The sequence below is a fragment of the Leptodactylus fuscus genome, chromosome 2 (assembly GCF_031893055.1).
Source record: "Leptodactylus fuscus isolate aLepFus1 chromosome 2, aLepFus1.hap2, whole genome shotgun sequence".
In the NCBI taxonomy this organism is placed as follows: Eukaryota; Metazoa; Chordata; class Amphibia; order Anura; family Leptodactylidae; genus Leptodactylus; species Leptodactylus fuscus.
Window position 1 is genome coordinate 199430086 of NC_134266.1, and position 280900 is coordinate 199710985.

Here is a 280900-nt window from a genome sequence, read left to right on the forward strand (position 1 = left end):
GGAGCTGTATGGCTAATATATGGCCGTCAAACCATGTTGAGTAAATAAGCCCTAATACTCTCCCAGAAAAATTGTTATATAGTTACGTTAAGTTCACAACTGCTGGAGACTCCGTCACGGAAACTGCCGAAAACTGGTGGACAGAAAAGTCCTGCACGGAGGACTTCTGTCTCCACTGATTTACTGTGTCCACTGGTGGACTGCATTATAGTCATGTGTAACTGCTATTCAGCAGACTGCCTCTCTGTCATTCAGGTCCCTTGGTGCAGATGTGATGTCAAAGGGGTTGTCCAGGCAAAAATGGACAACCTGATTGAAGTTTTAAATAGGCCGGAGGCAGTTAGAAAAATAAAAAAATCATACTCACCTTTCCACAGTGCTTTGGTGCCTCCCTGCACGGTCCAGTCCTCGCAGTACTGGGTTGACGTGTGGGTGAAGTCCCAGCAACACATGACCGTTGAGGCCAATCACTACTTTTTTCTTTATGTAGATTGTGAGCCCCATATAGGGATCACAATGTACATTTTTTTTCCTATCAATACGTCTTTGTAGACTGGGAGGAAATCCACGCAAATATGAGGAGAACATACAAACTCCTTGCAGATGTTGTTCCTGGCAGGAATCAAACCCAGTACTCCAGCGCTGCAAGGCCAACCACTGAGCCAATCTGTACTTGTTACATCACGGGTCTCTTTCTGAGGCCACTTATTGACCTCAGTGCTCACGTGACCACTAAGGCCAATCAGCGGCTTCAGCAGAACTCACGAAGAGACCCTTGAAAAGCCGCTGGAGCTGAAGGATTGGAACGCACCCAAAGCATTGGGTACAAGTGAGTATGTTTTTTTGGGGGAGGGGGTGGTGACCTCCCCCGGATGTCCAGATATTAAAAGAAAATGCCTGGACAACCTTTTTAATCTTAGTATTCCGTTAACAGCTATTCCTTTCACCTTCTCTGTACAGATGCATACTCAATTCAGCCAAGCAGTCATGTTCTCAGTGGCCAGAGGAGAATAATCCTCTGCCAGGCTCCTCTGGGGGTGGCTTATCTTCTATGAGATTAAAGAATTGGACATGTTGAAATCAACATGCCTGATCCTTTTTTATCTTGGCATCATCTATAAGGGGAGAGTAGAGAGAACCTCATACACATATTGTAAGGTAGCCAGCGGGTTCAGTGAACTTTAAATTTGCAGCTAACGCACAAAACCTTGATATATTTACGTCCAAGAGCCCGTAGGTATATTTAGAGGGAGCGGTTGGGTGTGGATAAAACTGTATCAGAAACCTACGCATGCCATTTTGAGGTTTTTACATTTTTTGTAGATGAAACACATTTATTTAACGTATTTCATGTCCTAAATCACCAGGTGAAAAAGTCCTGCATGTCTGACTTTTTTGCCCGGTGGTTTCTGTTTCAAAGAATGGTAACCTGACGGATCCCATTATAGTTAACCAGAACATCAGAAAGGTGTGAGCCTAGCGTCACCTGTAAAAACCATAAAACATCTCAAAACGCATAAAAAAATGTCAGTGTGGTTTTTAATTTAGTTTTCACTGCACCGAACGACACCATCTGAATACAGTATATGTTAGGGTCTCATTCTCATGGCAGGATTTAGTTCAATGTTTAGCATTAGTATTTGTAAGCCGAAATAGGAATGGGGCCTAAACAAAGAAGTGCAATTTTTCACTTGATCCTTTTTTGCTGTAGATTCCATTTGTGGTTTTGTCATCAAAATACTGATCAGAACACTTTTCTGTGTACGTACCATAAGGGCCCTTACATACAACCTTATCCCGTCCATGGAAAACAGTCCATGTATGGGCCATAACACCCGGACAGAACTTGGCCATGTGCATAGTCATTGCATCATAGCTATGAACATCCGACTGCTACAATAATGGCCACTCCGGAGCTCACTGTATTATAACGGATTATGATGCATTGAGTTCTATTCACACGGCCGAGTTCAGTCTTGGTACTACGACCCACACACAGACTGTTTTCCACGGATGTGACTCTTTCATGTGCAAGGGCCCTAATGGACAGTTATTTCAGCAGTTTCCTTGTGTGTCTCTGGAGGGAAGTGGTTGCCTGTCCAGATGGCAGTAATATGTTCTCAAGTCAATTCGCTCTCTCCCAGGAATCTTTTTTTCCTGGCTTGTGTATGAACAGAATACCACATATTCAAACTGAAAAATATTGAGGTGTGGGGCCCACTTTAATAATTTCAATATGTAGAACATGATTATATGGGAGGTTACTGCTTACTCAGACACCAGAGGACACTCATTGTTATTCTGGACACTGTTTCATTTGTTCATAGTTAGCAGGAAGCCAAGACTGATAAGACTGTTACAACCAATTGTTTCCAAGTCTTTTATCATAACAATCAGGAGGTGTAAATAACATTGTAGACAATCTAAATATACTGTCAGATAACACTCCCAAAGCTATTAGATACAGATTGGGCCCTAGTAAGGTTACCCAAACAGTTTGGATAAATCTAAAGTAAAAAAAAAAATATCAAGGTGCATACCTTTAGCTATTATATGATATACATTCTGCATTTATAGCAGTTTTCTACTCTGCAGTCTGCAACTCTGATTTTCAGTTCTTCCTGAGCTGTTGGGTGCCATAGACAGCACCACAAAGTGCTAACTAAGGTAGTGTGAAACGGTCGTTGCCCCGCCATTTTTCTGCATTAACTCTCTCCTACATATTTTGTTTTTATGTCTTCATGGAATAAAGGACTGTTTTTATGAAAAGACGCCTGGGTGAGTGCCCCCTGTTTTCTTACTGTTTTTGATGTTACATATGAATGCTTTTTGGGTGTTGAGCACCACCTTTGTAGGCATTTTTGTTTATTGCCATGCTCCAATCTTTCTATTTTGCGAGTGTTCGGGATTACAGCAGTTTTTTCCTATATTAGGTCTCAGTAGTGCCACCTTTTCTTTTTTTTCTGTCGGTAGTGCGCATGCGTGGTGTTTGTAATAGGATCTCAGGCAGCTTCATTGTATGCCGGCGATTTTGTATGACGTGGTCTCGCTGGTGGTCATTATAGTGTGCGACAATGGCGCCATATTCACCTGGACGGTTGATTCAGTGGGGCTTATGTGTATAGTTAAGGAGTGGAGCATTTGACACTTCTTAAGGGGCTCATTGACACAGTAACTTTGCTACCATTGTCACTACGTGGGAGTCATGTAAGATAGCTCCTCTATTGTGAGGGTTTAGCCTGCCTTGTCCTACCTTTGTAGCCAGGAGTTATTGAGCTATTTGTTGTTTTCTCTACTTGACATGTTAGTGCAGTAAAGTCCCCTGATAATTGGTGCGTTACTTTACCAGGAAACACGTAGGGACTAGGGACAACTAGACTCTTTTCAGGGACAGTTTAGTACTGCCCTTGTCAGGGTGGGAGTCACTTGGGGATGAGGGTATACTTTTAGGGTTGATATTAGGGATTGTCCTGTGGTGCACCCTCTACCACAGTTTCTCCTGCCTTCAGGTTTTGGTAAGACCGTTTCATCTTACTTTTCTATATTGTATGACAGACTGAAAGTATATACCTTATGGTATCCTCACTTTGGTGAGAAAACTCTAACTTTCTACTACCATATTTTGTGTTACTTTTATGGTGCCTGTCTTACTGACTACCACTGTATGACACCTGAGGGTGTTTCTTTATGTGATTTTTTTTTTTTTAGAGACCTATACATTTTTAACATAATTATTAAATGTTAAGTTTTATTATTTGCATCAGTGCATTGTATTGTCTGTTGTATTTAGTGTATGCCTTTGGAACACGGATAATACACTGCTGCTCATTTTTAAGCAGGTTTATACAGCCAGACCTGTCCCAGCATTGAATAGGAAAATTTGTAGGTTAGTCTCAGCCTTTTTTATAGGTAGCGTTTGCCACTTGTATTGCATGGAGGCAACACTTAATGTAAATATCCCCTATCAATATTGCTATGTTGGGCGCTTCCTCACTTTCTCATTCCCATCATACCATAACACAGAGTAGAAACTTCATTCTTTTCTCAGGGAGCTACTCCCCATTAAAAGGGCTAAAAATAGCACTTCTGCCTGGTAGCGCCGAAGCATGTAGACACATTTAGTTAACATCATGTCAGCACACATTCTCAAGTAGGGGAAATATCAAAACATCCGCTACTTGGAGTAAACGGCTTTGAAGTTATGTGAGTGAAGAGTGTGAACACGCAGACTGTAAAAGCTTCTGTGTGATGTTCTAGACCAGCCATCTAATTATGTTATCTTCTGCCATGGATCATTTAGTACACTGTCATATTATTCCACTGAATGGTGTAGTTGTTTAGTATTTGTGTTGTTCCCTACAGATCCTTCAGTCTGCATAACGTACCTAACCAGAGATGCCAAAAATCTACTGAAAAAAGATCTAACAGAACAGAAAGAGGGCACACTCCACATTGGTTTCATGTACATGTAAAATCAGAGTATGAGCTACATGCATGATATACTGTATATGCAGTGGCTGGTTGAAAAGGTTTGTCTTAAGACTAGGGTTGAGCGATCGGGATCGGAAAAGTTTGGATTCCGATCGGCGATCAAGTAAATTTCATGATCGCGATCGGAATTCCGATCCCGATCTTTTCCGGCGGGATTGAGGTCGGAAGTTATTTCCTACAATGCTTGGCTGCTGGCCATGCATTGTGGGAAAAGCTAACAATGTTAGCTACTACTACTACAATGTACAGTAATGGAGATGTAGCAGAGTCCAGTATACGGCATAGCAGGGAGGAAACAGAAGAGTAGATAGTATCTAGTATTCTGTTTCCAACCTGCTGCTGTGCCATATACTGGATTCTGTTACATCTGCATTACTGTACATTGACTTGTCTATCTACTGTAGCAGAGCCGAGTATATGGTAAAGCAGGGACGAAGCAGAAGAGTGGCAGGCTGAGGTAAATCACTCTGTGCTGCTGCTATGGCTGCCTTATCTGCAGTAACACTCACTGGCTGCGGCTATTTTAGGTGAGTGCCCTTCTCCCTGCATTGTACTACCAGCCGGAACGGTGCCCTCTCTGCCCAGTACCTTTATATCTCTCCAGCACATCCTCGTAGGCCTGCAGGTATTCCTGTTCTTCAGTGCGCTGCTGTGAGGATGACGAGGCACTCGCCATGTAATAAGCTATGGCTGAAGTTTGCGAGTAGATAGATACTACTGTACATTGTACTATCTACTATGTGTATAGTTGACTTGTCTATCATCCCTGCTTTACCGTATACTCAGCTCTGCTACATCTGAGATGTAGCAGAGCTGAGTATACAGTAAAGCAGGGACGAAGCAGAAGAGTAGATAGACAAGTAAAAGTACAGTAATGCAGATGTAGCAGAGTCCAGTATACGGCACAGCAGGTAGAAAACGCGAATTTTATATGGCGAGTGCCTCATCGTCCTCACAAAGTGATTAAAAAACAATGTTTCATGGGCATTTAAGTGTTCCCTTGCTCTTTCTATGCATTCTAAGAACTTGTATGTATTTTTTGGTAACTTTTTATAGCTTTTGAAAATGATCTTAGAAGAAAAAAATCCCATTGACTTGCATTAGGATTGGAATTGGGATCGGGTTTGAATGGAAAATGATTGGAAATCGGATTTTAAAATCGATCCTGAAATCTCAAGATAGGCTCAACCCTACTTAAGACTAATACTTATGGCATATTAATTTGATATGTTTAATCAGTGGAGTCTGACAATGGAGACCCTGATCCCAATAAATATATAATGGAGGGTGACCAAGTATGTATTGCCAACTCTCTGCTGTGAATAAGGACTAGAAAAATCTATTCTCAGGGTTAGTGGGGTTCACAACTCTCACATTATTGATATGCCAATATGAGTACATTATTTATATTTTAGTCTCTGTTCACAATAAATGTCATAGCGTCAGGGAAGCCATAACACTGTGACAGACCCAAATGGCAACTGACTAGTGATCTCTGATTTAAAAGGATTTTACACAATGGCCCACATGGAGTCTAAACATGGAGTTGTTTGGCTCAGGAATTTGGTCAGGAAACTGACTGAAATTCCTCCTCCAAAAAACGCCTCACCATACAGTCCTATGGTGAGGAGTTTTTATAAGGAGAAATTTGAGTCAGTTTCCTGACCAAATTCCTGAGCCAAACAACTCCGTGTGAACGCAGCCTAACAGTGTGCCATATTTATGACAGTGGCTGATGCTGGGTGATAAATCTGACATCTGTACACTGTCTAGTCTAAGTTTCTATCAACTGTTATGCCAGGTTCACAATAGCGTTCTGCTTTCCTTTCTTTGGGTCCACCGGGGGACCCAAAAAACGGAAACCTAATCTGCCTAAAAAAAAAAACCATAGACTTTAATGGCATCCACTGGGTTTGCACAGAACTTTTCTCACCATTTTTCAAGTGGATTTAGGGACAAAAACCCCGAATGGAGTACAAACGCAGGTGGGAATCTAGCCTTAGTTGGCTTACTTTGAGCCAGAATGGTAAGCCAAGAATTTGGTGCATTTTATCACTTTTTTCCCATTCTCTTTTTTTTGGAAGGTCACTCCCACTTGTCAAGCAAGTCGAAAAAACTTTTTTCTCAAAGTAGATATGCCAAAATGTTCCACATTTTGGAGCATTTTACACTAAAGTCGATTGGTAACCACAATAGTAAATCAGCCCCTAATGTGCTGTGTTTAGTGCTGACATTGATGGAAACATTTCTGGGCCACAACACATATTATATTTATACTGTGACCTACAATATCTTACTCTTCACATGCTGTGTATGACTCATTTTTATTCCACCTTGTACTTATGATTGACAGTTTTTATTTGATATTTGTTACTCATAGTCTAGTATGTTTGTATAGTAGGTGTGCTTTTTCTACTAATTAAAATGTGCTGTTAATGGGCTCATTCGGAGTGATGTTGAGGTTTCTGTTGTCTTGGTGGCAAAATTAACAATGAATACTGTTCTGTACTTGGAAATGATGAAACGGCCAGCCATATTTGATTGAAAACTTTTAAGCCTAATTTTTTGTATTCATTTGTTTACATATTATATCAGGGTTTTTTTGTCTTTTTTTGGAAATCTAGTTGACGACCAATATAGGCACCATAAAGGTTTTTACATGAGTTGTCACTACTTTTTCACATATTATATAGCAGTGCAGGGAGATAACACTTTATAACTAGGCAGAAAAACTTGCACATGACAGACCACGCTGTATATGCTTGGTAATGAGGGCAGTGGGGTGAAGACAGATGACAGATGTTAAGCTTTTATGGCTAACTTAACAGTCACACCCGAACACACCAGAAACACTTATACACTTCACGCTGTACTTACCAGAATGTACAATCAAATCACAACATGCCCCAAAATGTATGTCCAATGTAGCGGCACTGTCTTTGTGCTTTACTCCGTGTTATTTCACATTCAGTAAATTGCTCCTCTGCTTTGGATGACAAATTGTCACTTGGATGAAGAAAATAATAAATTCAATGCTACATTTTGTTGGTCTGTCCTGACTCTGGCTAGCCAGCAGTTTTCTGGAGTAGAAAATGTTCTATGTATTTTATAAATATGAAGCATGCATGTGAGAAATGAAACCACCGCCCCGGATTAAAACCTGTGCCATGTGGAACATATGTGAAAGATGGTGGCCAGATGCTATAGAAATGGGCTCCTCTGGAATCATTTATAAAAGAATGCTTTTGTAAATACTGTTGTCAACCCGGTGACCATCCTTACTGTATACGGCACGCTGATTATAATGAAATAATAATAGGCTACATAGTACATATCTATAGCGTTACATACTGCTTGGGAAATGTGTGCATCATTATCAAGCCTATGTTTGTCACTAGTGAGCGCCACAGGCTCTACATACTCATTTGTTATACCAAGTTTCTCCTAACATAAACATATCTTTACAGAAAATAGATTCCTTGTAACATACTAAACATAAATTTAGAAAGGGCTAAAAACAAACTTCCTGTGAGAGGATACCTGGAAAAAATGCAGTGCTCAGCACTTAGGATACCAGTACATCTGTAGAGGAACAATACTGTTGTGCTCACTGTGTTCTGATATAAAGTGCTCAAATTATTACATCAAAGGGTCATTCCATATCAAGTGATCCAAATAGGAATATTTTTTTTACCTGACGTCTTTAGATTTTTTTTATTCTTATTTTTTATGAAGTACAACTTAAGTTAATTACAAATAAAAAGTTTTGAATTTTTTTCTTCATCAGTTAATTTTTTATAGACTTCTAAAGTTTTGAAAAAGTGTGAATTTTGGCCTGGTATGGCTTTACATTTTTTAACATATCTTGGGCTAGAATTAAGATAAATAGGTGGGAGAGGCATCATTTTTCTCAGAGCGGTACCGGCTTTCATTTGATATGTCACGAGACAATGTTTCTTTATATTTTGTTTTGGAGAAATCAAATTCAAAATTTTGATGTGCAATTGTGAAAAAAACGTATGTTTTAAAATTGTGAAAAAATGCATTTGTGTTACTTGTGTTCTTGGTTATATTTGTACAGGTTTTCAACTTGGGACCAAATTGGGATCAATTTTTTTTTATTTTTTTTTAAGCCTTGAATCATCTGATTTTATGTTTGTGCGGCTTCTTCCTTTTTTCTTTTCAAATTACAACTTTCTGAATTCAACATTTATATGCAACAATAAAAAAACATAAAAAACAAATACTGTAAGTGCCAGAACAAATACATCTTATCATCAGAACACAGCTTGTTCAGCATTTTCAACCTGAATGCATTGAACAAACTGAAAGAAAAAAGCTGCTCATATCCTCAAGTGCGATTTTCTAAATAGTCTCATCTAGAGATGAGCGAACACTAAAATGTTCGAGGTTCGAAATTCGATTCGAACAGCCGCTCACTGTTCGAGTGTTCGAATGGGTTTCGAACCCCATTATAGTCTATGGGGAACATAAACTCGTTAAGGGGGAAACCCAAATTCGTGTCTGGAGGGTCACCAAGTCCACTATGACACCCCAGGAAATGATACCAACACCCTGGAATGACACTGGGACAGCAGGGGAAGCATGTCTGGGGGCATAAAAGTCACTTTATTTCATGGAAATCCCTGTCAGTTTGCGATTTTCGCAAGCTAACTTTTCCCCATAGAAATGCATTGGCCAGTGCTGATTGGCCAGAGTACGGAACTCGACCAATCAGCGCTGGCTCTGCTGGAGGAGGCGGAGTCTAAGATCGCTCCACACCAGTCTCCATTCAGGTCCGACCTTAGACTCCGCCTCCTCCCGCAGAGCCAGCGCTGATTGGCCGAAGGCTGGCCTATGCATTCCTATGCGAATGCAGAGACTTAGCAGTGCTGAGTCAGTTTTGCTCAACTACACATCTGATGCACACTCGGCACTGCTACATCAGATGTAGCAATCTGATGTAGCAGAGCCGAGGGTGCACTAGAACCCCTGTGCAATCTCAGTTCACGCTAATAGAATGCATTGGCCAGCGCTGATTGGCCAATGCATTCTATTAGCCCGATGAAGTAGAGCTGAATGTGTGTGCTAAGCACACACATTCAGCACTGCTTCATCATGCCAATACAATGCATTAGCCAGTGCTGATTGGCCAGAGTACGGAATTCGGCCAATCAGCGCTGGCTCTGCTGGAGGAGGCGGAGTCTAAGGTCGGACCTGAATGGAGACTGGTGTGGAGCGATCTTAGACTCCGCCTCCTCCAGCAGAGCCAGCGCTGATTGGCCGAATTCCGTACTCTGGCCAATCAGCGCTGGCCAATGCATTCTATTAGCCCGATGAAGTAGAGCTGAATGTGTGTGCTAAGCACACATATTCAGCACTGCTTCATCACGCCAATACAATGCATTAGCCAGTGTTGATTGGCCAGAGTACGGAATTCGGCCAATCAGCGCTGGCTCTGCTGGAGGAGGCGGAGTCTAAGGTCGGACCTGAATGGAGACTGGTGTGGAGCGATCTTAGACTCCGCCTCCTCCAGCAGAGCCAGCGCTGATTGGCCGAATTCCGTACTCTGGCCAATCAGCGCTGGCCAATGCATTCTATTAGCTTGATGAAGCAGAGTGTGCACAAGGGTTCAAGCGCACCCTCGGCTCTGATGTAGCAGAGCCGAGGGTGCACAAGGGTTCAAGTGCACCCTCGGCTCTCCTACATCAGAGCCGAGGGTGCGCTTGAACCCTTGTGCAGCCTCGGCTCTGCTACATCAGAGCCGAGGGTGCGCTTGAACCCTTGTGCACACTCTGCTTCATCAAGCTAATAGAGTGCATTGGCCAGCGCTGATTGGCCAGAGTACGGAATTCGGCCAATCAGCGCTGGCCAATGCATCCCTATGGGAAAAAGTTTATCTCACAAAAATCATAATTACACACCCGATAGAGCCCCAAAAAGTTATTTTTAATAACATTCCCCCCTAAATAAAGGTTATCCCTAGCTATCCCTGCCTGTACAGCTATCCCTGTCTCATAGTCACAAAGTTCACATTCTCATATGACCCGGATTTGAAATCCACTATTCGTCTAAAATGGAGGTCACCTGATTTCGGCAGCCAATGACTTTTTCCAATTTTTTTCAATGCCCCCGGTGTCGTAGTTCCTGTCCCACCTCCCCTGCGCTGTTATTGGTGCAAAAAAGGCGCCAGGGAAGGTGGGAGGGGAATCGAATTTTGGCGCACTTTACCACGCGGTGTTCGATTCGATTCGAACATGGCGAACACCCTGATATCCGATCGAACATGTGTTCGATAGAACACTGTTCGCTCATCTCTAGTCTCATCCTAATTATATGTTAACAAGAGTACAAGAACCAATATTTATAACACTTATCTCTACATGTAACAATTGTTTTTTATTATATCACTAAACATGTAATTTATTAAGAAAAATAGTCCAGTAGATAAATTCTCATTCTATAAAATATGAACTAATCAAACAATTAATAGGACATTTTTAAACTACTGGCCTTTTATCATCAACTTGTCCTTTCTAGTGAGTGAAATGTAATCTTGTCCATAAGCGCTTACTAGCAATGGCCATTTCCTTTTGTGTCAAAGAGTATGTACGGCCTGTCATGGTGTTAGGCTCCACCTGAGTTAATATCTGATTTTTGTTGACTTGTAAAATGTCTGGTTTTCTTGGATACACAAAGGATGGTGCTGGACCAGAAGGATGCAAAAAAGTCAATTTTATGTCTTAATTTTCACAATTTTTGGAGAGTACAGTAGCCAGCCACCAGCGCCGATCATATTCACAGGTCACATAACCAGTTATGTCATCCACTGCCAATCTTGTGCCGCCTTCCTTACATCAGTGACTGCACCAACATATACTGAGCAATGCAATATGAGAACTTAACAACATGACTTCTGTATTAATTACTCTACTCTACCTTTAATAATAAGGGACATGCATCAAACATGAAGATTGGAACCTCCCTTCTTGTGGTTATCTGAGGTGAACTACAATAAGTGTCCTACCAGAAACACACCTCTGAGAGAGATGGTCCCACTCTAGTGTCATATTACAGGACCTGTATACTGCTAGTCTGACACTAGTTAACATTAAAATTTTGTGAGGTGGATCATTCTCTGTACATATCTCACATATAGACCCCTCACTTTTAGACCACAGGCTGAACAGATCTGAATTCAAGATTTTCGGAATGACACTGTAATAGTTATATTTTAAAATATTATCCCATCGCGATCCCAACTTGAATTTTGGTACAGATGTGGCTAAGGGCATAGCAGGCCCATGTGCATTTTTTTGAAATTTTTAAATAAAACGTTTTTTTCGGAAATGCGTTTTAAAATTTTGCGTTCACATGGGTAAAATATTAACAAAGATACTCTTGTGACATATTTTGTGAAAGCCCATATAGTTCTGAGTAGAATGGCGTTTATTTTGTTTCTCTATCTTTTTTCTAGCCTAAGTTATGAGGAGAAATGTAAAGGCAGGCAACAGAGAAATTCACACTTTTTCTGAACTTTGAAAATCAATTAAAAATCAAAAAAAATTTCTAGAATTTTTTTTTCTTCACATTTTGCGTTCTCTGACACACTATTACCAAATAACAAAATCTCAAAAGAATTAAAAATATAGAGAGAAAAAACATTGGTTCACTTGACACGGAATGACCCCAAAGTTCATAAGAATGGACTATTCAACTATAACTAACTATGTTAGGGGGTGTTCACACTACTGTTAGTAGTGTCCGTTGCTGGCATCCGTTACAAGATGTTAACAACGGACACTAACAGAACCGTCATAAATCTGTTAAAAATCCCATTTATCGCAATGGAATTTTATCTGTTATTCATTAGTGTCCATTTACACCAAATCCATCACATGTCCATTTTTTTGGGGGGGGCATAATAACGCGGGGTGCAAAACATTTGTCAGACGGCAAAATAGCAGATTTATGACAGACAGCAAGCGTCCGTAATTTTTTAATATTAATGTCTATGGTTAATGGACAATAACAGAAGGACGTCCGTTATACTGTTGGTTATTACTATCAGCATTTTATAATGACAGTATAAAAACAGGTTTAAAAAAAGGGACACGTTAACATGAGTTAGTGTCCGTTAATGTCTGTTATGACAGACTTCTGTTTTTTTTTTGTACAGCCACAAGTACCTGGTTGGACCCAGGCATAATGTGCAAGATGGCTTTTCCAAGAGCTGACCCCTGGAGAACTTTAGTGTGAAGGACCTTATCTGAAGTTTTCTCAACAGATAGGGCCCGTTCACACAGACACACAGGGGGCGGATTATGGCGCGGAATCCACGTCATAATCTGCCCCTTCACAATGGTGGTCTATGGAGACCGTTCACGATCTTTTTTCCGTGAGCAACATGCTGCTCATGGAAAAAAGAAGCGAGCTGCCCTTTTTTCAGGTGGATTCTGCGGCTCATTGAGCCATGGCGTCCGCCTCATTGCAGCACCCTCCAGACTAAGCCCATTCATTTTGGGCCTACTCCGGAGCGGGAAGCTGGAATTGGTCCCGATTTTGACACGGCTTCCCGCGTCAAAATCAGGACCAAAATACACTATTCCGTTCACGTGTGAACTAAGCTATATAGTGCATCATTGTATAGACTTGGTTATTAGTACATGGATTAAAGATTAAAGTTACTCTATAAATGACAATAGTTCAGCATGAGTTGACTCTTTCACGGCTTCTTATCCAAGACAGATATTGACTTATTCTTAGAATAGATAATATCAGATCTTTAGGGGTCTGACACCCAGCACCTTCACTGATTTGCTGATGAGACCAAGAATTTGGAGTGCTGCAGTCTCTTCAGCGTAATACATTGTATAGTAGCTGTGGTTGATATTACAAGACAGGGATTGAGCTGTACACAGGCCATATGACAAAGCAATGTAAAGTCACTGGCTTATGAAGCGGAAGCATTACTCACTAAAGCACCCCTTCAATTAGCTGATCTGTGGGAGTCCCGCTGTCAGACTTCCCCGATCAGATATTGATGACTTATCCTAATGCAAAGTTATTGACAATGAATTGAAAAAAAAAAACAAAAACGTTAATTGATTCTGCTTTTTTTTTTTTAATTTTCTGTTTCTGATTTTCTTATTAAAAAAAGTTCCTAGTAAAATAATTAGATTGCTGCATGTCCTTCTGGGACCACCAACAATTAGCTGTAATGTGTGACAAATCTTGGCAGAAAATGTTCTTTTCTCGTGCAGTGCCATTGCAGGGAGAATGAAGCATTACATGCTCATTGTAGTCAGTAGGCTACCCCTGTAATACACAGCACATGGCGTCCTCTAGAGACTGAGACCCTCTCAGTCTCCCTCTGGCTAATAATATGGAGCTGACGGATGCGACATAAACAGAGGTCCTATCTCTAGGACAGCATCTAACTCGAGAACCGATATCGAGCCACCCTTGTCCTGTGACCACTGTGAACAGAAAAGTGCCCATCTTTGTGCAGCTCCATTTATTCATTTGTATAATACCCCATGCAAACCACCAAGCATGCATCTGATGCAGGGCCAATATTTCAGCAGGATGCACTCGGATAAAACTCAGAGTGATATACAGTCCTATGAAAAAGTTTGGGCACCCCTATTAATCTTAATCATTTTTAGTTCTAAATATTTTGGTGTTTATAACAGCCATTTCAGTTTGATATATCTAATAACTGATGGACACAGTAATATTTCAGGATTGAAATGAGGTTTATTGTACTAACAGAAAATGTGCAATATGCATTAAACCAAAATTTGACTGGTGCAAAAGTATGGGCACCTCAACAGAAAAGTGACATTAATATTTAGTACATCCTCCTTTTGCAAAGATAACAGCCTCTAGTCGCTTCCTGTAGCTTTTAATCAGTTCCTGGATCCTGGATAAAGGTATTTTGGACAAACAATTCAAGTTCAGTTAAGTTAGATGGTCGCCGAGCATGGACAGCCCGCTTCAAATCATCCCACAGATGTTCAATGATATTCAGGTCTGGGGACTGGGATGGCCATTCCAGAACATTGTAATTGTTCCTCTGCATGAATGCCTGAGGATTTGGAGCGGTGTTTTGGATCATTGTCTTGCTGAAATATCCATCCCCGACGTAACTTCAACTTCGTCACTGATTCTTGAACATTATTCTCAAGAATCTGCTGATACTGAGTGGAATCCATGCGACTCTCAACTTTAACAAGATTCCCGATGCCGGCATTGGCCACACAGCCCCAAAGCATGATGGAACCTCCACCAAATTTTACAGTGGGTAGCATGTGTTTTTCTTGGAATGCTGTTTCTTTTTGGACGCCATGCATAACGCCTTTTTTTATAACCAAACAACTCAATTTTTGTTTCCAAAATGAAGCTGCCTTGTCCAAATGTGCTTTTTCATACCTCAGGCAACTCTATTTGTGGCGTACGTGCAGAAACGGCTTCTTTCTCATCACTCTCCCATACAGCTTCTATTTGTGCAAAGTGCACTGTATTGTTGACCGATGCACAGTGACACTATCTGCAGCAAGATGATGCTGCAGCTCTTTGGAGGTGGTCTGTGGATTGTCATTGACTGTTCTCACCATTCTTCTTCTCTGCCTTTCTGATATTTTTCTTGGCCTGCCACTTCTGGGCTTAACAAGAACTGTCCCTGTGGTCTTCCATTTCCTTACTATGTTCCTCACAGTGGAAACTGACAGGTTAAATCTTTGAGACAACTTTTTGTATCCTTCCCCTGAACAACTATGTTGAACAATCTTTGTTTTCAGATCATTTGAGAGTTGTTTTGAGTAGCCCATGATGCCACTCTTCAGAGGAGATTCAAATAGGAGATCAACTTGCAATTGGCCACCTTAAATACCTTTTCTTATGATTGGATACATCTGGCTATGAAGTTCAAAGCTCACTGAGGTTACAAAACCAATTTTGTGCTTCAGTAAGTCAGTAAAAAGTAGTTAGGGGAATTCAAATCAATAAAATGATAAGGGTGCCCATACTTTTGCACCGGTCAAATTTTGGTTTAATGCATATTGCACATTTTCTGTTAGTACAATAAACCTCATTTCAATCCTGAAATATTACTGTGTCCATCAGTTATTAGATATATCAAACTGAAATGGCTGTTGCAAACACCAAAATATTTAGAACAAAAAATGATTAAGATTAATAGGGGTGCCCAAACTTTTTCATAGGACTGTACAAGTGCATTCTGTGATGCACTTACCTCTATGAGGCCTTCCAATCCATCCTGCTCCAATAACACGGATAAGAATAGGACCTGTTCTATTTTCATCAGAATGAACCATCAGACGCCCCCTCAGATGGCACACTCAAATTTATGCAAGGAGCCTTAGGGTTGTAAAAAAAAAAAAAAAAAAAAAGCCAAGGAAGCTTGACCAGCTCTTCAAAACTCCCATGCCCTATGGATATGGCCTCAATGTCTGAGACGGGAAAACAAGATTTACGATAATTAATAATATATTTTATATATAAATAGCATAGACATAATCTAGTGTTCGCTCAGTCAAATACTACGTGGCTTTTGTTAATGCAAATTACATCAAGACATCTTGTGTACGTTATAGCAATATTGTGCAAGAAAGTATAGGTACTCCCAGTAAAAGGAGAACAGTCTGGTCGAGACCTGTATACTCCAATATAATGCACCTCCAGCTTGCAGTCACAAAGGAGGAAATAAGCTAGTGGTTGCTGTGGAGTGTTTTGTACACAAACTGACCTCATAAAGTTACAGACACTGGACAAAAAGCCTTGGCTACTCAGCATTCTTGTAGAGTTACTCAACCGTTTAATAGCTGAAACAAGAAATATAGGTCAACAGGTAGATGAGCCATGATTGCCTCTAGGGTAAACTAGATAGGGAGGATTATATGTCAAGCATCAAACAAAGAGGGTTAAGTACTAAATAAGAAGAGACACATTCTTTTTGTGTATGAGCCTTGATGGCTGCAATAAACATCCACACGTAGAGGAGCTTATTCACTGAAGGCATATTTACTTCTCCTCCTAGAAGATAATTACTATTGCAGAGCCATGATGGCTGTGTCTTTGCTTTGGAAGCATTTTGCTGACAATACCTATAATAGTAGGGAATTGCCATGACAGCAAGTCCTAGAATTATAGTTCGAAATTTAATTTAATGCTGAATGTCCAAATTTTGACTTGTATGCAGCGATTGTCAGTAAAAGCGGAGTTACACTTTAAGCCAAGAAGTCCATGTGTCAGGGCCAATCTGTAGGATGAGTGCTAAGAACATTACAATGTAAACAAGTCTCTGAAAGACTTAAATCACTAAATCAGATAAGATAATTAATATAATAATTAGCTGATTATACGTCTCCTCTTGTTTAGAAATGCTTGAGATGAAGCACAGAGTAAACTTGATCAAATATTCTGGAAGATGCTAAGGACTGAGGCCAGGTTTCACAATGTTTGAAAACAAAATGTTCTAAGCCACTGGTTCATAAAAGAAGCATGATGCCTGCAGTACAGATCTCCATAGGAAGGTTAAAATGTTAGCAACTCTGTGCCTTGTCTCTTCAGGCAGGCAGGATTTCTAGCTTCTAGCTGTGTGCCTTTCATTTTCTGTATACTAGTTATCAGTGTCTGCCAAATCTTACCTCTCTTCTCAAAACCCTAAAAATTGAATATTTTAAAGGAACAAATGACGAAATATAATGCAATGTTCAGGTCAGTATCCAACATACTGCTAATGCCTGAGTAAAGAATACAAAGTAACCTGTAGAACAGACATAAATAGCTAATTGTTATCTGTTTATAACATTTATTAGAAAATAGCTTAAAATACATTTCAGCCTCTTTATTGCCTTGAAAATAACTTATTGCGTATGTTGTTTCCATGCGTCACATTGTACCTAAAGATGTCACAAAATAATGTGATATCTTACTGCTGTATCTTAAGCCGGTTACACATGACTGTGTGCTAACCAGCGACTGAGATTGAATGGCCCGAGCAGCACGCAGGCGGCACACGGATGTCACTTTGTGTTGTGCTTCCATGGCCCCTTTCATTTAATAAATAGGAGCCACGGAAGCAGGGCCCCAAAAACAAGAATAAGACCTGTTCCATATTTTGCGAACCGTGTAATTCATGGTCAAGTGTACAGGCCCATAGAAATGAATGGGTCAGAGTGCTATCTGGGAAAAACATGGATAGCATACTGACCTAGCACACAGTCGTCTGCAAAGGGATTTAGTCACATAATTCAAAACACTCCCATAGAGTGAGTTAATAACCTCACTATACAGTGCCTAAAGGTAGTCTACCAGAACCCTCAAGTATATTGCTACCTCTGCATTACAGAGCACATTACAGTAATGAACAACATACCATACGTGTATATCACTTTTGTAGATTTGGAGACAAACATTAAAGTGATATGCAAATTAGGCAATTGGAGCAATGGGGGTGGACCTTCAGCCATCGGAGAAATGCTTTTGCTGTTGAAGTAGGTTGGGTGATATCATAGAAGTGGGAGAATCAAATCTCAACACACAGGGTGGTTCAAGCAAGGGATGGTAGGGGTCTGAATGGCAACAGCAGTGCTCCAGGTAGCTAAAGGCCCGCTCCCAGTGCCCCAACTGCCTTATTTGTATATCAATTCAAAGATGTTTCTTTCCAAAAGTGACATATATAAGAGAGATCTGTTGTTTATCACAGTAACGTGCTCTGTAACACAGTGGTGAGAGTTGACTATGCTAGAAATAACTGATAGATTCCCTTTAAAAAAATTTTTTTTTTTAATTTAGATTGTGAGTCCAATATAGGGATCACAATGTACTCCCCCCCCCCCCCAAACTCCTTGTTGTTCCTGGCGGGATTCAAACCCAGGATCCCAGCGCTGCAAGGCTACCGTGTTTCCCCCATTCACTTTAAATTAAACAGAACTCACTACAGTTTGTGTAATGTTTTTACCTAATTGGGTTCCCTTGTCCTATCCTGTATTCTTTTGTTTTTGAAGCTGAGAGATGTTAACAAAACCTATAGCGTGACTGTACTTAAATGTAACACCTCTCACACATTACTGTGGATTTGTGCTCAAACAGCATTGGGGGCGTCCCCAGTGCTGCTTGAAAACTCTCCAGCGATGGCCGCTGTCTTCTTCTCCACCTCCCACCTCTTCTCTTGCTTCTAAAGCCCTGCAGATACCAATGAATTGTAAACAGAAGAAGAATGTGCAAATATTAAATGGCTCCTCAGTCGTTCCTACCAAGAAAACATCAAAGTGGATCCACTGTTATGAGTTGGCGGTAAGTATGGCTTTTGTTTCTTGGCAGAAGCTGTGTATTGTTGTTCACAAGATCATTATTTTATAGGTGAAGTACTTGTTGGTAGACAGGTGTTTGTCACTGTCCCCAAAAATATACTATGACCTGAGTCTTTAGTGAAGCCAGAAGAAGAAATAGCGGAAAGGTTGGTGGTTATGCACTTGCAAATATTATTTTCTTGCATTGTTCCTCTATTGCTTTGCAAATCCGACCAAGGACAAAATGTATGAAGAGTTTGTATGTTCTTTCCATGTTTGTGTGGGTTTCCTCCCAAACTCCAAACTGATAGGGAATTTAGATTGTGAGCCCTGTATGGGACGGTGACTGTAAATGTCTCTAGAGCATTGTGGTATGTGTTAGTATGAGAAATAAATAAATAAATATTGCTGCCACTCTGACACTCGGATGTGTGCATCTTCTATTCTGCTCCCAGAATCATTGCTATGGTCGCTGGGGCCAGGGAGCAGAATAGAAGATGCACACATCCCGTGTACAAGAACAGATCCTGGGAGCTGCTTTAGTGATCTGTAAGTATAATGTAATTGTAATTATAGTAACAGTATGTGGGAGGAGGGGGACTATTACAGTAACAGAGCCCCCTACAGTTCATAACATTACCTGTGTCCGAGTAGACTGTTATTAACTGTGGGGGGTGGGCACTATTAAGGTATTATTTCAGTTATAGTCCCCTCCAAACACACTTAATAACTGTACCTCTATACACAGGTAATGTTATGAACTGTGGGGAGGGGGCACAGTTACTGTAATAGTACCCTAGTAATAGTCCCCCTCTACACACACACGTAATATTACCTGTCGGGGGCTCTACCAGGGCATTAATACAGTAATAGTGCATCCACCAGTTAATAACATTACCTGTGAGGACGAGACTATTATCTGTGAGAGGGGGCACTATTACAGTTATAGTCCCAGGTAATGTTATTAACTGGGGGAGCACAATTACAGTAATAGTGCCCTAGCAGTGGCCCCCACAGATAATAGTACGCCCCCCCCCCCCCAAACAGGTAATATTAACTGGGGAGGCACTATTGCAGTAATAGTGCCCCCTGAGTGATGATACCCTCTGCCCTACCTATACTTTTTTAAGGGAGGTCTCTCCATATCACCCCTAATTGCGTGAGCCCCTGCCCCCTACACATACTTTTATTAAGGGAGCTGTCAATACTACTAATAAGATCTCCTTTAATAAAATATAGGGAAATGTATAAATGTAATCATTAAATATACACTTTATTGTGTTTTCTTATGATCCCCCCAATTGCCCAACCCTGCCCCACCGCCAAAAGCCCCGCCTTCAGCTGGGCCACGGGAAAATTGGCCTACACATCTCAAAAGATTATATGGTTGCACAGTTTTTGTCACAAATGTACCTGCCGGAATAAAAGAATGTGTCTTTGTGTGCCTACTGCAAAATGTGGGGTGTAGCAATTTGATGGAGTCATGGGCTGCATTGGAGACTTCAGAAATATGTTGGGCTATCTACTACCAATAGGTACTAGAGTATGGGTTTACTCTGAAGTCATGTACATTGAAGTGATTGACCCCTTGTAGATTGCAATGTGCAGGTAAATGAAATATATTAAATGTCAATGTTGAAATGATTTTTACCTCTTTTATAATATTTTCAGCAGATATAGCAGGAAGTATCAAGGGAATATCAGGCTGACATATAATTCTTATAATCCCAGCACACAGTTTGCTGTCCCTGACACAATCATAAGACGCCACATCCCTTCCATCCACATAATTTCTACATCACTTGATCTTTTATGTCACCTCTTTGTTTTCAGCGTGGTTCTGGTCATGGTTACAGTAGATGCTTTCTTCCATTTGGAATCACAATTATGCAGTATGAATATAGCTGTCAGGGCAGAATATTTGTAAGGCCCCCATCTACCATTCCAAAGCAGCTAGACTAAAGAGCCAAACATGGGATCTATCCCTGCAGGCTTAGAATGTGATTTCCATTTATGGAGTAGGAGCTAAGCAAGAATTTTGGATCTTGATTTTTTTCATTTTAAGCAAATTCTTGCTTTTGTTAAGGATTTAGAAGGGTTTTATTACAAATATCATTGATGTTAAAACCCTGTGCTTTATACTTGAAGAAAGGACAGGCTACAGTAAACAAGTACATGACACATACCCTGGATTAGATTTTCAATGATAACTATGTACACAGCACATGTAATAGGTATGTCAGTAAAAGTGGAGCCATTTATTATCCCAGGTCATCTCACATTCCACAGGCAATCGGGAATCTTTCTGTTGTGCTGTGAATTGACAGTAAAAATATAGCCTGTAAAATATTATTTTGCTTATGTTTTTCCAGCTAACAAGGATTCCATGAAATCATTTTACATGAAGGTCATTTTTTTAAATTTTCTTGTAGGTCATACATTAAAACAAAATGATGTCACTGTTCCTGGATGCAACTAATATGATCATGTCATTTTGGAAATTAGATCTCATATGGCTTAGATGTAAATAGTGTATATCTCACAAGTTCACAATATAGGAGCAATTCTGACGGATTCCACATTTGATTGGACAGTATGATAGATCTCAGAATCATGCCTCTGTGTCTACTAAGACTGGGGACTACCCACGGTGGGAGCTAGAGAAAAAATTCCAACTCTGCTTAAAATAGGGGTGAGGCACCTACTGAAGGATAGGCTTCACTGAAGGGAGTAAATAGATTAAGTAAAATATAACTTTTATTAATACATCTGAAAAGCACTCCAAATCAAATGGTAGGCACTAGAAATGAGCGAGTAGTATGCGATCGAGTAGATATTCGATCGAATACTACAGTATTCTAAATACTCGTACTATTCGTATGGAAAAGTTTGATGCAGAACCAGCATTGATTGACTATGCTATACAGTCGGCCAATCAACGCTGGTTCTTCTCCTACCTTTAGAAGTCTTCTCCATGCAGCTTCGCCGCGGCGTCTTCCGGCTCTGAATTCACTCTGCCAGGCATCGGGCCTGGGCAGAGCCAACTGCGCATGCCCGCTGTAGTGCAGACATGCGCAGTCGTCTCTGCCCAGGCCTGATGCCTGGCAGAGTGAATGAAGAGCCGGAAGATGCCGTGGGGACGCTGCAAGGAGAAGACTTCTCGGAGGATCCAGCCCGACCCTCACTCGTGGACTTGGTAAGTATAATATGATCGAATGTTGCATACCCCTGAAACAAGCATTTTACCCCCATAGACTATAATAGGGTTCGATATTCGATTCGAGTAGTCGAACATTGAGGGGCTACTCAAAACGAATATCGAATCTCGAACATTTTACTGTTCGCTCATCTCTAGTAGGCACTGGTACTTCTGATAGAATCAACCTATTAAAGGATGCAAAGAGTTGCTGGAGATGATCCTCTTTAAAGGGAACCTGTCAGGTGTTATTTTTTTCCACCATAAACGTTCAGCATTAAGCAATGACATTTCTTTTGGTGCCCCTCACTAAGTTTTGTGGAATATTTAACGTACAAGTTTTTTTCCCCATACTTGGGAACTTCATACCCTAGCACATCATGCTGGTAAATTACAATAACCCTAATGTTACTATGAAGGTCTTTTTAACACATAGGTGGGCTCTCCATCACCACCTCCTAGCAATAGCAGATTCCCTACATTGTGTACTTGTGTCTACTCTTGGCTGCATTTGTTATTGCTGATGGAATGTTAGTCATAAACAATAAGCCACTTTCATGTCTGTGCTCATAGATTTCCCTTTCTGTGTTTAGCTGCATTATGTCCTGTATTTGTAGTCCAGTGTCACTGGATCTCCTATGTTATGTTCACTTGAGCTATTATTAGCTATTTTACAGTTACTCCTGGCAGAATTGCATGTAAAACCAGTAGTAGTAGTAGTAGTAGTAGTAGTAGTAATGGATAGGGAAGGGGGCAGATTGCTCCTCAATGAACACACCCTCAGCCTGACAGAGAAATTTAAAATTTGCTGCAGCCATTATAGGGATATTAACAGAAAAAAAAACATATAGGACACCATATATGAAGACTTACACATCTAGAGAATAGACAGCCCATAAAGACCCTGCACATATTTAAATTTTTTCATGAAAACTCTGGTACCCTTTAACACTTCTAGTTTTCAGAGCAGTCTTATGTTACAGTATTACCTGGCTAAAACTTTTTCACAGCACTGTATATCAGGTTTATATCTAGCAGGGACTAATCATTTCTGTCAATAGGCCTCCTGGCTGCCACAGCAACCCCTTGCACCAAGGGAGTGAGAGAAGAGGCTACCCCTTCTGTAATCACTTAGATGCATGGCCACTATCACAGCACTAACTCACAGAATTTAAGGGATTATTCTGTAAGAACAGGAGTTTTCCCTAACTCTGAAAGAGAAAGTGACAGTTCCTGGCTCTATAATACAATAGGAATCCAGCAGATATGTAGCAGGACTGAATTTGTGTAAGACCTAATTCGGACGACAATATTCTGGTCAGTATTTTGTATCAGTATTTCTAAGCCAAAACCAACAGTGAAACCTAAACATCAAAAAGATGCAATTCTTTCCATATATGTTTTCTTTGGTTTTAGCTAAGAAATACTGATGCAAAATACCAGATTACTGCTGTGTGAATAAAGCTTTAACTATGTTGTCAGCGCAACGTAATAGCACGGCGGTGAGTGGGATGGGGGTTAAAGATTTAGAAAGATTTTGTTTTTTAAGCTTACAAAGCAGCGATGTGCCATGACTTTATGAGATGGGAAAACCCTTTTAAATATTAGAAAACTGTACTTTGTAAAGCAGCTTGCAGAGACTGAGAAAGTTGTAATTAAAACTTCACATCGCTGTATCAGAAGCAAATTACATGTTCTGCTTTATAGGCTAATTATTCATGAGCAGCGACTATGCACAATAAAACAAATAAACCCATGCTCTTCAAATGCCACAGTCGTTCAGGGATTTCAGCCTTTGGGAACCCAAAAAATAAGAAAGATGGCAAATTATTGAAGGATAATAAAGTATAATTTTCAGCTGTTCTAGTAATGTGACAATTACTGTACTTATTCATATTCACACAATTCAATATTTTGGTTCATAACGTTCCCTGCTTTCTAATTGAAATGATTCATTTTCATTCAGTAGAATACATCCCGCCCTAATAATTCTTTTTAAAACTATAGTGTAATAATTTATTGTAAAAAACAATGGCCATGAATAGTACACAGACATTACTTTTTTACTCGTCATTATATAATAGGATAAAAATTAGAATAACCATATAAAATACATATTTCAACCCCTGTTGAAATACCAAACCAAATCTGCAGCTTATCACCTAAGCACAAAAAACATCCCTGATCCCGAGACTGAGGGTCCTTTGTATCCCTGTCTTAAAGGAGTGGTGGTCCCACTGTCCATTCTTACAACTCTATGGATTGCCAAATACATCCAAACATAATATAGGGCAGAAAGGACGCGGCCGAAGGAAAGTGCCGAGAGAAACAAGAGTTCTATCCATTTACATAGTCAATGTTTTTGGCAGTCCCATAAAGATGAAAGGAGAGGCAGCATGCCTGTGTATCTGTTACTTTATTCATTTGAGGTGAGAAGTGACCCTAGTTTTCGTAATTGATAGGGGTGCCAGTAGTCAGAGCCCCTATCAGATCCTGTGACAGGTGTCTTGTGGATTGCTGATATGTTGTGATCTTGACACAATGGCTATAGTTATTGCCCATTGTCACAAAAATAACCTCAGGGTGTGAATCATGTGACTATGAGAGCTCACTGAAAATGGATGAAGATAACTACGGGGAACAAGAAGGGCTTAAACATCCAGTCAGTCAATGTCCCTTACACTTCTATGTGATATGCAACAGCCATTAGATAGATTTATTAGAGCGTGCAGCCTTTTTCATTCCAAAAGAAGGAAATAAAGTCTTTACCCTCTGATTTGTAAAGTGATGTGGAATATGATGACTCTATAAAAAGTTATTATTAGACACATCTAACTCCTTTTACCAGTTGTATCATCTCATTTCTTTCTCAGTAGACATTATGTACTACTCACTACTGGTAATGTCGCTTTCCATACTGGTCTCAGCCATCAGTTAACAAGATCAGGTCACAAGACCCAACAGAGCTCTTAGGGTCCTTTCACACGGAGGAAAATGTTTAGGAATTTGGTGTGGAATTTCAGTGCTGAAAAAAAAGCCTCCTGTTTACTTCAATGGGTTCCTTTTTCTGCTAGCAATGGGAGACTTTTTGTTTCAGCGCTGAAATTCCACACCAAATGCCTCACCATTTTCCTCTGTGTGAATGGATATTTACTAGAAAATAACTTGCTATGACAAATACGGTTAGGGTCAGTTCACACGTGAACTGCCCGCGCGGGTTTTGACACCGAGAGAGCCGCGTCGAGCCGCGTCTCTCTCTTGTCAAAACCCGCCTGCCGCGACCATCGCGGTCGCGGCTTTCCCCTCCGCTGTCGGCTCAAATGAATGAGCCGACATAGGAGGGAGCTGCCGGGGGCGGAAGCCGCGCGGCTGAGCCCGCGCGGCTTCCGCCTGAAGATAGGGCAGGTTGCTTCTTTTCTCCGCTAGCGGCAGCCCGCCGCTAGCGGAAAAAAAAAGCCCGGTGGTCTACATAGACCACCATAGTAAAGGGGCAGATTTTAAAGCGAAATCTGCTGTCAAAATCCACCCCTTTGCCCACGTGTGAACTAGCCCTTAAACCATAGGGGAAAATAATACAGCCCTTCACCTATCTAAAGCCGTTACTTTCTTTTAGTGGTAATTCTGCAAAAAAAGTAGTCCCTGACAAAAGTTCTGTCGCTTATCCATGTTGTGGAATCAAAAGCTTATAACCTGACTTTAAATCCATCTATTGGTTTTAGAAATGACTCATATGAAAGCTGAAACCCTCCCAAATGTTTATGTTTGTTAAGAAAATAAATTGTCTTCACCGCTGAAGTATTGATCATTTAATGAACACAGAAAGGTCAGATTTTGGCAAGACAAAAGTTTTGTCGCCAACATAAAGTAATGTGAAAAGCAAACCAATAATTCAGTTCAAATACAAAGATATGTTTCCTAACATTGGTGAATGAAGTTGTGGTGCTATTAGAGCCATATTTAAAGGGGCTCTATCCGCAAAATCATGCTGATAGAGCCCCACATATGCGTGAATAGCCTTTAAAAAGGCTATTCAGGCACCGTAAATGTTATATTAAACTATCCCCCCAGTTTTAAAATAAAACCCTAAAAAAGAATGTTATCTACTTACACATCGTGCACGCTGGGCGCCGTCTTCTTCATCCACGCCTACTCTTCCTCCGATGTCCTCCGGTCCCGTCCTCCTCCGGAGCTCGCGAACTGACACTGATAAAAAAAAAAAATGGCCTGGGCGCCTGCGCAGTAGCCGTAGTAGAAGCCGCATGCTACTGCACATGCGCCCAGGCCATTTTTTTATATCAGTGTCAGTTCGCGAGCGCCGGAGGAGAACGGGACCAGAGGACATTGGAGGAAGAAGAGGCGTGGATGAAGAAGACGGCGCACCCTGAATGCCCACCCAGCGTGCACGATGCGTAAGTAGATCATATTCTTTTTTAGGGTTTTATTTTAAAACAGGGGGGGGGGGGGTAGTTTAATATAACATTTACGGTGCCTGAATAGCCTTTTTAAAGGCTATTCACGCATATGTGGGGCTCTATCAGCATGATTTTGCTTATAGAGCCCCTTTAATATTTTGTGTGACTTCCATGATACTGAAGGACGGCATCCATGCGTTTCGACAATGATTCATACAATTTATTGATGAAGTCATCAGGAATATCGAAGATTGTCGTCTTACAGCCTCCCAGAGTTGTCTGCCAAGCTTCCTTTTTCATCCTACTCCAAACATGCTGAATGATGTTCATCTCTGGTGACTGGGCTGGCTAGTACTGGAGCACTTTCATGTAGAGCTGGATGTATGAGATGGAGCACCATCCTGCGGCAAAATTTGACCCCTTTTATGATTGGGAATGTAAGAGGAAGCTAATACTTCTTGATATTTTAGGCTATTGATATTGCCTTCCACCTTGCAAATGTTTTGCACACCCCCATACTGAATGTAACCCCAGACCATGATCTTTCCACCACCAAACTTAACTGTTTTCTGGGTGTATCTTGGATCCATACGGGCTCCAGTAGGTCTCCTGCAGTATTTGTGGCGGCTGTGGTGTAATTCAACTGAAGATTCATCTGAGAAATCCACCTGCTGCCACTTTTCCAGCATCCATCTGTTTAGCAGGCTGTGGGCCTTTAATTGCCTTTTGTTTAGTGCTGGCTTCTGGGCATTGATTCGACCATGGAGACCATTTTGAGACAGAATCCTATAAACTGTTCTAGTTGACACAGGGACTTGAGGTGACCAGGACTGTTGGAGCTCTGTTGCAGTGGAAGAGGGGCTGGTTTTGATTTTCTAACCAACAAACGTTCCTCCGGAGCAGTTGTCTTGTGGGGATGGAAATACCAGAGGGGGTTTTGAACTCTGCAGTTACTGTTGATAACACCAGCCTTCATATCCCTATAGCCAGGGAGTGTGCACCTCATGTATGACACAGTGTACCTTCTGCTGAGCTGCGCACCTGCAGAGAAATATCTGCCAGCCCTTTTGTAGGAAAGCAGTGAGGATGGTGCAAAAAAATAAAAATTTGCAATTTTTTTATTGTACAAAAACCCTCTATGCACAAAAAATTGTGACAGAAAATTGGTGTACAAGGCATAGTATATGTGCCCCATTGAGTCGGCAGAGCATTGACAACTTTCGTGTATTACATGACTCAGCACTCTGTGATCCTTCTCTGTAACTTTATGTGGTTTGCCAATTTGTGGCGGAGTTGCTGTGGTTTCTAAAGACTTCCATTTTTCAATAATGCCAGTTCATCATGGAGTATCTAAGAGGGAACAAGCATCACAAACCGACATGCTGCATCAGTGGCATCCTATTACGGTACCACGCTGGCATTCAGAGAACTCTTTAGAACAGCTCATTCTTTCACAAATGTTTGGAAAGGAGACTGCATAGCTAGGTCCTGGATTCAATGTGCAAATACAATTCCTATTTTAGTAAATAATTGTATTCTTCATGAAACACAGATTCTGGAGTATTATTTCCCAGATGGGCATTTTGTGCTGGCCTTTGGTTATTCCTTTTAGAAATTTATAAATAGATTCACTATTGGGTGTTACTAGTTGCCGGTACATACTTACATACTCTGGCACTGTCCAGTCAATGCTGAATGACTGTATGTACATAGCCATGCCCAAGCAGAATGGTAACTCCCAAATGGCAATTTATTAATACTTTTCCTAGCATAATACCGGGATAGTACATGGAAGCAGCATGGAGAATACAAATCATTTATTAAAAAATAAAAAAACAAATGTCAGGAATCTTAACAGGTCCATAGGGGCCAATGTGGCTGCATCCAAAATACTTAGCCCCTTGGTTACAACCTCTTTTTAATAAGCAGCAGTTGTGAAGATCGGCTGGTCAGTCCCTGTCTGAGATCTCGTGAGCAGCAGTGCATCTAGCAAGTGGGTATTATTTTGTCACATGGCTTGCTTTGGATGCATTTTTTTTTTTTTCCAAATTGTACTTTTTATTAAACTTTTTCATTAAGACACAAGTACAATACAAAAATGGGAAAAATATCCCAAAAAATGAAGTCCTGCAAAAGGAGAGCCAGAAAAATAAAAAACAGAAAAACATTGATAAGAAATAAGGGGGGGGGGGGGGACACAAGCAAGAACCATGAGAAAAAGAAGTGGGAGAGAGGGAACATAAAGTCATAAAATATAGTGAGGTTAGAAAAGAGAAAGGGAACAGAAGTCTAGTTTTTAAAACCTAAATATCATGAAGCACCCAGAAGGTATCCCAGGGCTTCCAGACATTATCAAATTTCTCTTCATTATTCAGAAGAGCCATCAGACTTTCGAGTTCTGAGAACTACTGTTACTATTCACTTCTTAGAATGGAAAGCTTGAGGTAGTAGTGAAGGGCAAAGTTAGCGAGCATAAGACATCAAAATGGGTTTCTTGAAGAAATGCTGTGCCAGCCTCTAAATTACAGAGCGGGCCTTTTTCCATTCGAGTTGAGGCCTTTAACAATCAGAGAAACTCATTTTAAACAAGAATAAATGACAATACAATAAATATGGGGCTTACCCCAAGCAAGCACCAAAAGATGCTCCAAGGGGTTCCAGAGGTAGGGATGCAGTGTTTGAGAGAGGGAAGCATTGGGTGTCACCTGCTCCAGAGGCGGTCATGAGAACCCTTGACAGTAGGTGTGGGATAGAGCCAAAACGGAAGACAACAGGACACAAAACAGCAAAAAAAAAAAAAAAAAAAAACAAAAAAAAACAACTCATAACTTCAAGTCAGTGGTTCTCAACCTTCCTAATGCCGTGACCCCGCAATACAGTTCCTCATGTTGCGGTGACCTCATTCAGTTTGGAACACGCGTCCATAACGGCATGCGTTCCAGCTGAATAGTGCTGCTGCAGACATTAGCGCGGCTTCTCAGTGGCTAAAGCCATCAGAAATATGTATTTTCTGATGGCTTTAGGCATACCTCCCAACGTTTATGTTGACTCCGCCCATTCACATTTTTTTTTCATGTGCTTCCACACAGTATAATCCTCTACAGTCACCAGTACATTATATGTCCCCCCCCCCTCTCTGTCCCCAGTTTCATGTCCCCCCATCTCTGCCTCCAGTGTCAAGCCATACCCCCCCTTCATCTGCCCACAGTTTCAAGTCCCCCCCATCTCTTCCCCAGTTTCATGTTCCCCCATCTCTGCCCAGAGCTTCCTGTCCCTCCATCTCTGCCCCCAGTGTCATGCCATCCCCCCCTTCATTATGTTCTACCTTAACGTTTAAAAAAAACCCAAAAAAACTCACTCACCTTCCAACGCTCCCCGCTCAGTCTTGCTCATATAGTTGTAGCCGCGATGTGACATTATCACATCGCGGCTACACATACAGAAGCCGCAGCACAGCGTTAAAGCAGGAGCTGGCTGTGACAGCTCCTGCTTTAATTGCCTGTGTTTTCAACTCATCGGCGTCCTCCGATCAGTTGAAACTGGGACATACCTCCCACCGACCGGGACAGTTGGGAGGTATGTGGCGACTCCTGTGTTTTGGTCGTTCGACCCCCACCGGGGTCGGGACCCACAGGTTGAGAACCGCTGCTTCAAGTAAATAATCATTAGATCCAGTGAGCAATACTCCCGGCAAGGGCAATAAGCAGAGCTACAGCAATGAATTAAAATATACGATTAATTCATAAAAGATGTAAAACAGCATGGCTAATCATCCGGAACAAGTGGGAAGAGATACCGTGGCAGCTCAATATAGGGGAGGCAGAACACAACAGCTCCAGCAAAGATGCACTCCCAATGGTCTCTCCTGAATGTAACATATGATATCAATGCAAGAAAGAAAAAAAAAAATTGAATAGTAAACATGTATAAACAGATGTGGGAAGCTATAACAATCCCTGAAAATAAAAAAAAAAAAAAATCTAGCAGATCTTCATATGATCTCAGTATAGCAAATTGTCCATCTCTGTGGGCTGTGAGAACAAAAGGGAAACCCCAATGGGATGGCAGTTGCTGCTCCCGCAGAACACATAGTCTAGGGAGAGGGCTGCATGTTCCTCCCCTTTTAAAGCCTGATCCAGGAGAGATCAGGGTACTGTTGAATGGGGACCCCATCAAAGGACATGATAGCCTCCATGGGGCCCCCATGGTGACATTTAGAATGTGAGGCTTGGTAAAGGAGAGACAATATCAGGCTCCCTAACTCTATTCAAAGATGTCATCTTAAAGGGGACCTTTCATGTTCTCGGGCACATGCAGTTTTATATACTGCTAGAAAGCCGACAATTTCCCATTATGTGCCCCAGGGAAAGAGATATCAGTGCAATTACCGATAGCTCTTCGCTGTCAGAAGGGCGTTCCTGACAGTCTAACTGGGAACGCTTCTCCTGACAGCACTGTACTATATTCCTTACTGCCCAACCATGACACTGAGCGTCCATAGATGAGTACTGGGGACAGTGTTCCTCACCGCTCAGCGTCATGGTGGGGCAGAAAGAAACACCCCCTCTCACAGTACAGCGCTATGAACAGTACTGTCAAAAACACCCTTCTGACAGCAAAGAGCGATCTGTAATTTCACCGATATCTCTTCCCCCCAGGGCATATAATGGGAAATTCTGTGCAGTGTTTGCTTTCTAGCGGTATATAAAACTGTATGTGCCCAAGGACATGAAAAGTTCTCTATAAAAACCAAGTGCATCTATATATTAAACTGTGTAGCTTATTCATTAAGCATCCAATATATTCACTCGCTATGCTACAGGCAGCATGTAAGTGTCATCCACTGCTTGTGCAGGGGGTGGGGGTCCATCAGGCAATACTCCTGTGGTCTTCATGGAGCCTGAATACTGCAGACTAAATGCAGCTAGGGCCTACTGCACAGAGCAGAAATAAGACACAGATCATAGCCCATTCATTGTGAACATGAATAATATTTGGTCAAAGTGTTGACTGAGGTTTATGTATTGTTGAGTTATTTACACAGCATTAGATGTGCAAGTTAATAAAAATATTTCCTAACAATCATGCTAATATTTTCCTACAAACATTTTCCTGACTATCAGGAGGTATTCTACTTTTCATGTCCATGTACACATTTTGTTGCAGTTAAGCCATTCTTTGAGAAATTCCCCTTTGGGTGCATGGTTATGCTTGCTGCAGCATGAGAGGAATGCAAGGATATGAAATGCCAGCGCTCCAAATAAAACCTGAAATAAATTTACACCCTCGTAAAAACCTAAAAAAATTAAACACAAAAGCTGTTAACCCACTATGGACTAATGCCTAAATTGTGTCAACAATTTTAAAGAGCGTTGCTTTACTACTAGCATTTCCCGCCACTTCGTCTTAGTTTCTGTTATAGCTGCAGTTATAAGACACCAGGAGCACCTTTCTAAGGGGTATAAAACAAGGGGATACAGCTATTTGACAACTGCTGTTATAAACTTACATACTGAAAACACACAGTAAATATAGGAAGGATCTCTAGAACAATGCTTAGTTAAAAGGGTTCTAGGAAGAACTTTAGAGCATATGTTCTACTAAAAGAAAGCAAAAAAGTATAAATCACAAAAACGTTCACCAAATCCTACTGCACAATAGTGAGGGGACTGATAGAGGTACTCATTGCAATTACGGGCACTCCAGGGAGTGAGCAGCGAGATGACTTCTTTACCTAGCACTCTGCTCAGGGCCACTGAGTGCTGACATTACAGGAGAGGAATCTCCTTAGACATTACTGGATATGGGGGCATTGGGGAGGCCATTATACTACATGTGGGGGCACTGTGGAGACCATTATACTACATGTGGGGGCACTGTGGAGGCCATTATACTACATGTGGGGGCACTGTGGAGGCCATTATACTACATGTGGGGGCACTGTGGAGGCCATTATACTACATGTGGGGGCACTGTGGAGGCCATTATACTACATGTGGGGGCACTGTGGAGGCCATTATACAAAGAATCATTTTCTCTACTTTTGGATCACTGAGGTGGCAGTAAAGGGACCATTATATTACATGTGGGGACACAGAGGGAAACTTTTTATAGCTGTTAGAGACTCCAAACAAAGCATTATGTCTCCCTAGGGGTTACTTCACTTAAAACGTTTGAGAAACACTGCTAGAGTGTAAATAAACTGTTATGTACTGGAATATCCCTTAACCACCTTTACCCGTAAAATTCCTAAAGGTACTGTATTCCCCAAAAGTCACTTTCTTAGAATGAATAAAACAGTTTACCCTATTGAGAACGCCACAGTCCATATAGCTCTCCCTTTGTGCCAGGAGAGGGGTTCTCAGAGGAGAGTTCACACGGGGTAAGAGGGGGCGGATTTTGGCACCGAATCCACGTCATAATCTACCCCCTCACAATAGCGATCTACGTAGACCACTAGCGCTCTTTCTTCCGTGAGCGGCAACGTGCAAAAAAGAAGCAAGCTGCCTTTTCTTCAGGCGGATTACGCGGCCGATTCAGCCATGGCGTCTGCCTCGTGACAGCACCCTTCGGACTAAGCCCATTCATTTGGGCCTAATCCGGAGCAGAAAGCCACGACTGGATGCCATGCACTGCACCGGCATCACGTCGCAGCAGCAGCCGCAACGGAATATGCACCATGGAATCCCCGTATGAACTAGCCCTTAGGGAACTTGGTTTTGAAGGAATATCTCCAGCAGCATGTACTTTGCATATGTAGATAAGTGTTAATTCTGAGATTTGGAGCACAACTGACAAAGCCCATATTGGGATAGGTCTGAAAGGGTCTACAGTTATGTGTTTAGCTTATACCCAATGATGCTGCTGACAGATTCCCTTTAAAGGAAATACTTCAAGACATAACCTGTTCACTTAGCTTGGTTACAAGTGCATGAAAAACCATGGGCAGCAATGAATTGTGTCCTGTAGTGTAATCTGTCCTTTCCATATTGTACTTATTTAACAAGGCTTGACTGTATTCTCATTTGTCAGATTTATTGGTACATCACAATGAACATTTCACAAATTCAGTAAAAATGAGAGAACTGAAGACAAGCTGCAGGAGGCAGTCACCACAGTATGTCAGAATTGGTAAACCTTGTCTTTTTATTATTAATGTACAGTACTCTGAGATTTGCTCACAAAGATATAAAATTCATTTTCATCCTGTGGCTTTCTTCCAGGTTTCTTGGGTATTTTAGTGTCTCACCGTATTCGGGATTTTATTATGCTTTAGAGAAAGCCACCACAGTAAACCTCAGTTCATCTGGCTCACGCTGCATAAACTTTCTGCAAACTTCAATGGCATCCTGGAAGGTGGGAGGAAGAAGAAAAGAGAGTTTCAATTACATTTAATATGAAATGAGATTAGTGTACTCGCTGCACAATTCGAGACTTGAGAAAAACATGCATCTCTTAAGAGATCAACAGGAATGTTTCTTATACACGAGGCTAAAATATCAGGGAAAGGTCCAAGAAGAGAAGGTGGGCAAATAGTTTCAGTCGGGAAGATTGGCTTTGCTTTCTTTCATCGTCTATCACTTGTGAACACACATTATATTGCTGGCATGCGTTTATCTCTTCCCATTGTATGCACTGATGGAATATGGATGAAGTAACTAAACACAAGAATGGCTTGCAGGAATCTAACCTCCAGAGTTATATTTGTGTATAATGAGGGGGATGAATTATGTAACCACAACACATAAAAGTAAAGCTCCTTCCCATTGAGAGCGCTGAAAGAAAAAACCCTAAAGGATCATCAGCAGAACAGCAGCCTCAAGTCCAGCAGCCTGTATTCTGTAATAGCAGCTGTCAATGGTCATTGGCCTATAAGGCTGGGTTCACACAGGGTTTTGTAGTCAGGATTTTGATTTGGAATCCGCGTCAAAATCCTGCTAAAAAAAAAAAAAACCTGCCTCCCATTAAAATCAATAGGAGCCCATTATTTCCTTCTTCCACGCGTGGTTTGTTCCCGCTTGCGGAAAAAAGAAGCGACATGCTCTTTCTTCAGGCGAATCCGCCTTGTGACACCTCCCTCCCGACTAGGCCCATTCATTTGAGCCTAATCCAGAGTAGAATGACACGGCTGGATGCCGATGCACTGCTAGCAGTTTTGGATGGAATCTAAGGCGGCCTCCACATCAAATTCCGGTCCAAAACCCCGTGTGAACTCGGCCTTAATGAGGTTGTAGTACCTGCCTACATTCACACCAAGCCTGCAGGACAGTGAGGGGGATATTGCAGTGTCTTTTAGTGGTTATAACATTACTACTGACTGGAAAATTCTCAGAATAGTATCCAGAGGAATGTCTTCTAACTTCTTTTTTTTTTATCCTTTATACTAAATCTATTTTAATATTCTATACATTTTTAGCCATTTTAAATATTTCACCTATATTTTGTCCAATAGCTTTATTTCTCTAAAAAAAAAAAAAAAAAAAAAAAAAGTACTACTTATACATTAAGACAAAGGCCCCACATTGCGGAAATGCAGCTTTTTTTTTGTTGCAGATTTTGCTGTTGTTTTTTTTTCTTGAGTCAAAGCCAGGAGTGTATTGAGCAGAAGGGAGAAGTATGAGAGTTTCCTACAGATTTCCCATTCCTTTTGTATACATAGTTAAATTTGGCTAAAAAAAAAACCCCAAAAAACAAGCATTTCCACAATGTGGGGCCTTAGTCTAAAGGGGTTTTCTGAGACTTGCATCGTGCATACATCTTCAATAGTGGTTACAGTTCATCCTTCAAACTTCCCCATACACGCTCTGTTCAGCCAAGTGTGCAATGTTGACATTGGATAAAGGGTAGTAAGGGATACATAGCCATGTTGTCCGGAGGTGGCTTATCTCTCTTGAAAACAGAAGGGCTGGTGTTGAAACTTCTTTCCCCCAACTTCCGTTCCCATACACATCTTTTTCTATGACTCTTTTGCATGGGGGCCCATTAAACAATGATAGCTTATCCTTAGGATCCTGCCACTGTCTGGTAGCCTTAATTGTTTCCACTGAATTTTTTTCTTTTAGAAGTAGATTTGTGGTTCTTCACCACAAAAAGTATAAGCTGCTAAACAGGTCACCTATAAAAGTGATGTGAGATTGAAAGGTGAAGGTTCACTTTAAGCATCACCATTTAAGACAGTCATACCCACAATGGATTTTTGTGGGAAGATCCCTATTGCGCCACCATGTAAATTGGACTATAACGTGAGGAGGACTAAGGCACTGCTTTCTGAATGCAGGCATGCTAGTGGATTTATGGCCTATAGGAGTTGATATGGCCTAACAAACCTAACACTCCTCATAATGTAATAGGGGTCTTGGAATAAAATATATATATATTTTTTTTTAGGAAGCCTGTTATGTTGTTTCATCATACAAGTGAACTGTACAAGGCTAGATGTATACAGCAACTTAAAAATGATATCTAAATTTTCCCTACAGGAGAACATTGCAATAAATAAAGCTTATTGCTGACATTTCCAACATATGCCTATCCTCCATAGGGAATTATAGAAGCCACTTTTTTCGTGAAGCCAAGCATAAGTTTCCATGTAGCCCTAGGCTATAAGTGGCATCATCTAAAAGAAAACAATCTTTCTGAAAAACACAAACCAGGGAATTTGCTGAATTTTTGGAAGAGCACACAGATCTTTATCTTCTTTAGAGTAAAGGATTACTTATTGTTAGTGTTTCCATATATCCCATGTGGATTCTCAAGGTTCTTTGCACAGTGACAGCGCTGGAGACTTAAAGAAACAACATCATTTCTCCAGGGAGGAAATGCCTGCTGGTAACTAACCCAGTAGCTGAGGAACAGCCAGGAAACACATGAAAATGAAGGAGCAGAAGTGGTTTCCTTCCTCTAAACATGGCGAGCAGCAATTCTACCCCAATACCAGGCAAGCCTGTACATAGGTTTTATTATATACCCATTACTAACCCTATCCTCTGTCACTCATTTTAGCTCATACAACCATACAGCTAAAGGGTTATTAAAATCTCAAAGTGAAGGCACATTGCTACAATGACTTGTGGTGGTCCAACCTGTGGGAACAAACTATTTAGTGAATGATGGGGCCACAGCGCCAATCCAGCACTGGGCTTTTGTCACAGTTTTAGACTGAATATTTGTGTACCGCCACCCACTATGCAGGGATACTAAAGCACATTGCTATTCATCTCAACAGGCCACAGTCCAAAATAAAACAGTGGTGTGCCATCACTATTTGAATGGAATGCCCCTTTAACATTAGTGCCCTGCCATAACTTATAAGTCAGACAGGTTGTCAGCACAGAAAACAAAAGATTACAAAATGTGAAAGGGGAGTCAAAGTGGCCTACAGTCATGTCAAGAAATGTGGCAGACTAGTAACCTGCCTGGCATGGCTAATGGGGAGTCTGGATCTGCCAGTCTAGATTTCCATTTTCCTATAATGCTTTCTTTATATCATAACCCTATGTGACAGTGTATAAAGTATACTAATAAGCTTTTCTGAACATACATTTCTGTACAAATAAACTTTTATTCAGTTTTGTGTTGTACAATTTCTGCCAAGTCTTCCACCATTTTTGTCAGTATGAAGATCAGTTATGTGTGGTGCTGCTCTTGCAGTCATAATAGCTAGAACCTTCACAGACCAAAGTAGTCCAAGGCGCCTTTCAGGATTTGTCAATATCCATCTGAAATCTCATTCATCACAGTCACATTATCAACAGAAGCTGATGCTGGTGTGAACAGAGGGTTATATGAAAAAGAACTCTGACATAACATGGTGCACTTACTTCTAACAATGTGTCGTCACAAGTTTTCCCATGATTTATTGGAAAAGGCTTTCTTCCATCTGTGAGAGGTAAAATATAAAAATTAATTTTCCAGCTTATGCAGGATTTACAGCGATTTCCCCACTATAGAGAGTTATGGCATATAATTCTCCTGGACACCAACCAACCACCGGTGTACAGGAAAATACAACATAGCCTTACTCACATGAATGGCAGGAGGACAGGACTGATCAGGGAAGAAGCCAAAAGAGACTTCATTCACTTTATTTCCAGAATGAACTGGGGTCCTCGAGGTTACACCCCAGTGATGAGACAGTACTGGGATACCATTAGAAAATGCAAATATCCCTTTAACACTGTAGCTCAATGCTCTGTAGTGAAAATATGATTATAAATGAAGCTCTACTATCCCAAATACCCCTATTTATAGTGGATTAAGGATGTAGCTGTTTATACTTGAGATTACTTCTATACCCATCCTACACAAAAAAAGGGGGAGGAATTCAAATTCCAATTTTGTTGATGTTTTAAAAAGATAAGAAAGCAAAAACATTCTGTACATATAGAATTATCGTGGGTTATAGAAGCAAGCCTGGTGTGCTGCTAAAGCAAACTGCACATCCAAAATAAGCCAGGGAAAAAAAGAAATAAAATTTACACCATTTACTAGTTAACAAAACTAAAGGCAAATATAGCAAAATGCCTTGGCATAAAAAGTAAACTAGGCAACTGTAAAATAATCTAAACTATAAAGCACAGCATCTTAAAGAGGTTTCCTGAGCTAAATATATTGATGAGCAATCATAACAATAGCTTCCTAATATTAAAACTGACTCCATGCACCCCATCATATAGATACGTAGCTGTCCTCAGCATCTGATACATAGAGAATGAAGCAGGAAGCAAATACTTCTGTTCTTTGTGCAGAGGTGAAATAGAGTCACTGCAGCTTAGCTTTCAATCAAGTGGAGCCGATCTGCAGTACCTAATATGGCCACTACAGAGTACAGCGCTATCTGCTTCCTGTGCCAGTAGGGGGCTGTGAATTAGCCAGAGGCTGACAATGAGCCCTGACCCTTATCTTCTGCCCTAGTTCAACCCTATGTAAGGACCAAGTAAGGAAATTCACTGTAAAAGATAAATTGGTCAAATTACAAACCGTAATAACCATAAGAGTAGACAGTATAAATAATTTAAAGGGAAGGCGTGCATGTCAAGCTTGTCCTCAAGCCAGAAGCTGAAATCTACAACTGCAATAAGCAAGTGTAAATTGGCATCTCTTTTGCATTATTTGGTGGCTTAAGTTGAAATAAATTTGCAGCAAACTTGATGCCACCACCTACACATTTTAAGCCACACCCACTTTCATGCAAATTACAATGTTTAAAACTTTACATGCAATAATATAGGAATGTATATAAAATATTTACCAAGTTCATAGAGATGACCATGTAGATTGACAAAAGCAACAAAGTGTAAATCTACTTTATCATCTATACTGGGTGCCTGTGAGGGAATGAGAATAGAAACAGTTACGAGAGCAGCAGCTATACAACACACTGTTCATAATACACAATACTTCGGCCTTCTTATTTTATACACTTGGTGAACAGATTATAAAAGTCAATAATGCGTTGCGCTTCTGGTGGAAGTAGCAATTCTATGCCTTGTGGTTTTGGGATAGTACTGCTTATTGATATACAGCTCATCTCTAGAACAATATTGACTTCGCTCTTGTTTAAAGTAACAATGGAAACACACAATGACATCATCGCCCAATCACTGCCGTCCTATTGGGCAGTCTGATATTGTGGCAAGACTTAATAAAATTATCCCAAAATGGACAATTGCTGCATTTAACATGTCAGTTATGTAAGTTATGACCACCCAGTGAAAAACCCAATTTTCAAGAACAATTTATCCTTCTCCCAGTTTTCAATAGATAGGCGGATATGAACCTTCTCCATTGACGTGATAAGGAATTGTAGAAATGTCAAAATGACAGAACGTCCTATGAACAAGCCCCAAGTCAATTTGATATTCATGAAGTCTCTACTCTAGAGTGATGCATGAATGAATGGACATTAACTGAGTCTTCATCCACCAACTATGAATTATATGTTTGCATGGAACTCTTAACCACCTCATGGATGCCAGTTGGCAAATAACCAGCAGACAGTCACTCCAGACAAACACAAGGAAGGAAAAGACTTGTTAGGTTAGGTTCACATGGCAAAAAATGAAGCAAAATTCCACTTCATTTTCCAGTGTAGATTGCTGGTGAGACTTTCTGTTGCGGATTTTCTATGCTGGTTAAGCCCAGATGGATGGGCCTTAACAGGGACTCCTGAGCCGTGGAGTTCGCGGTTAGATTGAGCAGTTCGCAGATTATTTTTGTGTCCTGCCACGATCTCTGCCTCCTACTAAAAGCAGTCAGAGGCATATTTGGGACGGAATCGGCCATGGATTCGGGAGCAGAATCAGCAGCCAAATCAGTGGCACATTCCCATGCGTCAGCCCAGCCTTAAAGCATGTTCACACAGGAATTTAGTGTAGATTGTGAAGCACATTCTGCCTTAAAAACAAAGGTTAAATTCTGCCCTGAATTTGCCAACCAGTGGGCTGGAAATGGAAAGGAATCTGAGGCACTGCAATTTCTGCCATCTGCAGGGGTCTAACCTGAAAGAAGACAAACAACTGGGAAGTTACCAAGAAGAACTATCCAGATAAGGGGTGATATCTTCTGATACTTTGTAATGACGAACATGATTTTTAGCAATTGGTATACCTGGGCCTAAATGCGATTGTGGCAATAATCTTTTAGGCTAAGGCCCCATGTCGCGGAAACCCAGATTTTTTTGTTGCAGATTTTATTGCTTTTTTGAGCCACAGCTAGGAGTAGATTGAGCAGAAGGGAGACATAAGAACTTCCTATATCTTTCCCATCCCATTTGTATTAAATCTTGGCTTTGGCTCAAAAAACTGTGACAAAATCTCAAAAAAAAAAAAAAAAAAAAAAAAGCTGCATTTCCGCAGTGTGGGGCCATAGCCTCAAAGGGTACTTGAGAGCATGAAGAGTTGAAATATGTGCGGGATCTTGCTGGGCAGTCAGTTTTATGGCTGTATAAGCAGTGGCGTAACTACCACCATAGCCGCGGTAGCAGCTGTCACAGGGCCCGGGACATTAGGGGCCCGGTGACAGCTGCTACCGCTGCTATCATTATGCTCGGAGGTCTTTTCGGACCCCCGAGTATAATGATCGGGGCCCCCTGTTGGTGGAATACTTTCCACCAACAGGGGGCCCCGAAGCTGCAGCAACGGCTGAGACATAGGAGCTGCAGCTCTGGCTCCTGTCAGCGCTCCAGGATGCTCCCCCTCTCTCCCCCCTCCCTTTCTCTGCTGTCCTCTGCCCACCAATGAGAGGAGGAGGCGGGGCTTATCCCTGCCGTCCAGCACAGAAGAGAAGAGGAAGAAGCTGCTCTAGGAAAATGAAACTGAAGCTACACAGGTACGTACTGGGGTTACTGTACTTATTACTATCAGGCATTTGGGGGGATTACTTGTGTTTTAGTAACTCCATGTGCCTCATAGTAATAGCAGTTAACCCCATCATCTCCCTCACATTAACCCCTGTTTGTCTCACCATAAGAGTTACTGATATGTGAGACATTTGGGGGTAATAGTAATGAAGATACTTTATTATTACCTCCATGTCTCTCACATATCAGTAACTCTTATGGTGAGGCAGACAGGGGTTAATGTGAGGGAGATGATGGGGTTAACTTCTATTAATATGAGGCACATGGAGTTACTAAATTGTAATGCACAGGACCAGATTTTTTTTTTATCCACAATTTGTCCTGGTATAGCGGTCAGCGGTGACAGTATTTAGTCCTGTAGGGGCCACTAAGGGACATAATACTGTGTGCAGGGGCCACTATGGGACATAATACTGTGTGCAGGGGCCACTAAGGGACATAATACTGTGTGCAGGGGCCACTATGGGACATAATAGAGCGCGCAGGAATGCGTAGGAGGGACTCGGTCGAGATCTTCGGTGTCGGGGGGGCCCCATGTCAAAAGTTCGCCACGGGGCCCCGCCATTCCTAGTTACGCCACTGTGTATAAGCCTCCATACGTGGTGGCCTATCAGTTTTTGCTGCTGCTAAATGGCTACAGCACATTTTACGTGAGTGAGTGAGTGAGTGAGTGAGTGTGTGTGTGTGTGTGTAAGTAAAATAAGGAGCAGTCTGCTTCCTCTCTTAAAGGGGTATTCCCAGCTCACATACTCACCAGTCTTTACTGCTGTAAAAATCTTCTTTCTTCCTGGTTTCTTGCATCATTTGGTGGGCGGGGTTTCACATGCAACCTGCCGTTTAGCTCCACCGCCAAATTAGCGTGTAGCCCCGCCCACCCATATTGGACTATGAAGTACAGGCAGCAGCAACTCCATTCTGTGTTACATACAGAGACTGCCTGTCTCTACCATAATGAACACAATTGAATTAGCTAACCTGATAACTGGGAGAACAGAAAAAATGAAAGCAGCTCCTCCCCCTATCTGAGTGCAAGAAGCTAGGTCACGTGGTGTAGACAAAGGAATAGCTAGAAACACAGGCTCGCTCCCCTGCATTTAGCCCCTCCTCCCTCCCCCCTGAGAGCAGCAGATACATCACTTGACTTTTGAGCAGATATGTCAAGGGCTGTGTCAACAATGAATTGAATAAAGTAAGATAGTGGACAAACAAAGCAGTTTTGCTGAAGCAGTGTATTTAGGAAAAGACTTAAATCCACATTAACAAGCAGTATAGATAGTTTCCTAGTGATGGGACAACCCCTTTAATCATTATAACCAATACTTGTTTATTTACATGTGATTATGCCAGCCATAACTGTACAATAGCAATAGCTGAGAAAAGAACAAGTGAGCATAATATAAAAGATTCAAGAAAACTGCAAATATAGGTATGATACAGCTAAAAAGATGTGACAAGAAAATAGCAATCTATGATCACAGTTAGGAAAGCAGCTGCTTTCTGTAAATAATATCCCCTCTGTAATTACACATATAGCCAGTCGTAGATAGAAATACACTGAAGACTTTTGTTACAGTGCAAGCTGTGCAGAATGTTCAGTCTAGTGTACAGAGAAAGAGGTTTGCAGATGTATTGTGAGGAAAAACAACCCTTCTCTCTATTCAAATGTGAGAAGAGACCAACCCTTCCTTCTTCCACTCACTTTGAAAGTCTTGCTTTTTAATGGAATTTAAGGACAGGACTTTCCTAGTAACAGGAGGCAAACTACAAATTAGCCAGAAGGGAGGAACATTAGAAAGGTTTTTCAGGCAGAAAGCAGCAACTTTAATTAAAAAAAGGACATTACATTTTGGTCCAGAATCACATGTTCTGTTAAATGAGGCTAATCGGTCTGAAAAGTTAGTGACTATTTAAAGATTAGCATTGGATACCTGTCTTTTCAATATTACACATATTGTAATTATACATAAATATAAACTATAATAACTTTTTAGCAGATATTGATAGATCTAGCATGACCAAATTTGACTTGGAAATATACCGTAGCTGTTTTTAAGTCTCTTTACTCCCCCAGTACCATAACAATCACATGTTCTGGATTTAGTGAAACAGTCCAAAATTCTTGGCACGGTCCCAGGATGCCACATATCTGCACGAATAGAAGCGATCATCCATAGATCATTTGTGCCAGACAGAATTTTCCAAAGCTAATCTCTGTATGCAGAGAGTGACACAGGGTTATATACATTCAAATAGCTGCTGGAGAACATGGAAATAAACCTGTATTATAGGGACATTACACCAGGAACCTTTACTAGAGTAGTATCTACTTTGGGGACTATGAATATTTTATGGTCTTTCCTTTTTGGCTGGTACAGTTTGGTTAAATCGGTAAGGGTTATGTGGGTGAACAGTAGAATAGTATACAACACATAGTAATCTCTTTGCCAAAGACGCAAGTCTTCTGCTTACATTTCAAGTTTGCAATAGTGAGCAGCAGTCCAGAGAATGAGGGATGTGCAGAAGAACTCTTGGAGGCAACTGATAGAAGAGCAAATCAGAGTAGAGCTTATAGGTATCAAAGATTACAAGAGGGGGAGATAGCCTGAGATTAGGTCAGAGATGTATTGAGGGGGTAGGTTGCAGATGGTTTTGTAGGTCATAACTAAGATCCTGAATTGAAGTAGTAGGGAAATGGGTAACCAGTGAAGGGATTGGTGAGGCAGATGAGAAAAAGTGAGAGGGAGATTATCTAAACAACAGATTTACACTGGGGTTTATATCTGCTTAAAAAGCAGTTACGCACAGAAACCTGCAGAGCCCATACACTGCAATGGGGGTGGGGGTGTCTGTTGGGTTTCCGCCGAAACGATGGAGAGAAGTCCTTGTTGCAGGATTTTTAACTCATTTTTTAGCAGAAATGGGGGACTGAGTCTTGTACCGAGACTCAAACACAAGTGTGAACCTAGTGTTAGTATTGATTGGAGTGGTGCAAGACAGTTAGCTGGAAGGCCACAGAGAAGGATGTTGTAGTAATCTAGGCAGGAGATAAAGGCATAGACTCGGGGGTGAGGAAAGAACAAATATGTGAAAGGTTTCTGTAAGGTGGTGGAATGTAAATAGTAAGAGTTTGGATCTAAGGCTTGAACCACATGACAAAATCAAAAGATTATCCCCAAGTTGTGAGAGTGTAGCACCATCAACTGTGAGTGATCGGTCAGGCAGGGCGGCCGAGTGAGAGGAAGGATGTGAAGGGGGTGGGGGAGGAGGATGATTAATTCTGTTTTATCCAGGTTGAGTTTTAAGAAGCAGGAGGACAAGGAGGCTACAGATGGTGGACAATCTGGATACTCTCTGGGCTACAGATATATACTTGAATGTCATCAACTTAACAGTGGTATAAAAAAAAGGTAGAGATGGAGAAGAGAAGTGTTCCTAGGACAATGTGGGATTGTAGAGATGTGAGGAGACAGACCCAGGAGAGGGCCAAGATAGAGTACTGTGATATACAGGACAATAGGAAGGTAGCACCTGCATGTGTGAAGGCCATCCTTATGGTGTGACAAGCTGTAGTAACACTGACATCTGCAGGCTAATGGCAGTAAAAAGTGTTAAATAGAAGGAAGATTCACTCCCATCATGTGATTAATAGATCAGTTTATTATTCATGTAGAAAATGGTTAAAAAAATAAATAAATAATCTCTTAGCGATTGCCGATTCCTAGTGGATTAAAGGAGTGTGTCATATCACCGTTCACACTGCCTTAAAGGGATTGTCATGTCAGGCATTTGTGGCTCATAAACCCCTTATACTTCAGCTGTGGCTTTATAATGTGCTTTTCAAATGGCAAAGTGGCAAACACAGGATAGGCAGCATGGTGACTGCAGCACAAACCTTATAAGGTGTATGTGCAGTGACATGTATACGTTACTCAAGAGATGCCATTGTGTCACTGATCGGCACAACTACTAAAAACCTTAAGAGGAGGAAAATGTAGCTCAACAAAACTCTGTATAACAATGATCCAGACATATACAGCTTTATATACACAGCGGGTTATATTCTTACATATGTTCCTACTGTAAGATTGTATGTTTGAAGGGCTAACTATGTATTGGCATTATTCTTATATATACTGTAAGGATTGACTACATACAGGAATATCTTACAGGCCAGGACACAATGTAGGAGTGAAATGCAATGGCAAAGTCACTGGAGTAAGAGGTTTATAAATGACTAGAGGCGGAATTTCAGGTCAGTGACATCCCGTTATGTACAGCAAACTCCCACTACACTGAAGGATTCTGTAACATTTCTGCAATGCAAGCCACTTTCCAACCACTTAAGATTTTTATATATAGAACAGTTTACTTTTGGGGTACTCAGGTTAACAAATTACACATCTAGAAATCACAAAGAGAAGTACTATGGCACCCCGCATGTGTAGTGCGCCACACTCTCCCCATGATAGTGTGCTAGCTGAGAAACAACAATGAAGGCCTTTGTGGGGGCTGCTCTGAGGTTACCAAAGGCAAAGGGGTTCCTTGGAAGATTTCCTTTTATTGCTGATAAATAACACGTCTCTTACAGTTCTATTTATCACAAAAAGATAGAAACTGTCTGAAAAACCACTTTGTGCCCTGCGAGGGGCTTCATTGTTGTTGAGCTGGTGTCAGATCCAGTCAGGAGTCAATAAATGCGAGCTTCTATACCAATTTCTTGAAGGCACCAGAGGTTACTGCACACTGAGCATGTTACACATCATAAGCTTCTCAGTGAGTGTCTTGTACTCTCATCCCAATAGCTTTCGGGCTGGCATGCAAGCTTAGATTTCCTTTAACTCTTCAACTGAAGGAAAGCTAAACATGCCCGTCAGCAGGTTTACGCTGCCTGTGGTTTTATTTGCACATAGCAAGAGACCCCGCCAATCAATCTTAACTAGATGTGGAGGACAGCTGACCAGGGGCCACATGGGCTGCAACGCATGATGTGTCATGTGACATGAGGATTGTGGGATCATTAGATGTCATTTCACAATGTGACATCAATAAGATCATGTTGCAAACTGCCATGATAAGCGACAACAGTTTCAAGTTCTGGGTCTCTGATCACAAATAGCAAGTTGCAATCGACTTTGCAAAAATGGGCAAAATTTTTTTTTATTTTTTTTTAAACATTTTGTGGTGCCGTTCACTTGAAAGGGACAATACTGCAATACCCAGAACACATGACAAATGCTGTTTAAAGTACAGAGCATTAACCCCTTCCCGCCGATGGCACTTTTTGACTTCCTGACCAAGCTCGATTTTTCAAAACTGACTTGTGTCACTTTATGTGGCAATAACTTTGGAACGCTTTAACTTACCAAAGTGATTTTAAGATTGTTTTTTCGTAACGCATTGTACTTCATGTTAGTGGTAAATTTTGGTTGATGTGTTTTGTGTTTAATTATGAAAAAATTGGAAATTTGGTGGAAATTTTGAACAATATGCATTTTATAAAGTTTGAAATGATGTGCATTACATACAGATAGTCAGACCACCAAAATTATATCATAAATCTCATGTCCCAGATCTCCGCTTTATGTCGGCATCAAACTTTAGTCACCCTTTTAATTTTTACAGACATAAGATTTACAAGTGAAACAACAATATTCAAAGTTTTCAAGAAATTTCCAAAACCCATTTTTTAAAGGGCCTAATCCAGTTATGAAAGCGTTTTGAAAGACCCTTGTATTAAAGCCCCCCATAAATCACCCCATTTTCAAAACTGCACCCCTTAAATAAGCCAAAACAACATATACCTAGTAATTTAACCCTATAAGTGCTTAACAGGAATTAATACAAAATGGAGGTGAAATTTTCAAATTTGAATTTATTTTACTAATATTTTCGTTTAGCCCTAGAATTTGCACATTCACAAGGGGTTAAAGGAGAAAACGCATCCCACAATTTGTTAGGCAAGTTCTCCCGACTACCATAGTACCCCACTTGTGGGTTTAAACTAATATATGGACGCGCAAAATAGTGAGACGCAGGAGGGAAGGCGCGCCAAAGAGCTTTTAGAGGGCAGATCTGGCTGCGATCAGTTTCAGGAGCCATGTCGCATTTACAAAGCCCTTGAGGAGTCAAAACAGTGGAAACCTCTAGAAAGTGACCCCATTTTGAAAACCGCACCCCTCAAAGAATTTATCAAGTGATGTAGTGAGCATTAGTAACCCCGAAGTGAATGTGTAAGCTGTGCGAAGTAAATTGGGCACACCAAATCCAATTCTATTTTCTCACCAGCTCCTATGACGCGGATGGGGGAAGAGGGGCATTCTGGGGGATCAGCTCTGGAGTATTATCTCTCATAAGCTCTAAATATGGGGTGTCCCCTGAAAACGCTCGCACAGCTTATACATTTCCTTCTAGTCGCAGCCACTTATGTCCTAATGATTTGGCGACTTTTGGGGGTTTTGTCTTCACATTGTACAAGGTAGATTTTTATTTTTATTTTCTGGCAATGTGGCCATATGAGGGCTTGGTGTTTGCAGTATTAGATGTGCTTCTCAATGCCACCATTTTGGGGCCTGTAACTTATTGACTACATTTTATTAACTCTTTCTGGGTGGGCTGTAAAAGGAAACATCAATTCTGGCATTGCTTTTTAGCATTTTTTTTTTCCCGTGCAGCGTACACTATAAGTAACATGTTACCTTTATTCTGCGGGTCGGTACGGTTACGGCGATACCTCATTTATATGATTTTTTAATGCGTTGCTATTTGTGCAGAATAGAATTCAATTCAGGGAAAAAAATCTATTATTTTTGCATCGCCATCTTCTGAAAGGCATAACGTTTTTATTTTTCGCTAGACAGAGCTGGTTGAGGGCTTATTTTTTGCGGGAAGACCTCTTCTTTTTATTGGTACCATTTTGGTTTTCATCTGACCATTTGATTACTTTTTATTGAACATTTTGTAAGGGAAAGGTGGTGAATAATCATTTTGTGCGGTTTTCTAAGTTTTTTTTTTTACGATATTCACCGTTCAGGTTAAATAATGTTTTAATTTTATTGTTCAGGTTATTACGGACGCGGCGATACCAAATATGTAATGTATTTTTCTATTTTTCTTTATTTTACATAAAACATTTTATATGGGGAAAATGGGATTTTTGGGGCTTTATTTATTTCTATTTTATTTTAAACTTATTTAAACTTTTTTATTTTTACTTTTGTCCAACTTTTTTTTTCTGTCCCCATGGGGGATTGAAGCAGTGATCGGCTGATCACTGCTTCAATAGAGATACGCTGCAATACACGTGTTACACGTGTATTGCAGAGTATAGGAAGCTGTCAGCCTGTGTGGACGCACAGGCTGACAGCTTCATTTACGGCAGGATCAGCCAGGTGCGAGGACGGGGTAAGTGATGGGGCAGACCCGGGGTCACTGATCAGACCCCGGGCTGCCCCCTACGAACACCGGCACCCCCCGAAACCGGCACGGGGGGTGCCGATCGGCACCATTTGTTAACCAAACCCCGAAGGTGCCGGCGGTCATGTTGATCGCCGGCATATCAGGGGTTAACACCCGCGATCGGACCCGGTTCCGACCGCGGGTGTTACGGGGCATTGTCAGCCATGTATTACGGCTGACACCTGCTGTGCATGGTGCGCACACAGTTTCTGTGTGCGCACCATGCATCCGCAGTAATAGTACGGCGGTTTGCGGGAAGCCCTTCCCAGCAGCGCCGTACTATTACGGCGAATGTCGGGAAGGGGTTAAATAGGACTTTAACCACATCCACCAACTGAAACTCTCCACAAAATTTTAATAGACGATGCTCAACTTGCTGGAAATACTCATGATCATGTTATTACCAGGGTAGGCAGCCAAGGCTTGCACAGGTAAATGTTGCATTACAGCTCATTGTGTAATGTAGCATGGTGTAGCTCAAAGTCTTTTTTTTTTTTTTTTTTTTTTTTTTTTTTTAATTTTGCCCAACTGCAAATGCGCCCAGGCCATTTTTTTTTTTTTTATCAATGTCAGTTCGCGAGCGCCGGAGGAGGACGGGAGCCGAGGACATCAGAGGAAGAGGAGGTGTGGATGAAGAAGACGGCGCACCCTGAATGCCCGCCCAGCATGCACGATGCGCAAGTAGAGCACATTCTTTTTTAGGGTATTATTTTAAAACTGGGGGGGGGGGGGGGTAGTTTAATATAACATTTACGGTGCCTGAATAGCCTTTTTAAAGGCTATTCACGCATATGTGGGGCTCTATCAGCATGATTTTGCTGATAGAGCCCCCTTAATGTAACCTGGGGGAAGGAGACTTGGGTTAGCTGCACTGAAAATTGTATTTTTAGGTTGGACTGCTTTAAAGTAGAACTAAGCTTTTGAGTTCCTGGATCTAGACGCTTCCCAGTCTGTAATGTATGACCACCCCTGCCTCAGTTTCCTTGCAAGAACCCACACTTCTGTATATCTAGTGAAAGCAGTGGACAGTGTTTAGCTCTTAATAGAGAAACAAGGGAAAGAATAAATAAGGGGATTTTACAGAAAGCCAAAATATTTTAATAAAATATATTACTAAGTATATCGGTGACATAAATACGGCCAGAAAGAGAGGGGGGGGGGGGAAATAAAAAAAAATAAATAAATCTGAATTGTTTGAGAGTTTAGTTACGCTTTAGTGGCTAATTCATATACTGTATGAGAAAGACAGGAACATTTCTTCAAGACATCACTAGCAAACATAACAATTACAGATCATTTTCCAGCCAAAACAATAAAGTATATAAAGCATGCTGCGACCTGTCAGTATATGAGAAGTAGGATTCTCTGTTGGCAAAGAAAGTCAATTTCTCAGTCATTTTATGAGGATACCTATAACTATCACTCCTAATCCTGTAAACAGACAAGTCATTCCAACAAAAGTTTAGTTTTTTTTATACATTAAATATACAAATTATATCAACGGTCAACAACCTAGATTACAATAAAAAAAAAAAATTATTTATAAAATTATATATCTCTATATTTTGTCAGGGTCTGGGGTTGCTAGGTGGGGTGGCATAGACAAGTCCAAATTCTTTAGTCCAAAAACAAAAGGTAGAGTTTTATTTTCCCTCAAAAAGATAGTGCAGCAACAAAAGGAAACAATACAAAAAATAAATACATGCCCGGCTAGGCTCTAACTGAACATAGAATAGGTTACCTCACCTAGGATAACAGAAATCAAAAAGCCAGTAGAATCATTCAGGACACAGCTCCAAAAATATGACCTCTTTCACTCTCCAGCCAAGCTCTGCCCAAGTGTTGCTGCTGGAGCAACTTCTTAAGCCTCCTTAACGAGGAGACTCTCTGCAGCTGGATCGCTGCCGAAAAATCCCCAAAGTGTGGACTGGAGGGGGGGGGGGGGAATGACAGGTCCCACTACCAATCCTACCTGTCATTCCTAAAAATCCAGCCCAGTACTGAGCATTTACCAAAATGCTCAGCAGACATCCCCACCCCCAAACACCCCCTCCATTACCTGACCAGCCATCGGCTTACAATATTATATCTATGTCTCACACACGGTTTGTATAAGTAGTGCAGCCTCTTCACTGCCTACCAGGCACATACTGTAGATGTACACTGTATAGTGGCTGTATTCAGTATTACAGCTCAAGCCCACCCCTCCACATATTTCTTTTTCCTTCTAACTACTAGCAAAGTTCCCTATAAAAACAAAGGTGAGAATACTGCAGGGGTATGGGAATAAAGATCCTCAACCATTTATGCTGGTAAACTACAAACATTTACATGTATATTACACACATTTAGGGTACATAGGCTATGTTTATTCCACAAAGGTCTGTTTTTCATAGACAAACTGGTAAATTCAAGGTCTAAGTGTACCAGTGCATATATACTTCAGTGTGAAAATTCTGATATTAATGTTCATTTATTACTTTAGTGTGTTTTTCTATAAAGTTTTTTGGACTCCTAACTAGGTGAAGAGGTGCATTTTAGACACACAAAGTCACATCTAGGTTTAAGCCAGGGAATGTGGCTTATGCGACAATCTGTGCCTCAACTGCGTTAAAGTTTTTGCATAAAATTCTGGCATATAGTAAGCCACCAGAATCTAGGTATAGAATTAGACCAGACATCCCCAGACTTATCATCTGGTATCAGCTACTGTCATACATCTACACTGCCTGTTAGTAAGTGTGGGACTGCACACGTTTTCGAGGTTCTTCACAGATACATATTCTATGCTATAAGCAGCCTGCAGTGGCGATTTGCACAGGTGAGTGCTGTCTAACAGTGCATCAGTCCTTGCAGGCAGGATGTACTAGTTGTATTATGTCCTCTGAAGTAATAAATCAGAGCGGGCAGGAGAGCCAAGCAGTGACAGGAGCACAGCAGCTGGTATCTTGCTGTCCTCACTCTTCTTGACACATACCAGCTGTCTGCTCATAACAGCAGAAGAAAGCTGAATTCCTCCAGTTTATCTACTTGGCCCAAGGAATTGTCACTCTGGGTTCACAGACACACAGATCTATTCTGGGAGCTTCCTGCGGTTGCTGCCTTTTGAAAACTAGATGCATTCTGAAATATTCAGCAAAATACTAGAATAAGCACTGATGCTGCCAACAATACAGTACAGCCAGCTGGCACCCAGGCCCTGAACTGGCTTCCAAACCCAAGACCCACAAACATTCAGGCATTTCAAAGAACTCTATGCCTATGACACTTCATTATATACTGTGTTGCAAGCAGAGGACTGCACATGCTTTACCTTAATCTTAGAGTTTCTATATTTAGTTGTAAGATTTACAAGTGATGTGTAGGATATACATTCAGAGCAGTACAACATCCTAATGATCCCAGAGAAATGTGTACATATAGATCATATACTTTATAGCAGGATTTCTGAGTAAAAGCAAAATAAATCCTGACAGGTTTCCTAGGAGTGACAGTTGTCCCGATTACCCAACCCACACCAGTGACTGCCTTCTGTGTATATACTAATACAGGAAAAGCTGTCAATCACTGTATTAGCAGGGTGTGCAGTAGCTCTCTGTCTATCTTAGAAGTCCTTTCAGGATTTTCTCTGCTTTTTCTACTCAGAAATACCTCTCCAAATCATATACTGTAAACCAATATAAAGCTCAGTCCCCCCTGCCCTATGCTCAGATATGGCAGCACAAGTCACCATAAAAATACACTGTAACATTGGCCTCTCTTTACAGAGATCTTTTCTGCATGTCAAGTCCTTACATACTAGGTTGTGAAAACCAATGGCATTTATTGATGAAAGGGTCTAAAGCCCATAAAGCAATGTTCTTACTGAACGCCATTACACAACAGATGTCAGGTAATCGACATGTTATAACTGCGTCCATATGTCAATTACACTCAATACACCCAGCTATTACGTGGGTACATCAGAGAAAAGATGAACATAACTGCAATACTGTGGGTTGTTAAGGACAGACACTGAGTGTAAAACAACGCACCCGATCTCCATTTAAATCAATACAAAGTGTCACAGACACAGCTAGTGTCCACTGCTAATGTCCGCACAAGATTTTGAATGGACATTAGCAGCGGACACTAGCTGTCGGACACCGATGGTAGTGTGAACGCTCCCTTACAGTTATCTCTGACATGACACACAAGAAGAAAGTGCAGTAAAAGATTGCTGCACGAAAGGCGAGAGGTCTACACTGGATCTATGGCGCTCATTCAGTGTTATTCGAGGAATAAAATGCCAGTGTACCCATTACCTGTAGCCCAGTGTGTATACAATTCAATATTATAACAGGTCAAGGACCAAAGGGCATCCATAACGCATTCTTTATATTGGAAGTTGGAGATATCTAGGTGGCCTTTTCCTTCACTGGTTAGGTCTTGCCTGTATAAAACTGTATCTGTCTTCTACTGATCTGTGAGCCCTGAACAACTAAAGAGTTTTCAATACTAAAAGCGCAAGGCCCCGCAGTCAGTAAGCTCCTACAAGAGAGAGCAAGGCCCGGCAGTCAGTCAGCTCCTACAAGAGAGCGCAAGGCCCGGCAGTCAGTCAACTCCTACAAGAGAGCGCAAGGCCCGGCAGTCAGTCAGCTCCTACAAGAGAGCGCAAGGCCCGGCAGTCAGTCAGCTCCTACAAGAGAGCGCAAGGCCCGGCAGTCAGTCAGCTCCTACAAGAGAGCGCAAGGCCCGGCAGTCAGTCAGCTCCTACAAGAGAGCGCAAGGCCCGGCAGTCGGTCAGCTCCTACAAGAGCACATATGACTACATGTAAACTGTTTTAGATTAGTGCTGGTATCCATGATGGAAACGGATGATTGGGAAGAGCTTCTATATGAAAACAAGTTATGACTACATGAAAAAGCCATCTTCACCATGGTACATAGCTAAAACCATGAAGAACAACATAACATTTTTAAGTAAATAACATGTAAAGCAGTGTGCCTGAAAGGGTCAATGTTTCATCTGCCAAGTCTCCATTAAAGGGATACAACAATAATGAGGGGATTACAGACATTCCAACACATTATATTTTGTTATTTAGAGATGTGCGCTCCACAGGAATGTACTGCGTGTGTGAAGTCTTCACTGCTCTGTATATCCTCTGCCTGCTAACCTGACAGAAATAAGAGTGTTTCCAAGAAAAGAAACTCCTACACATGTCCTGTTCTGCAGGAAAGTATATTCATAGCTGTATTATTTAAGATATACAAGTCTTTTAGTTTGTTGCCTTAAGACCTCCCTCCTATGACATAAGAGACTGCAGGTGTCACAGCGCTGAGGGCATCATGGCATTACCTTGTTTTAACTAGAATCACGCATCATTTAACCCATACACTGGAGAAGAAAAATCCCAGGCTTTATTCTAAATTGACTATTATGTAACTGTGACAGAAGTACAAAAGCCTCTATACATGTGTGAGTGTGAAAAATATATTTATTTGGATAATGAATCCAAATCAATGGCAGACGTTCTGAGCATGGAAAACCCATCTCATGCTGATACTTGTGCGACAAAGTTAACCCATACATCACTGAAGACAGTATTTCCATCTTGCTTCTATTATACCTATATTGAAAACAGCAGCATTTCCACAGGAATAATGGACATGCTGCGATTTTTTAAAAACATGTCTGCCGGGCCTTGCGCTCTCTTGTAGGAGTTGACTGACTGCCGGGCCTTGCGCTCTCTTGTAGGAGCTGACTGACTGCTGGGCTTTGCGCTTTTAGTATTGAAAACTCTTTAGTTGTTCAGGGCTCACAGATAAAAAAAAAAAAATTCTCTAACCCTCACTATTCCCTAGTATCAAGTGCAGGTCATTTTGATGCTCTATGTGCTATTTAAGCTCTGTATGGTCAGGAGGGCACTGTCAGGCAGATGGTCACAATTCAGAGATTCAAATAGAGATAGCCTGGCTAAACCACAGAACTTGGAACAAATCCGGCACCCCCCCCCCCCAACCGTCAAACCAGAACCACCACGGCCCAAATAAAGGTGACCATAGATGAAAACAAAGAGCAGTACATCGAAGAATGGCTAAACAAAATAAATAACTCCAAGAAACTCTACGTATACCAGTCACTGCACAGGAACTACACCATGGCCACCTACCTGGAGGAAATACTCCACCCCAAACACAAACAGACCCTAAACCAGTACAGATTGAGCGCCTAAAACCTTGAGTTTGAAATGGGGCAGCACAAGCAGTTGTACAAGCCACGGGAAAACAGACTATGCCAACACTGTGACCCAGGGGTCCTAGAAGACGAGGCCCATTTCCTACTACACTGCTCCAAATACTCAGCAACGAGGGCTGTCTACTTTGAAAGACTCTCTTCCCACATCCCAGACTTCACATCTGCAAACAAGAGGGAACTCTACATCCTACTGGGAGAAGGAGTCCACTGTGGAGATCGCTGCCCAATACGTGTCCAGTTGCCACCAAATGAGGGAGAAGATGAAACCCCCAAAAACTATTAAACCTCCTCATCACCCCACCAAATCACCCGCCCATACCCACATATCCTTAACAAGAACGGCAAGACCCCAAAGACTACCATACCACCAAACCGCACACTCCACACCAACCATTCTTTGCTTTGGCAATACCAATTGTGTTTTCGGTTGTGCCAATAAAGCCCTTTTGCATTTGTATTTAGTATCGGTAGCATGGATTGTTCAGAACGGTGGGGAATTAGAGGAAAAAAGTTTCAACTGTGCCAGAACTAGTGTAGCTACACATAGTAACAGATGCTAAGAAGTGGAGTTGGTTGAAGGTCCTCTACAATAATCTAAAAGTCAACTCAAAACTCTTTGTAGGAGGCATCTAATAGATCCGGCACGGTGCGTTTTGAACAACTAATTAAGATTTAACACACACATTTTCTTTCCCATAGATTTGCAGTGGAACATCACCAAATTCTACAACAGGCTTTTTTACATTCTGTATGGACATACCCTAATTCTTCTATCTTCCCCAGCTGTACACATAAACCAGCCATGTCAGCAATAATGAAGAGGACAGCCTGGATTTTGAGTCTTATCCTTTTGACCTAAGAACACAAACATTTGTGGCTCAATTTCCTTTAAAAGGCTAGCGTGCCAAAAATCTTATGACATCCCACAGCTGAACATCTTTATGGGCATTAAATCTTTTCATCAGTCGAGGGGTTTGTTTTGTCACTAGTCTCCGGCTTATTGCCGAGGGTCACTCACTTTTAATTCCTTTAATAACTTGACATTTCTTGGTGAAACTCCCTCACTTCCTCTGAAAGCATTTTTGTGTACAGACAAAATACAGAACACTTCAGAGAATAAACAGGACCATTAGAGGGTTCAGGCCAATGGAATCTTACACAAAGTCTAGATTCATGCCTAAATGGGAATTTCCAGCAAAGCTGAAACAGAAGAGCTGCTGTTTTCCAGAAGCGCTGGCATCAACAGCAAGTGAGCAGAATCTCACATCAAATCACAAGTGTTCTCATAGAAGAGGTGGCAAAACGTTGGGTGCGAAAGGTACACAGCCTATGTAAATAAAAATTAAGCTCTGCAAGTCATTGTGGTGGGATACAGAAGCACTAATGTCCCTTGTGCAATGACATATTTCTCAATAAATTGGGTGTTACCACTCTGTTTTAAAGGAGTGTGCCCATACACTGTCCAACAGTCAGCACTTGTTAGAAACGCTCATTGTGTAGGGACCAAATGGATAACACAGTTGTCAATCTAATTATACATTTCTAGCAGGAGCAGTACAATGTCGAGTTCTAAAAAGAGATGATCCAGAGAACTGACAGCTCCTTTGTATATCATACTGCACATATATTCTACACCCACCCATAGACATATCTCCTTTATGTCAGAAAAGGCTAATATAATACATATTCGCTTTATAATGTACAGTGTATAGCTGAAAAGTCAAAACAAGTACACAAGATTAACGTATAGACATCAATAGAAAGAAAAAAAACACAACAGCTAGTCACTTGAAACTGAACATTTGCCACCTGGCATCCAGTCTCTCTCTACAATGACTAGTTGTGCAACTTTCTAATTTTATAAGGAAAATGTCAGCAACCCTGTACAGTATGATGTATCTAGTGCATTTACATATTACAACCCTACTAAACGCATTTCCTGAATTCCCATCCTCTGGAAAGCAAGACTCCCTGCCCAGGACATCAATAAGTGCCCCACCAGGTAATCTCTAGCCCATAGTTTAGGCATGTGAACTGTTAAATAAAGTAGGCAGCGAACAGCATGGAGGAGACATGTGTCTTTACATCTACGACCTGACCCTGAAATAACACTTGCATTTTTCTTCCTATGCAACGCTTGCAGACTGCTTCCTGGCTGTGAGAAAGCGGCAAGTCTCAGGAGTTCCTACTCCTAGTTCTCAGGCCAGCATGACAAATATGTCACACGATAGAGTAGAAAGCATTGGTCCTATGGGAAATCAGAAGATCATCATCATGAAACATCCACACAGATTGCTATGAAAAACTCTAAGGTGCAGCCACGTTAAAGAATTGTATTATAAAAAACACAATATAATACAATTATTAGCAGAATCCCATTCAAGATAGACGATTCCAGTAAAAAGCTGTAAAAGTCAGATCCCTGCCTTTCTGTTCCTACTAAACTTCTGCATCTAATTTCGCTGTTTGTATATTATGGAATATATCTAAAACAATTCCGCCATCAGGTGAGTAAATGAAAGGTTTTTAGGGTATTTACTAATATAAATAAACCAAAAACTGTCATTATTAGAACTGGTAACACCTAAAATACTGTATCATAGGTTTACATAATACATACTAAACACCTACATTCACATTCTACTAAGTAGCACAGGACACACAATGGTGTTGAAGAAAAAAAAAAAAAAAAATACATTGGGGCCGATAGTTTTCTGTTACATCTGCAATTTTTTTTTGTAAGAAATCTGGTTTAGGACAATAGAATTGCATACATTTCCCCTTATTGCTGAGAAGGCATGTCCACACCTCGCCAGATCCGGGGCTATGAAGAATGACAAAAGTAACGCCAGTCTTCATAAATATGTCCACTGTGCCTCAGCAAAGGAGGAAACAGATACAATTTCAGCAAAGAGATCTTTATCTGAAGGAAGAATAAAATTGCCTAAATTGTCAATTTCCTCTATATATTCATAACATACATTGTTTTGGTGACCACTAGTACAATCTAAATTCATCAAGGGTTTATGGATCCTTCGTTTTCTTTGTATAATGTGATATTTTGGTATAAGACAGGTTCAGTGGCAGAGATCTCTGATCTCTATCAGTTAGGTATGACCACTGCAGTATATTACAGACACATCCCTACTCTGGATCACACAGGGACAGTGGCAGGTCACATCACACAGCCATAAGAGAATTATTGGAAAAGAGAGGGGTCTACAAGTAAAACCAATAAGAGTCTGTTACTACCATTTCACCACCTGGTCAGCATTCTAAGGACTTCAAGGGTTTGACACAGACTGACTGCGGAAGGGGTGCTTACGTTCTCCTTATATAACCATCACTGCCATTTTTTGGTGAATTGTAGGAGCTTTGCTGCTTCTGTCTGACAATGACTGTCAGTCAATTATGAAGAAGGGAGTCAGAGCAGGAGTCAAACTGTAGAAAAACTGAGAAGTTGGAGTCTGTGCTTTGGCCTACCGACATGACAGCCACAAGGAATATGCAACTTATTGCATAGATTTCAAAGCCCAACCATTTCAGCAGGCCTTCCAACACGACCAAGGATATTAACCCAAGCAGTTTTCTCCTTAAAGAAATTATACATTTAGTCTTTTCCCTATTTCCCACAGGATAGGCTATAAAAGTGTCTGATAGAAGTGAATGAGAGTTAAGGAAATGTAGCACCCATATCCAAGTTTCTGAAACGGCATACTTCAAACACCTATACCAGTGATGGCGAACCTTTTTGAGACCGAGTGCCTAAACTGCAACCCAAAACCAAATAAATTATCACGGAGTGCCAACACGGCAATTTAACCTTAAAACTCTGTGGGTCCACAATTGCGGACCCACAAATTACAGTCATGTGACTGGGGCTTTACAGATCTTGTACTGAAAGGTAAAGGTCTCTGCATTCTGTACTTTTAAACAATTAATTTTCACTATTTACATCGCACAGGATCTGTTTTATAGTTACCGTGCAATGTTATTACATCCTGTACTAATTTCACGTCTGCTATAAAACAAATACTGTGTGATATACATAGTGAGGGGACCCCACACAGTACAATCTGCCCCTCAGTGGCCCCCCCACACAGTACAATCTGCCCCTCAGTGGCCCCCCCACACAGTACAATCTGCCCCTCAGTGGCCCCCCACACAGTACAATCTGGCCCACAGTGGCCCCCACACAGGATTATACCTGTATACTCCACAGTAGCCCCCTCCCACACAGCATGAACTGGTCCACAGTAGCCCCCTCCCACACAGCATGAACTGGTCCACAGTAGCCCCCTCCCACACAGCATGAACTGGTCCACAGTAGCCCCCTCCCACACAACATGAACTGGTCCACAGTAGCCCCCTCCCACACAACATGAACTGGTCCACAGTAGCCCCCTCCCACACAACATGAAATGGTCCACAGTAGCCCCCTCCCACAGAGCATGAAAGATCCACAGTAGCCCCCTCCCACACAGCATGAAATGGTCCAGAGTAGCCCCCTCCCACACAACATGAACTGGTCCACAGTAGCCCCCTCCCACAGAGCATGAAAGATCCACAGTAGCCCCCTCCTACACAACATGAAATGGTCCACAGTAGACCCCTCCCACACAGCATGAAATGGTCCAGAGTAGCAGCATAAAATGGTCCACAGTAGCCCCCTCCCACAGAGCATGAAAGATCCACAGTAGCAGCATAAAATGGTCCACAGTAGCCCCCTCCCATACAGCATAAAATGGTCCACAGTAGCCCCCTACCCACACAGCATGAAAGTCTACAGTAGCCCCCTCCTACACAACATGAAATGTCCACCGTTGCCCCCCTCCCCTGACAGTGCAAACAAACACAATATAGTTACCTGAAGAGCTGCCAGGTGTTCTCTCTTCTGTTCACTGCGCGCGCTGATGACTTACGTCATCACGCCCGCGCTTGTTCAGAGGTCACACTCTGTAGTCAGTGTAGGCCGCGTAGTACGCGTGGCCTACACTGAGCTACACTGACAGCTTTCAGCTGGATGCGCATTTGCACAACCAGCTGAAGGCAGCGATCGCTCACTAACGGGGAATCCTGCACCGGATTCGCCGTTAGTGAGCGATCAGGGCGACAGCACGCGTGCCAGCAGAGGGGGCTCTGCGTGCCCTCTCTGGCACGCGTGCCATAGGTTCGCCATCACTGACCTATACTGTTTCCGTAAAGCCCAACCATTGATGACATTCTGCATTTAACTCAACATCGTCATGACGAAACCTAGGGTGGATTCATTTTGAGACAGGTGCAGGTTCCAGAGCAGGGTCCCCCAAGTGTCAGAAATTTATGGAATGTAAACATGAAGAGGAGTAAATGACATTTACTGCATTGAGGCCAAATAGAGACTACTAGATGACTAGGTTATCGCCAAAAATGTATGAACACACACAAAAACATTTACAGTTCAAACACTGGTTATGGGGATAATATCACTCCTTAAGGAGAGAGCACCTTCACAGGCGTATGGAGTCCTACAAAGCCATCTTCGCACCACTGGGGGATTATGGAAAACAAAAATGCAAATCTGTTTTCCAAGATGTAAATAGGAAAACAGTGCCTGTTAGCTGCCCTCTTAATCATCATGCATGACTTTTTCAACAAGTTATGCTATGATGCGAGGATTAGCAAAACGAATAGATCCATTCCAAAAGGAACAGAATCCCAGCTGTGGACAGCGCTGTTTCAATCTGGTTGGATCTCTTCAGGACAGCGTAGGAAGAAATGGTTTGAAAAAGTCATGCATGATGTTTAAGAGAGCTACCCCTAGAGGCAGCAAACAGGGGCACCGTTTTCCTATTGACATCTTGGAAAACAGATTTGCATATACACTGGGAGTGGGAATAGCTATAGGGGCGTTTCATGAGGTAATGCAAGCACTCTGATAAACTATTGCTTTCACAGAAACATGGCGCATCATTAGAAAGTTGGAGACATCACCGCAATACATAGCTATGGAGTGTAAAACATCTTTAGGTTTGTTTCCATATTATGTGAGAAAAGTTTGTTAAGGATTGTACATCAGCCATGGATCAGCAATTTAAGAAAAAAAGGTAGGTCAATTTTCATATGACATGACCCACCCCCGGATTTTGCTGTACGAGGTCAGTAAGTGAAAGGTTCCCTTTAACACGGGATTCAGAATCCATTGACTGTTATATCCCCAGATAAATATAAACCACATCATAGCTGAAGAGTCTCTACCACCAGGACATTGCACAATTTCTAGCATCCACATAGGTGTGCTTACACCTTTCCTACATTTCGGACTCCTTACATGTCAGCCATAGTTTGCGAACAAGTTATAAACGGATGTTTTAGGTCTAGTGATTCTGCAGGATGATTATTATACAAGAGATTCTTATACGCCAATATTTTCCCAGACAGGGGTTTCAATTACATGTGAATGAGCAGTATCAGTGTCAAGTCTGTTCCCTGAAAATTGGCAAGACTGAAATGGGCACAAAACACAAAATAAAGAAGTCTTACCTCAGACTGTCCCTCTTGAGCGCTGCTCTCATGTGTAACCCGAATACTCTGAAATTGGATAACAGCGTAATAATCTTGTTAATAGCTACAGAAATACTTGTCTAAGCCACACTGCAATAAAACTGGACCACAGGAATACTAGGCATGTACACAAAGCCAAACAAGATTTTCCAAGAAGAAAAAAATAATAATTTACCATAAGTAAAAACAAAAATCTAACCAGTAACTAGTTATATCTAGCAAGCTACAATATATGTGTGTGGGACAGGTCACATATTTTAGCTCATCATTTACACTCTTATAGTTTATCCTACAACAATATGCAGCATTGTGCAAAAGGTTTAGGCAAGTGTGGTAAAAATGCTGTAAAGTAAGATTGCTTTCAATAATAGAAGTCTTAAAGGGAGTCTACATTTCAAATTTCATATTTTAGTTAACATGCTGGAATAGCCTTGAGAAAGTCTATTCTAGTGCTATTGCTGGTGTTCTTCTGCTTGCCGCTATTTTTTAGATATATTGTATATATGTAAATGAAGCTCAGGGAGCACAGGGGGCATTCCCTCTGTACTTTGAACACAGCAGCGACATACCAGAATGCCACCTCATGGCCCTTTATATGTTTGTTCTCTGCATCTTCCTCTTTTTTCTGAAAGCAGCCGCCATTGTTTTCAGTGAGATCCAAATCCCAGTCATGCGCTGTGCGGTCACGGAGGAAGAGAATCAAGATGATCGGGGTAACATGCACTGTATGCGTGGCCCAAACCCAAAGTGGTTCAAAAACAGCTATGAGCAGAAGAACACCAGAGGTAGGACTAGAATAGCCTTTCTAAAGGCTATTCCAACGTGTGTTTACTACAACTAGTGAGCATTTGTGGTCAGCACCACATTTACTTCTATTGGATTTCGGGGGCAGTAATCTCCAGTCGCACAGAAGTCAATAGAGCATTGGCCATAAATCTGTGCCACCATTTCATTCACAGGGGACACTCAGATGCATGCAAGTTCCCTTGACTTCTGGGGGTCCATAGGGTCAGACCTCCAAGCATGAGACATTTATCCTCTAACCTGTGGACAGTAGTTAGATGTCATTAGTGAGAAATCCTCTAATATAATATAGATTCTATTAAAACTCTGCCACTGCCTGGAAGCAAAGAGATGTCAGAGTGGCTGCAGGATTATTCTTGTGAGTTATTGTATGGACATCGCTAGTTCTATTGAGTTCTTTTAAAGCCAGCCTTTTTGTGCAGCAGCTGACAAGGACAAAGCTGTGGCCCCAATGACAGCTCCCGGCTTCCCTGCACATGTTGTATTTGCTAACCCAGGCAAAATGTTAACACAATGTATTGTATATTACATAGTTCTAGCACTTGATGTTCTGACACTGTACAACATATAATTATATTGGTACAGCACCCCTTCAAAGGGAATTTCAGAAACATTTCTCACTGCTGTATGGATCAAGCTAAGGGAAACAATGGAAAGGAACATTGCCTTAGTAAAACCTATCAGTCCAGAGACCACAGAAAACAGTTTAAACTGGATGTAATTACGGTAAAGTGTCAGCTATGAGTAGTATTAGGTCTGGACAGGACCGTATCTAGAAATTATTAATCCATGATTAAAGGGCTTTTCCAGGCAAATTTTTTTTTTTTTTAAAGTATCTATTAGTGCTATTAATGGGTTAATAAAATGTAACCATATACTTTTTAGTGTATTTTGAGAGATTTCTGGGTGTCTCCTGCTTTGGATAGCATCCTTGTCCTTTCTATTATGTAACTTCCTTATTAACCGACTCCCCATCCCCCCCCCTCCCAACCTCCTCACTCCCATACACCCCTCCCTGTCACTCTAACCATCCTGTTCTTCCCTACATACTCAGCCCATAGAGATGAGCGAGTATGTTCGATCGAATACCTCCGCCGCATAGTTCTTGGTGTAAATAAGTGCCAGGGAAGGTGGGAGGGGCAGTAAAAATTCGTTGCCCCTCCCACCTTCCCTGGCACTTATTTACACCAAGAACTATGCGGTGGAGGTGTTCGATCGAATACTACTCACTCATCTCTGCTGGTAAACGGTTTGTGGCATAATACAGCCTGCTTAAGCTCAGAGGGGTTATTAGATAAGAAGGTCTCTCATAGGAGTCAGTTACAGATTAAACAAAGCCTCTCTGAAGCCTGCGAGCATATCCCACCCTCATCCTCTATGATGTTGGTGGGGATGGAAATTGGGGGCTGTTTAACTGTTCATAAATTAGGATCTATAAAACAGTTCAAAATGTGAGGTCTTATTATAAAGGGGAGAAAGTCATCTTAAAAACAATGCTAGGATCACAATACTATCTGTCGCAGAGCCGGAGTTATAAGCAGTTAAATACAAAGTCAGAAAGTGAGATCTGCAAGTTTATGAAGGACTCACTTTAACTGCTCATAAATTCAGATCTGTAGCAGACACTATTGTGATACACGCATCAATTTAAATAAAAAAAAAAAAAAAATTCTAATCTTCCATGTTATAAATTTAAGATATTGGTATTAGTAGCAAGAAGGAATCAGAAATAGAGATGAGCGAGTACTATTCAAAACTTACGTTTTGAATAGCACGCACTCATAGGAATGAATGGACGCTTCCATTCATTCCTATGGGTGCATGCTATTTGAAACGGCTGTTTCGAATAGAACTCGCTCATCTCTAATCAGAAACTTTCTTGACTACTGAAGTGCTGCCCTGTCAGGATGTACAACATACATTTGTAAAATTTGGAAAAGATTAAAGAGAATATCAAGAATCTACCCCTTACAGACTAGGCTGTTAGCAAACATTCAAAGCATACCTTTGATTTCACTAAACTCAGGTTCATTGGGGAAAAAAATCAATATTTAGTAATATGGAAATAAGGCTAGAAGTGTACCGGGGGCACCACCAAAGCTCTGCAACTCTCCAACTAGCCAGCAACCCAGGTTCGATAGGCAAGGCAGCATAAGTGCTGGGAACCACAGACACGTTGGGCTCTTAAAACACTCTCATTACACTTTCAGTCTCGTTTGGGGGTGGAGGTAAATTCTTTAAGACAGATTTACTATAAACCAAGCAATTTATTTACAGTAGAAAGCATTTCGCCACACAAGCCTAGACTAGATTTTAAGGGCCCCCTTCTTTAAATATGGCTGCACCAGTCATCACTTGACCACTCTGCTTACTTCTGTTACTCCTAGTTCTGGTTGCACTTGTACATACCTCATCTTTTTCTAGAAATTTGGCTCTTTCTTCAGGACTTAATGCACTGGAATCATCCAGGAACTTTTTCAAAGCAGAGTCACTTTCTAAAAACAAAAAAGAAAAGCAATCTCCATCAGTGACATATTGAGACACTTACTAAGGAACAGATTTTTAGCACTCGCTGATATACACCCCTAGAGTTTAGTATGATAAGGAATCTAAATAGTGAGCCTACAGCAACAAATTGTGCTACCAAATTTTACCAGAGCAATCACAGCGATTAAGATTCCAGTTTTCCACCAAAATTCTCACAATTTGGTGCAGTTTTCACTGATGCATCTGGATTATTATTATTATTTATTTATATAGCACCATTAATTCCATGGTGCTTTACATTTGGGGGTTACATACAATACAATGCCGGGTCACATTTGTGCTAGACTTCATCATAATGTACAGCTGAAATTGGCGGACAAAAATGTCTAGTACACACAACTTTCATTCAGTTTCAAAACAATGGACACCAGTGGACCCCATTATGGTTTTTTTGGGGGGGTCCATGCTTAATCACCATTTTAGCAGTCCGTCTATCTGTTATTCTGGTCTTCTGATGGATCGGAATAATGGATAGCCAACACTAGTGTGAAGTTAACAACAAAGGAGCAGGTGAAAGGGAATAGCAGGTTAGTTTCTAGACTGGACAAGGTTATTAAGGTGAGATTGTTCATGAAGTGTTCTTGCACCACCTGCTGGATACATTCTGTTATGAAGAAACAAAGATATTTACCAAAGCTGAGCTTGTCCCTGTTGTTTGCCACTGCATGAATGAGGCCAATTGTTCCACAGGCGTTGCTTATTGTCTGCTTCATGAAGTAAACAGAGGAATCTACATCTTGACTGTGGGATTTAATTTTTTCTTCCTCCTCTGCCCTAAAGCGCTCATACTGATTGGAAGCAAATATAAAAGGATTCAGTCGTTTAATGTTATTTGTGACAATCTCACATCCACAGCTTTTAATATGTCATGTCTTGGCTGTAGCAGAATGGTGTTTTCTTACATATACTGAGCCAAAGCAAGCCCACTCCAACGATACAGGCCTTAATAATCACTGAAATATTCTTATAGACAAATACAACATAATTATTAAAGGGGATGTGCACTATATAAGCTTGCCTCAGGTAGATTCACATAATGTGGTTATTCTGTAATTTTACTGCAAATTGGTACAGTTACGCTTTTAGCACAGGGAATGCTTACGAAAACTCAATTTGCAGTAAAAGTGCATGTGTTTTCTGCCTCACCACTCTTGGCTGCGTTGTGAAGACAGCCGAACAACCACACTATCTGAATATATTAACTAGAGAAAAGAAGGCGGATTCAGGTGTCATTTATGCAGTAAGAGAAGCTAAGGGTCTTCCAGGATTTTATCAGTTGAATGGGTGCCAAACTGAAGTAACCTGGCACAGACACTAATTACTAAGTGAAGGGGGGGGGGGGGGGGGGGAGGTGAATCAACGTGTGTAGACCATTGCCTGTGGAGGGGACACGATTACAGTAATAGTGCCCCAATAGTCCCCCATCCACATAAGTAGTAATAACTGTGGAGAAGGAAGTCTCTATTACAGCAAAAGTGCTCTACAAGTGACCCCCCCTCCCAACAGAAGTACAAAAAAAAAAAAAAAACCCTAGCAAAAATGTTGGCACATGGTGGCGCATATTAAGCCCTACCACTTTATGGCAAGCCCTGCTCCTTTTCTGATAAACCTCGTCCCCCTGTCACACATGGCAGAGTCAAAAAGTAAAGGCAGTGCGATGAATGTACTGAAATTTTTTTTAAGCAAATTGAAACAATAAACCTGTCCTGCTGGGTTTCTGTTGGTATCAAAGCCGCTGAGATCAGCTGACTGGCTGGGTATCGAGTGTCGTGGCCCCATCAATCTGATATTGATAACCTATGGATAGGCCATCAATGTACTGTGAGGCAAATGTCATGGCCACTGTTAGGTTATGGCCACTGTCACAGCTGCCGACATCAGCGGTGCTAGATGTAGAGCCCTCACCAATCTGATATTGTTAACCTATAGATAGGCCATCAATATGGTATGAGGCATGCAAGACTTTGTTTGTGCAACTTGGGCCAGAATTCGGGCATATTTTTAATACTTTATCTGCGTAACTGTATATTTGCAGGCATCCGCTGATCTATGGGGCTGCTGAGTGTTTTGAAAACCTATTACCGATCATTCCGCTGGTTCTTACTTGCTGTGCATTTTTAAAAGATAGCAAGTAGGTTTGACATAGATGGATCATAAAATATTACTTCAAATAAGCATACCTCCCAACTTTTGAAGAACCGAAAGAGGGACAAAATGTGCGGTCACAGGTCAGCTCCTCGCTTCAGCCGCATGTGTCAGCGAGAGAGAGACGCAGCGGCGAAGCGAGCACGCGAGCAGCTTCAGCCGCGTGTGTCAGGGAGAGAGGCGGGCAGCGGCGAAGCGAGGAGCTGACCTGTGTCAGCTCCTCGTTTCAGCCGCATATGTGTTCAACTCAGATCTGCGTCCTCTGGACGCAGATCTGAGTTGAAATCGGGACATATCTCCCTCCAACCGGGACATGTCACCCAAATCGGGACTGTCCCGCGGAAATCGGGACGGTTGGGAGGTGTGAATAAGCCATGTCCACTTTTACAGCAAAAATGAAAAGTGAGGAGTCATATACAAAAGACATGAAACTGCATGAAAATGGACAGAGTAAAAAAAAAAGGCACAAGCTGATAAATTCCCCCATTCCATACCATAGTCTGCATCTAATGTACATTTCTGTGGCACGAGTAATGTATCTATGGGAAACTTACCTTTTCTGTTACAGGGAAGAGAAGTAGCAGAGCACATACTGGCTGAGGGACTAAACCGAGAAGCTCAGGGTCAAGTCCATAGACATCTACAAATTGCCAACTACAGCCAACCCCCAACTGCTTGAGAAACTACAAAAGAAGACAAAACAAAAATAAATAAATAAGTTAATCCATTAAAAGAAAAACCAAACAAACAAATAATAGAACATAGTTTATTACAGTAACAGGCCTATGGAGGGGGAGGGGGCATGAAGGGTTGTTGGGGTATGTTGACTTTTTGTTAAAAACAAAAAGGAAAGCTAGTATTTTATATTGACGCCTGCAGTTGGATCAAAACCGCTGCTCATAAACTGTATAGGCTATTACATGCAATCTGTAAATGAACAGCACCACACTGTGGTCATTTTACATACTGCAGATTGCTTTACAAATTTCATAAACTTCCCTAAAGATATTTTTTTTTTCTTTCTACAAGAGGATAGCAGCTCACCAACAAATATTTGTCACAATACATATCGCCTGAATATGATGTACACCTTCCCGCCCCCCCGAACACATTAAAAAAGTGGTTAGCTAAGAAACAAACACGAACTCCATAGACTATAAATGGGGCCTGTGTGTTTTCCGCACGAATCATGCGGAAGGAATAGTGCCGCTTGCAGTACTTTTCTCTCTGCGTGATTCATGTAGACACTGCACAGAACACACACGAACCTCATTACAGTCTATGCATTTGGAATTCCGTGGGGGGGGGGGGGGGGGGGAGGGTGTCAGGGTTCCAATGGACTCTCCCGAAACGCAAATGTGAACCAGGCCTCAGAAAATTTTAATATTACAGAAGACCATCTGTAAAAAAATATATATTTAAAACACAGAAAAGTTGGCCAAATGAGAAGCATGTACAGTAAATGCCCTCAATACTCGGTGGGATGGAGGGATCAGCCTGTGGCACTGCAGAGGTGTTATGGAAGCCCAGGTTGTATGATAGCAGCCTACAGAATCTGTGTGGTTAAGGTCAGAGGAGTTTGCTGGCCAATCAAGCATAGTGATACTGTGGTTATTAAACCAGGTACTTTTGGCAGTGTGGACAGGTGCCAAGTCCTGTTGGAAAATGAAAATTCCATCTCCAAAAAGCTTGTGGGCAGAGGGAAGTATGAAGTGCTGTAGAATTTCCTGGTAGACGGCTGCATTGACTTCAACCTTGATAAAACACAGTGGACCTACACCAGCAGATGACATGGCTGCCCAAACCATCACTGACTGTGGAAACTTCACACTAGACCTCAAGCAGCTTGGATTGTGTACAGCAGCCTCTCTGCTCTTCCTCCAGACTTGGGCCTTTCCAAATTAAATGCAAGATTTCCTTTCATCTGAAAATACCTTTGACCACTGAGCAACAGTCCAGCTCTTTCTCTCCTTGGTCCAGATAAGAAGCTTCTGGCGTTGTCTTTTGGTCATGAGTGTCTTGACACATGGAAAGCGACTCTTGTAGCTCATGTCCTGGATACGTCTGTGTGTGATGGCTCTTGAAGCACTGACTTCAGCAGGTGTCCACGACTTGTGAATCTCCCCAAAATTTTTGAATGACCTTTTCTTAACACTTGCTTTTGCACCTTTTTCTACCACAATTTTTCCTTTCACTCAACTTTCTGTTAATATACTTTAATACAGCACTCTAAACAGTCATCTTCTTTAGCAATGACCTTTTGTGGCTTACCCTTCTTGAGGAGTGTGTCAATGACTGCCTTCTGGACATTTGTCAAGTCAGCAGTCTTTCCCCATGATTGTGTTGCCTACTGAACCAGACTAAGGGTAAGGCCCCACAGGCTGTAATCGTAGCGCTGAAGCGCTGCGGAAAGAACGGCGGCGTGAACGCACTGCGGTTCTTTCCGCAGCGCTCTCAACAGAAAATTTGCGGAATTTTCCTCTGCGGACTTTCTGAACCAATTATATCTATGGGAAAACCGCTGGCGTTGCCGAAGATATAATTGACATGCTGCGATTTGCAAAGCCGCAATGGCTTTGCAAATTGCAGCGTATCCGCACTGTGTTTTTTTCCCCGCAAAGTGGGCATGGGATTCGCATGAATTCCATCCCCTTTGCATGCACTGTAAAATGCCACGATTTTTCCCGCAGTATCTCCGTGGTGAGCAAATCACCTGAATTACTAAAAACAAACTTTTTGATGATATTCTAATTTATTGAGATGCACTTTATGATCACTCAATGTATACCAATGACATATCTGAATAAATGCAGACAGAGCCAAGAAGGAAGCAGCTCTGAGTCAGCTGCAGATATTGTAACGCTTGAAGCAGAGTACCTTAGACTGCACTGCTCACCAGCTGCATAAACTGTTCTGTGTGCCAAGGTTCCCATTGCAAAACTTGGGGAGAGTGAAGTGAGAACATCTGATTCTGAACTTGTCTGGTCTGACTTATCCTATTAATATTATAAATGTGAAAGTTTGTGAGTTTGGATGTTTGTGGGTTTGGATGTTTGTTCCTCAATCACGCAAAACCCGCTTGACCGATTTGGCTGAAATTTTCCACAAACATAGTCACTACACTCGATAGCGCAATAGGCTACTTTTTGTCACAATAGCGCACATACGTTTGTGCCAGGACCCCCACAAAACCCAAACTCACACCACCATCTCTGCAATCTCACACACTTTGGACCATAGCAAGCCACAAAATTCATATTACCCTCTGCAGCCTCGCCCCTAACCCCACACAATCTCATATACATATACTTTACCACTTTGCCCCTCCCCTTAACGATACTCCAGGAGGCTCTCTTTAACGCTCCGGAGCAGCCATGTTTGCCGACCCCCACCGCTCTGACAATCCGCGACACCGCCCACCCATGTCAATACCCCTAGGAAGTCTAATAAATGCAAAAAAAAAAGTTTTTTAAAAAAAAAAGTAAAAAAAAATATAAAAACAAATAAAAAGGATTAAAAATTCAAATCACCCCCCTTTCCCTAGAACACATATAAAAGTAGTTAAAAACTGTGAAACACATACATGTTAGGTATCCCCGCGTCCAAAATCGCCCGCTCTACAAAGCTATACAAATATTTTTCCTGTTTGGTAAATGCCGTAGCGGGAAAAATGGTCAAAAGTGCCAAACCGCCGTTTTTCACTCTTTTGATTCTGATAAAAATTTGAATAAAAAGTGATCAAAGCAATAACATTTCCCGAAAATGGTAGAACTAAAAAGTACACCTGACCCCGCAAAAAAAAAGACGCCTTATACATCCCCGTACACGCACGTATAAAAAAAAAAAAAAAGTTACGGCTGTCGGAATATGACGACTTTTCAAAAAAAAAAACAAACATGTTTTAACACAGTTTTGGATTTTTTTAAGGGGTCAAAATGTAAATAAAACCATATAAATTTGGTATCCCCGGAATCGTAACGAAACACTGAATACAGGGGACATGTCACTTTGGTTGCACAGTGAACGCCGTAAAACCAAAGCCCCTAAGAAAGTCGCAGAAATGCATTTTTTTGTCAAATCCACCCCATTCAGCATTTTTTCCCTGCTTCCCAGTACATTATATAGAATAAATAATGGTGGCATCATGAAGAAAAATTTGTCCCAAGAAAAATTAAGACCTCATATGACTCTGGGAGTGGAGAAATAAAAAAGTTATGGGGTTTAGAAGGAGGGGAGTCAAAAATGAAAAACCAAAATCAAAAAATGCCATCGACGGGAAGGGGTTAACTTCAAATACCTCTGTCCCAAAGTCACTATGTAATGTTTCTCACAACACCGTATAGCAGCTCAAATACAAAGTAACTGCAACACAAAAGTCTCACGTATTCTCTGAATTTTAGCAAAAACAAGATACAAAGTTATATTTCATATCCCATACCTTATACACAGTACGAAAACCTTACCCGCGCCTGTATATACCCACTTCTACAATCACCGCAGACGAAGTCGCAGGTTCCAGCTAGTACTTTATATGCCACTTTTTGTGGTATATAGTACATGAAAAGTTGCAATTTTTGGCTCCCATTAATTTTTTTTTTTTCCACAAAAATTGCAACATTCTACTTTTTGGGATCCATTCACCAAAGGGGGGGGGGGGGGGAGAGTGGCTGGAGTGAGGTTAAATCTAGGTGGGTCCGGGATTATTAGTCTATACCAAGGGCTGGTGTGGGTTTCAGTTCTGTCACATGGAACCTCCTAAGAATTATTAGAAAGCTGAAGCCTCTTACTTCTTCTGAATCCTTGTGCCCATGCAAGAAGGTATTACCTGGCGAGTTATTCACCTACCTTCCAATTCGAGAAACTGAAGTTAACGCCATTCAAAATAGGCACCATGTTGGTCGACATGGACTAAGACTTTCCCCTTCATCGTCTTCAAACAGTTTTCACTTTATATGGGGGCTTGCTTACTTGTGACACACTGTATAGATTTCCATTCTTACAGTTATGCAGAATGACAAATGCTCGGAGTTCTACATATCACTGCGGCTGACTGATGTGCGTGGGTTATAAAGCAGTCTATTCTACAGCACAAGATGTCCTACTGAAAAACAAACTTTTACAAGTCAGAATTTGTGGTTTACTTCCCTATGTAAAGCACATTATTGTAAATTGTGCAGGTAATGGCTTGTTCACATCCGCGCCCGGTCTCCATTTATACAGGTTTCCGTTTCCTGACCGAAACTTGGCAGGAGACGGAAACCTGCAGGCAGTTTGAAAAGTGTCCGGCCGTGAGCGTTTTATGCTCTCCACAGCTAAACCATTTTTTTTTTTTTACCGGGCACAGAGTTGGACATGCAGGGCTTTGTGTCTGGTTTAAAAAAAACAGGTTCGCTGCGGAGAGATCAAAATGCTCACCAGCGCTCACGGTCGGACCTGGTCTAACAGGTTTCCGTCTTCTGCAAGCAGAAGACGGAAACCTCAGAACGGAGACCGGACGCTAGTGTGAACCCAGCTAAGAGACACTAAAAGGGACTAAACCAAATAAGGAATAGGGGAGGAAAACAACATTGTGTCTACCTGAAAACTCCTTACACAGTTTAGTGGAAATCTGGTAGCAGAAGTGAAGCCATTTTCATCTTTTCAACCATATTTTAGTCTTGGTCTCCATGGCAATCTTAGAAGAACATCACATCTTCCCACATTCCTATTGTATGCAAGTTCTAAATATTGGAGGATGAAGAATGCTCTGGCCTGACTAATAGAGATTGAGCTCCAAGGATGTACGCTGCACCTTGTCTGGTTGTCTATCGACCAGAGATAACAACCGGGTGAAGTTACCTGAATTTTGCCATTGTATACAAGGGAGCTCTCAGGTAATATCTAGCTTAGTAACAGAGTAATCATTAGTAACAGTACAATTGCTATTGATGATTTGTAATATATCAGTATTGTTACTAATGATTTGTGATATAGCAGTAGAGATTTTATTTCCATCTTTGGAGTCTATAGTGTCACTTCTCACAACACATGTTGTTTTGTTTTATGACTGTGTATAAAAAGACATTTGATTCTGTCAAGTTAAAGGGATTCTACCATTAAAGCTTTTTTTTTTTTGTGTGTGGAGAAGACGTCGGAATAGCCTTTAGAAAGGCTATTCGTCTCTTACCTTTAGACGTGATCTACCGCCGCGCCGTTGCTTAGACATACCAGTTTTTACTAGTATGCAAATTAGTTCTCCCACAGCGATGAGGGCGCCCCCACAGAAGTGTCTCCAAGCGCCGCCTCCTTCGTCCGCCGCGTCACCTTCAATTTCTTCCAGCGCAGGCTCGTAACTTCTAGCAGAGCAGACTGCGCAGGCACACAGGTCACGGGAAAATGGCCGCTAACAATACTGTGCAGTCTGCTCTGCTTGGTTACGAGCCTGCGTCGGAAGAAGACATTGAAGATGACGCGGCGGATGAAGAAGGCGCTTGGAGACACTTCTCTGTCAACTCATTTGCATACTGGTAAAAACCGGTAATTCTGAGGAACGGCGCGGCGGAGACCACGTCTAAAGGTAAGAGACAAATAGCCTTTCTAAAGGCTATTCCGACGTCTTATCCTGAAAAAAAAAAAAAAAAAAAAAAAAAAGGTAGAATCCCTTTAAAGGGGTATTCCCATGTACATAATCATATCTATATTTATAGATTAAAAGTTAAACATTTTTGCAAATATAAGTAAATAAAAATTCTGCAGAGTTTTAAAGATTTTCTCTAACTTTCTTAGTGGTGACAGTCTGTTATCTTGATTGGTTGCCATGGATACAACCACTAATGCAGAAACTTTCTATGGTCTGGGACTTGTCAGAAACCCAGCTATGACTTTCTTATTGTAGCTGGGTTATCAGGCAGAGACACTACATGTATCAGAAGGTATCCTGGCCACAATAAGGAAATTATGGCTGATTTTCTGACCTTAGAATGTTTCTGCATTGGTGGTCGTATCCATTGCAACCAATCAAGACAACAGTCTGTCACCACTAAGAAAGTTAGAGAAAATCTTTAAAACTCTGCAGAATTTTTAATTACTTACATTTGCAAAAATGTTTAACTTTTAATCATCTACAAATTAAAAATAATTATGTAGATGGGAATACCCCTTTAATTCTGTTTACTACATTGCATTACATCTTTTCCCTTGCAATGTATGAGTTTATGCTGTTCACTATATTTTATTATGTCTGTTTCCTTGCAATTTACTACCGTATTTTCCAGACTATAAGGCGCACATAAAATCCTACGATTTCCTCAGAAATCGAAAGTGCGCCTTATAGTCCGGTGCGCCTAATATATGGATGGAAGCGGCGCCACACGAGTAGTTAAGCGGCAATTGAAGTTAGAGAGGAGCGAATACTATTCGAATAGCACTCTCCCATTGCAATGTATGGAAGCGGCACACAGACTTTGCCGGCGGCCGCTTAACTCCTCACGTGCCGAGTGCTTCCATTCATTTCAATGGAAGCGTGCCATTGAAATGAATAGAAGCGGCTGGCACGCGGGGGGTTAAGCGGCCACCGGCAAAGTCTGCGTGCCGCCGCTTTCAATCACATATAAGGCGCACCAAACAGTGCTGCGCCTTATAGTCCGGTGCGCCTTATATATGAACCTAGACAGGACTATAAGGCGCTCATGGGTAATGCGCCTTATAGTCCAGTGCGCCTTATAGTCCGCAAAATACAGTACATATGAGCATATGTTTAGTCTATTTATTTATTATTTTTTTCTTTTGTTTTTAACACTGTTTTATAGATCTGATGAAGGGGTGTGCATTGCATGTTGGCAATCATACCCAGAGACGCGTTATTTATACACAAATAAAAGCCTGTTGATTCACTTCAAGGCGTGTTAAATCCAGTATTTTTTTTTTTTTAAAGGAGCACAATATGTGGGGCAGAGGAGCTATACGCTCCATTGTTGTGTACTTTAATGGGAGTCACGCATTTATTTCCCCTAACTGATTTTTTCACCTAAAGGGACAAAAAAAACATCATGGCCTATCTTCAGGCAGATTCCACCTTTCAAAACTCATTGAAATAAATGGAAGGAAGAAAAAAAGATATGCTAAGAATGCTGTCAGTCTGTCAGAATATGCATCACTTTACCTATTTATTCTACTTATTTATTTGCTGCCAACATATTCAGCAGCACTTTACATATATTGCCATTGCTGTTCCATATAGGGTTCCCAATCGAAATCACTCATCAGTTTTTAGAGAGTGTGCAAGGAAACTGGAGTAGCCAGAGTAAACACATACAAAATATGGGGAGAACACACAAACTCCATGAAAATGTTGTTCCTAGCTGGATTCCAACCCAGGACCCCAACACTGCAAGTCAACATTGCTAACCACCTACCATACGTACACAGATATATACCTGTGCAGGATGTTAATTCACCTTGAATACAAACACTACATCACATATATGAACCCCCACCACCACCACAGTACTGGGGCTCTCTTAAAGGTTCATGGCTGTATAACGTATCTGTGTTCTATGGGTTTGTAAAACAAGACTCACAGACAGCTACAGCCCACGCTGTACCTCCAGGTGTCTTAAAATATAAATGAAACATGTATTTGTCACTTACAAACACATACTTATATATTCCATAATATTTTCAGCATGTGGTGTAAACTATAATGGATGAGGGGATTAAATACAGGGGGACTGGAGCGAGAGCACCAATTCTATTAATCAATTTAGAGCATCTTTGGGCAAAACAGCAAAGCTACAATCAGCTGTGAGCAGATGTAGATTTATGCTGTAATATCCACCAAGCTGCCATATATTATATAAAACCTCATCAGGCTGCAGAGGCCCATTACCCTACTTCTGAGCCCAATATCTCACTCACTTTTGGAAAAGAAGCCGCAAAGTTCTGGTCATCTATTATCAACTTGTTTTATACCAGAAAACTGGAGTAAACAGTTTAATAAAATTAAGCCAAACTCTGATACAGAGTTCCTACAGATCTGTAGGCAACAGCCAGCGCGGGGGTCCTACCAGAAGGAAAAGATGGGGCATAGCTAAGGGGGTACAGCAGTAGCAGTCACTACTGGGTTCTGGATACTGAGGGGACTGCAAAGGTCCCTCTGCCAAATAAAATAGACCATAGTTCTAAGTGGCAGAGCGGAGGAAGGGGCCCCAATACAGATTTCGGGACCCGCCGTGGGAAGCAGAGACCTCAGCATAGGAGTCTTCTATACAAATAATGTCTTTGTTTGCAATGTCATTATCAGAGGGTGCCAGTGGCTCCTCGCAGATGAGTAATCACATCCACTACACCCATAGCTGTTACACCCAATCATTACCATGTCCACCTATGCTGAGATGTGGTGTGTGACATAGAAACCTGTGACAGGTGCTCCTCAGCACAAGGAGTGCCATACAATCCCAGGGACTGATTTTGGGATACAACAAGGATATACTTACATGACTGCAGTGGTTAGTGTTCTTCAGCCCCAGCTACTAGTTACACTATAGTAAGGAGTATTCTCAGTGACTCACCTGGTTCATAACCTGTGAGGAGACAGAAGGAGAGTGTCATATACATACAGGCAGTGAGGGGGCAGCGGCGCACACAGCACTGTCACTTACATCTGGATTGGCCTCCAGCGGCAGCCAGCGCATAGACTGCATGATGCCTATTACTCTCTATGGATGCTTGTCTGACAGCACACTAGTCACAGGCTTCCTTCTCCCAAACTTCACCCATGGCCCATTTTATCCATCACATATAGGGGGGGGTTAGCAAGTGTGTGTGGTAATTAGGCACAAGGCAGAGTGATGTACACAAAGACACTGAGAAGAAAAAGAAATTATTACTATTTAAACAGAAACGTTCACATTTGATTTATTAAAGCTTTAATCTGTGTTATTCAACCGTACAGAAAAGACAAAGCCCTCCCCCATAGCCGGCTACAAATGGACTCTTCCATAATCAGGGAGCGGGCTGTGAAACGCAGACTGACCAATAGATTCGCACGCTGGTACGTATGGCTTCACGGGGGCGTGGTCTTAAGCATTTTTTTTTTTTCTTTGCGTTCCAGGCCTCCATATGGATGTGCTGCCTTTTTCTTTGTATTGTAGTTGCATAAACCCCTTTGTTCACAAGTTATCTGAGACGCTGGTTCCTGACCAATGTGGAGCATTCCCATACGTCTGGGTGCTGGAGAACTCTGTTATCAAGACAGAGCTTTGTACATAGAAGTTGGGATTTGTTGCCCGGTTTAAAAATGGAGGCTTACTAAGTTGTCGTAGGTCACATGATTCACATGACTGCACGTGACTTTCGCAGGGCGTGTCGAGTTGTATGGCTACCAGGGAGATGTATGAGCTGTCAGGAGCTGGTATGTGTGTTATGATTTGTTCTTACTACTGAAGTCTCGTCATAGAAACACTAACACTGATCTGTACATCAGCAGAACCTTGTAGTTGCTAGAGGGTGCTGTTTTCAGCAGTTTTCGGTTGGTGAGAGGTCATCTGTATAGTTCTTCAGTGGGATTACTAGCAGATAGTCCAGAGCATGTCTGCCCTCCTGATCATTGCAGTGTCACATGGCAGGAGGTGTGGGGGGTGACACTGGCACCTCTGTGTATGCCTGGCTCTATGTATAGGCCTTATATACCGTATTAGTACCACAAGTCCTACTCTTCCTTGTCAGCATGGCCAGTCTCTATGGGGACAATCTCACTGTACGATGTGGAGCAAGGGATTTTGCATCTGTATGTGTCTGCCATTCACAACTGCAAAAATCACAGTTTAATTTCCTCTCCTATTGTGGTTTCTATTCCGGTTGTGGGTAACATATCCCCTGCTTGTGTGTGCAGCAGTCACATGTGTAATTGTATTGCTAGTATCACCAGTGATATGTCACAGCCAAGCCTATGCTTAGTAGCAATAATTAGATTTTTGTTTATTTTATTACATCTTTAATGCAGGATTTGAGAAGTCATGTGATCTGATGAAATCCTTGCCTCCTGACCTGTTTGCTGAACTGGTAAGCTTGTAAAAACAGCATGAAAACAACCACAGAGGTCTGTTAACACTTATGTTTTTCTATTCTGGCATGAAATCCCAGAGAAACATGCCTGATAATTATGCCACTGTTCCCTATTATGTGGGCACTGTGATGGGAGAGGTGGCTCCCTCCATTCATTTGTATACAAGGGGAACACAAAGGTGACGGTAGGACACAAACCTTCTGTGCCAGACATTTCCAAGGTGATATTACCCCTTTAATTATTTAAATGCGATATATCAATTTATTTTTTGCTAGCTCTGTTAAAGACACCCTTTCACCACCCCCAACAAGTCCAGCTGTTTATATCATTTAATAAGCGCCACTTCACTGATTCCAGCACAATTGGAATTTTTTTTTTAGCCTCCACCATTCCTGAGCAATCTGTCTTATTAGTTTTGGTGCATGATATACTATTTACACTCTGTACTGTCATTAGGGCGGTGTCATGCAGACGCAGACAAATGCCTAATAACAGATGTTAAGAACTAGAATTGGTGGTAAAAGGTCCTTGTTGTCAGATTGCTGATGGTCTTTAGTGTTTTGTCTAGTCAGTTGTAGAAGGAAAAGAAAGACAAAGAATTCAGCAAATTCATGACAAGCATTAACTTGAATCGGGCTCATCCTCCACCAGGTCTTATGCCTTTGCAGAAAATTTCTGACAATATTTATGTCACAAAAGTGCCAGAAATGTTAGTGAATTTGGTGTGGTTCCATCCACAACCCTGCCCACCCACTTTTTCAAAAGTGGAAAGCGATGCAGATCTATGCATAATCGGCAGAAAAACCTGCTGGTGAGCTGCAGCAAAAAAAAAACAAACAATTTATGGGTTGTTTTTTTTTGCTGCGGCTTCATGAAGTTTTACCCTGTGGCAAATTCTGCATCATTTATGTTCTGTGTAACCCTTGCCAGGTTCATAGATTTTATGATCTGTCTTTAAGGTAGAACATAAATATGAGATTAGTGGGGTCTAACTTACAGCACCCCTGCTGATCAGCTAGTTCAAGGAACCATGACATCGCTTACACTGCTCTGTACACCTGCATACCTGCATACCATCAAGTTAGTGTCGGCTGTTGCAATTGCAATAACAGGTGGCCTTGCACAATAAAAGAAATGGAGTCCTTCATCCTGAGTGTTTATGGAACTGATGACCTATACCCTTACATAAACTTTTCCTTAAATGTTTTAATGGGGTTTTTTTTTTGTTTGTTTTTTTGTGTTAGTGCCAACAAAGTATTCGAAATCTACAATGTGAGAACTGTGGAGTAGACCAAACACTTCTCAGTCAGGTAAGAACTAATCTATGTACACAAGAACTATTGTCACTATGTGTTGACTTTTAATATCTTACATAAAGGAAATACAACCAGTGATAAAGTTTTCATTACAGAGATGTATACCGCCATATTTTCATACAACAATATAATATGGACCCCATGTATCAAAGCTGCCTAATGGATGAACTGACCTTGTTATCCATCACTACCAATCACAATATATTTACATGTTTCCAAAACAGTTTAGAACATGGAAGCTGAGCTTTGGTTGGTTGTTATGTGTAGCAACGACAGCTTTTCTATTAGAAATTATTGAAAATTAATTCAGATGCCATATGTAAAACCTTATTCTCCATTAAGGGCATGTTCACATCCTGTAAATAGAGGCACCATATTGCCCCAAGTTCAGATGGCAGAAAATGAATTTGACATCTGGCTCAGATTCCTCTTCATGTTCTATTTCCCCTCCCCAGCTCTCCAGTGCAGGTTAAAGGGGTTGTCCAGGATAACCATAAAACTCTAAAACTAATCTAAACACCCTCCTTCCCCCACTTTCTAAATTTCATTATTAGTCAAAAATGTACCCATATTCCTAGGTACCACCCCAGGGACATTTTCTAACTATCCGGTGACTATTTCCGGAAACAGATCGTCACTCCTGCAGTAATTTGCAAAAGAAGCTAGTGGGTTAAAACCAGAGAGAGAGAATGAATGAGATGAGAATCATGGGAAGACATTTTCTTCCACTGCTTACAAGTTAAAAATGATTATAGTCAATGGGTCTTCCGGTCTCCATGTGTTACTTCTGTTTTAGTTAGCAGTCAACCTCTCTCTTTTTTTTTTTTTTTTTTTTTGAGGGGGGGGGGGGGGTCCCCGACAGAGTCCCGAACAACAGAGAAGCGACGCTAGTGTGAACCTAGCTTAAGGCCCATAGCAAACAATCACAGCTTTCAATTTTCAAGACAAAAATACAAAATAAAAGCTGTGCTGTGGCTGCTATGTGCAACAACGACAGTCTCCTAAATCTGCCCCATTCATTATTCTAATTTTTTCCTAACATTTTAGTTCCCTGTTTCTGGAGACAGTGTATTTTTGGTGCTCAGATGATGTGCAACATTGTTTTGTTGTAAGGAGTATCTTTGTTTTAACAGAGATTTCAAGCGGCAGGAGTGGACACGAATGTGGATGAAGTGAGAAATGTTCTAAATGCAGTGGACTATCTATTCAGGTATATTTCTACTATTCTCCTTCATAGGTATATGTGGTATTCTTATACACCGTGTGATAAATGGTAGATGATTTTATACAAAAGGACGTGAGGATGAGCAAGAGCCTGTACAAGACATCGTTTACAAAATCCTGAAGCATGCATTACACATATATTCATAGCTGCTATATTCATTGGGGCAAATATATTAAGACTGGTGTATTGTATACCAATCTAAATAAACGGACCAACTGGCACAGGAAACCAAAGATTTTTGAAGAGGCTGCAGCCTCTTCATAAATCTGTTGGATGTCCCTGGGTAGCTTTCCATTCTAACTCATAGCAGAAAACTGGCATGAGTTTTAAAGAAATCAATTGCACTGAGGCAGGACACAAAGTGGTGGGCAAGGCACCCATTGGGGCTTTTGGCACAAGAAATGGACCTTGCTCCAAACATGTGCCTCGGTTTCATTCTTCTACACCAGTTGGCATAGAGGGAATGATGAAGTTCTCCCCCATTGTTTTCACTGTCCCCTTCTGCCATGACAGCTGGCACTTTGTGTGAGCAGATTTTTAGCTTGAAAAGGAATTCTAAACCAGGGACAGTAAACTAGTAACACTGTGGAATAGTTCAAGCACACCTTAAGGTAACACATATTTCCAAATAAAACTTTGTACCTTTGCTGAGATATTCATTAGTTTCACAATATGCAAATGAGCAGTCTGGAACACCAAGGGCAGCTCCATTGCTCCAAACTGCTACGCTTCACACTGACCTGCTGGTGTGAGTGTGAGTACGGAAGAAGGGCATATTAGAGCATTGTGGGGCATAGAAGTTAGGAGCATTGGAGTTGTCCTTGGTGCTCCAGATTTCTCGTTTGCATATCACAAAATAAATGACAACGGCACAAATTTACATGGGGGGATAAAGACATTATATTCAGGTGAGTCTGACCTTTCTAATTGTCCGCTGGTTTAATATACTTCAATCTGGGGACTCACTTTAAATTTTGTCTCATCACTTTTGTACTGCTACCTTTACTTCTTTCTTTACAGCACTGCTGCAAAGCACAAACTGTCCACTGATGCGTTGCTGAACACTGTTGCAAGTCATTACAAGCTTCCAAAGCAAACACTACAGGTCATTCGCCATGTGTGGAATGAGGAGGGTAAAAAGCTGTCTGACATTAAATGTTCCAGAGACTTATTACCAGCTGCAAAGGTAAAATATTGTTTTATATTATAGCTGTACCCTGTACAAAGTGTTACTTTAGCTGGCTTTTTGACTTGTGACTCATCCAGTGAGTGTAAATATGTGGGAGTCTATGCATGAATTTGTGTTCATTTATATAGTGAGCTTGCTTTTATGTACTTTCATCATTACTGTACTCTGGGGGACTTTTTGTACATTTCAGATACTGTTCAAGGGATTGTCTGGTTATAAGAAAGTGTCCACATGATAGGAGGTAAATTGCTAATGAGTAGGCCTCTAACCAATGGGTCTCCAGCCGCTTATGAGAACTGTTGTGATTGGTACCATTGTGAAGGAGCAGCTGGTCCGAGGAGCATGCTACTGCTACTGTCCTACTTATTTTAATAGGACCACTGAAGATAGCCAAGAGCTGTACTTGGACTGTCTCTGGGGGTCCAATTGAACTGAATGCAGTGTGAATTTCTGACCAGTGACTAGGGTGTCATTTGTCGGTATTAATCAAAAGAACATTGGTGTAAATTGTGTCAGATTTATTAAGAAGTGCAAAAGAAAGAAAATAAATCTTTACCTGCTATGGCCAGACATAAACTTGTCCTCACATTTCTGCAAATCATTCCCAGTACAAAATGTCAGAAGGATTGAAATGTTCAGGAACAGGAGACCACTCACAAACCCTCTGCCCTGTGTCTACTTACTGTATATATTATGATGGTTCTGGGTCATCTAACAGACTCTCTGGTTTAAAGATCTATAAGTGATGACCATTTTTTATCTTTGGTTTTTGTGTATGACTTATATTTTGGTCATTCATTTATGATCCGTTGTCTAATATTGATGTAACAGCCATTTCCTTTCAATGAAGGAATTTGTAGGAGTTCTTAGAATGAAACCTACTATAAGTGTCAAACTGGTGTGAGCCCAGCAACCCACCATTCTTCATTTCTGTATTCTTGCAATGAACTATACCCCACTGTTGTCCACAACAGTTGTCTACACATGCAAGGTAATGTCTCTTGTGAAAGTGAGGAGCAGGATCTGATTTATTGAGATTGGCTATACAGTACTTACACAATAAGTAAGCGGCCATTATATTGTGGCCAGTGGGCATGCGCAGTTGGTTCTGCCGAGGCCTAGAAGATTGAACCAAGCTCCGGAAGAAGACATGCAGAGAGGACGTTCCTGAAGAGGAAGGAGGCGGTGCTGGAGTTTCCTCTCGCAGCATTGGGGACGCCCCCAGTGCTGTTCGAGCACTGGGACCGCCCCCAGTACTGTGAGAGAACTCATTTGCATACAGACGAAAACCGGTATTTCTACCGAACGGCGGCACGGAGAAGACATCTAAAGGTAGGAGAAGAATAGCTTTTCTTAAGGCTATTCCTACGTGTTATCAAGAAAAAAAAAGTGATTGTAATGGTGGAATCCCTTTAAGATGACAGTCCACAAAAAAAATTGATTAGTATGGGCACTTCCAACATTTTGGCCAGTATTTGTAAGACAAAACTATGTATGTAACACAAACACACAAAAAAAAAAATAATAATTAGAGATGAGCGAACAGTGTTCTATCGAACACATGTTCAATCGGATATCAGGCTGTTCGATGTGTTCGAATCGAACATCACGTGGCAAACTCCAAAAAAATTTGATTCCCCTCCCACCTTCCCTGGCGCTTTTTTTGCACCAATAACAGTGCAGGGGAGGTGGGACAGGAACTACGACACCGGAGGCATCGAAAAAAATCGGAAAAAGTCATTGGCTGCCGAAATCAGGTGACCTCCATTTTAGACGAATAGTGGATTTCAAATCCGGGTCATATGAGAATGTGAACTTTGTGATTAAGAGACAGGGATAGCTGTACAGGCAGGGATAGCTAGGGATAACCTTTATTTAGGTAGGAATGTTATTAAAAATAACTTTTTGGGGCTCTATCGGGTGTGTAATTGTGATTTTTGTGACACAAACTTTTTCCAATAGGAATGCATTGGACAGCGCTGATTGGCCAGAGTACGGAAATCGACCAATCAGCGCTGGCTCTGCTGGAGGAGGCGGAGTCTAAGATCGCTCCACACCAGTCTCCATTCAGGTCCGACCTTAGACTCCGCCTCCTCCGGCAGAGCCAGCACTGATTGGCCGAAGGCTGGCCAATGCATTCCTATGTGAATGCAGAGACTTAGCAGTGCTGAGCCAGTTCTGCTCAACTACACATCTGATGTAGCAATCTGATGTAGCAGAGCCGAGGGTGCACTAGAACCCCTGTGCAAACTCGGCTCACGCTAATAGAATGCATTGGCCAGCGCTGATTGGCCAATGCATTCTATTAGCCCGATGAAGTAGAGCTGAATGTGTGTGCTAAGACTGTGTGCTCAACTACACATCTGATGTAGCAGAGCCGAGTGTGCATCAGATGTGTAGTTGAGCAGAACTGGCTCAGCACTGCTAAGTCTCTGCATTCGCATAGGAATGCATTGGCCAGCCTTCGGCCAATCAGCGCTGGCTCTGCCGGAGGAGGCGGAGTCTAAGGTCGGACCTGAATGGAGACTGGTGTGGAGCGATCTTAGACTCCGCCTCCTCCAGCAGAGCCAGCGCTGATTGGTCGAATTCCGTACTCTGGCCAATCAGCGCTGGCCAATGCATTTCTATGGGGAAAAGTTAGCTTGCGAAAATCGCAAGCTGACAGGGATTTCCATGAAATAAAGTGACTTTTATGCCCCCAGACATGCTTCCCCTGCTGTCCCAGTGTCATTCCAGGGTGTTGGTATCATTTCCTGGGGTGTCATAGTGGACTTGGTGACCCTCCAGACACGGATTTGGGTTTCCCCCTTAACGAGTATATGTTCCCCATAGACTATAATGGGGTTCGAAACCCGTTCGAACACTCGAACAGTGAGCGGCTGTTCGAATCGAATTTCGAACCTCGAACATTTTAGTGTTCGCTCATCTCTAATAATAATGGAAAAATTCTACATCTTCTGTGTTTTATTCTAGTTTAATTTTCAAATACTGATGCAAAATACTGACTAAAATACACAAGCGTAAATGAGGCCTAAGCCTGTAAAATTTCACATACCGTATGTTACTATTATTTTGGTTAACTGTAGTTCACAGATTTATTTGCTGACATTTTGTTATTATTTTCAATTGCAGCTTCTTGATTTTCAGTGGAAAATTGGAATGGCAGTCAGTTCAGACAGCTGCAAATCCCTAAATCACCCTTATGTCACTGTGGAATTAAAAGTAGCAGAACATTCTGGACAGGTCCAACACAAAGTCTTTGAGATGACTATTCCAGAGTTTCGGGTTTGTATGGATTTTTCTCATTGTGGTATAAATGGCGCTTAAATAGGTTTTCCACAGCATTTATCACCTATCCATAAAATAGACAGCAAGAGTTATATGACTGGTGAGCACAACAGTGAACAATAGTATTAGGGACTCCTGGTTATTCTTACTTTGATGACCCATGACACTCCATACACTTCCTCACCGAGGATGTGTGGGTCCCTGTACCACTGATCATTGGGGTCCCTGGTGTTCTTATATTTGTGAACTATCTTGTGGTCATTTTATTCACCACAGAAGAAGAATGAAAGGTGAATATGAATGACTGTCAATCCTCTCTTCATCTTTACTGTTTCCAGACTGGTCCACTTTACACAGGACCACTAGACGGCTGGCTAGCAAAACTCTTATTTATTTCACGTGAATTTATTTCCTGGCATATGTTTAATACATATTTATGTTACCTGTCTTAAAGTATTGTCCTTTCTTTTTTCAGAATTTCTCCAAACAGTTTAAAGAGATGTCAGCAGCTCTTGAGAATGTCTGACGCAGCTGTCATTGGGGTTTAGTATGAGGAGAGAAATGGCCATTATATACATGGAAACCCAAGAAAAGATGACTGAAGTTACAAGCTGTTTATTCCATGTGGAGATATAACAATTCGTTATGAGTTGAGACATTCTTTTTTTTAATAACTTTTCACTGTATATTTCATGTAAATGTTAAAAGTTTCTCTGGCTATGAATAAGTTTTGACTTAAAGGAAACCTGTAGCTAGGTTTCCAACAACATGTCTTTATGCTGCTGGCGTTGAGAACCTGGTGATCTCTGTCCCTTTTGTCGCTATATTCAGAAATTTTCCAACTTTCAAGATTCATCTCTAGCTTCTACCTGTGCATGTTCCTTGCACTATTGAAGCCGAGGACAGTTCTCTTTGCTTCCTTGTACATGTACAGTGAAGTGAGGTGTACTCATGTCTGCTTTAACCACACAATGTGCCTGCACCAGGAGCTACTGGGGATTAGTTTGCACTTATCTACAGCAGAATTCCTGAATAGAGTCATGGGATCAGTATACCTTATGTGGGGCCCTAAACCCCAGCAGCATACAGAAAAGCTTCAAACCTAATGACAGATTCCCTTTGAAAGTGATTCTGTCATATGTAAATGAAATGTACTGTAGCACATGGTGAACTCTGTCCCAAACAGGCGTTCTGGACAACACAAAAATGCTATTCTTTTACTAATTGAGGTGAAATATACAAGGACTATTTTTCTGCTGTGCAGTATCTAAACACTCTACTTCTGCCAGTAAAACATATGCACTTACCAAGTGTTTTTATTTTTGTCATTTCTTTATTAAACTTTGGTAAGGCCTCATTCACGTTTGAGTATTTGATAAAGATTTTTCAGCCAAAAAAGAATTCTCCCACTGTATTTCCCTGTGTTTAGGATTCGTTTTTTTTGTTTTGCTTTTTTAAATGTAGAATGTGAGCCCCATATAGTGATCACAATGTACATTTTTTTTTCCTATCAGTATGTCTTTGTAGAATGGGAGGAAATCCACGCAAACACGAGAAGAACATACAAACTCCTTGCAGATGTTGTTCCTGGCGGGATTTGAACCCAGGACTCCAGCACTGCAAGGCTGCCGTGCTAACCACTGACTGAGCCACCATATTGCCCCCCTTTGTTTAGGATTAGTGTTGAGCGAATAGTATTCAATCGAATAACTCGCCCGCATAGGAATGTGTGTCATCGGCTGAACACCAAGAGGTTAAACGCATCGAATATTCTATGCGTTTAACCCCTTGGTGTTCGGCTGATGACACGCATTCCTATGCGGGCGAGGTATTTGATCGAATACTATTCGCTCAACACTATTTAGGATACACTCCTGGAGTTGTTTTAGAATAATGCTCAAATACTGTACATAAGTATGAATGAGGCCTTAATGTTACTACAGCTAAGTTCACATCTCCATCAGAATCTTCGTCGTTTCTGCCAAAAATTATCAGAGCGAAAAGTGCTGCACGGAAGTTTATTATAGTCTATGGGGTCTGAGGGTAACCGCTGTTTTAGCGAGTGGGATCTCCAGTGGACCCGAACGATGGCGAGTCCAGTGCTAGTGTGAACCTAACCTTTGCTGAAGTAGTGTCGATGTACTCCCAATGCTGGCAATACATTATTATACTAAATTAGTTAAGCATAGCTGAGCTAAATAAATCAGACATTATCAAGTCTGCAGGTCAGATGGATTACACTCACAACTTTTCGTAAATGAATAGTACAGGTGACTATAAGAAACTTTGTAGCATAGCTTATTAAAGAAATGTTTCTTTCTCCACTTAGACTGCTCTCTTCCTCCTTATCAGCCTGTTTATATACAGTTATTAGCGTTATATACATCAATTTCATGCCTTGTGCAATGGAATGCACTGATACAAGTGTCTTGTGATGTATCCAGAGGTCATGGATCAGCCATCAGTGTGCAATACAGCATTGGAAGCATAAAATGCTTGTCTATGGGAAAATGCAGCTACTATTCTAGGAGACTGAGGAGGTAACATGATGTTGTAATAAGGAAGTAAGATTACATATGAATTTTTAATGCAGGCATATGTTGAATATGAATTATAGATACATAATGTAACACTGGTTATGTGCTACCTTTTGGAGGACTATTCACTGTATGCACAAAGTACGTATATGTCTAGATAAAAGTAAATTCACTGAAAAAATATATCTAGAACGAAAAGATAAAATTTAACTTTTATTAAGTAATAGACTAAAAAGTATCAACAAGGTGTTTCAAGAGGCCGAAAACACCAGTGGATCTATGTACTAGGTCACACTGTTCACCTGGATGTAACCATGTGTGCCAAACGATCATGAATCTCCTTTTGTAGTCAGACAATGATAAAAGGATACAATGTTTGAGGGTCTAGCAACATAATAGGCTAAAGCACATTACCTAAATGTATCACTGCCTCCCTCAACCATAAAGAGCATGCCTAATAGACAAACAGCACCTAATAAACTTGTGCCAGACTCAAGTGTGCTATAAGCCCTCCAGTGCTTGTCTCCCCCGAGGTTACTGGCACACATGGTTACATCCAGGTGAACAGTGTGACCTAGTACATAGATCCACTGGTGTTTTCGGCCTCTTGAAACACCTTGTTGATACTTTTTTAGTCTTTTGGAGGACTAAACTTAACCCTTTTGATGCAGGCTACTTCACAGTTTTTGCATAAGCTAATAAAACCTGTATTGTAAAATACAAATTATGATACTTATTAGCTTACATTTACTATCATATCCTGTTTTAGACATATTTATTATAACACTGGACAGTTTTCAAATGTGTCTAAGCAAGTGGAAGTGGTTCTTCGCATTGCACCAAAGTTTTTGGTATAAAATTTAGATGCAAACAAAACCCAAAGATAGTATAAATAAACTTAAGACAGAAATGTCTAAGGGCTAGTTCACACACAATTACGCGTGTGCATATTCCGTCGCCGATGCAGTGCATGACTTCCCGTCGCAGCTTTCCGCTCCGGATTAGGCCCAAGTGAATGGGCCTAGTCCGGAGGGGGCTGTCACGAGGCGGACACTGCAGCTGATTCAGCCGCGGAATCCTCCTGAAGAAAGGGCAGCTTGTTTCTTTTTTCCCGCTAGCGGCAACATTTCGCTTGCGGAAGAACCTTTGTGAGGGGGCAGATTATGATGTGGATTCCGCGCCAAAATCCGCCCCCTCTTGCCCCGTGTGAAAGACTTGCCAGACTTGACATACCACATGAGCTATTGTGATAGCAGAATATAAAGCAATGATTTACTATATGGACAAAGGTATTAAGACTCCTACATATCATACCTACAAAAGCTTTTATGACATCACATTCTAAATACGTAGGCATTAATATGGGCCTGGCTTATAGTCTCTGTTTTACTTCATCTCATTGAGGTTAGTGGTCTGTAAGGGACAGCCAAGTTCTTTCACACCAAACTCACTCATGTATACGTGTATTTATGACCTTGCTTTGTGTTCTGAGGTACAGTCATGCTAGAACAAGAAAGGGCATTTCCTAAACTGTTCCTACAAAGTTGGAAGCATACAGTTGTTCAAAATGTCTTGGTATGCCACATCATTTAAGGGGTTTTCGCCATCTCTGGAAGTTATTTCCCATTGATAGTTTAAGGGGTAACTTGCAGATTGGTGGGGGTCCAACTACTCAGACCACCACTGATGATGAAAATGGATAATTCTGCCCCCTGTTCTGAACAAAGTGGTGGTTCAAACAGCACACGCACCACTCCATTCATTTCAATAAGAGTGCCAGAGACAAAAGATAAGATAATCCTTTAATAGTTCCACCATGGGAAAATTCAGTGTGTTACAGCAGCATAGATAATACAAGAAAAAACACATACAAAGCTCAGAATATCGAAAATAACTTCAGGATCATTTAGTTGTGCAGAGTATGCTATGCTTAGCCAGATGTTGATTATAAAGCCTGACCGCGGTTGAGACGAAGGACCTCCGATAGCGCTCCTTCTCACACTTGGTGTGAGGCACTCGGTCACTGACAGTACTGCCCAGTGCTGTCACATCTCCTATATGGGATGGGAGTTGTTCTCCAGCATGGAGCTCACCACAGACAGTATCTTGTCACCCGCCACCTGTACTGGGTCCAGGGGGCTCCCCAGGACAGAGCTGACCCTTGTAATCAGCCTGTTGAGTCTATTCCTATCTCTGGCTGGTATGCTACTCCCCCAGCAGGTCACTCTGAAGAAGATGTCTGATGCTACTACAGAGTTGAAAGAGATCCTAAGAAGTGTCCCTTGTACAACAAAGGCTCTCAGCCTCCTGAGCAGGTAGAGCCTGGTGTGACCCTTTCTGTGCAGCGCTCTGTCTAGCTTGTTATTGAGGAGCACTCCCAGGTACTTATAGGTGTTGACTACCTCAATGCCTGTCCTCTGGATGTCTACTGGATTCAGAGCAAATTGATGCTTACTAAAGTCCACCACCATCTCCTTGGTCTTCCCAGCAAGACGGCCAATTGCTTGAATGGAGCAGTGCGTACATTGCCATGTACCACTCCATTCAGGGAAGGGGAAAAGTCCTCCATTCTCCTGTCCGATTGAACGTCCAACAATCTGCAAATTATTCTCTATCCTGTGGGTAGGAGATAAAGGAGTTTTTCCATCTGGGAAGTTAAGATTTTCCTTATATGGTATTATGGGACCTAGGCCAACTCCTGAATAGCCTTATGACATTATTCCTCCTCCAATAAATTTTACAGTTGGCACAATACAGTCACACAGTTCTCCTGGCATTTGCCAAATCCAGACTCATTCATCAGAATGCCAGACAGAGGAGCGAAATTCATCATTCTACAGAACATGTTTCTACTGCTCCAAAGTCCAATAACAGTATGCTTTACACCACTCCATCTGACGCTTGAGCCAGCAGAACGCTAACTAATTGTATATACTGTACGTGGTGCCTCAGAAATCAGTGACCCCACTCTTTACATGGTTTGTCATTTCACAGCTGAGTTGCTGTGGGTCTTAAATTCAATATCAATTCTTAATAATACCACTCATAATTGATGGTGAAATATCTAGGAGGGAGGAAAGTGAGGCCCTAGCCCAGGGGTAAGGAACCTTCGGCTCTCCAGCTGCTGTGAAACTACAACTCCCAGCATGTTCCATTCACTTCCATGGAAGTTCCAAGAACAGCAGAGCAAGTGTGCATGCTGGGAGTTGTAGTTTTGCAACAGCTGGAGAGCCGTACGTTCCCTACCCCTGCCCTAGCCTAAGGTGCTTTTACATATCTGCACTTTTTGAAACCACAAGTTTGCATTTAACATTCAGTGTTAATCATTTTCATTGGTATAGGGAAAAAAACAACATTAATGCAAAGTTGTAGCTAGATCTGACCATCTGGAGCTTAAGATAAGGCCACTTATTGCAGAGGTGTTTTGTTTGTTTGGTTTTTTTTTGCTGTTCAGTAGTTAAAATCAGTTAGCAGTGCTGCAAAAATTCACAGTGTAGCCCTGGACTTAGGGCTAGTTCACACGTGAGTAATAGGGGAGGTTTTTGACAGCGGATTTCGCGTCCAAAACCTCCCCTTATAATGGTGGTCTATGGAGACAGCCGGGCTTCTGTTCTCCGCTAGCGGCGAGCTGCTGCTAGCGGAGAAAAGAAAGGACATGTCCTTTCTTCAGGCGGAAGCCGCGCTGTCTCAGTCGCGCGGCTTCCGCCCCCCGCAGCTCCCTCCTATGTCGGCTCATTCATTTGAGCCGACAGCAGAGGGTTAAGCCGCGACAGCGATGGTTGCGGCGGGCGGGTTTTGACAAGAGAGAGACGCGGCTCGCCGCGTCTCTCTCTGTGTCAAAACCCGCGCGGGCAGTTCACGTGTGAACTAGCCCTTAGTCCAAAGTATGCAAGCTGGGTTAAATTTATAGGGTGCTATTGCACATATGCATTGTTACTTGCAATAACAAGTTTTTATTTTTTTATAAACCTACATGATTGCATTGCATCAGTGTTAGTTTTCTAGTTGACTATCACACATAATGGCACCTCAATAGTAAAAATGTGCTACACATCACTGCAGTTTAAATAATAAAAAAAACCAAAACAAAAACAAACATTGTCTGAACCCAACCTTAATCTCACTCATTAGTCTCTCTTTTATATGAATAAAAATATCAAGTGAAAAAAAGACTGTATTTGCATTATTATTTGTTTGACATGTAGGGGAAGATACTTTTTATTGTAGGAATACCCCCTAAGGGCTAGTTCACACAGGGGCATGGAGGAGGATTTTGACAGCGGAATCCATGTCATAATCCTCCTCCATACAATGTTAGTCTATGTAGACTGCTAGCTTTTTCTTTTCTGCTAGCAGAGCATTTTCCTCCTGAAGAAAGTAATAGAAGTGAATGGGCTGCAAAAAACAAGCATTGCGTTTTTTACCGCGCAGTTTTTGCAAAAAAAAAAAAAAAAAAACAACGGGCAGAGGCTAGTTTACTAATAAGATAAATAGACAAGGCAGCAAAAATAATGAAATCATTTTTAGGGGGGATTTCAATTACCCAGATGCAGCGCCGCACCTCCCATGAGGCGACCTGAAGCGACCACTTCTGGCGGCGCTATGCCGGGGCTCCGGGGGAGGGCGGCATTTTTGCTGACCTAAGCCAGTCCAGGACAAGCTGTCCTGGACTGGCTTAGCGTCACCGTCTCGGCAGCCCAGCACGGGAAGCGAGCGGTGGATTGGGGCGGCCCTGTGGACGCAGCGCTGCTCCAGCGGCCGCCCCTCATGACGTCCGCCTCAGGCAGCACAAACCCTAGGTTCACCCTTGCCCAGATGTAAGTTGGGAGGCAGAAACCTGCAGGTCCAACAAAGTGAACAGCTTTTTGTCGGTAATAAAAGACAATTGTTTTCACAACTTTTTCAGGAAATCAGTTTTCACTGAACACAGGCTGCAGTTCATACAATAAGAATGAAGAAGACCCACTGGAGATTACATAAGATATCTCTCTCACTAGAGCTTTACTCACATCTGTACAACTAAGTTCTCCTGAGACAAACTGAAAAACTGTCAGAAAATGTGATACAAGGGAAAGAAATTTTACCATGTCCTCCAGCAGCTTGCTCCTTTCTGCTAGTTTCTGCCTCACTGGGCTCCTCCTCCTACCCCTTCCCATAGACTACAGTGAGTAACTGCCACGACAAGGCGACCTCATTTAGATGGAAACTTACACTAAATAAAATACCTATCTTGGACCTGGTCTCTCTGTCATGGCAGATGGGCTTCTTTGATCAAATGTGTGTAACAAAGAACCTCTAAATATATATCATATTAGGTGTTTTCATTTACATCAGTATTGCCCCATAAGGTTTTCATATGCCCTTGTGCTGTGTAAGGAGTGCCCTGCATTTTTACACAAACACATATATTATACAGTATAAAAAGTGTCCCACAGCTTTCTGTTCAATTCAGTGACCACCACTGCGTCCTGTTCTGACTTCTGCTTGCTGCTATCACCAGATTCTTGCCCCCTCTCTCTCAATAGTGTCCCATTCACCTGTCTGACAACCCTCCCACTATTTGCATGCACACTGTTCACCTGTTCATTTATTCAGCTGAGTCCCAGTTCACTTCTGCCAATCCAAAGCTCTATTCTATGTAGGTGGTGCGGAGGAACTGGCACCAGAGGTGGAGTGCAACAGTGCCCCAGAGCATACACTCAGCCCCCTTTTTGCTAACATTGCTCATGTCATGCCGTGCCCTGCCTGGTCTATAAGTGCATTCTTATTCTATGCAAGATGTCAGCAGAAGTCCCCAAATCAGCTCCTTACTTTAAAGTAAGTGATTCACAATTTCACTTATAGGGTTGTGTTAATTCCTGGACAATTCCTTTAATGGTACATGGGATGCCACAGGGGTCAGTATTGGGTACTCTTCTTTTTAACCCATTCCCGCCAAAGGAATTTTTTCATTTTTGATTCCCCCCCCAAACCCCATAACTATTTTATTTTTCCGCTGTTGGAGTCATATGAGGTCTTAATGTTTGCAGGACAAATTGTTCTTCATGATGGTACCATTAGTTATTCTGTACAATCTACTGGGAAGCTGGAAAAAAATTCAGAATGAGGTGGATTTGAAGAAAAAGTGCATTAGTGTGACTTTCTTACAAGCTTTGTTTTTACAGTGTTCACTGTGCAGCCAAAATGACATGTCATCTGTATTCTATGTTTTGGTACGATTCCAAGAATACCAAATTTATATGGTTTTATTTACATTATAACCCCTTAGGGCTAGTTCACACGGGGACATGGACGCTGATTTTGACAGCAGATTTTGCGGCCAAATCAGCGTCCATACAATGTCCACACTATGTGAACTGCTCCCGCCGCGACCATCGTGGTCGCGGCATTCACCTCCGCTGTCGGCTCAAATGAATGAGCCGACATGGAGGGCGCTGCGGCTGGGCGGAAGCCGCGGCTCATCGCGAGTGGCTTCCGCCCGAAAGATAGATCATGTCGCTTCTTTTTCTGCTAGCTCGCTAGCAGAAAAAAAAAAAGCGAGCAGTTCACATAGGGATACATTGTATAGACGCTGATTTGGCCGCGAAATCCGCTGTCAAAATCAGCGTCCATGTCCCCGTGTGAACTAGCCCTTAACAAAAATACAAAACTGTGCAAAAAAAATTTTTTCTAACAGTCGCCATATTCTGACACGCATCTTTTTTTGCGGGACTAGGTGTATTTTTAAGTTATACCATTTTGGGGAATTGCTATTACTTTGATCACTTTTTATTCAAATTTTTATTAGAGGCACAACGGTGAAAAAAACGGAGGTTTGGCACTATTGATTTCTTTTTCCCGCTACGGCGTTTACAGTACAGGCAAAATATTTTTATGGATTTGTACAGCGGGCATTTTCAGACACAGGGATACCTAATGTGTATATGTTTCACAGTATGTAAGTACTTATATGTGTTCTAGGGAAGGGGGGGCGTAATTTGAACTTTTAACTTTTTTTTTTTTTTTTTGCATTTATTAGACCCCCTAGGGGGACTTGAACCATAGGGGATCTGATCACTATTGTACTGCATTACAATGCATTAATTGCAAAAAAAAAAAAAAAATAAGGCGCTTCTATTGCAGGCTACATAGAGTAGCCTGCAATAGAAGTTAAAGAAAGACAGACCTGGGAGTCTTCACAAGGCAAAAAGTTGCCAAACATTAACGTACAAATTACTGTGTGTCCTTAAAGGGTTAGCAGACCATAAAAAAATACACAAAAGTTTATGAGGCATCAGCTGAGACAGCTGCCTCCCAAATACAAAAAGACAAGGAAAAATGGACTGTTTAAAACTTTTTTCATGGCCATATTTAATTATAATCATGTGAATAAAGCCTTACTTTCTTACTGTCAGGAATCCTGTTTTGTTCAGCCTTTATATGGTATCTTGCTAAGGCTAGGTTCACATCTGTGTTGGAGTCTATCTCAGATATTGACATTTTAGTAGTTGATTCTGACGGGCTGAGCATGGCAGGGATTCCCTGAATTCCAATCTCTTCTCAGTTTGGAGATAATGGTTTTAGAAATGGCTTTCCAAACAACTTTAACAACTTTTTTTCCCTTCTTGCCTTTGATTCTGGCATAGTGTTACTGTATAAACTATCTCAAATCAAACTGTAATGTTTTCTCTGTAACACCAGTTTGAACTCAGACTCATTTAAATCAGATTTTTATCATAAAAATTGTTGTGCTATTGTTTTTTTTTTCATCTTTTAATGTGACCATCCATATATTAAAAAAAAAATCTAAAATATTCCAGTTATGTACTTTTATATGCAGCTATCTAATCTATGCTGTATAAGGCTGTGGCCCTACGTTGCAGATTACGTTGCAGCTACGTTGTAGCCCTTTTTTTTGCTGCAGATTTTGCTGCAGTTTTTGATCAAAAGCCAGGAATGGCTGCAAAAGGAATGGGAAATCTATAGGAAGTTCTTATGCTTCTACCTTTTGCTTGATCCACTCCTGGCTTTGGCTCAAAAAGCCGCAGCAATATCTACAACAAAAAAAAGCTCTGTTTCCGCAATGTGGGGCCTTTGCGTAAGGCCAGTTGCAGACAACCATGAAAAGCACGGGTGGCACACAGTGTACATACAGTGGATGTCCCCCGTGTGCCACCCGTGCACGGGCTGTGATTCTGTGTCTCTTTTCATTAAATGAATAGGAGCCACAGAAGCAAGGGCTGCAAAATAGGAAAAGGAATAAGACATGTTCTATATTTTGCAGCCTGGACTGTTTACCCACACACGAGACTGAGAAATTCACAATTCTTTTTCTACCCCCTACCATTCCTAAGCAAACAATATGTTTAGCACCCAATATGCTAATTAGGCTTTCTGCTGTCAGGTGGGCAATCGTAGACTGCCTTCCACCAGAAGACAACAAAGGACCGGCAGGTGCCGACTGCACTGGTAGGCATCAGAGACCCCGTGGAAAGGCGAGTATGGTTTTTGTTTTGTTTTTCACTCACCTCTCCTGGCCTATTTAAAATATAACATTTTTGCCTGGACAACCCCTTTAACATTTTAATATGATTTATTTTTGGGAGTGTAAAAAACACACTGCAATTATCACCACTTTCTCCATTTGTTTTACACTAGAATCATGTGATATAAATAACTTATACCAAAAAAATAGAAACAAACGGCACACCGATTATGGTTATGCTTCACAAAAAACTCTTTAGGGTGGATTCACACCTGCGCCCGGTCTCCGCGTTGCAGGTTTTCGTCTTCTGTCCGAGAAACTGGACATGAGACAGAAACCAGCAGTCAGTTTTCAAACCCATTCAAATGAATGGGTTTGCAAAGTGTCCGCCCGTGAGCGTCTCTGCGGCGAAACCGTTTTTTTTAACTGAACACAAAGTCGGACATGCAGGACTTTGTGTCCGTTTAAAAAAAAAAAAAGCGGTTTCGCCGCAGGGTTTACATCTCTTGTTTAGTTTCTCGGGCAGAAGACGGAAACCCACAAAGTGGAGACCGGGTGCAGATGTGAACCCGCCCTTATTTGTACAATGCAACATTTCAGGGAATGTCCCTTCATCAGGCTAAAAACAATTATTAAAAAATATACACTGACATACTGTATGTCAGTATCAAAATATACAAATATGCAAAAACAATACAAAGACAATAATACATATAAATCTAAGTGGCAGGTGGAATTTACAAGATGCAAAGTTAAAGATACTTAACAATATTATGAGATGAGCCATCATCGCAGTCTCCGGAGGGAGCAGAGAACATAGATGGTCATTTTCAAAAACACATGCAAAATATGCTTAATGTGTGGAGTACATGATCCATACACTGATATACATATCCCAAACAATTCACAAAAAATAATTCACACCAATTGACAAGAATGATAGATTTTGAAGTGAAGTACAAATGAGTCATTTAATCACCGGATTCCCACAGTTTCTGTAATATTAAACCTCATATTAGTTCTCAGCTCATATTTTGATATAACAAGAAGAAATACAGAAACCAGTAGGAAGCACAGAAAAAACAAGCAGAAAGGGGGAAGAACTAACATAAAGAGAACATACTGTATACCATTGTGTGCATACCGCGTGAAGGAGAGTTTCAAGATTGGTCCAAGAAATGGCCACTTAGAACTGGCACCCCCAAAAACTTCACATACACCTGAGCGCTGCTTTCATGTAACATTAGATATAAATAACTTGGTCTGGTTCACATCTGCGTTCGGTATTCCGTTCGGGGAGTCTGCTTGGGGACCCCCCGAACAGAATACCGAATGCCTTGGCAAGCAATGAGTTTATGAAAGCACACGGACCCCATAGACTATAATAGCGTCTGTGTGTTTTCTGCACAGTGTCCGCACGGAATATGCGAACAGAAAAGTACTTCATGAACTACTTTCCTGTCCGCATGACTCGTTTGGACTCCGTGCGGAAAGCACACGGACCCCATTATAGTCTATGGGGTCCGTGTGCCTTCTGTGATCACCGCTTCTCAATGTGTTTTGTGTTCCGTTCGGGGGTCTCCATGCGGACTCTCCAAATGGAATACCGAACACATATGTGAAGCGGGCCTTAGTAACAGGGAGTGAAAAGCAAATTAGTTAGAAGGGAGACACCTAGTGGCAAGAACTTTATAGAGGTTTTTTTTTTAATGCCTAGAATCACATACTCTTAGGTCAGTGATGGCGAACCTTTTAGAGACCGAGTGCCCAAACTGCAACCCAAAACCCACAAAATTTTCGCGGAGTGCCAACACGGCAATATAGACTTAATACTATACGGATCCACAATTGCGGACAGTTACTGACCAAAAATTACAGTCATGTGGGGCTTTACAGAGCTTTCAATAATACAAACAACGTTGTACTGAAATGTAAAGGTCTCGGCATTTGGTACTTTGAACAATTAATTTTCACTATTTACATCGCACAGGATCTGTTTTATAGTTACCGTGTAATATTCTTACATCCTGTACTAATATCACGTCTGCTATAAAACAGATACTGTGTGATATAAATAGTGAGGGGACCCCAGACAGTATTATATGCTCTGCAGTGGGCCCACCACACAATATTATATTCTCCACAGTACCACAGTAGCCCTCCAGTGTTATATGCTCCGCAGTAGGTGTCCCCCCTCCACAGGATTATATGCTCCACAGTGGCATCCACACACAGTATTGTGTGCTTATAAATAGGCCCCCCCCCAGTATTATATGCTCTTTAGTACACCCCCCAGTATTATAAGCCACCCCAGTATTATAAGCCCCCCAGTATTATACACTCCCCCCAGTATTATAAGCCCCCTCAGTATTATACACCCCACCCAGTATTATAAGCCCCCCCAGTATTATACACTCCCCCCAGTATTATACACTCCCCCCAGTATTATACACTCCCCCCCAGTATCATACACCCCACTAAGTATTATACACTCCCCCCAGTATCATACACCCCACCAAGTATTATACACTCCCCCCAGTATTATACACCCCACCCAGTATTATAAGCCCCCCCAGTATTATACACTCCCCCCAGTATTATACACTCCCCCCCAGTATCATACACCCCACCAAGTATTATACACTCCCCCCAGTATCATACACTCCACCAAGTATTATACACTCCCCCCAGTATTATACACCCCACCCAGTATTATAAGCCCCCCCAGTATTATACACTCCACCCAGTATTATAAGCCCCCCCAGTATTATACACTCCCCCCAGTATTATACACTCCCCCCAGTATTATACACCCCACCCAGTATTATAAGCCCCCCCAGTATTATACACTCCCCCCAGTATCATACACCCCACCAAGTATTATAAGCGCTCCCCCCAACATCATATACACAGTGAGCCACTCTCATACTCACCCCTGAAGAGCCGCCGGCATCCACCTTCTTGTCACTGGCGGCGCTGATGACGTCATCGCGCCCGCGTCGGGGCAGAGGTCAAACTCTGCAGCCAGTGTAGGCCACGGTCGCGCGATCCGCGGCCTACCCTGACAGCTTTCAGCTGTATGTGCATTTGCACATACAACTGAAGGCAGTGATCGCTCATCAACGGGGAATCCTGTACCGGATTCCCTGTTGGTGAGCGATCCGGGCGACCGCACGCGTGCCAGCATGGAGGACTCTGCGTGCCCTCTCTGGCACGCGTGCCATAGGTTCGCCATCACTGTCTTAGGTTGTCTGAAAAGTTAGAGACCACTTAACTTTATTTTTAAATTTAATTAAGGGCAGGTTTACACCAGCGCCCAATCTCCGTTTTGTGGGTTACCATCTCCTGCCAACAGAAGACGGAAACCTGGCATTCAGTGTCCGCCCGTGAGCGTTTTGTGGTCTCCGTGGCAAAATTGTTTTTTTTTTAACCGGACACAAAGTTTCGCCGCAGAGAGCAGAATGGTCTCGCCGCAGAGAGCAGAAGACGCTCACAGGCGCTCACGGATGGTCACTTTGCAAACCCATTCAAATGAACGGGTTTGAAAACTGACTGCCGGTTTCCCTTTCCTGTCCAGTTTCTCGGGCAGGAAACAGAAACCTGCAAAACGGAGATCGGGTGCTGGTGTGAACCCACCCTAAATACAGCAATAACATTTTCATAGTTTTTTATGTTGAGCACTTTTGCTAAACTGAAATAAGTTTTGTAGAAAAGAATTCACTTTGTGGGTTGTCAGTTTACAAGACCCTTAACCTTATGTAATCTAGCTGTATGAGAACTTTTTTTGGTGTTGGGGAGGGGGGTGATTGTATATCATTTACTGTTTGGTTCTTATTAAATTACTTTGGCCATTGTTTATGTATTTTACTCTATGTTCAGTGTCATTTAAATAGCATGTTAGGGCTCATTCACATTCGCGACCAATCTCCGTCTTCAGAAGATGTTAAACCGACAGTGTCCGGCCGTGAGCGCCGGGGAGTGTTTTCTGCTCTCCACGGCGAAACCATTTTTTTTTAACCAGACACAAAGTACTGCATATCCAACTTTGTGTCCGATTAAAAACAAAAAAACGGTTTCGCCGAGAGAGAGAGAGGGACGAAACGCTCACGGCCAGACACTTTCCAATGTATGTATGTATTCAAATGTATGGCTTTGAAAAATGACTGCAGGTTTCAGTCTCCTGTCCAGTTTCAGGCAGGAACTGGAAATCTGCATAACGGAGGCTGGGGCGCAGATGTGAACCCAGCCTTATTCATTTTCTTGATTGCAATTTTTTTTATTTACTCTTTGGACATAGAGGTGCTTCTAGTAAACATAAAGGGATTTTCTCAGTGTAAAACTGACAGCAAACTATTAGGCTGTGGCTCTACCATAGTCTAACAGACAGGTGACCATTGCTGAGCTAAGTAAAGCATCGGCCTCCCACAGTTGTTTAATGGAGTTCCAATGCATGACAGAAGGAGCCCCCACTCTCTATCAAGCTCCTTAGATGGTGAAGGTAACAGACCACATCACATACATACATCCACTGCACTCAGACCATGCTGCAATGTCTGCACTTATGGTGGATAAGGGGAAGTCCTGGTGATGGTGAGGATGGCAGCACATGCTAGCTGCTTCCTAGTGTTTTAACCAATGGACACTTTACTGTCTATAAGTCCCAATAAATGTAGCTGTTATAAAGCACAAATAATGTGATGTACTGCCTATACTGACAATACAAGAAGGAAGGATTTGTCTCCAATATGACTGCCACCAGCAACGTTTGAACAAAATTCTACAATATAAAAAAAAATTATATTTTCCATACATTGATCTAATTCTAAGGCTGGGTTCACACTTGTGCCAGGCTCTCTGTTCAGGTCCTGAACGATGGTGAGCCCCCCTGCTAAACATCAGTTACCTGCTGACCCCTAAGGCTATAATGGGGTCTGCTGGGTGTCCATCAGTTTTTTTACTGAAAGCGGTGGAGAGAAAAGTCCTCTGTGCAATACTTTTTTCTTTGCCAATTTTAGCCTAAAATGTATGACACATTCTCCATATCCTATTACATTGTGAAATGTGTGCGGTATACTAGTGAAACATCATAGCAGAACTGCTGCAGGAGAACATGATGTCAGCCTCCTACATGATCATGAAACTAGATAGTTTGCTTGTTGTTAAGGTCCCTGGAATTGGCATTTTGCTTCTAAGAGATCTGTCCAGACTAAGATAAATTATTAATACTATATAATGTTAGAAATCCAACCAATTATTCATGAAGCTCTGTATAACACATACTATATAGGCAAAAACTTTGGGACACACCTGTTGAATCTATGTTCAGGTGTTTCATTCAGTCACATTGCTGCGGTCTGCATTCGTGAAGGAGAAGGCTTAGGCCTTGTTCACATCTGCGCTGGTATTCCGTAAGGGGAGTCCGCCTGAGGACCCCCCTGAACGGAATACCAAACGCAACTGCAAGCGGTGTGCCAGATCTCCACAGGGATCGTGCAGACAGGAAAGTAATTCACAATCTACTTTCCTGTCCGCATGATTCGTGCGGGCAGTGCACGGCAAGCACACGCACCCCATTATAGTCTATGGGGTTTGTGTGCTTTCACTGCACAGCGCTTGCAGTTGCATTCCGTATTCCGTTCAGGGGGTCCCCATGCGGACTCCCTTTACGGCATACTGAATGCAGATGTGAACGAAGGGTTATTCGAAAGAACCCAATGGCTCGGATTTACTGTTGTACTTATATCCAGACACTGACATAAATGTGGCACTTCTAGTTTGGCTTTTTAGAAAAAGGTTTTAAAGGTTTTAAGGTTTGTGTTTAAAGTGTGCCAAAATTGTGTTGGAAAATTCTCAGGTTTTGGGCCCCCTCTGATCTTCAGTTTATTACCTATCCTAAAACTAAGGTCACACATAGTGAAATGCTGCTTTAAAAAAGCAACTGTAGAAAATGCAATCCCAAAAACGTTTGTGTTCTTCATTCACGTTAGTGTGTCCACAGGGAGGATTTACATTCTGCATTTTTCAAAAATACTGTGCTTTCCAGTATGTCGAGGTAGGATTAAAATAAAATCGCATTCACTTTGCTGGGACACTATTGTTGTTTCTGCAACATCTATTAACACTGCATAGTCCTGACCACCAGGAGGCTGAAACTAGAAAATATCAAAAGATGTTGACAGCCTCAGGGCTATACCCTCTCCACAGACACTATGTTAGCTAGTATTTAGACTAGTGTCCATAGGAGGAAGACATGGCAGGTGTTCTGTTTTTATTTTTTCTATTCTTTCAGGTGCAATAGAGTTGTCAGCATGTTCACCAGACTAGCCACTCCAGGCGCTGGGCTGTATGGAGTGCCTCATCAGTCACCTAGTCCCGATTGCTGCAACTTACCTATAAGGATAGGCCCCTCGGGGCAGTGTTGGACTGGGATGTCTAGGAGGCAGCTGTGGAATTGTTTGAGAACCACCACCAGGACTTCTGCAGTTCAGCTGTACTGAGACACTGTGGCTAAAGGTAATAACATGTCGGGTGCTTTGATTCTTACCCACCATACGATGTGCACCACTGCACTACCTAAACCCACCACTACAGTCTGTATGGCAAGTGAGCAGGAAGTCTGGAAAAGCTACAGTGATCCTGGCAGTTGGACACCTGCAGGTGTAATATTGATGGCCTTATCCTAAAGATAGGACATCAATACAGTGGCCTATCCCAAGAATAGGCCATCAATAGCGGCCTCTTTACAGCTCCCCCATACAGTGGCCCCTTCACTGGTCCTCCATACATTATAGGGAACAGGAAAAGGGCCACTATATGGAGGGGGGGGGGGGAATACTGAAGGGGCCAGTGAAGGGGCCAGGTAGAAGTGGCTGCATCACTTACCAATCCGTGCTCCTGCCTGCGGCTTCTTCAACCTTCATTGGGCCCTGTGTGCCGCATGTCATGTTGTGATGGCGTAATGTGCGACACACCGGGGTTCCCTGGAGGCTGAAGAGGTGGTTGCTAGCAGGAGCAGGGATAGGTAAGTGAATAGGGGTCGTTACCAAACATCCACTGCTTATTTAAAAAAAAAAAAAAAAAAAAAAGCAGTGAGGGTCCATTGGGGCTCCAAAAGTTAGGAGGCCCATCAGGGGATTTACCAAGTTCTTCCACCTCCATTCTCTGGCCTCTGCCAATGACAGCTTGGGTTGAAAGGTTCTGCAAGCTGCTGTGCACTAGATTACTCACATGGCTTTGTTGTTCTTTAGGGCATCCCATGGTGCTGTGTTCTCCAATGATATAAGTGAGAAAACCACTGTAAAATCCCTTTCTAGTACCATTTGGGAGACACAGATTCCTTCCTTTTTTATTGTTATTGTTGCAATATAAACTGGTTAGCATACCGCCCAACTGTCCCGATTTCCACGGGACACTTACGCTTTCCTACCCCTGTCCCACCGTCACGCGCAACTCCCTACATGTCCCGCTATGTCCCTTTAATGATTTACTGATCAATCATTCCTCACCGCCTGCTCTTATAACAGATAAGAGGCTGTGGTGATCGGAGGATCGCTCGACTATGGTTCAAGGACCTTGTGTGACATCACAAGGTCACGTGACTAGGTGGGCGTGTCAGTGTCCCGTGCAGTGAAGAAAGAAGAGATTCGTGTAAGGTACTGAGAAGGGAGGGGGAAGGGGGAATGTGAGATGTAGAATGGAGAGAGAGAGTGTCTGTGTGTGTTTGTCATTATACTGGGGGCAGAGATGGAGGGGGACATAAAACTGGGGACAGATGAAAGGGGATATGAAACTGAGGGAGAAATACAGGGGGTGAGATGAAACCGGGGGCAGAGATGGAGGTTGGGGACATGAAATGGAGCAGATAAAGGGGGCACTTGAACTGGGGGACAACTGGAGAGGGCATTAAACCGTGGGAGGAGCTGGAGGGGGACCTGTCTGCCTCTAGTTGCCCCCAGTTTAATGTCTGCTTCTAGTTGCCCACCGTTTAATGCCCCACTTCATCTGCCATTTATTTATTGCCCCCTCCAACTACCCCTATTGGTAATGCCCCCCTCCAGCTGATCCAATTTCATGTTTAAACTGGGACACCAGGAGAGGGACTTAATACTGTGGGGCAGTTGGAAGGCAACATTACAATGTGGAGACATATAATGTACAGGTGACTGTAGGAGGATTATACTGTGTCAGGGGACATGAAAAATGAAAGAGAATGGGCGGAGTCAATATACATGTGGGCGGGGCTAATTGTGTCCCTCTTTTGGTTGTTCAAAAGTTGGGAGGTATGGGTTAGCATAGTGTCTGTGTAGAGGGTATAGCCCAGAGGCGGGGGCTGACATTATTGATATTTCCTAGTGTCAGCCTCCTAGTGGCTAGGTCTATACCCATATATACAACAAAAAAGGGATCAAAGGTGAGTAAAATTGCAACAAGTCAGTTCATAAAAAATTTCTTCCTTCCTAGACATTCCACAATCAACTGTGAAATATATTATTGAAAAGCAGAAGTGTTTAGGAACAACAGGAACAGACCATGTAAATTTACAGAGAGGCGTCGCCAATTTTTTTGGCACATGGTGGATAAAGTCAACAACATTTTGCTGACTCAGTAACTGCAGAGTGCTGAACCTCCTCTGACATCAGCATAGAAACTATGCCCTGCCATGGTGGAGCAACTACATGCAAACCTTGCATCACCAGCCACAATGTCACGTGTCTGATAGAGCGAGGTAAAGCACGCCACTCCTGGACTCTGGAGCAGTGTTCCTCAACCTTTTCAAGAGAAGCACCCCTAGTAGAAATTTCCCCAAACGAATATCCCCAAAGTACCAATCACTTATAAATGTTAACAAAATAAGGCTTCATTTGGAGCCTCCTTCAACAGTTATGTAATGGCTTCCTCAGTACATGTAGTATAATGGCTCCTTCAGTGCCCCCACACTCAATAGGCCCTCTCGTTTAATTTAATGGCCTTGAATGTGAGCCCCCAGTGTTCCATATGTAATCTAATGTCCTCCACACTGCATGCATGTAATATAATGACCTCCAAAGTGTTCCACATGAAATATGAGCCCCACATATAAAGTAATGGCCTCCACAGTGCCCCCACAAATAATATAATGGCCATTCACATTCTCAGTGAAGGGATCCTATCAGTCAGACACAATTTTTTCTAGGTACCACGTCGGAATAGCCTTAAGAAAGGCTATTCTACTCCTACCTTTCGTCATCTTCTCCGGGCTGCCATTCGCCTACAATCCCGGTTCTTGGCGGTATGCAAACGAGCTCTCTCGCAGCACTGGGGGCGGGCCCCAGCGCTCTGACAGCACTGGGGCGTCCCCAATGCTGTGAGAGAACTCTCTCCAGCGCCGCCTCCATCTTCGTCAGGAGCGTCCTCTTCAGCCTCTTCTTCCAGCGGTGGCTTGTAACTTCTAGGCCTCGGGCAGAGCAGACTGTGTATGCCCACAGGCCATGAGAAAATGGCCGCTTGCACAGTATTGTAAGCTGGCAATTATGCCCCACAGCGGCTGTGGAGCATAAGAGAGGTTGCAGGGGGCCGCTGTGGGGCATGATAGCGGTGCAGATACCGTAGCTCTTCACAGTCAGAAGGGCGTTTCTGACAGTCTGTCAGGAACGTCCTTCTGTACAAGCAGCACCAATAGCTCTGTGTTCTGAGACCGGGGAGGAACGCCCCCCTCCCTCTGCTCACAGTACTCATCCATAGACGAGTATTATCAGGAGGGGAGGGGGCGTTCCTCTGCGGTCTCAGAGCACAGCGCTATTGGCGCTGCTTGTACAGAAGGACGTGCCTGACAGTGTCAGAAACGCCCTTCTGACTGTGAAGAGCTATGGTACCGGCACCGCTAGTTCTTCACCCGGGGCACAGATCGGGAAAGCCGACAGTGCGCTGTCGGCTTTCCAGCAGTATATAGAACTGCCTGTGCCCCAAACCATGAAAGGTCCTCTTTATATTGGCCACTACCTGTTAGATTATACCAACATATAATGCCTGACTCTAGGTTTATACTAATGTTCGTTTTTCAGTTCTTCAGGCCCACTTGGGAGACTGAAAAACATAAACCCTGCCTTCTTAAAAAGTGTTTACCTGCGGACCCCATAGACTATAAAATGGCCTGCCAAGTTTCCCGACGAAATTGGCGCAGGTTCTCTCTCCTCATATTTTAAACGGAATGGGGGACAGAGTCCCTGAATGCTAGTGTGCCTGCAGTGTGATACTTATTCACCGATCCCCACAACTGCTCAGGCTTGCCTCCGCTTCAGGAAATAATGCACATAATGTCCCAGGGATGAACAATATTCAGACATATGGATGTCATACGCAAGAGCAGACTGAAGCCAGAGCAGAGGCAGGCCTGGGTTGGAATGGGGATCAGTGAGTAAATATTATCTGTTAGGGCGGGTTCACACCTGCGCTCGGTCTTCACTTTCGGGTTTCCGTTTTCTGTCGAGAGAAACTGGACAGGAGACAGAAACCCGGCGGTCAGTTTTCAAACCCATTCATTTGAATCAGTTTGCAAATTGACTGCCTGTGAGCGTCTTGTGTCTGTCTGCGGCGAGACCGTTTTTTTTAACCAGACACAAAGTCCTGCATGTTCAACTTTGTGTCCGGTTAAAAATATAATGGCCCAATGTGGGCCATTATAGTGGTGTTATAAAATGCTTGCTCATGACACAAGTGTGAATGTGACCTTACAGGAGCAAGTAGTTATTGTATCTTTCACCACAACAGTACATACTGATCCTGAAGGAATAAATAAGTGTGCAATGTGTGAGGCCTAGACTGATATCATGCTGTGCATCATGTCCTATAGGGCACATGGTAATATCAGAACACAGGAAGCCGCCGTGTCCTCATGGCGCAGATACACACGACTTCACTCCTCCTGCAGCCTGCGGCTCCCCACACCCAGCTTTCTCACACCCTGCTAGGCGTCAACCATAGCTGACGGGGACCAGTCCTCAGGTACCAGGACACCCCCGCCTGCAGACATGGTCTGATCGGACGACCGCATGCACACTGCAGTATTTCTAAGTGTGGCGATAAAAGTTGTGTCGTGGAAGGGGTGTTCTCAGCCATGCTGTAAAGGAAGGGGTGGGGGCTGCAGGGAGGAGCAGGGACTGGCCGGGGCTCCTGCTGTTGTCGCACCAGCTTGGGGTTTCCCCTCGGACTGGTCCTTGCAGTGAGGGATCCCTGAGAGGGAAGCTGCGGGGTTAATGGTGCAGGCGCAGCCTCCTGTCAGTGTCACTCCGCCGCTAGCTATTGGTGAGCCATCCAGGGCAGGCAGCAGGTTATACATATGCAGGCAGGAGGTGGGGAGAAGCTGCTCTGCAGGATCTGTCATGACGAGATTGAGGGAGGGGAGAAGGAAGCTCAGCACAGGCAGCAGGACTGTGTGGGAAAGCAGATCCTGAAGGCACAATTGTCTTCGGTGGCTGACCCTGCCATGTGCCGGCTGTAAGGAGCTCCGCCGCCTTCTTCCTAGGGATTGTGCCTTCAGTATGGAGCAGGCGATCATCACTTGTCCATGAACTGTCCATGAGGCTAGGAGCTTCCACATAGCAGCTGCAGTCCTGCTGAGGCTGCCCCATCGCCAGGATTACTTGGTTATTCCAATATCAGGATCTTCAGTGTCTTATTGTGTTCTGGAGAAGCCATGGAGAGGAGAAGTTCAGCAGATCAATGTCACCCTCTGTTGGAGGAACCACCACTCCCTGACAGGACTGCCAAGGGGGAGAAAAGGTTTCGCTTGTGGTATGTTGGCTGGTCATCCCTGGACCGGAGGACAACTTTGCCAATGCTGCCATGGCTGGTGGCAGAGATCCGCAGACGTGCAGAAAGGCAAGAGCCCCCTGGTTGTGTGGCCCCTTGTCGAGAGGTCCAGCTACTGGTAGTTGCCCCGCACCTTCGCTGTGTGCCAGCTTTGAATGGAGCCAGTGGCAACACGGCGGTCTTCATCTTTGAGCACAAGGCACAACACATTGCCCGCTTCATCCATAATAGCCAGGACCCCTCTTATTTTGCCTACTTAATTAAGACTCAGCCTGACAACCCAGAGTCTGAGATGGCCTGCCATGTCTTCAAGGCTACTGACCCCAGCCAGGTGAGAAGTCAAAGATGTTAAAAACCAAAGTGCATTGAAATAGGATATTGATGACATACATGTTACCAGGTGTAAAAATGAAATCAAACAAGTTTTCATAGCACATCGGTAAATGTTAAAGTGTTGACCTTGTACGATCAGTTAAACACTCCTTTAGGGAATGTTTGCCCTTTGCTAGGATGTGCGGTTCTTTGTGTTCTGGCTTGTTGCTGTACACGGGGCATTGTGAATGGCTTGTGCGCGAGTTGTTGTTGTAGTATAATGGATGGCATGTGACAGCTTCACTTCTTTTATGTCTGTTATAAAGAACTAGGAAGTTGTGGTTGGTGTCTTGGAAGCATGTATCCTGGTTGTCAACTGTTGTAACGTGTCCATTGCAGGCATGTGGCTATTCTGAACACTACTGAGTAACACTGTATCTGTTTTTATGACACAGTCCAGCACCATCACTTTATTGTATCTGCCTGATATGGTGCTGATTCATGACGCATGTCACTTGGAAGTTTAACTTTCCACAAATCACTACATTATTCCTTCTGGCACATCAGAGGAAATACAACTATTGTAGATACAGAATTTTAGTAGTGAGCTTTAACTTCTACAGACATCTCACAGGCCAGGAAAGAATTTTGGTTTGGCTAAAAGTAAATGGCATCATCTGTGCGCCAAGTGTACACGACCCGTGAAGAAATGTATCAAGATTTGATGCTTATAGAATAGTGAACATTAGGTAAACTATTCTGTCTCCATTATATGGTAGGTTTTTGGGGTAGGAAAAAATAATTTGGAATGGACATATGACAGTTCTAAACTGAAAACTGTCAGATGAATCAATACATCCACAAGTGGCAGAGGTTATACATCTACATTTGGGAGTTTCTATCTGAAAAAGTGGTCATAAAAGTGTAAAAGAGGAGGATGAGACTGTCAGACACAGCAGAACCATACATGAGTGACAAACCCCTCAGAGAATAGTAGTTGGGGGTTATACCTGTTCATTTTGCAGGTCACTATGGGGAAAGCACCATAAAGAGCTCATGTACATGTACCTTGCATGCTAAAACACGTAGGGGGAAATTTATGAAAATTGGTGGTGACGTGTGCCTGCACTGAAATCTACACCAGTTCATACCTGGCATAGTTTTCAGGCATCCTAAATCTGGGGAAGGGGCAGTGGTACCACTCTCGCCATGTTTCCTTTCAGGAAAACATTGAGGGTGGAGTGAAAAAAAGGGTTTTTTTCAAAATTGATGCACAAAATTTTGCAACCTTTTTCAGTCTTTATACTACGGAAAACTAGTGCATAAGGCGTAATAAAGATGGTTCCATCAGGTACAGCATTTTACCCTAGAAGAATTGTTTAGGAGAGCAAGCTATGGATACTGTATCACAGAGCCATGCTGTATGTATTGTTAAAGGGATCCTATCATTAAAACACAATTTTTTTCCGGTTGACACGTAGGAATTGGAGATGAGCGAACACTGTTCGGATCAGCCGATCCGAACAGCACGCACCCATAGAAATGAATGGAAGCACCTGTGACGCTGGCCGGCCACCGGCAAAGTCAGCGTCACAGGTGCTTCCATTCATTTCTATGGGTGCGTGCTGTTCGGATTGGCTGATCCGAACAGTGTTCGCTTATCTCTAGTAGGAATAGCCTTAAGAAAGGCTATTCTTCTCCTACCTTTAGATGTCTTCTCCGCGCCGCCGATCCATAGAAATCCCGGTTTTCATCAGTATGCAAATGAGTTATCTCGCAGCACTGCGGGCGGGCCCCAGCACTCAAACAGCACTGGGGGTGTCCCCAATGCTGCGAGAGAACTCTCCAGCGCCGCCTCCATCTTCTTCAGGAACGTCCTCTTCATGTGTCTTCTTCCAGCGTAGGCGGTCAAACTTGTAGGCCTCGGGCAGAGTCGACTGCGCATGCCCACAGGCCAAAAGAAAATGGCAGCTTACTTACTGTGCTGTTTGAGCGCTAGGGCACGCCTCCAGAGCTGCAAGAGATCTCATTTGCATACCGACGAAAACCGGAACGTCTATGGAATGGCGGCGTGGAGAAGACATCTAAAGGTAGGAGAAGAATAGCCTTTCTTAAGGCTATTCCTACGTGTCATCCAGAAAAAAAAAATTGTGTTGTAATGATAGGATCCCTGTAAAGAGGACCTTTCACCATCTCCACCAACTCCATTAGGGCTGCTAGTTTTGGTGCCTGATATGCTAATTGACTCTGTATTGTTAGATGGGTGGTGTCAGGTAGGAGCAGGAAAGGGCTGTGGTTCAGAGTTTCAGCCTGAGGTGGCCAGTGTCACTGCCCTCCTGACAGTACAGAGCCTAACTTTCATATCAGGCACCACAACTGCCAGTACTTATTGCTCGGGAATGGTGAGGACAGAGAAAAAATTCCAATTGTACTGGTATCAATGAAGCAAAGAGCTGGTCTTGGCGGAGGTGGCGAAAGGTTCTTTCTATGGGTGTTATTCAGTAAGTTGTTTTCACTTCTTCTTGGTTGGTACTTTTTCATCCAAATCTCAGATTTCTTGACTACTTCTGATTCAGGGTTATATGATTGGAACCAGCACACAAGCTTGCCCACCTTTCCGTGTTCGCGAATATTACTTTATCTTTCTCCATTCTCAAGGTTGATGAAGATCCCATAGATATTCCAATTACAGCAGGAATGGTTTTACAAAAACCTCTCCATTTCAATCATTTTGTTTGTATTGTGTTAGTGGATTTCAGAAAAATACAGATGCTGAATTTCCATGATGTGAATTCTTCAGTGGAATAATCCAGTGTGGGCTTTAAAAAAAAAAAATCTCCTGACCATAAATTGGTTATGCGTTTCTGATTGCCGAGGACCCCATTCCTAGAATGGGTGTACTGAGCTCCCTATTTCTCTACTGCACGATGGCAGTAGAAAGTTTGAATGAAGTGGCAGGGGAGCATGTTCTCTATACCTCCATGCAATGCCTATGGGACAGTCAGCTTCCTAGGCCCGGTTCACATCTGCATTCGAGGAGTACGCTTGGGGAGCCCCTGTACGGAAACCTATCTGCATAAAAAAGTGGCTACCTAAGGAAACCCACAGACCCTTTAGACTATAATGGGATCTGTGTGGTAGAGAGAAAAGTGTTGCTTTGCAAACTTTAAAGGGTATACCATTCACAGACCTAAGGTCAGAGATGACAAAACCAGAGGGGGCTCTCCTGTGACTGCCAGTAATGAACATTGATGTCATCAGCCCCAAAAGAAAAATAATAAATTACTCTTGGATACATCATAAACACTACATAAACTCGCACATCAACAGTGCAATTCACTGACAAGTATATACAAGTGAGAGTTTTTCTGACACTATGTAATACGTGACCCCTAACACTGGGTATCACTACACTGGAGTGCTACTTAGCAAAGTCAGTTTACAGTCTTTGCTACTGTCAGACTTTGACCATATTTTCCTACATAAACTAAAATTGTCATTTATGATGGTACAAGTAATGATTTATGAATATTACTCTACAGAAAGCTGGAGAAATGGATTTAATAAATCATCTTCAAAGAATTTCAACTACAGTATTGCAGATTTTTTTTATGGATTTCTAAACAGATGTGGTCAAAATGTTATTTATTTACAGGCCAGTTTTACTTTTTTTATGGTATTTTATAGTAATAATAGGTTTTTATGTAATGTATAGACATGTAGCCAGCAGCTATAATGTTGGTATTTATTAACTGAGGTCCAAAACCACATCAGCCACCAAGAATGACATAGCCAGGCCCAAACCGGACGTCATTTCTGACTTTTTGGCAGCTTTCCTTTTGGCTGTTTAATATGTTAATGATTTTCAATCTTTTAATCACTGTGTGAAAAAGCAAACGGCTGCCTGATGCTGTGTAATATGAGGATTTATTAGGCTAGGAAAATGTGTTGTGTTGAATGGTACTGAGTTGCTATACTAGACATAGCTTCAAAGGCAAGGTAGGTGCCATGTCGAGTACTGCACTGAAGAGTGCAGGCGATCTCCTTGAGAATTAGCCCCTTCTAGAGTGTAGCCCTTAGGGCAGTCGGCTTCCAGTTTATAGTGTCGGGGGGGGGGATTGTGTGTGGTATTAAATAGTTTAATGATTTGTTTTATCTTGTGTGTGTGGTCATCGAACCACGGATTCTAACATTAGAGGGTTGTCCATAAAAGCTAAATGTGGGATTCCATCTGACGTTCACCAATCATAAAAATGGGACGTTTACTCTGCAATGTGAAATGAGTGGTGGTCAGATAGGCACAACTCTACTCCATTCATTTTGATGGGACTGCTGGAAACCGCCAAGTGTGGTACTTTGCAGGGGTCCAATTTACCAACCACCACTCCATTCAGACTAGGGAGCAAAAAAGACCCAATTCTGTGATAGGTTGGGGTCCTGCTGTTGGGACTGCCATCAATCTGTAACTTATCGATAAGTTGCTTAGGTGGGAAACTGCTTTTTACTCTGTCCATACTTGCTTACCTTAGGCTGATCTTACACGACTGTATTGAATGTACGGTCCGCAAGTTGCTGATCAGTAACACTAGTTGCTGATCGGCAACATAGACCCGCAGACGTCCGTGTCCTGCCGCACTTGCCCGTAGAGTTCTCTGGGCAAGTCCCTGAAGTGCCGCAATTCACGGCCATTACGGACATGTTCTATAAATTGCAAACCACGGTTTTGGCCCGGCCACACCACGGATAAAATATCCGGTGGTGTAAGTGGCCGCATTGAATATAATGTGTCCGCAATTGAAAACCGTCAATTGCAGACTTACATTACGGCCGTGTAAGACCAGCCTTACCCTTGCTTAATTGTATTCCAGACTACAATGTGTACTAATATTTCTGCTACAAATGGAGGACATGGTACAGTGAATGTATTGCCCTAAAATGGAATCTGTCGCATCTGAGACAGAGCATTAACTATATATATATTGGATAATGTACAGACAGGCATTAGTAACAACAAAGTTCAGTTACTACCTCGAGGGAGGATGTAAATAACTGCACGCTTGGGATTTGGGCCAGATTTGCACAAAGCTATGTAATACAGATATTGATGTTTTCTTACACAAACAAGTTTAGAATGCAAAGGGAGGAAATCCATAAATAAAGGCTTCATACTTGGGGGTCTGTTCCCATAGGACTGAAACAAGCCAGAATTTTCTTGCATAAAATCAGCAGAATATTACAGTAGCAGAAAAGTGTGTGAGAGTTTAAGAAATGCCTTCACATGCTGCACATGAGTTCACAGGTTTTTTTTTTAAATAAATCCCTAACCGCATAGTTTTCTAATTGCAGTAATGAGTAGCACATTTTACTGTATATTAGCTGTGTAAGGTTATGTTCACACTACTGTTATTACAGTCTGCTGCTGTCATCCATCATAGGGTGACAGCAGCGGACACTAATGATAGTAGAGCAACGGCCACGGACAGAAACCCCTCCTTTTGTGTCCATTCACATTAACTGTAATGGAAAGAACATTACAAGCACTCTTCTATCTTGCTTGTTTATGTTTGTAACAAAAAAAAAAAGTTCTACATGCAGGACATTTTCTTCCATCAGAATAGTAAAAATCATGACCTCTTTTTATGACACTTTTTTACATGTGGATATAGACGACACCTGTGATGGATGAGAGCAACGGACACAAGTAACCTTAATGTGAACCCACTCTAACATTCTTTTACCATGCCAGTACAGCAAAGATTTTCAGTATTATTTTGCTTACAGCTGAAATTCATAGTAGTGTGTTCTAGACATTACTGTACTTATTTCTTCAAGTGATTTTCTAGACCAAAAATATTTATAATCAGTCCGGCCTTAGAAAATTTCTGTATTCCAGGTCATATCCACTGGCATGTTTACAGAAAATCTTCAAAATTTTTATACTCGCATAGTGCAATGCTAAATCTCATAGTGTGTTTATATTTCCTTCACAACACCCTATTCCAGGTATTGATGCTGTTACGGGGACTGATAGAAATGTACTGTCAAGTGGGCAGGCCTGCAGTGCATAGTACTGACACAATGAGTCTTCTAATCTCTATACAGACTACTGAAGTGATCTGCAAGTTATAGCATAACACAGGAAAAGCTAAAAGACTATTTTATACCGTCCCTGACAGTGCTGTGGGTTTAGTGGTGACAATTCTGGTGACTACTTCCTTTTAAAGAGGACCTGTTACCAAGCACAAAATGCTCAGTGACATACCTCATATTATTTCCGCTGTTTCCTAGAATAATTTGGTATTATTTTATTTTCGTGTCTTTTAAATCCATCCACCTGTTCAAAGAATATGAACCCTGAAAGGTTACATGTATGTTATTCTCCAACTGGGTGGGAACTTAGGAAAAGTTCAAGATCGCCTCCCACTTGGAGAACAACAGCTATCTTGCATAGAAACTTCCAGGGGGACGTGTGTTTTGAATGGGTGGATAAATAATATTTTTTTAAAAAATGTTTAAATGCCATATTGATTAGGGGCACAGCGACGATTAATTGATGTATGTTGTTTAGCAATGTTACTTGGTGACAGTGCTGCTGTGGTTTCATTTCTTTGCTGTCAGCTATGGATCATTGTGGACAATCCCATTAACCATTTTACAAAAGGCAGCTGCAGTTTCATTCTATAGTATAGTCCCGCTCTCCATAGGTCACATCACTAAGAGCGATTGGTGAGTTATATTGTCACAGAAATTAAGGTAAATCGAGCATCTGTGTCCATTCTGTATCTGAATGCTATGCAAGATGGACAGAGCATTAGGAGGACTATGGAAACACTAGAGGGCACAGTAATTGAATTAAGAGTAAGATATCTCTTCAAGCATAACTATCTTATAACCATTTATATTGAAATTACTTCTTATTTTCCTAATTGACAATTGGATTACCTTTTTAATCCCTTTGGATTTAAGGCTCGGTGACTTTTTTGATATTTTTCACTCTTTGCTATATGTGAACCTATTTAGTTGGTACCATTTTGGGCTGCATTTTGATTCGCTACTATTAAAGGAACAGGTTTTTAAAGGGATTGTCCAGTCAAAATTGTTTAAGTCTGCTGGGGGCAGAAAAAAAAAAAGCATACTCAACTGTCCCCGTTGATCCTGTGTCCTCCCACTTGTCCTGGTTCTTCTGCTCCAACGCCATCTCCTGGGTCTCTTGAGGAGGTCCGCTGAAGCCGCCGATTGGCCTCAACAGGCCTCAGAAAGAGGACCCGTGATGTCACAGGTAGTGACATAGCAGGCCCTTTGTTGGTTGGCCGCAGAAGTCACATGTGACCACTGAGGGCAATCAGTGGAACTTTGGAAGACGCCACTGGAGCAGAAGAACCGGAAAGACGCAGAAGGACACCAACTGGGACAGATGAGTATTCATTTTTTAAAAATTTTTTTTACTGCCCCCAGCTGATTTAAATGTTAAACGGGTTGTCTATTTTTGCCTCGACAACCCCATTAACTTGCTGTGGGACAAAAAAAAAAAAAAAGAATATACTCCTCTTGCTGCTCTTTTGTTTCCAGTGGCTTCTGTTTACAGGTTCCTGGCTGACATCCTGTTTGTGTGAGGTGACCGCTGCACCCAGTCTTCTGTATTGTAGTATATCATACATTCCCTGTCTATGTGTATTAGGGCACGAAAGTTAGGAGGTTGTTTATTGATCTCCTTTATTTGTGAGTTATCCACTCCCTTCCGGTCCCCAACTGTGTCATGTGAACAACACTCTGACTCTTCAAATGACCCAGTGGGGAGAAGAGACTGGTATTTACTCCACCAGCCTTGATAAAGTCCCAGACTGCCTGAATTATTAAGACCTGAATGAATGATGTAGCATATCTTTGACCGTGAAAGGGCTGTGTGCCAAAGATGTGCCATATTTGCACCCATCTGCACCAGAAAACTGTCAAAGATAAAGAAGAAGGAATGAATAACTCACAAATACAGCCATCAGTATGAGCATTACCTTCACATCAACCTACATTGGGACAAAGAATACATTATTTTATCGAACTTCTTTAGTTTTGAACCTTTTTGTATGTTCCAAAACTGACAATGCAATGTAGTTGTATTTATTTATTTATTTATTTATTTATTTTTTTAAATTCAAGAGTGAGGGAGGGGACAGGTAGTTCTCAAATGTAGCTTGTACACCCAGGGACTGCAGGGTGGGTCACCTGTGGTACATGTACTGCTCTAATCTATTATATAGTCTAGTGATTAAATTCCTATACAAGTAAACCTACAACAACCTATTCAATTAATTAATTAATTATAAAAATGAAAAAATTGTATAATATAATTAAAAATATTGATGTCAGAGCTGGTAACTTTTTTTTTCCGACTTCACCAAAAATAAGTCCCGACTCTAAACTCCGGAGACCTAATGTTTGGGGTTAATATGTTTGCTCGTGCCCAGTAAGAACAGTTAGGTGTTTTTGTTTCTTTTTGCCCTTTATGTAGCATTGTTTTTAATTGCATGAATGCAGTAGATTTTCATTACCACTACTAGATAAGAATCCAAGGTTTCTGACTGTAGAGGGCCTTGCTAGCCTTGTCTAGTTCAGTTTGTAGACAACAGACTGCACTGCAAAAGTTCAAGAGTGTACAATGAAAGGCAGGACTTCCAAAGGCCAACTGTCGGTGTGTTGCCTTCCTGTGCACATTTTCTCTATATATCCATTATTTCAAGAACTATTTCTAGCAGCTTGCATCCTGTGTACAGAGGACAGAACAGTCTTCAGAAAGCTGTACTTAGCCGTGCCATACCCTGTGTGTGGTGTATACAGTCTAATAAGCCTCCACTTATGTTTTTTTTTCTCCCATAGCTCTTATTCACTCCTCTTCTATAGACCTATTTGACAATGTAGTATATCTCCTCGAGACTATAGCAGATATTTCAGAGTGAAAGTCAGTTTAGGAGGCAGAATATAAGAATAGAAAGAAGCTTTACCTTTGACAAGATATATTACAACATTTGTTATATTCAGTTGGACTATCGATTTATGTAAAGTTTGTAGAAACAATCCATTTTAAGGAAATGAAAAATCAATAAATGCAGTTTTGCAGAATATGGCGGACACATTAAACTGTCAATAGTATAACGAACTAGTGAAAAGAGATAAATATTCCAAACCTTTTCAAGACTCATATTGAATTGCACTAGATATGTCATGGTGACTGATGTTGAATAATAAATCTGGAATATCTTTATACTCTATAGCAGAGGTGTAGCTAGGGGTTCAGCATAGGAGGGGGGGGGGGGGACATATCTGAGTGGGGCCCCCAATATTTCCACCATACAGTGACCATATAGTGGTAGCTACTGACTCTGCAGACCATCTGAGTGAATTACAGGTGACCACTCTGACTGTAATTTTTCACATTTTCTGTCTCTTCCACCTAGACCGCCATGACTACTTCTACCACATCTGATTTGCCTCTGTAAAGTGCCTCCTCAATTAATAATGCCCTTTGAAATTGCTTCATGTGGCCCTGTGGTGGGGCCCCCCCAGAGTCAGTGGGCCACGGGGAGCTGCCTCCTCTTCCCCATATGACAGAAAAGTTAAAGAGAATTTTATTGCTGATCATCTTATTTTCAGATATACCATAAAAAGTGTTTAAAACAGGTAAAGGAGTTGTCCATTTCAAGTGAATGGGACTATGGGAAGAATATGCAAATCTGTCTTCCCTGATGTAATTAGGAAGTCAGATGCTGCCTCAGTATTGCAAACCAATAGAGGGCGCTCACTGGAATGTGCAAGCCTATCTTCCCTGATGTAGTTGGGAAGACAGAATTACAGTGAAATAACCCAATAAAGGTTGCTCCCTTTTGCATCATGCACGACCTTCCAAGAGGCCTTTGTTTTGCAATGATGCTGGGATTATTAGCAGGTATAGTCTCTCAATCGAGGACAGCTGTTTCGATGTACTTGCATCTCTTCAGCTCGATGTAGAGAGGACTAAAGTGAATGGGAGTAAGACTGCTTTTCCAGGCTCCACTACTGCAATGTATGAACACATTGGGAGGATGGGCAGCACTCTTAAAGCTTACTTTTGTTGTTAGAAATTATATTAAATTTTGTCATACAGACTCCTTTGATCTACAACAACATATATGCATATGAAGGGCATTAGCTTACCTGAAGCCTTTCTTTTTATCTGTAGCTTTGTACCTGTATACTAAAATTCTCTATGCGACTTGCATGAACTGTTATTCTATATCAACAAAAATAAGCAAGCTGAGTTGTAAACCATTTGCAGTACTGTCCAATCGTCCAATGTGTTCACAGTGTTTGGAGGAGTCCAGCTACTCCTCCCTGGAATTATGCACCTCAGACAGCCATACTTTGAAAGTGCTGCCTATCATTCCTTTTGGTTGACCACTACTACGTATGAACCAGACACTGTATGCAGTATATGGCGCGCCGAACACTGTAGTGATAGCATCGGGAATTGCAGCTCTGCTCCCATTCATTCGAATAGCAGGAGGACTGTCCTATAAATTATAACACCTGGACCCTGACAAATCTGATACTGATGATCTGTCCTGTGTATTGGTCATCAATATCAATTATCTTCAGATCCTGAACAACCCCTTTAACCACATGAGGACCGCCGTACGTAAATTTACGGCCTCATGTGCTGGTACCTAAAGACCGGACTATTGCCGAAATACGTCCGGCCTTTAGGTACCTTTCTGGCGGGGGGAGGGGTGCGGGGGGGACAGGGGTTAGGTGTTACTAACACCTAACCCCTTCCTCCATAACGTCCAGTCGGAACTGAGTCCGACTGGACGTGTTAACCCTTTCGATCGCGCCGTCAAACATCACGGCGCGATCGAAAGGGATCCGCCGACAAGTTAACCCGATCAGCACCCCCCGCGGCGAGATCGGGGGGTGCCGATGTCAGTAGAAGGTAGTCTGGGGTCTGGCCAGTGACCCCAGACTACCGGAGCCCCCACATACCTGGTGATCCTGCCAGGCGGTGGAGGAAGTGAGCGATGTGTCTCACTTCCTCTGCAGCTTACAGGACACGAGCAGGCTCATGTCCTGCTCGTGTCCTGTCAGCTACTGTGTAGAATCAGCTGATGCTTTCATCAAAGCATCAACTGATTCAAGTGTCCTAAAGGGACACATGAAAAAGTAAAAAAAAAGTTAAAAAAAAAAAAATAAAGTGTATGAAAAAAGTAATAAAGTTCTAAAGTCCAAAAATCCCTTTTTTCTATACAAAATGAATTATATAAAAAAAAGCACTAAAAATTAAAAAAAGCAATGCATATTTGGTATCGCCGCGTCCGTAACAACCTGTACAATAAAACTGAAATAATATTTAATGTACACGGTGAACGTCGGAAAAAAAAAAACGGAAAAAACTCGCCGGAAATAATGATTTTTTGCCATCTCATCCTACAAAATATGCTATAAAAAGTGATCAAAAAGTCATATTCACCCCACAACAGTGCCAATAAAAAGCGCACATTTTCCCGCAAAAAATAAGCCCTCAACCAACACTGTCAACCGAAAAATAAAAATGTTACGTCTCTCAGAAGATGGCGATGCAAAAAACATTGATTTATGTCCCCATATGTGTTTTTGTTCTGCAGACTTAGTATCGCATAAAAAAATAACATAAATGAGGTATCGCCGTAACCGTACCGACCCGCAGAATAAAGGACACATGTCACTTATACTGTACGCTGCATGGCGAAAAATTTAAAATGTAAAACTCAATGCAGGATTGATTTTTTTTTTTTTTTTTTTTTAATCCAGCAAGAAAGAGTTAATAAAATGTAATCAGTAAGTTGTAGGCACCCAAAGATGGTGTCATTACAAAATGCATCTCATCCTGCAAACAACAAGCCCTTATATGGCCATGTCACCAGAAAAATAAAGAAAATATAGCATCTAGCAATGTCAAGGCAAAACCCCCAAAAAATCGCCAAATTATTAGAACACAACTGGCTGCGGCAGATAGGGAATATATAAGCTGTGCGAGCGAATATCAGGGGACACCCCAGATTTACAGCTTATGAGGGAGAAGACACCAGAAGTGACCCCCAAAGTGACCCCCAGAGTGACTCCCCCAATCATAGGAGCTACTGGGACATAGTAGGGAATTTGGTGTCTGCAATGTTCTCCGCACAGCTTATATATTCCCTCTTCGCCATCCGCTGTGCAGTCACGTCTGGGATACTAATACTCACTACACCCCCTGATAAATTCTTTGAGGGGTGCAGTTTTCAAAATGGGGTCACTCCTTTGGGGAATCCACTTTTCTGGTACCTTACAGGCTCTACAAACATGACATGGCGTCCAGATACCAAACATCAAAATCTGTACTCCAAAAGCCGCATCGCGCTCCATCGCTTCTGCGCCCTGCTGTGCGCCCAAACTGCAGTTTATGACACATGTATGCCACATGTATGACACTGGTGAACCCTGGATAACGGACGTAATGTCATATGTGGGTATAAACTGATATTAGGGCACAGCTGCACGCAAAAGGGAAGAAGGATTATTGGGTTTTTGGAGCACAGACGGTTTGGTTTTTGGATGCCATGACACTTTTGTAGATCTGAAATGCCAGTAAAGTGGAATCCCCTGATATGTGACCTTATTTTGGAAACTACACCCCTGAAGGATTTCTCCAGGGGTACAGAGAGCATTTTTAACCCCCAAGTGTTGCTATAACTTATTATCCATAAATGAATACGAAGCTGATTGTGAGAGGTGAAAATGACAATTTTTCCAGGAATCCGTCATTTCAGTGCATAATATATTGTGCCTGACTTGTATCAGAGATGAACGCTCTAAAAGCTGTTGTGCCCGGGATACCCGCTTACCAGTTTTTGGAGTGTCTCTGCTGACATAAGTTGGGCACAACATATCGGGCACTAAAATGGCGAATCTCTGGAAATTTTTCATTTTTAACTTCTCATTATCAGCTGTGATTTCATTTCTGGAAACTAAATAAATGCAACACTCAAGGGTGAAAAATGCTTGCCACTTGATAAATCCCATGAGTGGGGTAGTGTCCAAAATGGGGTGACATGTCTGCGGATTCCACTTTATTGGCAATTCAGGGGCTTTGCAAAAGTGGCATGGTGTCCTAAAACCAAACTGTGCTCCAAAAACCAAAATAGCGCTCCTTCCCTTCTGTGCCCGGCTGTGCCCAAACAGCCATTTATACCCACATATGGCATTAAGTCCGTTATCCGGGGTACACCAGTGTCATACATGTGGGCATACACCGCTATTTGGGTACCCAGCAGGGCGCAGATGTGAAGGAGCGATATGTGCTTTTGGAGTGCAGATTTATATTCTTTGTTTTTGGACACCACGTCACATTTGCAGAGGCCCTAAAATTGTCCCTACAAAATGGGGTCACTTCTTGGTGAATTCCAGTTTACTGTCACCTGTGTAGTTTCTAAAATGGGGTCACAATGGGGGGTTTCCATTGTATTGATACTTTAGGGGCTCAGCTAATGCGACATGACACCTGAGAACTATTCCAGCCACATCTGCTTTCTAAAAGCCAAATAGCGCTCTTTCCATTCTGAGCCCCACCGTATACCCATACAGCAGATTATGGCCACATATGGGGTATTGCCGTGTTAAGAAGAAATTGTGTAACAAACTCTGGGGGGCTTTTAATTCTTCAGTTACTTGCAAAATTAAAAATATGGAGCTAAATGGACGATTAATTGGAAAAAAAAAGTAATTTTTCATTTTTACGTCCCATTGTTAATAAAATCTGTGAATCAGCTGTGAGGCCAAAATGCTCACCAAACCCCTAGATAAATTCTATGAGGGGTGTAGTTTCCAAAATGGGGTCACTTTTAGGGGGTTTCCACTTTATTGGTGCACTAGGGGCTCTGCAAATGCGACATGGCACCTGAAAAATATTCCAGCAAAATCTGCCCTTCAAAAGCCAAATAGCGCTCTTTCCATTCTGAGCCCCACCATGTTCCCATACAGTAGATTATGACCACATATGGGGCATTTCTGTGTTCAGGAGAAATTGTGTAACGAACTTTAGGGAGCTTTTTTTTCTTTATCCTCTTGTGAAAATGAAAAATTTGGAGCTAAATTGACAGTTTGTTGGAAAAAAAGTAAATTTTCATTTTCATGTCCCAATGTTAATAAAATCTGTGAAACAGCTGTAGGGTCAAAATGCTCACTCTACCCTTTGATATGTTTTGTGGGGGGTGTAGTTTCCAAAATGGGGTCACTTTTAGGGGGTTTCCACTGTATTGGTTCTCTAGGGGCTCTGCAAATGCGACATGGCACCTAAAATTATTCCAGCAAAATCTGCCATCCAAAAGCCAAATAGCGCTCCTTCCATTCTGAGCCCCGCCATGTTCCCATACAGCAGAATATGGCCACATATGGGGTATTGCCGTGTTCAGGATAAATTGTTTAACAAACTTTGGGGGGCTTTTACTCCTTTAACCCCTTGTGAAAATGAAAACTTTGGGGATAAAGTGACATTTTAGTAATTTTTCTTTTACACATTCCAATGTTAGTAAAATCTGTGGAACAACTGTAGGGTCAAAATGCTGACTATACCCCTTGATGAATTCTGTGAGGGGTGTAGATTCTAAAATGGGGTCACTTTTGGGGGGTTTCCATTGTTTTGGTACGCTAAGGGCTCTGCAAATGTGACATGGTGCCTGAAAATTATTCCAGCAAAATATGCTGTTCAAACACCCAGTGTCACTCCTTCCCTTTCGTGCACTGCCGTGTGCCCAAAAATCAGTTTACACCCACATGTGGGGTATTTCTGTGCACGGGAGAAATTGCATAACAAAATGTGAGATGCATTTTCTCCTTTAACCCTTTGTGAATGTGTTAATTTTAGGTCTAAATGAATGTATTAGTGAAAAAAAAATGAAATGTCTAAATTTGACCTCCATATTATTTTTATTCTTATGAAATGCTTAAAGGGTTAACAAACATCCCAAATGCTGTTTTGAATAATTTGAGGGGTGTAGATTTGAAAATGGGGTGATTTATGGGGGTTTCTATTATATAGGCCTTTATAATTCCTTTCAGAACTGAAGTGTTCCCTAAAAAATTAGTTTGAGGAATTTTCTTGTAAATCTGGAAAATCGCTGTTACACTTGTAAGCCTTGTAATGTCCAAAATGAATTAAAAGACGATCAAAAGATGATGCCAATATAAAGCAGAGATATGGGAGATAATATTTATTCATGTATTTGGATGGTATGACTATCTGCCTGAAAAGCAGAGAATTTCACATTTTGAAAATTGCAATTTTTTCCAAATTTCCATCAAATTTGCTAGTTTTTTTATAAATAAATACAAAAATATTGATTAGTGTTTACCACTAACATGAAGTATAATGTGTTACGAAAAAACAATTTCAAAATCACTTGTGTAAGTTAAAGCGTCTCAAAGTTATTGCCATTTAAAGTGACACATGTCAGTTTTGAAAAAAGAGGCCCGGTCCTTAATGTACTTCTGGGCCTGGTCCTTAACCGGTTAATAAATGTGGTGTAAGGCATACACACAGTTTGCAATAGATTTTTGTCACGTTTTATTAGTAGACCTGTTCCACTATACTATATACTCCTACCTGCAAACATATCTTCTAGTAGTGAATACATCTGTACTACAACATATGTTGGAGTATACTACATTGCTTTTCTTTCCATCTCCATATGAGCACAGTATGTCACACTGTGTACTGGAGCTTTAGAAGTAATAGTCACTGACAGGTAAATTGTGGAAAATTAAAGGCTAGGTTCACATATTCCATATACAACCTTGACCTAGGCAGACCTTCTAATGTATATGTCTGTGCTTGTATATGGGGGAGCGGAAAGTGAGCAAGAGTGCGGCTGACATTTATCAAATGTGTAATGCGTATAATGTGAATTGACTCCATTGTATTGTATTATTATTCTGCAGCACAAATCTACAACATATATAACTTGCAGCAGATTTTGTTAACCCTGTTTGTGAATAGAGTTTCTTCAGAGCCATGAATTTGCACTGTACTGAGCTTTACTGTGAAAATTCTGCAACAATTATACTATGTGTGAACCCAGTGCGATTTGCTTAAATCCAGAATGTAAAGGGAGCCTATACAAAGGTAGGAATGTGTGAATTAAATTTACTTTGCACAGCCAGTTAGAATAGCTGGAAAATATTCCGCCTTAGCTTTAGGAAACAGATTCATAAAACTTGTTCCACAGTTGAACACATGCCACGTGCTGGATGACGCCTCTCTATGGACAAGTGGCCTAATAAGTGCTGTGATTGAATTAGCTGGTGTCTAGGAAGGACATGATTGTTCCTGGTACAGTACATGGCTGCGAACAGAGCAGGACACACACAGTCCTGGTTCAGTAGCTACTTTCCTGGTATACAGCCACTACTGCTGCAAGCTGTTTGTGTCTACGCAGGCAGATTTATCAATGTGACTGTATTTGCAAACTTGTCTACGATAATCTTGCCAACTCTTCTATATTTATCCAACAGATGAGACATTTTTTTCTGTCACGAGTTTTGGCTGTTTACTTGCTACCGTATGACATTTATCATTAAAGGGTTTTTTCCAAAGACAGAGCCTTATTTTAATCTGTAGGCAGTTAAAATTTTAAAGGAGTTTTCCATGCTGAATAATTGATTACCTATCCTTAAAGGGATTCTATCATTAGTATCATTTTTTCAGTACTACCACTTAAGAAAGGCTATTCTTCTCCACGCCGCCGTTCTGGTGATATTCCCAGTTTTCTTTGTATGTAAATGAATCTCCAGACAGCACAGGGGGCATCCCCTGTGCTGTCTGAAGACTCTCCTGCGATGCCCTTCTTTTTCTACAGCCGTGTGCGTCCTCCTGCATCTTCTTCCGGCGAGATTGCGTTCACTTGTGTACGCAATATATCATGTTCACTCGTGTATGCATATATCATAAGATATATCATCACCCGAGCCGACGGCCATTTTTCTCTGGTTCTACAGAGATCATGCTCAGAGATCATGCTCAGTAGCTTTGTACTGGCATCACTTATGCAGAAGAGGATGCAGGAGGACACGCACAACTGTAGAAGAAGGGCTTTGCTGTAGAGTCTTCAGGCAGCACAGGGGACACCCCCTGTGCTGTTTGAGTGCAGCAGGACGCCCCCTGTGCTGTCTGGAGCTTCATTTACATATGGAAAATCACCGAAACAGCGGCGTGGAGAAGAATTCTAAAGATAGGGGAAGAATAGCCCTTCTTAAGGCTATTCTGATGTGGTAGTATTGAAAAAATGGATTCCAATGAGAGAATCCCTTTAAGATATATCATCAGTTAAAGATTGGGGTGAAGGGACCCCCCCAGATCATCTGTTTGCAACAGCAGTGTCACTCCCTCAGCACCCCTTCCACTTCATAGGCTTTGTCACATGACGTGATAGCAGCCCAGTCCATTTAAAACAAATAAAAATATAGGAATAAATATTCACACTGTCATTCAGCAGTTTGAGAAAGCTTGGCTTCAAGTTCTGTGGTATATGCAATGTTGGCCACATACAATTTTACCTCGCTATTTTACACGTGATTGCAACCACAGAAATACATTATTTGTCTATGTTTTTTCCAACTTGTATAGTAAAACTAATGTTTCTTATTGAATATATATATTTCTCTATTGTGTAAAACTCTTATGATTTTGTTGTAGTCTAATGTGGCGGCTGTACTGTGAGAGGTGGCAGGAAGGAGTTAACCCGCATTCCATGTCTTTTTGGGTGTAACTCTTGTGCAATTAATATTGACAGTCTAAACATTTTCTTCTTTCTCGAAGATAAGATACTGAGAGAGTCTGGCATATTCTCTCCTATACAGCTACAGTCTTGCCAAGCATTGTACAAATGCGGTTAGGGTAACTTTAATAGGGTTAAAAGGCACTTTTCACATTTGGGTTATGTTATTCCAGTTCTGCACTTTGTATGAATAAAATCTTTTGTCTATATATCCCAATTCATCCCTGCCGTTTACGATACTGATACAGTATCGATCCCTCCCGCAGTTAAAGTAATTCATTCCAGATGACCATTGGAAGTTGAAAACATTGTAACTTGAGATCATAGCTTTGGAACACTAGTACTTGGTCGTGAAGCCCTAAAACGTCATCTAAATCTTATTATTATTATTATTATTAATAAAGATAAATAGGGAGATATTTTCTACAGACAAAGCAAGGCCTTACAATATGGGACCCATAAAGCTTCTTCAGGGTCCTGCACAGTACACAGTGGGACAGATGTGCCATTGGTGCGCTAGAATTGTGGTGTAAATCAGTTTAGACAAAGTTTGTCTAGAAAAGGGGATTGAATTATTTATTACTGGTTTATGCTGGGGCCCCACGGGATGGAAACGCGTTGGGAAAAATTGCAGTGTTTTACCGTCTCTGCAAAGTAGATGGGATTCTTGTGAATCCCATGCCCACTTTGCGGTAAAAATTACTGTGCGGTAAAAATCACTGTGCGGTAAAAATCACCATCGGTTTCCCCATAGATATAATTGTAACAGAAAGTCTGCAGAGGAAAAGTCTGAAAACTTTCTGTTTACAGCGCTACGGGAAGAACCGCAATGCGTTGCCGCTGCGTTCTTTCCCGCAGCGCATCACCCTGTGGGGCCTTAGCCTTACTTCAGTTTTTTTGGTGCACGATACTAGTCTACAGTATATCATCCAAGAGATGTTATAAAGAATGAGTCTGAAGGAGTCTAACATGTGCCAAATTTATCAAACAGCAGCCCCTTTATTCATAGAATCATTTGGAGGTCCAGAGGTCAGACCATATAGATAGATAAAATATTCTAAGTATTAAAGTATACTGAATTATCCAGTTCATGCCGTGTACTAATATTCCAATGTAGATTCCCTTTATAAACTTAATTGATTTGATCTTCTTTAGTGGCGGTAATTGCAATGGAAATGACAGCAAGCAGATAACCATGAGACACAAAAATTATATTAGAAAACATGTCTAACATTTTGTTATAAAAACAATAATTTATTTCCTGAAACTGGACAACCCTTTTAAAGGGATTCTACCATTAAAAAACTATTTTTTCTGGGTAACACGTCGGAATAGCCTTTAGAAAGGCTATTCATCTCCTACCTTTGGAAGTGCTCTCCGCCGCGCCGTTCGTTTGAAATATCGGTTTGTATCGGTATGCTAATTAGTTCTCTCGCAGCGATGGGGGCGTCCCGCAGCGCAGGAGATGCAATGGGGGTGTCCCCATTGCTGCTCGAAAACCGACTGCAGCGCCGCCTCTATGTTCTTTTGTATCCTCCCCTTCCTTCTTCGGCTTGATGTCGGACGCCTGCGCAGTACGCTCTGTTCGGCGTAGACTTCGAGGAACGTACTGCGCATGCGCGAAATTGCGGTGTCGGCACTATGGCCGCGGGAATGCGCAGTACGTTCGACAAACTTCGCCGAACAGAGCGTACTGCGCAGGCGTCCGACATCAAGTTGAAGAAGGAAGGGGAGGATACAGAAGAACACAGAGGCGACGCTGCAGTCGGTTTTCGAGCAGCAATGGGGACGCCTCCATCGCATCTCATGCGCTGGGGGACGCCCCCATTGATGCGAGAGAGCTAATTAGCATACCGGTACAAACCGGTATTTCGAACGAACGGCGCGGCGGAGAGCACTTCCAAAGGTAGGCGACAAATAGCCTTTCTAAAGGCTATTCCGACGTGTTACCTAGAAAAAATAGTTTTTTAATGGTAGAATCCCTTTAAGCAACTTTATGACTGAGTCCCCAGGTTTTGGAAACGCAGGTATTTTTGTTACAGACTTTGCTGTGTTTTTTAAGTCAAAGCAAGCAATGGCTACAAAAGGAATGGGAAATATATAGGGAGTATTTATACTTCTACACAATCCACTATTGGCTCTCGCTGAAAAAAAAAACGAAAAAAAAAAAACTTTTTAACCGAAAGTTAAAGGTTTTTGTAAATTTAAATAATTAAGAATTTTGCACAGTTTTAATTTTTTTTTTTCTAATCCTCTTTAGTGGGGACAGTCGTCTTTTACTAATTTGTCGCCAAGTGATACAATCATAAATGCAGGAACTTTTTTTTTTTTTTTTTTTGTAGATTGTGAGCCCCATATAGGGATCACAATGTACATTTTTTTTTCCCCTAATAGTATGTCTTTGTAGAATGGGAGGAAATCCACACAAACTCCTTGCAGATGTTGTTCCTGGCGGGATTTAAACCCATGACTCCAGTGCTGCAAATCTGAAGTGCTAATCACTGAGCCACCGTGTTGCCCCTGGAACTTTCTACGTCCTAAATCCGACCACGATTTTGTTATTTGGCTGGTTTATCATCTTTTGCATGTTCTGTCTCTGCCTGTTTCTGAGTAATAGAAGAAAAAAAAATAAACCTCAAGATACTGAGATTAAAAATTCCAGGCTCTTGCATCAGTTGCGTAAAAAAAAAAAAAAAAAAGTCTTTATTGGACGTTCAACTAATTTTGCATATCCCTGGGGAACAAACCCCTCCTTCCAATTAAAGATGGGACATGGATAAATAGGACAAAGGTAAAATATGTTCACCAGTTCACTTAATGCCCATTTTTGGCCCAAACACATTTCAAGTCGGGATCCCAACACCCAAGCTGATCAGTTCATAAAGTTTTGTTAAAACCATTGGTGAGCTGAGTGTCCAGCTTGTATATCCAGTACATTTCTCTGCATTAGATGCCTCAAATCTGTTGTTAGAGGATGCAAAGAACTGTTCAATTCATCATAAAGCCAATAGTGACAGACTGCAGTATATCTGGAGGCTCTGTGTTTCTGTGTAACAAATTAGGAAATCATAGCTGGATTTCCGCCAAGTGCCAGGCCATAGAAATATCATGCATTCATGGTGGTATCCATTGGAAACCAATCAAGACAAAAGACTGTCACCACTAAAATAGATAGAGAAAATCTATAAAGCTCTGCAACATATTTAACTATTTATATTTGCAAAAATGTTTAAGTTTTAATTGTCCACAAATTGAAATTGAGTTATATTCATGGGTAAACCCCTTTAAGCCTTACATTCTGCTTCTAGACAAGCTCTTGCATCTTTAGGCTACTTGGCATAGATTCTGTAACAGGAGCTTGACCTGCCAGTGTGCTGTGGGTGTTGTTCTGTAGTCTGCCTGTCTCTTGCATATGGATCTGTATCTCGCAGATGATCCTGTGCCGCCTGGCCTGACCTCTGCCTGGATTACTTTGACAAACAAACTCTGTCTGCCCTGACCTTGTCTTGTCAGATGACCACATCTCTGCCTGTTCCCTTTGGTGTTGTGTATTGCCATTTATTGACCTGCCTAGGTCATCTGTCATTAACATTGGGACTACTAGGGGTAGTGACCTAGTTCCTAATCAATATCAAGGATTAATAGTTAAAGGTTAAAGTCAAACTGGTTTGTTAACTTGGTGGGTCTACACCTGCTGCATTACAATAAGTTAGTGAAATCATTGGTTGACATTGTCCATTTTCATTATATTTAGCCACATAGTATGTTCCAACTTTCTTTGGTGTATGTGCCATGTACATGCTTAGTAGCGACACTAACTACTCTCATTATAAGTCCTTTTTAAATGATGAGGACATAACATAAATACAGAAAGTGAAAAAAAAAAAAAAAAGCAAAATCCATAATATTTTCAATTCCTAGCATTTCATGTTTTTCATGTTTCACATGATTTGGGCACTTGGCTTGTTGAAAATTGACCTGTGGAGTCACAGCCTTGGAAAATGTGCTGTGCTTGTATTTGGTGTATCATTTCCTTGGGAAATTACAGGCTACAATCTAATATACTCGCTGTACTTATGGCATTCCAGCCTTCAATGCATGTGTTTGAAAATACTTGTTTTTTAACTATTTAGCTTAACAATGTGACCCTTTAATGGCTGCCAGTACACCAGCCATTTATCGGCTTCACTATATGTCTTGCCATGAAGCTTCAGATTGTAAGCCATAAAAAATGTAATGAGATGTGAAGTGGCTTGGTCCAAGAAGTCCCAGATTTCTACTGACTGTAATACATGTCTAAATGTGGGAATGTTTTCATGTAAACCTGTCTGTTCAGGGCCAAATAGCTAGGTTTAGCCTTGACATCTTAAAAGTAGGAATTGTGATCATGGCAGTGATGTGGCCATGACTTTTAGATTGCCTGTTCCAGTTAGTGGCGGTATGTGGGAAAATGGTACAACTAGTAGATATAAGCTTGTTTAAAGGGTCTTTACTAGAGATGAGCGAACACTAAAATGTTCGAGGTTCGAAATTCGATTCGAACAGCCGCTCAATGTTCGTGTGTTCGAACGGGTTTCGAACCCCATTATAGTCTATGGGGAACAGATACTCGTTAAGGGGGAAACCCAAATCCGTGTCTGGAGGGTCACCAAGTCCACTATGACACCCCAGGAAATGATGCCAACACCTCTGGAATGACACTGGGACAGCAGGGGAAGCATGTCTGGGGGCATCTAACACACCAAAGACCCTCTATTACCCCAACATCACAGCCTAACAACTACACACTTTACACACTCAATACCACCTCTCTGACAGTAGGAAAACACCTTGAAACATGTGTATTTGGCACTTGCAGTGAGGAGAGCTTGTCACCAGCAGTGAATTTGGCCCTTGTAGTAAGTTGAGGTTGGCACCAACATTTGTTTTGAAAATCAGGGTGGATTGAGCCTCTAACCAGCAGAGTTTGGGCAAATTCATGGTGGAGGGAGCCTCTAAAAACCCCAGTTTGGACCAATTCATGGTGGAGGGAGACTCTAAAAACCCCAGTTTGGACCAATTCATGGTGGAGGGAGACTCTAAAAACCCCAGTTTGGACCAATTCATGGTGGAGGGAGCCTCTAAAAACCCCAGTTTGGACCAATTCATGGTGGAGGGAGCCTCTAACCAGCCCAGTTTGGACCAATTAATGGTGGAGGGAGCCTCTAAACAGCCAAGTTTTGGGAAATTCATGGTGGAGGGAGCCTCTAACCAGCCCAGTTTGGACCAATTCATGGTGGAGGGAGCCTCTAAACAGCCCAGTTTGGGCAAATTCATGGTGGAGGGAGCCTCTAACCAGCCCAGTTTGGACCAATTAATGGTGGAGGGAGCCTCTAACCAGCCCAGTTTGGACCAATTAATGGTGGAGGGAGCCTCTAACCACCCCAGTTTGGGCAAATTCATGGTGGAGGGAGCCTCTAACCAGCCCAGTTTGGACCAATTAATGGTGGAGGGAGCCTCTAAACAGCCCAGTTTGGGCAAATTCATGGTGGAGGGAGCCTCTAAACAGCCAAGTTTGGACCAATTAATGGTGGAGGGAGCCTCTAAACAGCCCAGTTTGGGCAAATTCATGGTGGAGGGAGCCTCTAAAAAACCCAGTTTGGACCAATTCATGGTGGAGGGAGCCTCTAATTAGCCCAGTTTGGACCAATTAATTGTGGAGGGAGCCTCTAACCAGCCCAGTTTGGACCAATTAATGGTGGAGGGAGCCTCTAAAAAACCCAGTTTGGACCAATTCATGGTGGAGGGAGCCTCTAATTAGCCCAGTTTGGACCAATTAATTGTGGAGGGAGCCTCTAACCAGCCCAGTTTGGACCAATTAATGGTGGAGGGAGCCTCTAACCACCCCAGTTTGGACCAATTCATGGTGGAGGGAGCCTCTAACCACCCCAGTTTGGACCAATTCATGGTGGAGGGAGCCTCTAAACAGCCCAGTTTGGGCAAATTCATGGTGGAGGGAGCCTCTAACCAGCCCAGTTTGGACCAATTAATGGTGGAGGGAGCCTCTAAACAGCCCAGTTTGGGCAAATTCATGGTGGAGGGAGCCTCTAACCAGCCCAGTTTGGACCAATTAATGGTGGAGGGAGCCTCTAAACAGCCAAGTTTTGGGAAATTCATGGTGGAGGGAGCCTCTAACCAGCCCAGTTTGGACCAATTAATGGTGGAGGGAGCCTCTAACCACCCCAGTTTGGGCAAATTCATGGTGGAGGGAGCCTCTAACCAGCCCAGTTTGGACCAATTAATGGTGGAGGGAGCCTCTAAACAGCCCAGTTTGGGCAAATTCATGGTGGAGGGAGCCTCTAAAAAACCCAGTTTGGACCAATTCATGGTGGAGGGAGCCTCTAATTAGCCCAGTTTGGACCAATTAATTGTGGAGGGAGCCTCTAACCAGCCCAGTTTGGGCAAATTCATGGTGGAGGGAGCCTCTAAAAAACCCAGTTTGGACCAATTCATGGTGGAGGGAGCCTCTAATTAGCCCAGTTTGGACCAATTAATTGTGGAGGGAGCCTCTAACCAGCCCAGTTTGGACCAATTAATGGTGGAGGGAGCCTCTAACCACCCCAGTTTGGGCAAATTCATGGTGGAGGGAGCCTCTAACCAGCCCAGTTTGGACCAATTAATGGTGGAGGGAGCCTCTAACCAGCCCAGTTTGGACCAATTAATGGTGGAGGGAGCCTCTAACCACCCCAGTTTGGACCAATTCATGGTGGAGGGAGCCTCTAACCAGCCCAGTTTGGACCAATTCATGGTGGAGGGAGCCTCTAAACAGCCCAGTTTGGGCAAATTCATGGTGGAGGGAGCCTCTAAAAAACCCAGTTTGGACCAATTCATGGTGGAGGGAGCCTCTAATTAGCCCAGTTTGGACCAATTAATTGTGGAGGGAGCCTCTAACCAGCCCAGTTTGGACCAATTAATGGTGGAGGGAGCCTCTAAAAAACCCAGTTTGGACCAATTCATGGTGGAGGGAGCCTCTAAACAGCCCAGTTTGGGCAAATTCATGGTGGAGGGAGCCTCTAACCAGCCCAGTTTGGACCAATTAATGGTGGAGGGAGCCTCTAAACAGCCAAGTTTTGGGAAATTCATGGTGGAGGGAGCCTCTAACCAGCCCAGTTTGGACCAATTAATGGTGGAGGGAGCCTCTAACCAGCCCAGTTTGGACCAATTAATGGTGGAGGGAGCCTCTAACCAGCCCAGTTTGGACCAATTAATGGTGGAGGGAGCCTCTAAACAGCCAAGTTTTGGGAAATTCATGGTGGAGGGAGCCTCTAACCAGCCCAGTTTGGACCAATTCATGGTGGAGGGAGCCTCTAAACAGCCCAGTTTGGGCAAATTCATGGTGGAGGGAGCCTCTAAAAAACCCAGTTTGGACCAATTCATGGTGGAGGGAGCCTCTAATTAGCCCAGTTTGGACCAATTAATTGTGGAGGGAGCCTCTAACCAGCCCAGTTTGGACCAATTAATGGTGGAGGGAGCCTCTAACCACCCCAGTTTGGGCAAATTCATGGTGGAGGGAGCCTCTAACCAGCCCAGTTTGGACCAATTAATGGTGGAGGGAGCCTCTAACCACCCCAGTTTGGACCAATTCATGGTGGAGGGAGCCTCTAACCACCCCAGTTTGGACCAATTCATGGTGGAGGGAGCCTCTAAACAGCCCAGTTTGGGCAAATTCATGGTGGAGGGAGCCTCTAACCAGCCCAGTTTGGACCAATTAATGGTGGAGGGAGCCTCTAAACAGCCCAGTTTGGGCAAATTCATGGTGGAGGGAGCCTCTAACCAGCCCAGTTTGGACCAATTAATGGTGGAGGGAGCCTCTAAACAGCCAAGTTTTGGGAAATTCATGGTGGAGGGAGCCTCTAACCAGCCCAGTTTGGACCAATTAATGGTGGAGGGAGCCTCTAACCACCCCAGTTTGGGCAAATTCATGGTGGAGGGAGCCTCTAACCAGCCCAGTTTGGACCAATTAATGGTGGAGGGAGCCTCTAAACAGCCCAGTTTGGGCAAATTCATGGTGGAGGGAGCCTCTAAACAGCCAAGTTTTGGGAAATTCATGGTGGAGGGAGCCTCTAACCAGCCCAGTTTGGACCAATTCATGGTGGAGGGAGCCTCTAAACAGCCCAGTTTGGGCAAATTCATGGTGGAGGGAGCCTCTAAAAAACCCAGTTTGGACCAAATCATGGTGGAGGGAGCCTCTAAACAGCCCAGTTTGGGCAAATTCATGGTGGAGGGAGCCTCTAACCAGCAGAGTTGGGGGAAATCAGGGTGGAGGGAGCCTAGTATTAGCAGAATTGTGCAACGCTTATGGTGGATGAGTATGAGGATGCGGAGGAATTGGAGAGGTTGAGTACAGACATGGAGTTTCATGTTGGGGTGCTTTACACAGGTGGGCACAAAAATGACGGCTCTACCCAGTGGTGGTTCATTTTTATCAAAGTGAGCCGGTCGGCACTCTCAGCTGACAGACGGGTGCGCTTGTCAGTGATGATGCCACCGGCTGCACTGAACACCCTCTCAGATAGGACGCTGGCGGCAGGACAGGACAGCACCTCCAAGGCATATAGGGCAAGTTCAAGCCACAGGTCCAACTTCGACACCCAATACGTGTAGGGCGCAGAGGGGTCGGAGAGGACAGGGCTGTGGTCGGAAAGGTATTCCCGCAACATGCGCCTATACTTCTCACGCCTGGTGACACTAGGACCCTCCGTGGCGGCACTTTGGCGAGGGGGTGCCATCAAGGTGTCCCAGACCTTAGACAGTGTGCCCCTCGTTTGTGTGGACCGGTGAGAACTTGGTTGCCTACTGGAGGAACTGCCCTCCCTGCCGCCAACGTCACATGCTGGAAACATCTCCATCATATTCTGCACCAATTGCCTGTGGCAAGCATTGATGCGATTGGCCCTCCCCTCTACCGGAATAAAAGACGAGATGTTGTTTTTATACCGGGGGTCAAGGATAGCAAAGATCCAGTACTGGTTGTCCTCCATGATTTTGACAATACGCTTGTCGGTTGTAAAGCACCCCAACATGAACTCAGCCATGTCTGCCACAGTGTTAGTTGGCATGACTCCTCTGGCCCCACCGGAAAGTTCAATCTCCATTTCCTCCTCATCCTCCATGTCTACCCATCCGCGCTGCAACAATGGGACGATTCGAAGTTGCCCGGAAGCCTCCTGTATCACCATCACATCATCGGACAACTCTTCTTCCTCCTCCTCCTCCTCCTCCTCCTCCTCCATTAAACGCAGTGAAGCGGACAGATGTGTGGACCTACTCTCCAGCTGTGACGGATCGGATGCTATCCCTAACTCCTCTGTGTGATCTGAGTTATCCCTGATGTCAATCAGGGATTCTCTCAGAACACACAAGAGCGGGATTGTAAGGCTCACCATCGCATCCTCAGAGCTCACCCTCCTTGTGGACTCCTCAAAGACCCGTAGGATGTCACAAAGGTCTCTCATCCATGGCCACTCATGGATGTGAAACTGAGGCAGCTGACTTTGTGGCACCCTAGGGTTTTGTAGCTGGTATTCCATCAAAGGTCTCTGCTGCTCAACCACTCTATTCAACATCTGAAACGTTGAGTTCCAGCGTGTGGGGACGTCGCACAAAAGCCGGTGTTGTGGCACATGCAGGCGTTGCTGGAGAGATTTTAAGCTAGCAGCGGCTACTGTCGACTTGCGAAAGTGGGCGCACATGCGCCGCACTTTCACCAGTAGCTCTGGAACATTGGGGTAGCTCTTTAGGAAACGTTGCACCACTAGGTTGAAGACGTGGGCCAGGCATGGAACATGTTGGAGTCCGGCAAGCTCCAGAGCTGCTACCAGGTTCCGGCCGTTATCACAAACGACCATGCCTGGGCCCAGGTGCAGCGGCTCAAACCATATTGCCGTCTCATCGAGGAGGGCATCCCTCACCTCGGAGGCAGTGTGCTGTCTGTCCCCCAAGCTGATCAGCTTCAGCACAGCCTGCTGACGTCTACCAACGCCAGTGCTGCAACGTTTCCAACTCGTAGCTGGGGTCAATCTAACAGCGGAGGAGGAGGCGGTGGCGGAGGAGGAGGCGGTAGAGGAGGAGGAGGAGGAGGGGGGTGTTCTTCTCGTGTCCCTGCCAGGAATGTTAGGCGGGGAGACGAGGTACACCGGGCCAGTTTGGGAAGCAGTCCCAGCCTCAACTACATTCACCCAGTGTGCCGTCAGTGAAATGTAGCGTCCCTGTCCGCATGCACTTGTCCACGCGTCGGTGGTCAAGTGGACCTTTGTGCAAAGCGCGGAACTAAGGGCCCGCCTGATGTTGAGTGACACGTGCTGGTGCAAGGCGGGGACGGCACACCGGGAGAAGTAGTGACGGCTAGGGACGGCATAGCGAGGTGCCGCAGTTGCCATCAGGTCCAGGAAGGCGGGAGTTTCAACAAGCCGGAACGCCAACATCTCCTGGGCCAGCAGTTTAGCGATGTTGGCGTTCAAGGCTTGCGCGTGTGGGTGGTTAGCAGTGTATTTCTGCCGCCGCTCCAATGTCTGAGAGATGGTGGGTTGTTGTAAAGAAACGCCTGATGGTGCCTTTGATGGTGCAGGAGAAGGAGATAAGACAGGACCAGGGGAGGATGAGGTAGAAGTCAACAAAGTGGCGGAGGCAGATGAAGTGGTGTCCTGGCTCGTCCTCTGGAGTGCATCGCCAGCACAGTCAGCAGTGGCAGTGGCAGAGGCAGAGGCAGAGGCAGTGGCAGTGGCGTGAACGGCAGTCGGCCTTTGTCCTGCCGTTGCTGCCTGCCACTGATTCCAGTGCTTGGATTCCAAATGACGGCGCATTGAAGTGGTGGACAGGTTGCTCTTCTCAGAGCCCCTAATCAATTTCGAGAGGCAAATTGTGCAGACAACACTATATCTGTCCTCGGCGCATTCCTTGAAAAAACTCCACACCTTCGAGAAACGTGCCCTCGAGGTGGGAGTTTTTCGGGGCTGGGTACGAACTGGAACATCTTGGGAGATTCCGGGTGTGGCCTGGCTTCGCCTAAGCTGCTGACCTCTGCCTCTGCCTCTAGCTACCCTTTTTGGTGCTGCACCTGCCTCAACATCCACACTACTTTCCCCGCTTGACATCCCCCCTGTCCAGGTCGGGTCAGTGTCCTCATCATCCACCACTTCCTCTTCCAACTCCTGTCTCATCTCCTCCTCCCGCACAATGCGCCGGTCAACTGGATGCCCTGACGGCAACTGCGTCACATCATCGTCGATGAGGGTGGGTTGCTGGTCATCCACCACCAAATCGAACGGAGATGGAGGAGACTCTAGTGTTTGAGCATCTGGATACAGATGCTCCTCTGTTAGGTTCGTGGAATCGTGACGTGGAGAGGCAGGTTGAGGGACAATGAAAGGAGCGGAGAACAGCTCTGGGGAGCAGGGACAGTTTGGGTTATTGTTCTGTAAAGCTTCGGAATTTTGGGAGGAAGGAAGACAAGACTGTTGGGTAATAGGAGGAGAGGAGGCAGAGTCTGACTGGCTGCTGGACAATGTGCTGTAAGCGTTCTCTGACAGCCATTGCAAGACCTGTTCCTGGTTCTCGGGCCTACTAAGGTTTGTACCCTGCAGTTTAGTTAATGTGGCAAGCAACCCTGGCACTGTGGAGTGGCGCAATGCTTGCTGCCCCACAGGAGTAGGCACGGGACGCCCTGTGGCTTCACTGCTACCTTGCTCCCCAGAACCATTCCCCCGACCTCGCCCACGGCCTCGTCCACGTCCCTTTCCGGGAGCCTTGCGCATTTTGAATTCCTAGTTAGAAATTGGCACTGTATACCAGTAGTAAAAATTGTGGGTGCACGTAACCCCAATATATTCTTTGAATTCCCAGTCAGAAACTGGCACTATATGGCAGTAGCAAGAAATGAGGGTATTTATAACCCCAATATATTCTTTGAATTCCCAGTCAGACAATGGCACTGTATACCAGTAGTAAAAATTGTGGGTGCACGTAACCCCAATATATTCTTTGAATTCCCAGTCAGAAACTGGCACTATATGGCAGTAGCAAGAAATGAGGGTATTTGTATTCCCAATATACTCTTTGAATTCCCAGTCAGACAATGGCACTGTATACCAGTAGTAAAAATTGTGGGTGCACGTAACCCCAATATATTCTTTGAATTCCCAGTCAGAAACTGGCACTATATGGCAGTAGCAAGAAATGAGGGTATTTGTATTCCCAATATACTCTTTGAATTCCCAGTCAGACAATGGCACTGTATACCAGTAGTAAAAATTGTGGGTGCACGTAACCCCAATATATTCTTTGAATTCCCAGTCAGAAACTGGCACTATATGGCAGTAGCAAGAAATGAGGGTATTTATAACCCCAATATATTCTTTGAATTCCCAGTCAGACAATGGCACTGTATACCAGTAGTAAAAATTGTGGGTGCACGTAACCCCAATATATTCTTTGAATTCCCAGTCAGAAACTGGCACTATATGGCAGTAGCAAGAAATGAGGGTATTTGTATTCCCAATATACTCTTTGAATTCCCAGTCAGACAATGGCACTGTATACCAGTAGTAAAAATTGTGGGTGCACGTAACCCCAATATATTCTTTGAATTCCCAGTCAGAAACTGGCACTATATGGCAGTAGCAAGAAATGAGGGTATTTGTATTCCCAATATACTCTTTGAATTCCCAGTCAGACAATGGCACTGTATACCAGTAGTAAAAATTGTGGGTGCACGTAACCCCAATATATTCTTTGAATTCCCAGTCAGAAACTGGCACTATATGGCAGTAGCAAGAAATGAGGGTATTTGTATTCCCAATATACTCTTTGAATTCCCAGTCAGACAATGGCACTGTATACCAGTAGTAAAAATTGTGGGTGCACGTAACCCCAATATATTCTTTGAATTCCCAGTCAGAAACTGGCACTATATGGCAGTAGCAAGAAATGAGGGTATTTATAACCCCAATATATTCTTTGAATTCCCAGTCAGACAATGGCACTGTATACCAGTAGTAAAAATTGTGGGTGCACGTAACCCCAATATATTCTTTGAATTCCCAGTCAGAAACTGGCACTATATGGCAGTAGCAAGAAATGAGGGTATTTGTATTCCCAATATACTCTTTGAATTCCCAGTCAGACAATGGCACTGTATACCAGTAGTAAAAATTGTGGGTGCACGTAACCCCAATATATTCTTTGAATTCCCAGTCAGAAACTGGCACTATATGGCAGTAGCAAGAAATGAGGGTATTTGTATTCCCAATATACTCTTTGAATTCCCAGTCAGACAATGGCACTGTATACCAGTAGTAAAAATTGTGGGTGCACGTAACCCCAATATATTCTTTGAATTCCCAGTCAGACACTGGCACTATATGGCAGTAGCAAGAAATGAGGGTATTTGTATTCCCAATATACTCTTTGAATTCCCAGTCAGACAATGGCACTGTATACCAGTAGTAAAAATTGTGGGTGCACGTAACCCCAATATATTCTTTGAATTACCAGTCAGAAACTGGCACTATATGGCAGTAGCAAGAAATGAGGGTATTTATAACCCCAATATATTCTTTGAATTCCCAGTCAGACAATGGCACTGTATACCAGTAGTAAAAATTGTGGGTGCACGTAACCCCAATATATTCTTTGAATTCCCAGTCAGAAACTGGCACTATATGGCAGTAGCAAGAAATGAGGGTATTTATAACCCCAATATATTCTTTGAATTCCCAGTCAGACAATGGCACTGTATACCAGTAGTAAAAATTGTGGGTGCACGTAACCCCAATATATTCTTTGAATTCCCAGTCAGAAACTGGCACTATATGGCAGTAGCAAGAAATGAGGGTATTTGTATTCCCAATATACTCTTTGAATTCCCAGTCAGACAATGGCACTGTATACCAGTAGTAAAAATTGTGGGTGCACGTAACCCCAATATATTCTTTGAATTCCCAGTCAGAAACTGGCACTATATGGCAGTAGCAAGAAATGAGGGTATTTGTATTCCCAATATACTCTTTGAATCCCCAGTCAGACAATGGCACTGTATACCAGTAGTAAAAATTGTGGGTGCACGTAACCCCAATATATTCTTTGAATTCCCAGTCAGAAACTGGCACTATATGGCAGTAGCAAGAAATGAGGGTATTTATAACCCCAATATATTCTTTGAATTCCCAGTCAGACAATGGCACTGTATACCAGTAGTAAAAATTGTGGGTGCACGTAACCCCAATATATTCTTTGAATTCCCAGTCAGAAACTGGCACTATATGGCAGTAGCAAGAAATGAGGGTATTTGTATTCCCAATATACTCTTTGAATTCCCAGTCAGACAATGGCACTGTATACCAGTAGTAAAAATTGTGGGTGCACGTAACCCCAATATATTCTTTGAATTCCCAGTCAGACACTGGCACTATATGGCAGTAGCAAGAAATGAGGGTATTTGTATTCCCAATATATTCTTTGAATTCCCAGTCAGACAATGGCACTGTATACCAGTAGTAAAAATTGTGGGTGCACGTAACCCCAATATATTCTTTGAATTACCAGTCAGAAACTGGCACTATATGGCAGTAGCAAGAAATGAGGGTATTTGTATTCCCAATATATTCTTTGAATTCCCAGTCAGACAATGGCACTGTATACCAGTAGTAAAAATTGTGGGTGTATATAGCCCCAATTCTATTGCTAGGGGACTTGCAGGGTATTTCTGGGGTGAAGGTGGGGGGGCACACCGTTGGAACGGGTATCGGGGTATATATCGGGTATACGGGAATACACTGACAGTGTATTCCATTCAGGATCCTGGGAAAGCTGGGTTGCGGCGATTGAGCCCGTCAGTGCCACGTTACACTGACAAGCTTCTCCCTGGAATTTAGCTCTTACAAGAGCTGTTGGTTGTCTTCTCCTTCCTATCCTAGCCTGTCCCTGCCTACCCAGAATCTAAGCCCTAGCTAGCTGGACGGAAACCTCCGTCCTCGGTGAATTGCAAGCTCAGAATGACGCGAAGCTGGGCGTCGCTGTTCTTTTAAATTAGAGGTCACATGTTTTCGGCAGCCAATGGGTTTTGCCTACTTTTTTCAACGTCACCGGTGTCGTAGTTCCTGTCCCACCTACCCAGCGCTGTTATTGGAGCAAAAAAGGCGCCAGGGAAGGTGGGAGGGGAATCGAGTAATGGCGCACTTTACCACGCGGTGTTCGATTCGATTCGAACATGCCGAACAGCCTAATATCCGATCGAACATGAGTTCGATAGAACACTGTTCGCTCATCTCTAGTCTTTACGCTGCCCAAAGCAAACTGCACAGGTGATAAAGGATTGCGAATCCCATGCCCACTTTCCAGTAATAACCGCGGTGCAAACATTCTGTGATTTCCTCTGCAAACTTTCTGTCTAAAGAGCCTCGGGAAGAACTGCAATGCGTTTTGGTTTTTTTTTTTTTGCAGATCTTGTTGCGGTTTTTAAAAAAAAAAAAAAAAAAAGCTAGACATGGATTGAGGAGAAGGTAGAAGTATAAGAACTTCCTGTATATTCACCAATCCTTTTGTAGACATTCTTGGCTTTGGCTCAAAAAACGCACCAAAATCTGCAATAAAATAAAAGCTGTGTTTCCACAACGTGGGGCTTCACCATGTTGCCTAAAGATGAGCGAATACTATTCGAAACGGCCGTTTCGAATAGCACGCTCCCATAGGAATGAATGGATGCAGCTTAACCCCCTGCGCGCTGGCTGCATCCATTAATTCCTATGGGAGCGTGCTATTCGAAACAGCCATTTCCAATAGTATTCGCTCATCTCAAATGTTGCCGAAACACAGCTTTTTTTTGTTGCAGACTTTGCTGTTGTTTTTTGAGCCAAAGATAAGAATGTTTACTAAAAACTGCAGCAAAATCTGAAACAAAAAATGCTGGGTTTCTGCAAAGTGGGGCCTTTGGCTAAGACCCCACATTGCTGGAACGCATTGTGTTTTGTTGCAGATTTTGCTGCAGATTTTTGAGCCAAAGTCAGGAGTGGCTTGTAAAGGAATGGAAAATATAAAGGAAGCTTTTAGACGTTTCCCTTCTGTTAAATCCATTCCTGACTGTGGCTTAAAAACTGCAGCAAAATCTGCAACAAAAACTGCTGTGTTTCTGAAACGTCAGGCCTTAGCCTAAAGGAATTTTCCAGGACTATATTATTGATTGACCTATTCTTAGGATAGTTCATCAGAATACAATGGGTGGAGGTCCGAGAACTGTTACCCGACTGATCAGCTGTTGAGAAGACAAGTGCTGTGGTCTTTTCAATGCCAAGCGAGCACAGGACGTAATATAAAAACAGACTTAAAAACTTACAGTGTAAACAAAAGCAGCCATAAGTAATGATGGTAAATGTAATTCACCAAAGGAAAATTTCAGACAGCGCACCTTATAGGCTAAGGCTGGCCCAGATACAGCTACACATTTGGGAATTATGGAGTTTTAGTACATATGACTATAGTACCATGGCCACCGCAGTGCTCCATCGATCTTACTACTACGAAAGTCAGTGGTGATAGACAACAATGACAGTCCATTTACTGCTTTCTTTTTCTGCCTGATGTTCGGGGCACTTGCTCTAAGATACAGAGCTATGTATAACACCACACATTTTCTGTGTTCCATGGCAGGTAAGTAAATGATCATTTACAATATGGATTTTTAGTTTTTTGCTTTTAGAAAGTTATCTTAAACAAACTGGTAGTTGTGCGGTGTAGTTTGTGGTCACAGTCTTGCACAATGGTGATCAGCGATATCTGCTGACTGCTTATTTCTGGCTCACCTAGCAGGTAAATGAAGAAAGACAGAACTTGCTGAACCCTTTGTCTGCTTTTACTCAAACCTGCTCTGCACAAACTTGTTTATACAGTAAGCTGCTCATGAATTCTCATTTGCCAGAGCTGACAGGCATTTTTCGTTTCCTTGTTTTTTTCATTTGTACTGGGGATAGAAAACTCAAAAACCAACGTAATAGAGTGACATCTTTATAGTGCCACTGTCACCCAGGCTACCGGGGATGTATTCAGTATTATGACACTTTTTATCATTGTGTTAATAGTGATTCTCCGACACGTTTAGGCACATAACCTAGAACAGTGCTGGATTGTGCTGCAATATAGAGAAACTTTATTTAAAAGGTGAATCAGTTGAAAAACAAAATAAATATTCTCTATAAATTGGAAATAAAACTAACTAACTGATGCACTTTATCAAATGTTGTCCTATTTCAGACAACCGTACCTGCTCTGTTTCTGTATTGACACCTGACTTGCTTGAAGGAGAAGGGTATCTGGCTCATTTCAATATGTAAACTAGTCTTCTTCATTGTATTTTAATTGGCTATTATTGAGAAGGTGGATGGCTTAGATAATAAACTGCAGAAGACAGTCACACTCCTTAAAGTGTGACTGTCGGCTTTCCCGATTTGTGCCCCGGGTGAAGAGCTAGCAGTCCCGGTACGGAAGCTCTTTACAGTCAGAAGGGCGTTTCTGACAGTCTGTCAGGAACGTCCTTCTCCACACAAGTACCTATCGCGCTGTACAGTGTGAGCAGGGGGGAACGCCTCCTCCCCTCCTGATAATACTCGTCTATGGACGAGCACTGTGAGCAGACGGAGGGGGAGTTCCTCCCCACTCACACTGTACGGCATGATAGGCACTGCTGTGGAGAAGGACGTTCCTGACAGACTGTCAGGAACGCCCTTCTGACTGTAAAGCGCTAAGGTACCGGGACCGCTAGCTCTTCACCCGAGGCACAGATCGGGAAAGCCGACAGTGCGCTGAATTCAGCAGCATTTCCAGCAGTATATAGAATTGCCTGTGCCCAAACCCAGGAGTAGTCCGGATTCTGCCAGTAACACAACAAACGCTGAACTGGAGGACCTGAAGAGGGGGGGGTCATAGAAATAAGACGACATTTGATAAAGTATATATTTTTTTTTTGTTTGTTTTACAGTTCATAAACAAAAAATACACGGATGACCACTTTACGTGCTGCAGTCATAGTTCTACATGTGAGGCTATCAGGCCAAGGGTTAACCATAGCATCTATTGGTAAAATGTTAGTAAATAAGTTGTAAAGTACAAACTTGTCCACTTGGCTGTTTTTGTACTACAGCAGTGAATGCAGAGAACCATGCTCATTGCTGTGTTCCCATTCCCATTCATTCTCTGCATGCTCACAATGGCCACAGGCCACTGAAGTCTCTGCAGGGTTCGGGATGCCACAGTTCTGGAAATAGGCGTGGGGCCAGTGTGTATCAAATGTTTTTGGCTTATTTTGTGGGCTTACTGTAAATGTTAGGTATACTCTATTAGGTAAAGCCTAGTTCACATCTGCGCATGGGCCCTCCCAAACGGAAACCTAATCCGCATAAAAAAAACGGTTACCTTAGAAAACCAGCGGACCCCATAAACTATAATGGGGTCCATGTATTTTCCCCTCAGTTTACGCACGAAAAACGCAGAGAGAAAAGTGATGTTTGCTGGACATTTCTCTCTGCATTTTTCATGTGGAAAGGGGAACAGAATGGCCCCAACGCAGATGTGAACCTGGCCTAACGTTGCACTTACTTTACGTTGCCTAACTTTGCGTATTTTGCAATGGTGTCTCGCTACACTGTGTGCCATCCACTGTTTCATGCACATTTCTGCAGGCTTGACAGCTCCCTGCATTCCCTTTCGGCTTAATGTCTGTAGTAAATACCATTATGGGAAGTTTACACCCAACTGTTTTGTTTTGGTTTTTTTCTGCAATGAGAGTATTAGGAAAGTACCAGGGAATTAGAACTTTATTCCATTGCTGGATTATCAGATTGTTTAGGATTATAAAGGGAACTAATCCAACACTTATTAGGGATTTCACTTTAAATTTCTCAGTCATGTCCATCATTACAAGTTCCTGCTGGAGCACATTCCACAGTTCTATGGTTATAACCTGTGTTAATATATTAAATCTGGTTCCATACGGCATAAACCTGTGTCTATGAATAATTAAACTTGCCCAACCTGAACACAGAAAAAAATCAACTTGTCGTACTCTTCTATTCGCTCTAATGCCTCCTTTTTTGCTCCCTACCAAACATAACAAAGAACAAGAAGTACGTTCCCCAGCTGTATACGGTATGTACTCAAGGCAGGGACATCAAAGAGCACAGTATTTAATCTAGGAATTCCAAGGCTAAGGAACGATAGCAATACCTGTGAAGACGTCTTCAGTCATTTGAAGGCACTGCTATGTTGTTAATGTTATTGGTAAATATAATATATAGCGAATCCTATAATGACATACAAAAAATTTCTGACTTATCCATTTGAAATGGCTCCAAAGGTTGATAAAGAAGAAAGTTGTTTATGAAACAAAATGATCTGTGATCCTTGTAAGATCTGAGATGAACTGCCCAACCGGCCACATTGAGGTTATTAAGTGGATAAAAGGCTTTCAGAGGGTGTTCGGGTGTTGTCTGGCCGATTAGTTGGTGTCTTCTAGAAAACCTGCTTTATGTATAGTCATGTGTAATGATTACAGGGCTTATATGGAGAGATGTTCAATCATAAAGCAAAGCTCTTTCACCTTACCTAGACTGGCCTGCTCTACACCCTTGAGACTTAGATGGCAAGGTCACCTTAATACATCCACAGTGTGTGTTCATGTCAATGGCTGATCAAACTGTAAAATGCAGTGATGTGACCCATAGTATTTCATATGATGCTAGGATTTGGTTCTTTTGGTGAAAAGTCAATGGGGGAAATTAATTAATTCCGCCACTGGTGCGAGATGCACCTGAATTATTATGAGGCGCCAGAAAAGAAATCTATGGCAGGCAGGAACTGTTGTGCATTTCAGGTATAACTCAGGATTTCTGGTGTGAGACATAGTAAATTTGTTGGGTGAAGGCACTTCTGTCCTCGCACACATTGATCTCCCTCCAGTTCCATAAAAAGTGGTGCATGAGAGCAGAACCCATAATATGGTACAAAAAGGGCCATGCACCAAAGAAGTACTATATCTAAACCATAAAACTGACATGGGTAAGTTGTCAAATTCTCCCTGGGGGAGAGAATTTTAGACTAACATTTCATACACCATTCTTAAAATGAATTGGCACAACCCTCTATAAAAGGGGTTGTGCCAAAAGAGTCACCATTGCAAATTATGACCTATGAACCCCTTCCCCAGAGATCCTCTTTAGAAAAATAAGGTCTCGGGAAGCTCTAGCGTGACTTTTGTAGAAACAGTGAGGGCTAGTTCACACGTGGGCAAAGGGGAGTTTTTTGACAGCGGATTTCGCTTCAAAATCAGCCCCTTTACAATGGAGCTCTATGTGAACAGCTAGCTTTTTTTTTCCGCTAGCTTTTTTTTTTCCACTAGTTTTTTTTTTCCGCTAGTTATTTTTCAGCTAGCTGAAAAAAGAAGCGACATGACCTTTCTTCAGGCGTTTTCCGCCTGAAGAAAGCAATAGAAGTGAATGGGAGGCAAAAACCTTGCGGTTTTTTTGCAAAAAAACGCTAGCGGTTTTTCTAGCCCATTCACTTTTATGGGAGGGGAAAACAGCCTGGCTTTTTTTGGAAGCGGTTTTTACCAAAAAAAAAGCTCCAAAAAAAGCTTGGCAATGTAAAAAAAAAAGCTTCCTAATTAGGAAGCGGTTTTTTTCAGGACCAAAATAAGCCAGGAGGTTTTTACGTGTGAACTATACCAGCAAGTCAGAAAGAGATCACATGACCCAAGTGAAGAAAAGGATCCCATGGATTTTCATATGGATTGTGAAAATATGCACATAATGAAAAATATACGAATAATATGCACATAATGAAAAGAAAATGACCTGTGTGTCACCTTAAGAAAATGGATATAAAAAAAACTACCAAAGTGGTTTTATCGTAGCCCCTATGACACATTTCCAGAATTCTTTTTGTACAGATTAGTAGAAATGTGCTTTAGAAAGACAAACATAATGCATGATGAAATAGTAGATAAGAAGTAACTTTGTGTACTTATTTTGTAGCAATAATGTGACAGTACAAAACCTCATGTGAACTTCCAAAGTGTAATCTACACTGATGACTCTGGGTTCACACCAGCGTTCGGTCTCCGTTCTGTCAGACCGTGTCCGGCCGTGATCGTTGGGGAGCGTTTTGTGCTCTCCGCGGCGAAACCGATTTTTAAAAACCGGACACAAAGTACTGCATGTCCGACTTTGTGTTCGGTTAAAAAAAAAAACGTTTCGCCGCGGAGAGCACAAAACGCTTCCCGGCGCTCACGGCTGGACACGGTCTGACAGAACAGAGACCGAACGCTGGTGTGAACCCAGCGCCATCAGTGTAGATTACACTTTGAAACTAACCGCATTAGTAATGTATAGAATCTGCCATAAAATAGTGGGAAAAAAAAGAAGCTTTAAAAAAAATATAATAAAAGTTCTAAATCACTCCTTTCCCTAGATTACATATAAAAGTAGAAAATTACTGTGAAACACATACACATTAGGCATCCCTGTGTCTACTGAATATAGGGTATCTGCAGTGCTCCTGTTCCGCCGGAAGGGGTTATTAGGAGCACTGCAGATACCCTATATTCAGCCAGGCTGAATTCCAAGTGGGGGAAGAAAAAACAGTCCTCAAGCTCAGGGAAGGGGCAGACAGACAACCAAAACACCCCCTCCCCTTCCCCTTTTCCCCAGCAACTACTGCACCCAAAAACTCTGACATTTTAATTTTTGAAATTTTCCAGTAGCTGCTACATCCCCCCCCCCCCCGGCTTATACTCGAGTCAATAAGTTTTCCCAATATTTTGTGGTAAAATTAGGGGGGTCGACTTATACTCGAGTATATACGGTATTCATTTCTTTTTTTCATCTATTGTTTTTAATAGTAAGGTAGACAAAATAGAGACAAAAATATAATTACACGTGTTTATTCAGGCCACATAAGAAAATCTCTAAAGCCAGTGTTTCTAAATATGTGTCCAGTTCCTGACACTGTCAAAACAGAAAAATTATACTTTGGATCTTTTTTTTATTTTTTTTATTTTTTATGTTAATGTAAATCGGGCCCTTCCGTAAGGGGATAGGAGCCAGTACATACTAATGTCACTGTAAGGGTTTAGTTTCCAATATGTATACAGTGTATACAATAGTGTATGTACGGCACAGCACGGTGAGGCTGAACATCCTATACTTCTATGTGTTATGTCTCAGACCCTGGTTACACATGAATGTCCCTTTGTTGTCATTCCTTGAACTCTTTTATAATATATCAGGTGGAAAACTGGCCTGGTCTAGTATGTAACCAAACACACCTTGTGGATTTTCCTACTACACCAGTGTAACATCTAAGTACAGTGTTCAGTATATAATGAATGGGCCTTTATTATTTGCTTTACCTGGGAACAGACTGTGGTAGGCTATTTGCATGAAGTATATCCATCTGCATCTCTAGGAGTTACAAAATTACCGTAGCCAGGTGACTTCACTAGTATGTATATGGAAAATGAACTGGCTTTTATTGTGGGAAAACTGCTGATGAACCTGATTTATAGAAAATAATAATATATATTTTTTTTTTTATTTAGGAACAAAATATTTTGCAGCACTTTACAAATTGTAGGGTTCAAGTGCAGACAGAGACACTACAGAGAAACAGTAAATTCACACAATGGGACTGAGGGCCCTGCTCGCAAGAGTTTACAATCTGAGGTAGAAGGGGTGACACAAGAAGTAACAGGGACGACATAGGAGGTATATAGGTATAGGAGGTATTGCATATACAGTGAAGAAGCCATTTTTATGATAGGGGTTACTTTCATTACACATAAATAAAGCTGTTTGAGCTGTCACCAGGTCAGTGTTCATGTGCAGGTGGTTCCTGGATATACAAAGTTACAGTCCAATATAGCATCACATCCTGTGGGGTAATGTGGGAGCGTGAACAGAGCAGGGTTTGTTTTAGGGATGCTAACTGTGTAAGGGTTTACATTGGGAATTGTGATAGGCCTGTCTGAAGAGATGTGTCTTTAGTTTGCATTTGAAGCTGAAGAAATTGGGAGTTAATCTGATTGTCCGGGGTAGAGCATTCTAGAGAAGTTGTGCAACTCGGGAGAAGTCTTGGATACGGGAGTGGGAGGTTCTTATAATAGAGGATGTTAGTCTTAGATCACTGACTCAATGGAGAGCATGAGTTGGGTGATAGAAAATCTCTTTCATGGAGACGGTTTCTGCTGCCAGTATCCCTGGTACCTTGAAATAATGAACGGGTAAATAAAATATTCATTTATATATTTATTAATTTACAGAATACTTATTTACCATTAGGGTATATTCACAAATGGTAATTTGAAGATGAATTTGAGGCAACCTTACACCTCAAAATTATTTTCAAAAACCACTCTGAACCTGCCAATCATTGGTAGCAAAAGCCAAGGCTCTGCTTTGTCATTCCACACAGCCAGTTTTTGGAGAGGACTTTGAGATGGAGGACCACTTCAAATTCCTCTCCAAATTACACGGTGTGACTATACCCTTAGGGTACATTCACACGGAGTAAAATGGAGTGTAATTTGGAGTGTAATTTTTACACGTGTAAAAAATGTACACGTGTATTTTGGAGCGTTTTTTTTACATGTGGTGTTTACGGAACGTTTTTTGGAGCGTTTACACGTGTAGAAAAACACGCTCCGTAAACGCTCCAAAAAACGCTCCGTAAACGCCACGTGTAAAAAACGCTCCAAAATACGTGCGTAAATTTTTTACACGTGTAAAAATTACACTCCAAATTACACTCCATTTTACTTTGTGTGAATGCACCCTTATAGTTCCTGGGAACAGGGGAATTACTGGGCAGACATCCTGGTGGTATGAGAACTTAGGCCTCCTGAAACAACTAGGGATGTTTAATCCTGTCATCTTGGTACTAAAAATGCCACCAGTTAATTTTCACAAGGAATATATTTTTCCTTCTGGGACTTGCTACGGTACATTAACACAAATCAACCAGCAGCATGTGAAACGTCTGTGGTTACACATAGTTTATTAATCTACAGTGCTGAAAAGAGAGAAGTGTCTTATGGAACTTGTCCAGCACCTCTTGTTATGCATCATGGCCAAAATATATTCTTTTATTACTGCCAGTGCCCAGCTCATTTTGGCAGTGCACAGTGTTGGCAGCAGTTGCTTATAGAAGGGAGGAGAATATGACACAGTTTACTGTTTAGTTTTGGGGTATATTGTTAGTTTTCTATGTACAGTTATGCAGTAAACATTTGATAATCTTTGTTTATTGTGTGAAAATAAATAAGTTTGTTATTCTAACTACATCCTCTACTCCGAATGGCCGGGTCTTACTTGCTGACCCATATAAATGACCTCAATCTTGTGAATACTAGCTGTTCTTCAGTTTCCCATCCTGCATTTCAATAGAAGTATTATGTGTTCATTATGTTCTGGCTGGACATCGATGGTAGGTACATTTCATTCTGGAAAAAGCGGTACTTTAATTGTTGTTTATGAATGTCACTGTAGTCTGGCCAGAGCTTTCTCGCAGCTTTCCATCTGCACAATATGTAGCATTATGGATTATGTTCAAGCTTACCTCCAGTTATAAACAGCTTTTCAGAAATGGATAGTGTATTTAAATATAAGAAACTTTAGTAATATATCTTAAGGATATTTGTTTACTTCACCACTTATTAAACTGTTTTCGTACTCCTTATCTTCAATCTGACTACTTGTTTACATTACAATGTTTCCATATTCATGTCGCACATAGAGCTCTATGAAGAAGGGAGGGGTGGAGTAGGATTCCTCTGCTGCTACTCAATTGATTTATTGCCTTATTCTCTGTATAAATAGCATCTAATCTACAAACATGGTGGTAAAAGCATTCAGAATATCAGAGTGAAGAGTTGGCAATTATTTCAGTATGGTTTTTCCTGTATCCAAGTCCCCTCTTCATAGACTAATATGTAATATTCTCCCGCTTAGACTACTGCAATACCCTTCTCCATAGACTCCCAGCAAACACCCTCGCCCCCCTCCAGACCACCTTAAACTGTGCTGCTCGTTCAATTCACCTCTCCCCCTCCATCTTCATCGGCTGCTCCCCTCTGCCAGTCCCTCCACTGGCTACCCATAGCCCAGAGAATTGAATTCAAGCTACTAACGCTAACATACAAAGCCATCCACAACCTGTCCCCTCCATATATCTCTGAAATAATCTCCCGCTACCTGCCCACACGTAACCTCAGATCCTCCAATGACCTCCTACTCCGCTCTGCCCTCATCCGCTCCTCACACAACCGTCTCCAAGATTTCTCCCGTGCATCCCCCATACTCTGGAACTCCTTACCACGACACATAAGACTGACCCCCACAATCACAGGATTCAAGAAGGCCCTGAAGACTCACCTATTCAGGAAGGCCTACAACCTCCAATAACACTATCACTACACCGCCATCTAAACAGTCTCCCCCTCTCTTTCTGTCTCTATCCCCCTTCCCTCATAGATTGTGCCAGTCGGTCATTGTTAGTATTATAGCTACCTGTATAGTTTGTGTATTGTATGTAACCCCCCAAATGTAAAGCACCATGGAATTAATGGTGTTATATAAATAAACAATAATAATATGTAGAAAGTAGCTCTGCCTGAAAAATGGAGAAAAAAAACACATTTCTTTAATAAAATTTATTACAAAGTTTCATATATTAACATGTACTATTCATTTAAGAAATTTTTAGAATTGGAGACAGTTTCCAAAGATTAAAAATATTAAATATTATGGTGTTAATGATTATTACTAATAGCAAATCTAATGGCGCTTAGTATGTGAATAAACAAACTTTTCAGCCAGGTCCCATTACTTTCATACTCTGATGTAGAGCTCTGCTTTTCATATGTTGGTACCACCAATTCGTAGCGGTGCTAAGTATTCAGGCAGTCCATGTAAGGAAAGAGATGTACACTTCCAGGTATGAATGTAGAGTACTGTATTTATTGTGCGGGTATGACTGGCCAACTATGTACAGTGAAAGCTCTCCAGAAGACCACCACCTTGAGAAGCCCACCCATGTATCCACACAACATTTCGTCAGATTTTCAGTTCCAGCATATATTATACATGCTGCCCATTTTCTTTGAGAAAAAGTTTCCAAAGAAGAACATTTTTCAGTGCAATTCTGGCTGGTCTCACTGTAGTTTGTTGTGGTAGATTTTTGTATACAATTTTATTATATAATTTTTTTTTTTTTTTGTAACTAGATATCTCTCTGTAGAATAACACAGCACACTATGTTGTGCCATAGACCTGTACAAAATGTATAAAAACATACACTGGCAAAAACCAAAATGATACACCTTTGGCCCCCGATAGGAGAACATTTCTTCCTATGGCTATACCTTTATTCACATGTTTATCTGTGATCACTCCCCAACTATTTGGAATCTGGAGCCATACAGGGGATATAAAGGCAGTGCAGCCATGTTCTCTTCTTGGAATACAATGGGGCTTTACAAATTAGGCTTCCAGGAATGAGTCAGGAAGAAAAGTGCAGTGCCAAAGGGATGTCTAATGAGTCTATTTAGAAGACTGATTAAAGTGGTTTATTTAATGTGTTCGCTGTCTCACAAGTTTGTACAGGCTTTCCTTATGGGAACAGGATGACAGCATAAAACGTTATAATGTGAAGAATCCTTTTGAATAACCAATTTTGTACTTGTTGTTCTTATTGTCATTAAAGTGACACGGCAGCATTTTCCCCAGCTATGCATTATACTAATTGAACTAGTTTTAACTAAATCTGCTATTTCCAATTCAGTCACCCATGTCTAGTTCCTGTACCTATTTCTGGGACCTATACCTCTATTTCCTGTTTCTACAAAGCACAGCAGAGCTAATACTAAGGACGGGACCCCACAGGCTGGAAACGCTGCCGGGAAATTGTGGCATTATACAGTAATTGCAAAGTGGATGGGATTCATGCGAATCCCATGCCCACCATAGGTTAAAAACTGCAGCGCGGACACGCTGCGATTTTCAAAACTGGCACGGTTTTGGAAATCGCAGCATGTCAATTATATCTACGGAAACGCTGGCGGCTTCCCTGTAGATATAATGGTAACAGAAAGTCTGTGGAGGAAAACTCAGTGAACTTTCTGTTTAAAGTGCTGCGGGAAGAACCACTATACATTCCTGCTGCGTATCGTCCCGTGGGGCCTTAGCCTAAAACGGACTTTGTAGGACTTTACGCTGTGAGGATGATGTCATCACAGGTCCTGCAAGCTGCACATATTGCTGCTGATAACAATGGGGAAGGTTATTGTGGCATGGGGACCTGACAATGACAGAGGGGGCAGATTATGTGAAAGGCAGAAGAGCTAGGGCAGAAGCACAGGGGTCCACATGATAGTTGTCAGTAGTATCTGCAGCTAGCAAGTAAGAATTTGTACAGAAATTCCTGCTACAAAAAGGAGGGTACACTGATCATGCGACTTATTGAAGCGGGCGAAAATGCGATATGGGAAGATACTGAGTAGATGACTATGGGGGGGGGGGGGAGTCGGGAGCATCCCTTTTAAAAATTAACTCCAGTAAAACTGTAAACTCCTTTTTTTTTAATAAACAGAGTTAGAGCAATATCATTCACCATTCTTTCAAGTTTTACCTAAAAAACTAGCCCTCTAAACAGAGAAAGAAAGTAACCTAGAAAAGGTTCACTATTAGTAATGATCTATGACAACAAAGAGCTGCACTAGTGTATTTTATGGGTCTGCCATGCCAATGTCAGCTGATACCATTCTACCTATATGACTGTAGTCATTCATATCGATCTGTCATGTTACGCAATTGCCACACTCTGATGGACATTATAATGCTTACTTTGCCTTAACCAGTGATCCAGACTAATGTTTACGAAGAGGTTGATACTATATAAGTTGATGTAACAGCACAAAATCATCAAATTAATATTTCAGTACCTTCTGGGTTTATTTCTTTATTGATATTTTTGAGGGAAAATACCAAAAGCCCATATTGTGTTGAAATGTGTAGGTAATGTGAAAAAATAAATAAACCTGGAGTGTGCCCTGACACAATTCATTTACCTGCTTGTTTTTTGTTGGCATAAAAGGGGGTTAAGGAGGTATTGCATTTTATTTTTTGCTCCCCTTCTTCTAAAAGCTATAGGCATCACTTTTGTAGGTGGCATAAAACTGGAGATACAGCACTTTTAAGGTAACACCCCTTTCTGGTATTTGCTGTATGAGCATATACTTGCAATGCTGGCTGAATCAGACTTTCCTAGTAACACTGTTATTGCATTGGTAGGGAGAATTTTAAAACTTGTTTTCTGCTAAAAGGAAGTACAATAGGTTAATAAATTATATTACAAAAATGTTCAGCAAACCCCTCCCCACACAAAAAGTGCAGCGACCGTCACACTGTAAACTGTGAGCAGGGGCATGGTGACATGAGGCTGCTTGTTTTAACCCTAACTAACCTGTTAACGTAAAGGTCCATTTCTTCAACCTAGTACCTTTCACTAAGGCTAGCTGCAGACTAAGGCCGGTTGCACACAACTGTATACTAACTGGCTGACGTGATGAATGGCACGGGTGACACACGGATGTCACCCGTGCACCTCCCGTGCTTCCGGGGCCTCTTTCATTTAACTGGGGTTTGTAAAGTGGAATCCACCCAAAGATAGGTCGCGAAAAAATCTGCTACTGACTCCCATTGAAATAAACGGGACAGTTGGGATGCATTTTTTTAAAACGATTCCCCCTCAAAATCCACTCTGTAAAATAACCCTCTGCTTGGATACTTTGGCACAGAAAATGATTTAAAAAATCATATTGTCCATTTGCTGCAGATTTGAGACTTGCTGACAAAATTCCAATTTATATTCTTTAGGTTTTACTTGTACAATGTGTGCAGAATTATTAAGCAAAGGAGTATTTTGATCACATCATCCTTTTTATACATGTTGTCCTACTCCACGCTGTATAGGCTTGAAAGCCAACTAACAATTATGTAAATCGGGTGATTTGCATCTCTGTAATGAGGAGGGGTGTGGTCTAATGACATCAACACCCTATATTAGGTGTGCTTAATTATTAGGCCACTTCCTTTCCTTTGGCAAAATGGGTCAGAAGAGATTTGACGGATTCTGAAAAGTCAAAAATTGTGAGATGTCTTGCAGAGGGATGCAGCAGTCTTGAAATTGCAAAACTTTTGAAGTGTGGTCACCGAACAATCAAGCGTTTAATGGCAAATAGCCAACAGGGTCTCAAGAAGCGTGTTGATTAAAAAAAAAAAAAAAAAGGCGCAAAATAACTGCCCATGAATTGAGGAAAATCAAGCGTGAAGCTGCCAAGATGCCATTTGCCACCAGTTTTGTCATATTTCAGAGCTGCAACGTTACTGGAGTATCAAAAAGCACAAGGTGTGCGATACTCAGGGACATGGCCAAGGTAAGGAAGGCTGAAAAATGACCACCTTTGAACAAGAAACATAAGATAAAACAGCAAATCTGGGCCAAGAAGTATCTTAAGACTGATTTTTCTAAGGTTTTATGGACTGATGAAATGAGAGTGACTCTTGATGGGCCCGAGGCTGGATCAGTAAAGGGCAGAGAGCTCCACTCCGACTCAGACACCAGCAAGGCGGAGGTGGGATACTGGTATGGGCTGGTATCATCAAAGATGAACTTGTGGGACCTTTTCGGGTTGAGTATGGAGTGAAGGTCAACTCCCAGACCTACTGACAGTTTCTAGAAGACTCCTTTTTCAAGCAGTGGTACAGGAAGAAGTTGGTATCATTCAAGAAAAACATGATTTTCATGCAGGACAATGCTCCATCACATACATCCAAATACTCCACAGCGTGCCTGGCCAGTAAAGGTCTAAAAGAAAAAAGAAGGAAAAATGACATGGCCCCCTTGTTCACCTGATATGAACGCCATAGAGAACCTGTGGTCCTTCATAAAATGTGAGATCTACAGGGAGGGAAAACAGTCCACCTCTCAGAACAGTGTCTGGGAGACCGTGGTGGCTGCTGCACGTAATGGTGATCGTAAATAGATCAAGCAACTGATAGTATCTATGGATGGAAGGCTTATGAGTGTCATCGTAAAGAAGGTGGCTATATTGGTAACTGATTATTTATTTATTTATTTTTGAATGCCAGAAATGTTTATTTCTAAATGATTGTGTTATTATATTGGTTTACCTGGTGAAAATAAACAAGTGAGATGGGTATATATTTTGGTTTTTATTAAGTTGCCTAGTAATTCTGCACAGTAATAGTTACCTGCAGAAACAGATATCCTCCTAAGGGTGCATTCACACTACTGATACGCTGCCTGATTCTGAACGTTAAAACAAGTTCAGAATCAGCGCGTATAAAGCAGTTCCCATTCATTTCAATGTGAGCCGCCATACGAGCGCTCCCTATTGAAATGAATGGGCTGCTTTTTTCACTACAAGTGCTCCCATTGAAGTGAATGGGAAGTGCTCGCGTGTACGGCTAGCTCTGCTCATTCCGAGCCGTACACGCGAGCACTTCCCATTCACTTCAATGGGAGCGCTTGTAGTGAAAAAAGCAGCCCATTCATTTCAATGGGGAGCGCTCGTATGCCGGCTCCCATAGAAATGACTGGGATCTGCTTTATACGCCGCTGATTCTGAACTTGTTTTAACGTTCAGAATCAGGCAGCGTATCAGTAGTGTGAATGCACCCTAAGGGTGCATGCACACTACGTAACGCCGGGCGTGTATGAGAGCCGTACACGCCGGCGTTACAGCAGGGCTGCCGAACACTTCCCATTCACTTCAATGGGAGCGCTCGTAAACGCCGCTGTTACGAGCGCTCCCATTGAAGTGAATGGGAAGTGTTCGGCAGTCTGCTGTAATGCCGGCGTGTACGGCTCTCATACACGCCCGGCGTTACGTAGTGTGCATGCACCCTAAGATAGTCAAATCTAAAAAAAAAAAAAAAAAAAAAACCTCACTCTAAATTCCAAAAATATTAAGCTTTGATATTGATGAGTCTTTTGGGTTGATTGAGAACATAGTTGTTGGACAATAATAAAAAGAATCCTCTCAAATACAACTTGCCTAATAATTCTGCACACAGTGTATATTCTGTTTGTCAACTGACCATTAAGAAGTTGACTTTTTAGTTCTCAGGCTTCATATAACTCGTGTTCATTACCCCTATTGGTATACTTCTAAAACTTGCATGAAGTTCTCTGCCTGGTCTGAAGCATTAGATAAATGAAGTTTTGTCCTTTTTTTATCCCCTTGTATATTGAGTTACATGTCCAACTAGATGCAACTCCTAAAGCTTCTGTATGTAGAGTACTGCTACTTACAGTATGTATACATACTAGAATGTAATGTGCTGGTCATTGTTACTCATTCTTCTTATTGTAGATATTTCTGATGAATTCGGGTTATAGAGCAAGTGCTGTAAACTGATATTTGTTAACATATCTTGTGGTTTGATCAGATAAAGGTTCATGAGGTTGTAGTAGAGACATTGGACCACATACTTTCTCCATACACTTCGGTCCTGAGATGTTATTCCACTTTGTACATTGTTAGCGGCATGAGATTGTTATAATGTTTGTTAAATATATATTTTTAAGTTGCATTTGCTACATGTGGTGTACATTAATACTCTAACAATGCTGACTTTCCTACTTGCTTTATAGAAGTGGAGTAACCAGAATAAGGCTAAGGCCCCACGTTGCGGAATAGCTGGGTTTTTTTTGTTGTTGTTGTTGCAGATTTTGCAGCGTTTTATTGAGCCAAAGCCAGGAGTGAAATTAACAGAAGGGAGAAGTTTACTTTACTTCTTTGATATGCCCTATTCCTTCTATAGTCATTACTGGGTTTGACTTAAAAAAAAAAGAAAGCAGCAAAATCTGCAACAAAAAAAAAAACGTTTCCGCAAAGTGGACCCTTAGCCTAAAAGTGCAAAAGACATTGCAAGATTTTTGCACCGATAAGCCGAAAAAATCTTAACACTCCCCTATATGTTCAAACCTTTATGGATCAACATAAAACGGCAGTGTCTTTCTAACAACGCATATGCTTACAGGTTGTTTGAGAGTTTCTGGCTGGATTTGTCTTGCTAGACGTGAGGTACTCTTAGGTTTCCCTTAATTTTCTGGGAGTGCTTGACCTACTCTATAGGGATTAGCTGTACTGAAACAATTAACAATACTGTTTAACATTGCTAAATAAGAAATCCAATGAACCTACTGAATATAATATGGTATGTAAGTCATGCCATTTTTGTACTTAATACTCTGGTTTAAAAATTGAGGACATACGTTTTTTGAGGCCTCCTTTGAACAGATTTATCACTGTTTGGCGTGAATACATTGAAAATTAAGGCATAAGGAGACCTTTATGCACCAGTATTAATAAATCCCCTCCATTCAAAAGATTTTAGAAACCTCTTGGCTTTTCAAACTCTGAAATTTTGGTCTTTTTTTTTTCTTTTATATTTTAAATGGGTTTTCTGGGCAAATTATATACAGTAGGGGGAGGGAATTTTAGTGAACCTTAATTGCTCCTGGCATTTGTTAAATCTGGACCCAGGGATTCCAGGCTGGTTCTGACTACTTGTCACGGGATTAGAACCAGCCCCCATCTTCTGGATTGCTCTGCCTCCTTCATTCTTTCCTGTATTACTGTACTAAAGCCAGCCCTCATAGCACAGGTAACTATCTTTGAAAAAAAGAGAGGCTGAGTGACCCAGGGAATGGGGGCTGATTCGAATTATGTGAGTCGGAACCAGCCTGGAACACCTGGGTTCAATTTCAACAAACACCCTAAGCAAATAAGGTTAATTAAGTCGCTGGATAACCCTTTTAAGATAGGTCATCAATTTCAGATCAGCAGGCGTTCAACACCCAGCACCTCCACTGATCAGCAGTTCTGACTAGCTGCTATATAGAGAACAGAGTCAGAAGTGGATAGTTCTGTTATCCATGCAGTATTGGATGTTGAGTAACTGTATCTCAGCTGTTCACTTATATATCATTGTAGATGCTGTAACATAGCACAGCTACTACACAAAAGCGCTATCTGGATCTCTGTTCTCTTTATAGTGGCTGGTAATAGCAGCTGATAGGTGGGGAGTCTGACATCCAGAACCCTCACCGATCTTAAGGATAGGTGATCAATATAATTTGCCTGGTAAACCCCTTTAAGCTTCTGTTGGGGTCATAATAGCCCCAGAGCTTATGTTGTTGTAGTTTCAAATTAAATAACAGGCCAAGATCGGCTAAAGCCATCCTTTGGCCTGGAGAACCACAAGACACAGATGGTATTGTGTCAAAATGGATTCTGATTTATTATTACAGAGAGTAGCATTTATACAGACAAAAGCAGGTTGGACTTTGACATGATTGGTTATAACATAATCTGTGGCACATGACTATTGGATAAGGTCTGCATCTCATTACTATACTCCAACCTGGGATGACCTTTCTCATGACATACAGAAGAGTTTACAATGTTTATGTGTAAACCAACATCTTACACTAATTCTAGATGTATATATCACAGCACGAGAGATAATGATCACATGCTATCGGTCCAGTCCGGTCTGTGGCTAAGGGTCAACTGGTTATAGAGCCTGTTATGAGATTCTCACCACAAACAGATAAGGAGTTACAACCCAACCATCAACATTCCACATGCCTTATCCCCTAAGGGGTCTCTTAAACTCTAAACAGACATCCTTATGAAGCTTATATAAGAAAAAGCTTACAAAATGGCTGACAGAATACAAGATGGAAGATGTGATCCTAACACTTCTGTGTACAAGACTCTTAACTTTAACTTTCTGTGTTAGCACATCAACACTTGTCATAGTTAAATCATATGTAAAGATTTAAGCAATAGTGCAAATGATAATAGTAAACTTTGTAATATACAATATTGTGCAAAAGCTTTAGGTAGGTGTGGAACAAATGCTACAAAGAATGCTTTCAAAGATAGAAGTGTTCATGGTACAGTCAGGGAACACTCAATGACATCTATATGTCCTGATATTTATAATACAACCGTTTAACAGGTTCAACAGAGTTTCACTTTAAAGGGAGTCTGTCAGCAATCACGTGGTTATAAACCTAATCACAGTAACTTGTAGATGTGATTCAACAGTTTCCAAAAATACAAATGAGGGGGAAAATGCTTGGGGTATGTGCCAACTTGCCTTGACTTTTGTCTCTGCTCTAGATTCCTGGGCAAAGCACTTTTTCCCTCATTTGCATATGAATAAAACCTCTACAAGATACTTTGAGGTAAAATGTTTGTTTAAAGGGGGTTTTCCAGGCAAAAATGGTCAACCCTTTTAACGTTTAAATCAGCTGCGGGCAGTGCAGAAAAAAAAAAAAGCATACTCAACTATCCGCGTTGCTCCATTGTCCTCCCACGCGTCCCGATTGTTCTGCTCCGGTGGCGTCTTTTGTGTCTCCTCCAGAGGTCCGCTGCAGCCGGTGATTGACCTCAGTGGTCACATGATCACTGAGGCCAATCAGTAAAGGGCCTGCAATGTCTCTATCTGTGACATCACGGGTCCTCTTCTTCAGGGTGCTGAGGCCAATTGGCGGCTTCAGCAAAACTCCGGAAGAGATCCGGGAGACGCTGCCAGAGCAGAAGAACCGGGACACGGAGGAGGACACCCGAGCATCAAGGACAGGTGAGTATGCATTTTCTTACATTTATTTAAACGTTAAAAGGGTTGTCCATTTTTGCCTGACAATCCCTTTAATTAACAGTGATTTTGATTTAATTTGCAATTTACCTTTTGTGTCTTGCTAAGAATAAGAAGGGTCTTTGTATGTCCATAGCAGTTTGGTTATTTTAAGTGTTTGGTATCTTCTTCTACATTACTGCTATTTGACTATGTGTCCATCTGTTCACTGTTGTACTTCATGTCACATAAACCCATGAAACCGCTACAGAGTACAGTGTGTAAGTAGTTTCTTAGAACTGGCTCCGGTAATAATACTATCTAATGCTCGCTCTTGTAACCAAACACCCATGAATCTCTCTCTGTTTCTGAAATAGCAGAACGCTCAGTGCAGAGTTAGTTATCCACATGGCTCAGCTCACGCACTGACCACAGACTGCGTATATACAGTCCCATTTTATGGTGTGTGATGCTTTGTGGTAAGGCCGTGTATACAATGACTTCATGTTCTATCCTGCATAACAAGGAATTAGCAAGAAGTAATTGGAGCTTGTAATTAAAAATAATAATGCAGATTTCAGCACGGTTATGACTGATTATTAATCTGCATCCACCATTGCCAAAGAACAGTTTGAGCAGTTTTTCTATTTGTCTTTCACCGCATGCTATTCTAGTTAATGCTGTACCACGCTGTGCTGTTCACTGGGGATTTATGAGACACGTTTCCTAACTTGCCTGAGTTTATCAGAAGTATATCTTGTGTTTATATCCTTCATGGTTTATATAAAGTAGGAGAGTTTCAGTGTTGAAATACAGGGTATCAAATAAAGATGAAATATTGTTCTTTCTAACGCTCTCATAATAGACTGGAGCAAGTCCTGGCAGCTGTAATCCAGGTGGAAATGTGAAGCTATCTGCAGTTAGATCAGGTGCCTGGTTGTGCCTCGCTCCAGCGTACCTTGTTCTGTAGTAACATATAATTCACCCATTGGGGCCATGGTATTATGGCCACGATCGTACATTGCATACTGTTACTACTTTTGCATAAGAGAGACAAGGTCATAAAAACGGAACCTATAACTGTTATACGGAACCGAGACAAGAACCCGGCGGTCAGCTTTCAAACCCATTTACTTGAATGGGTTTGCAAAATGACCGCTCGTGTGCGTCTTCTGGCTGTCTGCGGGTGTTTTTTTTGTTTTTTTTTATGCAAGTATGAACGCCCCCTAATCCATCTAAAAAAACTGATTCAGGTAATAGCTGTGTAACCGTTTGGAACCCCTCTTTGTACCAAACCGGTTTTCTCTTAAAACTGTTTGCAAGCGGACAGATACCAGACACAGATGTGAACCCAGACTAAGGCCTGGTTCACATCTGCGTTGGGGAGTCTGCATGGGGATCCCCGAACTGAATACCGAACACATTGACAAGCGGTGAGTAGTGGGGACACCCCCCACCCGAACGGAATACCGAACCCATTGACAAGCGGTGAGTAGTGGGGACATGGGGACACCCCCCCCAACCGAACGGAATACTGAACCCATTGACAAGCGGTAAGTAGTGAAAGCACACGAACCCCATAGACTATAATGGGGTCCGTGTGTTTTCCGCATGGTGTCCACACGAGTCATGTGGAGAGAAAAGTAGATCATGAAGTACATTTCCGTCCGCATGTTCCATCCGGACACCACACAGATAGCACAGGACCCCATTATAGTCTTTGGGGTCTGTGTGCTTTCATAAGCTCACCGCTTGTCAATGGGTTTGGTATTCTGTTCGGGTGGGGGTGGAGGGTGTCCCCATGTAGACTCCCTGAACGGATTACAGAACGCAGATGTGAACTAGGCCTTAGTACTCCCAGAACACATTGATTAGGATAACACCACAGGCAGAACCATTGCAGTACAGAAGTATTGCATTGTATCATCATTGTATCACATTAAAGAACAAAACAAAGTTTATTTGTACTTGGAGAAGAGTCCGATGAATCTCATCTTTGGTGCTCCTGCTGTCTGTGTGTTTATCCTGTGAAGCAGAGGATGAACATCCTGTCTTTGCTGCACATGCACCTGAGGATTGGTGCATGCGCACTGAAGCCAGAGTGTACTTCCCTGGCTTCACTGGACAAATGTGTCAGTATAGAGAGAATAGCTTCAGGGTGGATATACAGGTTTGGCTATTTGAGACATTAAATCCCCAGTCCATAAGCACCTGGGGGTGGTTTAGCGTCCAAAGATGCCCTGCCCTTTGAATTAAAAAGTTTTATAACGTTTTTTTATTTTTTATATAATAGAAGTAAAATAACTGTTATCACTAGAGATGAGCGAACAGTGTTCTATCGAACACATGTTCAATCGGATATCAGGCTGTTCGATGTGTTCGATTCGAATCGGAACATCACGTGGCAAACTCCAAAAAAATTCGATTTCCCTCCCACCTTCCCTGGCGCTTTTTTTGCACCAATAACAGTGCAGGGGAGGTGGGACAGGAACTACGACACCGGAGGCATCGAAAAAAATCGGAAAAAGTCATTGGCTGCCGAAATCAGGTGACCTCCATTTTAGACGAATAGTGGATTTCAAATCCGGGTCATATGAGAATGTGAACTTTGTGACTAAGAGACAGGGATAGCTGTACAGGCAGGGATAGCTAGGGATAACCTTTATTTAGGTAGGAATGTTATTAAAAATAACTTTTTGGCGCTCTATCGGGTGTGTAATTGTGATTTTTGTGACATAAACTTTTTCCCATAGGGATGCATTGGCCAGCGCTGATTGGCCAGAGTACGGAATTCGACCAATCAGCGCTGGCTCTGCTGGAGGAGACGGAGTCTAAGATCGCTCCACACCAGTCTCCATTCAGGTCCGACCTTAGACTCCGCCTCCTCCGGCAGAGCCAGCGCTGATTGGCCGATGGCTGGCCAATGCATTCCTATTGGTAGCAATGCTGAGCCAGTTCTGCTCAACTACACCGTGTGCCGGTCAGCCCATCTGATATAGCAGAGCCGAGTGTGCACACTCGGCTCTCCTACATCAGATGTAGCAGAGCCGAGTGTGCACACTCGGCTCTGCTACATCTGATGTAGCAGAGACGAGTGTGCACACTCGGCTCTGCTACATCTGATGTAGCAGAGACGAGTGTGCACACTCGGCTCTGCTATATCAGATGGGCTGACCGGCACATCAGATGTAGCAGAGCCGAGTGTGCCGGTCAGCCCATCTGATATAGCAGAGCCGAGTGTGGATATAGGAATCCATAGGAATGCATTGGCCAGAGTACGGAATTCGACCAATCAGCGCTGGCTCTGCTGGAGGAGGCGGAGTCTAAGATCGCTCCACATCAGTCTCCATTCAGGTCCGACCTTAGACTCCGCCTCCTCCGGCAGAGCCAGCGCTGATTGGCCGAAGGCTGGCCAATGCATTCCTATTGGTAGCAGTGCTGAGCCAGTTCTGCTCAACTACACCGTGTGCCGGTCAGCCCATCTGATATAGCAGAGCCGAGTGTGCACACTCGGCTCTCCTACATCAGATGTAGCAGAGCCGAGTGTGCACACTCGGCTCTCCTACATCAGATGTAGCAGAGCCGAGTGTGCACACTCGGCTCTGCTACATCTGATGTAGCAGAGACGAGTGTGCACACTCGGCTCTGCTATATCAGATGGGCTGACCGGCACATCAGATGTAGCAGAGCCGAGTGTGCCGGTCAGCCCATCTGATATAGCAGAGCCGAGTGTGCACACTCGGCTCTGCTATATCAGATGGGCTGACCGGCACACGTTGTAGTTGAGCAGAACTGGCTCAGCACTGCTGTCTCTGCATGGGACACTGGGACACTGTGCACACTCGGCTCTGTTACATCTGATGTAGCAGAGCCGAGTGTGCACACTCGGCTCTGCTATATCAGATGGGCTGACCGGCACACGGTGTAGTTGAGCAGAACTGGCTCAGCACTGCTACCAATAGGAATGCATTGGCCAGCCTTCGGCCAATCAGTGCTGGCTCTGCCGGAGGAGGCGGAGTCTAAGGTCGGACCTGAATGGAGACTGGTGTGGAGCGATCTTAGACTCCGCCTCCTCCAGCAGAGCCAGCGCTGATTGGTCGAATTCCGTACTCTGGCCAATCAGCGCTGGCCAATGCATTCCTATGGGGAAAAGTTAGCTTGCGAAAATCGCAAGCTGACAGGGATTTCCATGAAATAAAGTGACTTTTATGCCCCCAGACATGCTTCCCCTGCTGTCCCAGTGTCATTCCAGGGTGTTGGTATCATTTCCTGGGGTGTCATAGTGGACTTGGTGACCCTCCAGACACGGATTTGGGTTTCCCCCTTAACGAGTATATGTTCCCCATAGACTATAATGGGGTTCGAAACCCGTTCGAACACTCGAACAGTGAGCGGCTGTTCGAATCGAATTTCGAACCTCGAACATTTTAGTATTCGCTCATCTCTAGTTATCACCTCAGAATGTCTGCATTCTTAAATTATCATGTTTAGTATCCCACACCATGACCACACAAAAATGAATCAGAATCCCAGAATTGAGTTTTTCTGGTCACCTCTCCTGCCAAAAACTTGTTTAGCATTAATAAAAACTATAATTTGCCCAGAGAAAAAATATGTTTAGAGAAGTCAACAGAAAAATAAAAAAAGTTAAATTTCCTGTATCTGTATTTGTACTGACCCACAGAATAAACTTACGATGACAAGGGGTTAAGTATCGGTATTAATTAATAGGATCATTGACATGTTTGATTGTAGCGTTCACTTGCCACGCCTACTTGACTACAGGCTCTATAGTATTGATCATGTTATGATATGTTATGAATTTAGTTGTCAAGGATTGCAGTTTTTAGCGGCCAATACAAATAATTGTTTAGATATTAATATATTATACAATTAGTGTTCTAATTGTGGCCATAAAATAACTAGTATTACCGTATTTTTCGGACTATAAGACGCACTGGACTATAAGACGCACCTAGGTTTTAGAGGAGGAAAATAGGGAAAAAAAATTTTGAAGCAAAAACTGGTAAAATATTCAATATATGGGAGTTGTAGTTTTGCAACAGCTGCAAGGCCACATTGACAGGTGACCCTGCAGCTGTACGGGGATGCATAGAGTGTTTTTTTTGTGGGGCCAGCTGTACTTTTTAGTTATACCATTTTGGGGGATATCTATTGCTTAGATCACCTTGTATTGAAAAAAAAACAGGAGGTGATTTAGAACTTTTATTTATTTTATATTTTTAAAGCTTTTTTTTTTACTCATTAGGCTCCCGGCTGTCACCCGAACAGGTCGGCTCCTGCGTTATCGCCGCGCAGGAGCCGGCCTGCAACTTCACAGGTACGGGGCCGGTGGGGACCGGCCCCGGGGGAGAAGGGGCCACGGATACTGACCCGGCATCCGCTGTACTAGAGAGGCGGATGCCGGGGAGGGATAGACGCCGGGGCCTGAGACATCGCTACGATCCTCTGCCCTGCATGAAGCCAGCGGCGGGGGCACGGAGGAGCCCCTGCCGCTGCTGGCTTCATGCAGGGCAGAGGAACGCAGCGATGTCTCAGGCCCCGGCACCTGTAATGGCATCTATCACTTGCCGGCTTCCGCCTCTCTATTACAGCGGATGCCAGCTGCCACCTTCAGACTATAAGACGCACCCTTCTTTTCCCCCAAAATTTTGGGGAAAAAAAGTGCGTCTTATAGTCCGAAAAATACGGTAAATGATAATAACTATATTAAATACTAGCTTTTACCCGCGACTTCGTCTGCGGTGAGTTGAGTATTGGGCGGACACAGACGTGTGAAACTGTAAAAGTGCTTTAAAAAGTTTGGTGGGCTAGCAAATGTGATTTGATGTGTTATATTGTGTATGTTGTGATACAGACAATGTGATGTGTTATACAGCCTGTGTACAGGAGTATATATGTATCAGGTACTGTATATAGCAGTGATAGGAGATACATGTAATATATACTATATACAGCCTTTGTACAGGAGTATATATGTATCAGGTACTGTATATAGCAGTGATAGGAGATGCATGTAATATATAGTATATACAGTCTGTGTACAGGAGTATATATGTATCAGGTACTGTATATAGCAGTGATAGGAGATGCATGTAATTATATAGTATATACAGCCTGTGTACAGGAGTATATATGTATCAGGTACTGTATATAGCAGTGATAGGAGATACATGTAATATATAGTATATACAGCCTGTGTACAGGAGTATATATGTATCAGGTACTGTATATAGCAGTGATAGGAGATGCATGTAATATATAGTATATACAGTCTGTGTACAGGAGTATATATGTATCAGGCACTGTATATAGCAGTGATAGGAGATGCATGTAATTATATAGTATATACAGCCTGTGTACAGGAGTATATATGTATCAGGTACTGTATATAGCAGTGATAGGAGATGCATGTAATATATAGTATATACAGTTTGTGTACAGGAGTATATATATATGTATCAGGTACTGTATATAGCAGTGATAGGTAATACATGTAATATATAGTATATACAGCCTGTGTACAGGAGTATATATGTATCAGGTACTGTATATAGCAGTGATAGGAGATACATGTAATTATATAGTATATACAGCCTGTGTACAGGAGTATATATGTATCAGGCACTGTATATAGCAGTGATAGATAATACATGTAATTATATAGTATATACAGTCTGTGTACAGGAGTATATATGTATCAGGCACTGTATATAGCAGTGATAGGAGATGCATGTAATTATATAGTATATACAGCCTGTGTACAGGAGTATATATGTATCAGGTACTGTATATAGCAGTGATAGGAGATACATGTAATTACAATGTGATGTGTTGTATTGTGTATGTATAGTGGAAAGCTATATGTAAATGTGAGTAGAGTGAGGGCTACTCCTGAGGTGACAGTAAGGAGTGTGCAGGCAGGTTGAGGCAGGAAATGCCAGGCTGTGTGTGTGAGTCTATAGCTGGGGCTAGGAGTCCTGCTTTTGTGAGTCTCCTGCTAGGAAGCCATGTTGTTTAGTGGCACCAAAAGTAGCCTGTGACTCAATCCTGAGGGAAAACTATGTTTGTGGAAAATTGCACGCAAATCCGTCCAGGCGTTTTAGCGTGATTGAGGAACAAACATCCGAACTCACAAACATCCAAACACACAAACTTTCACATTTATAATATTAGTAGGATAATTGGCTTTCCTCGTATTACCTACTGTTCCTCCAGGACCTGCTTACACAGGCTTTGTATGCGTTTTTTATGATTTGTTCAAACCATCAAGAGGTTTTTAGGTATGTAAAATAATGGATGTAGCTAATTCAGGTTGTACAGTTTGCCAGCCCTGGTTCTTTCTATATACAGTGTAAGTGAATATCAGTGGTCCATGTAAAATGATGCCATATGTCTGAGATGGCATATAATTGTCTGACACATGGCAGTGCAGACATATGTAATACATTTTATAATACAATTATGTCCATTTTGGGCTTATCTGCTTTTCTTCAAGACAGTGTTTCATCTTCTCCAGCCCGTTTACTCGTATAGTTAAAGGATCTACTAGCTTTGTGGTATTCCCAAAATACTGCTTTGTTGAATTCACATGTAAACCATTGTTCACACAGGTAGCTCTAAATACTGAAAATGTGTTTCGGGCAAAGGTCCTTAATCATGTTATGGCCATGAATAAAGACCTATAGGCCAAAGTGCAGAGGTGGTATTTTTGGAGCTACCTGTGTGGAATGTGTTTTGTATGTGAATTCAGTAAGGCAATATTTTGGTCTTAATAGAGCTGCAAGCCTTCCCCAGTGACCCATGAGGACAGTGCTGCACGTCTCTTACAGAGTGACGCTAGGGTGACCCGATGGATCCCATTGACTATAATGGGGTTCATTGTTTTGAAACGGAAACTGGTTGAGGGAAAAAGTCCAATGGAGACTTTGTTGCAAATGTGAATGTAGCCTATGTCTAGGTTCACACCTGCGACTGCTGTATGTTTGAGTCTTCTACCCTCATATACTCTTACAAAATGTGGAGAGAAAAGTCCTGCAAGCAACTTTTTCTGCATTTTTCTGCACTTCTTCAGGTGAAAGCCGGCGAACCCTGGGTAACCGCTTTTTAAGTGAGTTAGGTTTCCATTCTTCAGGTCCTAAAGTGGAACCCGAATGCAGGAGTAATCTAGCATAAGCTGATAATTGTATTTGATGCATTTACCGTCAATTATCCAAAATCCTTCTGAAGAACAGAAATGTTTTTTCTTTTCTTTGTCTTTTAATCTTATTTTTAATGTGATCTGACATTCCTTCTTTTGATCAAGGTTATAACGCTACGTAAAGAGTGTGTGTATCTTTACAAATTGTCCACAATTCCGTTTCCTGATAAATAAAGTCCGCCATTGGCCACTTTGGCTGGGATCCTGACTGTATGTAAATAATTCACATATGATCCTTGGTTAACTCTGAATGTACAAGTAGTGTTTTCCTTGTTTTTCCTTCTCGGGGCATGACCTCTGTTATAAATATCCTTTGTATGTTTTGTTCTAATGTGATGTCTGACCAATTCCCTTCTCAAGGTCACTTTGCCTTTTACAATGGAGTGTTTTCTCCAGGCTAAAAGCTGCTCTTTAGACGCCGCTCTCTGCAGACCCTTGTTAGTCAAGTCAATTGCTTGTGCTGATTGCTACAATAACATTTTGATGAGAGCAGCAAAGCGTGGGCAGAGCTCAAATATGTTTGTCTTGTATTTACTTCTTTCCTCCTACACGGCAGTGAGGTTTATGTGCTGTAAAGAATAGCAGTCTGTCAATAGGTTTTCAGGTCTGTATATATTTATATATATTTATTTATATTTATGAATAAATGAACTGGGTGTTTCCAGTTGTGGGTGTGTTTTTATACACCCTGACTTTGTCCAATCAGTGTTGATAGTGCCAGACTGTGTGGGGACACACCCCTTCAACAAAGGGATTAGAAACACCCAGTTGTCAATTTATTCATAATGTTTTCTTTAGGAGGAATTACAGAGGGACAGTGCAATATACAAATCAGAGTCAGGAAAGGGGAAACGGACAAGTCAGGAGAGGTGACCGATAGTCTTCAGCTCATTACTACAGGGCCGTAGGGACTGACAACCCAGCAGAGCTGCTATTGAATAGATTCCGGTAATTGTATTACATTGGAGAATTACTGCTTGTGTAGTTCTGATATGGAGGTAAAATTCCTGTACCGTCTGCATTATTAGTAGCCAAATGATCAAGTATTCTAGATTGTTTTCAGGTAGAGGAGACTCCTGATGATTTATACCAGTGCTGAACTGTTACACAGGGGATACCTGTTATATGCTCGCAGTAAGCTAAGAGCTAGCGGCTGTGAAATCTCTGACAGCTAACCTGATGCAAAGTATAATAGTGATGTAGTGGATGGTATTTATAGAATCCACACCATGCACAAACCCGCAGTTGATCATTATTGCTTCACATCCACCTGGAGTTTTCAACGTCTGCAATGCAAGCTAGGGCTGACTACCTGGGAATCGCAGATGGATTTTGCTGCACATGGGCCCGCTGTGGGGTATCTGTGCTGGCAAACCTGAAACATGGGGCCTTAGAATTAAAGGGGATTTTTTCAACCATTTGTTATTGACCTATCCATTTGTATAGGCTATCAATATCTTACTGGTGGGGTCTCATAACTAGCACAGCTGATCCAGGAAACATATACAGTGGTCAAAGTCCAAAGCAGGCAACACTGTCCAATAGTTAGAAGCCAGCCACTTTACTGAAGCTCAGCTCCCATTTATTTGAAAGGCTATTACACAGAGGATGGAGCTATCTGGTGCTGGCAGTTCCCCCAGACCGTATTGATAACCTATCTTAAGGACCCACTCCTTCATTGCTATGTCGTAAACCATGAAATCTTACCTCCTCCCAATTTAAGTTTTATTCAAGTATTGTTAGCAGTAAAACACACAATCACAATGTTGCCATTTAATAAAGTAAAAGCAGATAGCCAGATGTTCATTGACCAAGCAGCTGTCATGGTGAATGATACTTCTACTGGCTTTGAGAAGGTTTAGCAACCATGGATGGCTCTCTTAATCCCATTCCAGCATAATATTCACATCTCTCATAGCATTAAGAATACTAACCATTTATATTGTATCTATTTAATTCTGTTTTTCTCCCAAGGAAAGGAACCTCCCCCCAATCAATTAATTAATTAATTAATCTTACTTATATGGCATCATCACATTTCACAGCGCATTACAGACATTGTCAGTCACTTTCCCATTCCTAGAATCATTTTGGAGTGTGAGAGGAAACTAGAGTACCTGGAGGAAACCCACACAGACTTGAGGAAAGCTCAAAACTTATTGTAGATTTGCAGATATAGAATACTCTTTCCATTTTTGGATGAGAATATATAAAAAAAATTGAGTCTTCAGTAGTTGATACCTTTTTTAATGGCTAACTAATAATGATGACAGATTACAACGTTTCGAAGCTCTCGGCTTCTTCTTCAGGTATATCTAAAAATAATTTCTGAAGGATGCATATTTATGTACAGAGGGACACATAGGAATAGTATTCTAGGAGGGAGGGTGGAAGAAGGTTATTGGTACATACAAATAAACAATTCATCAGTTTCCAATGTTCTTATCAGTCCATAGAGTGTCTTTATGGTTTTATCAGTTCAGTGATTTCTGTAGGATGCCATGAACCCATGTGACAGATTCATCCCTTTCTGCAATGTTTGAAGCAGGGTCATAAACTTGTACTCATAAATCCGTCTCTCTTTCCTTGATTTAAAATTCCCTCTTAAAACCAAAAAAGAAACCTGTAACCAGAAGCAGTGTCTGGCCTTACATTTTCCCTGCATTGGACAAGGAATGGCCGTTTTGACTCATAAAGGGGGTCTCTAACAGGACACTTACCTTTATGGCATCCACATTCTGTAACAGGACCTGTGGGCAGGGATTGTCCTAGTGGGGCAACCCCCTTTAAAACAAAGTAAAAATTATTTACTCAGACATTAAAGTTGGGAATTTGCTGCCATAAATGATCAATTTACTTGTGTTCCAGCCCCAAGCAAGTTCTAAGCCTGGGGTAAATGGTTTTAAAAGAAATAGATGGATCTGACATGTTTTATTTCAGTGTATTTTTTTTTATTGACTTCAAACTGAATGCTTTGCTAAAACAAATGCTTTTCTGACAATACTACAAGCTGCATGTAATGGAAGGGGTCAGACACACACACTGTTTTTTTTTTTTTTTTTTCTACACAAAGCCACAATGTGTATCCATTTACCATGTAAAAAATAAGACTTAATGCCTCCACAGATTTGCTGTCAAAGCCATTACCTCCAAGACATAGCAGTTGTTTGGCAGCAGATGTTCGCCGTGTCCTAATTGCCGGCGCTGATGTCATTTTGTCAGTAAGAAGATGAAATAAATTCAATTACTTCTTGTCCATTAGATGCTCTATGTTTTCATATAGGAACAATTGACTGAGATGTAATGTTGAAGTTGTTATATGGGAAGAGCTTGTTGCTGATCTCACTGGTTGCGAGGCCCATTATCGTCTAAATGACATTGTTGCTAACATAAGGCACAATAATGGACATTTTGTAAAGGCGCCAAATGGGCTGCCTTTAAAGGCTGGTGGAAATTTTACACATGGTAACCTTCTGTAATGGTTTTCTCATTGTAGATTTAGTGATTGTGTGATATAAAGTATTTTAAGGGATACAGTGAGTTTCGGAGCATCTAAAGATCATCAAGTCACAAAGTATGTTGTAAAATAGGAGAAACAATGAAAGTTAAAGGGCCTATCTAGGTTTTGGAATAAATAAAGATCTCCTAGATATTGGATGAAAAAGCATAGTATACGTCACCATTTGTACTTTGCTTTGGCGTTGGTAACAGTTATCAGTTTGCCGTATATGCAGCAGTGTAGGGTAATAGGATAACTCTTACTTTGAGGTCATAGTAGGCAGAGTCTGGTGGGATGGATTTAGTTGGTACGGGTTTCTTCTATTAGGGCATGTTACAGATGCCCTAATTAAATGAGTTTTGTTTTAATAAATGCCATTGAATTATCTTGCTGACAGTATATCACTAATTTATGTTCACAGGCAGATTATACATAGAAGAGAAAAGCAAACCTATTCCTCTACTGTAGAGATTCGACAGTCCTGCTCCTTATCGTGTGTCTTCCTAGGAGTGGGCCTCAAGTGTCCTTTGTTGGGCAGAGTAAATTGATGGTGTATGTGGAAATAGCTTTGGGTGCTGGTGGTGCTGAATCAATGTAACAGAGAACTCAGACTACTCTTAAAGGGTATCTGGCTACAACACATTTTGCGTTTGTCACTAAGGGTGGGGGAGGGAAGAATAAGGAGCAGTCTGCCCCTGCCACTGTTCATTATATGGGTATGTTCACAGAGTTTTTTTGGAGAGTACTTTGACGTGGAATCCATCTCAAAAAACGTCTCCCATTCATTTCAATGGGAGCCGCTAGCTTTTTTTCCCCGCTAGCATTTTTTTTCCTTTAGCAGGAAAAAGAAGTGAGCTGACCTATCTTCAGGCGGATTCCACCTGGAAAAACCCATTGAGGTTAATGAGAGGCGGAAAAACTGCTTCAAAAACGGCTAGCGCTTTTTTTTTCCAGGTCCATGCACTGTGCTTGTAGCAAAGAAAACCAAAAAACTAAAAACACCTCATGTAAAAAATCGTGTAAATAATCCATTTCCTAATTCCTGAAGCAGATTTTTTCCTCTCCTAAATACTTTCCAAAAAAACTCTGTGTGAACGTGCCCTAACTAGTTTGGTTTGTTTACATGTAACTCTACCAGGAGTAAACAAATAGCTGAAAAGATCCTAAGTGACCATCATAAAAGAGATTCAGGAACACTTTATTTCAAATATAGGGCAGGCACCCACCCCATTCTAGCATCTTCCATGCAAGCATGACACAGGAAAAGAGCAATTTATGAGCACAGTCACTTAAGATACTTGCTATGTGAATATTATCTTATTTGTAACCACACAAGTAGACATAAGTACATGGAAGACTTTTTCTAATATTGTCAGCTATGACATGTACAGAATATTTAGTTCTTTGCACAGAACAGTTTGCAGAGGTGTGTGGAATCTGTAAGGAGAATCAACCCCTCCCCTGCAATTTACTGTGATCTCTCTCACATCTATGGAGACCAAACTAGCCTAGCAACAGAAAGTGAACTGTAAATTAGCTAGAAGGGAAACTCCTTTATTCCATTGCAGTGCCACCACAGGAAGAGTAAAACATTACACGATGTGCTGATCTTGTAATGGGGCTGTGTTTAAGACGCCTGTACAGTGGGTTGATGGGAGTGCTGCTGTTAAAGAAATAACGGTGAAGCAGCTGCAGCTTTTACCTATCACTTTTGCTTCATTGTGAGGATTAGTAGAGGTCCAGACAATAATGCCGTCACTAATTGTTGGAAAATTCGATTGTGATGTAAAACTCGCCCAGACATTTTCTGCATCGTCCAATATATTATTAAAGGAAGTCACCAGAATGTACTGTATGCTGTTGTAGGGGCAGTTAATGACATAGTAAATAGAGATGAGCGAGTAGTATTCGGGCCTGGGCAGAGCCAACTGCGCATGTCCGCTTGTAGTGCGGGCATGCGCAGTCGGCTCTGCCCAGGCCCGATGCCTGGCAGAGTGAATGAAGAGCCGGAAGATGCCGCGGGGACGCTGCACGGAGAAGACTTCTCGGAGGATCCAGCCCGACCCTCACTCGTGGACTTGGTAGGTATAATTTGATTGAACGTTGTCTACCCCTGAAACGAGCATTTTCCCCCCATAGACTATAATAGGGTTCGATATTCGATTAGAGTAGTCGAATATTGAGGGGCTACTCGAAACGAATATCGAACCTCGAACATTTTACTGTTTGCTCATCTCTAATAGTAAACATACATTTGGGTCAAAGTGCAAACTTGTTTCCAAAAAACTCAAGCTCAAATTGTATGCAGATGCAGCAGAAAAAGGAACCCATTGAAGTCAATGGGAGGCTTTTTTTTCAGCGCTGAAATTCCACACCATTTCCCTCCGTGTGAGTGGATCTTACAGTTGACTTTTCTAGGCAGCAGGGCACAAGTTACATTCACTATGACACTAAGTGACCTTGCAATGCTGTTCAAGTGGCTCAGAAGTAAAATTGGTGGTTCTAGATCCCCTTTATTATTATTGTTTAAAGCTGAAATCTGCCCTGACAATTTGCAAGATCTCTGACACATTTGGGATAAATGACACCAGCTTCTCAGCCACCACTTCAAGAAAATAGAGCTGTGATTTTGTATGCAGCGGTCTTTGGTGCCATGTGTATTGTGAAATGGATAGGAAGTCAGGTATGCTTAGAATGTATCCTTTATCTCTACGTTGATAAGGCCAAGGGAATAAAGCTTGTTACCCAGCAGTCTTATTTTTACCATTTACCACATGGAGTCTGTATACTTGGGTTGTGAAAAATGAAATCACCATTTGTAGTCTTCAAGAGGCAATGGTGGATGAGGAAGAACCCTAAAGAGGTACAGTGCTGTGCATACAGTCTGCTTGGATTGTGTGCACTAATATAAATAGAATATATATGTTCTCTTATACCATAAAATTCTGTGGGCCCCTCCTAGACCTTTGTTTGTATCTGAATGTCACAAAACTCTAGTGTGGTGTGTCCTCTATGGACTGGCATTGGTTGTGATTAGAGATGAGCGAACACTAAAATGTTCGAGGTTCGAAATTCGATTCGAACAGCCGCTCACTGTTCGAGTGTTCGAATGGGTTTCGAACCCCATTATAGTCTATGGGGAACATAAACTCGTTAAGGGGGAAACCCAAATTCGTGTCTGGAGGGTCACCAAGTCCACTATGACACCCCAGGAAATGATACCAACACCCTGGAATGACACTGGGACAGCAGGGGAAGCATGTCTGGGGGCATAAAAGTCACTTTATTTCATGGAAATCCCTGTCAGTTTGCGATTTTCGCAAGCTAACTTTTCCCCATAGAAATGCATTGGCCAGTGCTGATTGGCCAGAGTACGGAACTCGACCAATCAGCGCTGGCTCTGCTGGAGGAGGCGGAGTCTAAGATAGCTCCACACCAGTCTCCATTCAGGTCCGACCTTAGACTCCGCCTCCTCCGGCAGAGCCAGCGCTGATTGGCCGAAGGCTGGCCAATGCATTCCTATGCGAATGCAGACTTAGCAGTGCTGAGTCAGTTTTGCTCAACTACACATCTGATGCACACTCGGCACTGCTACATCAGATGTAGCAATCTGATGTAGCAGAGCCGAGGGTGCACTAGAACCCCTGTGCAAACTCAGTTCACGCTAATAGAATGCATTGGCCAGCGCTGATTGGCCAATGCATTCTATTAGCCCGATGAAGTAGAGCTGAATGTGTGTGCTAAGCACACACATTCAGCACTGCTTCATCAAGCCAATACAATGCATTAGCCAGTGCTGATTGGCCAGAGTACGGAATTCGGCCAATCAGCGCTGGCTCTGCTGGAGGAGGCGGAGTCTAAGATCGCTCCACACCAGTCTCCATTCAGGTCCGACCTTAGACTCCGCCTCCTCCGGCAGAGCCAGCGCTGATTGGCCGAAGGCTGGCCAATGCATTCCTATGCGAATGCAGACTTAGCAGTGCTGAGTCAGTTTTGCTCAACTACACATCTGATGCACACTCGGCACTGCTACATCAGATGTAGCAATCTGATGTAGCAGAGCCGAGGGTGCACTAGAACCCCTGTGCAAACTCAGTTCACGCTAATAGAATGCATTGGCCAGCGCTGATTGGCCAATGCATTCTATTAGCCCGATGAAGTAGAGCTGAATGTGTGTGCTAAGCACACACATTCAGCACTGCTTCATCAAGCCAATACAATGCATTAGCCAGTGCTGATTGGCCAGAGTACGGAATTCGGCCAATCAGCGCTGGCCAATGCATTCTATTAGCCCGATGAAGTAGAGCTGAATGTGTGTGCTAAGCACACACATTCAGCACTGCTTCATCAAGCCAATACAATGCATTAGCCAGTGCTGATTGGCCAGAGTACGGAACTCGGCCAATCAGCGCTGGCTCTGCTGGAGGAGGCGGAGTCTAAGATCGCTCCACACCAGTCTCCATTCAGGTCCGACCTTAGACTCCGCCTCCTCCGGCAGAGCCAGCGCTGATTGGCCGAAGGCTGGCCAATGCATTCCTATGCGAATGCAGACTTAGCAGTGCTGAGTCAGTTTTGCTCAACTACACATCTGATGCACACTCGGCACTGCTACATCAGATGTAGCAATCTGATGTAGCAGAGCCGAGGGTGCACTAGAACCCCTGTGCAAACTCAGTTCACGCTAATAGAATGCATTGGCCAGCGCTGATTGGCCAATGCATTCTATTAGCCCGATGAAGTAGAGCTGAATGTGTGTGCTAAGCACACACATTCAGCACTGCTTCATCAAGCCAATACAATGCATTAGCCAGTGCTGATTGGCCAGAGTACGGAATTCGGCCAATCAGCGCTGGCCAATGCATTCTATTAGCCCGATGAAGTAGAGCTGAATGTGTGTGCTAAGCACACACATTCAGCACTGCTTCATCAAGCCAATACAATGCATTAGCCAGTGCTGATTGGCCAGAGTACGGAATTCGGCCAATCAGCGCTGGCTCTGCTGGAGGAGGCGGAGTCTAAGATCGCTCCACACCAGTCTCCATTCAGGTCCGACCTTAGACTCCGCCTCCTCCGGCAGAGCCAGCGCTGATTGGCCGAAGGCTGGCCAATGCATTCCTATGCGAATGCAGACTTAGCAGTGCTGAGTCAGTTTTGCTCAACTACACATCTGATGCACACTCGGCACTGCTACATCAGATGTAGCAATCTGATGTAGCAGAGCCGAGGGTGCACTAGAACCCCTGTGCAAACTCAGTTCACGCTAATAGAATGCATTGGCCAGCGCTGATTGGCCAATGCATTCTATTAGCCCGATGAAGTAGAGCTGAATGTGTGTGCTAAGCACACACATTCAGCACTGCTTCATCACGCCAATACAATGCATTAGCCAGTGCTGATTGGCCAGAGTACGGAATTCGGCCAATCAGCGCTGGCCAATGCATTCTATTAGCCCGATGAAGTAGAGCTGAATGTGTGTGCTAAGCACACACATTCAGCACTGCTTCATCAAGCCAATACAATGCATTAGCCAGTGCTGATTGGCCAGAGTACGGAATTCGGCCAATCAGCGCTGGCTCTGCTGGAGGAGGCGGAGTCTAAGATCGCTCCACACCAGTCTCCATTCAGGTCCGACCTTAGACTCCGCCTCCTCCGGCAGAGCCAGCGCTGATTGGCCGAAGGCTGGCCAATGCATTCCTATGCGAATGCAGACTTAGCAGTGCTGAGTCAGTTTTGCTCAACTACACATCTGATGCACACTCGGCACTGCTACATCAGATGTAGCAATCTGATGTAGCAGAGCCGAGGGTGCACTAGAACCCCTGTGCAAACTCAGTTCACGCTAATAGAATGCATTGGCCAGCGCTGATTGGCCAATGCATTCTATTAGCCCGATGAAGTAGAGCTGAATGTGTGTGCTAAGCACACACATTCAGCACTGCTTCATCAAGCCAATACAATGCATTAGCCAGTGCTGATTGGCCAGAGTACGGAATTCGGCCAATCAGCGCTGGCCAATGCATTCTATTAGCCCGATGAAGTAGAGCTGAATGTGTGTGCTAAGCACACACATTCAGCACTGCTTCATCAAGCCAATACAATGCATTAGCCAGTGCTGATTGGCCAGAGTACGGAATTCGGCCAATCAGCGCTGGCTCTGCTGGAGGAGGCGGAGTCTAAGGTCGGACCTGAATGGAGACTAGTGTGGAGCGATCTTAGACTCCGCCTCCTCCAGCAGAGCCAGCGCTGATTGGCCGAATTCCGTACTCTGGCCAATCAGCACTGGCTAATGCATTGTATTGGCGTGATGAAGCAGTGCTGAATGTGTGTGCTTAGCACACACATTCAGCTCTACTTCATCGGGCTAATAGAATGCATTGGCCAATCAGCGCTGGCCAATGCATTCTATTAGCGTGAACTGAGTTTGCACAGGGGTTCTAGTGCACCCTCGGCTCTGCTACATCAGATTGCTACATCTGATGTAGCAGTGCCGAGTGTGCATCAGATGTGTAGTTGAGCAAAACTGACTCAGCACTGCTAAGTCTCTGCATTCGCATAGGAATGCATTGGCCAGCCTTCGGCCAATCAGCGCTGGCTCTGCCGGAGGAGGCGGAGTCTAAGGTCGGACCTGAATGGAGACTGGTGTGGAGCGATCTTAGACTCCGCCTCCTCCAGCAGAGCCAGCGCTGATTGGTCGAGTTCCGTACTCTGGCCAATCAGCGCTGGCCAATGCATTCTATTAGCCCGATGAAGTAGAGCTGAATGTGTGTGCTTAGCACACACATTCAGCTCTACTTCATCAGGCTAATAGAATACATTGGCCAATCAGCGCTGGCCAATGCATTCTATTAGCTTGATGAAGCAGAGTGTGCACAAGGGTTCAAGCGCACCCTCGGCTCTGATGTAGCAGAGCTGAGGGTGCACAAGGGTTCAAGTGCACCCTCGGCTCTCCTACATCAGAGCCGAGGGTGCGCTTGAACCCTTGTGCACACTCTGCTTCATCAAGCTAATAGAATGCATTGGCCAGCACTGATTGGCCAGAGTACGGAATTCGGCCAATCAGCGCTGGCCAATGCATCCCTATGGGAAAAAGTTTATCTCACAAAAATCACAATTACACACCCGATAGAGCCCCAAAAAGTTATTTTTAATAACATTCCCCCCTAAATAAAGGTTATCCCTAGCTATCCCTGCCTGTACAGCTATCCCTGTCTCATAGTCACAAAGTTCACATTCTCATATGACCCGGATTTGAAATCCACTATTCGTCTAAAATGGAGGTCACCTGATTTCGGCAGCCAATGACTTTTTCCAATTTTTTTCAATGCCCCCAGTGTCGTAGTTCCTGTCCCACCTCCCCTGCGCTGTTATTGGTGCAAAAAAGGCGCCAGGGAAGGTGGGAGGGGAATCGAATTTTGGCGCACTTTACCACGTGGTGTTCGATTCGATTCGAACATGGCGAACACCCTGATATCCGATCGAACATGTGTTCGATAGAACACTGTTCGCTCATCTCTAGTTGTGATGTATGTGCATTGCAGGTACCGCACTCTATATAAAGTCTTGTAGTGCTACTTTGAGAATCTTGTAATATATTTAGTTTTCTGTGTTTGTGCTTCTGTGCAGAATATTTAATCTAATCTCTTAGACTGTGCTTGTGTTTTCAAATAATAAATGAAGGACATTTGGCATAACTGTGTGGCGTATAGGTACATGCGGTCCTGGCATACATCATGTGATGTTGGCTGCTTCCTCCCAGTAGGTTTGTTTATACAACTAAAGTCAATAGGAGGGTGAATATGTTTCCCTCTTTAGTTAGATACCTTATTGTTTTACAGGACACAGAATGTTGTAGCTTCTTAAATATACATTACTTTGTATTAATGTTATTTATTTATTGTCAGTCCATGATATAGTTGGGCGACTATGATCTAAATGAAAATCACAATGAATTGAACATTTTGCTTCAATTACAATTAATGAACAATAATTTTAGTTAGTGACATATCCTTTAGCCAATGGCATTGTCAGACAAGATGGCATGGATGGAAAATACTTAAAGGGGTTTTCTCATCTCAGTGTATCAGCCGTCTGTCTGAGGCATCTGCTTCTCAATTCCTGTATTTCTCCTGCCTCACGCCCCTTCTGAACGGGACACACCATCCTTCTGCAGATCAGATATTATGCAGGTGTGGACTCAGTGTTATCTGTGTGTTTACATAGAAAGATAACAGACCAGGCAAAGTGCAAATAGCTGAACGGATTGTCCTGCTGACACTGAGTAAGTGATGTCACTTGTCCTATCTCCCAGGTCTGGGGTTATAGCAACGCTGTGTAAACAATGGAAGGAATAAGGTCACATTGCAGGCAAACAAAGCAGAATTTCGAAAGCAATATATTTAGGAAAAGTCTTCAATTTACAAAGGCTACCAGTATAGATAGGATCCTTGAGATGGGACAACCCCTTTAAAATAATTGATGTAAATTTACATTTTGGCGCCTATCAATTTTGATCATTTTGTGAATAATTACCCAGCCCTAGTCAGGATGATCCTAAAAATTGCTTCCCCTTACTTCTATCTGTTTCCCTTCCATATAGATGGGTGTTTTATATATGAAGTTCTTTTTAGCAACAGATTGTTGCTCAGTGGTCACCGTCCTTGTTAGAATTGATCATCTATTGTATATGAATTACTGTCCTAAGATGTAAAATGCCAGAGATGCACACAGTGTGCAGCAGTGTACACATTTCAGTTGAGGGACAGAAAGTGGATATCAGCGCAGGTTTTCATGAAAAGGAGCCAGAATTTGCTAAACTATGTTATAGCAAATTTATTAACATCACAAATGCTGGAAGAAAAACAAAAGTTGTTCAAAAGTTTAGTTATACTTTAAGGCCTCATTCAAATTCAGCACTGCAAATTGGTAGCAATGTACATTACATTGTAACATTGTAATTCATATGAAGTGAATATTTGTGTTTTGTATATGAGGTTTTTTGACTGCTGGAATTTATTACAAGTTTTGTGATTTATGGGGATTTACCTGCAGCAGTGGTAGATAATGTGAGATGGTTTGAGATACAGAGCTTCATAGCCAGTAGTAGTAGGTAGTACTATGTAGGTGCATCTCAGGCAAGTGTGCTTTGTAAGTTGTACAAGTCAAGTAGAAAACTGCTTCTCTTGAAGGTTGCCAGGGTCCTGTCTGCCTTCATTACAGGAAGGAACAGCTGTTGTACAGCATGAAGTAGTCTGCTGAGCGCACTACAGCGAGAGATCTGGTATTTACATGCCTTGTCTGGTTATGACACTTCTGTCTATAGGGAGATTTTTCAGTGCTTCCAACACAACTGCCAATGAATGCCCTAACTTATCTGCATTTACTATATACCATCACATCATATAGGACATGTATGCCCTCACTTATCTGCATATACTATATACCATCACAGCATATAGGACATGTATGCCCTCACTTATCTGCATATACTATATACCATCACAGCATATAGGATATGTATGCCCTCACTTATCTGTGTATACTATATACCATCACAGCATATAGGATATAACCATGTGAATTTATTTGGTTGTTGCAAGAAGAAAACAGATCTTAATGGATTAAAAGTGTTTTTCCTACTTCTGAAGGCTTTCTTCTTTAGTAATATAGTTGTTCTTTTGCTCGATAGTGGAAAAATAATTTGTATTGCACTAATGCCTCGGTTCTCAAACAGTGGTAAGTGTATCTAAGCAGACACACTCTATGTCTTCAGAGGGTACTCTGGATGCACAGTGTATATTCATCGTCTTGGGAGTTCATTGATGTAATGTAAGCTCTTGAGGAGAGGATAGTTGGCCTAGGTACTCTGAATTCTTCATACCCAACCATAGCATAGGGAAAGTGAATGGGAGCTGAACTGCAGTAGCCCGAGACTATACTCTGTATACAAAGCTATCTTCTGGCTCTGTATGTTGTGTAACTGCAGTGGTCGTGGCTGCTGATATCAGCTGATCGGTTGGGGTGCTAGGTGTCTGACAGGTCATCAATATCTTAATCCTAGAAAACCCCTTTAAATCAAATGTCCAGAAGTGAGATGTAGAAAAGTATGTCTGTACTGTCCTGACATTTATTTCCCCCACTTTATCTGGCAGATACACTGCAGATTTTACCTGTAGATTAGAGCAGGTAACATCTGCAGCATTTTAGTACAAGCCAAATGGTTAAGATCTCATTCACATGCTGCTAACATTGATCTTTTTCAAATCTGCTGAATTTTCAATCTATGGCAGATTTGATGTTTATATTTCACCATTTTCCATGTAGCAAGGGAGATATCGGCGATGAAGGCCCCTAGAGTTCCCTTCATCACATAAAATATACAAGTATAATAAAAGGCAAACCATAAGTACAGTAGGTAGTGATCTATTACAGATTTTGGATTGAGGCCCAGGAACTTCAGGCTATGCCTCAGGATTAACCTGTAGATATTGGTATTGTAGTAAAGTCCAGAATCCAAGTGGTTTTCCTGCCCCATACTGATTTTTTTTTTGTACTGTTGAACATATCAACAGGTGATCAATATCAATACCTGGACACTGCACAGATCAGCTGTTCTAGCAGGTTCTGAGTGCTGGAAGCAGTTAGTGGATGGGGGAGCAGCATATTCAAATAATAGGAGCGGCATAGCAGCCCCATCCACTGCATACCGGTGGTTCCAGGGAATTGCAGCGCTGCTCTTATTACTTGAATAGAAGTGGTGCTGCACAAGTTTCCTGTCCTCTAGCAGCTTCTGACACCCAGAGGTTGCTAGAATATCCTCTGGATAGGTCATCAGTATAAAAAATCCAGCCTAGGGCCGGAAAACCCCATTAAGGCCTCGTTAACATGGGGCTAGGGACTGCGTATTTTGGTTCTGATTTTGACGCGGGAAGCCTAGTCATAATAGAACCAAAAGGCACCTACCTCAACTGTTGCGGCTTCCGACAGTCGCGGCTTCCTGCTCCGAAGTAGGCCCAAATGAATGGGCCCAGATGGAAGGGTGCTGCCACGAGGCAGACGCCGTGGTTGAATCAGCCGCGGAATCCGCCTGAAGAATGGGCAACTCGCTGCTTTTTTCCGCTAGCGGAAAAAGAAAGCTAGGGGTCTGCATAGACCTCTATTGTGAAGAAGATTCAGCGCCAAAATCTGCCCCCTCTTGCCCCATGTGAACAAAACCTAATACTCTTGTGATGTAGTGCTTGGGGCACAGTCCTCAGTTCAGAGTCCGTGCCCCAGACATTCAGCTTTTTAGTACTGCTTCTCTATCAACCAGGTTTCCAAAAAAGATTTACCTAGCAGGTTGCCAGATATACTGATCCACTTCCCAGGCTCGGTTATTATGTCCTGTATAGAGATAGAAGAGATTTAAAATACAGAATCCACTGGCATGTGTGTACTCACATTGGTTTTGTGATCAGTCTACAGTGGTTCATGATAGGAGGACTTCAGTCAAGTAATAGAAAATGAAATTGCTATCCGTATGTCTAATTCGTATGCTTTTTTTTTTTTTTTTTACTATTCAGGTTTCCACAGTCATCAGTAGCATTCGGCAGGTTTCCAAAGTTGCGCTGAAGGAAGACTCCAAGCCCAGCAAGGACAATGAAGATGCCTTTTATAACTCCCAGAAGTTTGAGGTTTTGTATTGTGGGAAGGTGGTAATAGTCCATAAAAATGCTCCTTCAACTCTTATCGATGACTGCATAGAGAAATTCTCTCTGCATGAACGTCAGCGTCTGAAACTGCTGAGTGAGCAACGCAGTGTGGACTCCAGCTCTGACCTCATGTTTCCTGAGACTACCGTCCCAGTTTCTCCATCCGATAGTACTTTTCAAGAACTGGACACTGACTCTAATGCCAATTCTGCCTCCAAGAACCATTCAGGGATATTTACAGTAGGTAGCCAGAGCAATCTTGCTGGTATTCGGGTATCTTTTCCTGAAAGGATACTTGAAGACTCAGGCTTTGATGACCAGCATGAGTTTAGGTCTCGATGTAGTAGTGTTACTATTCAAAAGAAGGCTTATGATGGAAAAATACAGTCAAGAAGACGACATGCAAGTGCACCAAGCCATGTACAACCATCTGACTCTGAAAAGAACAGAACCATGCTCTTTCAGGTATGTAAAAATCTGAAATATCTCCCTGTGGGTATTCTGTACCTGCAATTCCACCATGTTACTCTTTCATGTGGCTACCACCCACCCAACCAAGTAACACCAGCATCTTGGCCTCATAACTAGGTTATGTTCACACAGCGTTTTTGAGGCAGAATTGACCTCAAAATCTTTCTCAAAAAAACACTTTCCAACTCTCCCATTCATTTCAATGTGAGTCAGTAGCAGATTTTTTCTCTAGCTGATTTTTCATCAGTGTTTTGTCTGCCTTCCATTAACTGCGAGGCAGAATCTGCCTCAAGATAGATCTTGGGGGGAAAAAAAAATCTGTGTAACTCCTATTGAAATGAATTGGAGAGGCATTAGAAAATGGGTGAAAATCTAAGGTGCAATATTTAGCTGGACCTCATGTCTATTAGCCAAACTGGAAAGCCGCTATGAAAAACTGCTGTTGTGGAGGACTGACTTGTCTGTGCATTACAAGTTGGCCCATTTATTGTGAAGCTTCACTTTCCCTGCAATGCTGCCGCTGCAGTAAATATGTGGCAACAGCTTCTAGCGATCATCTCATCATTATGGGACCTGTAACACAAAGGGGGCTATCCAAACAAGACCAGCCCACTAAATACAGCAGAGTCAGTGAAGGGGTCAAAAAAGCTAAAATACAAGAAATTTTCACATCAAGAATTTGAGGACCAAATAGCAGCTAGCTTCTACCTGTTTTTAGTTCACTAATTTAGTTTATTATTTGGGTCATTCCCCAAAATACATTTACCTTATTCCACAAGTCGTAAAGACTTGTAGAGTTCATGTTGGAGTCATGCTCCGAGACCTGAGTCATCTAATAGTTTATTCCACTGGATTATTCCCTCTGAATTGCTTTCCGTTAGTTCACTTTTCAGGTACTTAATTGCTGTTATGTAACTGTGCGGTGTATGTGCCATTACCTGCCAATTCTATGTGCAATTTGTTCCGTAAAATACTGTACTGTTGTGTATTTAAGTATTGTCTAAATCTGAAGCCATTGCTGTTATTCTGTAGGTGCATAGCCTAGCTTTGACAGTATAGAAATATATGGATACCATTCCATTATACTTTACTATACGAATGGTACAATAAAAGTATTGATATTTATCATGTGTTGAGTAGGCCTGTACAGCAGACATGTATAAAGGACAAGCATTATAAGTAGAGATGAGCGAAGACTGTTCGATCGAATACATATTCGATCGAATATCAGGCCATTCGAGGTATTCGATTGGAATCAAATACCACGAGGCAAACACAGTAAAAATTTGTATCCCCTTCCACCTTCCCTGGCGCTTTTTTTGCACCAATAACTGTGCAGGGGAGGTGGGACAGGATCTACGACAACGGAGGTATCGAAAAAAGAAAATTGGAAAAAGTAATTGACTGGCTAAATCAGGTGACCTCCACTTTATACGAATGGTGGATTTAACATTCGATTAATTTGAGACTGTGAACTATGTGACTGTGAGACAGGGACAGATCTATAGGCAGGGTTAGCTAGGGATTACCTTTATTTAGGTGGGAATGTCACTCACCCAGCTCTTTGGGGCTCTATCTGGTCGGGATCTCTGTCAGCTTGCGATATGCGCGAGCTGACTTTTTCCCATAGGAATGCATTGACCAGCGTTGATTGGCTGAATGCAATATGGAGTACAGCATTCGGCCAATCAACGCTGGTTCTTCTGGAGGAGGTGGAGTCTAAGATCGGTCCACAGCAGTATCCATTGTGGTCCGATCTCAGATGTAGCAGTGCTGACACAGCTCTGCTATACGGAGAAGCAGCAGAGCTCAGCACACACAGAGATGCAGCAGAGCTGAGTGTGCAGCAGGGTTCAGCGCGCACTCAGCACTGCTACATCTGAGATGCAGCAGAGCTGAGTGTACAGCAGGGTTCAATGCACACTCAGCTCTACAGCATCTGAGATGTAGCAGTGCTGAGTGTGAGTTGAACCCTGCTGCACACTCAGCTCTGCTGCATCTCGGGTGAAGCAGAGCTCAGCGCACACTCAGCTCTGCAGAACTGAGCGCATGGCCTGCTCTGCTTCATCTCTGGTGTAGCAGTGCTGGCTGTGTGCTGAGCTCGGCTGCATCTCCGGAGTAGCCAAGCTCAGCGCATGGCCAGCTCTGCTTCATGTCCGATGTAGCAGTGCTGGCCGTGCACTCAGCTTGGCTGCATCTCCGGAGTACCCGAGCTGAGCGCACGGCCAGCTCTGCTCCATCTCGGCATAGGAATGCATTGACCAGCGTTGATTGGCCAAATGCCATACAGATTATAGCATTCGGCCAATCGACGCTGGTTCTGCCGGTGGAGGCGGAGTCTAAGATCGGTCCACAGCAGTCTCCATTCTGGTCCGATCTTAGAGTCTGCCTCCTCACAGACGAGCCTCCAGCAGAACCAGCGTTGATTGGCCGAATGCTGTACTCTGTATGGCATTCGGCCAATCAACGCTGGTCAATGCATTCCTATGGGAAAAAGTCAGCTCCCGCATATCGCAAGCTGACAGGGATCCCGACATAATACAGTGACATGCTTCTCCTGCTGTCCCAGTTGCATTCCAAGGTGTTGGCATCATTTCCTGGGGTGTCATAGTGGACTTGGTGACTCTCCTGAGTCAAATGGTGGGATCCCCTGAAACGAAGCATTTCTCCCCATAGACTATAATGGGGTTCGATATTCGTTCGAATAGTCGAAAATTGAGTGCTATTCGTAACGAATATCGAATATTTTACTGTTCGCTCATCCCTAATTATAAGGGCTTTAGTACAGCCTGACGAGCTGCTTTACAAATATGCACCATCAGATATATACAGAGTTGTAAAACTGGAGTCAATCACATGCCTTTGATGACTTAAAGTGATCATGTACCCTGCTAAAAATGATTTTGAAATTGAACAATCCCTTTAAGTCAGAATTCATTAATAAATGCAGCACGATGTTACAGCCCGCTGTGTGCGCATTACTTATCTGTATAACATACTACATGAATATTAGTTTCTATAATTTAGTAGTAATAATAATCTCTATGACATTTATTTTGCAGGTTGGAAGGTTTGAAATTAATCTCATAAGTCCTGATACCAAATCTGTAGTGCTAGAGAAGAACTTCAAAGATATATCCTCATGTTCTCAGGTAAGCGTCTGCTTATTGCCTCCTCCTGTCTTTGTGCGGTTGATGACACAATGTAGCCTGCAATAGAAAACTGGATTTTTGCAATGCATTAGCATTGTAATGCATTGAATAGTGATCAGAACCCCTTGGGTTCAAGACCCCTAAGGGGTCTAATAAATGCAAAAAAAAAATAGATAAATAAAAAAAAGTAAAAAATAAATAATTAAAAAAAAACCCCTAAAAATTAAAAGTTCAAAAACCTCCCTTTCCCTAGAACATATGTCTGTGTGATCTGCTCTGCCTCCGGCCCACTGTTTAAAAAGTTTGAGGACTCCTGCTCTACAGGAACGGAAACACGATAAATATATATAAATGACCCCCCGAGTATTCTATTCTAGGTATATCTATGAAACCCTATTGCAAAATTCATGTAATAAAAGGGATATGGACTCACGGAACAGGGATGTAATATTACCACTATACAAGTCATTGGTGCGACCCCATCTGGGATATGCAATTCACCTTTGGGCACCAGTTCATAGAATTGATGTTCTAGAGTTGGAAAAGGTTCAATGGCGGCAAAAAACTGATAAGGAGCATGGAGGACCTCAGTTATGAGGAGGGATTAAAGGAGAATTTATTTAGTCTTGAGAGGAGTCGAATAAGGGGAGACTAGATAAACCGGTATAATCGGCCCATAAAAAAATATGGGGAAAAGCTGTTCCATGTAAAATCAGAAGACAAAGGGGGCACTCCCTCCACCTGGAGAAAAAAAAGGTTTAACCCCTTCCCATCACAGGCATTTTTCGAATTTTGTTTTTGACTCCCCATCTTCTTTTATTCTTCCGTTCTCAGAGCCATGTGAGGGCTTATTGTTTGCAGGACGAATTGTTCTTCACAATGGTAGCATTTATTATTCTGTACAATGTACTGGAAAGTTGGAGAAAAAAATTCAGAATGGGGTGGAGTTGGAGAAAAAGTGCATTTACGACATTCTTACAAACTTTGTTTTTATGGCATTGACTGTGCAGCCAGAATGACATGTCACCTGTATCTATGGGTCGGTATGATTCCGGGGATACCAAATTTACTTTATATTATTTGTTTGCTTTTTGTTTTAAAATCCAAAATTTCACAAAATTTTTTTCTTGGCATCTCCATATTCTAACACCCATAACTTTTTTTTATATTTCCAGTTCCAATAGATGCACTATTTAGTAATACCCTTTTGGGGAATGTCTTATGTTTTTTAAAATTTTGAGTTTTTTTCCGGCGGGGGCATATTCAGACACAGGCATATATAATTGGTTAACCTATGACCAGTCTCAATAGCTACAATGAAATGACAAGTCTGTAAGCAATCAGTAGGCTCCTAACTGTCATTGGAACAGACGGTTCATGTCTCCACCAGGTTTATTCTCCAGAGGTGACAAGGCTTCTGCACGGTAAGGACTGTGAATCTGTGGAATAGCCTACCCAGGAGCTGGTCACAGCCGACAGCTTAGAAAACAAAAAAAAAAAAAAAGGATTAGATGCCTAGTTAGAGCAAAATAGCATTGATGCCTATGGAAATGTACAGAATACTTATTTCCTTCATTCATGCCCTTTCCCATCTCCTGGTTGTACTTGATGGACATTTGTCTTTTTTTCAATCAGACTATTGCCAGGGCATTGCACTATTGCAGGGCTGTTTAGTGTCTCATAGAGCACCTTCTTCTCTGTAGGTTAGGTAGTGGCCATTAGGATTAACAGGCAGTCCCACATCATATTTATATTTCCGTGTATATGCATAGGTGCAGTCACCGTTATAAATCTATAATGGTGATCATGTACAGGATGGCTTATGGTGCTGATCTCTGCTGTATTGTAGACACCACATGACATCACAGGGCACATAACATCACTGACATTCCATGATGTCACAATGGGTATAGAATGTGTACAGCTCTTAACCTGAGCCATCTTGTGTCACTTAACAGATAGAAGAGGACGGTGGACTTGGGGCAACATGGTGGTGGCTCAGTGGTTAGCACTGCAGCCTTGCAGTATTGGAGTTCTGGGTTTGAACTGCCAGGAACAACATCTGCAAGGAGATTGTATATTCTCCCCGTGTTTGCGTGGATTTCCTCCCATTCAACAAAAAAAAAAAAAAAAAAAGTACATTGTGATCCCTATATGGGGTTTACAATCTACATAAAAAAGTACATTGTGATCCCTATATGGGGCTCATAATCTGCATTAAAAAAAATGTGCATTGTGATCCCTATATGGGTCTCACAATCTACATTAAAAAAAAGAGGACGACGTTGGATTCGCTGGACGACGTTGGATTCGCTGGACGACGTTGGATTCGCTGGACGACATTGGATTCGCTGGACGACGTTGGATTTGCTGGACGACGTTGGATTCGCTGGACGACGCTGGAGTAGGCAGCAGGCCAAATATGATCCAGGGAGATATCCGATCGTCATTTCTGGGGTCAGGAAGGAATTTTTGGCCCCCCTGAGGTATAACTCTCCAGGGGGGTTGTTTCGCCTTCCTCTGGATCTTCGGGTCCAGTGGCTTTCATCTCAGGACAAGGGTAGGACTGGTCAAAGTGAACAGAAAGTTCTTTGCCATCCATCATGCCTGACCTCCTGACCTCTCAGTCACTGTGACCATTATTTAATTTAAAGTGCCAGTAATAATTTAATTACAATGTCTACAATGTCTATGTTTACAATGTCTATTTAATTACAAAATCTACGTTGTGGTGTTTGTCTTTTTTTCCGGATTGTTCCTTACATAATAGCACTAGATGTGGCTGCTGATACTGACTATAATAAAGTGTAGATTTATATCACTGGGATATTACAATGTTAGATCCTGTTGTAGGTTACATTTCAAAAACCACGGGGTTCAGTGTTATAGGGTTTGGTACCCCTAATGGGGGAGAAAACTGTGCATGCATCCTTCAGTCAGCAAAACCAACTGAATGTCACGGTTGTGTAAATGCCCGAGCAACCGTAAGCTGAATGCTGCTTGCACCTCTATGGAACAGGGGTAGGAAGACTTTCCCTGGCGCTATGACGCAGTGAATCAACCAGGAAAACCATAAGACCCCAGTTCAAATCCTGACAGTATCCTTGGAATTGTACCGAAATGTAGAACATAGGTGACATGTCATTTTGGCTGCACAGTGAACGCCGTAAAAACGAAGCCCCTAAGAAAGCCCCTTTGAATTTTTTTCCAGCCTCCCTGTATATTGTATAAGATAATTAATGGTAGTATCATGAAGAAAAATTTGTCCTGCAAACATTAAGATCTCATATGGCTCTGAGAGCAGAAAAATAAAAAAAAGTTATGGCTTTTGTATGGGGGGGGGGGGGGGAGTCAAAATCGAAAATCAAAAAATTCCTCCAGCAGGAAGGGGTTACATTTCTGACTTAAAGGGGTATTCCCAACTGGCCTATTCACCATCTTGCATACTGTGTGCCGTGTTCACTTCCTGGTTTTCTCAGTACGTCAATGGGCGGGGTTTTACTTGCTGTCTCCCAGACAAAGCCAGCTTTGATAGATGATGAGAATCCCAAAATTACATGCTACAGGATAAAGAGTTGGCTTGCAATAAACTGTTTTAGGGATGTGTTTACATACAGAGGTAATAGACTCCCTGTCTTAGCCCTTATCAGCAAAATTCAATTAGCAGACTGATAACTGGGAGATAAACAGCTCAGAAATACAAGCTGCTCCTGAGTCCCGAGCACTCAGCTCCCCCTCCCCTATCTGAGAGCAGGGAGCTACGTCACTTGTCCTGGACGGAGAGATAAGACCATCCCCAGGTCCGTGGTTATGGAAACGCAGTGTAAACAATGAAGTTAATATTCTCAGATAGTAGCCAAACAAAGCAGTTTTGATGAAGCTATAAATTTAGGAAAAGTCTTAACTCCACATAAGCTATCACTATAGATAGGATCCTTGAGATGGGACAACCCCTTTAAAATAGAGCTGGACAATTAATCAAATTAATTTGATTAATCCACTCAGAGTAAATAGTACTGTAATTGTACAGTGAATGTCTGCTTTTAAATATGGTACCCGTATCATGAGCTGCTAGCCGAGTGGGTGCCATAGCCATAGGAAAATCTGTTTCACACAGCGGAGACCGGGCGGCAGTGTCTGTGATGAGAGAGCTGGCAAGAGCAATTTAATATAGTATATGAAGATAAATTTATGACAGTCATGAAGCCGGTAGTCTATGTGTTAATCAAGGTTACAAACTATGTGCCAAATTTCATCCAAATCCGTTCAGCCGTTTTTTGTGTGATCAAGTAACAAACATCCAAACACACAAATTTTCACATTTAGGGGCAACATGGTGGCTCAGTGGTTAGCACTGCAGCCTTGCAGCGCTGGAGTCCTGGGTTCAAATCCCGCCAGGAACAACATCTGCAAGGAGTTTGTATGTTCTCCCCGTGTTTGCGTGGATTTCCTCCCATTCTACAAAGACTAGGCTTCAGCAAAGTGGTATTGTAATCTCTGATAGAAGCAATCTAATGATTGCTGGTTCAATCGCCCCTGGAGAAGCTTAAAAAAAAAAATAATAATAATAAATTAATTAAAATTTCTAAAAATATATTATAAAATTAAAAATGTGAAATGTCCAATCAATCTCTGCCTTCGCTATAATGCTTATAAAAGTAAATAAAAATAAATAAAACACCTTTATCATAAAATGCCTGGCCTAGAGGAATATAAACTGATTTATCTGATTGGTGGGGGCCTTTTACAGGGTGACTTTTTTTTTGACCTTGGAGGAAATTCCTGTGTAAAGTTTGCATACTAAGCGTATTAAGTAACATATGAGAATGAAAATTTGAATACATTGTGATAATATTCTCTTAATAAGTACCGTATTTTTCGGACTATAAGACGCACTTTTTTTCCTCCCAATATGGGAGGAAAATGTGTGTGCGTCTTATAGTCCGAATGCAGCGTGTGCAGCGTCTGTGTCCTGTCTATGAGGAGCAGCACGGAGAGCAGCACGGTGCCTGCCTGCTCTGCCCCTCCTTCCCTGTCTGTGTCGCGTGTTTGCAGGAGCGAGATATGAGAGGCAGGGAAGTAGGGGCGAGCCAGACAGGTGAAGGAAGCGTGGTTTCAAGCTTGCCGAGAAAACCACGCCTCTTTCACCCGTCTGGCTCGCCCCTCCTTCACTGCCTCTCAGATCTGGCTCCGGCAATGAAACCACACAGACAGGGAAGGAGGGGCGGGCCAAACGGGAGGAGGAGGCGTGGTTTTCTCGGCAAGCTTGAAACCACGCCTCCTTCACCCGTCTGGCCCGCCCCTACTCCCCTGCCTGTGTGGCTTCATTGCAAGAGCAAGATCTGAGAGGCAGTGAAGGAGGGACGAGCCAGACAGGTGAAAGAGGTGTGTTTTCAAGTTTGCTTAGAAAACCACACCTCCTTCACCCGTCTGGCCCGCCCCTTTTTCTCTTCTTACATAGCTTCACTGCAGGGTGTCTCTTTCCATCCATGGATGAGATTAGATAGAATAGATAGACAGACAGATAGACAGACAGATAGACAGACAGATAGGAGATAGATAGATAGATAGATAGATAGGATAGATTAGATAGATAGATAGATAGATAGATATGTTCAAATCACCCCATATCCCTACAATACATATAAAACAAAAACATTACTGTGAAACACATACACATTTGGTATCCCTGTGTCCGAAAGCCCCCGGTTCTATTTACATTGGTGAAATATTATATTATTAGGTTATTAAATATTTTACCAATTATTTTTCCTTAATTTTTTTTTTCCCTATTTTCCTCCTCTAAAACCTTAGTGCGTCTTATGGTCCGGTGCGTCTTATAGTCCGAAAAATACGGTATTTGCATCCAGTTCATCCACTTCACACATGCAAGTACTGGGATGTGTAGATTGGCAATGCTTTGTATAAAGCCAAGTCGTTTTAGCCTCTAAGGTGAAGGTGAATGGATTATGGATTTAGCGGCCTCTATTGAATTAGTAGATTATTGTAAGAGGCTTTTGGGTGACCAGCTAACAAAATTCAAATGAATGCAACATGGCCATAGGCAAATTGCTGCTGTATATGAAACCCCATTGCAGTAACAGATGTTTCATCACTATTGATTTGAAAGGGTTAATGTACAAAAATAAAGTTTTAGGTGACAATATAAGTTTTTGTAACGTTGTGAAGACTGAAAGATCAATTCTGTAGTAAGTAACAACCTGTGGTTCTTTACTGTGGATACAACAAGGCATAATAACAATTGACAACAGCCATCCACCCCAATGGAGGCACAGCTCTTAAAACCGTGAGGCTGGACAGATGGTTCTGTGGCCAGTAAGTGTTGGTTCTAGGTCTGGCCATCTCTCAAAGTGTCTCTTTTTCTTTCTTCTCTCCGTTTCAATTACACCAGCTGCAAAGCCCAGGCTGTGGTGGAGGTCTAAAAATGGTGCCAGGTCTGGCCAGAAGCTCCTGTTTGTAGCTATAAGGCCCATCAAAAATTCTCTTTACAGACTTTGTTGTACACACAAACACATATGAACAAGAGCTATACTCCTCTCTGGTTTCTGACTGCTTAGAGCAGGGGTGGGCAATTAATTTTCCCATGGGGCCGCATAAGAAATTGAAACTATGCTAGAGGGCCACGCTATGGCAAATTTAGCTCCACCCACTTCTACGTTGACTCTGCCCATTCCCAATCATCTTTCCATGTGCCCCCACAAAGTATAATCCTCCTACAGTCACCCGTACACTATATGTCCCCACATTGTAATGTTCTCTTCCAACTGCCCCACAGTATTAAGTCCCTCACCTGGTGCCTCAGTATAAACTGGTGGAAACTAGAGGGGACATGAAGCTGGGGCAGCTGGAGGGGGACATTAAGCAGTGGGGGTAGTTGGAGGTGGGCAAGAAATTGACAGCTGGAGCGGGACATGAAACTGGGGGCAACTAGAGGGGGACATTAAACTGGGGGCAACTAGAGGGGGACATTAAAATCAGGAAGCAGGAAGCAGACATTAAAACAGTAGGGGTAGCTGGAGGGTGACATTAAACTGGGGGCGACTAGAGGCAGACAGGTCCCCCTCCACCTACCTCCATGGTTTAATGCCCCCTCCAGTTGTCCCCATTTTAATGTCCCCCCAGTTTAAGTGCCCTCTTCATCTATCCCCAGTTTCATGTTCCCCCCTCCATGTCTCCCTCAGTTTCATATCTCCCTTCATTTGCCCCATTTCATGTCCTCCCTCCATCTCTCCCCCAGTTTCATGTCCCCCCCCCTCCATCCGCCATCTCTGCCCTAGTATAACATTCCCCTTCCGTCTCTGCCCCTAGGTTACTGAGACACACACACAGATAGACACATACATACAGACAGACACATACATACAGACAGACACATATAGACAGACACATATAGACAGACAGACACACACATATAGACACTCATACAGACATACAGACAGACAGACAGACACACACGCTCCCCCTGCATCTTACATTCCCCTGTCAGTACCTTATGACACACTCCACACGTCTCCATCTTCCTGCACTGTCCTGCCGGCACTAAGACACGCCCCCTAGACAAGCCCCCCTAGTCAAGCTGTGTGGGCCGGTCTGAATCAGTCAGAGGGCCGGATATGGCCCGGGGGCCGGGCTTTGCCCAGGTCTGGCTTAGAGGATCTTTAGCTAAGGGAGTGTTCACACTAGTGTCCGCTGCTAATGTCCGTTCAAAATCTTATGCGGACATTAGCTGCGGACACTAGCTGTGTCCGTGACATTTTGCATTGATTTAAATGGAGATCGGGTGTGTTCTTTCACACTCCGTGTCTGTCCTTCAAGCGGACAGAAAAACCCGACATTTAGGTTTTTGCTGTCCGCTTGAAAAGTCGGACATCTTTGGGAACGGACAGATAAGGACAAGCACGGAGTGCAAAAGAACGCACCTGATGTCCATTTAAATCAATGTAAAATGTCACGGACACAGCTAATGTCCGACGCTAATGTCCACACAAGATTTTGAACGGACATTAGCAGCGGACGCTACCTGTCGGACACCGACGGTAGTGTGAACGCTCCCTAACTTGTCACTCCTTAATTTGGTTATCCATTTTCTAATATTGATGGCCTATCCTTTAGGATCCACCTTGACCAATCACATTAGAAGATTCTATTAATTGATGTACATTAGTCTTTCTTGTGACAAGCATGATGAATTGGAAGGATTACAGCAGGCACATTACCAGCTGCTGGTTGATTTTAAGCGTAATGTTTGATATATGGCCTATTTTAATGGGTTTATCTACAATTGAGCATATAACTTAGTAACATTATAGATTCATTGCTTTAGATACTCTGCCTTGATCGTAAAGGTTTTTTTTCAACTAACAACACTGTGGATAGGGGGTAAGGGTCTCATCTTTAGGGACCCTACTGGTAACAAGAACAAGGTTTTCAAGTTCCCTATGTGAATGGCGCTTAGTTCCACCATTCCATTCACTTTGGTGGAAATGCTGGGGAGATCTTCTTGGCTTCTATGTATGGTTCAGGACATAGTTTACATTGGTACATTCACTCATTGGTCATTTACTCATCTTTCCTTTTTTTTTTTTTCAGGGTATTAAACATATTGATCACTTTGGTTTCGTCTGCCGTGAAAGCGTGGAGCCTGGTATAAACCAGTATGTTTGCTACGTCTTCCAGTGTGCCACAGAAGCTCTGGTGGGTAACAAACTTGGTGCTGTTTGTGGCAATCTAAATATGCATGGGAATCAAAACACCTAGTGTTAAAGTAGGTGTCATGTCTAGCCATAATATTTTATATCTTCAATATTAAATTTCTATATATTATGAGGCGGTAACAGGCAGTCATGGTATATCTCACCCAGGTTCCTGACATATGTGTGGTCCAGTGGGGGTCTGGAATAGGAATCAGCCCCAGGTGTGGGTCCTAAGGCTCCTTACTTGGCCATAAAAGGCTGCAGAGCCTGCATTTCAGGGCAGATCCTGGGAGTGGGAGGAGTTGCCTGAGTTTGTCCTGGAGAGCTGAGTTTTGGCTGAGAACAAACTGGGACTTGTGCTTTGTTTGATCGTGTGGCCGGAAGTAAGCCACACATATAGTTAGCCTATTCTGTATTCGTTAGAGCTCGGACGAGCAGGAGTTTTGTTTTCCTTTTTTGCCTGAAGTTAAGGCTGTATTTTATTCTGCTTATTTTTGTACCTGACGTGGAGGTTTGTTTATTTATTTTGCCGGGTTTTTTTTCCAAATAAACCTGTTTGCACCAAATTTTGTATCCCTGTCTCTGACTGATTGGGTCCGCACCATTGCTGCTACCGAGCTACCTTCCCCACAATATATAGTCTTACGAGTCTGGATCAACCCATCAGCAAGAGACTTTATAAAACTGTGTGTACTCTATGTAGGAATTTCCTAGCAGTAACCAAATGGAAAGAACTGTCTTCAATGAGAATAATGATGAGCGCTTGGGAGGGAGACTTGATGACCTATTCTAGGTCTATGTTGTTATATTACACAACACTTGTGATATGAATGTTATGAAACACGAGTTATCATATAAGGAAGCAGTATATATCTTATGAATATGACAAGGCAATTTTGGAACAATTAAGGAGATCCTTCAAATCTGTACTTTGGTAAAACATTTTGCAAATAGATTTTTTTTTTATGTGTTTTTTTGTTCTTTTTAGGTGGATGAAGTCATGCTGACCTTAAAACAAGCATTTAGCACTGCTGCCGCTCTCCAAAATGCCAAGACACAGATCAAGCTGTGTGAAGCCTGTCCTATGCATGCCCTACACAAACTCTGTGAGCGCATTGAAGGTATGAATTTACATGGCACGGAACTGAAGAGTGGAAAGACAACAGGAATGCTACTTAAACAATAATTCTTACAATGACAAAGTCTTAAGGTGGCCATATACATCATATAACTAATGGCTGAACACTCATTTGTATGACAGCTATTTCTCCCACCCCCACTTAAATTTGGGTTGCCCACATTGTGACTGCCTGAATCCTACAGCTGCTCCACTGTGGATCGGAAGTTACTTTACGCTTGTCTATGAGATTGACATTGAAAACCTAATGGACCTGCACAGACAAAGGGACATCTGGTCCGCAGTGAAGAGGCTGTAGGATTCCATCACAATGTAGTTATATGGTACGGCTGGCACTGGAACGGAAGCTGGAAAGTAGGCAAGAAAGAGCTATATAAGAAGAATCCCTTCACTACTGTTTGCCCATTTTCTTTACTACAGGAGAGAAGAGGGGGAGTGGTACAAAAATTTTTCCAGTGTGCTACTATAAATGGACTGAAAGAACTCAGACATGTAGAGGTTAATTTTATATAGCATTATCATGGTCTTTACTTCTAGTTATCTAGTTGTTTGACAGAGAATTTACCGTAATTCAAGAATAAATGTTACCAATATATGGTGGATATTATTCAGCTCAGGGAATAGAAAAATTGTCTTGGAAATCCAAATGGTTTTACACAAAGTTTTTGCTTGAGGTCTATCAAGAGGGCGTGGAGCATTGAGGAAAGTCCATTTGTTCATGGAAAACTGGACAGTCATAGTACATATTAGGGATATGCTTTTAATCAATTCACTTTTCTTCTAGATTTCTCATCCTGACAGTTCACTTTTGCTGAGAGCTTTGTTTTTCTTTCCTAGGGCTGTACCCACCAAGAGCCAAGCTGGTAATACAGCGACAATTGTCCTTACTCTCCGACAATGAACAAGCAGATATTTTTGAAAAAGTCCAGGTTATCTTTTGTTTTACTCACTCACTTCCTAAAAGCTGAAAATATACAATGGCATTATATTAGAAAGTATTGTATAAATCATCAAGGTACAGAAAACACGGCAGCCCATACAGTATTTCTACTTATGACGTATTAGTTCTCATCGACATATTTATAGAAATACTATATTAAAAAGTATTAATTCAATAGATAATGCAATATATTCTCTGCATTCATATGCATTATAAATCATCCAGTCTCCGCTTTGTGGGTTTCAATCTTCTGCTGACAGGAGCTGGAAACCAGGCCGTCAGTGTCCACCCGTGAGTGTTTTGTGGTCTCCGTGGCGAAACAGGTTTTTTTAAAAAATCGGACACAAAGTCCTGCATGTCCAACAACTTTGTATCCGGTTTAAAAAAAACCAAAAAACGATTTTGCCGCAGAGACCACAAAACGCTCAGGGCTCAAATGAATGGGTTTGAAAACTGACTGACGGTTTCCATCCCCTGTCCAGTTTCTAGGGCAGAAGATGAAAACCTGAAAGCGGAGACCAGGCGCAGGTGTGAACCCGTCCTAACATAAATGTTTCTATGATAATCCTAACTGCATGGATGTTACTCAGCCTTCTTTTATACATCCATTATTAGCTGATGTATGACAGCATCTTGTATGTCTTCCATGATGTAATTAGGAAGTCAGGTGCCTCAGTGTTGCAAACCATTAGAGGGCGCTCACTGGAATGTGCAAGCCTGTCTTCCCTGATGTAATTAGGAAGACAGAATCTCAGTGATATAGCCCAATAAAGGCTGCTCACTTTAACATCATGCTCGACCTTCCAAGAGGGCTTTGTTTTGCAATGATTCTGGGATTATTACCAGGTATAGTCTCTCAACTGAGGACAGCCGTTTCGATGTTATTGCATCTCGTCAGCCCGGTGTAGAGAAGACTAACCTGGTAGAGGCGAGAGGCTTAAACATCATGGAAGACAGATTTGCATATTCTTCCCATGGTCCCTTGCAAAGTGAAGTGCTAAAGGCTTAATAAGTCTCCACACACCTATATGGTGGTCTCTCCCCAAGGAGTGACAATATCCCCCTAATAGCATCTTGTATAACATAGAAAAATATACTACATCTTCTCTAGAATGAGGAAAGAAGGACTGGACTATACATTGATATCTACCAATCCTTGAATTTTAGAGGATTGATACAATATGTGAAACCCTATAGATACAATAAGACATTCTATACAGGTGATAAGACCTTCAATAAAGTTCTAGCTCCATTTATATTAAAGATATACCCCAGAACTGCAGGAACATGTTTCTTATGCAGGGCTATGAGAGTGGTACATGACACTAGTGTAGGCAGATCTCCCCTGTGGATCTGTATAACAGGAGGATCCCTCTAGGTAAAATACCCACTGTAAAGGAATCTATAGAATGCCATAAAGGTGCTTTACCATAAATCTGTCTCTTCTTTTGACAGAAAATGAAAGCAACGAGCGACCAGGAAGAGAATGAGTTTGTCATCCTTCACCTGAGGCAGCTGTGTGAGACCAAGCAGAAAACCCATGTTCATATTGGAGAAATGCAAACGGTAAATGATACTATCACTTTAAGTAAGCAGGTTTGCCATTTAGAAGGCCAAGATGGGTAGCTAACAAACCTTGTGCAAGAGGGAAGCCATATTGGGCGATATTGTTATTGGTGGTTTAGTCCCTTGTACTTTATAATAATAATTCTATCTTTGCTATAAAGGAAATCATCTCTTTATAACATGATCTTGTCCTAACCTGGGCACAAAATGAGGCCTCCTACACACGACTATAGTGGATTTACTGTTCGCACATATTGATTGGCATTTCACAAAAAAAAAAAAAAAACAGCGCCCCCCAACTGTTAAATGTATAGGGAGGCTGTGCCTCTTTATTGTTTACAACGGCCCATACACCAGATCTGTGTATACTTAATAGTGACCTGTACATTGTTCACATTGCTCGGTATGTCAGAACACCAGACACTTAACAGTGCCTTATCTGAGTATTGCAGAGGTGATTCATTGGTGAATATGATAAAGCTGCAATATACAGTACAGCCACTACTTATTTAGTGTACTGGGGAACAGACCTGTGTAAACAATGAAGCAACACTATGTGATTGGTATGACCTATTTAATATTTTAATCACTAAAAAACTCTTTTAAGGGGTTGACAATGCACCACTTTTCTGAAAGGGGTTATCCACTTTTTAATATGTATGGCTTATGCTTCGGATAGGTCATCAGTGTTAGACCTGCAAGGGTCCAACTCCCAGGACTCCCAAAGAACAGCTGTTATGAATAGCATGGCTCCCGGTACAGTTCAAAATACAGGAAGCTACTAGCAGTCTACATAGTCCTCTATTGTGAGGGGGCGGATTCGGTGTCAGAATCCACCCCCTCTTGCCCCGTGTGAAGGAGCCCTTATTGATGACCTATCCTAAGGGCTAGTTCACACAGGGACAATGAGGCAGATTTTGACAGCAGATTTCGCCTCAAAATCTGCCTCCATACAATGATGGTGTATGGAGACTGCTATCTTTTTTTTTTTTTCTGCTAGGGGAAAAAAGAAGTGACATGACCTTTCTTTAGGTGAATTTCGCCTGAGGAAAGAATAGAAGTGAATGGGAGGAGAAAAACGCCCAGCGGTTTTTGTTTTTTTTTCGTTTTTTTTTTACAGTCCATTCACTTTAGGGGAGGGGAAAACCGCCTGGCGTTTTCTGAAGCAGTTTTTACCAAAAACTGCTCCAGAAAATGCTCCAAAAAACGCCTCATGGTCAAAAAAAACCGCTTACTAATTAGGAAGTGATTTTTTTCAGGACCAAAATAAGCCAGGATGTTTTTACATGTGAACTAGCCCGAAGTGAATGGGAGGCGAAAAACACCTAGCTTTTTTTTTTTTGCAAAAAAACAGCGAATGAAAACACCTAGCGTTTTTTTTACAGTCCATTCACTTTAGGGGAGGGGAAAACCGCCTGGCGTTTTCTGAAGCAGTTTTTACCAAAAACTACTCCAGAAAAAGCTCCAAAAAATGCCTCAAGGTCAAAAACTGCTTGCTAATTAGGATTTTTTTTCAGGACCAAAATAAGCCAGAAGGTTTTTACGTGTGAACTAGCCCTAAGGCGAGGCCATGTACATTACAAAGTGAATAGTTCACTTAATACATTTAGTGTATCTTTAACACCCATTCTTCCTATTTCACATTATAAATATGGCCTAAATTACATTTCCGGAGACCGCACACACTATTTAGATTTCAGAAAAAGAAAAGTCTCAAATTTTATCCCTAAAACGTCTCATCATCGCTTGCAGCATTTTAGTCTATTAAATGTGGCCACTGTATTTGTTAGTGTAAATGCAGTCTATTGGGAATGATGGCTGCTGTTTGATGAGACAGATTATATTCAGCGGCTTTGTATGGAAACCGTTTTCCTGATATGCATCCTTGAAATGTAGCGCTAAAATTTTGCCTATGGCTTCACAGCTTGGCTGATATCACACTTCATTAAATCGGAGTTCAGGACATGATCCGTGAAGAAGAAGGGTCGGCTCTGTCTCCTGGTTTTGTGAATATTTTAAGAAGCATTTAATGATTTAAACATGTTCATTATTAAATCACATCAGATTAGTTTCTGGGTTTTGCCTGCAGCATATACTGCTATTGTGGCCTGCAAGGTTTATCAGTGGTTCACACAAATTAAAAGAAAAATGTGTTTATGCATTTTGTTGACCATTTAAATAAAGTAAATGTGTTCTGCAAATTTCCATCATTGTAGTAAGTTCATTAGGGTTTAGTGACCTGTATAAGGATATATTCACACGTGGCAGATTTTTGTTACTATCACATTCTTCTTAATTACAGCTTTCAGAAATCCATTCACATGCTGTAGATATAACCCCAGTCAGGTGCTTTGAATGTATTTTCAGTCCTATACATTTCTACAACAAACGTAGGACTGTGGCAAAATGAATGAATCATTGTGTAGCCCTAATTATAATATGTATGCACAGTCTAATATTTTATTTGTGCACAGTCTAATATTATAATATGGGTGCATAGTCTAATATTACATTATGTGTGCACAGTCTAATATTTTATTTGTGCACAGTCTTAATATTATATTATGTATGCACAGTCTAATATTATAATATGGGTGCATAGTCTAATATTACACTATGTGTGCACAGTCTAATATTATAATATTTGTGCATAGTCTAATATTACATTATGTGTGCACAGTCTAATATTATAATATGGGTGCATAGTCTAATATTACATTATGTGTGCACAGTCTAATATTATAATTTGGTTTCATAGTCTAATATTATATTATGTGTGCACAGTCTAATATTATAATATGGGTGCATAGTCTAATATTATATTTGTGCACAGTCTTAATATTATATTATGTGTACACAGTCTAATATTATAATATGTGTGCACAGTCTAATATTTTATTTGTGCACAGTCTCAATATTATATTATGTGTGCACTGTCTAATATTATAATATGGGTGCATAGTCTAATATTACATTATGTGTGCACAATCTAATATGTATGCACAATGTAATATTATATGTGTGTACAGTCTAATACTATATAATGTGTGCTATTACTATAACTATTTAGCACAAAATCCAAAACTCCAGTTAAGAAATTACATAGTTAGCATAAGTGGTACTAATAGTTGATACTTTAAATTAAATTGTCTTCCAAAAATAGATTACAAATATTCAATTATTACAAATTTACAGTATATTTGACTATAATACCTTTCCATACTTGTTTTCAGAGCATGTCCAGCAGCTCAATCCCGGAGAACACTGCCCCTAGTGGACGGTTCACGCTAGATATTTTGAAGAACAAAGCAAAGAAATCCTTGACCAGCTCTCTGGAAAACATCTTCTCAAGGGTATGGGTGAAGGAACAGAGTCACATGTCGTATTATTTTTGTCACAGATTATTTTAGGAATTCTACATGCTTTACACAGAGTTTTTGTTAACAACATGATCTTATTGTGATATGAGTATCATAGAGTAGGTGACATAGAAGTAATTGCCATTTAAACAACTATTTCTTTAATAAAATAAGATAAAATAATATTTCGTTTAAAGTGTTTTTTTAATATTAGATTTGCGTGGGTCCGACACCTGAGATCCTGCAGATAAAAAGTAAAGACACCGCATGGCTCATATCGAAAACCAAGCTTCTCAATCTACATACAAACTGTATAACTATAACACGTTTCCATAGACTTCAATGGGATAGCACTGCAGTACCTACACCCACCGCTTCAGTTTGGATGGCGAGTGAGCGCATGGCTATCAGTATGTAAACTTTACTGAGATCCGTGCTGTCTTGGTACAGGTGATCTTTGGGGGTCCAGGGTGTCAGACCCTTAGCCTAAGGATTTGTCATCAATATAAGAATTCAAATAACCCCTTCAAGGAGGTGTTTTATAAAGGCATCCATATGCCCCATTACAGCATATAGACATTTATGAGCCAGACCAGAGATTTGTGTTGCAGCAGTGGTTCCTGCTCTGATGGACTCACGCTGTTCTTACGTTACATGAAAGACCGTTCTTCTGAATGGCGACTATGGGAAAGGCAGAACTGGCTTTGTCTTCCCCTGTATTGGTTAATATTGCTTTTTGTGGTAGGTCTGATACAAAGTTGTAAGGTTTGAACTTGAAACCATCAGACCTGTATACAGTATATACAGCTTCTGGAACGTTCTATACATAAAGAAGGGATACTGGAACACTATAGATACATGTATTATTTATATTTATTTTTTTAATAAAATCACCTACATTTGTGCTGTGTCCCTAGGACCCATTTTAAAACATTCCCAGCAAAATTAGCTGGTCTTACTGATGGATATATTATAGAGGATATTATTTATGATGCAAAAGTGTAATGAAATTGAGTTGAAAAAGACTAGATGAGGAGGGGCTGACTTCATGCTAACCTTATCTAGAACATAAGACCATAGACAGACTTCTATACACATTGTGGTAGTACATCAGTTTTATAATGTTATCGTTAGATATCTATTAATAGTTGGCGGACTACAGCTACAATCATATCTATCCATTGGAGAGACTAGTAACACATCCTAATAACTGGTGGTGTCTTCTCACAGGGGGCAAATCGAATGAGAGGCAGACTGGGCAGTATGGATAGCTTTGATCGCTGCAACAGCTTTGCTTCTGACAAGGTACGTGATCCTATTTATGAGATATTTATACAGCTATGGTGAGAATTGTGGTAATAATAGCCCACGCTCAGTTTCTGTATTTTTTTGTGATCACAGGATGTAGTTGTCACCATCTTAGCTTTTTATATTCTAGCACGAATGAATAAGTGTTATGTGCATAACAAAACTAACTTTGTGGCACTTCTGTAACTCTTTCCTCCCCAGTGCCCGTGCTCCACCGTCGCTTAACTTCCTCTTTCATGTACCTAGTGATTCACAGAGAACAGCCCTTTCTTGCCTCCATCGCCCCATGTGATAGACACAATAGCAGCATGACTCTCTTTTTCTTGTAGAGCCGAACTACCAGCCTCCATCATAATAATAGAATGTTTTCCAGGATATTATACTGACAGCACAGGAAACTTGTGTCCAGGAAACTAGCATGAGACTAGCAAAAAAAGCCAGAAGGGCTTTATTATTCACTACAAAGCCTGGAGCGTTTGCCCTTCGATAAGAGTCCCGTGTTTGCTCAGCAGTTAGATCTGCAAGAATTTTTGACTTTGATGCCACGATTTCCAAGTCTTATTTAATGTGTACTTAGCGTCATTTATATTTATGGCTGCAAGGTTGTGGAAGATATTACGTCTTATATCGGTATTCAAAAAGAATTGTTTTACCTTAGGACGGCTCACCAGGAGATTCTCCACCTGCCACTCCACCGTCTTCGCCTGTTTCATCATCATGGCAGTCATTTCCTGAAGAAGACCCAGACTCACCTCAGTTTCGCAGACGGGCACACACTTTTAGTCATCCTACATCCAGTGCCAAGAAAAGGATATCGTTTCCTGATGTAAAGTCACCAAACAGCAAGTCGCCCCTTCAGAGGCAGCACTCCATAGCCTGTGATGGGGGGCAGAGCAGGTCAGTTACATGTTTTATAGTAATGTGAATTAACTTTCATGAATTTATTTTAGGGTGATATTTGGTTATGCATTTACGCCTCTCTGTACAAGTAGCCCATGTACCCTTCAAACTGTTTTCTTCACAATATATGTTTGTTTAGTGAAGGACAGCAATATACAATATGGTTACATGATAGCAACAAATGACTATGTATTAAAATAATATGGTGTTTATCCACTGTAGCACGCACTTAAGGGAACATGTTCACACGGTTAATGTTGTCCAAGAGGAAGATCATTGCCCAAAGCTGTAAGAGAGCGCCCCAACTTTCACACATAATTTATACTACTGGTCTTCTCATGTCTGGTAGAGTTTTTTGGGCTAGTCTCGGTGTGACTGATACCTCTGTTCATACCTCCAAGAGTTATGCCCTCTTTCCCTGCATTTCAACTATAACTTATGTCTTCTCTGATTAAGATATAGGGTTAAAGTACAGACAAAAAGGAACATTACAGAGGAATAGTTAATTCACACAATGGGACTGAGGGCCCTGCTCGCAAGAGCTTACAATCTATGAGATATCGGGTTGCACTCTATATATGTGGATTAAAAGAAGTTCCTGTAATCGACATTGTACTGAAGTTGTCAGTATGGAGAGCTCCAGCTTACAAATTGAACTTCATATCCATATGTTATGCAATGTAGAGTAACTGTATATCTGTTTTCTTCTATTACAGTGCATCATTACTTATTAAGTAATATTAATAACTTTCCCCGTGTTTCTCATATTAGTTGTATCCTGGATTCTGAAACACATAATACCATACACAGTTACTCCATAGCAAATACCTCATTCTGACTTTTATATGGCATGTTTTCTTTACATTTTACATTTTTCTAGTTTTCACCCACTTATAGTTGCCCTGCTGATACTGTTTTTTGACACTTAGCCCTGTTCCCATTGTCCGACGTATCCGTTGTGAGACCGAACCTTCATCCTCCAGTCTCCCCTCATCCTTTTCTACCCCTTCTTTCCTGAAAAACTTTTACCAGAGTTCAGGGAGACGTCCAATACAGTCTGAAAATGATGTACTTAAGAGGTGAGACACAGCAGGCTGCTTCCCATACACCACCTGCACACTGTGTATGCCTGGTTGCAGCAGCTCCTTTGTCCTGGGGAATTAACCCATTTTTGGGCTGCTGCAGGGGCAAACCGCTTCTGTATCTTCTAGTAATTACCTTAATCGGCCTCTTAATATGGTAAAATGTTCAGCTGTGCAAGTGAAAATGCTGTGTAAAGAGTGGCACATACAAGTAGTTTTGTGCAGTATGTAGTATGTCATACACGTAAAGCAGAGCTGTGTTATATGTGTTTAAGGGTTATTCCCATCATGTAAATGATGGCATATTTTGGAATATACTTTCACTTTAAGACTGTAGCTGTCCAACTTCTAGGCCCATCATTAATCCCGAGAAAGAAGGAGTTGCAACACTAGTATCATTTGAATAAGGTTGTGCTGGAGTTCCCTGCACAGTGGGTGGCCAATGTGCAAGGAAAGTAGAGAAGGGGATACACTGCTGAACCAGCTCTGCAGCCCCCTATCCTTGGGATCAGTGGTAGACCACTCCTCATAAAATGAATACATTCTCTAGGCATATGCTTTGACTCCAAGATAGAAATACTCCCTTGAACAATGTACAGATGCTGCTGCGTTACATGACATACTAAGCTCTGCTACATATAGAAGCTGAATTTGTACTGCTAAGGGTCTTTGAAAGTCACTCACAGTTTGTCTTACTGAATGTTTTGTGCCACTATGCAAGCTAGTCAGTGCACAGCCTTCCAAAGTGCCATGAACATTTCACCATCACAAGTCTATCTGTATAGCAGTACTAATAAAACTTGGACTAATTTTGCATGATACAATTCCTCCTGGTAATTGGAATGTTTCTTATTAAATGTTATACATGTATATCTGGCTGGATCAATAACAATCTGTGTCTTGTATGCTGGTTTCTCAGTGTTACATCATTGTCTCTTGGCACTGTTTTGTACTGTTTGCATTGTACTTACTTGTTCTTATACAAGTTTTCAAGCATCAAAAGTCGACTTGTGGGTGTGTGATTCAGAACTATTGGGAAGAATGTACTTCTAAATCCTGAAACAGTTTGTACTGAACAGGTCAGACACTGACCAGGCAAAATGGGTTTCCTTGTATTGTTATTGTAGGTTTGTAGAAATGTAATGACTACTTGAGAAAGACAAATATAGACAGAGACATTGGCTGTAGAACTGTGGGGGAGATTTATTAATAACATTGTAAACTTAGACTGTATAAAACTAGACCAGAAATTCTACCACACCAGTGCACACATTATGATGAAGTACATGTATCCTGCTAAATATGTTCAATAAAAACACCTAGTTGGCTCACTTTTGAGCAATATTTTGAACCAAAATAATGATGTTTTACAACTCCATTTAGTACCCCTTAGGTTATAGACTCTTTATAAAATTATCTAGTGAGATATAAAAATGTCTAAGGCCTGGTTCACATCTGTATTCTGTTCAAACGCATCGACAAGCGGTAAGCTAGACTAGATGATAGTGGGGTCCATGTGTTTTCCGCACGGGGTGCACATGAATCATGCGGAGAGGAAAGTAGTTCATGAAGTACTTTTCTCTCCGCATGTTCCGCGTGGAAAACACGGACCCCATTATAGTCTATGGGATCCGTGTGCTTTCATAAGCTCACCAATTGTCATTGTGTTCGGTATTCTATTCGGGGAGGACCCCAAGTGGACTCCCCGAACGGAATACCAAACACAGATGCGACTCAGGCCTAAGGCTTTTTTTTTTTTCAGACAAAGGCAGGAGTGGATTGAGCAGAAGGAAAAGTATAATATCTTCCTACGTATTTTCCATTCCTTTTGTAGCCATGATTGGCTTTGGCTAAAAAAAAAAAACCGCAACAAAATTTGCAGCAACAAAAAAAACTGCGATTCTGCCTTAGACTACTGTTAAATTCACAATATATTCAGAGCACGACATGTACACCAGTTTTGTGGCAGAATTCTGGTGTGTTGTTAAATCTTTTTTGTTTTGTTTTATATGTGATAAGGAGGATAAAATTGTGGGCCATAGCTAAAAGCCACATAGCGTTTGTTTTTTTGTTTTTTCTATATTGACAGTTATTGGGAAATGAGAACAGGCATCTTATTCTTGGAAACACAAATGAAAGTACAATTGTGTGTACAGTGTTATACAGGAATATGAAGTTGTAGTCAGAATTGGTTGAAATATACTGAATCCAAATCTGGCTTCAACATAAACATATTATGTATAATTAAAGGGGTTGGCCACTTTCAGACCAATATTGACAAACAAATGTACAATAAAAAGATAAACAATTTTCCAATATACTTTCTGTATCAATTCCTCATGGTTTTCTAGATCTCTGCTTACTGTCATTCATTCTGTTACTTCTAGGAGATAAAACTCTAGCCATGGTCATGTGATTTACAGTCCATGGTCATGTGATGAGCACACAGGTGCCGCTCGTTACAGTCACAGCACAATAATCAGACATCTGCCTGGTAATCAGCTGTACACCTGTGTGCTCGTCACATGACCATGGACCGTAAATCACATGACCATGGACCGTAAATCACATGACCATGGTCAGAGTTTTATCTCCTAGAAGTAACAGAATGAATGACAGCAAGTCGAAATCTAGAAAACCATGAGGAATTGATACAGAAAGTATATTGGAAAATTGTATATCTTTTTATTGTACATTTGTTTGTCAATAATGGTCTGAAAGTGGCCAACCCCTTTAATATTGTATAACTTGTTTCCTATTGTGTACATTTTTGGATATTTAATGGACTTTCTTAGGAATTTTAGAATATTTAAGCATATACTGTACTTGTTAGTTACATCAATCCAATGTCCCTATTTAACTAAAACAGGGATAAAGGAGATGGATTTGGAGTTTGGATTCTCTAGCGCCCTGATATTACATAGTTGTGTGCATCTTTAAAAATAATAGTTTTGGTACAAGGAGAATATGACTTATGCTATTCATGAGGCTGATATCCATGTTCAGGTTTTAAAGGCAAAATCAGGATTGAGTTGAAAAAAAAGAGAATTAGCACCCCTCCTGTATTCCTTCTCTCTTTATAATCCATTCCTAGTTTTGTCTTCATACGCTGAATTCAAGAAGACGTAGTACAAGAGACTACCACATACCACATATGTATGGTGCTGTATACTATTTGAATGCAACAGATCTGAGTGATAGTGAATACACCAGGAAAGCAATGTACACTGTTTCTGGGAGACACTGCTTATTCACAGGAAACAAGGGAAAGGCAAGAGAGAGTGACCAAATCAGTAGTCTCAGAGGAGAGGGAAGACAGATGCAAAACAGAAAAATACCATCAATGTGATCCATTAGGGTTTTGTCACACGGTGTTCCCATCACGATATGGCCACTGGAGCTCTCACTTATGTATGTGAAGCACAACAGGCGTTTCTTTACTGTTTCTATGAAGAATGTAATGAGAAATAGTCCATAATTATTCAATGTTTAGAAGTCGTATAGTCAGCCCCACCACCGAGTGCAGCTATGCTGGGATCAGAATGGCAGCTGGCCGCACCCTTTTGGTTGTGTGTTCAGATTTCCTGTTTTTGAAGCTAAAACCAACAGTGGATTGAAAAATAAGAGCAAAAGTACCATTTGTCCCTTATAGGTTCTCACACCTAGCTTTGGCTTCAAAAACTTAATTAAGTAAACTGAAAATGGAAACACACCCTTAGTTACAGCCTTGCCTCAGACAACGCAAGGAACAAAGATCCCATCCATGTCCCATATTCCAAATTTAAATCCAAATGACTCCAGTGTCCATCAGTAGTGGTGGGCAACTAGGCAACAAAGAAAAATGGGAACCATTAAAGGGGTTGTCCCATGAGTAACTTAGAATCATCAGCTATCTGATACATGATTGCTGGGGTCCAGGGGTCAGACCATGTGCTGTGGATAAGTGATAAGTGTTATTAATGAGCTCACATCCTTAAAGGAACATTACTGTTTCAATAACTAAATTCCCCGACTGTCCACAGCGCATCAATGTGAGTTATGATGTAATGAGCTCCCAGACAACTACACAAAAATAAAAAATGTATCAAAGCCACATGCTTTTTTCTATGCAAGTTTTTGATATGGTGGTTTAAAATCAAACTGTGTGAATAACCTCTAATAGTAAAGTGTATATATGTGTGTATTACTACTCATTCATTTAGCACTCTCGTGTACCTCATTTTTACGTTATTTATACACATATGCTTGAAGAGAAACTATCTTTTGTTGCCCACAGCAACCAATCACAGCACAGCTTTAATTTTTCAAGAGCAGTATATGAAATGAAAGCTGCAATGTGATTGGTTGTTGTGAGCAAAAAAGGCCAGATTCTCTTTTGCCCATGTTTCTAAATCACCAGTGTACACAGTGAATGAATTCAGGTGTTTATCTTGTTTTATGATACTGTGTGAACTTGTAAAAAGAGTTAGCAGTCAGTAAGCGATCTGCCATAGCTGTTTAGACTTAATTCTGCCATAGTTTGTGGGAAATTACATAGCTTGAGAAGGCTTCCCTTGGTGGTGTGCGGAGTTCCTTCAGGAGATGAATCAAAAACCTGTATCTCTTGAGGGGTACACTGCACACCAATGGGGCATTATACTGTGTGAGGGCATATGGTATAATACTTTGTGGGGCAAAAAGGAGAATTATACTGTGTAGATGGCACTAAGGAGCATTATACAATGTGCTGGCCACTGGGTGGACATTATACTGCGTCTGGGACACCAGTGGGTAATTGCACTGCATGGCAGGCACCAAGGAGCATTATATTGAGTGAAGGGGTCACAAATTCCCTATTAATGCTCTCACACACTATAATGCTCCTGAGTGTCAACCATATACTACAATATTTCTGAATGACCCCACAATGTAACCCTGTCTGTAGTTGAGAAAGGTTCAGGGACTAAGAGAACTCGTTAAGGAGAGTGCCATTAAAGAGGACCTTTCATGGTTTGGAGCACAGGCAGTTCTATATACTGCTGGAAAGCCGACAGTGTGCTGAATTCAGCGCACTGTCGGCTTTCCCGATCTGTGCCCTGGGTAAACAGCTTTCAGTCCCGGTACCGTAGCTCTTTACAGTCAGAAGAGCGTTCCTGACAGTCTGTCAAGAACATCCTTCTCAACAGCATTGCCTATCGCGCTGTACAGTGTAAGCGGGGAGGAACGCCCCCTCCCCTCCTGATAATACTCGTCTATGGATGAGCACTGTGAGAAGAGTCTTCCTCCCCACTCACACTGTACACTTGAATAATAATTGCTTAGGTTAAAACTACAAAAGTTTGTTATGACTGTAAAAGGCTAAGTCCTATCTAATCTGACCAAAAATAAAGCAATAGTGAAAAGCAGAGGACAGTGAGGATTTTGTGGAGCTGTCATCTATCTCTGCTTTGGTGATGGAATTTCTGGATCTGACCTTACTTCTGAAAGCATGTCAGACATGCATTGCCAAGCTGTACATCTGCATTGCCCCAGTCTCACTATAGTTGCCAGGTTCTGATCCTACACACTTTTTATATGAATTTTATCAAGGATCTGCTTCATATTTATAATTGTAGAAGTTCGATATTTCATTTTGCACCTCTCAACACTTTTATAACATTATTTGAGTGTCCTAACACACTAACACAACAGCCACGACCCATCAAGTTATGAACTCTGCAAGGCCTCTGAATGTGCAGAAGGACCCATTGAAGTGAATAAGGCCATACACATGACACTTTTTTTCACTTGGACTCTCGGTTTTCAGAAACAGACATGGAATATGTTCTATTCTGGTCAGTTTTCTCAGATAGCACATGTCATTTCCTGATGACAAATTGAGCATACTCAGACCTGCATCCTTATTTTGGTATCCTCCGTGATTTCCAGACACCATGGAGGATATAAAATAACCAGTTGTCTAAATACAGCATTACTGCTTAAAATATCCTGGACAGGTGCAGAGTTGCATCAGTTTTAATATTGTGGCTAATTAAGAAAATCAAGATCAGCATTTTACCGACACCTTTGACTTGCTGACTCTGTAGGCATATAGTAGGTAGCCAGCCGTTGTATTAAGTAGGAGTACTCAATGCAGGGACATTTTGGATAAGCATCTGAGTGAGGATAATCAGTGATCATAGCTTACTTACTGACAGATCCATTTTCCATATCTGACCATAATAGAATTTTGTAACAAATCACATAACCAATGGTCATTCATTCCCATCTGTATAGGTCACCTGTAAGGTAAATCCTTCAGTGATGAATAGACCTTATTCAGAGTGTGCCAAGTATCTGAACCCAAATAATATACGTTGACAGAATGTTTATTAGACTTTGTTCACACCTGCACCAGACTGCGACACTGTCAGACCCCATTGACTTTAATGGGGTCCATTGGGTATCTGTCATTTCAAAACTGTTTCCTCTATGAAGGACTTTTGTCTCTGCAGATTTTTGGAGATTTTTGCGACGGAGTCTCCAACAGAGACTCCAGCGCAGATGTGAACTTAGCCTGAGACAGGAGCAGGAGCAGATGCCCTGAAAGGAGGATAAACAAAGTTTTATCTGAGGACATTTTCCATTAAAAGGGATAGAGAATGAAGGAGATCTGACTAAGTACTGTCATTTGTACACTTGAAAGTGGGTCCACATAACTAAACTTAATCACATCTGATATATGTGAGGTAGGCCCCGGTGGTAATGGTCAGAGTGGAATTTATAGAATTTATATAAATATGGAAGTTATATAAATAGACAATTTATATAAGTTGACATTTCCTCCTTTTATGCAATGGACAGACTGTATAGTTCAGAGGTACAGGGAATGTGAGTAGCATAACAGAATATGACATTAATGACATTTCCCACTGGTTCAGACAAGTGTAAAGGTTACGTATGTCTTCTTCAATATTTTATAGAAAGTTCTTCATGACGTGACGTAAATATAGTTTGAAAGCTGTAAATTGCCTATTTGTCTTAATATTAAAGCAACATTTTCTATCTTCCTTCCTTCCCCCCCCCCCCCCCCCAGTATATATAACTATATAACTAGCCAGTATTGCTTTTCATCACAAAATTATCTGCATTTTCTCTTCAGTTCTATGATGCGATCTCATCATGATTTGTTTAAAATAATATGCCTTGCTTTTTTCCCGCAAAAGCCATAACAGAACTTGTAACACTGGAATCCATGGACTGTTCCCAAAGACTCTCCTTAGGGAAATGCAAACATCTACTACAGTTTCTATTACCCAGTTATAAGAAGCTGACAGTGTATCCTCTCTGACTGTATACCTAAGGTATCTTAGAATATTTAGGAGTATAGAGCAAAAAAGATAATTACACTGTTTCCTTAGCAGGCAGAGATAGTTCTGTCTCTAGCAGCCCATGTGGTGCTGTATTGAGGCATCATGGAATTGATAGCAAAGTACAGAGAAATTGAGTTGTTGCAGAGAAACAGGGAATTCCAGACATGGCTGAGATAGGCATACACGGCTTCTTCTTCTGACCACAAGGTCAAAAGTTACAGAAACCGCCAAATGCGGCTGTTTGCTACTATTTGCCATATAGGTATCTGTAAATCGAAGTTTAACATAGATGGGAGTTATAGAAACTGCGTAGAATAGCTGCATGTGGCTGTCTATGTAATTCCTGACCACCTTAGCCGAGACAAGGTTATTTCCATCTCACCCATGGAAGGCTCAGATGGGAATAACCATTAGAGTTCTAGTAATAAAATATAAAAAACAAAAAAACTTTGCAAGTCTTCAGTAGGTGATACCTTTTTTAATGGCTAACTCATAATGATGACAGAATATAACGTTTCAAAGCTTCCTCTGAGCTTCTTCTTCAGTTATAACTTAAAAACATCTTCTAGAGGCTGCATATTTATAACTGGACACAGGGGTAGGATTACAGGAGGGAGGGGGAAGAGGCTTATTACTATATACTTATAAAAACAATCAATTGCCAGATCCCAGGTTCTTATCTTAATGGCTGTCTTAATGATTTGTATAAAAAGACATAAACCCACGTGAGATGTTCATTCCATTGTCCAACGTCTGGAATAGGGTCATGGCCTTGTACTCATAAATCAGTCGCTGTTTCCTTGATTTAAAGTTCCCTTTTAAGATCAAGATTTTCATGTCATTTATGATGTTATGATCTTCCTGGCAAAAATGATTTGGCACGGGAAGATCAGTTCTCTGTTGTTTGATTGTATGGCGATGTGAATTAATTCTCATTCTGAGTTTCTGTCCGGTCTCTCCAACATACAGATTTTCAGTGGAACATTTGGTGCAAATGATCAAATACACCACATTAGGTGTGTTACAGGTGAACACACCTGGGATTTTATATTCCCTGTTAGAGTTTGGTATCTCTATCCTGTCGGTGGTCAGTATGTGGAGGCAGGTCTTGCACCTCTTCTGTCCACATGGAAATGTTCCTGTGTTAGTTGGAGGTGATAGTGAGCTGCTAATAATCATATTCCTGAGGTTTGGTGGCTGTCTGTAACACAGGAGAGGGGGGTCTGAAAATATGGATTTTAGACGGTTGTCTTTTTGCAGTAGTGGATGTAATTTGCGTGTGATTCCTCTCAGCGTCTCCAGGTGGGGGTTATATGTGACAACCAGGGGCACCCGATTGTTCTCCTGTTTGGTATTGTATTTTAATAACTCCGATCTTGGTATTCTGGTGGCCCTGGTGATTTGGTTATCAACTGATCTTGGATGGTAACCCTGCCTCAAGAATGTGTTTTTGAGGCCCCCAAGGTGTTCGTCTCTATCTGCAGGGTTTGAACATATGCGATGGTATCTGATGGCCTGGCTGTATACAGTGGAGTTCTTTATGTGTTTAGGATGAAAACTATCCCATCTTAGGTACGTAGGGCGATCAATTGGTTTCCGAATACCAGATCACCAGAATACCAAGATCGGAGTTATTAAAATACAATACCAAACAGGAGAACAATCGGGTGCCCCTGGTCGTCACATATAACCCCCACCTGGAGACGCTGAGAGGAATCACACGCAAATTACATCCACTACTGCAAAAAGACAACCGTCTAAAATCCATATTTTCAGACCCCCCTCTCCTGTGCTACAGACAGCCACCAAACCTCAGGAATATGATTATTAGCAGCTCACTGTCACCTCCAACTAACAAAGGAACATTTCCATGTGGACAGAAGAGGTGCAAGACCTGCCTCCACATACTGACCACCGACAGGATAGAGATACCAAACTCTAACAGGGAATATAAAATCCCAGGTGTGTTCACCTGTAACACACCTAATGTGGTGTATTTGATCATTTGAACCAAATGTTCCACTGAAAATCTGTATGTTGGAGAGACCGGACAGAAACTCAGAATGAGAATTAATTCACATCGCCATACAATCAAACAACAGAGAACTGATCTTCCCGTGCCAAATCATTTTTGCCAGGAAGATCATAACGTCATAAATGACATGAAAATCTTGATCTTAAAAGGGAACTTTAAATCAAGGAAACAGCGACTGATTTATGAGTACAAGGCCATGACCCTATTCCAGACGTTGGACAATGGAATGAACATCTCACGTGGGTTTATGTCTTTTTATACAAATCATTAAGACAGCCATTAAGATAAGAACCTGGGATCTGGCAATTGATTGTTTTTATAAGTATATAGTAATAAGCCTCTTCCCCCCCTCCCTCCTGTAATCCTACCCCTGTGTCCAGTTATAAATATGCAGCCTCTAGAAGATGTTTTTAGTTACCGTATTTTTCGGACTATAAGACGCACTTTTTTTCCCCAAAATTTGGGGGGGAAAGAAGGGTGCGTCTGATAGTCCGAATGTGGCCGCCTGGCATCCGCTGTAATAGAGAGGCGGATGCATGCCGGCAAGGGATAGATGCCGGGGCCTGAGACATCGCTGCGCTCCTCTGCCCTGCATGAGGGCAGAGGAGCGCAGCGATGTCTCAGGCCCCGGCACCTGTGATGGCGTCTATCCCTCGCCGGCATCCGCCTCTCTAGTACAGCGGATGCCGGGTCAGTATCGGCGGCCCCTTCTCCCCCGGGGCCGGTCCCCACCGGCCCCGTACCTGTGAAGTTGCAGGCCGGCTCCTGCGCGGCGATATCGCAAGAGCCGACCTGTTCGGGTGACAGCTGGGAGCCTAATGAAGGCTCCCAGGCCTGTCACTGCTATATATTAGTATTGCGGCTAGGTCTATGACCAGCCGTAATACTAATATACAGAATGTCCCATAGACGGCAATACAGTTGTATTGCCGTCTATGGGACTTGCAATCAAGTGACCGCAGGTTCAAGCCCCCGGGGGGGAATAAAATAGTAAAAAAAAAAAAAAAAAAAAAAAAAAAGCTTTAAAAATATGAAGTAAATAAAAGTTCTAAATCACCTCCTGTCCCTAGAATATATATATAAAAGTAGAAAATCATATATCATAAACCACCGGTTTTTTTTTCAATACAAGGTGATCTAAGCAATAGATATTCCCCAAAATAGTATAACTAAAAAGTACTTCTGGCCCCGCAAAAAAAAAACACTCTATACGTCCCCGTACACCTGCAGGGTCACCTGTCAATGTGGCCTTGCAGCTGTTGCAAAACTACAACCATTTTTTGCTTCAAAATTTTTTTCCCCTATTTTCCTCCTCTAAAACCTGGGTGCGTCTAATAGTTCGAAATATATCTGAAGAAGAAGCTCAGAGGAAGCTTCGAAACGTTATATTCTGTCATCATTATGAGTTAGCCATTAAAAAAGGTATCACCTACTGAAGACTTGCAAAGTTTTTTTGTTTTTTATATTTTATAACCACTGGCTAACACGGTACCAAAACAAACATTTTCCTTAGTCCTAGTAATGTAAATGATATTCTCTGGTTTCTGCTATTTGTGGCTTATCTTTAGGATAGGCCAACAATACTACATCTTTGGTGTTCCAGCAGGTTTCGGCGCTGCTGCTATAGTTTGTACAGCGAGTGAGCAGTGCTTCTCCCAGATTATAAACAATACCAAGATCAATGCTGTCTTGCTGGTACAGCTGATCTGTGGGGTTTTGGGTACTGGACTCCCACAGATCTAATATTGATGGCCTGTCTTTATATTAGGCCATCAATAGTAGAAACTGGCAAATTCCTTTAAAGAGGACATTTCTTTTATGTGACACTAAGGTTGCAGTACTGTCTACATATTTCCAGAGACATCACTGATTGAACACACAGTAGGGAATGGGATATTTATATGCGGCTACTACACAAATAAAATTCCAGACTGTGTTTTCTGTTTCATGTGACTCCAGAAGGAAGTTTCTGTGCTTCACAATGCCCAAGATATAAGTGTTTGAAGAGACCTCATGTATAATTCAGTTACTGCAGGAGTATATAATGGCATGATGGCCAGTGTGTCTGTCGTGTGAATATTTCATTGTCAGGGTTAGAGAATTTGGACCTGTGGGTTGTCTATAACAGTCAGTTTAACAGATATTATATATATATATATATATATATATATATATATATATATATATATATATATACTATATATATATATACTATATATACTATATATATATATATATATATATATATATATATATATATATATATATATATATATATATAATAAAAATATGAAACACACAAGTGCGGACTTTGCCTGACATTTTTGGTGTACAAAAAATATCTGGTCAAAATGCTTGAAAACTGCTGATGTCCAATGTATTATTAATATATAATTTCCTGAATCCTTAATTTAGATATATCAAATCAACTTTGAGGCGATCAGTTTGATATCTGACGTTTTTTTTAATTAAAACTAATGTTTGCTTTTAGTGAATGTGAAGGAAGAAGGAGGACATTATCTTCATGCAGTAATGATTCCTTAAATGCTTCTGGCACTCCACTCACACCGCGCCGAATTTCGTGGCGTCAGCGGATTTTTCTCAGGGTAGCTTCACCAATGGTCAACTCTCCCTCAGATATGCAGCATAAAGGTATGTGAAGTGATGTGTTTTGAGGATGATTGGATGTTTATTTATATAACATCTCTTCCTGTGTTACCAGCACATTCTTACTTTGTACTGCTGTGGGTACTAGAGAGGTTTATACGTACATTCATATACATACGTACATGAATTTTTATGGACAGATTTTAGATCAGGATATAAAGTATGTTAATAACTTGAATATAACAATTAATTAATCTTGAATCCAATAACAAAAATATTGTTGTTTTTTAATCTGGCAGTCCTTTCTAGTTACAGAACTGCAATATACACTCACCGGCCACTTTATTAGGTACACCTGTCCAACTGCTCGTTAACACTTAATTTCTAATCAGCCAATCACATGGCGGCAACTCAGTTCATTTAGGCATGTAGACATGGTCAAGACAATCTCCTGCAGTTCAAACCGAGCATCAGTATGGGGAAGAAAGGTGATTTGAGTGCCTTTGAACGTGGCATGGTTGTTGGTGCCAGAAGGGCTGGTCTGAGTATTTCAGAAACTGCTGATCTACTGGGATTTTCACGCACAACCATCTCTAGGGTTTACAGAGAATGGTCCGAAAAAGAAAAAACATCCAGTGAGCGGCAGTTCTGTGGACGGAAATGCGTTGTTGATGCCAGAGGTCAGAGGAGAATGGCCAGACTGGTTCGAGCTGATAGAAAGGCAACAGTGACTCAAATAGCCACCCGTTACAACCAAGGTAGCCAGAAGAGCATCTCTGAACGCACAGTACGTCGAACTTTGAGGCAGATGGGCTACAGCAGCAGAAGACCACACCGGGTGCCACTCCTTTCAGCTAAGAACAGGAAACTGAGGCTACAATTTGCACAAGCTCATCGAAATTGGACAATTGAAGATTGGAAAAACGTTGCCTGGTCTGATGAGTCTCGATTTCTGCTGCGACATTCGGATGGTGGGGTCAGAATTTGGCGTCAACAACATGAAAGCATGGATCCATCCTGCCTTGTATCAACGGTTCAGGCTGGTGGTGGTGGTGTCATTGTGTGGGGAATATTTTCTTGGCACTCTTTGGGACCCTTGGTACCAATTGAGCATCGTTGCAACACCAAAGCCTACCTGAGTATTGTTGCTGACCATGTCCATCCCTTTATGACCACAATGTACCCAACATCTGATGGCTACTTTCAGCAGGATAATGCGCCATGTCATAAAGCTGGAATCATCTCAGACTGGTTTCTTGAACATGACAATGAGTTCACTGTACTCCAATGGCCTCCACAGTCACCAGATCTCAATCCAATAGAGCATCTTTGGGATGTGGTGGAACGGGAGATTCGCATCATGGATGTGCAGCCGACAAATCTGCGGCAACTGTGTGATGCCATCATGTCAATATGGACCAAAATCTCTGAGGAATGCTTCCAGCACCTTGTTGAATCTATGCCACGAAGAATTGAGGCAGTTCTGAAGGCAAAAGGGGGTCCAACCCGTTACTAGCATGGTGTACCTAATAAAGTGGCCGGTGAGTGTAGAATGTTCTTTTGATATACCTCAGTGAATGATTTTGACAGACATCTAGCAATATGCAGCGTGTTTTTGTGGATTTTTTTTATGAATGATACGTCATGTTTGATAAATGTTCTGATGAAAACCGTATCTAAAGAGGATGTGTCTGCACTACTGACTTAGAGCTCGTTCACACGGGGCAAGATGGGGCAGATTATGATGCCGAATCCACCTCAGAATCCGCCCCCTCACAATAGAGGTCTTTGTAGACCGCTAGCTTCCTTTTTTCTCTGAGCGGTATGTTCCAACTCACAGAAAAAAGAAGCGAGCTGCCCTTTCTTTAGTTGGATTCCGTGGCTGAATCTGCCCCGGCGTCTGCCTCGCGACAGCACCCTCCAGACTAGGCCCATTCATTTGGGCCTACTCTAAAGCGGGTAGCCGTGACTGTCGGAAGCTGTGGCAGGTGCATTTTGGTCCTATTCTGACACGGCTTCCCGCATCTGGACCAAAATACGTGGTCCTGTGCCTCGAGGCCTTATCTGTTGCATATTTATACAATTCTGCAACATCTTTTCTTATAACAGTCCATTGTTCTTTCCCTCTGTTATTCCTCCTAGAAATTTCTGAATAAATTGACTACTGGTAATTACTATTTCCTATCAAGAGCGTATGCCCCTACACCCATACACAGTCGGTTTGCAAGGATACCTAAACTCACCCCTGACTAGTAACCACTTAGTTATTAATTTATTCACATATACTTACTAGGAATAACAGAGAAACAAAACCACACTGACCTACAAGGAGAGATGGTGCAGAATTGTTGTTTTAGTAGGGAATACAAGTATTTACCTGCTGACAGGTCCTCTTTCATGCTTTGGAGTTTCTTTTCTACATGTGATTGGATGACAAAATGACACCCAGAAAGCTTAAAAAAGAGCTTCTGTCACTAAAACAAGAAGTACAAGCATGTTTATATAGAAAACAGGAAGTCTGTTCAGTGACAGAATGTAAGAACGTAAGAACCCTTCATCGGTCAGATGGAAAATGTTGTGATTTGGAAGGTTTGATATGGTGGCAATGTTTCTCCTCCATTGTTTCAGATCATTTAGATGGGAATGATTTGCTGCCATTGTCTCCTCTTCCTCCAACCATGGAAGAGGACCCTCTAGCATCCCTTCTCCAGGATGACACTCCTGCTGACAGTACAGATGGGAAACGGAGCGCTGAAGATCTCCAAAGGTTATGGAGGAAAGCGATACACCAACAGATTTTATTACTGAGAATGGAGAAGGAGAACCTGAAACTTGAAGGTTAGTTCAAAGTTTAACATAAGGTGACAGTAAACTGAATGGTTTGATCTGTTTCTAGATATTACATCTGTGTCACACACTATACATACAGTAATATCAAGTTCCTCATAGGAACAAAAAGCTGTTTCACATTGTGTCACATTTCTCTCTTTATATAAATATGTCTCTTGTGAGAGAACCTTGGGAAGAATTTACTAAGCCCGGCACTCCATAATTCTGTCATCGCAAAGTTAGGCAAAATAGATTTCTGAAATGAGAGTGCGAAAGCAGCGTGGTATGGTCTGTCAAGCTGATATATGTCACTTTTGTCAAAGTACAAAGATGTGGAACAGTAGCAATCTTACTCCAGTATCGGGGTGGCAGAGAAAGTGGAGAAACATGACAGGTCAGAAGTATTAGACTTTAACTTTATCAAACACCATTTATCCTCTGATACATATGACAGCAATAGCAGCGCCGCAGACTCCAGCAAAACTGATTGAAAAATTCCCCTTCTGGTAAATCTCCTCCATTGTCTTTTCTATGTATTATTCTAGACTATGTGTGATATTACGAGATCTAGAATACTATTTTCTTACACTACATCTCTCTGAGAATGTTGTCATACTACTTTGCTCTGAGCACTGCTCTACCCAATGTGTTTGGGGAAAAATATTATGTAGTAGTGTTGATCAATGCTGGAAAGGCTCGCTGAGAAATGTGTTTACAGTCCCATTGAATTTCAGGCTTGGGTTAGTAAGATTTGTGATTTCAGTACAAAATATAGCATACTGGTAATAAAAGTCATGCTAATATAAAGCAATTAATAGAATTCTTGTTTTCTTTCTTTGCGCTTTCATGGAGAATACAAATTGATTATTTTCATGATTTTTGTTTTCCAGAAGGTAAGGAAAAGCAATGAATGTTGTTTAAGTATAAATCTTTATTTCAGTGTTTCAAATAAACTCAATAGTATTAAAATATTTAGAAGTCAAGTAGAATGGCCTTTCAAGAATTTGGGGTACCTAGATGAAGCTTCCGTAGATGAAGAATCCGTAATACACCATGACGGCCCATAATTGGTTTCCCCCTTTTACTGTACAAATACTGGACTTAAATCAGTTTTCATATTGATGTTCTATCCTATCAGTATGTCATTTATCAATATGTGATCTGTGGGGTTCCATCACCCAATTGCTGTACAGATCAGCTATTGATGCAGTCCCTGGTGCCCAAAGCTGCTAGTGGACAGGCAGCATATGCAGCACTTTTCCTATTCAAGTAATAGGAATGATGCTGTAATTTCACCTGGAACCTCCACAATGCACCTCTTATTACTTGAATGGTGCATGCACAACCCAACCACTAACAGTTTCCAGCACCCTGAGGCAGCTGCAACAGCTGATCTGTACTGGGTCCTGGTTTGAAACCCCCACAAGTCACATGCTGTTGACCAATCTTGAGGATGGGTCATCAGTGTGTGGCTGGAAAACCCCTTCAGTAGTTCATTTCTGTGTTTTCATTTCTGGTTTTAAGTTCCCTTGTAGGAACAAAAAACTGAAAATGATGGCAGGACTGTATAGGTCTTGTTACCTTTTGTAATTGGGTCCTTCAGGTTTCCATCATGGTGTCGTCATTTTACCTAAAAAATAGTGCTGCATGCTGATTGAATTGCTTCTCTTCAATAATGTTGTGCATGAAAGCAGTAACCACTTTGGCAATATACACATATATAAATGTATGTTTATCTGTGTGCAGTGTGTAACTTTATTGTGGCCCCTTGTATCAGCAAAATATGGCAATGTAATTATTATGTTTTTTATTTATTTTTTCAGCAAGCAGAGATGAGCTACAGTCTAGAAAAATAAAGCTAGATTATGAGGAAGTTGGAACATGTGAGAAAGAAGTTTCAAATCTCTGGGATAAAAAATTAAACTGCAGAACTAAAATCCGGTTTGATATGGAAGAGATATATGTAACACTTAGAGAAGGTACAGACTTTTCAGATGTTGTATATCCATTTGTGTTACCTTTTTTAAATGCATGTCATTAATAAATATATATATATATATATATATATATATATATATATATATATATATATATATATATATGTGTATGTGTGTGTGTGTGTGTGTGTGTGTGTGTGTGTGGATATGTATGCACAACTAGGGTGAGAATAGAGATAATTGATTGAGGATTTGTTATTCTGCATGTCATACAATAGACTAAAATGGTTTTAACAGGGCAACCCATTGAAAACAATGGGAGTGTATACTGCCCGCAAAAGCTCCTGCGGCGTCTACGTGCCACATTACATGCCAAAATACATTGTGTGCACCTGGCCTAATATTCTATTATCCTCCTCATTTTTGATTATCTTACAGAGAATAGTATCATGTACAAATATGGACACCCTGCTTTGTAAACCCAAAGCACCCCACTGGTCACTGTGATCCAGTCTGAAAATTTACATTAACAAGTTCCCTCAGTTTTCTATCAGTGAGTCAGTTGCTAACCCAAATGCATATGTTTTCCTCCAGTCCCAACATTCTCATTATGCATACCAACCTTTTATGTGGTACAGAATCAAAAGCCTTTGAAAAGTCCAGGTACACCATGTCTACTGCATTACCCATTAGAGGTCTAGAACTGACCTCTTCATAGAAGCTGATCAGATTAGTCTGACAGGACCGATTCCTCATAAACCCATGCTGATTTGGTGTTATAAGATTATTTACATTGAGATACTCCAGGATAGCATCTCTTAGAAAGCCCTTAAATATCACCCACAGAGGTCAAACTTTGAAGTATCACAATACTTATTATGATTACTAGAAATCTAATATAAATGCTGTTGAAATATTATGCAAATACTTCAGACTCTGTGTTATCTGTGTGTTTAGTAGAGACATTACATACTGCAATTAGCTGAACAGCAGAGCTGTAGATAACAGTGAGAACAGTCAGTGATGTCTTCTGTCCGGTCTTATCCCACAGGTCCGGCTCTATGGAAATGATGTGTATAAAATGTAAGGAATAATTTCACATAGCAGGAAAACAAAGTAGCATTGCTAAAGCAAGATATTTAGGAAAACTCTTCAATTCCTGAGCTAGCAGTATAGATAGGATCCATGAAATGGGAATACCCCTTTAAATAGCACATCAGCCATCAAAACTGCCTGTGCTTGTTACTTGGCAATGGTGGGAGCTAGAGAGAAAATTCCAACTGTCCTGGCATCAGTGGAACGGTGCCTATTAACAGATGCTAAGCTCTTGAATCGGTGGAGATTGTGAAATGTCCTCTTTAAAGGATGTACTGGATCTTTCTTCAAAGATTGCTATGCCTATTGGCCTTTTCTTTGATAGGACGATTCCTCTAGGAAGAAGAATTTTCAATCCAATTAATAGCAGTCACATTAGAGCTATGTCACTATATAGTACAAGCATGCTACTAAAACCCAGATAGCTCTTTATAGCAACTATTATTTTATTGTTCAAAATTATAGAAATAATAGGAAGACAAAATGGCCTTGATCATATATAATGCAGAATGATACGTACACACATATATATTGTAATATATTTCCATTTATTCTTGATTCTTCCTGATAGGTGTCCCAAAATGTAAACGAGGGGAAATATGGCAATTTCTTTCTGTGCAGTATCGTCTAAGACACCGACTTCCAAGCAAACAGCAGCCATCAGATATGACGTACAATGACCTCCTCAAGCAACTCACAGCTCAACAGCATGCAATTCTTGTTGATCTTGGTAAGTAAAAAAAAAAATGTCTGTGTTAGATGTTTGCGTATTGAATGTGCCTCCATTTTGTATCAATATTATATTCAGCAATGGCTACCATTACACATTTATTGTATTTATACTTTCAAGTCACATTTAGTCATCAGTATAACTTTCTCTTTCCAGTATTAGAATTATATATAGTACAGTATATACACATGTATGGCAGCATTGTGGATAAATCTTAATTAAATAAAATATTCCAAAATGGCTATATTTATTTTACAGGAAGGACTTTTCCTACACACCCTTACTTCTCTGCCCAGCTGGGAGCAGGGCAGCTTTCTCTGTATAATCTTCTGAAAGCATATTCTTTGCTTGACAAGGAAGTTGGCTATTGCCAGGGAATTAGTTTTGTGGCTGGAGTCCTTCTATTACATATGAGTGAACAGCAAGCCTTCGAGATGCTAAAATTTCTCATGTATGACCTGTCATTCCGGAAGCAGTATCGGCCAGACATGATGTCCCTTCAGGTATGTCTTATTCTGTCCATATAATCTTCAGTCTTATCCTAATGGAACACTAGACCTAAAGCCTGTGCTTATAAGCGATGTCAGATTGTGGGTCCTTAAGCCATTAGGAGAAATTATTTCAATTTGTATTGTGAACCTTGCTGCTAATGCAGATCATTTCTATGAAAGGCTAGGGGGAATAGATCCAGAAAATTCAGAGGTTATAAAAAGGTTTTAACTTAAAGGGGCTCTATCATTGGGAAATGTCATTTTTAGATAAACACATACTTAGATATCCTTTAGAAAGGCAATTCCCCACCTACCTTTAGTATGTAAATTGCCTCAGTAGATTTTGAATAAGTCCGTTTTTATTCATATGCTAATGAGCTTAGACCGTGCACTGGAAGTGTCTGTGTGCACTGTACTCGTGTAAAAGGCCACAGGAAAATGGCCGAACGCATGTTTAATAATGATGAATCTTACTTCACTTTATATAGATTCTGCTTTTTCGTATGTGTTCAGATTAAGTCGCAATGTAGCTAGATTCTCTTGGCAGCCTGTATTATATCAAAGGCTTATTAGAAAATAAATAAATAAATAAATAAATAAATACATTTTTAGATCTGTAGTTTTAAGGGCACTTTTACAAGACGTTGACACTGACTGCCTATGTTTAGGATGTTCTATCAATACCCAATCTGTGGGGGTTTAGTTGACAGGACCCCATTGATCAAAGGACTTAACTGGTCACCGCACACTGGTGGCAAAATTATTGGAATAAGTTCATCTGTATGATGTGTTTTTATTTGTTTTTTTTTTCTTAATCTAGATACAAATGTACCAACTTTCACGGCTTCTGCATGACTACCACAGAGATCTTTACAACCACCTGGAAGAGAATGAGATAAGCCCTAGCCTCTATGCTGCTCCTTGGTTCCTAACACTATTCGCCTCACAATTTCCTCTTGGTTTTGTTGCCAGAGTCTTTGGTAAGCCATGTTCTAAAACATTTTGGAAGGTTTATCAAGACTGGATTTTTAACACCAATCTTGATATTCCTGTGCCGCCAAAGGATGCACTTCATTTATGATAAAACACACCTCGTCATAAGTTAAGTGGATCCTTTGCCATTACACTCCCTAGAATGAGATCTACAACAGCTCATACCTGGCTAAGATATCAGTCATCATTTATTCAAAAAAAACTGGCATAAATGATGATAAACCTGATGGGAGCAATGGCCTTGCTCCCATACTGCCCAAATGGACACCAGAAGAAAGCATCATTTGATCCGTTGATAAGCACCAACAGCTTCCATAATTGCCTTGTCCACCATTCAAATGTAGGTGGCATGGTGCTTATTACATGTCCTGCCATTGACAGCCAGCCACCATTGCCTTTGTTTGCAGTGGTGTAATGAAAGAGAAGCCTAGAGTGATACAGACTAGAGCTATATTGTCTTTAGTAATAAATCCAGGTATACTGCCTTTGCTGAAGAGCGACACACTGCTCCAATTGCTGGTGTGTTGATCTGGGGAGGCCATCGCATATGACAGTCAGTCACCGCATGGGTGGTGATACATGGGTCACTAACATTTCAGTACACATGTGTTGTCTCTTAGCATAGCTACTAGATGTCATTTTTCAGCTGGATAGTCCTCATTCACACACATTAAAGGGCTTCACAGGAATTTTTCTGCCAGGCTGAAACACTTTGCCTGCTAGGTCACCCGATTTATTGCCAATTGAGTATTTATGGGACCAGCTGGGATACCAGCTTCAGCAGGCTACAAGTGTGCAGGCTCTACAGGCTCAGCTACAACCTGTATGCCTCCATCTCCAATTATTTGAGCAAATTTACTTTCAGCAACAAGTCAGTGGCCTTTGAAAGCAATTTTCTTGTACCTGGCATTCTGCTGGGGACCACTAATCTACTGTATAGATATTGTAATTATTGGTGTTATGAGCAATGATCTGTACAGATTGCGCAGAACTACTCTAGAATTGAGAGGCACTTTTGCTCTATTTCATGTCTGAGTGTGTGAACAGCATTGTGTATATGATGCATTCTTCTCTCTTCACAGATATTATTTTTGTACAAGGAACTGAAGTGATTTTTAAAGTGGCCCTTAGTCTTCTCAGTAATAATAAAGAATGTATCATGGCACGTGACAGTTTTGAGAATATAGTGGATTTTCTGAAAGTCAGTATTCCTGATATGACGAAGGATACTATGGAAAAAATTATAACCCAGGTAAATGAATTGGTAATTATTAATAGTACAACATCTAGCTTTACTGTAAGAACAATGAGCCAAAGTATGTTATGCTTCTATTGTTTCTCCACCACTTGGTATTCCATTATCAGCAAAACTGACGTAATCCAGCAGTAGTGATCTCCACACATTGAGGTTTGGCATAGATTAGATTCCATACACAAATCTACAATAAAGTACAAAGTAAAGTTATTTCATTTCTACAAAATGTCCACATGTGTATGAGTTCATGCATGTCACTCTGAAAGTATTTGCAGCAAGGCACTATGAATATGCGGATCAAGTACCTTATTTATTTGTGTATGCGGATTAATAAATATTAAAAGGGGTTTTCCAAGTTTATTTCAGGCCTATCCTTGAGATAGGTCATCAACTGAAAATAAGTGAAGGTCCAACATCTGGATCCCTTGACCAATCAGATGTTTGAAGATTTTGCATGGTTCCTGTGGATAGGTCATCAGTATGAAAATGTAATTTGGGGCCAGAATACCCCTTTAATTTGTGATATTCTTCTTCTCATACAGGTATTTGAAATGGACATCTCTAAACAGCTCCATGCATACGAGGTTGAGTATCTTGTGATTAATGATGAAATTCTGGAAACCTCCAAGCCTTGTGATGATACAGAGGGTTTCCAAAAGCTAGAGAAGGCAAACAACCAACTTAAAAGGCAGAACATGGACCTCTTAGAAAAGTTGCAGGTAAATTAATAAACACTAATACTGAGTATAAATAGTTTCCTCTTTGGCACCATTTTTTTTTCTCAGGGAACGACTTCACGTCCATTGGTCACACAGGATCCACGTTTCACAATCGGTGCTTGTTGCAGCTCTAACTGCACAATGATCTTTGGGTAGATCGCATAGTATGCCTAGAACACCCACTCTTATACAGCTCAATTATCATCATGAATAAAAAAAATATAAAGCAGATTTAAAAATAAATATGTCTCATCATCTCGTTTTAATTAGTAAAAATAAAATATAGGTAATACCGTCTGAAAATGTTGTTTCAGATTTTTTTGGTCAAATAGTTAAGATATTACAAAGTTTCTTATATTCAGATTATCAATGGAAGATGCTTCTATATCCTCTTATCAGCATTTCTCCTGCCTGCTAAACTGCTCAGTTCACTGCTCAGTCTTATTTTCACTAAAGACAGACTGCAATTTTTAAAAGTTTATAGAGAGGAGGAGCAAAATTAGTGAGAAGCAAAGAAATACAAGCGCAGATCAAATCACTAAAGCTTTGCTTAAAGCTCATTCCCATTAAAACTTGCTGGAAATCTGCTGAATAGTTACAAATGTTTCTTGTTTCTCACCAACTGGTGTCTTTTTCCTACTCATCTTCTCAATAGACTTCTATGTAATCCAATCTGTCTGTGAGTTTTCAGGGTAAATGGATTTCTCGGTGAATTAAACAGTTTAGCAGCCAGTAGAGGAGCCAGTAACAGGAGATAAAAGCATTTTCCTATGATGATATGTATTACAAAGTTTCTTATAGTCATCTAAACTAAAACATTGCAACTTTACAAACATTGAAACTAGTTACATGGCTCATTTATTGTGCTTTTTGTCTTATAATGTCTGCTGGCTTATATTATAGCATTACCAAACCCATTCTTTCTTCTTGAATACAGGTAGCTCACACCAAGATTCAAAGTCTGGAAGCCAATCTTGAAAACATTGTATCCAAGGAAAACAAAACAAGAAATATTATCCGATCTTTGGAACAAGAAAAATCAGCTTATCAAAAGATGGTGGAGCAAATGAGGAAATACGTGCCAGCTAATGTACTGACAGACTGTGAACTTTTGCTTAAGGATGTTAGCTGTAGTCCAAACAACAAAACAAAGGCAGGAAGTAAGCAATAAAAGACAATGCTAGTGCTGCTGTGGCACGAAGCGTACATTGTTTCCTCAAAACCAAAAATGATGCATGCTCTGGAGGACCGCGCATTACAGTGCATGCTTCATGGCCTCTCCGAGGGTGTGGGGGCTTTTTCTGGGCACAGATCCACTATGACTGGTGGAGCCTGTAGCTACTGTTATAAATAAGGAACAGCTAAATACCATCTGCGATATTAAAGAAAATGCCTCTGATTTCCATATGCAAAAACCTAGTCATAGGCAGAATTAAAGAAAAGGGAGAAGTGATTTGATTCGATAACAGAGTGTTCATTTACAAACTGTTACTGGAAATCGCCAGTGGTGAGAAGCCATCCTATATCCCTTATCGGTAGTGTCCATAGAGAGTAATAATACTTGAAAATGAATGTTTCCCAAAGAGCATCATATTTCACACTTTTGATGTGAAGCATCTAGAAGAACTTGGAGGTTTTTTTTGTGCCTGTCATTGATTCTACTGACATTTGTTACATATGTGTGGAGTTTTTACACAGCGATCACTACATGATATGTTACGATGAGTTGATGCCGCCGTTGTACTATGAACAGAAATTTTAGTTTGGCTTAAGCATAGCTGCCTATGAATGAGTAAACGTGTCAACTTCTGTCTTATTTAGATCTACCCGTAGCACACCGGTTTGCTTCCTGTAAAAGTCCATCTTTGAACACTATCTCTTTCACAGAACTGTAAAATTCTTTGCAGGTTTATTTCATATCTGGATCTGGATAATAGAGTTCCAGATGCTACGTCCCATCTAACAGCCATTGAGCTGAAAGCTCCTATTCTGTCTTTCTGCATTGACCACTATTGGGTGCTTACTGTAAGTCATTCGGCTTTATACAGCTCTCCTTATTATCCAGACAACCTGTATAAATCCGCATGTGGTCATTTCTATGCCCCCACCCCTTCCAGTGGTTACTTAACAGAAATAACTGAACTTGGATACCTAAGATATTTTATTAAAATGAGTCAGGACATTCACTATAAACTTGAGTTATTGTAAAATAATCTTTTTAGCACCTTGGGATGTTAGTGCCCATCATGATTGTTTAGCAGTAGGTAAAATGTTAGACTGCACTGTACACAAAGCTGTATACATACAAGGATATGATTGTTTTGTAACCCATTTCCACACATTAAATGTTTTAGATTTGTTTCTCGTATTCGGCATGAAGCACTAATAATATACCATACGATAAACTAAAAGTAAATTTCACCTACTTTAGTTATCAATTTTATTATTTGTATAGCAAAATATTTGGAGATGTTTAACGTACCTCTTCACAAGTCACCTTGTATTTCCTTTTGTATAATCCTTGTGTTCTTCTTTCTCCACTAATACACAAGACTACACAATTGTGCACAAGTGATTCAAAATACTAGATTGGGACATAATACAAAATGAAAATAAATTGAAAAATACATTTTGCCATATAGAACTAGACCTACCCATATCTCGGAGGTGCATACAGGTGTAGACAATGCTCTGTGAGCTCAACTATGACTCCACAGCAATTGGGCTGATTTATTTCAGTACACTATAGCTGTTATTGAGGACAATAATTTGTGTTGCAGATTGGAGTTGAAAATCAGCAGATCAGTTGATAGTAATCAATTTTTTTTTTTCATAATACAGAAGTGTATTTCTATTGTATGTAGACAATGGAGATGGTATATGAATTAATGTTTTAGTCTATGTTTTTGTAAAAAGGGGAATTGCAACACAAACGCTTACTACAGACAATACATCCCATTCAAAAACTGACTGTAGAAAAAGACTACATGGTCCATGGTCTGCCCTAGTCAGGCAACTGTCTGTGTTTCCATAGAGGGAACTTGGTAACTGATGTCCTGTGATTCCAGCAGCCTCGGCACTCTTTGAAGTAGCCAGTCTTTCTTGCTGTTTGCAATGCGAGAAAGGATATAGAGCGGTGACGAGATTAATGTGAGCTAGTTAGGCTGTCGGGTTTTTGTATATGCCATGCAGCAGACAAAAACCTACTGCTCGTGAAGGGCAAGGACACTGGTATAACACAACAAAAGGAGTGTAGTACCAATCCTCTGAACTTCTCTGCTAATGCCCACCCGGCCCCTAGCTGATGCTGGTTTACCTGACTGACGTTTGGTAAGGGGAGTATTGAACCTTTTAGAATGTTATTCCATTATCAACCATTTGTAAAAAAAAAAAAAAAAAAAGTAAGTTAATAAATAAATAAAATAATAATAATACGAGATTGGAAAATCCCTTGAAAAAAAGGAAGAGGAAGTCTTCAACATAAACAGAGCTCCGAAGGAAAAGGCAAGACACAGGTATTGCACATGAGTATCTTTGAGGACTGTGAAGTGAATCTATCACTGGAAGTACATTTTACTTCCATTAAACCAGAAAAGCCCTTCAAATCTTAAGACACAAGTTATGTATCTATATATGCTTAGTTAAGTCATAGGTAAAGAATATTAAGAATTAATTTTAAAATTTAAAACCAGCCATTGTAAAGGAAAGGTCATGATCAGGAAAATGCATTGGTGTACTTCTCTTATGTTATACAGAATTATTTTTAGTGATGCTCTTCTTTTTTTCCTTCTGCTTTTGGAATGTTTTAACATCTCAGGGGCATTGTTAACTTCACAAAACGTCCAAGCTCAGCAATACAATTGTCTATCTATCTATCTATCTATCTATCTATCTATCTATCTATCATCTATCTGTTGGTCTATCAACTTACAACCAGTCTGTTCACTAGATCTGACTGCCCAAATCACCTCTCTGTGCTAAAAGTGTTGTATCAAAGCCAAGAAGTCCAGCCATTAATCACTCAAGTTGCCCATTTGATGTGGCTACTTCTATAAGGAAATTGTTCCCCAGAGACAGGAATTTGGAGCAATTTTCAGTGTACAAGTTTATAGAAATCTCCCCTCTGGGGCATGTAGTCTGTGTTTCAGGGAACTAAGCTTTAGTGCACAGGTAACTGACACTGACAAATGTATTGACCATCAGTGCAGAATAGATGATATGTTACTTCTTAACTGGGGGAAGCGTTTGTGGACATTCTTTTTGCATTAGGAATGAAAACAGATTACATTAAGGTTATTTGCCTATTTCTCAGATGATACAGAAATCCCTGTATTTTACCTTTTTCCCTAAAAAATACAGGCGCATAGTCTATGCACCATATGCCATTAGGCCTGCCTCTTCCAGATGAGCCAAATAAAGCCAGAGTCTGCATTGATCACGAGAAGAATCCATGAGCACCGTACGACTTAGACTGTGATATGTGATAGGCTTTTTCTTTTTGCCTTCCTCGGAAGACGTGGGTTTGTTGAGCTACCTTTTGATCTGTTATGGGAGACTGAAGAGATTGTCCAACACAGACAATCCTTTTTCATCACTGCACTTCTGTGTTTAAAGGCGTCATAGGTGGATGGCAAAGTAACTACCATAAAGTGCATTCCTTAAATTTGCTCCGTAATCTGGGATTTGAGGGCACCATTGAGAGGATGGTATTGCACCAGCTAATCTTATTCCTATAGAGCATCTGGGGATTTTATGGGTCTATTTTTGTGATTCCATTTAAAACTTGTTCATATGAGTTTATCTCAGCTAGCTTCAGATTATGTCTTATTATACAATAGTTAAGGTTTGTCTCCGTTTTTAGTAATGTTAATACATTTCTTCTCATTCTGGGCTTAGGCATCCTTTGGGTGGTCCTACTTAGACAGCTATCCTACACAGCCATACAGGTAAGACTGTCAGTCACTGAATCCACTGGACTCCATAGCAAAGAAAGAGCAGGGAATGGAATGAATACAATACAAGTCATACTAAATCTTTTGATACAAAACTGTATCTCAGTCCGCTTCTGGTCTATAACATGTTTCCTGCAGACGGGTCATCGTATTTCGCCAGACAGGTTCCCATTAAATCTAGAAAGTGAATTGAAAACATCCTTGTCATTTTTGGGATAGTTGCAAAAGTTTTAGACTAGAGTAAGAAAGGCAGTCTGAAGATGTGCCAGATGTTTCAGTGTTGCTTATGGTCACTCATTTTGAGTGGTTTCTGCTGTGATTTTGCAGTGGCCAATGCTGCTGAATGTGACTGTGTGGACATTTTCACATTGAGTGGCTTTACCCTTAGACCATTTATACCACCTATTAGTTTACTTTGGGCCAGAATTTTAGCCATGCACCCTTTCCACATCCACTTAAAGAAAAAGTCAGAAAAATGTCATTTCAAACTAGATTCACCAGGGTTATATTATAACCACATTACTAAATGTGCCCCATTTTTTGTAGCACATCCACAGTCGCAGCAGAACATTTGTACTTGTATTCTGTTGCATGGCACCACAAAATGTTGTCAGCCAAGTTCTAGCGCCGCTAGCCAATACTTGGCTTTTAGCAAAATTCTTAATTCTTCTGTAGTTACTGCTTCCTGCATTATTCTGCTGTCAAAGAATGTTGAATATGTAGTTATCCTATAAGCCTGGGACATACATGCCATGTGATAACCAGTGAAGTGTGTTGAGTTCAGTAATTCAATGACTTACTATGCACTAAAATCGTGGTGGTTGTGGCTGTGTTGGATGGCACCATGCACTATGATGCATCCAGAATTTTCAACTGTTAATAATTTACTCTTTGAATAGGTTTTGGAATACACTGTTTATTACTAGTGTTGTGTCTCTGAACACTGTATTGGTTTACCAGTGACTGTATTGGTCTACCAGTAACTGTACTTTAAGAGAAGAAGGGAAGAAATGACCTGACAACTGTCCTGCCTAAGCTGAATCTTAGATAAGAATCCAAGCAATATATAAGACAAGCAACAAAATATCCAGAGCGTTGAGGGGACTTCAGTTTTTCACTGTTCCTTCCTATGTGTCTAACGTAGAACTGAATCGCATGGCTATTTTGGCACATTTTTTAGGTTTGTTTAACAGTAAAATGCACTGAAGGTGAAATCACTATCTTTTGGAAATGTATACCCCTGCATTTTTGTCATATAAAATGTGATCTCAATGTGCAAGTGTGCCAAATCTGGATATATTTCATCCTACATCCTGAATGATATTGCTATATGTCTGCTTCCTATGCAATGATTCACTGAAAGCACCAGACCCTATTCTCCACTTATAAAAAGAATAAAATGTGTCTTAAAAGCAAAGAAAAAGTCGTTGTGCTTTTTAAATTTTGTCTTGCACCTAATATGTTCTGTAAAGTGATATGTCTGCTGCTGAAGACTCTGATGTTATCAGTGATGTTACCAGGTACACAATTCCCTTGCTAAGCCGCTATCTCCGCTGTAATATGACTTGCAGCACTTATGTGAAGCTCCAGCTCTATTTTTACTTTACAAGTTTTATTAGTAAATAACATTGTACTACAGTAGTTCCGAATCAGAGCAGCCCCTTAAAAATAGTGGTAACAATATGTAATTGCAATAGGTTTTGCCTCACTAGTTGTAGACAACATGTAAAACATATTTCATTATTGATCTCTGTCCAGTACATAAACTTCAGCTATATTCATACAAATGTCAATAAATGGCCATTTTTAGAAAGCATTGTGGAGCATTTTTTAAGACTGGTGTTATATATGTCATTCTTAATCCATTTCTCTACCAACATGAATGGTGGCTGAATTGTTAAGAGTCTCTGGCCTCTTATTAAATCTGGTGCATCCCCGTGTTTTAGAATGGTAATCTACACAAGTTAGCAAATAGCGTTAACTTGTTGGGCCAAGGCGTCCCTGTCCCTCCCCACTTTAATCTCTGCCCAGTTTCAAGTGGAGAACAGAAAGAAGGATTGTGGCACATCTTTGGTGCAAAAAAAGGGGCATGCATCAAAGATGTTGTGCAGTTAAAACTCATCTACAGCAGTTTTATTGTGCATTTTCTGTAAATACCCAATTGATTTCAACGGGACAGATTTATTAAAACTGGTACAATGCATGGCTGATTTATGAAGAGGCTCCAGCCCCTAAATTGACATCTACGTAATTTAGGAACTGGTATACATTTCCATTATAACTCATGCTAGAAAATATGTGGGACTGAGATGCCTTGGCAGTCCCTGCTCCGTCCACATTCACACAATGTAGAATGGGGGTTGTGGCACACATTTGGCCCTCTTAGCCAGAAAATCAGCATATGGGGATTTGTAAGTTTTTCCAATTGTGTCTATTTCACATGTCCTATAGAATATGACCTATTTTTGTCTGTTTTCAAAGATCACTCAAAAGACTCTGTTCTATGAGGGATCTGTGTGTGCAATGGGTCGTGGAAAAAGAATGCTTTTGTTGTAAATTCAGTTTAAAATAAAGCTTCTTTATTAACATGTTAAAAAACAGATAAAAAAACAAGGATTCCTTCCATTTTCAGATACACATCTTAGACCCGGTTCCCATTTACGCATTGGTTTACGTTCAGGGAGTCCGCTTGGGGGCCCCCGAACAGAAACCTAATCTGCATTAAAAAGCGGTTACCTTCGGAAACCTGCGGACCCCATAGACTATAATGAGGTCCGTGTACTTTCCAAACGAAAAATGTGGAGAGAAAATGCTGTGCTGCTTGCGGGACTTTTCTCTCCATATTTTTCATGCGGACAGGGGAACGGAATCCCCTAATGCAGATGTGAACCGGGCCTTGCATACACAAAGGACAAAAGCATAGACAGTAGTACCTCACATACATACAACAGCCATTAATTCCTAGCGGAAAAGCACCCACAATACCTCACTAATATGGTCATGAGTTCATATTCAATGTTTGCTAACTCCAACTACAGTATTTAAGCCCTGGTGTTACTGTACATGGGATGAATTGCCAACCAGATTCTAAATTTAAGGACCTGAAATACCAGAAACAACCAGATTCTAATACATTTTCTCTGTAGTTACCATAATATAACTAGCAACAGGAGTTCTAAAGTAGCTATACTTACTGAAAGATACAGTCTAACTTACCAAGCCCCAAAGTGTACAAAACTAGCCTATTCCCCCCCCACACACACACACACACATTTCTAAATAGTATCATAAAAATGCTACAAATCCCCAAATCTCATTTAAACTTCTTGGATTGAGGGTTCCAAATTTGTAAATCCACTTACTTTCCATTTGTGCCAAAGTTGTGTTGCCACATCGCGCTCCCATTTGTACCAAATCAATGCCTAGAAATCTTAATGTGTTGAGATTTTTTTTAAAATCCATGGATACTTCCCTTTCTTCTGCATCCTAGATACTCTGTCTACCAATAAGTATTTGAACATCATGCAAATGTAGATATCTGCAGTTCTGATGTACGTCACGCCTTCCACTGTTAAATAGGAAACATCATTGGCATTAGTCACATGCAAGATACCACAAAGTGCAGAGTTGTCCGATATTGAGAAAGGGATAATTGTGGGGTACCACAGAAATGGATGATTATTAAGGGACAAGCAAAGCGAACTGAATTACCCAAAATCAACAGTGGACTATGTGATTACAAAGTGGAAGGCGAACGGTGATTGTCGGATTGTGCACAAAGTCAGCAGACCCCCGAAACTGGGAGATAGAGACCGACGGGTGCTGGCCAGAGAAACCGCACCCAACCGATGGCTCACATTCACCAGGCATCCAAGAGTATTGTGTCAATCAATACCATCCATAAGGAAGCATCTGCTGGGTTCTACCAACTATTGAATATGAATAAATGTTGTTTTTCTATTCTACCACAGGTGTCCAAATACTTACTGATAGACAGTGTATCTCTCATGTTTTCTTACCCGTACTTTAAATTGTCGCATCGTCATGCCTACATAGCTTACATTGACAATACACATAGTATATCATACCCACTGTATTGCAATTTATGTAATGGGTTATTTTAAAACTTATTCTCCCTTTGAATTAACAAAATCTGAAGCTCAATCCTTATTGCTGTATCTTTTCATTGTCCATATGGATAACATCCTCACTATGGCCCTTAGTTCCCCAGGTGTAAGTAAAGATACTTTATACAGTCCCTGACAAAAGTTCTGTCGCTTCTCCATGTTGTGGAAATAAAAGCTTATAACCTGACGTTAAATTCATCTATTGGTTTAAGAAATGACTCATATGAAAGCTGAAACCCTCCCAAATGTGTTTTTTTATTAAGAAAATAAATTGGCTTCAATGGCAAAATATTGATCATTTAATGAACACAGAAAGTTCAGATTTTGGCAAGACAAAAGTTTTGTCGCCTTGTCATATAATGCCCCCAATCCTAGTGTACAGCCTCGCCGGTGCTCACTAATTGATTGGTTAATTAGTGGGTGTGTATAAGAAGAACTCCAGCACCCCAGACCTTCACTTCAACTGCAACTTCACCTCTGACAACATGCCAAAACTCAACCCTGTGACCAAAGCCTTGATTATCAAGAGGCTGAAGACCAGATCCACTGCAGAGGTGGCTGCACCTTTATTGTGTCTCAGCGTCAAGTACAAAGAATTAAAAAAAAGATTTGAACAGACTGGAGATGTTTTTGACAAGCTCAGGTCCGGCAGACCCCACAAGACAACTGCTCAGGAGGAACGTTTGTTGGTTAGAACATCAAAGCCAGCCCCTCTTCCACTGCAGCAGAGCTCCAACAGGCCTGGTCACCCTAAAGTCCCTGTGTCAACTAGAACAGTTTGTAGGATTCTGTCTCGAAATGGCCTCCATGGTCGAATCAGTGCCCAGAAGCCAGCACTAAACAAAATGAAATTAAAGGCCCACAGCCTGCTAAATGGATGGACGCTGGAAACGTGGCAGAAGGTAGATTTCTCAGATGATACTTCAGTTGAATTATACTACAGCCGCCGCAAATACTGCAGGAGACCTACTGGAGCCCATATGGATCCAAGATACACCCAGAAAACAGTTAAGTTTGGTGGTGGAAAGATCATGGTCTGGGGTTACATTCAGTATGGGGGTGTGCAAAACATTTGCAAGGTGGAAGGCAATATCAATAGCCTAAAATATCAAGAAGTATTAGCTTCCTCTTACATTCCCAATCATAAAAGGGGTCAAATTTTGCCGCAGGGTGGTGCTCCATCTCATACAGTCAGCTATACATTAAAGTTCCTCAAGGCAAAGAAGATGAAGGTGCTCCAGGACTGGCCAGCCCAGTCACCAGACATGAACATCATTGAGCATGTTTGGGGTAGGATGAAAGAGGAAGCTTGGCAGACAACTCTGGGAGGCTGTAAGACTGCATTCTCTGCTATTCCTGATGACTTCATCAATAAATTGTATGAATCATCGTTGAAACGCATGGATGCCGTCCTTCAAACTCATGGAAGTCACACAAAATATTAAATATGGCTCTAATAGCACCACAACTTCATTCACCAATGTCATGAAACATATCTTTGTATTTGAACTGAATTATTGATTTGATTTTCACATTACTTTATGTGAGCGACAAAACTTTTGTCTTGCCAAAATCTGACCTTTCTGTCTTCATTAAATGAGCAATATTTAGCCATTGAAGACAATTTATTTTCTTAATAAAAACACATTTGGGAGGGTTTCAGCTTTCATATGAGTCATTTCTAAAACCAATGGATGAATTTAAAGTCAGTTTATAAGCTTCTGATTCCACAACATGGAGAAGCGACAGAACTTTTATCAGGGACTGTAGCTATTGCTATTTATATTATGATTAGAGATGAGCGAACACTAAAATGTTCGAGGTTCGAAATTCGATTCGAACAGCCGCTCAATGTTCGTGTGTTCGAACGGGTTTCGAACCCCATTATAGTCTATGGGGAACAGATACTCGTTAAGGGGGAAACCCAAATCCGTGTCTGGAGGGTCACCAAGTCCACTATGACACCCCAGGAAATGATGCCAACACCTCTGGAATGACACTGGGACAGCAGGGGAAGCATGTCTGGGGGCATCTAACACACCAAAGACCCTCTATTACCCCAACATCACAGCCTAACAACTACACACTTTACACACTCAATACCACCTCTCTGACAGTAGGAAAACACCTTGAAACATGTGTATTTGGCACTTGCAGTGAGGAGAGCTTGTCACCAGCAGTGAATTTGGCCCTTGTAGTAAGTTGAGGTTGGCACCAACATTTGTTTTGAAAATCAGGGTGGATTGAGCCTCTAACCAGCAGAGTTTGGGCAAATTCATGGTGGAGGGAGCCTCTAAAAACCCCAGTTTGGACCAATTCATGGTGGAGGGAGCCTCTAACCAGCCCAGTTTGGGCAAATTCATGGTGGAGGGAGCCTCTAAAAAACCCAGTTTGGACCAATTCATGGTGGAGGGAGCCTCTAACCAGCCCAGTTTGGGCAAATTCATGGTGGAGGGAGCCTCTAACCAGCCCAGTTTGGACCAATTAATGGTGGAGGGAGCCTCTAACCAGCCCAGTTTGGACCAATTAATGGTGGAGGGAGCCTCTAACCACCCCAGTTTGGACCAATTCATGGTGGAGGGAGCCTCTAAACAGCCCAGTTTGGGCAAATTCATGGTGGAGGGAGCCTCTAAAAAACCCAGTTTGGACCAATTCATGGTGGAGGGAGCCTCTAACCAGCCCAGTTTGGACCAATTAATGGTGGAGGGAGCCTCTAAACAGCCAAGTTTGGACCAATTCATGGTGGAGGGAGCCTCTAAAAACCCCAGTTTGGACCAATTCATGGTGGAGGGAGCCTCTAACCAGCCCAGTTTGGGCAAATTCATGGTGGAGGGAGCCTCTAAACAGCCCAGTTTGGGCAAATTCATGGTGGAGGGAGCCTCTAACCAGCCCAGTTTGGACCAATTAATGGTGGAGGGAGCCTCTAACCAGCCCAGTTTGGACCAATTAATGGTGGAGGGAGCCTCTAACCACCCCAGTTTGGACCAATTCATGGTGGAGGGAGCCTCTAACCAGCCCAGTTTGGACCAATTCATGGTGGAGGGAGCCTCTAAAAAACCCAGTTTGGACCAATTCATGGTGGAGGGAGCCTCTAAACAGCCCAGTTTGGGCAAATTCATGGTGGAGGGAGCCTCTAAAAACCCCAGTTTGGACCAATTCATGGTGGAGGGAGCCTCTAACCAGCCCAGTTTGGGCAAATTCATGGTGGAGGGAGCCTCTAAAAAACCCAGTTTGGACCAATTCATGGTGGAGGGAGCCTCTAACCAGCCCAGTTTGGGCAAATTCATGGTGGAGGGAGCCTCTAACCAGCCCAGTTTGGACCAATTAATGGTGGAGGGAGCCTCTAACCAGCCCAGTTTGGACCAATTAATGGTGGAGGGAGCCTCTAACCACCCCAGTTTGGACCAATTCATGGTGGAGGGAGCCTCTAAACAGCCCAGTTTGGGCAAATTCATGGTGGAGGGAGCCTCTAAAAAACCCAGTTTGGACCAATTCATGGTGGAGGGAGCCTCTAACCAGCCCAGTTTGGACCAATTAATGGTGGAGGGAGCCTCTAAACAGCCAAGTTTGGACCAATTCATGGTGGAGGGAGCCTCTAAAAACCCCAGTTTGGACCAATTCATGGTGGAGGGAGCCTCTAACCAGCCCAGTTTGGGCAAATTCATGGTGGAGGGAGCCTCTAAACAGCCCAGTTTGGGCAAATTCATGGTGGAGGGAGCCTCTAACCAGCCCAGTTTGGACCAATTAATGGTGGAGGGAGCCTCTAACCAGCCCAGTTTGGACCAATTAATGGTGGAGGGAGCCTCTAACCAGCCCAGTTTGGACCAATTAATGGTGGAGGGAGCCTCTAACCACCCCAGTTTGGACCAATTCATGGTGGAGGGAGCCTCTAACCAGCCCAGTTTGGACCAATTCATGGTGGAGGGAGCCTCTAAAAAACCCAGTTTGGACCAATTCATGGTGGAGGGAGCCTCTAAACAGCCCAGTTTGGGCAAATTCATGGGGGAGGGAGCCTCTAAAAAACCCAGTTTGGACCAATTCATGGTGGAGGGAGCCTCTAACCAGCCCAGTTTGGACCAATTAATGGTGGAGGGAGCCTCTAAACAGCCAAGTTTGGACCAATTCATGGTGGAGGGAGCCTCTAAAAACCCCAGTTTGGACCAATTCATGGTGGAGGGAGCCTCTAACCAGCCCAGTTTGGACCAATTAATGGTGGAGGGAGCCTCTAACCAGCCCAGTTTGGACCAATTAATGGTGGAGGGAGCCTCTAACCACCCCAGTTTGGACCAATTCATGGTGGAGGGAGCCTCTAAACAGCCCAGTTTGGGCAAATTCATGGTGGAGGGAGCCTCTAAAAAACCCAGTTTGGACCAATTCATGGTGGAGGGAGCCTCTAACCAGCCCAGTTTGGACCAATTAATGGTGGAGGGAGCCTCTAAACAGCCAAGTTTGGACCAATTCATGGTGGAGGGAGCCTCTAAAAACCCCAGTTTGGACCAATTCATGGTGGAGGGAGCCTCTAACCAGCCCAGTTTGGACCAATTAATGGTGGAGGGAGCCTCTAACCAGCCCAGTTTGGACCAATTAATGGTGGAGGGAGCCTCTAACCACCCCAGTTTGGACCAATTCATGGTGGAGGGAGCCTCTAAACAGCCCAGTTTGGGCAAATTCATGGTGGATGGAGCCTCTAAAAAACCCAGTTTGGACCAATTCATGGTGGAGGGAGCCTCTAACCAGCCCAGTTTGGACCAATTAATGGTGGAGGGAGCCTCTAAACAGCCAAGTTTGGACCAATTCATGGTGGAGGGAGCCTCTAAAAACCCCAGTTTGGACCAATTCATGGTGGAGGGAGCCTCTAACCAGCCCAGTTTGGGCAAATTCATGGTGGAGGGAGCCTCTAAACAGCCCAGTTTGGGCAAATTCATGGTGGAGGGAGCCTCTAACCAGCCCAGTTTGGACCAATTAATGGTGGAGGGAGCCTCTAACCAGCCCAGTTTGGACCAATTCATGGTGGAGGGAGCCTCTAACCAGCCCAGTTTGGACCAATTAATGGTGGAGGGAGCCTCTAACCACCCCAGTTTGGACCAATTCATGGTGGAGGGAGCCTCTAACCAGCCCAGTTTGGACCAATTCATGGTGGAGGGAGCCTCTAAAAAACCCAGTTTGGACCAATTCATGGTGGAGGGAGCCTCTAAACAGCCCAGTTTGGGCAAATTCATGGTGGAGGGAGCCTCTAAAAAACCCAGTTTGGACCAATTCATGGTGAAGGGAGCCTCTAAAAACCCGTTTGGACCAATTCATGGTGGAGGGAGCCTCTAACCAGCCCAGTTTGGGCAAATTCATGGTGGAGGGAGCCTCTAAACAGCCCAGTTTGGGCAAATTCATGGTGGAGGGAGCCTCTAACCAGCCCAGTTTGGACCAATTAATGGTGGAGGGAGCCTCTAACCAGCCCAGTTTGGACCAATTAATGGTGGAGGGAGCCTCTAACCACCCCAGTTTGGACCAATTCATGGTGGAGGGAGCCTCTAAACAGCCAAGTTTGGACCAATTCATGGTGGAGGGAGCCTCTAAAAACCCCAGTTTGGACCAATTCATGGTGGAGGGAGCCTCTAACCAGCCCAGTTTGGACCAATTAATGGTGGAGGGAGCCTCTAAACAGCCAAGTTTTGGGAAATTCATGGTGGAGGGAGCCTCTAACCAGCCCAGTTTGGACCAATTCATGGTGGAGGGAGCCTCTAAACAGCCCAGTTTGGGCAAATTCATGGTGGAGGGAGCCTCTAAAAAACCCAGTTTGGACCAATTCATGGTGGAGGGAGCCTCTAACCAGCCCAGTTTGGACCAATTAATGGTGGAGGGAGCCTCTAAACAGCCAAGTTTGGACCAATTCATGGTGGAGGGAGCCTCTAAAAACCCCAGTTTGGACCAATTCATGGTGGAGGGAGCCTCTAACCAGCCCAGTTTGGGCAAATTCATGGTGGAGGGAGCCTCTAAACAGCCCAGTTTGGGCAAATTCATGGTGGAGGGAGCCTCTAACCAGCCCAGTTTGGACCAATTAATGGTGGAGGGAGCCTCTAACCAGCCCAGTTTGGACCAATTAATGGTGGAGGGAGCCTCTAACCAGCCCAGTTTGGACCAATTAATGGTGGAGGGAGCCTCTAACCACCCCAGTTTGGATCAATTCATGGTGGAGGGAGCCTCTAACCAGCCCAGTTTGGACCAATTCATGGTGGAGGGAGCCTCTAAAAAACCCAGTTTGGACCAATTCATGGTGGAGGGAGCCTCTAAACAGCCCAGTTTGGGCAAATTCATGGTGGAGGGAGCCTCTAAACAGCCCAGTTTGGGCAAATTCATGGTGGAGGGAGCCTCTAACCAGCCCAGTTTGGACCAATTAATGGTGGAGGGAGCCTCTAACCAGCCCAGTTTGGACCAATTCATGGTGGAGGGAGCCTCTAAACAGCCCAGTTTTGGCAAATTCATGGTGGAAGGAGCCTCTAACCAGCAGAGTTGTGGGAAAGCAGGGTGGAGGGAGCCTCTAACCAGCAGAGTTGGTGGAAATCAGGGTGGAGGGAGCCTCTAACCAGCAGAGTTGGGGGAAATCATGTTGGAGGGAGCCTAGTATTAGCAGAATTGTGCAACGCTTATGGTGGATGAGTATGAGGATGCGGAGGAATTGGAGAGGTTGAGTACAGACATGGAGTTTCATGTTGGGGTGCTTTACACAGGTGGGCACAAAAATGAAGGCTCTATCCAGTGGTGGTTCATTTTTATCAAAGTGAGCCGGTCGGCACTCTCAGCTGACAGACGGGTGCGCTTGTCAGTGATGATGCCACCGGCTGCACTGAACACCCTCTCAGATAGGACGCTGGCGGCAGGACAGGACAGCACCTCCAAGGCATATAGGGCAAGTTCAAGCCACAGGTCCAACTTCGACACCCAATACGTGTAGGGCGCAGAGGGGTCGGAGAGGACAGGGCTGTGGTCGGAAAGGTATTCCCGCAACATGCGCCTATACTTCTCACGCCTGGTGACACTAGGACCCTCCGTGGCGGCACTTTGGCGAGGGGGTGCCATCAAGGTGTCCCAGACCTTAGACAGTGTGCCCCTCGTTTGTGTGGACCGGTGAGAACTTGGTTGCCTACTGGAGGAACTGCCCTCCCTGCCGCCAACGTCACATGCTGGAAACATCTCCATCATATTCTGCACCAATTGCCTGTGGCAAGCATTGATGCGATTGGCCCTCCCCTCTACCGGAATAAAAGACGAGATGTTGTTTTTATACCGGGGGTCAAGGATAGCAAAGATCCAGTACTGGTTGTCCTCCATGATTTTGACAATACGCTTGTCGGTTGTAAAGCACCCCAACATGAACTCAGCCATGTCTGCCACAGTGTTAGTTGGCATGACTCCTCTGGCCCCACCGGAAAGTTCAATCTCCATTTCCTCCTCATCCTCCATGTCTACCCATCCGCGCTGCAACAATGGGACGATTCGAAGTTGCCCGGAAGCCTCCTGTATCACCATCACATCATCGGACAACTCTTCTTCCTCCTCCTCCTCCTCCTCCTCCTCCATTAAACGCAGTGAAGCGGACAGATGTGTGGACCTACTCTCCAGCTGTGACGGATCGGATGCTATCCCTAACTCCTCTGTGTGATCTGAGTTATCCCTGATGTCAATCAGGGATTCTCTCAGAACACACAAGAGCGGGATTGTAAGGCTCACCATCGCATCCTCAGAGCTCACCCTCCTTGTGGACTCCTCAAAGACCCGTAGGATGTCACAAAGGTCTCTCATCCATGGCCACTCATGGATGTGAAACTGAGGCAGCTGACTTTGTGGCACCCTAGGGTTTTGTAGCTGGTATTCCATCAAAGGTCTCTGCTGCTCAACCACTCTATTCAACATCTGAAACGTTGAGTTCCAGCGTGTGGGGACGTCGCACAAAAGCCGGTGTTGTGGCACATGCAGGCGTTGCTGGAGAGATTTTAAGCTAGCAGCGGCTACTGTCGACTTGCGAAAGTGGGCGCACATGCGCCGCACTTTCACCAGTAGCTCTGGAACATTGGGGTAGCTCTTTAGGAAACGTTGCACCACTAGGTTGAAGACGTGGGCCAGGCATGGAACATGTTGGAGTCCGGCAAGCTCCAGAGCTGCTACCAGGTTCCGGCCGTTATCACAAACGACCATGCCTGGGCCCAGGTGCAGCGGCTCAAACCATATTGCCGTCTCATCGAGGAGGGCATCCCTCACCTCGGAGGCAGTGTGCTGTCTGTCCCCCAAGCTGATCAGCTTCAGCACAGCCTGCTGACGTCTACCAACGCCAGTGCTGCAACGTTTCCAACTCGTAGCTGGGGTCAATCTAACAGCGGAGGAGGAGGCGGTGGCGGAGGAGGAGGCGGTGGCGGAGGAGGAGGCGGTAGAGGAGGAGGAGGAGGGGGGTGTTCTTCTCGTGTCCCTGCCAGGAATGTTAGGCGGGGAGACGAGGTACACCGGGCCAGTTTGGGAAGCAGTCCCAGCCTCAACTACATTCACCCAGTGTGCCGTCAGTGAAATGTAGCGTCCCTGTCCGCATGCACTTGTCCACGCGTCGGTGGTCAAGTGGACCTTTGTGCAAAGCGCGGAACTAAGGGCCCGCCTGATGTTGAGTGACACGTGCTGGTGCAAGGCGGGGACGGCACACCGGGAGAAGTAGTGACGGCTAGGGACGGCATAGCGAGGTGCCGCAGTTGCCATCAGGTCCAGGAAGGCGGGAGTTTCAACAAGCCGGAACGCCAACATCTCCTGGGCCAGCAGTTTAGCGATGTTGGCGTTCAAGGCTTGCGCGTGTGGGTGGTTAGCAGTGTATTTCTGCCGCCGCTCCAATGTCTGAGAGATGGTGGGTTGTTGTAAAGAAACGCCTGATGGTGCCTTTGATGGTGCAGGAGAAGGAGATAAGACAGGACCAGGGGAGGATGAGGTAGAAGTCAACAAAGTGGCGGAGGCAGATGAAGTGGTGTCCTGGCTCGTCCTCTGGAGTGCATCGCCAGCACAGTCAGCAGTGGCAGTGGCAGAGGCAGAGGCAGTGGCAGAGGCAGTGGCAGTGGCGTGAACGGCAGGCGGCCTTTGTCCTGCCGTTGCTGCCTGCCACTGATTCCAGTGCTTGGATTCCAAATGACGGCGCATTGAAGTGGTGGACAGGTTGCTCTTCTCAGAGCCCCTAATCAATTTCAAGAGGCAAATTGTGCAGACAACACTATATCTGTCCTCGGCGCATTCCTTGAAAAAACTCCACACCTTCGAGAAACGTGCCCTCGAGGTGGGAGTTTTTCGGGGCTGGGTACGAACTGGAACATCTTGGGAGATTCCGGGTGTGGCCTGGCTTCGCCTAAGCTGCTGACCTCTGCCTCTGCCTCTAGCTACCCTTTTTGGTGCTGCACCTGCCTCAACATCCACACTACTTTCCCCGCTTGACATCCCCCCTGTCCAGGTCGGGTCAGTGTCCTCATCATCCACCACTTCCTCTTCCAACTCCTGTCTCATCTCCTCCTCCCGCACAATGCGCCGGTCAACTGGATGCCCTGACGGCAACTGCGTCACATCATCGTCGATGAGGGTGGGTTGCTGGTCATCCACCACCAAATCGAACGGAGATGGAGGAGACTCTAGTGTTTGAGCATCTGGACACAGGTGCTCCTCTGTTAGGTTCGTGGAATCGTGACGTGGAGAGGCAGGTTGAGGGACAATGAAAGGAGCGGAGAACAGCTCTGGGGAGCAGGGACAGTTTGGGTTATTGTTCTGTAAAGCTTCGGAATTTTGGGAGGAAGGAAGACAAGACTGTTGGGTAATAGGAGGAGAGGAGGCAGAGTCTGACTGGCTGCTGGACAATGTGCTGTAAGCGTTCTCTGACAGCCATTGCAAGACCTGTTCCTGGTTCTCGGGCCTACTAAGGTTTGTACCCTGCAGTTTAGTTAATGTGGCAAGCAACCCTGGCACTGTGGAGTGGCGCAATGCTTGCTGCCCCACAGGAGTAGGCACGGGACGCCCTGTGGCTTCACTGCTACCTTGCTCCCCAGAACCATTCCCCCGACCTCGCCCACGGCCTCGTCCACGTCCCTTTCCGGGAGCCTTGCGCATTTTGAATTCCTAGTTAGAAATTGGCACTGTATACCAGTAGTAAAAATTGTGGGTGCACGTAACCCCAATATATTCTTTGAATTCCCAGTCAGACACTGGCACTATATGGCAGTAGCAAGAAATGAGGGTATTTGTATTCCCAATATACTCTTTAAATTCCCAGTCAGACAATGGCACTGTATACCAGTAGTAAAAATTGTGGGTGCACGTAACCCCAATATATTCTTTGAATTCCCAGTCAGACACTGGCACTATATGGCAGTAGCAAGAAATGAGGGTATTTGTATTCCCAATATACTCTTTAAATTCCCAGTCAGACAATGGCACTGTATACCAGTAGTAAAAATTGTGGGTGCACGTAACCCCAATATATTCTTTGAATTCCCAGTCAGAAACTGGCACTATATGGCAGTAGCAAGAAATGAGGGTATTTGTATTCCCAATATACTCTTTGAATTCCCAGTCAGACAATGGCACTGTATACCAGTAGTAAAAATTGTGGGTGCACGTAACCCCAATATATTCTTTGAATTACCAGTCAGAAACTGGCACTATATGGCAGTAGCAAGAAATGAGGGTATTTATAACCCCAATATATTCTTTGAATTCCCAGTCAGACAATGGCACTGTATACCAGTAGTAAAAATTGTGGGTGCACGTAACCCCAATATATTCTTTGAATTCCCAGTCAGAAACTGGCACTATATGGCAGTAGCAAGAAATGAGGGTATTTGTATTCCCAATATACTCTTTAAATTCCCAGTCAGACAATGGCACTGTATACCAGTAGTAAAAATTGTGGGTGCACGTAACCCCAATATATTCTTTGAATTCCCAGTCAGACACTGGCACTATATGGCAGTAGCAAGAAATGAGGGTATTTGTATTCCCAATATACTCTTTAAATTCCCAGTCAGACAATGGCACTGTATACCAGTAGTAAAAATTGTGGGTGCACGTAACCCCAATATATTCTTTGAATTCCCAGTCAGAAACTGGCACTATATGGCAGTAGCAAGAAATGAGGGTATTTGTATTCCCAATATACTCTTTGAATTCCCAGTCAGACAATGGCACTGTATACCAGTAGTAAAAATTGTGGGTGCACGTAACCCCAATATATTCTTTGAATTACCAGTCAGAAACTGGCACTATATGGCAGTAGCAAGAAATGAGGGTATTTATAACCCCAATATATTCTTTGAATTCCCAGTCAGACAATGGCACTGTATACCAGTAGTAAAAATTGTGGGTGCACGTAACCCCAATATATTCTTTGAATTCCCAGTCAGAAACTGGCACTATATGGCAGTAGCAAGAAATGAGGGTATTTGTATTCCCAATATACTCTTTGAATTCCCAGTCAGACAATGGCACTGTATACCAGTAGTAAAAATTGTGGGTGCACGTAACCCCAATATATTCTTTGAATTACCAGTCAGAAACTGGCACTATATGGCAGTAGCAAGAAATGAGGGTATTTATAACCCCAATATATTCTTTGAATTCCCAGTCAGACAATGGCACTGTATACCAGTAGTAAAAATTGTGGGTGCACGTAACCCCAATATATTCTTTGAATTCCCAGTCAGAAACTGGCACTATATGGCAGTAGCAAGAAATGAGGGTATTTGTATTCCCAATATACTCTTTGAATTCCCAGTCAGACAATGGCACTGTATACCAGTAGTAAAAATTGTGGGTGCACGTAACCCCAATATATTCTTTGAATTACCAGTCAGAAACTGGCACTATATGGCAGTAGCAAGAAATGAGGGTATTTATAACCCCAATATATTCTTTGAATTCCCAGTCAGACAATGGCACTGTATACCAGTAGTAAAAATTGTGGGTGCACGTAACCCCAATATATTCTTTGAATTCCCAGTCAGAAACTGGCACTATATGGCAGTAGCAAGAAATGAGGGTATTTATAACCCCAATATATTCTTTGAATTCCCAGTCAGACAATGGCACTGTATACCAGTAGTAAAAATTGTGGGTGCACGTAACCCCAATATATTCTTTGAATTCCCAGTCAGAAACTGGCACTATATGGCAGTAGCAAGAAATGAGGGTATTTGTATTCCCAATATACTCTTTGAATTCCCAGTCAGACAATGGCACTGTATACCAGTAGTAAAAATTGTGGGTGCACGTAACCCCAATATATTCTTTGAATTACCAGTCAGAAACTGGCACTATATGGCAGTAGCAAGAAATGAGGGTATTTATAACCCCAATATATTCTTTGAATTCCCAGTCAGACAATGGCACTGTATACCAGTAGTAAAAATTGTGGGTGCACGTAACCCCAATATATTCTTTGAATTCCCAGTCAGAAACTGGCACTATATGGCAGTAGCAAGAAATGAGGGTATTTGTATTCCCAATATACTCTTTGAATTCCCAGTCAGACAATGGCACTGTATACCAGTAGTAAAAATTGTGGGTGCACGTAACCCCAATATATTCTTTGAATTACCAGTCAGAAACTGGCACTATATGGCAGTAGCAAGAAATGAGGGTATTTATAACCCCAATATATTCTTTGAATTCCCAGTCAGACAATGGCACTGTATACCAGTAGTAAAAATTGTGGGTGCACGTAACCCCAATATATTCTTTGAATTCCCAGTCAGACACTGGCACTATATGGCAGTAGCAAGAAATGAGGGTATTTGTATTCCCAATATATTCTTTGAATTCCCAGTCAGACAATGGCACTGTATACCAGTAGTAAAAATTGTGGGTGCACGTAACCCCAATATATTCTTTGAATTCCCAGTCAGACACTGGCACTATATGGCAGTAGCAAGAAATGAGGGTATTTGTATTCCCAATATATTCTTTGAATTCCCAGTCAGACAATGGCACTGTATACCAGTAGTAAAAATTGTGGGTGTATATAGCCCCAATTCTATTGCTAGGGGACTTGCAGGGTATTTCTGGGGTGAAGGTGGGGGGGCACACCGTTGGAACGGGTATCGGGGTATATATCGGGTATACGGGAATACACTGACAGTGTATTCCATTCAGGATCCTGGGAAAGCTGGGTTGCGGCGATTGAGCCCGTCAGTGCCACGTTACACTGACAAGCTTCTCCCTGGAATTTAGCTCTTACAAGAGCTGTTGGTTGTCTTCTCCTTCCTATCCTAGCCTGTCCCTGCCTACCCAGAATCTAAGCCCTAGCTAGCTGGACGGAAACCTCCGTCCTCGGTGAATTGCAAGCTCAGAATGACGCGAACCTGGGCGGCGCTGTTCTTTTAAATTAGAGGTCACATGTATTCGGCAGCCAATGGGTTTTGCCTACTTTTTTCAACGTCACCGGTGTCGTAGTTCCTGTCCCACCTACCCTGCGCTGTTATTGGAGCAAAAAAGGCGCCAGGGAAGGTGGGAGGGGAATCGAGTAATGGCGCACTTTACCACGCGGTGTTCGATTCGATTCGAACATGCCGAACAGCCTAATATCCGATCGAACATGAGTTCGATAGAACACTGTTCGCTCATCTCTAATTATGATCACTATAGAGATAATGTATTAGAATCTGGTTTTCATTTCATCCCATGTAGAGTAGCACTTTTCAGCTAGGGATTAAATGGCTGTTGTATTTATGTGAGGTACTGCAGACTATGCTTTTGTCATTTCTATGTAGGATTTGTATCTGAAAAAGGAGGGATCAATGTTTTTTATCTGACTGGGTCTTTTTAACATAAACTTTATTTATTATGAATTTACAATAAAATTATTTTCATAAGAAATAATAGATCCATTTGTTTTTGGTTGCATTCCCCAAAATATTATAAGTAAAAAGGGGTTAAAACATGAAGAAAAACAATATAAATTTGGCATCCCTGGAATTGCACCAACCCAAGTAATACAGGTGACACATCCTTTTGGCTGCACGATGAACGTTGTAAAAATGAATCCCAAAACAAAGAAAGTCGCACAAATGCAGTTTTTCTCCGATTCCACCCCAATCAGGTTTTACAGTATATTGTACGAAATATTAAATGGTACCATTACAAAGTACAATCTGTTCTGCAGAACTTAAGTGCTCATACAATTCTGTGAACGGAAAAATAAAAAAGTTCTGGCTTCTGGAGGGTAAGGAGTAAAAGAAAATCCAAAAATAGCTGTGGCGGGAAGGCCCCAACTAGTGCAATGCTCCAGCCTCCATGTAAATGTACTTAAATGACAGGTTAGTATTGTAGCAATCCAAATCGGATGCTCATTGCATCTTAACTCACTATGCTGCAAAGTAAGTTCACATGGAGTTTTTTTGCAGGTGAATGTTTGAGCCGTAATCCGCTGAAAAAAACAAATAGCATTTTTTTTCTGTCTCCTATTCATTTTAATAGGCTTCGCAAGGTGGAATCCACCTGAAAATTGGTTCTGACACTGTTTTTTTTCCCCTCAAGCTGAAGAATCAACTAGAGGAGAACATCTGCTACTGACTCCCAATAAAAGGAAATGAATATTTGGAGGTGTTTATTGAATTTTGTCTGCAAAAAACTGAAATATGAGTTCACTTCTGCAGCACAGGCTGCACTAAAAGAAATCTACCACTAGATGGTGCTATCTTACACTGATAGTATTATTTTATACAGTATTTTGTAGTAGGTTTTGTAGTAATATTTTTTTCAGTCTTTTACAGAGTTAAGTAATTGCATTTATTACAGTACATGCCCAAAATCAGGATTACAAGCAGATTTTCCATATGGGTCTAAATGTGGAAAATTCACACTGTAATCTATTGGCATTGAAGTCAATGGGAAATTGTATTTCTATTTTTTTTTTCTGAACAAATATCAATTTATTTTTATTGTGGTGCAAATTTTAAAAATCTGCTTCTAAATCAGCACTGAAATCTATTGATGCAGATTTCTGTGCACATACATACGGATTTTCTGCATATAAGTCCTGATTGTGTGCATGTACCCTTATTAATAAGGCGCTATAATGAAGTGAGTCCTACAATACATGAAGCAGCAAGAAAGGAACCGTTTACAATTGACTAGAAGAATATAAACTTAAAGGCCACAAGAGGGAATTATTTGCACATTAATGCATATTATATCATTTGAGCATATATGGCGAAATACTGAGTCCAATATATCATACAGTAAACAATAATACAAAGCTCTGATACCCCCGTATCTCCAGGGCATTCCTGTAATAACTTGCAATGCTGCAGAGATATGTAACAATGACTACCATTTATGTTCTGTGCCAGTTTACAGATTCTAGGCTAAATTGTATTATAAAACGAGTTTCCGTATCCTCCACCTGTAACCATATTATCCACAGCCCGGCAGTTTATTTAGGATGGAAACACAATGGAGTACATTGCTCTCATATTCCAGACGTTATTTTTCTGTGGTGGAATGTGGCTGCAATGCTTGTGTATTTTACTGAATATCCAGCCATCGACAAGAAAGGATGCAGATCCGCAAATGTAATAGCCGTACACGTTAAATAGGGGATTTTTATTTACCTAGTGAATATCTGGAGTCACCTAGACAAGGGAAGGTTTTTGTTTATATCTAGATATTGACACCCAGACATTGTATCCAAACTGTGTGTCTATGTTATTGGTCAGATCTTTATAGGCCCCCAAAAGACTATTTATAACACTTATCATATCATCTAGAGATTGGGGAACCTCTTAGGTTTTGTTTTGTTTCAGTTTTGGGTGACTATGGTCCGAGATTTGGTTAGAGTCAAACTTAAGTTTGGTACGAACCACACCTTAATATTGTCTTAACACATAATGTATAACACAGTCAGAGCTCCTATGTACCTATCTATTCAATTTCTAGCGCTCCAAGGCTAACACAGCCAAAGTGAAAGTAACATTATTATACTCGTCAGACCCAGGAGTATAATAGGGAGAGACCCAGGGAAGGTATCAAAAATAAAATAAATACTCCCCTTCCATTGTCTCTTTTGGGCCTCCTCACAGCATCCGACACCCTCTCTCGGCCTCCTTGCTGACGTCATATGTCCAGGGTCACCAGTAAGGCCTGTGATTGGGCCTCAACAGTGACTTAAAGGGGTATTCCCATGTATATAATCATCTCTATATTTACAGATAATTAAAAGTTAAACATTTTTTCAAAAATAATTAAAAATTCTGCAGAGTTTTAAAGATTTTCTCTAACATTATTAGTGCTGACTGTTGTCTTGATCAGTTGCCAATGGTTACGACCACTAATGCAGAAACTTTCTATGATCTGGGACTTGTCAGGAACCCAGCCATGATGTCCTTATTGTAGCTGGGTTATCAGGCAGGGACACTACATGTATGAGAAGATATCTGGGCCACAATAAAGAAATCATGGCTGATTATCTGACCTTACAAAGTTCCTGCATTCATGGTCGTATCCACTGGCAACCGATCAAGATAACAGACTGTGACCACAAGATATTTAGAGAAAATCTTTAAAGCTATGAAAATTGTTTTACTATTTATATTTGCAAAAATGTTTAACTTTTAATTATCTACAAATTAAAAAAAAAAAACTATGTACATGGGAATACCCCTTTAAGCATCATGTTCCTGGACATTCCCATGTACCTTCTGGTGGTCCAATCACAAACATCAGCAGTGGCCACAGTGTATCACGTCACCAAAAGAGCACCAGACACCGCGAGAAGGCCCAAAAGAGGTAAGTGAAGGTGAGTATTAATGTCTTAATTTTTTTTTTACCTCCCCTTGGCCTTCACCTATCACACTATGGGGTCTGAGGTGATGATGTGACATCATTACATACACTGGCACTCTACAGGGCACCAAAAGCCCTCCCTGTGACACCCACCTTCTCATTGTCAGCCTGTCACCTTATGTCTTACCTTAAAGCATTTTAGCACCTGCAATGGAGTTTTGAAGGAGAACGAAATGACTTGTGTTATAGAAACTAACATTAATAGGTGTCCCTGGTCACAGTCACTCCATAGCTCACAGCTACAATGTACTGGCACTCAGTTTATAGGGCTCATATTGCTTGCATAGCAAGTCATACCCTGTGAGATTTCTACTTACTACCTTGTTTCTAACTAGCCCCGGATAATCTCTTATTGAGGAATAGTCATTTAGGCCGGGGCCCCACATCTGGCTAATCCCATCCACACATCGCAGAAAAATATTTGCAGAGGAAATCCTGCGATTTTATAAACTATTGCGTTTTGTTTGTTTTTTAAAAATCAGAGTATATCAAGTATACGTAGGGAAACGCTGGTGTTTTTCGTATAGGTATAATAGGGACGGAAAGTCTTCAGATGTAAACTCTGTCGACTTTCTGTGGAAAGAGATACAGGACAAAAAGAGGAAAAAAATTTTTTCACAATTATCTGCTACTTTTTGTTGGTATTTTACCTTAAATCTCAATAAAATACATTTAAGTTTGCTGTTGTAAAGTGACAAAATGTGAAACAGCTCAAGGGGTATGAATACTTTTGCAAGGCAGTGTATGTCTCCAGTAATTGCACCACGCTATCTCTGATGCATCTTAGACGGAATCTGCCTCACTATTATCTTGTATTTTTATTCCACTCAGAGAGATTCCTGGTTTTCTGTGAATTTTATGCTATATAGTTGTGGAAACAAATATTAAGGACTTGAAATCTTGTTATTAGCTGTGCTAGAAAAGGTTAGTCCTGTTATAGCCTGTGTCATGTATTAATAACCATTCTGAAAATTAAATCATCCAAGTATGAAAATACCGCAGGGCACAGAAGACTCAATTGGCTTCTCCCTTGGGGCAGCTAACAGTTTTATTGTTATAGCCGTAGAGCTGCATATGGCATGCATGGACAAATACACCCTGCACTTGTACTAGAGAACTGTGGCAAAGAAAGGGCTGGAATTCCCATAAATCACAGGTGTAAAGAAAATATTAGAACACTGCATGGATGGCAATATTCTGATATGAGGTTATTACTAGAAATACTAGTCAGCAGACACATCTACAGGACAAGAGAAACTACTTCCATGGTGGCGGAATAAAAAAACAAAAACATGGCTCTGGGATTTACCCGTACACTGTATTGTCCCATAAAAGGCTTGTATCACTAATAAAGCACTAGTATTGAAGTGTCGACACTTTTCATCAAAGTGACAGTTACGACATCCACTTGTTGAAATCTCGCCCCTTCATGCAGGCAGTACACGGCAAGCACACGGACCCCATTATAGTCTATGGGGACTGTGCGCTTTGACAGCACAGCGCTTGCAATTGTGTTTGTATTCCATTTGGGGGGGGGTCTCCATACGGACTCATCTCGGACCGAATATAAAAGCAAATGTGAACCAACTCTAACACTATTCTCATCAGTCATATGGTCTGTTTGCAGCTCAGTCCCATCCAATTGAATGGGACTAAACAGCAACAGCAAGCACAGCTACTGTATAATGTATAACATTGTGCTTTTTTCGGTGACAAGAACATACATGTCCAAACACTGATTCTCTTCAAACATTTGATCCCAGGTGTCAAAGGATTGGACCTCAATCTTAGGCCGTATTCACATCTGACTATAGACTATAATAGGGTCCGTGTGGTTTCCGCTAGGTTTCTGCACGAAACAGTGGAAAATGTAAAATACAATATGAATGGTATATTTGCTGTTCCTTCACATTCCACTCCCTACAATCAGTATATCTCATCCTGCAGTAAACAAGCCCTAATACAGCAATATGGATGGGAAATTATAATAGGCCTTAATAATAAAACAGTGTTGGCACTTAAAGAGTTAAATCCTCAGATGTTTATGTCACCATGGTAACTGCAGCCACTTACAGCCAATAGGATTGCGGGATCTGAGTTTGAAAAATCAGTTGCCTGGTGTCAGTTCCTCGGTGATGGAGATGGAGGTGAGCGCTCGGCTCTGCTCAGCGAGGTGGGAACTCTGAGGGGACGTCTTTGGTAAGAGAGCGGGGTCTGATCCTAATACTGAAGACATATATAACACATATTATACATGATGTCTGGGGGGAGGTGGGGGATGGGGTGACGTGTTGGTAATCACCAGTATTAGCCTCTGTTCACATGAGCTTCAATGTACATTTTTATGGTCATTTATATAAGAAATACAGCACATTTCTGTAATATTTCTCCCTCTGGCCGGTGGAATCAGTTTTCTCTGCTCAGTCAGTTTTGTGTTGTTATGGAGCAGACAGAACAGCACAGTCAGCTCTGCTATTCCACATAAGAGAACTCGACCTATAGACTCAGCAGATATCAAACACTTGGCTGCTATATACCTGTAGTCAGTATATAGACAGTATGATTATTTTTACTTTATAGGAAATTACAACCTGAACTGTAAACTGCAGTATATATTTGTACAATGGTGATCTGTAGGTGATATATCCTCCTGATGCATGGATTGGAGACATCCACCAGAGGTTTATGGCAGCAATATTACCAGATGTGTGTGCCTCAAATGTAACGGGAACAGAGTCTAAGGCTATATTCACACTACCATTGTCAATGTTTGCTGCCACCATCCATCATAGGATGACAGCAAAGGACTTTAACGGAGTCCCCTCTGTCCATTTCCACTGACTCCAGTGTAAACAAAATGATGGTCGCTGTCTTCTGTCATATTTCTTTACTTTTGCCATGGAGAACGCACAACTTTTCTGCCATCAGAAAACTGAAAAACATGACAGAAGAAAGCTCCCATTATGTATATACATTGGGGTGAGTGCAGACAGACAGGAGGGTCCATTTACATCTGTCATTTAATGTCCATTGCTCTCCTTCTGTGATGGGATTAATGACTAATAACATTGCTTATACTTGTGGCTCTGCTTTTGGTGACCGTCAGTAGTGTCTGTGACTATTGTCTGTACAAGATTTTAGCAACGGACACTAGCTGGTCTGTTTGCAATTTCCATTCATTTCAATAAGATTTTGTCTTGTGTCCTTTAGTTTGCGTTTACAACCATGTCTGTTTTTTCAAGCGGACAAAAAAAAATCCCGCATGCAGGACAGTAAGTGTCTGTTATTTTTTTTAACATTGAGGTCTGTGGGCAACGGTCATATAACGGACAGTAACTGATAGCCATCAATTACTGTCAGTGTTTGTTCGTTATGATAGGTGTCAGTTTTTTTTGTTTTTTTTTTAACGGACACCTTCTAAGCGGACACCAATGGTAGTGTGAACCCTACCTAATAGTGAATATTCAAAATTCTGAATGTTTATGATGTTTATATGTCCATATATGAATGTATATATATATATATATATATATATATATATATATATATATACACAGACAGTTTAGCCCCAAAGCACTGAATAATAGGAAGGCAGTGGCAACTATCAGTAGCAGTCACCCCACTATGATTTCATCCTCTATTGTGACACAGTGATGTCACACTACAAGGATAATTTTCACACTGTTAGTGTTAGAGCAGTGTTAAAACAAAAAAATCCAAAACATAGTGGACTCAAGCAACCTGGAGTCCACTAACCTTTGAGTGCTTTGGCGTTAAATTCACGTGGGCCAATCACTGAATGTTTTGATGACCACTATGATATGTAATTCCTCTGTTGTTCCATTAATGATCTGTTTTTCACTGTATGCAGAAGAGGTGGTGTGATCGGGGCTGGGTGGAGGAGGTGGTAGGCACTGCCTGGCCATTCATTTGAATTGATGGACAGCTCCTGCTAAGATTTCTACCACGTTGCTATCATGAGCCAAGATTGCTGTATCTCAGATGTAACAGATTAAGGGTGCATTCACACTGAGTATACGCTGACTGATTCTGAACGTTAAAACACGTTCAGAATCAGCGCGTACAAAGCTGATCCCATTCATTTCAATGGGAGCCGGCATACGTGCGCTCCCCATTGAAATGAATGGGCTGTTTTTTTCCGTATTGGTTTCAATGTGATATGCGCGTATCACATTGAAACCAATAGGGAAAAAAGCAGCCCATTCATTTCATTTCTTAAGATGACCATACAAAATTTCATTGCAATAATGACCTTCTGGTCTTCTAGAGGGGTGATCTTCTCAAGAGAAGATGGGCAGTATGTACATTATATGGCAGGACTAAACATTTGCCAATGGAAATCTGTTCTAAAATTGTTTTTTGTTGTCTTCTATGACAACATATCACACTGCAGCAATTTCTCAAATTGCAAAAGTTTTAGTTAACTCAACTACATCTGTATATGTACATATATATGTATAGATCTAGTCATGTATGTAAGTAGTGTCCTTTTATGTAATACACTAGGTATACTCCTCTATAAAGTATTTGTAATATGATTGATTGAATGATATGTATAAATATATAGGAATAATCTCTAAATAGCATATATAACATGTGTAAAAAGATTTGAACTAGCATTTGTATGTAGATATGTCAGTAAGTCCACCTTTGTATTAGGTACAGTATATATACACACATATAGAGGTAGCATTTAATTCAATGGTATTGACGTGTTAAATGATAGTGTTTGCTACATGTACATACCTGTATTATACATGTAAGTACATGTAAGGGTTGTCCATTTATGTAAGAGATATCTCCTTATACAATATGTGTAAGGTGTGAATGTCATTTGTAAATATGTATATATATATATATATATATATATATATATATATATATAGACTTAGTGGTTTCCCTCTGACTCATAGAGTGGGGTTTCGAGCAGATGTTCCCAGTCTAAGCTATGTATATGCCCTCAAAACAATATATGGACTAGAATTGTACAAATCAGGGCTCGTTCACATCTGCGCCCGATCTCTGTCTGTTGGGTTTCCGCCTTTTGCAGATAGTAGACGGAAACCCAACAGACAGTGTCCGGTCGTGTGCGCCGGTGAACGTTTTGTGCTCTCTGTGGCAAAACCGTTTTTTTTTTTTTTTTTTAACCGGACACAAAGTCCTGCATGTCCGACTTTGTGTCCGGTTAAAAAAAAAAATTGTTTCACCGCAAAGAGCACAAAACGCTCACCAGCGCTCACGGCCGGACACTTTTCAAATCCATCCAAATGAATGGGCTTGAAAAATGCCTGCAGGTTTTCCTCTCCTGTCCAGTTTCGGGCAGGAAATGGAAACGTAAAGAACGGAGGCCGGGGCACAGATGTGAACCCGGCCTTAGACAATCTTTTAAGATATTTCCCCTTAGTATTAGTATTACAGTAAAATTTCTGCTCTGAGCCTTGTGTTGCTGCTCTTATAGATAATGTATATTAACTAGACATCAGTGCTATTTTATTCATAGTGATGTTATATAATATGTCATCATATTTTAGATTTCATTTTTGATCCCATCGCTCACTTATTGGCCTTATTGCGATGGGTCCCTACACTAACACTTCACATATAGGAGAGGAGATTACTTTCTTACTTACTTACTGTTACAGCACAGTCTCTAGGAACTTGATCTCTGGGGTCTTGTCTGTAGCAGGGGTATAACACATATAGTCTTAGTGTAGGGACCCATCTGAATGAGGTCGCTGTGACGTGGCAGATGGGCTCGCACAATTTATCAAACTGTGCGCTAAGAACCTCACATTTATAACAGTGATAGACAGTGCTATATGAAAGTGTAGACAAAGAATTATTATCTAAAGCTCTGCATCAGAAGTATAAACAGCAATAGAAATGAGTGCTTTTAGTTTCTGCACTGAACACAGAGGGAAAGCTGAAAGAGGACTCAGCCTACCTTACTGCTGGGCAGTGAACGAGCTATAGCTGAAGAATCTCAGTAACAACCTGCAAAGCAGATAAGACAAAAGACTGCAAAATAAACCTAGATTAGAGATGAGCGAACAGTGTTCTATCGAACACATGTTCGATCGGATATCAGGGTGTTCACCATGTTCGATTCGAATCGAACACCACGTGGTAAAGTGCGCCAAAATTCGATTCCCCTCCCACCTTCCCTGGCGCCTTTTTTGCACCAATAACAGCGCAGGGGAGGTGGGACAGGAACTACGACACCGGGGGCATTGAAAAAAATTGGAAAAAGTCATTGGCTGCCGAAAACAGGTGACCTCCATTTTAGACGAATAGTGGATTTCAAATCCGGGTCATATGAGAATGTGAACTTTGTGACTATGAGACAGGGATAGCTGTACAGGCAGGGATAGCTAGGGATAACCTTTATTTAGGGGGGAATGTTATTAAAAATAACTTTTTGGGGCTCTATCGGGTGTGTAATTGTGATTTTTGTGAGATAAACTTTTTCCCATAGGGATGCATTGGCCAGCGCTGATTGGCCGAATTCCGTACTCTGGCCAATCAGTGCTGGCCAATGCATTCTATTAGCTTGATGAAGCAGAGTGTGCACAAGGGTTCAAGCGCACCCTCGGCTCTGATGTAGCAGAGCCGAGGCTGCACAAGGGTTCAAGCGCACCCTCGGCTCTGATGTAGGAGAGCCGAGGGTGCACTTGAACCCTTGTGCACCCTCAGCTCTGCTACATCAGAGCCGAGGGTGCGCTTGAACCCTTGTGCACACTCTGCTTCATCAAGCTAATAGAATGCATTGGCCAGCGCTGATTGGCCAATGTATTCTATTAGCCTGATGAAGTAGAGCTGAATGTGTGTGCTAAGCACACACATTCAGCTCTACTTCATCGGGCTAATAGAATGCATTGGCCAGCGCTGATTGGCCAGAGTACGGAACTCGACCAATCAGCGCTGGCTCTGCTGGAGGAGGCGGAGTCTAAGATCGCTCCACACCAGTCTCCATTCAGGTCTGACCTTAGACTCCGCCTCCTCCGGCAGAGCCAGCGCTGATTGGCCGAAGGCTGGCCAATGCATTCCTATGCGAATGCAGAGACTTAGCAGTGCTGAGTCAGTTTTGCTCAACTACACATCTGATGCACACTCGGCACTGCTACATCAGATGTAGCAATCTGATGTGGCAGAGCCGAGGGTGCACTAGAACCCCTGTGCAAACTCAGTTCACGCTAATAGAATGCATTGGCCAGCGCTGATTGGCCAATGCATTCTATTAGCCCGATGAAGTAGAGCTGAATGTGTGTGCTAAGCACACACATTCAGCACTGCTTCATCACGCCAATACAATGCATTAGCCAGTGCTGATTGGCCAGAGTACGGAATTCGGCCAATCAGCGCTGGCTCTGCTGGAGGAGGCGGAGTCTAAGGTCGGACCTGAATGGAGACTGGTGTGGAGCGATCTTAGACTCCGCCTCCTCCAGCAGAGCCAGCGCTGATTGGTCGAGTTCCGTACTCTGGCCAATCAGCGCTGGCCAATGCATTCTATTAGCCCGATGAAGTAGAGCTGAATGTGTGTGCTTAGCACACACATTCAGCTCTACTTCATCAGGCTAATAGAATACATTGGCCAATCAGCGCTGGCCAATGCATTCTATTAGCTTGATGAAGCAGAGTGTGCACAAGGGTTCAAGCGCACCCTCGGCTCTGATGTAGCAGAGCTGAGGGTGCACAAGGGTTCAAGTGCACCCTCGGCTCTCCTACATCAGAGCCGAGGGTGCGCTTGAACCCTTGTGCAGCCTCGGCTCTGCTACATCAGAGCCGAGGGTGCGCTTGAACCCTTGTGCACACTCTGCTTCATCAAGCTAATAGAATGCATTGGCCAGCACTGATTGGCCAGAGTACGGAATTCGGCCAATCAGCGCTGGCCAATGCATTCTATTAGCCCGATGAAGTAGAGCTGAATGTGTGTGCTAAGCACACACATTCAGCACTGCTTCATCACGCCAATACAATGCATTAGCCAGTGCTGATTGGCCAGAGTACGGAATTCGGCCAATCAGCGCTGGCTCTGCTGGAGGAGGCGGAGTCTAAGATCGCTCCACACCAGTCTCCATTCAGGTCCGACCTTAGACTCCGCCTCCTCCAGCAGAGCCAGCGCTGATTGGCCGAATTCCGTACTCTGGCCAATCAGCACTGGCTAATGCATTGTATTGGCGTGATGAAGCAGTGCTGAATGTGTGTGCTTAGCACACACATTCAGCTCTACTTCATCGGGCTAATAGAATGCATTGGCCAGCGCTGATTGGCCGAATTCCGTACTCTGGCCAATCAGCACTGGCTAATGCATTGTATTGGCGTGATGAAGCAGTGCTGAATGTGTGTGCTTAGCACACACATTCAGCTCTACTTCATCGGGCTAATAGAATGCATTGGCCAATCAGCGCTGGCCAATGCATTCTATTAGCGTGAACTGAGTTTGCACAGGGGTTCTAGTGCACCCTCGGCTCTGCTACATCAGATTGCTACATCTGATGTAGCAGTGCCGAGTGTGCATCAGATGTGTAGTTGAGCAAAACTGACTCAGCACTGCTAAGTCTGCATTCGCATAGGAATGCATTGGCCAGCCTTCGGCCAATCAGCGCTGGCTCTGCCGGAGGAGGCGGAGTCTAAGGTCGGACCTGAATGGAGACTGGTGTGGAGCGATCTTAGACTCCGCCTCCTCCAGCAGAGCCAGCGCTGATTGGCCGAATTCCGTACTCTGGCCAATCAGCACTGGCTAATGCATTGTATTGGCGTGATGAAGCAGTGCTGAATGTGTGTGCTTAGCACACACATTCAGCTCTACTTCATCGGGCTAATAGAATGCATTGGCCAGCGCTGATTGGCCAGAGTACGGAATTCGGCCAATCAGCGCTGGCTCTGCTGGAGGAGGCGGAGTCTAAGATCGCTCCACACCAGTCTCCATTCAGGTCCGACCTTAGACTCTGCCTCCTCCAGCAGAGCCAGCGCTGATTGGCCGAATTCCGTACTCTGGCCAATCAGCACTGGCTAATGCATTGTATTGGCGTGATGAAGCAGTGCTGAATGTGTGTGCTTAGCACACACATTCAGCTCTACTTCATCGGGCTAATAGAATGCATTGGCCAATCAGCGCTGGCCAATGCATTCTATTAGCGTGAACTGAGTTTGCACAGGGGTTCTAGTGCACCCTCGGCTCTGCTACATCAGATTGCTACATCTGATGTAGCAGTGCCGAGTGTGCATCAGATGTGTAGTTGAGCAAAACTGACTCAGCACTGCTAAGTCTGCATTCGCATAGGAATGCATTGGCCAGCCTTCGGCCAATCAGCGCTGGCTCTGCCGGAGGAGGCGGAGTCTAAGGTCGGACCTGAATGGAGACTGGTGTGGAGCGATCTTAGACTCCGCCTCCTCCAGCAGAGCCAGCGCTGATTGGTCGAGTTCCGTACTCTGGCCAATCAGCACTGGCCAATGCATTTCTATGGGGAAAAGTTAGCTTGCGAAAATCGCAAACTGACAGGGATTTCCATGAAATAAAGTGACTTTTATGCCCCCAGACATGCTTCCCCTGCTGTCCCAGTGTCATTCCAGGGTGTTGGTATCATTTCCTGGGGTGTCATAGTGGACTTGGTGACCCTCCAGACACGAATTTGGGTTTCCCCCTTAACGAGTTTATGTTCCCCATAGACTATAATGGGGTTCGAAACCCATTCGAACACTCGAACAGTGAGCGGCTGTTCGAATCGAATTTCGAACCTCGAACATTTTAGTGTTCGCTCATCTCTAACCTAGATCTTTCTCTTAGAAAGAAAGAAAAGAAAAAGAAGAAGTCTGTATGGTCTTCCAAACCATACAGGAGGCCGCAGAGCCTCCACCACCTGTCCCACCACACAGGACAGAAAAAAACACGCGAGGGGGAGGTCTCTGTGCCGTCCTATAGGGTTGTAGCCATGCATATGTAAATTTTGCTGATTAAACATTCCGCCTGTCCTACCAGCACATAGGGGCAGAAATACTCCACATTGTGCTGCTTTAGGGTGACAGGGAATTATTATTCTATACAATATACTGGAAAACTGGAAAAAAAAAATCTAAGAACACACACTTGCACCATTCTCTTACAGGATTAATCTTTAAGGTGTTCACATGTGGTAAACATGACACTTTACCTATGTTCTGACAGCAATTTATATAGTTTTTGTTATGTTTTAATTGCTTTGAACTTTCAAAAATATCTTACTGTGTGCAAAGAGCACACATGGTATAGTATATGCCGTCATCCTAGCAGTTGCAGTTCTCATATATATGAATGACATTTGTGTGTGCGTATGGACTTCTGTACAAGAAAGTCTTAAGCAGGTTGAAAGTCAGGCAACCAAAGTAATAAGTGATGTTTAGAGATGAGCGAACACTATTTGAAACAGTCGTTTCGAATAGCACGTTCACATAGAATTGAATGGAAGCGGCTACATCCATTCACTTCTATGGGAGCATACTATTCGAAACGGCTGTTTCGAATAGTGTTCGCTCATCTCTAGTGATGTTGGTGCACTATAATACCTAGAAAGATAAGGTTTATTTCGCTCAAGGAAAATATGGCTGATAAGATTGCACTTTGACATAAAAATGTATGTACACAATGCTGCTAACCACCCCTACAACAGCATGTAATAGATTCTGGTGGTGATAGACTTCCTTCAACGTATACGGTAAAATATGGATAGAGAAATGCATATCTATGTTCATGACATTTGTACTGTAAATTTCACAATGCTAATATAACAGCGTAGACCTAATATATACTTATTTGTAATTACGAAAAGCATAATAGCATTTTACATATGTCTGGCTATGAGCTTTTTTATATCAATTCTTACAGTAAGAAGCATTACTAAAGTTCAACACAAGATGGCAGTCTTATGTCTTTTATATTTTATTCATTTTATCATCACATTGTGGTACTGCATGAGATGTGTAGGGAAAGAAGATACTTTGTAAATCTTTTCTAGAAGTGTTAGGAAAATATCCACTGCCTGCTTTGTATGCAATAACACAGACTCTAGACTTGAAAGCCTGTGGACATCTGAGTATGTATCTCATTAGCTTCACTTCAGGGAGAACACACTTCTTTCCAATGTTTGTAAGAAGTCTTCTTACACAGCATACCTTCATACACTATGTGGTAATGAGTCTAGACCAAGGGTATCACACTTTCACCTTCCTGAACATTTGTGAAACATTTTCTTATAGAAAATAGATTTTGTTATACTAGCGACCTATAAACAGGATAGGTCATCAGTTTGTCAACTGTGGGGGTCTGACACCTTGACCCCCATACAGATTGCAGCCTCAAGTTACAGGAAGCTAATGGTTGGGCGGCGCATATAGCACTGCTAGTATTCAAGTGATAGGAGTGGCACAGCAGCCCCATCCACTGCTTCTGACACCTGAAGGCTGCTGCAGAAACTGATCTGTGCGGGGCCCGGGTGTCAGTTCCCCACAGATCACATATTGATGACCTATCCTGCGAATAGGTCATCAGTATGAATAAATTGATTTGGAATCAGAAAATCCTTTTAAGAAAGTGGTTCACAAATGATCATTACTACATACCATATGAAGGTGGGTTGCATCATAGAAATTCTTTCAAACACAGGAAATCGCCTATTCTTTGGATAATTTTCTTCAAATAGAGGTTTTTTATATATATATATTTTTTTAGAAAAAAACAAAACAATTACACAGTTTCAGAATTGTTTCCAATCACTATAATCAGGGAATTAAAATGACAGTGCAGGGGACAGGCTAAAGAATGGAGAAGAAACACTTGTGCTACTACCATGTCATCCACCAGTGCAAGTTCTTAATATTAAAGGGGTTGGCCACTTTCAGACCAAATTGACAAACAAATGTACAATAAAAAGATATACAATTTTCCAATATACTTTCTGTATCAATTCCTCACGGTTTTCTAGATCTCTGCTTGCTGTCATTCATTCTGTTACTTCTAGAGGATAAAAGTGTGACCATGGTCATGTGATTTGCGGTCAGAGTTCTATGTGTTCTTTTCCTCCTCCTTGCAACACATAATATACGATGCTGCCTTTCTGCACTGTCAACCACATCTTCTTTATCTTCACTTATACAGATCCCATTGCCTAGTAGTCATGTGGCTTGGGGTGGTGGAGGTAGTAGTGGCAGATTAAATAATGGTAATAGTGCTAGTAGGGGCACTAGGGGTAGAAATATGGAGGTGGGCATTGTGAGGGTATAGAGCAGGGGTAGGGAACGTACGGCTCTCAAGCTGTTGCAAGACTACAACTCCCAGCATGCATACTTGCTCTGCTGTTCTTGGAACTCCCATGGAAGTGAATAGAGCATGCTGGGAGTTGTAGTTTCACAGCAGCTGGAGAGCCGAAGGTTCCCTACCCCTGGTATAGAGGATGCCACGATGAAGTGGGGGTTGAAAAGTGGTGAAGATGGTGAATTTACTGAATTCAATGATTATTCTATTGCAGATAAGACTTGGCAACTGGATCAAGATGACATGAGAGGGAGAGGAAGGGGGTGGTATTAGCTACAGTAGTAACAATTTCATCCAATGAATAGCCCCAACATCCAAAAAACTTGCCTGGGGTAAGTCTAAGGCAAGCTCCAGTGGTGGTGGTGTTGATGGTGACACTGGCAGACATGTTTCCACTGCTGCTGGTGTTGGTGGCAGCCACAACATGCACTCATCTCCCATATAGGAAACTTTATGTACATCAAATGACAAATCCATGGCAAGGTGCAAGCAGAAAAATATTCATGGCTGTGCAGGCACACATGTAGGAACCCTGTCTTTCCATAGTCATATGAAGTGTTATCATCTCATTTGACAAAATACAATGGTCAGTGGCACTGGCAAGCAAACTGAGCATGACTTTCCTACTTCTCCCCATGATCTTTTTTTGTAGACAGGCCACATCCATACCTAGCACACAATCATCGTTGTTATCATTATCATTTCTGTCTGGTTCTCCTCCTCCTTCATTTAAGTTATCCATAAGGGAACATCTGTCCAGGAAACACCAATATGAGTCTAGTCATCTGGCTGGTTTGCAATTTTAACATATATACGTGGTCAAGTTACTTAGTGGATATCTCTGCATTTTGCATACACTCTCTCTCATTGGAGAATACTTAGCTACCATTATTTATCTAGGAAAGTGGTCCCTGGTTGATATTGCCATATGGGCCTTTCCTTTGATATGTCCGTGTGGGGAATGGGGCATGCCACCATCAACACGTGGATCAGCAATTACGGGCAGGGACAGTATATAGCTTTCATGGCCCACTGGGTCAATGTTTCGAGTATCAGCAACCAACGTCCAGAAACACAAGGCCAGGTGCTAGTATTGACCCCAGTGGGTGTTGGCCCAGTTTCAACAGCAGACGGGACCCATCCCCCTCCTCCAGTTCCTTGTCACTGAACCATTTCCTGCCCCCAACTTCACCAGGGTGAGCCAATTCTTCTACTCCCACTCCTTCATTTCATGGCTGTAAGGTGAAGCGCACATGGTGTGGCACTATGGCATATGCTGGAGCATCTGTTTGAGTAGCAGAAGACAGTGAATGATTACTGAATACAAAATACCTCAGGGACAATGTGTTATTTTGAAATCCCTTATAGGGAAATGTGCCTTTTGAAGCCCTTTAGGGAGAACTGCAGCCTCAAGGATGTCATCCCTTTAATATACATATATCTTACAGGAAACATTTACAGTTAGGCAATTAGAGGTGTCAGAATAACAACTTCTACCTCTTGGTCACTCTTAGAAGACATTCCAGCTTCTTTAGCTCGTAAACCAGACACACTGACAGTGTACCAGAATTTTTTCTTGAAATTCTGTAAATTGACAGGCAAGACGGGCCAGGTTCTCAGCTTGCTCCCAAGTGTTGTTCTCATCAGAGAAGATATTCCAGCTTTTTCAGCTTGCAGACCAGGCACACTGACAGCATACCAGAATTTTTTCGTGAAATTTTGTAAATTGTCACTTTGCCAACGCTATGTTGTTTCGACATTTGCTCTCACAAAGGGGTGATGGGCAGGAACGTGTAGGTTTACTTCTGACTCCAAAGTGTTGTTTTAATCAGGGAAAATATTCCAGCTTTTTCGCTGGCAGGCCAGTAACTGAATTTTCTTGAAATTTTCTATACTCTCACTCTGTCAACACTTTGTTGTTAGGGAATATGCTCTCATAAAGAGGTGATAGGAAGGACAATCCATGTTCTCTTCTGATTCCCAACTTTCATTCTCATCACGGAACATATTCCAGTTTTCAGCTGACAGACCAGGCATCAAAAGTGTGCCACCAATTTTTCTTCAAATTCTAAATTGTCACTCTACCAATCCTATGTTGCTGTCACATTTGATCCCATAAAAGGAAACCTGGGGAAACCCAAAGGGAAATTTTTGGAGCTTTTTTAAATGTTGAAATCCGTAAAAGCAAGTGTCAGCGCAGTGTATGGTTAAACTTGGAGTTTGTATTTACTGCTTGCCATCTGTTTTCCCATAGACTTACATTGTCACTTTGATATAACTTCAACTATATACAGTCCTATGAAAAAGTTTGGGCACCCCTATTAATCTTAATCATTTTTAGTTCTAAATATTTTGGTGTTTGCAGCAGCCGTTTCAGTTTGATATATCTAATAACTGATGGACACAGTAATATTTCAGGATTGAAATGAGGTTTATTGTACTAACAGAAAATGCGCAATATGCATTAAACCAAAATTTGACCAGTGCAAAAGTATGGGCACCTCAACAGAAAAGTGACATTAATATTTAGTAGATCCTCCTTTTGCAAAGATAACAGTCGCTAGTCACTTCCTGTAGCTTTTAATCAGTTCCTGGATCCTGGATGAAAGTGTTTTGGACCATTCCTCTTTACAAAATAATTCAAGTTCAGTTAAGTCTGATGGTCGCCGAGCATGGACAGCCCACTCTCAAATGATCTGAAAACAAAGATTGTTCAACATAGTTGTTCAGGGTAAGGATACAAAAAGTTGTCTCAGAGATTTAACCTGTCAGTTTCCACTGTGAGGAACATAGTAAGGAAATGGAAGACCACAGGGACAGTTCTTGTTAAGCCCAGAAGTGGCAGGCCAAGAAAAATATCAGAAAGGCAGAGAAGAAGAATGGTGAGAACAGTCAAGGACAATCCACAGACCACCTCCAAAGAGCTGCAGCATCATCTTGCTGCAGATGGTGTCACTGTGCATCGGTCAACAATACAGCGCACTTTGCACAAGGAGAAGCTGTATGGGAGAGTGATGAGAAAGAAGCCGTTTCTGCAAGCACACCACAAACAGAGTCGCCTGAGGTATGCAAAAGCACATTTGAACAAGCCAGCTTCATTTTGAAAGAAGGTCCTGTGGACTGATGAAACAAAGATTGAGTTGTTTGGTCATACAAAAAGGCGTTATGCATGGTGTCCAAAAAAAACAGCATTCCAAGAAAAACACTTGCTACCCACTGTAACATTTGGTGGAGGTTCCATCATGCTTTGGGGCTGTGTGGCCAATGCCGGCATCGGGAATCTTGTTAAAGTTGAGGGTCGCATGGATTCCACTCAGTATCAGCAGATTCCTGAGAATAATGTTCAAGAATCAGTGACGAAGTTGAAGTTACGCCGGGGATGGATATTTCAGCAATACAATGTCCAAACACTGCTCCAAATCGACTCAGGCATTCATGCAGAGGAACAATTACAATGTTCTGGAATGGCCATCCCAGTCCCCAGACCTGAATATCATTGAATATCTGTGGGATGATTTGATGCTCGGCGACCATCAAACTTAACTGAACTTGAATTGTTTTGTAAAGAGTAATGGTCCAAAATACCTTCATCCAGGATCCAGGAACTGATTAAAAGCTACAGGAAGCGACTAGAGGCTGTTATCTGTGCAAAAGGAGGATCTACTAAATATTAATGTCACTTTTCTGTTGAGGCGCCCATACTTTTGCACCAGTCAAATTTTGGTTTAATGCATATTGCACATTTTCTGTTAGTACAATAAACCTCATTTCAATCCAGAAATATTACTGTGGCTATCAGTTATTAGATATATCAAACTGAAATGGCTGCTGCAAACACTAAAATATTTAGAACTAAAAATGATTAAGATTAATAGGGGTGCCCAAACTTTTTCATAGGACTGTATGTCTTTGAGAGCTAGAAAGGGGCTAAACAGAGATCTAGGAGCCTGGTGAGTGTTTTACAATATGTTTTAGGTCAATTTAAACTCTGGCTCATGACTAACTTATTTTCTTGAATATATTGCACATTGTGGGGGCATTTTCCTAAGTCAGGGCCACAATGTCGTCAGTTTTATTAAGAGGTCAACGTGAAGGTATTACTTTAAATTTTAAAAGGGACACGCTGCAGATATTTCTTCATTTGCTGGTGCAGTAGGGTCATTTTTTAAAGGGTTATGCAGAGACAAACAAAGCTTAGCAGTGCATTCCCAGTACTGGGTAAGTTTATATTCTTATATTCTAATATATACACAGATCCCCCAGAGCACAGATGACTAGATATGTAGGAGAGCCAGACAGTCACCTCCTTCCTCCAAATTCTGTGGAGCCAGCTGCCATTCACACCCTGGCTGCTCTTCCTTTCACTTCACTGTATGTACGACATGATGGGGCATGAGGGTCTACACAGCTATGTCTGAGACTTATCCATCGGACACATGACTGACATTGACCACTCTCCTGAGGATCCCCAGGACCAACCTGTGGGGACTGTCTCCACATTATCCCCCTTACCTGGTGGATTATCTGTGGATTATCTGATTAGCTTGTCCTGGACTGCTTAGGTCAGCAAAAATGCCGCCCTCCCCATGGCCCTGGCATAGCACCGCCTGAAGCGGTCGCTTCAGGTCGCCTCATGGGAGGTGCGGCACTGTTTGTAGAGCTATCTTATGCTGCAATTACAGCTGCAAGTCTTTTGGGGTCTGTCTCTACCAGCTTTGTGCATCTAGAGACTGAGGATTTTGCCCATTCTTCTTTGCAAAATTGTTCAAGCTCATCCAGATTGGATGGAGAGTGTCTGTGAACAGTAATTTACATGTCTTGCCACAGATGCTCAATGGGATTTAGGTCTGGACTTTGGGCCATTCTAATCCATGAATATTCTTTGTTCGAAACCATTCCCCTGTTGCTCTGGCTGTATGTTTAGGGTCATTGTCTTACTGGGAGGTGATTCTCCTTCCCAGCCTCAAGTCTTTTGCAGCCTCCAACAGGTTTTCTTTCAGGATTGTCCTATATTTACCTCCATCCATCTTCCAATCAACTCTGACCAGCTTCACTATCCCTGATGAAGAAAAGCCTCCCCACTGCATGATGCTGCCACCACCATTTGTCACAGTGGGGATGCTGTGTTCAGGGTGATGAGCAGTGTTACTTTTCTGATGTTACTTTGCAAGTCAAGAAGTTCAACTTTGGTCTCATCTGACCAGTGCACCTTCTTCCACGTATTTGCTGTGTCCTCTACATATGGCTTGTGGCAAACTGCCAACAACACTTCTTATGTTTTTCTTTCAACAATGGTTTTCTTCCTGCCAGTCTTCCAAAAAGGCCAGATTTGTGGAGCGTAAAACTTATAGTTGTTGTCCTTTGGACAGATTCTCCCACCTGAGCTGTGGCTTTCTGCAGCTCCTCCAGAGTGACATTTGGCCTCTTGGCTGATTCTCTGACCAGTGCTCTCCTTTCTTGATCTGTCACTTAAAATGGACAGCCATGTCTTGGTAGGTTTGCAGTTGTAGAATACTTTTTCCATTTTTGGATGATGGATTGAACAGTGCTTCTTGGGATGCTCAAAGCTTGGGATATGTTTTATAACCTAACCCTGCTTTAAACTAAAACTTCATCTCTGACCTGTCTGGTGAGTTCCTTGGTCTTTATTATGCTGTTTGTTCACTAGTATTCTCTAACAAACCACTGAGGCCTTCACAGTACAGGTGTATTTATACTTTAGACTAAATAACACACAGCTGGACTCTATTAACTCATTAAGTGACTTCTGAAGGCAATTATGAGCACTGGATTTTATTTAGGGGTATTAGAGTACAGGGGACTGAATACTTTTGCACTTCACATTTTTAAGATTTTTTTAAAATTTAAATTTTGAAAACTATGTATCATTTTTGTTTCACTTCACAATTATCCGCTACTTTGTGTTGGTCAATCACTTATAATCTCAATAAAATACATTTAAGTTTGTGTTTGTACAGTGACAAAATGTGAAAAAGCTCAAGGGGTGTGAATACTTTTGCAAGCCACTGTAAATAAGATATGAATTATTAACTGTACCATATATTGTATAGTCATCTGCATGATATTGTGAATTTTAGAAATTCAGATAAAACATTGCTTTGTGTTGTACAATGTTACGTTATAGAGCAAAAGAATGCCAATTGGAATGGACCCCCCAATAGTCATTACTGTTTCTACCAAAATCATATCATTCAAGAATTTATTCATACAAGAATCATTTAGTCAAGGAAAAAATCTTCTATCCTTTAAACTAGACTTCCAAGTATCACAGCATGAACCTACATTTACTAGAAGTGACTTCAATGACTGTGTTATTCTGACTGGCATCTTAGCTTGGTGAATCTCACCCAGCAAACCATTTACAGCACTTGAAAAGATAAATCCATCATGTATTGCGGTTGATAAGGAATAATGAGATATGAGAAGCATTTATGTGTTTGATTTATGTGTCCGTATATCAATCTATGCCAACACCAATTTCTTCTTTCCCCCCAGTGTATTTATCAGCAAAAGCGGTAATGTTTCTCCATGTTCGGTAATCTTTCTCCTTGTGATTGGATTTAACACCTGTTTTTCTATTTAATGAGGATTCTTACCCAAGGAAGATTATAGTGAGATAATAAGTCTCAGGACGGCATGTGGGATGCAGGTGTGGGATCTTTTTACATGAGAATTACTGTACATATATTTCTAATACATAGTGACAAAAGTAATTACTTTTTACTCCTTGAAAGACAATGGTGAATGACAGGAGGATCAAATGCTCAGATTAGACAGGATAAAATAGTGATATCTAATTTTAATGTCACAATCACAAATCTCCTGCCAATTATTATTATGTGATTGTTGGAATAAGCAGTATGAAATATTTTCAGCATTTTGCTTCTCAAATGTGGGAGGTCACATATTGCTTCTTATATGAATTTTACATGAAATAATTAAGATAAGACAATCCTTTAATAGTCCCACAGTGGGGAAATGTCAGTATGTTACAGCAGCATAACGTTACGTTCGTGTCAATGCCCAGACAAGAATCTGGACTGCAGACTGCACCGCTAAAGGGAACAGGGGAAGGAGACTATCCCTGACACTACGGCGACTAGCTAGGCCCTGCCTATGGGTGGTGGTCAGCTGTTCCCAAGCTAGCCTTGGCCCCGACAACTCCTGGCTCTCTACCATGAAGGTCTAGCCAACAGATAGGGCGAGAGCTACAAGAGAGCTAGGGACTGGGGATACTAAGGTGGTCATCCTTACAGAAACCAAGGTGCAGCTACAGACAAAACAAACAGGATGGGAAGTGCTGGACAACAGACACGCAGCACAACACAATACGTAACAAGAGAATGAGGAGAGGGACAGTGGAGAGGTGAGGAAAGGGTTAACACAGGACTGGACAAACAAACTGGAACCCAGAACCTCACAAACAACCAGATAGTGCCAGGCAAACAGAACTGAAGGACAGGGTAGAGTAGAAGTGTGGAGGGACAAACCAGACTCACACACAAGGCAACACTCATACCACTTCCTAGTCAGTTGCAAACCTATCAAACACACTCCTCCTCCCAGGGCCACGAATCCTAGGTTGTAACCACGAAAACCAGCAACTGGGAAAGCCAGCCCTCCTCCTAATAAAGGCCCCAGGATAGTCCCATAGGATAATGGTAACAACCAACACCTGAGGTTTGATCCATAGAACCTCAGGTATACTCAAAAGGCTGATACCAAATGCCCAAGCAGATAGCCTAATGGCAAGAAAACCACCACCAGACCCCAGACCACCGGCTCAAAACCCCAACAAAAACACACACCAGTATAAACAAACAATCAGGTCATGACACATAGTAATACAGATACAGGATAATACACAGTAATATATTACAGAAGCAGACACACTTAAGCTGAGAAGATATACTAGGAGTCCATAGCAGCTAAGGAACAGAAGAAGAAAGAAGGAAGACTAAAGCATTAGCATTAGTTTTCTGTGCGGAGTGATCTTCGCTTGGACTGATGTAGATTATACAGCCTGATTGCGGTTGGAAGGAAAGACTTGCGATAGCGCTTCTTCTCACACTTTGGGTGAAGCAGACAGTCATTTACAGTGCTGCTAAGTGCCATCAAGGTCTCATACATGGGGTGGGATTTGTTCTCCCACATGGAGCTAACCACGGACAGTATCCTTCTGTCACCCACCACCTGTAATGGGTCCCAGGGGGCTCCGCAGGACAGAGCTGGCCCTTCTGATCACCCTGTCAAGTCTATTTCTGTCCCTGGTTGATATACTGCTCCCCCAGCAGGCCACACCGAAAAAGATGGCTGAAGCAACCACAGAGTTGAAAATGGCCCTAAGAAGTGGCCCCTGGACTCCGAAGGCCTCCTGAGCAGGTAGAGCCTGCTGTGGACCTTTCTGTGCAGCGCCTCCAGGTGATCAGCCCAGTCTAGTTTATTATTGAGGAGCACACCCAGATACTTATAGGTCCTGACTATCTCAATGCAAGTCCCTTGGATCTCCACCGGGGTCGGAGCACTTCTCCGTTTACTATTGTCCACCACCATCTCCTTGGTCTTCCCAGCATTAATCCTGAGGTGGTTCTGCTGGCACCATTCAACAAAGTCCCGATTTAAGTCTCTGTATTCCCTATCGTCGCCATCAGTGATGAGGCCTACTATAGCAGAGTCATCGGAGTACTTCTGTAAGTAACAGCTGGATGAGTTGTGCCTAAAGTCAGCAGTGTTCAGTGTGAAGAGAAATGGGGCAAGAACTGTACCTTGTGGTGCCCCCGTACTACAGATCACAGTGTCAGACACACAGTCCCCAGCTCTCACATACTGAGGGCGGTTTGTCAGGTAGTCTAGGATCCAGTTGGACAGGTGATGGTCCACACCACCAAGGTTCAGCTTCTCCCTCAATAGCCCTGGCTGAATGGTGTTGAACACACTGGAGAAATCAAAGAACATTATTCTCGCTGTGTTTCTGGGTTTCTCCAGGTGAGAGAACTCTGTGAAGAAGGCGGATGATGGCATCAACTACCCAAATGCCCGGCCGATAGGCAAACTGGGGGGGTCCAGAGCGGAGCTCACTAGGGGGCGTAGGTGTGTCAGGACCAGTCTCTCTAGGACCTTCATCAGGTGGGATGTCAGTGCTACAGGTCGGTAGTCATTGTAATCATTACATCCAATTATCATATTTAATTATAGAAAATGTATCAAATGTCAGTTAAAATTGACTTTTAATATATGACTAATTTCTAAGGACACAGCCAGTTTCGGTTCCAGACATGGTGACTGTTTCTGAAAGCCATAACTTCTTTTTTTCATTATTCCGTCAGTGTAGCTGTTTGAGGAATTTTTCAATGGCATCTTTTTGGGCTGGCATAACTGACTAAATGTTATTATTGACTAAATTTTAATAATTCTTTGAAAGTTCATAAAATGTTGTGCCACCAGCTATACAGCATAAATAACACGTCAACTGTCTTCTGTGTCAGTACAATTACAATGGTTCCCAATATATATATCGGGTTTTGCTATTGTGGGTGCACTGTAGCTGACGTTGAAGAATGCCAGGATTCTGTACATAGCTTCCTGTTGTCATTCAGTGTTGTAACACAAGGGCAGCGCCACCTAGAAGTGGCAACGGAGCCAGCCTGCACAGGATTGTGGACAGATGAGTAAAAAGTATTGCCTGCCACTTATTGCAATAATACAAAAAGAAGTGGCCAATTAGAAAAAGAAATGCCGTTCCTTTTAACATATTCCATGAGGCGCCGCCTCAAGCCATCGCCTCAGGTCGTCTCATGGAAGGAGCACCCCTGCTCATTGGAGATACCTGAATGCATGGCATTGGCCCTGTTTACATGCACAAAATAATCAAGAATCATTGAGGCTCCAGTCTGTGCCATCTATATATCTATGTCTCTGGGTATAATGATACTATTCATTGGTTTGAAAATATTCCTACTGCTGATCACAAGGGTAAAGCTATTTCTTTTATGTTTAAGTTTCCTGCTGCTCCCATGTCAACTGTGCTCTGTGTGTACATGGATAGGACAGCTTGGAGAGCTATAATGTGAAGGATTGGGCAAGGCAAGATTGCAACAATATACAATAGATACTTACACTAGAGAGTATGTTTCTCCCTTACAACTCACTGTTCCTCCTTTTTCTACAGATTATAATATTCTATGACATTTCTTTGTCAATTGATTTCTGTTCACTTCAGCTACAATAGAGCCCCTACCCCAAAATACACAGCTATGGTTCAATGTACGGATAAAAAACAAAAGGGGAGATTTATTAAGACTAGCATTGAAAGGTTATTCAAAACTCTCTTTCATTTTTAATACTAAAATATTTAGGGAATAGTTAACTGTAGGCAATATATCTATCAGGCCTTTTCCCTCTATAGGGTAATAGACTTTGCCAATATTCCTAGATATACTTTTATAGATACTTGCCGTTCACCCCTTCCTGCTGGTGGCACTTATCGATTTTCACCTTTGACTCCCCCCCTTTCCAAACGCCATTCATTTTTTTATTTTTCCGTTCAGAGAGTTATATGAGGGCTCAATGTTTGTGGAACAAATTGGTCTTCATAATAATACCATTTATTATTCTGTACAATGTACCGGGAAACTGTAAAAAATGAGTGGGGTGAAATTAGAGAAAAAGTGCATTTGTGTCAATTTCTTACGGGCTTCATTTTTACGGCGTTCACTGTGCAACCAAAATGACATGTCACCTGTATTCTATGTTTTGGTATAATTCTGGGGATAACACATTTATATAGTTTTACTTACAATTTATTTAATTCCTTAAAGGGGCTCTATCAGCAAAATTATGCTAATAGAGCCCCACATATGCATGAATAACCTTTAAAAAGACTATTCAGGCACCGTAAATGTTACATTAAATCCTGGTCCCATTTTTAAATAAAAGTATTAAAACATATATGCAAAACTTACCTATCGTGCACCATGGGCGGGGATAAACGATGCGACGTCAGCTTCGGGCACGCCTGCCTCTTCTGTCTTCTTGGAGTAACGCCCTCTGGTTCCGCGTCTTCCGGCTTCTTCTCTTCATATCCCGCGCCTGCGTAGTAGCGCTTCTCTCCGAAGCGCTACTGCGCAGGCTCACTCGCGAACTGCCATTAAGTAAAATGGCGAGTGAGCCTGCGCAGTAGCGCTTCGGAGGGAAGCGCTGCTAATATAATCCTTCACCAGCCCCAATATACATATTTTAGGTTCATTCAGAAGCCTCATGCACACCTTTTTAACCCCTTAGCGACCCTTGACGTAACTGTACGTCATGGGTCGCATGGGGATGTATGGAGCGAGCTCACACGCTGAGCTCGCTCCATACACGGCAGATGCCGGCTGTATCATACAGCCAGGACCTGCCAATAACAGCAGCGGTCGGTGCCCGAGCCGATCGCTGCTGTTAACCCTTTACACACTGCGGTCAAACGCGACCGCAGCGTGTAAACAGCGCAGGCGGCATGGACGCCGCCATGTTTCCCCGATCGCCGCCCTCCTGAACGTCACATGAGGGCGGTGATCGGTTGCTATGACAGCCGGAAGCCTATTGAAGGCTTCCAGGCTTGTCTCTGCACAAGATCTATTAGACGATGCCAGAGGCCAGAGGCATCGTCTAATAGAAGTGCTGCGATTTTGCTATTCACTGCAATACTGTAGTATTGCAGTGAATAGTATGGGCGATCAGACCCCCTAGGTTTCAAGGTACCTAAGGGGTCTGATCATAAATGTAACAGAAGAAAAAAAAAAGTTTTTAAAAGTATTAAAAAAATAAAAAAAATATAAAAGTTCAAATCACCCCCCTTTCCCTAGATTAGCTATAAAAGTAATTAAAGAACATTAAACATAAACATATTAGGTATCCCCGCGCTCCAAAATGCCTGAACTATTAGAATATTAAAACATTTATCCCGTACTGCGAACAACATAGCGGCAAAAAAAATAAAAACAGCCAAAAAGCATTTTTTTCAACACTTTGCCTCTTATAAAAAATTGAATAAAAAGTGATCAAACCATCAGATCTTTCCCCAAATGGTATCAATAGAAACGTCATCTTGTCCCGCATAAAAAGACACCACAACCAGCTCCATACATGGAAATATGAAAAAGTTACAGGTGTTAGAACATGATGACACAAATTTTTTTTTCTATTTTGCAAAGTTTATCATTTTTTTAAAAGTATCAAAACATTTCAAATACTATATAAATTTGGTATCACCGCGTTCGTACTGACACGTAGAACACAGGTAACATGTCATTTGTACCAAACAGTGAACGCTGTAAAAATTAAACCCATAAGAAAATGGCGCAAATGCATTTTTTCTCCAATTGCACCTCATTCTGAATTTTTTTCCAGCTTCCCAGTACATTGCACAGCATATTGAATGGTGCCATTACAAAGTACAATTTGTCCCGCAAACAATAAGCCATCATGTGACTCTGTGAACTGAAAAATGAAAAAGTTATGGCTCTTGAAATGTGAGGAGGGAAAAACGAAAATGCGAAACCAAAAAATGGCCTGGTCCTTAAGGGGTTAATAAGGATCCACTGAGGCACCTCCAAAAAAAATATGCTCTAGGGCATCTGTCATCAAATGGAAGCATAATCTTTTGCAAGGAGAACATCATATATAAGAAAGAGGTGAGACAGGAGCTGGGTCTCACACAGTGATAACAGGGGAAGGTGACTAAAAGTTGTTTCACTGCTCCCCTGTTAGTGGTCTCAGATCCCACTACCCTTTGGCCCTAACTGGGGGTTAGCAACAGGAGAATGCATCAAGATGGCCATTTACCTGAAGAATGTCCATATGCTGGTAAGAGATCATGAAACTGCCAGATAGCTGAGTGAATATCAGTGGAGAAGCGACCCTACAAGCTGCTTTGTATAAAACTGTATACAAAAACATTGGAACCCCAGATAAAAACCATAACTTGAACATGTTAATAGCCCACATTGTTTATATACAAGCCAACTCTAAATTATTCTCAGGGTCTTATATCTATTGCCAGCTATTGCTGTGCAACAAGTCAGCCTTACATTAATTTGGCTCCATACATTGCCCATACACAATGGAGGGAATTTACAATAGTAAATCCTGGAAGAAAATAGACATGTTAGATCCATTTACTTTTAGGACTTTTTTGTCTTTCTAGACAAGGTCATAACGTAGGTAAAAAGAGGGAAGGATTTTAAGACTTTCCTTCTAAATTTGCACTGAATATTAGGTTAACTGTGCATATTTAATTGTCCCAGAATTTCAAATAGTGGCATTATTTGCCCATTTAGAGCTGCACCAATATACTGTATATATATATATATATATATATATATATATATATATATATATATGAGCCTTCAGTTTAACCTCAGCTGTATGGACTCTGCCTAAAGCAGTCTCTTAGCTGAGTCTGTCTCTAGGTGATTCTATTAGCTAAAGACAACTAGAGACAGACTCAGCTGAGAGACTGCTGCATTCAAACAGAGTCTGTTTGGCTTAGAAGTAGTATAGCAGATCCTAATCAATCATATTAATCCATATATCCCCCCTTGTAGTTAAAATACTTTATATTGCCTTCTTTTACCAAGTCCTTGCCAATATCTGTGTCTGGGAAAGCTGGGTGGCAAACCAAATGTCCACCATTACATTTTCCATAGGTGGTTGTTGTTCCCCAAGTGTCAAGTCAGTGACATCCTAGTGTCTAGCCATGGCAATATTTTCCTGTTTCACTAGGCAAATTTGCAAATCTGGAAAAGTTGGGTTATAATCTTTGTTGGCCTAATAATCACTGCAGCAACTAAGCATGAATAGTTCTCACCTTGCCACTTTATTGGACTTGCAATGACTCTTGCCTAGGGTGTATATTAGCTATAGAAAAAGTCTATGACCCCAAATGAAGGCATACAGTTTCATGATATGTATGTATGTAACACAGGGCACACTGGTTATCAGGGCATCCAGATAAGATATCTTGGATACATTTAAACTGAACCTAACAAACCACAACTCCCCCTCATGTCTTGCATGGCAGCTATTCTTGCCTGTAACTGCTGAAGGAAGAGGGTTTTATGTAGTTCAACAGCTAAAACAAACTAAGCATGTAGGCACCATTGCCAGGTGTCCGTCTGGCCCAGCCATTCCCTACCTTGGCATCTCTTACCAGCAGAACAGGAGGGGTCTTATACTTCATCTCCTGTTCCCCTGTCAACTCATATTCCATTCAGTGACCCACTTCCCACTAGAGCCAAAATCCGTGAGGAGGAGTCAGAGTATCATGTATTACATGTGTGCAAACTACCTAGGCATAAAAACACCAATGAGATCAGT

General features: G+C 42.1%; 3 protein-coding genes across 5 annotated transcripts; 2 read left to right on the top strand and 1 right to left on the bottom strand.

Annotated features, from left to right (window-relative positions):
* Window positions 1-33431: 33431 nt before the first annotated feature.
* UCHL3 (ubiquitin C-terminal hydrolase L3) lies at window positions 33432-76258 on the bottom strand. Its single transcript, XM_075265424.1, has 9 exons — window positions 76150-76258; window positions 76060-76071; window positions 67066-67194; window positions 64998-65154; window positions 64229-64314; window positions 60995-61042; window positions 38668-38743; window positions 37238-37296; window positions 33432-33766 (listed from the first exon to the last, which is right to left on the bottom strand). The coding sequence occupies exons 1-9, from the start codon at window positions 76189-76191 to the stop codon at window positions 33683-33685; spliced, it is 693 nt and encodes a 230-aa protein (XP_075121525.1). The 5' UTR covers window positions 76192-76258; the 3' UTR covers window positions 33432-33682.
* Window positions 76259-76855: 597 nt separating this feature from the next.
* COMMD6 (COMM domain containing 6) lies at window positions 76856-86231 on the top strand. The gene is made up of 7 exons (XM_075265425.1): window positions 76856-76901; window positions 77493-77551; window positions 78800-78865; window positions 80005-80081; window positions 81117-81282; window positions 84418-84570; window positions 85049-86231. The coding sequence occupies exons 1-7, from the start codon at window positions 76865-76867 to the stop codon at window positions 85097-85099; spliced, it is 609 nt and encodes a 202-aa protein (XP_075121526.1). The 5' UTR covers window positions 76856-76864; the 3' UTR covers window positions 85100-86231.
* Window positions 86232-106771: 20540 nt separating this feature from the next.
* Window positions 106772-234676, top strand: TBC1D4 (TBC1 domain family member 4). 3 transcript variants are annotated; one of them, XM_075265409.1, is made up of 20 exons: window positions 106772-107692; window positions 183516-184109; window positions 187178-187267; window positions 195878-195982; window positions 196970-197102; window positions 197957-198048; window positions 199515-199625; window positions 202859-202978; window positions 204215-204289; window positions 204951-205189; window positions 206122-206271; window positions 218132-218292; window positions 220876-221085; window positions 222900-223055; window positions 224680-224838; window positions 225097-225341; window positions 226150-226309; window positions 227405-227574; window positions 228120-228296; window positions 229234-234676. In XM_075265409.1, exons 1-20 carry the CDS (start codon window positions 107246-107248, stop codon window positions 229465-229467), a joined length of 3828 nt encoding a protein of 1275 aa, XP_075121510.1. In that variant the 5' UTR covers window positions 106772-107245; the 3' UTR covers window positions 229468-234676. The 3 variants fall into 3 exon arrangements, with proteins under 3 accessions (XP_075121510.1, XP_075121511.1, XP_075121512.1); XM_075265410.1 differs by lacking the exon at window positions 206122-206271; XM_075265411.1 differs by lacking the exons at window positions 106772-107692; window positions 183516-184109; window positions 187178-187267; ... (8 more) ...; window positions 218132-218292; window positions 220876-221085 and adding an exon at window positions 221917-221969.
* The last annotated feature ends 46224 nt before the right edge of the window (window positions 234677-280900 follow it).

Coding starts and splice junctions, on each gene's coding strand:
- UCHL3 (XM_075265424.1), bottom strand. CDS start 76,191: ATGCAGTCTATGCGCTGGCTGCCGCTGGAGGCCAATCCAGAT. Junction 65,155..67,065: donor TCTTCCCTGTAACAGAAAAG/GTAAGTTTCCCA, acceptor GCTTCCAATCAG/TATGAGCGCTTTAGGGCAGA. Junction 33,767..37,237: donor GTGACGACACATTGTTAGAA/GTAAGTGCACCA, acceptor CCCACCTTCCAG/GATGCCATTGAAGTTTGCAG.
- COMMD6 (XM_075265425.1), top strand. CDS start 76,865: ATGGCTACCAGGGAGATGTATGAGCTGTCAGGAGCTG. Junction 78,866..80,004: donor ACCAAACACTTCTCAGTCAG/GTAAGAACTAAT, acceptor TTGTTTTAACAG/AGATTTCAAGCGGCAGGAGT. Junction 80,082..81,116: donor GCAGTGGACTATCTATTCAG/GTATATTTCTAC, acceptor CTTTCTTTACAG/CACTGCTGCAAAGCACAAAC.
- TBC1D4 (XM_075265409.1), top strand. CDS start 107,246: ATGGAGAGGAGAAGTTCAGCAGATCAATGTCACCCTCTGTTGGAGGAA. Junction 206,272..218,131: donor GAAAATGATGTACTTAAGAG/GTGAGACACAGC, acceptor GTTTGCTTTTAG/TGAATGTGAAGGAAGAAGGA. Junction 228,297..229,233: donor ACCTCTTAGAAAAGTTGCAG/GTAAATTAATAA, acceptor TCTTGAATACAG/GTAGCTCACACCAAGATTCA.